General features: G+C 34.9%; 1 protein-coding gene and 1 non-coding gene across 2 annotated transcripts; both read left to right on the forward strand.

Annotated features, from left to right (window-relative positions):
• Positions 1-20,428: 20,428 nt before the first annotated feature.
• Positions 20,429-20,535, forward strand: LOC150011609 (U6 spliceosomal RNA). The gene has a single exon (XR_016510861.1). It is a non-coding gene; the product is annotated as a U6 spliceosomal RNA (small nuclear RNA).
• Positions 20,536-93,146: 72,611 nt separating this feature from the next.
• On the forward strand, positions 93,147-227,106 carry CNTN1 (contactin 1). Its single transcript, XM_090273022.1, has 18 exons — positions 93,147-93,355; positions 97,066-97,165; positions 97,317-97,498; positions 107,285-107,409; positions 108,066-108,183; positions 112,002-112,152; positions 116,700-116,827; positions 117,134-117,309; positions 135,186-135,306; positions 153,146-153,304; positions 159,389-159,538; positions 167,229-167,299; positions 169,981-170,215; positions 172,601-172,704; positions 189,561-189,747; positions 192,613-192,725; positions 193,495-193,651; positions 226,904-227,106. Exons 1-18 carry the CDS (start codon positions 93,199-93,201, stop codon positions 226,978-226,980), a joined length of 2,511 nt encoding a protein of 836 aa, XP_090129148.1. The 5' UTR covers positions 93,147-93,198; the 3' UTR covers positions 226,981-227,106.
• The last annotated feature ends 16,687 nt before the right edge of the window (positions 227,107-243,793 follow it).

The raw sequence follows: 243,793 nt of genomic DNA on the forward strand, positions 1-243,793 counted from the left end.
AGGCAAGCCAATTGATGTTTCTCTTGCACATCATTGTTTTTCTCCCTATCTTCTCCCTCCATTCCCCTCTCTCTAAAAACAACTAAATAAAATTTAATAAAAGAAATGCAAACTAAATACTTTTTTCAGATAAACGAAAGCTAAACAAACTCATTGTCATCAGACCTGCGTCATAAGTAATGGCAAAGGAAGTTCTTCAGGCAGAGGGAAAATGATGCCAGATGGTGGTTCCTGGAGTTGTGCATTATGGAGGGCCAGACCATCAAAGCCCATACTCCATTCACACTACTTTCAAGAAGGAAGCTGAAAACAATATGACATAAACCCAAGTGTCATGCTAACTTATCTTTTAACTGTTTTTATATTTATAAATGAACATTATTAAATGAAATTAATGTCTCTATATATAACTTCTTAGATTATTGGATTGTTACAGAAAGAAAACAAGGCATTAGATGGTTGGTTGTCAAAATTATTATATTTGATAAATTATATAAAATACTTTGGGAAGTGCCTGTCACAAATAAATCTCTATATTTATGAACCTTAATTATTTGATAATGTATATAAAATAAAATCTGTTATTTATAATCAAATCTATTATTTGATGTTTTATACAAACAGATATTTGTAGGCACAATAAATATTATTGAGTAGTTACTTAACAATGTATACATAATTAAATATATTACTTCTTAGAATTTGCACTGAGATTACCTGTTTCACCATGTCAAAATATAAAATAGGTCATGTTTTTTTCAATACCTAATTTACTTTAAGTCCCTGATAAAATTTTTTTTTCCTTTTAGCATTAGGAGTTAATGAAAAAATTAAATAAAAATTAGCAAACACTTTAATATTGTGTTTATGTAATTTTGGTAGAAAGTAATGAATGGTTCTCCTAGTGGGAGATAGTCATTAAGACCTGATGGAACTAAATGACTCTGGAAATCTGGTTGAACTTATCAATCAATCAATCAGTTGGTCAATAAGCATGTATTGTTACCTTATTTTATGCACGTTCTGTGCTAAGTGCCTGTGACCCAACAGCATAAACCATGGTGCTAGCTTGAAGAGTTTACGCAATAACAACTAACAACTTTTTATCCTTGCTTTGCTGAGGCAGTATATACTAGGTAAGTTCTTTTCATGATCTCTTATTTAATTAATCCTCACTGTATTCCTACAATGTAGGCATTATTATTGTTATTAGTATTTTCATTTGATAAATAATTGACGTTTAAGTCACTTAAGTAAGTTGGCTATGGAAAAACAGCCAGTAAGTGTAAAACATGTCCTAAACCTCAGTGTGTAAGAAGAAAAAAATTTACACTTTCAACCATTAGATCCTCTGCCTCTCTCTTTATAACTTATTGGGAAAGTAAGGAAGATATATTGAAAAGAGGACAATACAAGTTAGGAGAAAAATACTCTTTAATTTTTTAAAATAACATTTTCTACTGTTAAACAATATTTGTAAAGTTATTAAATTTAAAAATACTAAGAAGTGTTTTAATATTAATAAGTGTAAGCAACTGAGTTTTTCCCACTTCTTATGAAGAAAAACTGTGTCAGCTTAATCACTAAGAGCACAGAAATAGATGATACCCTGGAAAGACAGAAGTTGAGAAAGTTAAAGCCATCAAGGGTTTCAACATCTCTGGCAGCCATCTATACTCCAGATTTAAAAACATCAACCTTAAAACTATTAGAAATTTAGGAGCCAGCTAAGAAAATTCTCAAAGGGCTGCGGAGAATCTCCCTGGAGAAAGCAAAGTAAAAACAGCAGCTAGAGTTATTAGAATTAATCACAGTTAATGAGTGTTCTGTTTGAGGCTGAACTTGAGTGGGATTTGAAGACAACAGAGAATTTAAGTAGGTCAGGACATAGGTAAAGTTGTGGAGATAATAAAAATTACCCACTTAAGAATAAATGAGTATGGACACAAAATCAGAGGAGACTATCCAGAATGGGCTACAATAGGTCAATCTCCTGACTTGTACACATTTGACAATCTAAGGAGGCAAAATCCTGGGGCAGAGACAAGTAAATTTTTAGAGAAAAGCTTAATACATAAGTATCCTTAGCCAAGATTTAAATTAAAAAATGAACCATTTATTTAAAGTCAGGGAACTTGGTTTTATCTAATCAATTCTATCACTGTAACTGATAATTTAAACTTAAAGAATTAGATCATATAAGATTGTACAGGGACACACTGTGCACATATTCATTCATCCAAATATTTGATACCCTTTATGCGGTATACACCAGACCTGTGATAAATGAGAAGCAAGTAAAACAAATACAATCTTTGCTGTAGTGAAAATTACATTATAGTGAAAGAGTTAGGCAGTAAATAAATAGTTTTATTCAACTATAAAGGAAACTTACCAAGCATTGGAGAATAAATTGGAGAAAAAACTATCCTGGTGTGCAAAGTAAAAGATATAGCCTGAAAGATTAGGTTGTTAGCCAAGCAAATATTTGAAGAAAAAGTCATTCCTGACAGAGGGAGAATAACATCTTAAAATGGGCAAGAAACAAGGAGATGGCCAGAGTGGCTGGAATACAGTGAAGGATGAGGAAAGGAGAACATGATTAACCTGGAGGGTTGGTTGGGAGCCAACTGGACATTAAATTCTGTGTTAAAGATGTAGCATATTTTCTTAATTATAGTGGGAGAATGCTGAACATTTTGATGTTACTAAATAATATGATGACATTTGCACTTATAAAAGAGCACTTTTCTGTGATCTCATATGGCATATAGATTCAATGGCAGCAGAGTAGATAGTAAGAACTCACCTATAAGGTGATAACAACAGTCTAAGAAAGAGATGATGATAGCTTGAACATGGTTATTGACAATGAAAATAGAAAAAAAATAGATTTAGTATATAATTATGAAGTGGATAAAAGGATTGAAACCATAGGCTTTAGGCATGAGCAGATGCTGGGGGGTGGTATCATTTACTGGGATAAGAAAGACTGTAGAAGACCAGATTTAAAGAAAATACTGAGAAGCCAATTATCTCAAAGTGAGATACAAACAAGTGGAAATATAAACTTGATGTGTCTGAACTTCAGAAAATATATCTTGCCTGGAGACAAAGTTTGAGTTCATTAGCATACACATGATCTTTCAAGTATAAAAGATGATATCAGTTTCTGGCATGAGCAGATGAGTGGCTGGTGTTACTATTTCCTAGCATAAAGTAGAAAAGGGAAAGCCAAATTTAGAGAAAGACAGTTGAGTTCATTTGTGAAACACCCGCGTCTGAGGTGCTTGTGAGATATGTGCAAGTATAAACATCAATTCTGTAAGTGGGCTGATGGGCCTGGAGTTTAGAAAAGGCATTTTGGCTGGAAATATAATTCTGAATGTATTGGACTCTACCTTTTAAGTTGTGTGAGTGGATGAGATAAAAATTTTATCACTTAATTATTAATAATGACTATCTTTGACAACTGTCTTGCAGAATTCCTAAAAATTAAAAGTCTCTAGCAAGCTTGTATATGAAAGCTCCAAAAGGCAACTGATTCTCAGCCTTTGAGGGTGAGGGTTATTAAATTCCCAGCACCAAGGTCAATTTTCACCCGTCACCCACATCAATGAATATTTGTGAAAGAAAGGGCTCAAGTCAATGCCAGTTGGATTGTAAGAAAGACAAGTGTCCTTTGTCTTTATACCTGCATATTCTAAGCCAGTTTTTCTTTCCCCTCCATTCCATAAACCTGTTTCTTCTTTGTAGCATTCATTCAGATTATTTTTCAAACATAATTATTACTGGGTTATAGACTAGCCTAGAGTTTTGCGTCTGACATTGTTTTCTTTGTTTATCCTCACCTGAGAACATGCTTATTGATTTCAGAGAGAGGGGAAGGGAGGGAGAAAGAGAGGGAGAGAAACATCGATGTGAGAGAGAAACATCTATTAGTTGCTGATTGTTCACCTCTCATATGATCCCCAGCTGGGACCATACCTGCAACCTAGACATGTGTCCTGACCAGGAATCCAACCTGCAACATTTCAATTTTACAGGACAATACTCCAGCCAACTGACCTCACTGGCCAGGCTGCATCTGATAGTTTTTCACTAAGAAAGCTATCTAGATCATATGTTATCCTTATATAAATTAGGACTTTTAATCCTTACTTTAAAGCTATTGTTGATTTTACATTTAAATCCTCATGTACAAGTATTTCAGTAAAGTATCACCTTGTTCAGAAAGATCCACATACCCATCGCCTACAGCTAAAATATTAGTTCTATTTTTAAGGTACTTTTTTGAGTGACTCTTTAATTTCATAGGACAAATGTCTATGATGCAATCTTTTCCAGGAAATTACAGTTGGTAGTTTAAAGATAAAACTTCTTATGCTGAAGCAAAGTTGATTGTCATATGCAATAACTTCAAAAAAAAAAAAAAAAAAAACGAAACCAAAGTTATTACAAAAGAACTTACTGGTACTTTAATATCCTGCTATGGGGCCTAGATTTTTGGTAAAAAAAAATTAAAATATGTTTCAAAGTATTCATGTAAAGAAGAACTGACACAAAATTCTCTTATTAAATGAAGTATAACAGTTATACTTGACATACTGAAACTGCAGTTAAATAATAACGAGAAGAGTGTGAATACAAATCTTTTGTCCAAGCTTATTTTTGAACTGATTCTGTATCTGGAGAACTCTGGAGTTTAGTTTAAAATGGTTGTATGAAAAATGAGGTGAAACAAATGTAGGATGTTAGCATCGGTACAATGGCTGTCTTTGGGGTGGTGGCGGATGGAAGGGAGAATACAGGGCCTCTGGCTAGCGGTGGTGTATTATTTGTTGCTCTGAGTGTTGGTGGCAAAGCTGTGGCAGGTTGTAAAAATTCAATAAGTTGTGTAGTTATATTTTTATTAGTGTAAAATATAGGATATTTACATACAAGTTTGAAGATGTTATACATATGGCCATCCACATATGTGTACACAAGACTTACTTGTGTACCGTAATCATGATGTAGTTATTTAAGACATATGTCTGTTATAAGTTTTACTTAAGTATCTTTTTAGTAATAACAGCTAAAACCTATATAAAGTTCATAAAATGAATCTGTGTTTTTAATGTGTTAATCAAATATTGTAGTGAAGGTATCATCATCGATTTTGTTGTTGGCACTTATTCATTCATAAATTCATGCAATAAACCTTTATTTCGATAAACTTTTTTAAAGAAGTTACTTATGGGTTAAGTCAATTTTTTCTGAATGTGGAAAAATCCTAAAAGATCTAAGAGTGTACAGACTTTTGCTAATAAAAAATATTGTGACATAAGGATGTAGGTCTAATTGTCTTGAAACTAGAAATATATTTAGAACAAACAACTTTTTGCAAATATTTAAATTTTCTCCTAGAGAAGAGAAGCAGGATATAATTTTTAAAGTTCTTCCCTAATTTGTACAATATTTAGAGGGAACAAATTGGCATGTACCCAGACCTGCTCCAGTGAATCTAGTGTAGTTGAATGGGTTTCTGATATCTCTTGAAGTTAAATACCTTCCTTCAAGAACATTTGGTCACTTAAAAAAAAAAGCACCTTGCTCAAAATAACTAAGAGTAAATATGATTAAATAGGAATTATTACAATTATTCGGAGTTGTTATACTTTCATAGACTTAAAAGACTTTATATATTTTCAATTATATCTGTTACCATAGCAGGATGCTTAGCAGATTCATTTTACATGAAGATTCAATTATAATTGAATCATTTTTATGAAACCTGGGAATCATTTGGTATACTGAAATATGTAAGCTAACTGAAACATTAAGAAAATGTTGGGTGTTTTAATAGAACTAGGAATCCTTTGATGTTACATGGACAATGTCTAAGTTCTCAAAATTTGAGACATGTGAGGATATCTATTCCTTATTTCTGTTTTCTTCTTTTTATTTAACTGAATTTTTAAAAATAACTAAAGAGATGTTTTAAATGGGGCCAAATATTATTAGGGGTATTTTCTCTTCTGGTTTCCATTTTGAAAAGGGAAGTAGAAACTGAAGAAGAGGGGAATCTACTTTTAAAACCTTTTGAGCTTTTTTTCTTATATAGGTTTTTATTTTCCTAACTTTTAAAATTTATTACTAATATTTCAAATATTTAGTTAGTATAAGAAAGCAAAAAAGTATGCCCACTACTAGCTTAGTAAATTAAAATATGAACATACAAAGTTCTCTATGTACCCCTTGCTAAGCATGCAATCCTTCCTGTCCCCAGAAGTAACTACAATACATATTTGTTTATATACTTTGCAGCCATTATTATCATTTTTCTGTGTATATCTGTAGACAACATATATTATCATAGTGTTTTTCTTGTTTTCAAATTTTATATAATTAGCCTATTTTCTTACCTATATCTTTTTAATAAATTAGTTCAGGCAAAATTATATAATATGCATTTGGCAATGTATAATATATAAAATATATATTTGAAACAATAATGTTTTTTTCTTTTCCACATATTAATGTATTTTTCCTCTAATTTTTAGAACTAGTGTTGATTACCAGATATACTTTTAATACATAACTGATGATTTGTTAGTCTTCTGGGTCACAACGAAAGTGAAAAGATAAAGTGAAAGCATCCTATTATGATTGTGGTTCTGTGAGGTGGGTCAGCAGTTTGATATCATGGAAGAGGTGTGAGATGCAAACTCAAATCTGAATGGGAATTTAGGCTTATCTGTTCATTGGTCACAAGACTTGTCCAAATAACTTAACTTTTCTTTGCTTGGACCTCTCATTGATAAATGGAAATCAATGCTACTTAGCTCAGACGGGCTTTGAGATGATGAAATGAAATCAGTTTATTAAAATACTAAGCATCGTTTCTGCATTATAGTATATGTTTAATATATATTAGCAATTTTTCCTTTTGCAATTATTTATTAATGGTGTCAAGATGTTAATGTGACATAATAAGGCTTTTATATACATTTATTATATCTGGGTTTCATCCTCCACTTTATATTAATTGCACACTTTCAACCTTGAGTTATTTCTTTGACTTCCATAGCTTAAACAATTCTGGCCATTACCCAACCTATTTAGCTAATTATAGCCTCATTATCCAGGTGTTGGATGGAAATTCTCTTAGTGTCCAATTCTTTAAAAACTCTTTATCCTTCTTCTTAGGTTACCAACTCTTTGCTATATTTAGTATTATAATCTCTATCTCATTATATTTTCATAATATCAGTATTTTTTATTATTATTTTGCATAGAAGTGGGGGAAGAGGACACTGAGTTACCCAGTCAGAGCCATAAAAAATATTTCATGATTCTTCCCAATCTCATAATCCTACTTAGTCCTACTGACTAATGGCTTAAACATCTCTAGAATATTTTTTATTTCAGTATCCCCATATCTGCCTTGCTTAAGCCCTTACCACTTCTGGTGGACCACAAATGGTGTTCCATTAAATGTATTCTTTGCCTCTGGCTACTGCATCCTGATCTATTATGCCACCACAAAATCGAGTCATTTTACTCTCATGGTGAGTAAAGCAGAATAGCTTCAAACTGTTTTAACAGTGTTGAAAATGTTCTAATAATCAAGATTTTAATAGTCTAATGAAAGTATCTCTGTAGGGAGGGGAGTATAAGGGAGTTTAATGGTAATGGAAAAGATACAATTTAAAGAATTTTTAAAGTTATCTCTGTAGAAATCAGATTTTATATACTTTTGCCTTATCACCTTACAAAATATCTTTTTTTCCCCCAAAATTCTGATAATATAGCTACTTCAGCTTTTTAAGCAAAAATTGTGATATCCTGACTCTCTACAAATGCACATGTTGTTCTTTTTCCTAGAAAAGATTTCTCCTTTCAAGCCTTTTCTTCCAAGACCCAGCTTTGGGAGGAAATGAATTAAGGTTTCTAAAGTCCTTACTGTATCAGAAACTATGTTAAGTGACAAAGATGTTGCAATATTTGAATTTTCTAATAACTCTATGATGTTGATGAAACCCCATTTTAAAGATTAGGAAACTGAGGCAGGTTTTGAACTGCCATCCAGCTAACTACACAAACGACATTTTTAAGTGGTGTACTTTATTTAATTCTCACAGAAACCTAAAGAGATCGATATTTAACTGGATTTCTATACAATGAAACTGATGCTTATGGAATATGAGTGGCATGTCCAAGGTCATGCAAATTCAGCAAATTCTGAAATTAATTTCAAACTTTTCAAACATTAAATCTTGCGTTAGTTCCATTATACCACCTAGCTTCTTTAAATACCACCCCCTCCGTGCATCATTTCCCAATGCCCCATGGGCATTTGGTGCTGCCAATGTTTCTTCTGCTGCTATGCCACGTGTGGTGGAATAAAAATAAGAATTAACACTTACCCAGAAGTTACAGACACAGTTCTATGTTCTTTGGTAATTATCTCATTTACATATATAATGTATATCATAGTGATTATATTTATCACTCTATATTTATATGTTTACCTGTTTCCCTCACTGAAGAACAGACATCTTGGAATCATGCACTGACTTATAACAATTTATCTTCCTAACATCTGGCACAATTCCTTTTAGGTAGAAGGTACATGATGAATGTTTTAAAATTAATGTATTATGATTAGGGGATAATTATGGTATTGACATGACAGGTTGAGAAAAGTAGGAAGAATGTCTTAAATCTCAGAGAACAAATGCGATCTGCTCCCACAGCTCCTGAGCTCAGGAATGGAGACACTTCAGGAGACTGAATTATTTTCCTTGCTCTAGATGACATTATATCTTCTTATAATGGGTAGAAAGTTTGTGTTTTTTTAAATGACAATAGTCAGGCAGACTAATTATACATCTTAGTTGATATTGCAGATTTAATAGACTATGTTTTGATGTATTCACAAATTTCGATTCATTTAATTGACCTTGTTGTACATTATAGAGTTCACTCCATATTTTACATGCATTATGAATTCAGAATCAAAGCCTCTTGACCTGCGGAGAGTTTAGATTTATCTAAAATAGCCATCTCTGTTTTCCATCCATTTGAAAAATCGATTGTGTTTCTCAGGCACAGCCTGACTTCTGGAAAGTGGAAATTGGGCTTTGTTTTATCTGGGAGTACAGTGGACTACTTTCCTTCACTTGTTTCACTTCAGGCTTATTTGCTTCCCTCCTTCTAATTTCTTTGGGATTTACTTTCCCCATAGCTTTTCTTATGCTATACCCTTTTCTTCTCTTCTTATGCTATACCCTCTTCTAGAAGCTTTTGCTGGCTTCTACTCTCATTCTGTTCTAGGATGATGACCTGTTTGTGTGTCTTTTATCTTTCTCCCTACCTTTGAAACAGTTGAATCTGAACATTCACCAAGTAAGTAGATGCAAAGTTGCTATTTCATTTATGACCATGGTCTTGGATATTTGCGAGAAAAAATACTGACTTTCCTGTCACATGCTGCACGAGAGGGGGACTAAGCTAACATTCCTCCTGTCCAGTTGGTTATGCACCATTGAGTCATGTCATCTCAGAGAGCTTTAATTTCTAATACTTAATGTTTGTAGTTATTTTAGGTTATGTCAGCAATTTGGATTTTCTAAATGATGTACTCTATTTCTTCATATCTGATTAATTAAATGCCAAGGTTTTAAGTTTTCTACTATTTTTAAATGAGACATCTTTATACAAAATTGCTTCTCTAGGTGATCAAGTTGGTAGAACTCTTCACAGGACGTTAATCTTTATAATTCTGTAATGTTTGAGGTCTTTTAATCTTCTGTTTAAAGAATAAAGAATATTATGCAGATTAATATAATAAAATAAGATCTACTATATAGTTTACTTGAATTTTATTAGGTTAAAGGCAGTACATATAAATATGCAAATAGAATCTATCTGGGAACAACAAAATATTATATAATACACATAGTTATTCGATGGTAATTTCTCATACTGTTGTGTAGAATATTCTAGCATAAGTTTTACCAGTTAGGTGCCATTATCTTCTTTATGTCTTAGCAGGAATTATGCACTTGGAAAGAAGAGCTATCTCTATGAACGTCCCTAACTCCATCTCTATTGTCATCAACACCACTACTCCTTTGCAGGCTGATAACAGTGGCTATTGGTTTACTGAGTCAAAATCACTGTGGTCATGCCTCCTCCAAGGGTGAATTGCTCCATGCAGTATAGTTGTTAGATGGGAAACCTTGGTTATACTCTTGACAATTATTCTGTGCTCTAGCCCCAAGCCACGAACTTAAAGGATTTATTCTGCTTTTAACAAATGGTCTTATCATAGAAATATGATAATTGCATGCTTGCATGTTCTACCTGTGTGTGTACAAGTATAGAAAGAGACTTTAGAAAGACATGGCAATAGGCTTCTAGGGGATCTTCACAACATATTCAGTCCTCTTTTGGTAGGAAAACTAAAGGTTAATTAGTTTTTACAGTAAAGATACTTAGGAAAATAGAAAAAAATGTGTGTATATATATATATATATATGCATTTTCTATTTTATGTGAATCTCTCACTATGGTATTTTTGCAAATACTATTATGACATTTTAAAATGCTACCTGTGTTTTCCCTTGGTGAACATTAGCATAACTAACTACACATTTTGTTTTAAAGCCTGCTTTCTGGAGGCAGTATAAAAGACTAATACAAGCCATGATGTGTTCCTAGAAGCTTAAATTCTAAGAGAAAGTACTCTCAGAACTACTGACACAGCCTAATTAAAGGTGCTTACTTAAGTAGTTAACAGTGAGGAACAGTGTGCCCACTATAATAGTTTTTTAAAAAGGAAACCACTTCCACATTATTGAAATGGGAAATTCATTATTTTTAAATTAGAGTTTTCTAAGAAGATTTGTTCAGATGAACCCAGGTAAAAATGTGTGATGTAGCCATAGATCACTTTTTCTGTCTTTCTTTTCCCTTAATTTTCAGTTTAGCCATGTTAATTTTCCAGAAATGGCACAAAAGAAAAAACTCTGTAGCTCTTACTCATAAGGTAAACCATGAATCCTCAACCTGCAGAAAGTTTGTCTTCTGAATGAAAGAAAGCAGATACTGTAGCATTCTTGCAGGAGGCAGTTCAGTTTAAACATTCTGTGGTATGCAAATGCCATCTCGTCTCTGTGAGTGTTTTACCCAAACGGATGCTGCGGGGATGGAGGCTTCTGCCTGTGATTTTGGTTGTAATTTTATTTGTGGAAATAAACCAATCATGAAGCTCCAATTGCCTTAGCAATGAGGTGATCAATAGCCCATTACGGGATAGAACAGCGGCTACAGGAAGTGCACTGAAAATTGTAATACATGAATTATGCATGCAGTGCTCATTCTTTAGTCTCCGAACAGAATGACCGGGTTTGTGAAGTCACCTCAGATAGTTTCTTGCATTAAGCGACTGCGGTGAAATGCTTAATATTTTCAGGCATAGAGCAGCATTGACTCGGTCCAGCCAAATGTGGAAGATGTAAATCCCCCAGCTCCAACCACAGAATGCTTTATTTGAAGGTATTGCTGTGTAGAAAGCCAGCTTTGCTGTCATCGAACCTGCTCATCTCAGAAGGTTGGCTGAAAGATGGGAGCGGCTGTGCCTGCCTCTGAGGTCACAGCTTGAAGTCCTTTTCACTCGCTTTCTGCTGCAGGGGAGAGGCATCCTGGGGTGTAACTGTCGCTACACTGCATTTATTCAAATGGACAACTTGCAATAAATACTGTACTCAGCAGTACAGATAGTGCAACGTCTGAGGTAAGCCTGAGGTTTTTCTCTAGGTTAGATCATCATGAACTGGAATGTGCTGAGTTAGGATAATGGTGATGCAGCATTAGTAAGGTTGACTCAGACCTCAATATTGTGATGCATGCCAGGGCTCTCAATTGTTATGTTAACTGAAAGCTGTCTTTATTTTATATTTTTGATCTCGTGGTGCCATGAGGTATTTTATTTTGCATGCAAACGCTTTCCAAGAATATACCGGAGCTCAGGTGTGTGGGTCTCAGATAGACAGAAGCTTGCGGATCAGGGAGGGGCAACACTTAGAGTGAGCTGAATCAATAAAATAATTACCTCCTTGTGGAGAAGTTTTAGCAAGGCTGTGGTATTCTTTTGGCTGAGATTATTTCCTTAATGTCAACATATTCAAATTATGGTGAAAGATGTTGGTACACACCCAAAATGCTCAGTCCTCCCAGCAGTGGAGAAAAGTGCTGAGGGACTCAAACTCAAATGCTGTGCTGCATACAAATTGAACAGGTGGAACTAAAATACTTTGAACTAGCTTGTCCTTGACAGAGGACCTTGTTGTCAGAAACAAAACAGTTTGACTTATACTGTAGTGTTTTGGGTTCTTTTTTCACCTGTCTAGAATGCCTTGCTCTGAAACACATAGGTAGATGGCATATTTTGAAATTTACCAAAAAGAAAGTTTTATCTCTTTCTTAGTGTTTTAAAAATTAGGCTTATACAATTGTAAAGCCCACTATATAAAAGCTAAATAAAATTTACAACTGCAAAATGGAAAAAATATAGTTTTACACTATATTTACCAGTCTTTGTGAATTAAAGCTGCTTGCTTAAATATCATGGCAAATAATTATAAGTATGTAAATAATGGTAGTATGATATAAATTCCTGAACATCTCTTTAGGGTGGTAAAATAATATGAACAAACTTTTTGTAAAAACCTCTAGATATAATAAAATTCATTAAGGATGTTTTCAGCAGTATATTTACACTATTAATATATGTATATATGCACAAAGAAATATATGTACATATGTGTATGTATACAAATATAAAATTTATAAAATAATTTATAAAAACATATGCAACATAACTATATGTATATCTACTTCCTCAAGGGTGTTAATTATGCTGTTTTATTAAAAATATATTTGCTAAATAATTTATTAAGACTCAGTAATAGATAAGGCCAACTATGCTTTGTAAATCAGGCATCATTTATTTTCTTTTAAAAAAAGAGAAAAAATTAGGAGAAAAAGAGAAATATATATGAGAATGATAATAAGAAACAGGGAAACTAGACTTCAAGCATTTCCAAGGGCATTTCAATTCTGCTATGGTGTTATTCCATTACTTGGGTTCCAGTCAACTGCCTGGTGGTGTAGTGGCACAGACTCCCAGCATTGTACAATGTGTTTAAATCTTCCACACTGATATAGTTTAGGAACAGGAGGAAACTCCCACGTGGAGTATTTCCTTAGGAAGGAGGAGTAACTGCCCATACAACTTAAAGGTGTCCTGATGCTGAGTCACATGTTTCAGCTTTGCTTAAATGCTTCCTTGCCAAAAGAGAGTAAAATAGAGTCTAAAGGAAAATGAGAAAGAATAAAACGGGAAGAAATTTAAGAATATTTATTGCCTAATGACTCACTAAAGTCTGAGTAATGAGTATAATGGCAGTGCTACTTATTGGATTTGGCTGAGGTGACAATAGGAGGAAAAAAGCTCCTATGCTAGGTGACAAGATCATAGCGTAATATTAATGGACTGACATGGGAAGATTGTAGAAACAAAGTGTAGGTCTGCACTTGTACTTATTTAAACCTGTCTGACATTGTTCTAGTCTCAAGCAAAGCTGTTTATCAATCTTGTTGAAAATACTTGAGGATCACATAAAGAATGTTTTCTAGAATATGAGAGAAATCTGAAATGAGATATGCTCTATTCCCTATTTCCAGAGTAGTTATAGGTTATCAATTAGGAAAACTAACAAGAAATTCATGAGAATATTTGAACATTGACCACAATATATGAAATGAAGCACCAAAATGAGTTTTGTAATTATTTTGGCAAAGTATAATCATATTAGATATAGTTGAAAAAGAGACTGAAGATATAAAAAAGATGTAATAAAAGGGAAAAGGGGGATATGGAATGAAATCTATAGTAGTAAAACCTCAAATATAAGATATTTGAAGAAAATATACTTAAATTCAGTTAGTAAGTTATTAATACCTCTTAAAATCAATGTATAAGAATTATGAAATATTATGATTCAGCAGTATAAGTTTTTATAATTTAATATTAAATTTTCCAAGTGACATAGAATGAGAAATAAGTTGAGAAGAATATTTTAAAATGGTAAGCTGTCAGTTTTCTTATAGGGAACACATGTTAATAAAGTATTTGCAAATATAATAAACCTATGTAGAAAACTATATATCCGTATTTCTCTTTATATGTTTTATATTCAACATTATCCATAAACTAGGATTGTGGAAAAGTTATGAATCACTCTGGGCCACTTTTCTCCTGCCCTAATCACCCCAGGGACAAGTACCAGAAAACTAGAGACAACCGTTATCCTCTGGAACTCCTTAAAATTATTCAAACTAGCCAATCCTAAATCCACTTGTACCTTGCCTCCTTCCTGTGAAAACCACAATAAAGGCTGTTGCCCACAATTCCCCCTCTCCTTCTGCCTCCTGGCCAACTCATATGACTCCCTGTGTAACCCCACCCTCACTCCATTGGCCATGGCAAGGCATGCTCCCTTTTCATGGAACCTGTGAGTTTGTACAACAAGCTGTCTTTTAAGGGGCAGTCCTCCCCATATCTATTGAGTTTACCGTATCTAAATAATACAAAGCCTATATTAAAACAAAATGCAAAACTTCTCAACATCTTCTTTAGTACCAATTAACATCTATAGAAATATTATATTCCCAGTACTAAAAATAAATTAATTATTTTTAAAAATCATCCTTTTAATAAACTTGTACGTTATTTTGAATTTAAGGGTCAAATTCTTAGTGAACGTCTCATAAACATGTTTTACTCTTTTCTGTGTTATGGTTGATAGATGGAGGGCATATCCTTCAGAAATATGAATGTGCAAGTAGAAGTTTTTAGTTTTATGAAAAGCTACATAGCTAAAATTTAATAATTTTAATTTTAATAATTAAAATTATTTAATAATTTTAATTTAAATTTTAATAATTAAAATTTATTTTCCCAAGAAGCCTTTAATTTGTAATAGTTCATATGTGCTACATGAAAACAAGCATTTATTTTGTCAAACAACTGAATCAATGTTAAAGGAAAATGCTTCTTTATGCTACTTAAATATCAAATTTTAAAACTGTAATTCTCAAATGCTACTGTGGTTTACCTAATGACTGATACTCAGTAGGTAACTAGAACATGTATTCTAATTAAAAAATATTTCTGCTACATCAAGCCTGAAAAATTGAACTGAACTATCTTGAGAATGTGGTTGCTGCTCTGATTGAATGCAAAACTTGGGAACAATTAACCAGTTAACCACAAGGCTAATAAGAATTGGGCCACACAGAAGTAGTTAGGGCTCTGAAGACTATATACTGAAAGACTTTAGCAGTATCTTTTAGTAGTACTCTATTATTTGAAAACATCATCACTGGAAAAAGTTGAGAAGCATTAAATGATTTTAAAGGTATAAGAATTCAAACATTAAATGTATATTTAAACTGTATGACTTTTAACTTCTTTTTATAACTCCAAGATTATATGATTATTTTATTCTATCACAATAGCTCTTTAAGAGATAAACTTTGATAAAGAAATTCAAATGAAAAAGTGGAGATGATTTAGATTGGAAATAGGTTAGAAAGATACTAGTTATGCTAGCAGATGGAAGGGCAGCAAGGTAGGTGGCTGGGCAGGGGGAGGGGGGATCAGGAGGCGGAGCTGTGCCAGAGAGAACGTAGGAATTTAAACAGATGGAAGATGAAATATTAATTGGCAAGAAGAGAAGCAAGGTGAAAAACAGGAGACTCTATTGAGGAACTAGGTGAGCAGGCAGCCAAGAGGTTAATTGGATGAACTAGTAATAAACTAAATAGGTCAATATCAGGGCACCCAAGTTCAAAAACAATTAGGTAAGAATAATAGAAAACAACCACTTTTTTTTTCTTTACTTGAACCTAGCAAAATGACTTTTATTATAATTTTAAGTGCTTTGAAACCATGATGAACAGTGGTTTTTTATGGAGGAAAAATTTTAGTAGAATATTCAAATGATTACCACAGAGGAGATTTATTCTGTAAAATTATTATAAGTATAAAATTTACTTCTTAATTTCTAGTTTTGTGTTTCCTATAACTTGAGCTCTGGCTGTGATTTGGTTAATATATGAGGACTTGATTGGACATAATACTGAAAGTAATAAAAACAAATTACAAGAACTTTAATCTGTACTAAAACCTACTAAAATCTCAGACTATGGAAAATCTGAATATAACTTTATGTTCAGAAAAAAAAAGTTTTATATTGTCTTTGTTTATTAACTGATAACCACAATGTCTCAATGAACACAAGGAAGATGATTACAAGTCATCTGGTTTCTCTTCTATCTTCAGAATTATCTACTCTTAAATCACCATATTCTCTGACAATTATCATACAAACATCTAGTAAATTTATTGAATGTGTTGAGCACTTTTTAAATTACCATTATCACTATAGATTAATATAAAAGTCCCCCCCCACAGTAATATTTGTAGGAGGGGGCTTGACTTAATGTGACTGTTCTAATTGACCTTCAGATAGATACATGGGTTCTAAGTGGAAGAGATACTGCAATTTGCTGTATCCTCCCATCCAACATATAAGCTTATTTTTCTGATTCTGTCAACTATATTTCACAGGTCAAACTATTGCATTCTATTTTGCTAGTCAAGTCCTTATGCCATCACATCTGAAACTTTAATGTTTTTAACCAATATGATCATTTTAAAAATATGTGCCTTCCAATTAATTCCACACACAGAAGTAAGAATCATTTATCAAGGGTTGTCTGGGCTATATGACTCTCCTTTTCAAGTGATGCTTTTTGTTGCTACTGTACTCCCTTGAATTAAACTTTAAGCACAAGGCTAGTAGCACTATCATCCCAAGTTCTAAGTGTCCATTTTATATATACATTTGCTGGAGCAATTTTCTTAAGCTAAGGAACCATATTTAGAAAATCCTACATGTATGCCATCTGCTACATCAGACTTTGAGTATAAGGATGAATAAAACATGAATTTTTCCATCAGAGTTTATATTCTAGTGAAATGAGCAGACTTATATATACCAGATACCATGATTTAATACATGGAATAATGTTATATCCATATGTAATAGATATGTATATCACACCTCCATAATCAGAAATCTTTTGTGGTCAGGGAACACACTAATTTATTGATTTAGCCAATGTTAATTAAAGCCTTTGTATGTGCAATGGCTTTGCAAAGGGAAGTATAATTTTTTCTCTGTTGTAATGGACAAAATAGTCTAGTGAAGAAGAATGAAGCAAACAGAAAGTTAACTGGACATAGATAGCTCTTCTAAGGGTATAAACCAAGTATAATTAGTGAATATAAATTGGATTCTAGCCAAAATTAAGGGAAAATATCAAGGATAACTTCCAAAATGAGTCAATCAGAAGACACTTAGAATAGTTGTAAAATATTATCTCATTTAATTCTCTTTAGAAGACTACAAGGTTGACACTTTAAAGATAGGAAAACTGATCAGGAGGCTGCACTATTACTAAAACTCTAGGGTCTGGATTAAGAGATTAATGTTTTCTCTATATCTCTATATTCTTCTAAGTTTCCTTGGTACTTTGTGGAAACCTTCAGATATCAATGCATATACATATATGACATTTTGGACACTTACATTCATACATTTATCTTTCTTTCATTTTAACAAAACTAGACATAATAAAGCCAGTGAAAAGATGCAAGTAAGTTTTTATAATACATTTTTAATTAAGAGAAAGTCAAATATAATTTTGGGAAAATTCATAACATAATCTAAGGCTTTAAAATAAAAGGTCACTTTGTTCAGGTATGGAAAATTTGACTGATAAATAATAACAAAATGCCATTTGAGAAAAACACATAAATTATACAAGACATCCAATACATATACCCAACTTAAATATTACTGAGTAATTTGATAAATAATAGGTCTGCAATAAATATATAGTAATTAATTATTGGTTCCTCTAAAGTATGAATTAGCAATAAGAATATTTTTGAAATTTCTTTCCCTAGGGAGATGTTATAAGAGCTTTTCTTTTCCCCTTAACTCCTTCAGGAGAAAACGTGATACTAACCAGGGAAGTTGCCTGTATAAAGAATAGAAAGGACATCACACCTCTCTTGTTCATTGTTGTATTCTCAGTGTCTGATAGATCGCCATGAATATAGTAGGTGTTCAATAAATACATGTTGAATGAATAATCACATGAATTAGTGTTATCACATTTTAATAATTCTAAGACACTATTGTTTGTCACACCATCAAATAGAGAGAACATTCATTATGTTAAATGTACATATCAAATGTAACATAGATCCTGTAGTATTAGGATTTTTTTTAATGACAAAAAGTAATCTCAAATGAACTTAAGCAGAGGAAGGGTTTATTAGAAGGATATAGTTTCATGTTACAGAAGGGTGTACAAGCAAATATTGGTAAGGATAAGGATAGTTTTTAGCTAGACCTAAAGTATACCTGCAACTGAAGATTTGAATGTCATGTCAACAAATCAGCTTTTCCCTGAGTGTGGGCTTCAATTTCAGTGGAGACTAACTGTACCCAAGAAACATGCCTGGTCACAAAGATTTAGATATCTTTATATCTCCCATAACCCACTACCCCACCACCACAAATGAATACATTTTTGTGATCATTTTTACAAGGCTTATGTTGTGAATGGCAAGTTCAAGTGGTTGAAATGAGCGAGCATACAGTTTTGGTTGACATGTTGATTAGAATAAATATAAAAACATTTGGTGATTTTAAGATTGAACATAACTCTATCCAGCAAAAGTACTGTGGATATTTTAAATAAAAGAGAAACTATGTCTTATGTAGAAATTATGTAATCATAAGGAATGAAAACAGTTTAAATATTTTAAATTATTTTATATACCATTCAATGTATTTTTAGACTTCATGGGAGCAATTATTGTTCTATTCATGTCCAGATTCCTAGTATTTATCATATTGCCTGATTTATTATAAACAGGTGATAAAAATGTGTCATTAATGCATTGATAATAATGTTTTTATTCATGTAATTAATTCATAGCAGTTATAGTGAAATGGACTACAATGGGACAATAAGAATGTTAAGAAAATATTTTTTAAAACCAGTGAATATATTCCATAATGTTGTCTACTCATAGCTAACAGACAAATTATATAAAAACAAATTGCTAGAAATAAATGACCTGCAAGATAAGCAGAGATCTAGACCAAAAAAAAATATGCAATTTGTTGGATCTGAAATAGAAAATGAAAAATAAAATAAAATAAAATGGCTGAAGTAATACATTGTTTTATTTTTATTTTTTAGAAGATGTTAAACACATAGGAAAGTCTTGAGAGTAGTAGTATTAAGTAGAAATAATAATAAAAACATTGAGAGAAGTGGTTGTTTGTATCACATACTCATTTGAAGAGAGAGACCATGGCCGAATGTTTATACAGATATATGAGACAGTTGCAGGAGAGCACAAATGCTATATATTGTTGGTTTTTAAATAAATGACACATTTTAATCATTTTTGTAGGAGAAAAGAAAATTCTTTGGCACAGTGATTGTTTTAAAGTTATTGAATGTGGGAAAAATCACAAATATGGTTATTTTCTCTCTAAGTGCTTTACTCCAGTAGGATTAACCCTCTCCTGTGGAAATATTAGTGCCTTTTGGTGAAAACCTTTTGTTTACATTGAACTTAAGTAGATGCTTCATGCAGTCTTGAAGAAAATGTTCTGGTAATCGAAGAGGGAGATTATTTAGAATTTGTCTCTCAAGTCCCTCATCAAGAATAAATAAAAATCTTAGAGTCGGAAGGGGCCATGTAAAAATGCCTTAATTTTTACATGTGGAAACTGAATTTCTGATGAGTGAGACTTTCTAAGGACTTAAATACCTACATGCATACAAAAAAGAAAACTTTCAATATACATATTAAAATTTTAAAAATAACAAAAATTCTAGTATTTTTTCTTAACTATAAACTTGTTTATTCAGATTTAATATTCTTCATGCAATTAGCTTCTTAGTTTAATGGAAAAGGTTCTTTAGTGAATTTCTTTTGTTCTCTAAATTATCTATTTTGAAAAATATTTTATAAAAGGAAATTTCAGTGGAAAAAATTATTGATCTGTGATTCAAAATATGTAAAATTCTTAGATCTCAAGGACAGAAATATAATTTTAGAAGCAATAATTCAAGAGCATTGATTAGGAATTAGGCACCAGTAGAAGCCTGTTCAGCATCAATATAAACTTAATTCTTCTTTAAAATAGCTATTCATGTGTCAGTTGATGTGCTGAAAATAAATGCTTTCGTTATATTATTAAAAATAGAAATTTCAGTGCTCACCTCGGCAGCACATATACTAAAATTGGAATGATACAGAGAAGATTAGCATAGCCCCTGTGCAAGGATGACATGCAAATTCATGAAGCATTCCATATTTTTAAAAGAAAACATCAGCAAGACAAAAAGGGAACCAACCATATGGGAAAACATATTTGCCAATGATACTTCAGTCAAGGGTTTGATCTCCAAAATATATAAAGAACTTATACGACTCAACACAAAGAAGACAGACAGCCCAATTAAAAAATGGGCAAAGGACCTCAAGAGACACTTCTCCAAGGGGTGTATACAGAGGGCCCATAGACATATGAAAGAATGTTCAACATCACTAGCCATCAGAGAGATGCAAGTAAAAACCACAATGAGATACCACCTCACACCAATCAGAATGGCCATCATCAAGTCAACAAACAACAAGTGCTTGCGAGCATGTGGAGAAAAGGGAACCCTACTACACCGTTGGTGGGAATGCAGACTGGTGCAGCCACTATGGAAAACAGTATGAAATTTCCTCAAAAAACTAAAAATGGAACTGCCTTTTGATCCAGCAATTCCACTGCTAGGATTATACTGGAAGAATCCTGAAACACCAATTCAAAAGAACATATGCACTCCTATGTTTATAGCAGTGCTATTTGCAATAGCCAAGTGCTGGAAACAGCCTAAGTGCCCATCTGTAGATGAGTGGATTGAAAAACGGTGTACATTTATGCAATGGAATACTATGTAGTAGAAAGAAAGAAGAAACTCCTACCATTTGTGATAACATGGATGGGACTTGAGAGTATTATGCTTGGCAAAATAAGCCAGGCAGCAAAAGACCAATACCATATGATAACACCTAATACAGGAAACTAATGAACAACACAAACAAATGAGCAAAATTGAACCAGGGGCAAGTAAACAAGGAGCAGATTGACAATGACCAGGGTGGAGGGGGGAGGAGAGAAGGAGGGAAAGAAGGGAAAGGGTCTAGTCAAGGAACTAGTATGAATGACTCACGGACATGGAAAATGGGGTGGTGGGTGGAGTTAGGTGGAGCAATGGGGAAAAAATGGGACAACTGTAACAGAAACACAATAAATAAATTTAAATATATACAGATATATTTTTTAAAAACAGAAATTTCAGTGGCTTATACTTTAGTGGGAAACAAGAGTAATGTGTTCAATTTGAAAGGGAGACTGTATGACTCTCCATTTCTATATATATAGAAAACTTATTAGGATTAAATTAGTCCAGCAAAGTATTGTTATATCAAAAATATTAAATGCATCCTCACCAACACTTGTTGTTTATCGATTTATTGATGATAACCATTCTGACAGGCATGAAGCTGCCCATCAGTATATGAGTGGATAGAAAAACTGTACACATTTATGCGATGGAATACTACTCAGCCATTAAAAAAAAGAAAATCTTACCTTTTACAACAGCATGGATAGAACTGGAGAGTATTATGCTAAGTGAAATAAGCCAGTCAGAGAAAAACAAATACCACATGATTTCACTTATATGTGGAATCTAATGAACAAAATAAACTGACAAGCAAGATAGAAACAGAGGCATAGATACATGGAACAGACTGACTGCTGTCAGAGAGGAAGGGTGTTAGAGGCTGGATGAAAGAACACAAAGAGATAAAGCTATATATATATATATTATATATATATATATATTACATATATATATATATAGTCACATAGATTCAGACAATAGTGTGGTGATAGCTGGAGGAAAAAAGAGGTGGGGGATAGGTGAAGGTGATCAAAAAAGGAGACAATAGGGACAGAAAGAGATTTGCTTGGGTTGATGGTACACAATTCTGTGTGCAGATGATGTTTTGTTGAGTTGCACACTTGAAACTCTATGATATTGTGAATTAATGTCACCCCAATAAATTCAATGAAAAAAGAAAAAATGTTAAGTGTAGAAAAACTCTGAAGATCATACTGCCTAGCAATTGGAGAAAATAAAAAGAAAGGACACAACTTAATTTGTCTATAGTTGTTATCACATGTTTCACAGCAATATGTGTTTTATTGACAGAATAAAGCATTCTTTAAAGGAAGAAATGGATGCACCAACATTTACTCACTTTTCACTTTGTACTAGGCAGTACGATGAAGTGTTTTTAATATTTATTTAAACGCCATTATTGGAGTACCAATAAGTATTTTTAAATGTGTTGATAAAACCTAATACTTTAATTTTGTTTGTTAAATGGTTTTTGTCATATATGTGTCATATACATGTGATTAGTCAGTTAAAATCATTTAGTATTTAGTCTTTATAGACGATTACATAATTGCATGAGGCAAATTACAAAGAAATATAATCCCCTATATATATATATATATATACATAATATATATATATTATTTTTTTAAAGAATGGAGTGATTAATTTTGGAGTATAAAGAAACATAAAAATACATAAATAGAATGAAAATTAAATATTTCATATAAACAGGAAAAATGATTAACAGATTAAGTTAACTGGGGAAACTGAATGATGTGATGATTTGATACTGATATAAAATGAATTCAGCAGCAAATCTATGGAAAATATTTAGTTTATAGATGATGGAAGAAATTGGTTTATTAATGGCATTGCAGTGGAAATTAGAAACACAGTAAACTTATGTGGACAATTGATATGAAAAGGACAGGCAAATCTACCAGTATAAAACAGATAAAAGATTAAGGGTGAGGATATTAAGAACTCCAATGTTTCCATGAAGTCTTCTGCAGACTTAAGTATTCATTCCCTTTCTTCCTCTGTATTATCAAACCATAAAGCAATTTTTAAAAAAGATATCTTTAGCAAAATAATTCAAATCAACCAAAGCTTTTTTTGTTTTAACACTTATTTTTTTGAGAGGGGGAAAAGCCTGAATTCACTAATGGTTACTGCTTTCTATTTGTGTCACTTTCAAACACCGTTGTGGCCTATTTATGCCAATTAAAAATGTGAACTGAAAATCATTAGAATTTTATTACTTTCAAAGATCTTTAGGGGAAAGTTTAAAAAGAGTGAATTTATAATGTAGAGAGCAATTACAACTATATCTGACTAGTCATGCCACAGGCACATTCCTAAACAGAGAGCAGTAGACTTAAAGTATTAGTGACTTGTTTCTCTAGAGGTTCTCAACTCTACACATATATTGGCATACAAATAGTAAGCTTTATACCCAGATAGAACATATTTGGGGGCTGAAATTTGATACCAAAATTAATATAAGAATTGTATATAAAGAATGCACCTAATATTCTTCAACAATTGTATTCTATATTATTTTACCCCAGTGATATTTCTGTAAAGTCAAAATTTCTCTTAGTGTCCAAGTAGGAATTTAAAAAAATTTTGTTTATTATTATTACCTTTATTAGATATGAGCTATATAATCGATTTCCTTTTCCTACCACCCCCCTCACCCCACCCCACCTTGCATTGGCAGCTAGGCAGCTTATAGCTAAATTTTCTGTTCAAGTAATTGGTAATGTACACTAGGCTAAGTTACTTGATTCCTCTCGTACTGGGATCTCATTCTTTCATTACTGTCTTAAAAGTCATGTTGACTATGTAAGCTGTCACAAATTCCTTTGGAAGCATTAGTGCATATGTGTGTATAATGAACAAATAAATATATGAAAACTTTATGAGTTAGCATCTAGACCCTCATTTGTTTTTGATTTGGTCAAGAGATTCAAATACTATTTCGGAATTTATGATAAATGCTAATCTAACCACATCCAATTCTCTCTAAAAAATATACGGATGTAACCAACTAAAGAGAGGATTTTCAAAAAGTGTTTCCTATTAAATTATTGTTGTTTTCCCAGCCTTTCAAGCATGTGTGTCGTATGTCTGGCATCTGAAAAGAGTACTTTATCTTTGGTCTTCTCAAAAATGAAACTCTTACTGAAATTGTACTGTATTGAATTATATACATGACTTTGTAGTAAAAATGAAATCTAGAACCTCAGCTCTTCTTACTGCAAAAAAGAAAAAGCAGTAGGGACTGGTCAGAAAGGAGAAAAATAACTTCTTTCTTCATGAATTCCCTTTTCAGACAAAATATTCAAATATATTATTGTAGTGTTGAATTTTTGATATTTATATTACTAAGCAACACGTTACAAAATATCAAAAGAAAGCATTTCTGTGCAGTTAGAAGGAGTATTAAATATTATTGTGGTAGTACAATAAAACTACTGGACTAAGAATCAGAAAACCTGCATTCATTTCCTTGAGATTTTAGAATATTGACTTAATCTCTCTAAGATTCAAGTTATTAATCTTTAAAATGAGGATTAGTAATATCTCATCTCACCAATTCTCCAACTGTTTGTGAAATACAAATGAAAGGTTCATGAGATTGTTAACTTTCACACCTCCAAAAGAAAAATAAAGAATGAAAGAGTAAACTTATCATTAATAGCAATAATAAACCTCTACTTTTAATTTAAAAGGTTTATTTTATATAATTAATATATATGCAAAGTAAGTTATTCAGGGAAAGTAAAACATGAACAGATGCAAAATTTACATTAATGCTTGACCCCAAACCAAACATATTGTAGACCGGAAGTCATAACCTCTGAACCATTTTTACAAAATGACTCACAGGTATGTGGCAAATCAATGTATTCATCTATTCTCTGGTTTCACAAATACCATTAACAATGTTTAGTTGGGATTTACTAGGAGAAAACAGTGTTAACTAGTGCTAGATATTATGCTAGGCTCTCTTATTTTTTTCTCCTATCTTCTGAAGAATGTCTATTAGGGAAACTGAGTCTCCATGAAATACGGAATTCTAACAACAGCTTCTTAGATCCCTTTGTAATAGTAGCTAATATATAATAATGATTTGTATTGAAATAATGATTTTTAAATAACTTCTCAGCCATGTCAGATAAGTCATGAGACATGGAATACTATACTACTGATACTAGTGGGAAATATATATGATTCTAGTAAAGAATCAATGAATCTACCATTCATCTTTTTAGATAATGATATTAAAGTGGTATAATTATTAATGCTTACATCTTTAGCATTTTAAGTGCCGCTGAAGATTTCTATTTAAATTATTGTGTTGTATACAAAGACACCCAACAATTTGCAAACATTTTTATATTGTTCAATTTGAAATCAACTCATGATAAATCTAACTTTATTCATTTTACATTTTTCTAAAAATTGTCAGCTTGCAGCCAGCTAGCTTGAGGTTTCTAAGGACTTGGCCAGAATTCTTTTTTCTTTGTTGTATTAGGTGCATTCCAATCAATGTCCTGCAGGACTACCCAGAAGGGTGCTAAAAGGAGTGAATAGTTACTAAAAGTTCTCTGCTCTTTTATGTAGCATAAAACAAGATGGAATTGTTAAAGCCTCCAGTCTATTCTTCCATCATTCTTTGTATTTAAAAAATAAGCTTTCAGAATATGCAGACACTGTCTAAATCTATTATTGTTCTTATTCCAGTAATGTAATCAAAATCATCCAGAGTGATAGCTCCAATCTATTTCTTGGTCATTCTTTTTGTTTAAAAAAAGCTTTCAGGAGATGCACACACTGTCTAAATCTATTATTGTTCTTACCCAGTAATGTAATTAAAATCATCCAAGGTGATGACATTAAAATATAAGCTGGTCTTGAGTAAATTGCATGTCAAGATGAAAAAGTATAGTTTTTATATTCTTCAGCTGTCAGTGGAATTATAGTTGGTGCAGATATGTGTCAATTGATTGAGACTAATTTTGTGTTAATGTGAGATGTGAATGAGGCTGTTTACTCATTTTTACATTATTACCGCACTAACTCTAAATCAATTATAAATTATCCAGTCTCCAGTTTGTTCTTTATCACTTTGAGGTTTACAATACTAGGGGTTTTTTGCCGTAAGTATGATAAAATGAAAGTGTTAGTAGTTTCATTCATCAGATTGTCTTTAACAAGGACATCTAGATCCTTTACCTGGACATGATTCATCTAGATCACGTTCAGAAATGGATATATTCCTGCTGAGATTATGACTGGGATTGTATGTACCAGGAAGTGAACCCTTGATTTGCCACAGAAAGTATTTTCCAGAGCCTTTGAGTAGATATGAAATAGGGCTGGAAATGGGACTCTTTGGATCAATCTTTCAGACAAAGGTATTGACAAAGTTTCTATGTACCTGAAGCATCAAAATATACTTTAATAGAAACAGCTTAGACATAGGGATGGCTTTCTGTCTTTAGTATGCATACATAATCTTTATATGTCTTTCCTTTTTTATTCACCTTGCTTTTTCTAGTGCCTTGAGAATGAAAGTCCTAGCTCAAAAATTATATATAATTATATATGTACACACACACACACACACACACATATGTATACAGGGCAGGGCAAAAGTAAGTTTACAGTTGTACGTGAAACAGTTTATTCTTGTATTATTATTTATTAATTATTACATTATTTTCCATATGAACAACTGTAAACCTACTTTTGTCCCACCCTTTATGTAATTACATGTAGTTATATATATGTAAATTTATATACAAATGAATGTTATATATACACATATATAGTTACATAATATATATATATATGCATTCATCTGCATGCGTGTGTGTGTGCTGTAAATCATAATTTACAAAGGAGTAAATACTTCGTGTAAAATAGATAATCACAAATGGAGTTAACATAGATATTTTGGGAGGCCCCTGGGATCTAACTTTCAATCATTCACTTCCTAGGGTTTCAGGGATTAGTCCTGCTACAGACCTACATACTCACTTTTATTAAACCAAACTTTAGTTTGCAAAATCATTATACATTGCTTATCCTCCCATAATAATTCCTCAGCTGTTTCTAAGGTTGATGTAAAGGTATTTTTATTACTATTTTATAGATGAGGTAACACATTCAGAGAAGTTGGCTTCACAAGTGTCACTAGTCTAAGCAGAAATATTTATTTTTAATCTAGGCCAGCACTGTCTGGGACCACTGCTCTTTCTTGTACATGGCATAACTGTGGCTTGGTTTTCAAGCTTTTTACCAGGTTTCTTAGATATTATTTTATATATGCAACAATGTTTGTTAATATTTTATAATTCACATGAGACTTTTTTAGAATTATTCTCAATGGCACGTTTCCCCTATTTTAATGTTATTTAAGTTAAAATGCCACAAAAATTACTATCACAGTGATACTTTTATAAAATCTGAAATTAAATTGATAAAACAACTGGTATAATAGAACTGAGAAGGCACAGTTTTTTTCTGATCTATCTCTATGTTTAGGTAACTTATTTTTTCTAAATATATATGTCTTTGAATTCCCTCATCCTGAAAATAAATTTCTCTATTTTTATATGAGAAACTTAGATAAAGATTCAAATACTGTTTTATTGTTTCTATTCTTTTAATTCCCATAAACCACTGGCAAATCTTCCTTTATTAATGTTTATCATCTTCTAAATTTATTTTTTGAAGTTACTCAGTTTCCTCTTAAGAATGTAGTCCACTGTATAGTTTGTTTTTTTTCCTCAGAGAAGTTGATCTAATATTTACCAGATTTTTACTTATCTCACTACGTAGTTACTGACATTTCTTAATAACAGCTCCATTTATTTTAGTGTCTTTTCTCCATTATATTAATATAAACATCACCCTGTCTTCAAACGAACCTGTATTTCATGATATCTCCCCAGTACTTTTATGACTTAATGGGGAAAAATATATGTAAAAATTGAGTTTTAAAATTTCTCGCTGAACTTTTCTATCTTTGCCTTAACCTGTTAAGGTTTTGTTACCCTAGATGGCAGGACTTGAGCACAGTGAAAGCCAAGATTAAAAAAAATTAAACTCTCTGAACAAATGTCCCTAAGACTTAGAGGGAAAGCAGGACAGTCATGCACCTCAACAATGGGGATACCTCTGAGAAATGCATCCTTAAGGGATTTTGCTGTTGTTCAAACATTTAGAGCATACTCACTCAAATCTAGATGGTCCAGCCTACTACTGTAAATTGTATGTGTATACTTTTACATCAGTAGTAGCGCAGTAGGTTTGCTTACACCAGCATCAGCACAAATGCGTGGATAATGTTTGGTGCTGGGACATTACAACAGCTACAACATTCCCAGGTAATAGGAATTTTTCAGTACCATTATAATCTTACAGAACCATTTTGGTGTATGCAATCCATTGTTGACTGAAACATCAGTTTGCAGCAGATGACTGTACATAGCATTCCAAAGGATTATGTTCATTTAAAATTAAAGAATGGCTCCATCTTTAGTTGGCAAATTAAAGTGTAAAACAGGGAGCTGAGACTGGATCCTTGCTGGATGGACCTAGCCTTATGGTGTTAGTGAAAAACTCAATTGACGACTCAACACAAGGCATAAGTAGACTTATGACATCAAAACTATTTCCAACAAATAATGAGATAGAAGTTTTTATTTTCATTGTCTTGGTCTGGTTTCATTCATTCATTCCTCATCTGTTTATTAAATACCTACTATGTGAGGTACTATGCTAGACATTGAAGCTTCAATGGTAAACAATATAATATACAGTCTCTTGCCATGGAGCTTGTCATTTAGGAGTTATCCTCAGCCTATCTTGTCATAACTTTAATTTACAAATTTGGTCTTATTTTTAGAAGATTTGAATTACTGTTAAGTTTGTATGTCAATAAACCTGAATCAGAAATTAGCTGGAGAAATAATGAAACAAAAGATTATCATGATGACATCTAACCATTTAAAATAAGAGAATTTAGGAGCCAAAGCAAGTGAAAGCTTTCAGCTTCCATGATAATTTGTTTAAGTATTTGAAGTTATGTGCTATGACAACACATTAAAGGGATTTCTAACTCATAATTGGAGGTCCAAGAAATATTTACAAAAACAATTGATTTCAAAATTAAAAACTGAGTGATGATTAGGGGCTGGTTAGGAGGAGGACAGATGGTGGAAGGAGAAGTGTAGGGAGAGAGTGAGGATGAGTCAGGAAGGGAGACAGACTTGGAAAAGAGCCCAGAGGCAGGAGGTTGGGAAAGGAAGTCTTGTAGTGCAGTCTCCATAGAGTGGTGGTAAAGGGCTGTAACAGCAGTACACAGAGTAAAGAGAAGCCATTGCATTGTACTAAGTAGAGAGGTGACTTGATTGATTTTTGCAGTTAAGAAAGGTCATTCTGGCTGCAATTTTGAAAACATTTTTGAATGGGGCATGGGTGCTAAGCAGGAAGAATACTAGAAGGTGTTGTGGTAACCTTGGCGAGCAAAAATAAAGATCTAGACCAGTGAAAAACTTTTCCTTAAAAATTTATATATCCTCTCATATACTTATGAATTGATATAGAAATTCATCATAAGTTTAAGTAGCTGGAAAAGATATGATTTTCAGCATATTATAAATTTTGACATTTAAAAATAAACCTGTTGTATTACTCTTAAATATATACATTTGTGTCTGAATAATATTAATATCACATGCTCATCATTATCCATTTAAAAATATTTGAGCCATGGCTGGTGTGGCTCAGTTGATTGAGTGCTGGCTTGTGAAGCAAAAGGTTGTTGGTTTGATTCCCAGTCAGGACACATGCCTGGGTTGCAGGCCAGGTCCCCAGTTGGGGGCATGTGAGAGGCAGCCACACATTGATGTTTCTCTCCCCCTCTTTCTGCTTCCCTTCCCCTGTCTCTAAGAAAATAAATAAAGGAAATCTTTAAAGAATATTTGAAAAAACTCTTGTAGAACTTTAAAATAAATTTATGTGGTTCTCTTTTTTTTTTGAATTCATATTTCTGTTCCCATGGAAATTATTTTGTTATGCATTTTTTATTATTGAAAGTTTTAAATTCATTAACCTATCATAATTTTAAATTATAAAATATATAATTTATTTTTTTATTTTTTTATATTTTAATTTTAAATTTCTTATAACTATAAGCCTTAAGGTTATTTTTTCTTCTAGTATGTGTTGTCAATACAATCTTTATTACATACAATTGTCCAAAACTATATCACTATATTTCAGATTTTGAAGTTGTTAATGACACAAAGTACAACTTCATTGTAAATGCATTGCTGAATGTTACAGACGGCATTTTTCATTTTAATTAATTTTTCTACCTTTGGAACAATGTTACATAAAGGATACATAGTGCCAAAACAAAACTAGGTTTAGCATTTATTCGAATTTTCATGTATATAGATGCGAACTCATAGATGAAGAGTTGAGTTATAATAATGTCATTCAATTACTTGAACTCCTCTGCATCATATGTAAAGAATCACATAGTCATCTGTTATCAAAATTTATTTTTAATATTCTGTTAATTTTGTGGAGTGCAAAGAATTGGAAATTAGATAATTTACAAAATAATTTCTTTGCTGTTTACTCTCTCAACAGTAGCATCAATATTTCTCAATATTTATATCAACTGTTCTTTGGTTTGGTGCCTCCAGAGAATTTACATACTGCTCAATGCACATAAATTTCTGGATGGGTAAGAAGTATGTTTTTGTTTTGTAAAATAAGAGGAAGGTAGGAGGAAAGAGGGTAGTTTGAAAGAAGAAACTGCACTCTGTTGTAGATGTATCTTCAGTTAGTCCCTAAGTCTCTTTTCTGGTCCACCTTGGAGATGATCTTGGCACTTTGAAGAGTATGTATACACCAGTTCAAAGACTACTAACCTAGAGCGTAAGGAAGTAATAAATGATCATGGAGAAAAGTAGAAAGACATTAGAAATAAATAGAAATATAAAATATAAGGTAAAAAATGTCAACAAATTTTGGTAGTCTGTTAGATTTGGAATGTGTGTAAAATTTCTAGAACTTGAGACGGGTGGAGTACATTTTACATTTTTCCTTTAGAAAGTGAAAAAAAATTAACCAGGAAAACATCAAACAATTAATCTAAATGTAAGTTTATAGGGCACTGATCTGCAAAGGTATGCAATTTTTCTCTGCAATCATCAGCCACCAGGATGAAGCTACAGAGAAGGATTTATGTTACTTTCAGATAGTTAGTTTTGAGGGGTATGAGATGAATGGGAGTGATTGAAAATGCAGGTGATAAGCTTTTTTCTTTCTGTGCTGGTGCTTTAGACGATATTTCTGATGCCAGAAACACCTGCAGAAAGGAGAGCTGTATAGAGAATGAAATATGGGAAAGCATGGAAGTATGGAGAGCCATTATGAGGCTATTGGGATAATCCAGGTGATATGTTATTAATAATAATTAAAATAGAGAGATGGCAGTAAGGATGGAGAGAGAAAGGAAACTGAGTCCCTAGATGGGGCTCACCCTATGGGTGCTTAATTGTGCATTATAATAGCAATAATAGTTCTATTTACTGAGCTTAGATTTGAACCTCATGTGATGCTCTTCTCCTTCATTGGCTCCTTTCTTTTTTACCAAGCAGGCATTTGGCACTGTGAGATGTATTCCTATCTGCTAGGAACTTTAGAGTAAGAAAGTGGTGCCCAGAGAACTGAACTCACATACTGACAGCTGAGAAGTGGTCAAGTCTGAATTGGAAGCCAGGTTTGTGCTCCATACACTACACCAATAACCTATCAAAGAACTTTGAAGGAGCTTTGCTCTGATCAACTTTTGATGGTTCATTCACACAATTATTTACTGAGCACCCCTGTGTGCCAGGGATACTAGACTCTGGGAAACAGTGGGTACCTGGTCATGGACCATTCTTTCAGGAAAAAGAAGCATACAGTAAACAGAGAAAAACACAGAGTATGTGGATGGTAAAAATAAACAGGACATTGAGGTAAGAGAATAACTGGATGTGAGGAAGGTCTCCAAGGAGCAGAAAGTGCATATATTAAGGTAAAAATAAGTTAAATATGTTTAAGGAGCAGCAAAAAGATAATTGTAGCTGGAGTAACAGGTAGGGTGATAAAGAAAGAGGTTGGAGAGCTGGGCAGAGGCTGTATCAGACATGGTCTCAGGGCTCATGATAAGGATTTTGGATTTTATTGTTTTTTTTTTTTCCTCAGCCATTGGAAGGTTTTAAACTAAAGGGTGATGCATTTAAATTAGTTTTGAAAGATCACTCTGCTGTATAGAGAATGAAATGTGGGAAAGCATGGAAGTACGGAGAGCTATTATGAGGCTACTGGAATAATCCAGGTGAGATTATTAATGATAACTGAAATAGAGAGATGGCAGTAAGGATGGAGAAAGTGTATAGCTTTCAAATGTGGTTTGGAGGTGGAGTTGACAGGACATCCTGAAGGATCAGATGTGGGATGTGAGGATAAGAACCAAATCCAGGGTAACTTCCAGGTGTCTGGTTTATGCCACTGGATAGATCATGGTGCCATTCCATGAATGAAAGATTTGATGGTTATGAGGTTGGGGAATCCGCAGTTCTATCGAGGTTAATTTGAGGTTCTTGTGACATATACCAAAGGATAAATTATGTAGGTAACTGAATATTTTCATGTAGACTTAGCTGTCAGCCAAAATTGTCCTCGTTTTTGTTGGCCAGACACCCACACTGCACTACATTTCTCAGCCACATTCAAATAAGTGTAACCACATGCCATGCTCTCCCCAGAAGAATGTGAGCAGAACAAATGTGCGCAGATTCCAGGCCTGTCCCATTAAAAATCATCCTAAGGTGCTCCCATAGGTACCTATTTATTCTGACAGCTGGAAGCAGATGATGACCAGGTTCTGGAGGAAGCAAGTTCTGGAAGATTTCCAGCTGGATAAGAACTCTGCCTTATTGGCCTGAACATCTATCCATAACTGTTCTTTGAGAAAAAAAGCCTCTACTTTTGTTTTGTTTTTAAGAATAGAGGTGAGAAAATGGAAAAGTTGCTCACCGAATTTCTCTAGAAAGGATAAAGTAAAAGAGTACTCAGAAAAGAAGAATACACACTTTGTATAGGCAGGCTTGCCAGAGCATGTCAAGAAAGGAAAACAACTTGAGAAAGGACCCAGAGGCAGGAGCCTGGGAAGGCTGGCTGGGGTGACTTGAAGGCAACACACATCCAAAGATCATTTGAGAATACATAGCTTCTGAGCAAAAGTCCCTTGAGATCAAGGCAAAGAAAGTAACCTTAGGAAATAATCAAAATGACACCTTATTTGATTCAGGAGACAAAGACATTGAACAGTTCTAAACTTTAATCTCTCTCCAAGGTTTTCAATATATATATTTAAAGCAACTATATAATACACAATACACTGAAAATTATGTTCTTTCAAAATATTTCTACATATCTTGATAAAATTTAGATGTCATCTTATAATATGAAATGTGCTATCTAGGTTTTTTCAAAATTATATTAAGGAAGGTAATATGAAATGTGCTATGTAGGTTTTTTTCAAAATTATATTAAGGAAGACTTTAGAGCAAAAGGGCTAGAGGTTTAGAGAGGATTATGTTAAATCTAGATGCTAGATAATGTATATATGGTCTATCATTCTGGTGGTAGTTTGAGAGACAAAAATTAATGATTAATGTACATAATTTTTCCAAAAAATTTAAAAACCACTGGTATCCCCAAAATTTTCACCCAATGTCTCATTCTGAGAGATCAGTTGGGCTGTAGAAAATAATGGAGGAAATGTGGGGAAGCAATATCCATTTTAGTAGAAAATAACTTGATATATTCATTTTTATCACACTACTATCCTTGGAGAGATTTGTTCAGAGTAGAAGAACCCTGTGAGTCCTTAGGGAAAGTTGATGGAGAAACAGGCCTGGGGCTAGAATTATTTATATCTTTAAGTCACTCACAGAAAATTCATGACCTGAAAGCAGGTAGTCTTAGAAAGTAGACAGAACTATGGTATCATTCAACAGAAAAATGAAGTTGCTTACTGTAGAAAACATCAAGTAAGAACTCTGAAACCTGAATGCGAAATAAGATAAAGTTGATGAGTAAAGTTATTCCAAATGAGTAAATTCTTATGCATTTAGTCAAACAATCTCAATGTCAGTTTCTGTTGAGCTTCAGGCACAAAAGGCTGGGCTCTGCAGATGCAGTTCTTTTTAGTTCCTGAGATAGCTCAAAACCTTAAGTGATCTAGCTAGGCCTCCAAATCCCGGGATCAAGCTTAACAGTAACCTCAAGGTTTTTTGTTTGTTTGGTTGGTTGGTTTTATTGTTGTTGTTATTCTGTTTTTGATGTCTTTGATGGTGTTGGTGGGACACCACATTTATATTCTGCATACAAATCACCACAATTTTAGCATCTTAAAAGCACATTTTATTTTTTGAATCAGGAGTTATGCGCACAGTTTACCTGGGTCATTGGCTCAGACTCTTGAGGTTACAGGCAAGTCTAGCTACCTCTGTTCCTTTCTAAAGCTTGGGGTTCTCTTCTGGTTGTTGTTAGAATTCAGTTCTTTGTATTTGTAGAAATAAGACCCCAATTTTCCTGCTCGCTGTAAGCATCTAGAAGCCACTGACCCCTATCACAGGGCCCTCACTGGCCTTCACAAGGCAGCTGACTTCCTCCAGGCTAGCAGGAAAATTTTTCTCATGGGAAGGGCCCACAGCCTCTTTTAGGGACTGTCACCTGATTAAGATATTACCATGCAGGACAGTTTTTCTTTTCATTAACTCAAAACCAATTGGTTCAGGACTTTCATTAGATTTGCAGTATCTTTTCACCTTTGCCATATAAGGTAATCTGTTGACAAGAGGTATAGCCCATCGTTGTCTCAGCTGGCACCCACACTTAAGGCTATAATACCCAGGAAATTTATACCAGGTGGCAAAAATCTTCAGGCCACTTTAAAATTCTATGTACTACAGCAGTGAAGGATACAGGTATATGATGTCTACTTAACTTATTCTTATCCTGTCACTTATCATAAAACTACCTGATTCAAGTTTTAATAAGGTTTTACCACTGGTCGTGTTTTCATTTTAGGTAGATCATATAATTCACCATTCACCACTTTCTACTTTCAACATTCAAAACTGATTTTTATAGCCTATGCCACTGAAAAAGTCATTAATATCTTTATCAGTTCAATGACTCTTTTCTGAAACTTTTTATATTTTTCTTGAAATAGATTGTGCATCATCTTACATAGTAGATTTTAGTCCTGGGCCTGTTATTGTCCAGTAACACTTTACATTATTTTTTTCTAACTTACTGCACCTATATAATATTTCCCACAAATTTGACTTTGAAACTCAACTGAAGCAGAGAGGAGGCATAATGGGGTTAAATGGGAATGGAAAAATACAATAAAAATTTTTTAAGAAAGAAAGAATTCATATTTATATAAACTATACTAGCCAGTCACCTTGTCAGGATATAAACCTGAAAAGATATTGTTCTGTTCTTAAGGAGCGTCTAAATTTTCTCGTGACGTATTAGGGTACTTTTTTATATTTTACACAAATGCCTTCCAGAGTAATAACTAAAACCTCAGAAATTATCATTGTATATATTATATTTTAAATTACTTTTGAAAAAGCACAACTATTTAAAGTTCACTGATACTTATCTGCCAATTTTACAAACTTAGGAAGTTATCTTGAAATTTGCCCAAATGAGTTGGCAAGCCCCATGTTAATGATTTCCTCTCTTGCAAACTTGGGTTTTGACTGTATTTTTCTCAGCTCATTTATAAAACACTAAATAAAACTAAAACTACTTCCAGCACTGATGCTTGAAGGATGTCATGGTTAAAATTTTTCTATTCACAAAAAATACTTATTTGTGATTAAGCTTGCCTTTTCTAAAAAATCAGAAGTCTCAAGTACTCAGTGCATTTTAAATGTTTTTCTATGTTAATTAAGAAAATAATATCATTAATTCCTATTATTTCTGTTTCTCTGATATTTTTATCATATTCAGAGATTATTTATGAATACATTTTGTTTTTAAATTACTGGATTGATTGTTCCACATTGCACCATTTTATTATAGAAGTGAGATGCACTAACTTGAGAACAATATTCATGGATATCTACATGCCAGTTTATATCTACCAGTTTTTGAAAAACTTAACATGCTCTAAAAGATTATTTCAACCTCTTAATTTTGTATTGTAATATACATAATTAATCATAAACTTCTTTAAAATTAGTTTGCCCAGAACTTTTCCATTTTCTTTTGTATGGATGGAGAAACATCATTGGATTACATCTTAGTTTTGGACATTACTTATGAGACCTGCTGTAATTGGTGGCTTTGCCTTTATTAAAAACTATTGAAAATTTATTTACTTTGAAAAATTAGAATTTTATTAACCAAAAGTTACACCTTAAATTTTTTAGATAGTATTTTTTTCTTAAGATGATGGCTTCTCCCATTGGTTGTGCATATAGTTCTTCTCAACATCTTCCTATCTATTCCACTCCCTCCTACTATGCTTCTTAATTCCTGTACCATCTCCCTCCCTTTCCTCCCTTCCCCTTCCCCGCTGACCTCCCACCAAAATGTTCCCCATACCTATAATTCTTTTCCCACTCTCATTGCCTACTTACTTTGCCTTTGTTTAGGTTCCCTAGCTTCTGTTGTTGGTTATTGTGATATAGTTTTCATTTTAATGTACAAGTCCCTTTAACATTTCATATAACAGTAGTTTGGATCTGATGAATTCCTTCAGTTTTACTTTGTCCTGGAAGCAGTTTCTCTGCCCTTCTATTCTGAATGACAGCTTCACTGGATAGAGTTATCATGGTTGTAGTTTTTTGCTTTTCATTACTTTGAATATCTCTTGCCAGTCCCTTCTTGCCTGCATAGTTTCTTTTGAGAAATCAGCTGATAGTCTTATTGGGACCCCTTTGTACATAATTCTCTTCTCTCTTGCTGCTTTTAAGATTCTCTCTTTATCCTTAATTTTTGACATTTTGATTATAATGTGTCTTGGTGTGGTTCTCCCTGGATCCAGTTGTTTTGGAACTCTCCGTGCTTCCTGGACCTGTAAGTCTATTTCCTTCCCTAAGTTAGGGAAGTTCTGCTTCATTATTTTTTCACATAATTTTTCAATTTCTAGTTTTTCTTCTTCACCTTCTGGCAACCCTATGATTCACATGTTGGCCCACTTATAGCTGTCTGATAAGATTCTGAGCCTCTCCTCATTTTCCTCCCTTTTCGTTTTCTCTTTCTGCACTGGTTGACTGTTTGTTCCTTCCCTATGTTCCAATTTGTTAATTTGATCCCTGGTTTACTTGCCCTCACCACTAGTATTTGTTTTCGTACATTTCAGCAGGACGAGCCTTCATTCCTTCCCTGCCTTGTTTAAGGTCTGCCATTAGGTCTGTAAACATTCATATAACCAAATCTCTGAACTGAGCCTCAGAAAGATTTTCTATCTGCTGAGCCCTTAGATTAGATATTTGCTGTCTGGTCAGCTGTGTGATTGGGATCTCTATCATGATCTTGCCATCCTGACCATTTTGTTTACCTTTGCTTCTTGGCCAGGGCTGTCACACCTCCTATGCTATAGGGGATGGAGTCCTGTGCACTTGTCATTACTGGGCTACCATTCTCACCACACAGTGGCTCTTTGTGTGGGGGTGGGGGTCCAAGATGTATTTCTGCTGTTCACTCTCCGCTGAGAGACTAGGAGCCTCCTCCTCTGTCCCCACCCGCTCTGGCCCTCACAGTTCAAGGCAATGGGGGTCTGCCTTCCCCAACATTGGAATCGCAAGCTGACGGGTTTGTTCTGCAGCTGGGAACATCCCCAGGTATTTCTCACCTCCCCTTAAATATGGATGTCTGTGCTTACCACTGTCCCACTGCCATCACCACAGCTGCCGCCACCAGCATAGCTTGACCTCTCCACCCCAGTTTCACCCCTCCTACCCGTCTGGATGAGCACCGCTTCTTTATAACTTCATATGTTAGACTTCCATGTAGCTTTATTTTCTGGAATTTCTGGTTATTTCAGGTTTTGTGGTAGTTGTAGTCCTTCTTAGTTGTGGAGGGAGATGGAGTCTGTCAGTCTAGGCCTCCATCTTGGCCAGAAGTCTCACATCAACTTTTTAAGGTACAAGATACCCTCCTTTTATCCCAAAATGATACAAAGTGTATATACAAAGGAAAATAAAGAAAAGTTACCTGAATATACTGTTAATTTAGAGCTATTTTATTCATATAAAGGCTATATATTGTTACTGTAAGTCAAATTGTGTACAAGTAGTAAAGTTCTGCTACCAAACATATATATTAAGGTATTTTATCTTTTCAAACGACAGGCTAGGAAATGCCAAAATGAGATACTTGAAAGAGTTTCCTTCAGGTGGCAAAGCTTTAACAAATTGCTTCATGAGTCCCAGTTTTATATGCAGAGGTGGGAATATAATGTTCTTTCTGTCAACAAGTGGCTCATGTAGAATGCTTGGATCACCAGGTTTGGGGTCAGATCTTGGAGGCCAATTCGACTCCACCCAATGCTTCTCATGAGCTTTGCTGTCCCACATACACAGAAATAAGGGATACTTACTTGGTGTATCCACATTGCTGTCCAAGAAGGAAGCAGACCGTTTTAAAGTCAACACAGATGATCCAGTTGTGCTTGTGATATTGTAACAGATCAATGACTCTCTTTATGTCTTCATATTCTTCACAAAAACAAACTGAATGGCTAATTGGGACTGCACTAAATAAATTGCCATTGTGGAGGAGGACACACTTCAAGCTTCACTTTGAGCTATTGATGGACAGTCGCCATTTAGTTGTGTTCTAGATTGGAATTCCCAATTCCTCCATTAAACCATGTATGTTATGGCAATACACAAAGCCGCTGTCACTTCGAAAGTACTGCAGAAATGCACTTTCTCTTGATCGAAAGTAGGATACCTTTGCTTCTTTTTCAAGCAAGTTTTTCTTATGCAGTCTTGATGCTAGGAGTTGTGAAGCCATTTTGGATAGTCCCAAATTTCGTGCCAAATCATTTAACTCATGCTGATCAATCCCTTACAAACTGAGTCATCTTCAATTTCAAACCTTCATTGCTTCTGTCACTTAGTTTCTCACCATACTCCTGTTTTTTTAAAGAGGATAGTTCAATGAAAAGTGGCACTGGGATTTCAGTTGAATGAGGTGCTTGGTGTATAGCTGATGGTAGAGTAGGATACTCTATTTTACATTTATTTTTCATATTCTATCCTGACATTTTCACTATACAAAAGTAACAGTCACTTGAATGATCTCTGAGCTCTTGCTAAACCATAAGTATAGCAAATTGCAATTTATCACATGTTTCCTTCGCCCATATCTGTAAACTCTCAACACACTGCTTACAAACCTTGTGAGGGGCCCAAGACTTATCTTGATTACCAAGTTTTACTTTAAAATATGCAAAATAGGCTTGCCTGACAAGTGTGCTGATGTTTGTCCTTTGACTGGGAATAGTGAAACTGCCACAGATACAACAAAATGAGTCAGGGCTGTTTAGGCACTTATGAGGAGAAATAGCAGAGGCAGACATGATCTGAAGGAAAGGAAATATGTACGTATGTAAATAAAAAAATAAATTCTGCTAACTCCTTGTATATAGACAAGAACTCAGACTACACTTTGGAATACAATTCACTATATAGAGCGGCACACAACCTCTCACTACACTGTCTCATGTGTAACTGAATAACCTAGACAAGTATAAACCTGCTGCTGGTCTCCAAGGTCATCCCCACCTCTCCCTACTCAAAGGAGGCTTGTTCTCAGCCAATAGGAGAGCACTAGTGCTTCCCTTGATCCAGGCTCGATCCAGCCTAGAGTGGTCGCATTAAGATAAGCTGTATAAAAATATCTTGATGTGAGAGAGGAAAACTAACTGCATTTTTGAAATCAACATGCCTATTTATGTCTAAAACAGCTGAAAGATCGAACTCAACAGGGATTATGTTAAAAACTGTTTCCTGTGTAATCCATATGTCTCTAGCTACTAGTACCATTCCAGAATACTTAGAAAATTAGTTTTCAGATTAATAAAACTCCATACAATTCACAGTTTAACTTGAGCTATAGATCTTGAGGAGAGTTACTCCCTATTTAGAGATTTTTTTTCCTCTTTATTGAATTTTTTGGGTGATACTGTTTAACACAATTATACAGGTTTCCGATGCACAGTTCTATAGCACATCATCTGTATACCGTATTGTGTGTTCACCATCCCAAGTCAAGTTCCCATCTGGCACTATTTATCCCCACATAACCTCCTCCACCTCCCTCTACACCCTGTCCTCATGGCAATCACCACTCTGGTGTCCTTGTCTGTGATTTTTTTTTCTCAGTTGTTTTACTTTTTCACTCAATTTCTCTACCCTCTCACCCACTTCCACCCCCAACAGCTGTCAGACTGCTCTCTATGAGTCTGTCTCTGTTTTACTTGTTAGCTCATTTTGTTCATTAGCTTCCACATATGAGGGAAACCATATGGTACTTATCTTCCAGTGTCAAGCTCTATATATACGCTGTTTGTAATCCTCCCAATCACTCTGCTGTATAGGTAGAGATAGAAAAGCTATGGCTCAGGGAGCTAAAATTGGAACCTGGGTCTATCCGATTTCAACTTCTTCCACTAGGAAATGATGGTTCTCAGTAACTGTGTCTCCCATTTTGTACTGTCTACCATGTTTCAAGCACTCTACTGCTTCATCTGAGTTCAAATCTTAGTTTTAGCACTTCCTCACTATGTGATCATAATCACATCACTTTAACTCTCTTAGCTTCAGTTTCCTCATATATAAAATAGGGTAATAAGAGTATGTACCTCATTGGGTTATAGGGAGAATAATGTGAATAATCTATTTTAAGAAGTTAGTGCAGAGCCTAGTAAGTATAAATAATTAAATGTTGACTGTAATTTTTATTTATATTGTAAAGTACTCCAGATATACAAAAGCTATAAAGAGAATGTAATACATGTCAAAGTACTCACAGCAAAGCTGAAAAGATGGAGTATTATAAAGCACACATGCACCCATCCCTTATTCTGTCCTCTGCAGATGTAGCTTTTAAAAATATTAATATTTATTATTTTTATGCATGCTTTTATTCATTTACTACAGGTGTATATATTATTAAATAATGTATAGAAACCTTTAAGTTTTTAAATGAATGAGCCCAACTTATTTGTTTTGTAACCTGTTTTTTATGGTAAATGTTGTTGGAAATCATCGTAATTGGCATATAAAGCTCTATGTCCTTAATTTCTCTGCTATGCAGTATGCTGTTTTATGAACAAAACTAGTTTCTCCACCCATTCTTTTATTGATGTACATTTGGGTTTGTTTTCAAATTTTTAATGTTTCATAAATTACTACAGCAATAATAAAATTATTAAAAATGTTTTATAAAGTACTTTTCTAGTGCTTATGTTTCAGGCACTATTCTAAATGACTTTCATATATTGAATATTTAGTTCCACAACAATTCATAATATTCTGTACATAGTAAAAAATGGGGAAACTGAGTCAATTTCATACAGCTAGCACACGGTGTTGCTAGAAATCAAATGAGATAGTAAGGCTCAAGAGTCCATTCTCTTAGCCACGTCTCTTTTGGCACGCATCAGAACAACTCACTGGTTCTCAGTCCTGTCTGCACCTTAGACTCATTGAAGCAATTAAAAATAATGACTTATGCCCAATCTTCTCTCCAAACCCAACTCTGAATCTTGGGATAGGGTCTGTACATTCTTAGCATACTTCTCTTAAGATTCATCCAAGTTGTGCATGCATGAATAATTTCTTTCTTTGCTAATGATATTCTGTGGTATGGATGTACCACAGTTTGTTCAACTATTCACCTGTTGAAACGCATCTGTTTCCAGTTTTTTTTACTATGACATATAAAACTGCCATATATATTCACCTATAAGTTTTTGTTTAAACATACATTAGCATTTCCCTTGTATGCTTGGCCAGGAATTCAAGTGCAGGATCTTCTACTAGTTGCATGTTGAGTTTTTTAACTTCCAAATGGTCTTGATTTGAGTATTTTTAAAGCTCCTCATGTTCTGGGTATCACTGTGCTAGGGTTTATACCTGGGAATGGTTTTCTGGGACATAGGGCATATGTATTTTCAACTTTATTAGTTTGGCAAAATTGCTTTCCAGCATGAATGTGGCCATTTATATTCCTGTGAGTTTCTTCACCATCACTTGGTAATTTCAAAATCTAAAAATGTTTTCAAATTGACAAATGTTTAGTGCACTTTATAATGCTTTTATTTTACATCACTCTTCTTATTAGTGAGAGTGGGAACCTTTCTATACATTTATAGGCTTTGCAGCTTTCATCTTTTTTAAGGTGATTGGTCAAAGTATCTTCCCATTTTTCTAATTTCGTTCCCTTTGGTCTTTTTCTTTATTGATTAGTGTAACTTTTTCCAACATATTCTGGACACTGAACTTTTTTTATTTATATGAATTACAAATAATTTCCCCTGGCCTGTGGCTTATTGCTTTACATTGTGCATGGTGCCTTGATGAGCAGAAGAGTACCTTGGTTTGTTTTTTGAAATATAGGCAAATATAAAAATCCTTCCCATTGTGATTTGTACTTGTATCCTTCTTTTTCTTTTTCAATGAATTTATTGGGATGACATGGGTTAATAAAATTATATAAATCTAAGGTATACATTTCTATAATACATCATCTATAGATGGTATTGCGTGTTCACCACCCCACATCAAGTCTCCTTCCATCACCATCTATCCCCCTATACTCTCTTCAACCTCCCCTTCCTCCCCCTTTGCCTCTGGTAATCATGAGTTTTTTTTCCCCTTAATCTCTCCACCTTTATCATCCAGCCCCACTACCTTCTCCTCTCTGACAGCTGTCAGTCTGTTCTCTCTGAGTCTGATTCTGTTTTGTTTGTTAATCTTATTCATTATATTTCACATATGAGTGAAATCATATGGTGGTTGTTTTTCTCTAAATGGCTTATTTCACTTAGCATAATGCTCTCCAGGTCCATCTATGCTGTCGTAAAGGCTAAAGTTTCATTGCGTAAATGTCCCACGGCTTTTTAATCCACTTTTCTACTGTTAAGTGGGGTGCTTTCACATCAAGGCTGTTATAAATATGGACTACAACTAATTTTTAAAACGAATGTTACATAATAAAATTATTATCCTATTAGTTTTAATTTGTAATGTTTTTGTTTTAGATTTTCTATGTAAACAATCATATTGTCTTGTGTATAACAGCTTTCTTTTTTCTTGTATATTTATTTTTCTGACCTTAAGCACAAGATTCAAGTATAATGTTGCATAGAAGGAGTGGAGGTAGACAACTTACTCTTGATTTTTAAGGAAATTATATTAATTCACTAACACCTTTCTCTTTGCTCACCCGTGAAGGTAAAAGTCAGTGTCTATCTCAGTGTAAAATTATTTCTCTTTACTCAACTAATGATTTTTATTACAAATACTTTATTTTTAATTTTGAGTGTGAATGTTCTTATTATAACCTTGGAAAATATGAAATAGACACAGGATAAACATTGCTAACATTATTTAGTAAAAAATCAGAACTTACTATTTAAGGTTTTCCAATATTTCCAATATTTCAAGTACCCACCTGGTACCATGCATAGTTATTCTAATATCATTGACTATATTCCCTGTATTGTAATTTACATAACTACTTTGTAACTACCAATTTGTACTTCTTAATCCCTTTGCATATGTCTTCTTTACTAGAAATTTGACTGAGCCATAAATATGGCCACATTCATTCTCATTTTTTTAGAATAGAATAGTCAACAAAAATAAAGCATAACTTTCTAGTAATAGTGATATAGTTATTACAGAAAATTAAAAAATCCATTACAGTTATTAAAATATTTTAATATGTGTATTTCTATACCAAAACATTTCCCATTATATATATGTATTGGACATAGTTCTGTTATTAGCTTTTCTTTTTCCAACCTCCTGCAACCAGAGATTTCTCTGCTTCCTCAAGACAGAAGCATAATTGTATATACCAGTAAGATACATATGATTGTCCCGTGTAAATAAAATTCTGATAGAAGAGCTTTGTGATAGTATCAGTTTCTAGAGTTCAATACTTTTTATAAAGGACTGGTAAGTCTAATATTTTTGCCTCTGTGCATTATTTTTCTCTGAAATTTGACCTAGATAAATTTGTACTATTTGTTTATATATGTTACAAAACCTAAAAACTCAAGCTGTCTTTTTTTTCTGTTGCATTAATCACTTGCTCTAAAAACTGAATTTCACCAAAATAATTGCAAATGTGAACACTCTTGTTTGGTGACCTGATGGGAACAGCTTGACATATTTTCCCTTCAAAAGCCACACTGTCTTTCAGTATACCATTATAACAGCAGGCCTAACATTTAAGTGTTATTCTCCTACTTTGGGATCAGAGAAGGTCACATTTACTGGGTATTCTTCCTTGCTATTAGTGCTGTACACTTTGTAACTGTTCTAGATTAATACCCAAATTGGAGTGCTCAGTTAAATAGACTCATGAATAATTAACAAATTCATCCACAACATCTTGCAATAATTTTTAAAATTTTTATTAATTTTAATAAAACATTGGTTTCCACTGTAGAATTTTCTCTTTGTGAGAGAATTAAAGTGAGAAACCTGGACATATTTAAAAATGTTTCTTTTTAAAAGAAGAAAGTATCTTAGTCTTTATAGGTTGACATGTTTAATGAACTTTCTATGTTAATGAAATTTTTTCACACTTTTTAGCTTCTTATGAGACACTTTGGATTAACTTTTTGTACTCCATCTAAACTGAATAATGTTATGAAAATTAAATAAACCTGACTGGGGAGTCTGGAGGGCAGTGAGGTCAAATCTCCCAGCCTTAGTTCATTCAGAGATTGATTAATACCTAAACTGTGCCTTGGAGTTGGCTCATGTGCAGGACTAAATTAATGTCTGTAGCGCAGGAGTTCCAAACCAAGGAGCGGCTCAAATGTTCATGATAATCCAAAAACAAAAACAAACAAAAAACACCAGGGGACCTAGCCAATGTGGATATGCCATTTATTACTCAAATTATGGTGGAGCGCACCACTGGCAGCGTGTCAGTGTGAGAGAGACTGCAATTCCTCCTGTCTAAGGCTCATTATAAGGGATCCCACGCAACGGCAGCACAGGTCCAGGTTGTACAAACCTACACGTGGCCTGGAGCTACATTGCTTCAGTGTATTTGTGTGTAAGTGCAGAAGGAAAAGGTCAAGAAGCAGTCATAGGACAAGAAGCCATTCCCAGAAGGAGATAAGGAGGGAGTTACAATCCATTCCCAAAACAATACACATTCCTTCTGGCCAGGGTCCCCTTGTCCAGCTCTCATCACAGGTGGTGGGATAGCCATGTATTGACCCCACAATGTCATGGTATTTCAAGTTCAGATGTAAAACATTATGATGACCTTAATTACATATATTATACCATTTGTCAAGTGTTATACACAGGACATTTTGCTCTTTCCTTATAGAACATTCATTCAGTATCTCTTTCAGAAGAGTAATCATTTAAGCAGTATTTTATTTACTACTTCTCCAAAAGATTTTTCTATATCTCGACTGCAATAAAATAACATCCATTTCTATGATAAATGTTCTCTGGAATCTGTTAGCTTAATTAAACATTCTAAGAAAATAACAAAGATTCTTTCTGCTGTTCAAAGAAATGCCATATATGGGATTTGCAAAAAAAAAAAATAATAAGTTTAAGAATTTTATGCTGCATCCAGAGGGGGTCTCTTCTCCTCTTTTTCTTCTCTTTCTATTATGGAAAATGAGTGAAAATGGCATAGATTAGATATAAGAGGGAAAAGGTAGGAAAGAAGTAAGATGTTTAGAATTGAGGAAGGGAATAGTGTTACCACCACAAAATGACAAGATGTGTCAGAAGGCAAGGAGGGAAATTGAGAAACTAACTGAATGCTGAAATAAGAAATCCTCTCAGTCTTGTTCTTGATTTCCTAAGTATGCCAGGGAAATGCAGTTTCCTGGAATGAGAGAGGATAAGAGGGTCATAGAGATACATAAATTTTTGTTACGATCAATCCTACATACTAGGTCTGTCCAGAAGGTATCCAGCCATGAACTATGAAAACTAGAGACATTTATTAAAGAAGATACAAGATACAAGAAACATTGTACATAGGACAATGACACTTCAGTCACCTTCAAAGTAGGCACCTTGGGACCTCACACAGTTCTCCCAATCACCATCAGCTGCCCCATTGTATTTTCCTGAATCTCACTGATGGTCTGAAATTTCTTCCCTTGCAAAGGTGATTTTAATTTGGGGAAAAGCCAGAAGTCTCAGGGCCCCAAATATGGGCTGTAGAGGGGCTGAGTCACCTAGGTGATTTGATGTTTTGCAAAAATAAACCTACATGAGAAGTGATGCGTAAGTGGGAACATTGCTGTGATGAAGCTGCCAATCACCAGTTGCCCATAGCTGCACCTTCTGAATCATCTGAATAGTTTCCAAGGAGGAATGTTCAAGCTTAACACAAAATTCGATGCAGATTTGTTGCTCTTCTTGCTCAGTCATTTTGAATGTGACAGCCACACAGTACACATGCTCACTCAATAGCATCCACTAACTAGTACAGTACACTTCTCATTGTTCATGCATGAACAGTCCAGTCCACTCTCCTTGGCTGCCAAGTTACATTGATGTTGTGTAAACTGTTCTCATTGTATTAACAATGGCTGGACTTTTTCCAGACAGATCTCATATATTGTGACCTTTACCTTGAGTGCAACTTTATTTTGTAGTTTGTTCATTTGGGGGGCAGTTACTGATATGTAACATGAAAAAGATATCATTAACTCTCACAAGCAAGAAATTCTTAATGATAATTTTATGCTATATGAAAATAAATAAGATTATTATCAAGTAAGCTAAACACAGATTATAAAAATATCTGTAATAATACCTGTAATTTAGGGAGTTGGCAGTTGATTGCTGTAAAAAATAAAAGGTAGTGTAATGCAATATTCTCTTGAGGAAGAAAGTTACTTGGTGTGATATCGTAAGCATTTATAAATAAAGTAAATATTATAAAATAGAGAGGTAAGACAGTATAGCAGTAAAGAAAAAGGAAATTATTTAGCTGGTATATATTAAAAGTGTATTCATTCATTCAACAAGTATTCATTCAGTATCAGGAAACCTAGAATCAGATTTTAGAGATTGAAAGTTCATTTTGAGTTTTATGTTGCAGGAAGTCACTTGTAAGGAGGATTCCCGTTTGCTGAGGGTTGTTTTATTTATTCATGTTTTTGGTTAGGTAGATGCAAAGAGGAAGTGGGAGAGCATTCTTTTCTGAGTAAGTAGGTATGAATACATTAACTGAGTAATGCAAAGCCACTGAGTTTTCAGGATATAATAGTGGTAAATTGCTTTGGCTACAATGCAGGGTACAAATAGATTTGTATTTAGATGTTAGAGATGTGCAAGTTTTGAAAAGACAGTTTTTAATCACTAGCCAGGATACATAAAATTGGGGCTGTGGGCAAAAGACTTTATTCTTAAGCAAGTAAATGACATAGTGAAAGATTGTGAATCCTTTAGGACAGAGAACCCAACTACAGCCAGCTGAAGAAGGAAGGTGTTTGTTCTAGTAGACATCACTAAAAAGTTCAGACTTAAATAGGGCTTCAAAAATATCCTGGGGACATAGATAGTTTAATAAGAAATTGGTTTTTATCCTTTTCAGTTTTTATTCTCAGTCTCCATATGGCAATTATCTTCAATTTTAGGCTTACATTCTCCTCGAACTAAGTTCAATAAAAAAAGAGAGAGAATGTGTTAACTGCTGAATAAAGTTATTGTATTTTGTGCTTGAAACTTCAAAAGTCACACACTTGTTTCTGAGACATTTGTTGTGACTAAAAGGATGGAATTATATAGATTTACCAAGAGTAAATTATAAACCTATCCTTGAGCCATATCTTCTATTAATAAAATAATTCAATAATTCAATATTACAACTCACTGAGCATAGAACTTATGTACCATCCCCCACATCCACTTAAATGAGAGTTAAGGAAGGGTTGTCTCCCAGAGAACATTGTGTGTGTGTGTGTGAGAGAATGAATGAATGCAATACAGATTGTTTTCAGTGCCCAAATCAATGCAAATGTTTACTCTGCAGTATCATATGATAGAATAGATTGTAAGAAAGAAAAGTCTGAAGAGAGGAAGACCAAAAACTATTGCTATAAACTCTATGAATTCAGGTGACAAAAACTGGGACAGAAAGGGTGATAGCAATGAGGAGAATTTTTCAAGTATGACTTGATAGAGCTTGGTGGTTGATTAGCTAACTGTTGGTGGTGGTGATATGGTAATGAGGATGAGACGATGATGATGATGATGATGATGAGCTTGGTGATCTATTAACTATTTCAATAATAGGTATTTTTATAGTTATACATGGTTTAGAGTTATATTATGACCCAGAGATTCCCAAACTTTTTAAAGTTACAGAACCTTTAAATATCAGTCATTTTTTCAGGGAGCCCCTACCAAAATAAATATCTAAGAGATCAACTTGATAAGTATTGGGGTCTGAGAAATAATGTGGTTGAGTTTTACTCCAAAAACTTAAAACACCCTATGGGAACCCTATTTTGTGAATCATGGCTATAACCATTGACTTACAAAAATGTCACTACTTCCTATAGTGATCAGGAAATAAAAAAAGATAACATAAAAGTTTCACAGCTAATAGTTCAGTAACATTGTATATGAAAGATTAACTTACTCATGTGGATTTTGAGTGGGTGATTAGTACATACTATTGTGTCCAGATATTTCCCAGTTTGAGTTCTGCCTAATGGAATCTGATCAGAAAGTAAAATATGATAAAATGAATTTTACTTGTAGGCACTTGTTGTTGGAGAAGAAATTGATATCCTTTCTGTATATTCAGTCTAAACCATTTTGCCTCTTTTGTTTTTAAGTGTGATTTGTTTTTAAATATACAAAGTGATTTTTATGTAATTTATAGTTTACTATAAATGTTCAGAGAACAGTTTTTTTGTAGGGGAGGGAGAAATGAAGGCAAGAAGGATGAAGCCTCAGTACAATGAGCATCAGGTGGTGAGAGAAAAGGGCACAGGGACAGAAAAGATCTAGAAATGGAGCAAGAATAATCTACAATAAACTTGGGTCATTTCTCAATTATAATTGGATCAGGCAACAGAAGAGCCAAGTAAGTATCAAGACAATAGACAGATGGAATGATATATACAGAACAAGTGGAGCTAACAAGCATTTTGAAATACTTCAAACTCTGTTGTTGATTCATTCTGATCATTTAGACATATGAGTTAAATAAACCTCATCAGTATATTTGAGCCTTTTCTTATTTTGATTCAAAGACACATACAAAAAATATATCATCAACAAAAATAAAAGTAGACAAATCTAAATATATGAAGAGTGAAAATAAATGATGATATCTTAGATGCTTTTTGGTTTCTGATTCATTCTCACATAGAGTTCTGTATAGACTGAAATTTGCAATACAGAAAACAGTGATATGAACATTATTCTAAATCTTCATCTCTTCTCTATAGAAACTGGTTGTTTCAATAGGAAATAGTCCTTTCAAAGGTAACAATAAGAACTATCCTTTTCAAAGGAAACAATCTCACCTGAGCCTCTTTTCTAAACTCTTTTCTGAAATATTTTTAAAATTTTTATTCATTTTTAGAGAGAGGACAAGGGAGAAAGAAAGAGGGGGAGAGAAACATTGATGTGTGAGAGAAACATTGATCTGTTGCCTCTTGCATGCCCCCAACCTGGGACCTGGCCCACAACTCAGGCATGTGCCCTGACCTGGAATCAAACTGGCAAACTTTCAGTCTGTGGGACGATTCCCACCCCACTGAGCCACAATAGTCAGGGCTCATCTGAACAGCTTTTTCCTATTGCTCCAAATAGAATTCATCTTTCAATAAGCCCATGTGGTATAGGTAATATAAACATCACCACCAATGTATACATAATCTCCTTTCGAAATGCTTTGCATTTAGCATATTTTATGTTTAGTATAAGTAAAATAGTTTACAGTAAAATACAGACATTTAAAAACTATTACTTTTTAAAAATTATTTAGTTATTTATTTTCTATTACAGTTGTCCCACTTTTTCCCCTATTGCCCCCGACCCGGCCCACCCCTTTCCTCACAGTCAATCCCCACCCTGTTGTTCACGTCCATGGGTCATTTACACTAGTTTCTTAACTAAACCCTTTCCCATTAGTACTTCCCTTCTCCCCCTTGCCACTGTTAGTCTGCTCCTTGTTTACATGCCTCTGGTTCAGTTTTACTCAGCAAATCAACAAACAACAAGAGCTGGCGAGGGTGTGGAGAAAAGGGAACCCTAGTGCACTGTTGGTGGGAATGCAGACTGGTACAGCCACTATGGAAAACAGTATGGAATTTCCTCAAAAAACTAAAAATGAGCTGCCTTTTGATCCAGCAATTCCATTGCTAGGATTATACCCAAAGAATCCTGAAACACCAATTAAAAACTATTTCTTATTTGCTTTTAACATATGAAGTGTTGATTTTTTTTTTCATTTTGGGCGCTTCATGGTTTCATTATTTGAACTTGACATTTGACACATTATAATAAATCTATGTATAAGTTAGTATTTAAGATATGCCTGAGGATCATCTTCCATTCATTTATTCTGGAGAATTACTGATCTAATGAGAAGGCTGATTTTTTAAGGTAAATATATTCTTAGAATCAGTTGCTAACTATCTCTGGTCTTGAGAAGATAACAGTGGTAGAGTTATGGTGTCAGTACTTCTTCAGCTATGCCCTGGCTGGTTCAGCTCAGTGGATTGAGCGTCGGCCTGCGAGCTAAGTGTCGCTGGTTCGATCTTCCATCAGAGTACATCAGGGTACATCAGAGAAGGAAAACTCTGACTCCAAAAAACCTCCGCTGCCTTGCGGCATACCTCTTCAGGGGAAAGGCTAAGGGAGTAAACCCCGACAGAAAATCCGGAGCCGGAGTCCCTAAGGCGGTTTGACGTTGTAGTCAACACCGGCAACTCCTGCGGCGCACCTGAACCCAAGCTGTATTGACTCCGTCTTTCCCTTGGACCCTTCAGCTGCGAAGAGAGGGGGGGTCTGCTGCATGGGCAACAGCAGACCCTCCATATCACCCTGCCCAGGCTCTGTAGCTTCAGCGTCATCACAAGATGTCGATTCAACACGGGAGGAGACAGATACCGTGTCACTCCCAAGTCGGACTGCACAGCCATTCTCGGCGGTGCAGATAGACTCTTAAGAAGCTACACCATCGTCTCTCGAGACGGACGGCTGCCGACGACGACGACGACTTCTTCAGCTTAAATTCTTGACAAATAAAAGTGTTTCTGAAATCATATAAATATGACTGAAAAAAATGCACACATATTCTCCCAAACTTAAAGCATAGGCATCATAGTTTTACAAAGTGATCAAGAGAGTTCTAGTGAATATAGAATTGATAATCCTTTTCTCCTTTTGCAGCTGCCTTGTAGCCTGATTCACATTGTTTATACACAGGATGAAAATGATGTTTTTATGCATTCACCAGATATGAGTGACTAATATTAAAAAAAAAAAAAAACAACACCACCACTCTGGCTTTAAGGGCATCACTAGGAAACATAATTCGAAGATGAACTCCCCTACAGAGCTATTTTCCATCCCATAACAAAAAAGTGTTGTGGTAGCATGTTCTGATTTTAAAAGCAGAAAAGTAATCTGTTAAAGCTCTATCCAGAGGGAATTTTTATAGGTTCTCTTAAATACATTCATTTTGGAAATAGTTTTGGTTTATTTATGTTGCACTAAAACTTCCAAGTATTCTGTTTTTTATTTGAGTAAAGATAAAATTGTAAGCATAAAATAATATATTGTCAAGATAATCAGTTAAAAGAAATACACAAACACAAAAATAAAGTCATCTTAATTTTTGCTTTAATAATAATTTTATGAATGTTATAGTAATGAATCCATCACAGAAAAATTTTTATATAAATAAAATATAATGAAGATAAAGATCATTCATTATTCTACTGCACAGAAATGACCATATTTTTGCTATTTCTTCATATTTTATTTCTTCTAAATAATTAGTACATGTTATCTAAGAAGTTTTAAAGGTTTTTGGAGGGTATTTTTGTACATTCCCTGCTTTTAGCATATAATTAGTTTAATTCCTTTATAGTTATTATAGTTTCTTATTTACCTTGATGTATTTCTGTATTTCTAAAGTCTTATTATATTTTTTCTACCCACATTTGTTTTTTTTCTCTTTTACCATCTTCTTTTTGATTCTTTTTTATACTTTGCATTTTTTAGTTCATGCTCTATAATGTTTAGTACTGTTTTTTCACATAATATTATAGTATAATCTTTTTCTGCTGCTGATTCTGATTACTATAGAGCACTGTCAAGCATGATTTTAAAGCCTTCCTAATACTTCATTATATTGTTCTAATAATAGGAATGGAAATAAGACAAATTAGTTTATTAGAATAGATTTCTCTATGGGCATTCACTATATTGAAATATCTTCTTTTAAAACCCTTAATATATATTAATAAATTATTTTTAAAAAGATTGTCTTAGTTACTACTTCTTATAGCAATATAGGAAAATATCAATCATTGCATCCATACTAGTAGTATTGAGTGTTATTGATTTTAATGTGCAAATTTAATCATATAAAGCAGACTGCTTTTTATAAAATTTTGTATTTTTTGATTCATTTATAAGTCATTCATATTTATTCTTTCATATAAATATCTTACTATGTCCTTCATCTGTTCATCTATTGTGACCTTGACATTTTTTCACATCTGTTGCCATGAGCTCCTTATAGCTGGGTCTGTAATCTTTTTGAATCTTCCTTCCCATTTATATTTTTACTTTTACATTAGTCCATAAGTTTTAGTATATGCAATTTAACAATTAGTTTTCTGTGTTTTCTTCTATTCGGGGATTGGTATATTTATTCATTTTCTATATTAGTTTTTAATTGGATATGAATTTTATATTTCAGCCTTTAATTCATCTGATTTATATTGATGTATGAAGTGAGATTAGAATATTTCTTGACTTTTCCAGCTAGCTATCCAGTTGCTTCAGTGAGTTTTTGAAGTCATATTATATATCTTTATTTGTAGCACTTTTAAAAATAAGGAATGTAAGCAGTATAAGTGTAAGCCAGGGTTAAAAATCTCAGTTCCGCTATTTACTAGCACCACCACCTTAGGCAAATTGCTTAACCTAAATGCCTCAGCTGTATCATCTCTGAAATGAACACACACAAAGAGAGCCAATATCACAGGGTGACACAATATCATCTAAGGACTTGACATATTGTAATGCTAGGAAATATTACCTATTACTGACTCTCTTTATCCTTAGAAGAGCTTCATACTTTATTTGCGGAGCTTTATATTATGATTTTCTATCTCTTGGAATTTTTCTCATTTTATTAGCCTTGGGAAACACTTTGGCCCAGTGTTTAACCACATGGACTCTAGAGCTGGATGGCCTGTGTGTGACTCTCAGCATCCAAATTAATAAACTGTGTGACCTTGGGTAAATTACTTCACATATTTATATTTTAATTTCTTTATCTGTAAAGTTGAGATATTTATAGCATTTACCTCAAGAGATTTACTATGAGGATCAAATGAAAATTAAGTATATTTAAAGTGGTTAGTGGTAAATGTGATAGTAGTATTCATTATTATTTATTTCACATGTTTTTAATGTCCTTTTCATTCTTTTTTATTTTCTAAAATTGAGTCTCATTCTGTCAAGTTCACATAGATCCCATTTGTTTTTTATTGGAAATACATTATTTTAGAAAAATTTAATAATATTGAGTTTTCTTGTCAGGGGCAATTATATATTTCTTCAGATTTTCAATGCTTCTTTTATCTATTAATAAATATTATGTATTTTTCATTTTTTACACTATTAAGAGTATTGCTTGGTAATTATGTATTTGTTAATATTATAAATTGGGGCTTTTGTTTTCTTATTTCTAAGTATTTATTACTAGTGCACAATAAAACCATTGTTTGGTTTATATTTATATTCTACTTAATCACTTTGCTGAACTCTTTTAATTCTTGTATTTCATTTAAATTTATTTTCTCTGCTATTCAGCTATATAATCACACTGTGTGCAAATAATAGTTTTGCTTACTTTTTTCTAATTACTTGAAATTTAATTTTTTGCCTAAGCCTCTAGACTAGTGCTAAATCTATTGAACAAATAAATACTCATGGATGTTTTCCATGTTTCAGATACAGCTGTGGAAAGCACTTAGGATAAAATCAACAGAGAGCATGGCCATGGGCTCTCTCCTCACAGAGCTTTAAATATAATCCCCTGAATATAAGGGTGCTTATGTTGTTTTGAATTAGTGTTTTCCTTTTCTTCAGATTGCAGCACCATTTACAGCGGCCAAGAATTGGAAGCAGCTCATGTGTCCAGTAGTAGATGAGTGGATAAAACAACTATGGGACATTTACAGGGTGAAATACTACTTGTCCGTAAGAAAAAAAAAAAGAAAAAAAAAGATAAGGAAAGTTTTCCTCTTTGAGACAGTATGGATGGACCTGGAGAATGTTATGTTGCATGAAATAAGCCAGTCAGAGAAAGACAAATAACATATGATTTCACTCATATGTGGAATCTAATGAACAAACTAAATTAAAAAGCAAAATAGAGACGGACTCACAGATAGAGAGCAGGCTGAAAACTATGCTGAAGGTTTAGGGCAGTGAAAGGATCAAGGAAAAATGACTAAGGGACATGGACAAGAGTGTGGTGATTTGTGTTAAGGGGGTCATATAAGGGGAATAAGTGGTTATGGAAAAAATACAATTAAAAGATGTCTAATACCTTGCTCTTAATATATAATCAATCTATCAAATGTTATGTATGAGTTTACATTATTTAAATAATCAAAAGAATTTATGGCCATACAAGGTTAAGAACCGTTAATCCTAATTTATAACAATAAGTTGAAGCCTTATATATATCCTGATTAATTTTAATTTTTGATTATTTAAATGTTTTTATTCTCTATTATAACCTTTTAAAACGTTAAAGCAACTGTGACAATGCTCTCAGTTTCCTTATACATATATATATTTTTAAGATATATTCCTGTTCTAAAAACTTAGTTACTAATTTTCCATAGAAATATAGTAAAATAACCTACACATTCAAAAAAGACTCATTACACATATATTTGTTTAAATTAAAAAACAATATTTTGAGTTTTAAATGACAATATTAAAGCCATAATTCAAGTCTGTAATCACAGATTGGTTACCTAAATTTCTAAAAAACAAAGATATAAATTGGGGTATGATTTGCAATCGTAACTTGTAGTTCTGCACTCCAGATTAGAACTTTAAAGAAATGTGATTAACAAATCAAAAGCAAACAAACAGGTTGTGTTTTTTGTTTTTGTGCTTTCCTTCTGACAGCAATTCTTTTTGCATTTCTATTGCTGAAATGAGGAAGACAATAGAGAGAAATGGCCTGATTGGCAGGGAAGAGAGCAGGAATTTCTTAGAGTTTAGTAGAGTGAGGACAGGTGCACTTTATCGGTTCAGGCAAGAGAGTAATTATCTAATAACCTGGGTGGCTCTCAAGATACAGAAAAAGGGTGAGCAATGTGAGAAAAGCAGTCAAGGGAAGAGATCACCTTCCATGACTTAGCATCTAGGGAAGACATTCACCGGAGTGGCACATGCGTGAACAAAGAATCAGTCTCATCTCCGCCAGTGCATCTCAGTTCACCCCACAATATCATGCCACTGGGTGTCCAGGTCTGAGCCAGCAGGTGCTTGCTCGATGAGGCTGGTCATTCCCTTGAAAGTATTTTGACTGGAGCTATAAAAAGTTAAAGCATTGAAAAATTCCTTCCTGAGATATTCTTTGTCTGGGTTCAAACTGTTATCTTAGGAACTCTGTACTTAATGTCTTCATTGTAGAAAAAAGCTTCCTTAAAGGGTGAGAAGTAGCTAGGACTATACTCAGAATCACTGCCTTTCATTAACTGAGTTTTAGAACATTTGAAGAAGGAAAGCTAAAGATAGCAGACAGTATGAGTGCTTTAAAATAAAACACAGTCACTAAGGTAGTTAAGCATGATGGTGCAGTTAAAATGTGACTGAAGAAAAGGAAAAGGCCAGCTGGTGTCTCATTACCTCTGTTTTTTTCGGCCTCCTTAATTTATCCCTTCATGTGTTGTGTAGATATTAGGTAATTATATTTTCTTAAGGCAATGACATAATTTTAACTCTCAAGACAACAGTTAGTTTATACATTCAGGGATTTAAAAATGTTTATTAAGCATGTCCTGTGTAATAGGTGTCAGTAGTTTTGGGGCTTTCCCTTTGGAAGCTTATAGACCGATGGAGAAGCTAGGCATTCAGAATTTGGAATTACGAAGTGCAAAACTTTCCATGAAGGAAAGGCACAGGGCACTGAAGGTGCACCCGACAACCCTGATTTCAACTGGGGATCCAGAGAATGCCTCTCTATAGAAGGCCCATTTGGGTTGCGACCCGAGAAATGCATGAGTTAGACAGATGAAAGTACATGGAAGGCAAGCAGGAACCAGATTAGGAAGAACCGTGTGGCCAATGTTGATGAGTTTATTGTTTGTTTGCTTGTTTAATTTAGTGGGCCATAATTGAAGGAGGAGGATCACAATTATATTTCCAATATTAAAAAAACAGTCTGGTTTCCATTTGAGAATATGAAGAATTTCTGGAGATGGATAGTGGTGAGGTTTACACAACAATGTGAGTGTAGTTTTCATTCCCTAATCTGAAATGTACTATTAAAATGGTCAATGTGATGTTGTGTATATTTTATCACAGTAAAAAAGAAAATTTATTCAAAGTCTCTGAATATGTTTCCTCATATGAAAAATGGGAATAATCATATCATCTATTTCAGTGTCATAGGATTAAAAGAGATAATTCACATAAAATATTTGACAGAAACCCTGGCAGATTTGAGCTATTATATATTCCAGTGATGAAAAGAATGAAGATGAGCACTATGCTATTATTAAAGATAGGATCCAGGTGCCTATTTATTTATTATCAATGACAGATTGTTTAGCTGGTATCAACCTTATCTTTTTGATTTGTTAATTATGTTAATAACAGTTACCTGTAAGTTATTGTGAAGCTGAAAGATACAAGTAAAACACCTGCCTAGTATCAGAAACATAGTAGATGTTCAACAAATAAGTAATTTTTTTACTGCAATTTTACACATGGGATATCAATTCCTAAAGCTATAAAAATTGTTAATAAAATCAAATACAGAGATACCAGTGGTAAATTCTGAGAATAACGAAGAGACTAGACTACCCCTAAGGTCATTTGTAAGCAAAGTAAGAACAATAGCTTCTCCCGTGACCTCCCATTGCATTTTATATCTCCCTATCTTTTTATTATTATAATTTTAATAGCCCTTTTTTTGAGCAATTTTTAGTTCACAGGAAAAGTGAACAGAAGTTCAGTGTGTTACCAGATACGGACAGCCTTCATACATGTACAACCACTTCCTATATGAATATTCTGCACCAGGGTGATATATTTGTTATAATAGATGAGCCTGCAATGGCACATCATTATCACCCAGAGTCCATGGTTTATATCAGGTTTCCTCTTGGTGTTGTACAGTCTATGGATTTGAACAATGACATGCACTGACCACTGTAGTATCCTAGAGAAGTTTCCCTGCCCTAAAAATTGTCTATGCTCTGCTTATTCATCCTTCTCATTCCAACCCTTGGAGACCACTGACCTTTTTAGTGTCTACATAGTTTTGCCTTTTCTAGAATGCCATATACCCCTGGCTGGTTTGGCTCAGTGGATTGAGCGTTGGCCTGCGAGCTAAGTGTCGCTGGTTCGATCTTCCAGTCAGGGCACATCAGAGAAGGAAAACTCTGATTCCAAAAAACCTCCGCTGCCTTGCGGCATACCTCTTCAGGGGAAAGGCTAAGGGAGTAAACCCCGACAGAAAATCCGGAGCCGGAGTCCCTAAGGCGGTTTGACGTTGTAGTCAACACCGGCAACTCCTGCGGCGCACCTGAAGCCAAGCTGTATTGACTCCGTCTTTCCCTTGGACCCTTCAGCTGCAAAGAGAGGGGGAGTCTGCTGCATGGGCAACAGCAGACCCTCCATATCACCCTGCCCAGGCTCTGTAGCTTCAGCTTCACTGGAGAGGACACTCCAGCGTCATCGCAAGATGTTGATTCAACACGGGAGGAGACAGATACCGTGTCACTCCCGAGTTGGACTGCACAGCCATTCTCGGCGGTGCAGATAGACTCTTAAGAAGCTACACCATCGTCTCTCGAGACGGACGGCTGCCGACGAGAATGCCATATGGTTGGGATCATACAGCCTTTTAAATTGGCTTCTTTTCTTATTACTATTCATTTAAGGTTTCTCCACATCTTTTTTTTTTTTAAGACTGCAGTTTTTAGAGCAATTTTAGATTTACAGCAAAAATTGAGTGGAAAGCAGAGATTTCACATATACCACCTGACCCTCAACATAACTTCTCCCACTACCAACATTACTCATCAGAATGCTACATCTTTTTTTTTAAACCAGAGATGAACCTAGATTAACTCATCACAGTAAGCCAAAGTCTGTAATTTACTTTTGGGTTTACTTTTCGTGTTGTATATTCAATGGGTTTGGATAAATGTATAATAGTATATATTCATCAATATAATATCATAGAGTGTATTTCACTGCCCTAAAATTTTTTCATGTTCTGCTTTTTCAACTTCCCCCCAACTTCTCCCTTGGAAAGCATTGATCTTTTTTGTTGTTTATATTTATAGTTTGCATCTTGTTGACTGTCATGTAGTTGGAATCATACAGTAGGTAATCTCTTCAGAATGGCTTCTTTCACTTAGTAATATGTATTTAAGATTCCTCTATATATTTTTATTGTTTTACAGCTCATTTATCAATAATAGTTCATTATCTGAATGTACCATAGTTTATCAATTCACATACTAAAGGACATCATGGTTGTTTCTAAGTTTTGGCAAATAGGAAAAAATCTACAATAAATACCCATGTACATACTTTTAGTGGACATACATTTCCAACTCCATAGAGTGATTACTATATCATATGGTAACAGAGTATTTTATGATTAGTTTTGTGAGAAACTGCCAAACTCTCTTCCATTTTTGTTTTCTAATGAGTAATGAATGAGAGTTCTTGTTGCTCCACATCTTCACCAGCATTTGGTATTGTCAGTGCTCTGGATTTGGGCCATTTTAATCAGTGTGTAGTGATATTTTCTTCTTGTGTTAATTTGCAGTTCTCTAATGATATATGATATTAAGCATCTTCTCATATGCGTATTTCCTATTTTTGTATCTTTTTTGGCCAGATGTCTGTTTGAATAGCTTACCCATTTTTAAACTGAATCATTTTCTTATTTTTATTTGTATTTTTTGGATAACAGTTCTTTATCAGATATATATTTTTAAAATATTTACACCTGGGATTTGCCTTGTCATCTAATTCTCTCAAATTGTCTTGTGGATCAGGAGATTTAAAGTTTAATGAAGTCTAGCTTATCAATTATTCCCTCCACATATTGTGCCTTGGTGGTGTATCCAAAGACTCATCACCTACCCCATGATCACCTAGGTTTTCTCCGATGTTATCTTCTAGGAGATTTATAATTTTGCATTTTATGTTGAGATCTATGATTCATTTTCTGTCTTTTTCTTTTTTTGTAAATAACGTAAAATTTGTGGGTTTTTTTTTCACTTTTTTTCATGTGGATGTCCTTTTGTTGTAACACTATTTGTATAAAAGATTATTTTTGTTCCACTGTAGTGCCTTTTTTCCTTTGTCAAAGTTCAGTTGACCATATTTTAGAGCTTCCTATTCTGTTCCATTGATCTGTCTTTTCTTTCACCAATACCACACTGTCTTGCTTATTATTCTTTATGGTAAGTCTTGAAGTCGGGTAGTGTCAGCCCTCTGTTATTCTCCTTCACTGTTATGTTGACAATTCTGAGTCTTTTGCCTCCCCATCCAAATTTTAGAAACATTACACAAAATAATATACTAAATTTTCTGGGATTTTGATTGGTATTTTGTAGAATTTATAGATTAAGTTGGGAAGAGCTGACATCCTGACAACATTGAGACTTCTTCCCTCTCTTTTCATCTTTGCATGAAAATTTGCTAAAGTATTTATTCAGTGAAAGAACATGTGGTCTGTCCAGAATATATCCAGCCAGGAAGTATGAAAACTAGAGACGCTTATTGAAGAAGGTATAAGGCACAAGAAACATTGTACATAGGACAATGATGTCTTAGTCCCCTTCAGAGTAGGCATGTTGGGACCTCACACAATTCTCTCAATCACCATCAACTACTCCATCATATTTTCCTGAATCTCACTGATGGTCTGAAATCTCTTCCTATTCAAAGGTGATTTTAGTTTTGAGAAAAGCCAGAAGTTACAGTGTGCCAAATCAGGGATATAGTGGGACTAAGTCACCTGGGTGATTTGTTGTTTCACCAAAAATCTCTGCATGAGTGAGGGCATTGTCGTGATGAAGCTGCCAATCACCAGTTGCCCCTAGCTGTGGCCTTCTAAATCATCTGAATAGTTTCTGTGGAGCAATATTCAAGTTTAATACAAAATTTGATGCAAATATGCCACTCTACTCATTCATTTTGAATGCAATGACCACTCTCCTTGACGGCCAGGTTACATTGATGTTCAAACTGTTCTCATTATATTAACAATGGCTAGATGTTTTCAGGACAGACCTCATAAATAGAAACCTTCCAAACCACAACCATATCCCAAGGCTTTATCCTCCTTCTGCAGCTTAATTATTACCAAATAACAAGCTACCTAATAAGGTTAAACAAAGATCTACCACTGACAAACTGATTCTTTGCATCAGGCTTGTCTGAAGGTTATGATGTATAGATTACATACAATAAACAGCAGGCAGGAAGGACATAACTACCATGTAGCTGAGCTTATCTCAGGTTCAAGGTCATTACAAATATGTATACCCCTAAAAATGTTGTAATTAATGGAATTTTTCAGCTTAATAAAATAACATGTATGTTTCAGTGGAGTCAGAGAGTTTTTAATTCTCAGTAAGACATTGCATACCAACCAAGGTAGAATTTTTCTGTGAAAGGTTATATTAGGTATGTACTCTAACAAAAAATAATAATAAAATATCAATAGCATAAAACAAATGAAATACTTCCCAAAGAAAGAAACAAAACAGCGGGATATGACAGAACCATAACTAAATAATCAATACTATTGGAATATTTGAGGAAGACATGAGGATGACTACCTATAGTAATCGACAAACCTTTCATGTGTATATTGGGAATAATCCCATTTAGTTAAGATATTGTTCTTTGACAGAAATGCTAACCATTTTTCAGGACTGAACTTATTCAAATCTATATACTCATAGTTTCTTCAATGGAACTTCACTTGTACAAGGGCAAGAGATAGGCAACCTGAAATATTTCACTTTTGAGAAGACCCAACTGAGAGGCAATTTGCCAACATCTCATTATATAATGTATTTTAAAAGAAAAGTAAAGGAAAACACATGGTCCTTGTTTGTTTATGCTGGAATACTGAGAGTCAAGGAAGTTTAGATCAACAGACTATAAATAACTACAAATTTTCCTTCCCAGAAATTCAAGATACACTAATGAAACAAATTAAACTAAAAAAAAAAAAGACTACAACAGAACGTAAACAAATAACAACATGATGGAGTGAGAGCATAATACATCTACTGATAGAAAAAAATTACTTAAGATACCAAAAATACTAAGCAGGGATATTCTGGTTATTATTATTAAAGACTTTATATATAGGTCAAATATAAATTAATAATTGAATGGTCACTTAGATAATTCAAGTAAAAATATTCCCTTTTGCCTAAAGTTTTCTGGTTAATTGCAAAACTTTCCTTTTACTTTCACTGTGAAGATTATTATATCATTCTGCATAGTCATGTAAGAAATTTAATTTTCAAGCAAACTAAAAATTACCTAAAATATTAATGATAATTTAAGACTTGGGAAGAGAAATGTGGACATATTAAACTCCACACTGATAATTTATTTAATAAGACTAAAAGTTTTTTATAGCCATAGTAAACCCTAGGAGAGAACAAACCTTAAGAGAGTACAAATTTTTACATTCTAAAAACAATGATTTTCTAAGAATTTTATCCTAAGAAATGAAAACTGTAGTCATGATATTTCTAAAATCTTTAAAACACCAAGAAGCAATTTACAAAAAAAACTCTTTTACCTTACCAAGAACTTTTGAACAAAAGCCAGCAGTATTTCTTCTAAACTCATAAAGAAAGTAAATAATTCAGGCAGGAAAGCACCTGCCAATAGATGCAGCTGTTACTGCTTTCTGCCCTCATTTTATTTTTTGGTTACTGAAAAGGGAAAAATTATTTCAAGTTTATATTTATGCTCTTTTATCTTCCATTCATTTCTCCTTTGCAGAAAAAAGAATTGGCTAGAAAGTTCTACTTATTACTGTGCTTCAGATATTATTTCTATGCATATTACTTTCAAATACCTATTCTCATCTCCTATCTATCAACTTGAGACATATTTTAGCAGCAGCATAAGTACGTAGTAGTAAATCAAATATATATATATTCAATGAGGAACTTTCTAAACTATGAGCTCCTCAAAGCAGATTGTCTCATTCATTTTTCCACACCCATATTGCCAAACATCATGCCTTATACATTAAAGATACTCAGTTAACATCTGTAGAATAAATGTATTGAGCGATTGCTTAAGCAAAACAATGATCTATATTTCACAAGAATATCCACACATGCCCACTGATGTAACCCGGGAGCCAAGAAGAGTGGACTAGAATGCACATGCATGAACAATGATGACTTCATTGTACTAGTCAGTGGGGGTAGTAGATGCCATTGAAAGAGCATGTGTACTATGTGGCTGTCACATTTTTTGGTGTTTGAACACTATACAATACAAACTTATGTCTGATTAAATTGCATAAATACTCAATGATATTCTGTTATATGTGTTTCAAAAATAAATAAAATTTTAATTGTTTTAATTGAATTGAAATGCATTAAAAATAATTTTCTTATACTGTTTCTAGGACTAAGGCCTAAATTATTTAAGTATGAATCGTTCATCAGTTGACTATTAATACAATAATATACAGTCACTGTACTGATACTATAGGGTCATTGTATCTGCACAATGACTCAGTCTTCCCTGTTATTTAAAAAATAGAATGTCAAGGGTTACATCATTCTTTTTCAGGAGGAATGTATCCGCTGTGTGCTATCTATTCATCTGAATAGCAGCTAATAGAAATTACAAGATCATCGGCCTTGTTCTCCCTTCCTGGGTGGGTCTCCTGTCAGAAGAGGGTGAGAAATTTTGTGTACCTTTAGATTGGCAAAGTAGAATAAATACCTGCTCTTATACCTACAGAATGTACCAGTGTAGGGGACCATTCCTATGTGGTTTCAAGAACTGTAGTCCAAACAATGAGCCAGGCCCCAACGCTTATAAGTCTCAACCGAAACACTGAGAAGGTTATGAGGTAGACATGACTCGAAGGCCACTCAGGAGATTTCCATGGGAATTGGATTCGAAGAATGCATATTATGCTTTAGAGCTTGCTTTGCTTTTCTTATCTCTTAGTTAACTATAAACAATCTGTAGCTAAAAATGTATGAAACCTGGCACCTGATGTCAGCATGGTGTTGGGATGTTTAATAGACCCTGACACAGATTGGTCACTGTGTTCTCTATAATGATATCTGAAATCAGTTACTGTCAACTGTAACCCAAGTGTCTGAAAGTTAAATGATGATTTATGAATTTTGACCTTGTATCTTCCATGCATACCTTTCTCACTAAAAGGCACAGGAGATGGGAATTTTGTGCTCTTCTCCACTAGAAAGATTTGCCGCCTTTCCTCCCTCCAGACAAAATGCAGTGTCCTGGATAAATTTGTTCTCTCAGCCATGATCCTGAAACCTCTGCTGGACAGGGAGCTTCCTGCCAAGCCAGGGTGTTGGAGGAGGACAGCCTTATACCAGTACTGTGGCGGAAGGAGCAGCAGTTCACACCCTGGGCCATTAGGGGGAACGGCTTAGAAAGCAGATACACAGTAGCAATAATGTCTTTTTACTAGACATGGCCATCTTCACAGAGGGCTTAGAGCCATTGAAAGGGAAAATTATGGCCCAGAAACTCCTTAAAACACCTAGTATACATTTAGTGAGAGTATCAAAACCTGGTACCATTTCTTCCCAGGTCTAGTTCTTTTGTGTATTGGCATGGAGGGGGGTGGGTAGCAAAAGGGAAAGATGTGTGAAAGTTCTGTCTTGCTGGCATGGGAATTTCGTTCTGCTCTGAAGGGCTTATTAAATTCTGCTTTTGATTTTTAGATATGATTCACAGGGAAGGTATCACAGAGCACATTTCTTTGTAGCAGTTCTGCTATCTCAGATCATTCGGAGCTGCACTAGGGTAGCAATTCGGTCGTGTCATTATAATCCAACAAGAAAGTCTCATTTAAAGGTGGGAAACCTTCCAGATATTAGTCAAAACATTATATCAACACACCTTGTTCCTTACAATATGATAAAGTAAATCAGATGTAGACACAGGAAAAATTTAATTCTCACCTAGACTAAATGCCACAACCGAGTACAGTGCAGGCATAATTTTAAGAAGCAGGTTGTTAAATGTTGCATATCTTCTGATTTTTAGAGAGCAGTGGCTAAAGATGTGGCCTATTTAATTCAGAACACATTTGCATGTTCTCTGCGAGTGGTGAAAATATTCCAACCTTTACTTAAAACACTTAAAATAGTAGTTCTTGAAATTTAGTATGACTGCAAATTTCCCGGGAAGGTTGGTTAAAATGCAGATTCTTCAGTTATTCCCCCAGAGACTGATCATTCTTGGGAGTTGCTGTGAAACCTACGCTATCAATATTAACAAGCACAACCAAATACAGTTAATGTAGGTGGTCTCTTCACAATATTTTGGGAAACTGTCTTCACATATTGACATATTGAGTAGTGTATTAATCATTGAATTAAAAATACTTTTTCTTATAATCTAGAGCAAGAACAGATTGTATCTTTTTTAAAAAATTAAATACTAAAATATGTAGTATTTAAATGTCTGAAATAGAAGGACACACCCTGGCCCCGTTAGTAGCTGTGTGCCTTTTAGAGATAACTCAGTTTATCTCTAAAATCTCACTGAATTTTGGCTGCATCAGAGATACATATTTTAGCATACTTCCTGTTATTGCTTCTTTACTATTCCCATGGATCTGAGGTTACCTTTTTACCCTCAGTCCTTCCATTCATCACCTGGTTCCATTCATTTCCCTTCATTCTAATCCTTGATGTAAAGGATTGACCACAGAGGGGTAAACAGTCCTACTCCATATTCCCTTTCCCCAATTCCTACTAAAACTCATCTGCAATGTTTTACTTTTTATTTAATAACTCTCTGATTTTTTGAGCAGCAGGGTTTTTTTTTTCCCAAAGTTAGCACTAGATTCTGGTATTCAAAGTAGTATAAAATATGAATTTACTCTTGATCAATAAACTTATTAATACACTGATGGGAAAGAGTTTGAGTAGAATCTCAGTAGGTTTGATTTTAAATTTTAAGTGACAAAACAGCCCCTCTCTTATTCATTGACTGGAACAGTAATTATTTGGATTGAAAACAATCAAGAAATCAGGTTGCCTGATTTGCATACTATCACTATTTTTATTTACCTTTAACATCTTAATTTCAAGCAAAATAATTGTTTAAGACAGGCAGCTTGTCCTTTCCGTAGGGGAAATAGTTTGGAGTCAGCAAGGTCTTTCTATATTTCTAAAATTTAAAGAGATACCTAACCGCACTATACACATACTACCAAATTGTGGAACAAAATAGAGGTAGGACTCTATTCATTCTGCTACCTCAAAGTGACGGTTTCCTGAAACTGCTCCAATGAATAAGCATGCTGCATTAATTATAGACTTGTATGACATCATGGACTTAAATTAGGCTGTGAAAAACATGTGTTATAAATATTACAAATGAGGTTCCTCTATTTTTAAGTTCCTTTGCATTCATTATGTCATTTTAAAAATAAATGAGTATTAATTTAATCATAAACCGAATCATCCAAAAATGTGAGCTGGCAGTATTTTATAAAATGCAAGCTGTGCTGTCAGCACTCAATTAATATTCATATCTTCAAAATCCTTCAGATTTTTATTTCCCTGAGCAGCCTCCCAGTCATAACATTTCACACTCTGATGATGTTATGTTTATTGAAATGTTTTCAAATCCTTCTTATGTATACTTCACACCCAATCAAGTGGAGGGTCTTTCAAGGACTAAAGCTGTTGAATTAATCATTGCACTCTACCTGTTAGTTGGGCTGGATGTGACTCTATTCTAGAACAGAAAGATACTATTTTTAATCGTTTTCAGAAAAACGGTATTTTCCTTGGTTGAGTGTATGGTTATTCCTTGGCTTAGAACATCACATTCTTCAGAAATTTTTACTGAATAGATTTGACCAGAGCAGAGTTTGCCAAAACATTGTTAATGACTTTGCAGAAAAACTGTTAAACTGAGACAATAATAATTTGGTTAAGAAGTCAGTGTGAAGCTGGAGGGTAAGACCATCCAAAGTGTGCATTTATTCATTGAGGGGGACTTGTGTCACCTATGTTTAAATTATATTTACTAATCTGAAAATACCGGGAAAGATAGTATTAATATGGAAATGCTTAATATACATAGTGTATATAGTACCCACTTTCTAAAGGATTAGCATTTTTAAAATTCAAAACTGCTTTTATGTCTGGAAAATTTTATTTATTCCACCTTATTTTTAAAAAAATTTTTGTGTGCTTTTACACACATACACACATACGTGTCCATAACAGACATGATTTAGTCCTCACAATAATTGTCTGAAGAAGGAACTTAATTTTGCTTTTTTAAGTTATTAATTTATTTTTGTTTATTTTCTTATGGTTGTTCCCACTTTCTCTCCCTTTCCTGACTGCCACCCAGCCCTGCCCTCTCCCCTCCCAAAGTCAGTCCTCATGTTGTTGCCGTGTCCCTGGGTGGTGCATCAATGTGTCTTTGGTTAATCCCTTCACCATCCTTCATCCCATCCCTGCCCCCTCCTTTCCCACAGCTGTCAGTCTGTTTCATGTATCGAAGCTTCTGTTACATTTTGTTTGTTAGTTTATTGTGTTTATTAGATTCCACATATAAGTAAGATCATGTGGTCTTTCACTGACTGGCTTAATTCACTTAGAGAAACACTTTCCAGGTAGACCCATGCTGTTGCAAAACCTAAGTGTTTCTTCTTTCTTACTGCTGCATAGTATTCCATTATGTAAATGTACCACAGCTTTTATATCCACTCATCCACTGATGAGCACGTGGGCTGTTTCCAAATGTTGGCTATTGTAAATAACACTGCAATGAACATAGGGGTGCACATATTCTTACAAATTAGTGTTTCAGGATTGTTTACATAAATTCCCAGAAGTGGGATTACTGGATCAAAAGGCAGATCCCTTTTTAATTTATTGAGGAAACTCCATACTGTTTTCCACAGTGGCTGCACCAGTCTGCGTTCCCACCAACAGTGCACTAGGGTCCCCTTTTCTCCACATCCTCACCAACACATGTTTGTTGATTTATTGAGAATAGCCATTCTGACAGGTGTGAGGTGATATCTCACTGAGGTTTTAATTTGCATTTCTCTGATGATTAGTGATGTTGAGCATTTTTTTCATATGTCTGTGGGTCCTCTGTATGCCTATTCTCTATTGTACAGACTAGGTGATTGACACCTCAAGAAGGTTAAGTGACTGGTACAGCACAGGCAGAAATTCAGGGTGAATCTGAGGATAACATGGCCCGTGGTTTTACAGTGCAGAGCAGGAAACATTAATGCCTTTTCACCTACACTAATCTGTGCTTAATTCCAAAAAGCTTTCTCTATTTTCTAGAAATAGAACTTTATAGCAAATGTTCTTCAGGACCAGAGCAGAGTGATGGACACCATAAGTAAAATTTTAGGTTAAATTTTCTTTTTAACTTGGCTTTTCAGGAGCTATGTTGAGGACAGATCAAGATAGATTTCTGATGTACCCCAAAATCTTTTTTTCTTTCTGAAAAAAGATATGACCATTTCCTGATATATATATATAATATTTTACATTTTCAGTATAAAAATATTATATATTTTCTATACATATTTTTGTCAATATTTCTAGAATCTTGTTCTCTGTCAGTGTAACTGATTATATAATCATCAGTTCAAAGAAATAGTTTTATTGGTCTTGATGGAACCCCCTTTCAATATATAGCAGTATGAAATACTTTGAGAATAATTGTTATGGCTAAATGATTAATAATATATTTCTGAAGCTTTTTTGAATAAGTTATTTGGGTTATACTATGATGGAACAACAACAGCAAAAAAAAGACGAGCAGGATGATGTGTGTCCTGCAGAAAAATGCATATCTAGCTATGCTCTAAATTTCTTAAAGGAGAACCTTGGCATTGTCTAAAGTAAAGCGAGAAAAGTGGGGAATAAGATATGTGTGGAAAGAAAGAAGGGGAATGAAGGAACAGAATGTGTCATACCATGTTGCTTTTCTATATTTTTGTTGTTTTAATATATGAGCAAGAAAATTAATAAAGGATGCTGGAGAGATGAAGTTGACTTCTCTCGGAAATTACTGTAGTACCAATACACATCAGGGCCACACCAGTCACTACACACCTATAGATCTGTGTTGGATCAAGGGAAGAAGTATCTCAGCCTAGGCTGAGAGCATGAGAAACCACCGGGCTCTGAGGCCAGCGAGTTCAGGGAGCTGACCAGCACTGTGCAGCCTCAGGGTCGGGAATGCATCCCCGAGTTCTGTTTCTAGTCATTCTGTCATTTTGGTTATCGAGAAGAAAAGTGTCTGCTCCTATAACTGTCAGCATTGTTTGTTTTCTTCCTCTGCTACTTCGTTTGCCTCAAAAGTTTCAGGCCCATTGGGGTTGTGGTGCTAGAAATGGAAAGAGCACTTCCTTCTGCATGAGCAGGAATGGGTTCCGCCTCTCTTTTCCACTGCCCTGCTCAGAGGATGGGATCAGGGAGTCAGAAATGATGGCACCACTGGTGATACAATGGAGCGAATCACCAGCGGAAAACAAATGTGTGAGCAAGACGTGAAAGATGCTTTTATTCTTGAACAGCAAGAAACCCATTAAGTGAAATAGATTACATGCTGCCAGGGTGATGACTCACTGTCCTATTGAAATAGACAATATTTAGAGTGAAGGAAAAGATAGCATAATAGATACAGAAAGGCTCAACATAATGTTTTTTTTTTTCTTTACTAAAGAGTACACATTCAAATTGAAATACAGAGACTTCAAACAATACCCAATAAAGTACATATTTAAAATGCTTTAAACTATTGCTACATAGAATATCATCTCCTGAAGTATATTTATAAAATCCATAATCTCTTAACAAAGACCAAAACCTCAAGAAGAGACATTTCTTATTACCTATTGTCACCATCTTATTATTTTAAGGAATTAAGGTTAAATTTCAGTTTGTTTATGGCAAGTGATTGGAAACAGAGTTATGGGATGGTACGTTTATTCCTTCAATTATTTAATAATTATACATCTAATGACTTCTTCGTGCCAGGCAGTCGAGATAAAATAGTAAATAAGAGAGATGTCCCTAGCCTGATGCACCTATGGCCTAGTAGAATAATAAGTTAATATTTATTAAATATTTTGATGGTAAACATTTTACATATATAATCTCATGCAACCCTTACAATAGTCTTGTGAAATAGGCATTTATTCTATATTTTGTACATGAGGAAAATTGCAGTCAGAGGTGAGTAACTTGCCCAAAGTTGCAAGCTAAGGAATCATTGAGTCACACTTGGGAAAAGATCTGGCTGACTTCCCCTGCTATCTTTTGACTATACCTTGACACTAATTACCACATTTGAGAAGGAAATGTTAAATAACATCCTTGACCTAGGAGATTCTTTTGTATTTTATCTTTAATTTCTTCAAATCACTTGCTCAGCGGGAACACAGCTAATCTTCCTTTGAACCTGCTCTCCTTTTCCAGACTGCCTGTAAATTAATGAGATTAAATGACCAAAATCTTACTCACATAATCATCAAAATAAAACTCTGAAGGTTACTCTCAAGGTTATTATAGTTATTTTTCTCTCTGGTCAATGCTGCTTCCTCTACCCTCAAAACTGCAACAATATTCCTTGCCATAAAATTCAATATATTTATTACTTAGAGTTATTAATTAGAATTTTTGAGTTCTTAAATTATAACACTTTATTAATTGTTAAATGAAAATTATTTAAAATCTAATACTGCCACATTAAACTTCATATTCTTTCAATCTGAAAAATGTTTCCAAATATATTATCTAAATTAATCTTTACAAAAGTGTTTGATTTAACACAATGATTTTAGAGTAGTTTATGTGTTTTTTCCACCTTCTTCCTCATTAAAAGAACTCATTCTAATTAGTGTGCATAACTCAGTGAGAGGAATTAGGAACCAACAGGCCAAAACTAAAATACTCAGATGTACATTTTTTGAGAGAAATTTTAGAAGATAAAAAAATGTGTATAGGTTTCAATAACTTTCATTAAGGTCTATATTTAAATACTAATGAAACTATACATCATCAAAATAAAAAAGCTAAGAATCCTTTCATAGATTGTTTAATTGATTTCCTTGCCTCCTAAAAGAATTGCTCTTTATTCTTCACTTTTATTTACCATTTTTTCTCTTTCATCAGCCCCACTTAAAAAAAATAAAATTAATATAAAATTTAAAAGTTCCAACTTAATGCAATTTGTGCTTATGTATAATTCATAGTTCTCACCTTCTCACATATGTAAAAGGGAAAGAAAGTGATTATAAATTACCATATTTTTTGCTTCATAAGATGTACTTTTCCCCCCCCAAAAGTGTGGGGAAAATGTCTGTGTGTCTTATGGAGCAAATATTGCATCACAGACTGTGATGTGTATTACCTGACCTGTCAGCCATGGCGACAGGTTTTAGAAGTGATGGGCCCACGCGAAACCCGTGCGGACGCTTAAATGTCCCCCTTTACTGCTGAATCTCAGGGTGTCTGTCAGTATGACGATAACAAAGAAAGTAATATCAGTGATTGTGAACAACTGAGCTTCATAAATTCTGACACTAACGATGATGAGTTCTTGGGGTTCCCAGAAAACTAAAAGAGTACTTGAACCTTAAAGTCTCTCCTCATTTGTTAATGACAGTGATGATGGTTCTTAATACTGCTGTTGACTGCTGTTCACTTTACATGGATGAAATATTATTCTGTTATATTTTATTAAATATTTTAGCACACCATTTGGTTCAGAATTTTTTTTCTTATTTTCTTCCTCTAAACCTAGGTGTGTCTTATGGTCAGGTGTGTCTTATAGTGTGAAAAATATGGTTATCCTGGCATTTAAAAACTATCTGTTGAATTTTTTTCTCTTGCAAAGATATTTTAAATATATCCTGTCGTTTATTTATCTCATTTCCACTGTTTTCTCTAAGAATTTAACTCAAATTTTTCTCAGAATAAGTGACTTTTTACTTCAGAAAAATATATACACCAAAAGAAAAATACATATTTTTCTGGGCCCGTGTGGTCTCTGCAAATGCTGGGATTCTGGCAAATCAGGGTAAAGTGAGTGGGGTAGGGCATGGCGTTGGTTAAATATGGTCTTAAAATCCATCACAACTAAAGAAATAAGTAAGATCTAACATTTTTAAACATGTCATTACAATGCTGGCAATCAGTACCATTTTAATTTTGCATCATAGAAGATATTAAAATGTTATTATATATTAAATATTATAGCATTAGGTATTTTTAGAGTTGCTTTCAGACTCACTCTTAATATGCAATTCTATGTCATCATATTTTCCTTGGCTACTATATATTTTTGAAAACATGAATTAATGTCTTTTCAAATTGACACTTACATTGTGTCTCAATTGAAGAGGTATCTTTCTGAGGCCCTGGGGCAAGTTGCTCTCAGCAAGTTCTAATAAGAAGCACTTGGGAAAAAAAAAAGAAGCACTTGGGCTCTGCAGCCACGAAATGACTTAAATCTAACAGTGCAGTACCCTCACCATAATGTCCTATTTACCACAGTCAGGCCTATGCTACCATGATGTATTCTACACACTTTTGATCAAAATGATTGACATGTTTGCAAGTTTAATAGTATATACATATTGAACTGACTTGTGTATACCTGTCTTCCCATTCACCTGTGAACTTCTTAAAGGTAAACAAACTATGTATTTTTGAGTCCTTTGAGACCTGACCAATGTGATATGGACATAAGTTTTAGGGAAATTTATAAAAACAAAATATTTTTATTTATCGCTACATAGTTTTGTAGCTTAGTTTGTATTAAGTTGACAAAAAAGTTTTAGTTTTTTTTGTAAGATGACTCTAGTAGTACTTAATTGTCTTTAACTTCATTTGAAACAATTTTGTTAGATTGTATTGTGATAGCTGTCATATCAGTTTGCATTAAAAATAGCTTATCAAAATTCATGAATTTTTGTGCAGGCATTTTAATACTGAAAATGGAAAAAAATATGCAACATCTTTGGTGTATTATGCTTTATTATTTCAAGAAAGGTAAAAATGCAACTGAAACGCAAAAAATTTTTTTGTGTGCAGTGTATGGAGAAAGTGCTGTGACTGATAAAATGTGTCAAAAGTGGTTTGTGAAGTTTCTTGGTACTACTGGCATTCTGGTCAAATAATTCTTTGCTGTGGGTCTGTCTTTTACATTGGAATATGTGTAGGAGCTTCCAGTGACCTCCACCCACTAGAAGCCAATAGTGGGAGATAGCTGACATACTCAAATATTCAAATCAATAAAGTTACCAGTGAAAATGAAAAATGTGTCTTTTATTTAATGGAAGAACGAAATGGACTTTTTCACCAATCCAACAGTAATTTTCTCCTTTTGTTCTAAAAGATGACTATTAAACCTTTAATGATTTGGCCCCACAAATCCTAGATTCTCCCTTAATGACATTTAGAAGCAATTATTTACTTTTTGTGGGATGAATAAATGAAAGAAGTGAAGAGCGACAACTATATTATTAATCAATATGTTTTACCATTAAAAATTATCATTTATAGCAAAAATTTTCCACAAACCATCAACAAGTAATGCTAATGTACAATATAACATCTCAGTTTGTATAAAACTTTTATACAAATCTTTAATTGAATCTTTTAACTACCAGCCCTTCAGATACATTTAATTTTTTACTTTGCTTTTTTAAATTATGATATTGAAATGTTTACAACTGTGCAGTTTTGTAGAAAAGATAGTACTATACTTGTTAAACATTTAGAAACTAAAACATACCAATTGATGAACTTGCTCTTGGTCATACAGTGTTAGCATTGGAAGGCAGCTGAAGTCCTGATACTAAATCCACTCTCCATTACAGCATGGGGTTTACAAATGTATTTAAATAAACTAAAACATATTCTACAAACAAGTGACAAGTTCCCTTCTTTTTCCTTCTCTTTTCCTTGATGCAGGTGTTTTATATTACCCAACTGCCATAAAGCGAAAGCTGTTTTGAAAATTGAACCCAACCTCTACTAAACACAAGATGAAAATGTGGCTGCTGGTTAGTCACCTTGTGATAATATCTTTCACAACCTGTCTATCAGGTAAGAAATATCCTTTGCATATTCTCCATAAATTATGTCAAGATAATTGATATATGTGTTCACGTCATTAAATATGAGGTAGAAAGTTAGAATTAATATTGGTATTTTCTGTTGACACCAGGGTCAGACAAGTAAATTAACATATCTTAAGGTTGACTCTATTTTTTAAATTTACTTTCAGTTAAAATATCACAGATTTTGGTCAATCCAATCTAAGGTAGTGGTATGCTGGTACATCTTTAAGCCCTGGATCCCTGGGAAAGAAAAACTCACTGTTGTGTAACACTTGTCAATTCCTGGGGTGTTAATATTTCTACTCTAGCCAATTTCAACTTGCAATCATTTAATGTGACTTGGAAAAGATAGTTAACAACTCACCATTATATGCTATTTTCACTATATGCAATAAACTTAAATATCCTCATTAGTATAAGTAAAAGCAAAATGTGATAAAACAGTCAGCTTTTACCTTTGTTCTTTATTTATTTGTTAAATTAATATAATTTAATTTTTATTACTGGCTGGTCAGTCTTACAGAAAAACAATTTTAAAATAGTCTTCAAAACATGTATAGGCACAATAACAATAAAAAAGCAGTTTTAAGAATGCTGTAGTTTTAGGGATAAACAAAAAGTATTTTTCAGGCCCTGCCTGCTGTGGCTCAGTGGATTGAGCGTCGGCCTGCAAACCAAGTGTTACTGGTTTGATTCCCAGTCAAGGCACATGACTAGGTTGCACATCAGGTCCCCACAGTGATGTTTCTCTCCCTCTCTCTCTCTCCTTTCTCTTCCCTCTAAAAAAGTAAATAAATAAACAAACAAGTAAATAAATTATTTTTTTAAAGTATATTTCTGTCTTTCAAAGACAAGCATAAGGATTAAGAAATGTTTTGTACGAGGAGAAGTACAACATAAGTATCATGTTTTCTAACAATCAGTTTTTCGAATACCTTTATCTCAATTGCTTTACCTGAATACTTGTTGAGTTGCTCTTAATTCAAGACATAGATGCATCTTATCATTTATCAATCCCCATTGATTGCTTAATGATGAACTGATGGACATCCTATTGTATCTTTTTTATTATTAATGAAATAAAATGTTACTGTATTTTGGGGAGCAATTATTATGATGACTTAAGAATCCAAAAATGTAGTAATTTCATCAGTACTTGAGAATTTTAATGATATTGATATAATTATAGAAATTATACACACACATAATAATGTGCATATGTGCATATATTATGCAAATACTATAAAGGAAATGTTTGTGGTAGGGTTATCATGGCTAAGTCTTATTTTTATGAATTAAATAAAACAAAAATACTAAATATTTATACTAATTTTGTTGACCATAAATTTTAGCACAACTATAAAATGCAAGGACAAATATCTGCAAATATATAATGATACTTTAATGGAAAAGGGCCAATAATCTCATTTCATTAACTAGTATCTCAGTATTTGAGTAATGTTTGGAACCACAACTGGAAAAGCTGCTTTGCTATTAATTTTTTTCTTTCTGTTTTTAGAGTTTACATGGCACAGAAGGTATGGTCATGGAGGTAAGCTGATGAAAAGATAACACTTAAAAATTATTTTTCTTAAATAAATCATAGTTTATCTCTATTTTAAGCTACTAACTCTACAAATGTAGAGGCAAATGGTTAATGTTGGATTGATTGGAAATTTTGTAAGATGGTTAATCTGGAGTTGTAAGGCAACATGCCTGATTGCCAAAATGAGTGAATGGATACAACATAAACAAACCTGTTATTAGGACAGCGATTTTCAACCTTTTTCATCTTATGGCACATATAAACTAATTACTAAAATTCTGCTGCACCCCCCCCAATATATTTTTACTGATCTGACAAAAAATAGACATAATTTTGATTTATTCACATTGGATGGCTATTGTTGTGTTGGCTGTCATTATTTTTATTTGACAGTCTAAGGGTAAAGAGGTCAGTGCCCCTGACTAAATAATCGGGTATCGCATGTTTTGAACAGCCTTGTGGCACATCAGTGTCCCAGGGCATACCTGGTTTGCAGCAGGTAGAAAATATTCAATGTGACCTGATTTTTTTTTCTCCTGTATTTTTTGTAACAATCCTATGTTATTTTGAAATAGTATTTTGAAACAATATTTTAAATATCATAAAACCCTAAACTTATTTTTGAAAGTGCCCTGCTTTGCTGCAAGAGAGAGAGAACAAAAGGTAATGAACTTGGGACCTTATATTTAGCTTAATTTGGAGCCTAAAGGTGTTGAAAGATTTATTTGTTATTATTGACTAAAATTAGCAGTTGTGTTTGGACTATACTTCAACTGCTGAACAGTTCTTGCCAGAAACAGAAGCAGTACAATACAGTGGGAAAAATAGAGTGTAGAGTAAAACCAACCTGGATTTGCATTTGCAACCTGGTATTCACTCACTGTGCAATCTTGTGCAAATTATTTAATTTCTATACTTTTCAATATGTAAAAGCACAGGATTCTTGTGAGAACTTAAAAGTTAAAAAAAGAATGTAACAATAGCTTCTAGCATGGTGACTGCATAATAAATGCTCAATGAAAATAGTTGAACTGGTAATTTATAAAAGCCATTGCTTAGTGGTAAGAGAGATTATATTCAGGAAGATTCACTGAGCAATGACTATGAAAACTTGTATGATAAGGATATTCATGCTGGAGTGGGTCTGAGAACTTCCCCTTGTAGGTGGCTATAAAGATTAAGAGAAAGAAAAGTCTGGGCCTGAATTTCACCAAAGTTTTTTCATTTCCTCCTTGTGAGTTGGGAATCACTACATGTATGCTATATAAAGATCAGTAAGATATGTTACCTGGCTTAAAGAACCTTACCATATAATAGGGAATAAGAAAAGTTATTTAACAAATTTATAAGAAAAAATATAATAAGCACTCTGAAAGAACTACTTTGGGGAATTAAGGAATATTTAATGATGGAAGTAGTAGTGAAGCATTTCTAATGTTATAAATGGAGCTAATCTTAGAGGAAGTAGCACAAATGTAAGTACAGAGGTGGGAAAATATGGACTGTTGTTATGACAGTATTTTAAAGAACACTTGTTCTTCAGGATGTTAAAGGAATTAGATTAAAAAGGACATAATTGTTAAATTGATTTGGGAAAGGCTAATTCATCTAAGTTCAACCATTTATTATTAATTTTAAATGGCAGTTATACCACTTCTATGATAAGTATAGCAGATGTATTAGTTTCCTAGACCTGCTATCCATGGATTGAGTGGCTTAGAAAAACAAAACATGGTCTCAGCCGTGGAGGCTGGGAGTTCAAAACCAAAGTATTCTCATGGCCACGCTCGCTCTGAAAGCTGCATAGGAAGGCTCCTTCCTTGCCTATTGTACCTTCTGTATCCTCACACATTCCTTAGCTGGTGACAGCATCCATGGGCAGATGTAAGGCGGGTATGAGAAGATATCCAGACATTGATGCAAAACACAGTGTTGCATTAAAGCCACACAAAAGAAAATTTAGTCGACCTAACTTTTCTTCTAACCTGACCCTAGTCTTTGTTCTAATAATTGATTGCTGCATGTTCTTGAGACCAACCCCTTTTCATTTTAGTTATGGTAAATTACTATAGTTGGCCCATTATCCATGATCCTAAAAGGTTGGGGTACCAGAATACTTAAAGCACAAGCTCTAAATATCCTTCCTTGTCCTCTTATCAGTGGAGAAAAGCTGACAGTGAAGACAAGAGGCCATACTGTATGGGAAAAGTATTCTTTGAGACAGTTTAAATATTTATTGTATTTTGAGAGAACTTGTAACACCACCCAGGCCATAACCACTTCATAACATTGTAAATACTGTAAAAATTCCAATATTAGACTCTGTTCAAATTTTGTCACCATTGCTTTTTTCTAGTAGATTTTTCCTGAGACTCTTCTTAGAATAAAGATATTGTAAAATTATGATTGATAACTAACAGATTGAGATAACATATTATAGAATGAGAAATAAAATTTATTTCAAAATGGATATAAATTGCATAAAAAATAACTCTCAAGCATAATTATACTTTCCAGAAAAAATACAAAATAGCAAGATGACAATGGACCATTTCCCCACAGTGAGAGGTGGAGTGACCCCATTTTTAGATCCTACAACTAACCGATTATAACACTCGTGAAACAGAAAATGGTACGGAAAAAAGCAGCGGCTTTTGCATCTTACTCACATTTATATATTTAACAGCAAATGTTCATATATGATTTCCTTCTTTCTTGTTAATCTTTTTGTTCAAATTTAAGAAATGAACTTCTACATAGATTATAACCATTTTGTAGAAAATAAATGAATTTACATTAAGAGTTCAAAAGAAAGTGTGATTTTAGGTGTCATCTTAATCAGCTTGAGAAAAGTCATTTGTAACTTTGTTCTTCTTTTCAGAAGAATCTATCCACTAAGAAAAAGGGCATGTATTTTAAAAATAACATGTGTTTAAAACATGATACCTATTTGTTTCTTATTTCTTGGGCCCCTTAATTCCATAATACTTCCAAAGTATTATAATTTGTCATCTAATTTTTTCATGACTAGAAAAAAATCATTAAGTGACTTAATTTTAGTTGGTGGAGAATATGTTTGTGTTAATGGACCCTTTGCTGAAACTTGTGTTGTAGTCCCCCTGAACGTTTTTTTCCCTTAATTTCAGCACCCTCGTTGAGTTAACAGAGTGATGGCCTCAGGTACTCTTTGAGGAGGTTATGAAATTCTCATTCAGAGGTTTACTCTGAGCATGCCAATGCAATTCAAAAGCTTGTTTTGAGTAATTTACCTTCCAGGGGCCCAAACATGTTCTCAAAATAAAGTGTTCACAATAATTGCTAAGCCACTTAATAGAATACATTATTTTTACCAAGCATAAAAGTTTTAGAAAAACAAGGGACATATGTTTATAAAATAACATTTACCAGAAACACTAATGTGGTATAAAGTGTGTCCTGTTCTGCTTTTTGATCTAGAAAATGGGCCAGGGGAAAAATCTTAAATGTAATAGTTTCTCAACGTGGAAAATAAATTTAATATTTTGTAGGAAATTAGCTTCATATTTGTATCATCTAAATGTTTAATTGTTCCTATAAAGTGCAGATGGAAGTGAAATATTTGGAAACATATGAATATAATTTGTGAAAAGCACTTGTCATTGAGAAGAAAAATAGCATTAATTGCTGACTATAAGCCAGGTATACTACTCTTACATACATTGTCTTAAAATAATTATCACGATAGTCTAATGAGATAAATTTTTTTATCTTCCTTTTATGAGGAGTAATATTGAGGCTTGAAGAGGCCCTGTTAAACACAACTAAGGCAAAATTTAAATGACATATTAAACTGCTTATTAAGGGAAACTGGAACAAAGCTTTCATCCTCAAGGTTGATGTTAAAGCAGATGAAGTATTTCTGCGACATTTGCCTTAAACTCTCTATTAAAAATAAATCAGAGAAGTGAACCATAGCTTTGATCTAGCAAAGACATTACAGTGATCCTATGTAAGAATAGTCCTGCTTCCAAGCCATGCCCATCAGTCTTAATTCATTTGGGACATACGGCTCTGTAAATGGTGCCACCTGAAAGACACAGAGTGATTCTCTTCTCATCTGACTGTGGGATGTCCCTCTTCCTGTCCAGAGAGGATACACTGTCAGGAACAACTGCTTTCCAACGTGTATATTTTTGTGATAGATTTTAAACCAGTTGGCCAGTTCCCATATTCATGTGAATTTATTGATTTTTCTAGTTGTTGCTAAGTACCAGTGCTGGTCACATGTTTAGAAAAAAATAAAACAAAACAAAACAAGAACTGACCCAGGAAAGAAACTCATTTCCCCAGACCATCTGGAAATCCATTCATTCTACTTTTTTTCATTCTACTTTTTAAAAATTGTTAAGCACCTATCTTGTTGCAGACTGCTAGGCAGCTAGCTAACAGGAGTATTATACCGAGATTATGCACATAACCACCTGTCCCTAATAATCTGCAATCCAGTGGAACAGATAGTTGCATCAGGAATCACACAGTGGGTGTATAAAGTACCATCCGCTGAATGGAGAGCTATGAGAACACAAGTGAGGACCCACGGAAGCTAGGATGGGTGAGATGTGGCTTCCGGAAGAACTAACTCTGAGGTTAAGTCATAAAGGGCTGTGCAAGTGTTGATAGGAGGAGGAAAGTGAGGTGGTGGCTCTGGAAAGAAGAAAACCATGTGCAAAGGCTCCGAGGCATAAAAACATGACTTGTTTGAGGATCTGTATATAGGTAAGCATGGCAAGACTGAGTGCTGTGGGAGAAATGGTGAAGGGTGGGCAGAAAAGAATTTTGAATAAAAACCGAAGTGTTTTCCTTAGGGTTATGGAGGCAAATAATCTTTCATTTGAATAAAAATGGAGGTTGGGTGTTATTGACTTTTTTTCAAAAACCTTTTTAATGTTTCTAATATTTTTTGACTTATAATCCAGCACAATGTAAAATACATTTATTTTTTTCTTACAGTTTCTGAGGAAGACAAAGGATTTGGACCAATTTTTGAAGAACAACCAATTAACACCATTTATCCAGAGGAATCACCAGAAGGCAAAGTTTCACTGAACTGTAGGGCACGAGCCAGTCCTTTCCCAGTTTACAAGTAATGTACTTCACTTCTTTTTTCAGAATGGAGTGGTGAACTAAAGATTACAGATCAGCATCTATGACCCCGTACCAGTAGAGAAAGCTATAATACAATGATTTCTACAAAGTCCAGGGACATAACAAAAATATTGGCATAGAAATTATTTTTTAAAGTCATTTAATGCATTAATATATAGTACTTTTCTTAAATATATGGAAATAATTCAGTTACTATTTCCTGCAAAGATAATGGCAGGGCCATTTGACATTATCAATTTAAATGTGTAATAGAGATCATGCTAAGCATGCAAAAGGTTATGTGGACATCATGCACATTTGAGGAAAAAATGCTCTTGCATGTATTGGCCTAGATCACTTATACCTACAGATGACCGATAATATTTCTATATTAACTGCATTTAAAGTGCTTGCATAAGTAATTCTAGAAAGCAACATGTTTTCAACAGTTTCAAAATATATTTCAGACAACACAACAAATTTCTTAAATGTCTCTACCTATTGAACAATCTAATGTCTTGGACAATCTATATAAACATTTTTTGGGGGGAGAGGGTTAGTACCTATTAATGAAATAAGAAATAACTTTTTAAAATGTAACAGTGGGTTTTCTTGCTTCAGATAGTTCAGAAAGCGATTTTAACAGTTTCTAGTCTGATGCAAAGAATAAGATTAAAAATTTAACCAAATACCGATGGATTTGAATTTCACCTATGGAAAGGTTCCATAAAGACAAAGCAAGTGATTGATGGAGGAATTGCAGTTCTAGTATGTTAATGTCACCTGACTTAATTGAAGGTTGTCATTAAACAAGGTTGATTTTTAATAGTAGATTTTCTTGATATAAAAATTACTTTCTATTCTTATAAAAAGTTGCTATCAAAGAGGATACCATTTCCCCCCCATGTAATTCTAACTGAATTCATTTTATCTTGCCTCTGGCTATAATTACAAAATTATTATTAAAATATGAATTTAGAAACAATATCACTGTCCCTTTGAAATTATTTTTATTGTTTCAATTTCACACATGGGAGTGCAATATAAGTAGATATTTTATAAATTATTAATAACATTTGTTTTGAACATATTTGATAGGGTAGACTTATTTCTACCCTTAAGCCATATATAATGTGAGTTTATGGACATGGCATTGTATAAACAGTAGGACTCAAGAGGAGATCTAATCTAAGCATGTAATTTTACAGGAGAGGAAGCTGAGCCCTGAATAAGTAAACAGATTTTCTTCAGAGTAAATCACAGACCCAGAACTGAAACACAGGTTTTACAGCTTTCAAAGAAACATGTAATTTTTTTAGCATGCAGCTTTCTAGAAAGGTTGATAGCATCCCAAAAGCTATATCTGTGATGCTTATTCTGTGACATTTTGTCCTTGACATTCATATGTGGAACCTTAGCAGATCCGCCTCCATCTGGAAAGGTGGCAACAAAACAGAAGTATTGTCACAGATAGTGTTCTAGAAAAATGTGCCTCTCCTTTTCACCCCCTACTGTCTGCCCCCCTCACAGAGGCAGTAAGAAACAACACTTTACGTAACTACAATCTTATACATATGGTTTAGCAACTCCCTATTTCCCCTTCCCTCCAGTCCCAGTGAGTGTTCTTACCAACACTTAACAAAACAAAAATAAGAAGCAAAACTTCACTTGGCAAATACATCTGCAACTCCCTCTCACAGGTTGCACAGCACAGAAGTTGCCAGGGCTCGTGTGGCATAACTATCCACACAGTAATGCACACAGCTAGAGGGGAGAAGGAGGTGTTGCATTTTGTTATGAAGCCTGTCTGCCATTGACAGCAAAATAGAGAAAAAAATAGTACGAATTTAGTTTGTCTGATGGAAAAGAACACTTGATGTTTTAAAACTTATTTAATATTCAGGGCAAGACATACTCACTTTGGTAATCAGGCAATTTGTCATTCACATAGTAGTTTTATATTTGTGGCATGTTCTGTGGTAATTTGTTATTCATGGCAACATCCTGAAAGACACAATGGGGAACTTTACCTTCCACTTCTCAGCCTTAAGGCTTTCATCATCTTCCCTTGTCCCCCAAATTAACAAGGACCCCAATAAAATTGCATTTAACACTTGTGAAAGGAATTACAACAATGTCATGGAAGTTTCTGAAAATTAAGTAGACAGGCGAATTTACGCAAACACAGCAAAACTTAAACATTATACGACACTAAAGGCATAACGGAGCCACTGTGAAGAAGTTAAGGCAATAAACAAAAATGTAGTGTCAACCTCTTTGGACAGAAAATACATAATAACTGGAACTGCCCAACAGGGAAACCCATCGCCTTGGCAAATGCTGAACAGTTTGACAGTGGATGGTTCAAGCAGGGACAAGAGTGACACCAACTGGGCAGAGGGGAAGGATTTCACTGGGCTGGGATTGGTAGTTTTTCAAAATGCAAAGCAAGGTTTTCTGTATTTGCTTTGAAATCACCTCTTATATTGTAAAAATTAAAACTAAAAATGTTCTAAATATTTGATTTATAAAGAGACATTCTGAAATCATTAGGCCTTTGGGGAAAGATTCTGACCCTAATCAGAAATGTGCCAGGCAGTAAGCACTTAAACTACAGCCCGCTCTCTGACCATAGCTCTTATCTTATAACCTTGTGGAAGGCATGGAACCAGAAGGATTAACCCTGACACAGATGCTTATAAAATTGAGTAGGTGATCAGTTTAATTGAAAACTATTTTACACATGCATTCTTCTTATCATCTCACTGAGAAAGTTGTATTCCTGTTTCTAATCAGTTTATTAATAACACAGTCCCCACAAATGTATCTGCAATATAATATTTGTGGCTTGGAAACTAAAACTCAATTGACTTTTATCATTTTCAAATTGTGTGATCAACCTCTATGGTGAGAACATGCCATTTACTGAGAAAACCTGATTTCAATTAGTTTGTTTTATTAAAATCAAATATTAATATATTATTTTATATTTTATTTCTGTTAGAGTAATGCTTTTAATATGTTAAATACCATGCCTGTGTATGCATGTATCAAACTAGTACATAGATGGGTATCATTTATAAACTATGTATATCAGCTAAGAAACCAATTTATCTAGAAAGTTCATTAAAATATTTGTCCTCTGGGATACTTCATGCAAAAAGAAGAAATATTTCATGCACTTGAACTTTTCTGTGCATGAGCTGAATTGTAAATTATGAGCCCAGAATATGCAATTATAGGGTATGAAGAAATGTCACACTGAGTCATCTGTTTAATTGTCTGAATTCACAATGAGCTGCCTCCATATTATTTTAGAATGATGTTCGCTGAGTACGAAGGTCACAGTGACCTTCGAATGACATATACTTCTTTTTATCATAGATGGAGAATGAATAATGGGGATATTGATCTGACAAGTGATCGGTACAGTATGGTAGGAGGAAATCTTGTTATCAACAACCCTGACAAACAGAAAGATGCTGGAGTATACTACTGTTTAGCATCCAACAACTATGGGATGGTCAGAAGCATTGAAGCAACCCTGAGCTTTGGATGTAAGTAATTGTAACTTTAAATAGCACATGTGTGCTTTTTAAAACTTAGATGTTATCATAAGAGTTGGGCAAGAAGAGAAATAAAGAAGAAAGGAGTGAGAAAAAGTCTCCATAGATGAAGTGGGTCTTACATGATTAGTGGGCCTAATTGTAGGGATAAGAAAAAATTTCAGGAGAGCAAAGCATCATGAGAGGTATTATAAATGCATTTGAAATAGTGAAAGATAACATTGGAAAATGAACTAAGGCCATGTCTTAAAAGAGCTTGAATAAGTTTCTAAAAATCAGCATCAATGGAAATATATTCTCAATGGAGTGATATCACTCTGAAGGGAGTGAAAGCTGGTTCGGGGGGGGGGGGCAGAAACCATCTTGTATGTTACAAAATAATGGCTTGTGACTCTCCAAAACTCAGCTATACCTGAAGAATCTCATCCTTTAGTGTATCATTTCTTTTACTGGGAACACATTAAATTATAATTTAATTAAATTACTGATTTTAAGTTTAAGTTAAACAAAACGTCTCCTTTTGGTGGCAATAATGAAAAGTATTTTGAGTAACACCGAGCTAAACTAGAACTTGGAGATTGCTCTGAAGTAGTATTGAGCATTGGGAGAGGAGTTGGACTAGATGTTCTGCAGCGTGTGACTTTATAAGTCAGCATTTAAATCTTTTTGCAAAACTGATTATAGAATGAAAATGACATTTTAAGAGGACCCATGTGGCAGTGATTACCAGGAGGCAGTGAAACAGGGTCAGGAAGCACAGTCAGATTAAATTGATGTGGTAGCAGGACTGTAAGTAATAAACAGTCCTTGGAGCATTAATTAACAGATTGCATCGCACTGAAAGAAAGAAGACCTTAACTAAAATACACATTTTTTCTTTATTTTTATTGCTAACCCTATTGCAGATGTCCCCACTTTTCCCCCTTTGCCTCCCTCCTCCAAACCTCCTCTCCCCCTTCCCTCTAGCCATAACCACACTGTTATCTGTGTCCATGGTTGTACATATATGTTCTCTGAAAGTCTAGCTAAAGGGGAGAAGTATTCTGTTCTCCTGAAAAATGAGATGGAGGTAAATAAAACCAATTTCAAGGTTGGTTGGAAGCATTTAAATTGTTGCTTCATATTCAGGGGTTAGGGTAACATAAGTTGTCTATGCTGAAATATCAACTAAGTATTTGAGGATAGGAACATTATTGAAGTGAGGCATCAGAACTATAAACGTAGGTGGTAAGGGTTCTCTAGAAAAAGGTAATAATTAGGATGATGACTTTCATAGATATAAATATATTGAGAGAAATAACAGTTAAATTTTATAAGTTGAGTACTGATGACAGATAAGGAATAGGAGATGAGGCAGAATAGAAACAGATGAGCCCCAGTAAAACAAATGAAGAATCAAATAGTAGAGTATTGAGAAACCAAGCAAAATGGAAGTTCCAAATACACAGGAAGGAGCAAAAATGAGGATTGAGGAAAACGCAGAATTTGAAAAGGAACAATTGGTGACCTTCATGTTTCTCAACTGGGATCCTGCCTTTCCCCACAATTCCTCCCTCAGGAAGGGAAATACACCTTTCAAATGAGCCATTTAATTGTTATTTCTCTTTACTTACTTTCTTTGGTAGATCCCTGGTTTTGTTTGTGTATTTCCAGATATCCCTATTGAGATCCTTCCTAAATGTAAAGCCAAAGTTGAGGATGTCTGTACTCTTCAGGGTTGTCAGAGGAGTTATTTAGGCTGCTACAATATCCGAAGGCTTAAGTTCCTCACAGAACTCTTCTGTAATGTACGTAAATCCAGCACTTGAAAATCGGAAATTGACATTGATAGGCTTCACCACACCACTTGAGAAGAATCATATCCAAAGAGAATTAGTAGCTGAAAGATAAACTTTAATAAATATGTCTTTCTATGGACCAGAGAGTGAACATTTCCTTCTTGCTTTCACAATTAGATCTTGATCCTTTCCCACCCGAGGAACGTCCTGAGGTCCGAGTGAAAGAAGGGAAAGGGATGGTTCTTCTCTGTGACCCTCCATACCATTTTCCAGGTAACCTCAGCTCTTCTGTGACTGTCAGCCTTTATGGGATGAAATGGGCACGTTTTTATCTTCTTAACAATATTGGTACATTTATAATTAAATTAGACTGAATATTTGCATAACCTAATAACGTATCACTTACTAGTGGTTATAGATCCTTCATTCTTTGGCTCTTTAATCACTTGGTCCTAATTCCAAAGATCTATGATAATTTAAGTTTATAAACAGTATATATGTTGGATTATGTTCCTATTAATATTTCTGTTACACTGGAGAAAATATGATAGATTTTCTTCACATTATTCCTGAATTAGAATGGTACTGAGGATTGATATGTAATCAATCATTTTATTAACAGTTTAATATCGACAATATACTGTGAACTGTAATTAAACACAATAAAGGGATAAATACATAATAAATATAAATATTAATCGCATTAGGAATGCCAATCTTCAAGAATAACCATTCAACTTAAAAAGACAATAAATTAATTGTCATCTGTTATAAGATTTAATATTTGAATACATGTTTTCAGTGATTTGATATGGCTAAAATAAAAGCTGCTGAAGTGCTAATTAAAAAATGAACACTTGATGTATTTTCAATAATTTTCATTTGTTTTATTTATCAAATATCTCTTGAAATAAAATATAAAATACTACTTTTCACACTGAAACACTCTTTTGTATGTTTTGTATTTTTATAGTTCTATTATTATGCCATAGATTTACCTTTAAATATTTCCATAAAGAATTAATCATAACAGGCTGTTATAAATCACTTTGTGTAGAATAAATTGATCTGGTATAGATACTCTAGTCCAATTATACATAAGTTCTAAATCTTTGTATATCAAATATTGGTCATTGTCTTTCTAATAACTATAAGAAAGAATATTAATTAATAAATATAGGAGGAACATATGGATTCACAATGGTGATAAGTCTTGTTTTCATCCTAAGTACTGTGATGAATAAAGAATTTCATGGACTAAAAGAAGGTTGGTAAAAGGTTCAACTATTTAAATCAAATAAGTTAATTACCTCTTCATCCTGATAAAGGTGTGTACATTTACATGCATGAGTAGGGAGTGAGAGTGAGTGGATGAAGGGGCCAGAAACTAACTTTGTCTTTTAAATAAATCCAAGAAACAGAGTTAATCAGACTAGAATATAAACAGCTCTTTTTCTTCTCTCAGTTTGTGTTATAAATAGATTATGATCTCTTTAACCATAAGGAATGCTCAACTCAAAGTCGTTGTGTCTCTGTGTGTGTACTATTTTACTATCTCCATGCCATAAATCCTTCTTCCTAAATGCAGTTATATTAAGGTTTTGTGCTTTGTCATTTAGAACTTCATGGGGTCAAAGGTGGAAAGGAACCTGAATTTCAGTTCTGAACTTCAAAGAATATTATTATGCTGCTATTTACAGTTGTCAAGCTCTGGTGCTATAGTTGGTTTTCTGGTAACCTGGATTTAATTCTCACTATGTCAAGTCAACTTAGGCATGTCTACATCTCCATTTCCTCATTTGAAATTTGGTGATAATTCCCATGCATTCTACTTCACAGAGCTTGTTATGCATTTCAATATTAAGAAAGTATTTTAAAGTGGTAGAATAGATATATAATTTCTATTAGATTAATATTAAAGTAAATAAGATGTATTCAGTGCATTGAACATTTGAATCTTTTATTATTAAAATAGATAAAGCACCTCTTACTATGCCAAAGATTATTTATTCATAATATATAAATGTTTTCTCTCTCATTTATACACAGGAAAAATATCCAGGAGCAAAGTCTCAACTTACACAACCATTATATTTTTCTATGGATTTGAGTGTTCTACTGTTTCTTGCAGAGGAGGAAACTCTGATTTGGACTAGTTTACTTATTTATCAAAAATAACTATACATAAGCATATCAGTACAAATGTATAATTAATTTTGAAACATTTGATATACAACTGACTTCTAAGTATGTAGCACAGAGTTAGTGCTCAACAAATACTTGAAAAATGAGGGAGTGAAAAGTTAAATAAATGTGTTCATTAATTGATGGATAAGTAGTATTTTACAATTTTATTAAAAGATATTTTTGCCTGTTAACATTTTCTTTTATTAAATAGAAATCAATAATTCATGAATGTGTTAGACTTCTCACACTCCTCAACCCTAAAAAAATGAAAAGATAATGCTTTACTTTGTCTGATTACCTTTCAGTATTACCATCATAAATTGAGTTAACACATATCACAAAATATACATCAGATATGTGTATATTGAGAGAGAATAAAGAAGAATGTTCATCATTAAAAGGGTGAATATTATTGACGAAATGCAAAATACCTAAAAACAGACATAGTTCTGAATTTTTAAATAAATAAGGAACAATACTCTTGGAAAAATAACTCCTGGCATGTTGAACATTATCTTAAAAGAAGCCACTAGAATAAAAACTCAGCAGACAGGCATGGGAGAGTACAGTAGAGACTACATGAGCCACAGTATAACTTGGTATATGTTTCTTTCTAAACAAGTTTAATGTGTAGTTTGCTATGGGTATCAAAGCATTAATTAGAAGCTACAGTGATTTTATTGGGATAGGTAAATTCTGTTCTATTGAGGTTAATTTAAAAAGAAAGCACAAACTTCTTCTTCTAGGAAGTTTTTAAATTATTCTCCCAGGGAACACTGAGTACTTTGGATGCACTTCAAGGTTAGATAAGTGATGTATTGCAAAATAATGCCATGAAACTAGCCAAATGCCCTATGTAGTTGCCCCAAACAAATTTTGTTTGTAACCTGGTCCTCACTCTGTGGAAGCAAAAGAAAGAAATCTCAGACATTGACCAATAAAAGCAACATTTCTAAAACAGGTGCTGGCACTTACTCTTCCTAAACAAATAATTTTTATAGTAGTTTATTATTTAAACCATTCAACAATGCTATGAATAAAACAAGTGTTGGCTTTTTCAGAAATGATAAAATTTACCATCTACGTGGGGCAGGTAGAGGCAGAAAAAAAGACAATCCATTGAGCCCCTTTGAGAACCCAGTCGGAGCCTAGCTCTTGATTTCCAAAAACAAGTCTTTTTCTTAAGTTGGAGAGGCAGAGCAGCTACCACACCAATCTTGGAACACTTTTGGTAGTGGTGGGCTGGAGAGAGAGGTTAGAAAAATCACTTCTGTCTCCCTCCCTATAGCTGTGTGGCCTTGAGCAAGTCAATTAACCTGGCTAAACCTTAGCATCCCTGTTCGAAAATGGCAAGAGCAATTCCCGTCTTAATGAGAGATGATAGCTTCTAATGTATTGCAATTATTATTTTGTCCAGGTGAATGGCTTATAAGTAAGCTAAATTTTATTAGATACATTTACATGTATTGCTGTTACAAATCCCACAAGGACAAAGACCACATCTGTCTTGTTCAGCAGCACATAGAAGGTCCTCAGTATGTATTAAATAAGTAAAATGAAGAATCCACATTGGCCATTAACTCAGTCAGACCAATTGTTCTATAGTCCAAGATTTAGGTTCATACAAACACCATCACAGTAATTTCTCTGACTTACCTTTTGTCTCCTAAAAGTTTAAATATTAAAACATTATTTCATTCCTTTTCACACATCTCTTATGAATGAAACACAAAAAAGTCTTAAATTTTTGAGAAACTGAATAATAGAGTGGTTAAGTAGCCTGACCGAAGTGATAGTTAGTCTAGAATTACAATGTAGGTCTCCATATTCACATAACTGTGGAATACCCAAACTATTCTGAATGCATTTTGTGTGTGTTATATTGAAACTTTAAGATACAGAAAATAATTTTTTTCTATAAATAAATTATACTTTTTCTGACTCTTGATATTGGGGAATTTAATTGAAACAAAAAATATTGAGTTATGTTTTTAAATGAGTATAGAAAAAATGTATTTCAAAAATCAGATATACAAGGGGTGACCCCCCAAATAGAATTTATTTATTAAAAATGTGTATTTATTCTTACATGTTTAAACTTCAGTCAACTTCAAAGCACTCTCCATTTGACACAATACACCTATCAAAACTTTTTTTCACTGCTCAAAACAGTTTTTGAACTCATTGGTTTTGAAGCCTGTTAGTGTTTCTGCCATTTTTGTTGTTGTTGTTTCCCCTCTTCCACATCAGCAAAACATTTCCCTTTGAGGACTTTTTTTCATCTGGGGAAACAAAAGAAAAGGTCACATGGGTGAGACTGGGTGGGTGAATAGGGAGAGTAGGGCATGGAGGTCATAGCATTTTTGTTCAAAAAACTGCTGAATACCGAGCATGGTGTGGGCAAGTATGCTCGTAAGTCACCCATCATGAAATGGGCAAGAAGGTTGATAGTCTTCAAAAAAAATTTGCTGAAGCTGACTGCAGCCTCCCACAACAACACCAGCTGGTACACTGATACAGATGGGTTCCTAGAACACTCACTAAGCAGAGGAAACCTGTGCTACAAGGGGCTTGCCCTCCAGAAGATAATTCTGTGCTTTTGGACTTCCCACTTGTATTTACAGCATGTTTACGATTTACTATATATATTATTTTGAAGCAAAGATTATGTGGTGTTATTTCTTACCCAATTCCAAGAATCCAATTTCAAAAATTTAAGCTGTTCCCTGTTTCCATCTTGATTCTTGTGACCTTAAATCAGCATAAGGATAACTATTAAAATAACAGAATTATTCACAGATGTAAATGTCTAAAAAGATATATGCTAACAGTGACTCTAAATTGGAGAATTACAATGGTTTAATGTTCCTTCTCTTTTAACTTAATCTGTATTTTCTATTTATTTTGATAATATAAGTATACTACTTTTATCATTAAAAAGTTAAGATTAAAACAAGAATGATGTAATCATCTTCATTTACTTCCCTGATATTGTAAGTTACTGGAGAAAATTACAAAGCTAAACTAAATGGATTACCCTGGATTATTATTCCCAAGAAATTTGAGTAGTATTTCATAGTCAGCTCTCTTTCCTTTGACAGTTTTACCAGTCATCTGAACTCCGTAAAGAAAAAGGATAGTGTGCCAAAATTACTTTATTTTTAAAGATCTTGATCTTCCACCATTTCACATCTAAAGACCTATCTAAACTGATATAAGAGATCTCCCCTTACAGTCTTCCTAGTGGCAACTTTCTTCACATGGTCATGGTGTTCTGGGAAAATGGCATTTTGAGACCGAGAAGTGTGCAATTCCCATAGTTCCCTCTTGTGCTTTGCAACTGTGCATGACTCCTGGGGAATAATTTCTCAGATCAGGAAGGGGAGAATGAAATAGAAAACTGTATGAAAAGCAGCAAATTAATGAGGAAATTCAGCTTTTGCCCATACCAGCCAGTATGTTCAGCCAAAGGAATTTTCTGTGGTTGAGCTACCATAAGTTAGGCTTCCTAATATTTAAGAAAACCAGTAGCATGCATTTCTCTTTTTGTGTGGTTTTTGACTTTTAATGTGGCCATAATAGGTTACTCATTTCTAAATCTATAATTTAAAATAGGAGTACAAAAAAATACATATAAAGCTATAATATGTTTAGTAATATTGATTTTATTTTTTAAATCAGTAAGAAAAATGGGTCATAGGCTTTGAATTCAAAAATTCCAGTTCTACTTAACAGTCATGAAATCCTAAGCAAGACATGCAATATCTCTGAGTTTCATTTAGTTCATTTGGCCCTGGCTGGTTTAGCTCAGTGGATTGAGCGTCGGCCTGCGAGCTAAGTGTCGCTGGTTCGATCTTCCAGTCACATCAGAGAAGGAAAACTCTGACTCCAAAAAACCTCCGCTGCCTTGCGGCATACCTCTTCAGGGGAAGGGCTAAGGGAGTAAACCCCAACAGAAAATCCGGAGCCGGAGTCCCTAAGGCGGTTTGACGTTGTAGTCAACACCGGCAACTCCTGCGGCGCACCTGAAGCCAAGCTGTATTGACTCCGTCTTTCCCTTGGACCCTTCAGCTGCGAAGAGAGGGGGGGTCTGCTGCATGGGCAACAGCAGACCCTCCATATCACCCTGCCCAGGCTCTGTAGCTTCAGCGTCATCGCAAGATGTCGATTCAACACGGGAGGAGACAGATACCGTGTCACTCCCGAGTCGGACTGCACAACCATTCTCAGCGGTGCAGATAGACTCTTGAGAAGCTACACCATCGTCTCTCGAGACGGACGGCTGCCGACGACGACATTTAGTTCATTAGTGGAGTAGAATAATATTAGTAGTCCTTAAAATAATTGAGAGAGAGAGAGGTATAATTGCTTAGCACCATGCTTATATTTACTCGAATTATAGTAGCTTTTACAAAATTGGCATTTTGTCTTGGCCTACTTTCAACATATGATCTACAATAGCCTAGATTAGATGATGGGCTAGCTTATTACTAGAAAACAAAGTATTTGCTTTCGGAGAAGTTTAATATTGAGTAGACAATTTTTTTTTCTAGATGATCTTAGCTACCGCTGGCTTCTAAATGAATTCCCTGTATTTATCACAATGGATAAACGGAGATTTGTATCTCAGACGAATGGCAATCTCTACATCGCGAATGTTGAGGCATCAGACAAAGGCAATTATTCCTGCTTTGTATCTAGTCCTTCTATTACAAAGAGTGTATTCAGCAAATTTATCCCTCTCATTCCACTACCTGAACGTAAGTATTTTATTTGTTATATTCTGTTTTTGCAAGGTTTTCTGCTTATGGAATCCTTGCAGTGATAAAAAGAAATGTCCGGTGGGGAGATGAACTGTCTGATCAGTCAGAGAAAACAGAAGATGCACACTTTTGACAGTATGGATCCTTCCTTACTCTTCAATGGAGGTGATTTACATCATAAAAGTACCGTAAGATGGCAGAGCTCTGACTGGTTGCCTCTAGTTCAGGGAATGCAAAAAACCGACTCATTAGCCAAATACCAGTACAGTCATACCTTGGTACTCCTTGGCTTCAGAACTTGTAAAACACGGTACCCATCACATTTTGATGAGAAAATAATGTTTCAGTACTTGCTCAGGACTTGTCGCACGTGCTAGAAATTGTATGAATCACAATGCAGTCCCTCAAGAGAAGATGCTTCATCATTCGGTACTACTCCGTGTTGGCACTAATCTGAGCTCCGGAACGAATTAAAAATGAGTATCAAGGTACTACTGTATATTAATTACGAGGGGAATCATTGGCATCTGCCTATTTTCATGGCCATTTCCACTTCTTATTAAGTTCATGAAAGAGAACAAATAATTAGATTTAAAACTGAATTATTACAGAATTAGGGAGAAAAAGGCAGTTGGATTAATTTGATATTTTAAGGAACTATTTACATGAAACAAATCAATATATGGATTGCCCTTCAGATAAAAATAATTAGCATATGTATTACTACTGTGGAATCATATGCCATAACCACTGACATACCTGACTCTTTTCCCAGGCTCCAATTAAGCTACTACCCCTTTAAAAATAAATCATTTCCTGAGAAAAGCAGATGGCAACATATTTGCTTACTTCACATAGTTTTTATCTCAGGCATGCTGCTGCACTCATATCACTGAGTTCAAGCTTCTGAGGAGTTACTGGTTTCTTTGTTGGCAGATTTAGGTTTGTTTTCTGCCCCTACCCTTCAGTAGGGTATGATAATGGAGAAAATGTCATCCTGTCACTGTGATTCCATTTTTATTACTCTCCTCAAGATAGTGATCATGTGTTTGGTATTCAATAAATACCTTGGACTTTCTGGTTCATTTCTTTTCTCCCCAATCTTAGTAGTGCTGACTTAAGAAATGCCCAAACCTATAGGGAATTTTTATAAGAGTTTATTTGAGCCAAACTGACTACATATGCTGGGGGCAAGATCTCAAATGCTACAGAAAATAACAGTTCTGAAGTTTCTTTTATGCATTTGAGATTAAGGAGAGAACAAAAAAGAAGGTGGGAGGACAAAAGGCTGAGAGACTGGACTGCAGGATAAACAGATTATATGCTTTCATAAGGGTGGTTAAACCTTCCAGGGGTGTCACTTCTGACATCTCAAAGGTGCATTAGCTGCAGGACAACAATGGACAGGGCTGACTTAAACACCTCTCACTAAAGAAGTTTTAGGCCTGGGGCCTAACTATCCACCATGACCTGCTTAGTTAGGAATTTATTATCAAATCACCCTATGAAGTTACTTTCTATAGAGCCCTTTTATTTCCTTCCATAGTAGATACTCTCACACACTTCTTCACAGAGTTAAAAAGAGCCATGAAATACAAACTTCTTTAATTTTCCTCTTGCTCTTCCCCAGATATTTAGCTTCTATCTATTTCTGACTTTTTAACTTGGTGAGAGAAGTGTATCTCCTCATGTTTAAGCTAATTCCAATAGTTGTTTTGATTCATACCCCATTTGACTTTAGGGATTTAACATCACTTACTTTCTTTTCTGAATCTTCAAGCTCTCCTCCATTCTTTTCCCTCCACAGATTCTCTTGTACTCATTGCAAACAATCTTGAGTAATCAAAACAACTTTTTATTTGCTAAGTCCAAAGGAAGCTTTTCAGTCTGATTCTGTATGGTCGCTTCAGCCTCTCTTGAACACTCCCTTCCTTACCTAATTTTCCTGACTCCTTCCTCTCTTTCTTTATCTCCCACTTGCCTCCCTGACAAGTTCTATGCAGTATCCTTCACCAGATCTTTCTCCTTCTTGTATTTCACTCTAGTCTTTTTCTGGACATTCTCACTCATTTATACCCTTCAACAGTAGCCCCATGCAGATGGCTCCCAATTTGCATTTCCCAGACTTTCCTCTGTGTTTAGAGCCTTTAATTCCTGACCTCCTAAACTTTTCACACAGAAGGTTCTCAAAAACATTCATCAAAATATGTTCTCTAAACTTCTTCTGGTGTTCTTATCTTATTTATCAATCTCACTATATTTCTACTGCCTCAGGGTAACATTCTTAATGAACTCCTCTCCTTCCCTCATCTTCAGGACAGTGAATTCAGAGGTTCTCAATTAACATGTAACCACTTGGGAAGTCTGAGGAAAAGATAGAACCCAGAGATGCTGATCCAGCAGGCCTGGGGTGTGATCCAGGAATCTGCAGGATCCACCAGCATCCCAGGTGATTCTGGAGAATGGAAATTTAGTTTATACCTTGAGAAAACATTGATCCAAGGGGCAAGTCCTCTTGATTCTGCCTCTAAAACATAACTTGGATCTGTTTTACCCTTTCTGTTCCCACTGCAACTGCCCTAGGACAGACCCTCATCGTTTTTTTCTAAATTTGTGAAACAACCTCCCTTAGACCTCCGACTCTACTCTGTATTTCTCTTCTCCATGCTGCACCTTTTAAAACTGCCACAAGGTCTTCTACCTAAACCCAAGGTAAGATTCGTATTACTTCTCTTACCAAAACCCATTGGCAGTTACCACTGGGGAAATCAGTTTTAAAATAGTTAATATCACAGTTATAATCCTTTGAGTTTGTAGGTTCAAGCTCATCTTCAACTACATATACTTCAACATCATTTGAATTGCTGGACTTTTTATAAAAAGTTTCCTACACAGTCCTGAAACTTTGTTGTAATATGCTATTTCCTCAACCCCTACTAATCCAGTTCAAATGCCTGTCTTACCTGAAATTCCCGTAGCCACTTACTTCCAGTAATGTTTCTCGGCTGCTACTTCTTTAGACCATTTATTTTTATTTTGGCTCATATTTCAGGTCATTGTGTATATCTTTGTCTCCTTAGCATTATATAGTGTAGAATAGACACTTACGTGTGATCCTAAACAATGTATTTAGCCTTTCTGAGCCTATTTCTTCCTCTGTAAGAGAGTAATACATCTTTTAGGATTGAAATGTTACATAAATTAAATAAAATACCTCTATTGGTGAGTGCCGTTATGTCTAAATAGGCACTTCTTTTTTTCACTTTTTCCTCCCCTCTTTTCAACATATTTCCCCCTTGCCCCATTCTGCATGGGCACTTTTTTCTCCTTTTTCTCTTTTCTGCTTTCCTTTCTTCCTTTTTTCCCTTTTCTTTTCTTCCTAAGTCCTATATAAGAGATGGCACAATGTTTTACACATATATTTGATGCTTCCTAAAGACTAATTTTTTCAGTGACTTGAATCAGATTTATTTATGCAGCTGTCAAAATGAGCCAATATGATTGGAAGTTCTTGATAAAATTTGTACTTTATAAATAATATGCATTAACCAGTGAATCTATACATTGTGACATGATCAGATATTTTTCAAGAACTGTATAGAGAAAAGCCATCTATTAGTGAATCAATTCTAATCCTATAAAAAAATCACAGTATTAAAAAATTCTACTTAGTAATTCATTGATGTTTTTGTTTTTCTTAATATTAGGAACAACAAAACCATATCCTGCTGATATTGTAGTTCAGTTCAAGGACATATATGCATTGATGGGCCAAAATGTGACTTTAGAATGTTTTGCCCTTGGCAAGTAAGTACATGTTTTATTAAGGTATATAGAAATACATTAATTTTTGCACTGTTTTTGGAAATAAATGATGTAAATGTTTAGTTATACACATAAACACAAGATTGCCTCCTGAGCATTGTGAACCCTTACCTCTTGTGTCTCCTATTTACAGTCCTGTTCCTGATATCCGGTGGAGGAAGGTGCTGGAACCGATGCCAAGCACTGCCGAGATCAGCTCCTCTGGGGCTGTGCTCAAGATCTTCAATATTCAGCTAGAAGATGAAGGCACGTATGAATGTGAGGCTGAGAACATTAGAGGAAAGGATAAACACCAGGCAAGAATTTATGTTCAAGGTAGCTATATTGTCTTAAGTTTTTATAAATTTTATTAACATTCTATTTACAGCCATTTCCATACTTGAAATACAAGTCTAGAGTAATTAATAATTTAACAACAGTGATATATATATTACATTATGCAAAACCATGAAATATTTGTCTTATGTCTCATTAAGTCACACATGACTTACATATATCTGACCAATCATCATCATTCCCCTCTAAACCCCCTCAACTCACTCATCTCTCTGCTTTGTCTGACTACCTTTGCAAAAGCTAAGTGTGAAAAAATCTAGCTCTCTGCCTCTCAGTGCCTAAACCCAGGAACTTGAATATGACTCGAGATAAACACTACCCTGCTGATTAATTCATTTCAAGTAATTCATCCTGAACTTTTAGTTAATCTTTCATGTTACCTGACAATTATCCTACCTTTCCCCAGGTCCACTTACTCTCCCAATCTCTTAGTTGAACATTTCATGCTTTCATGATTCGCTTCAAACCTGTAACACCTCCTCTTCCAACCTTGTTCTCAGCTGATAACTTGGCTTGCTGTTGTACAGAGAAAATGGAAGTAATGTAATTAGAACCTTCACATCCTCCCACCCCACATCTACCCAACACCTGCACCTCTACCCATATCTCCTACTACCATAAATTCAGTTGTTGAGGCCAGCACCCCCATTTGTGTGCTAGATTCTACCCTTTTACCTACTTAATGCTATTGTCCCAGAAGTACCCTCTCCTTACAGCATAAGCAATTTCTTTTTCTTCACTAGGTCATTCCCATCAGTGTATGCTGCCTCTGTTTTTTCCTTCTTTAAACTCTTTTTTAACTGTTCCATTTTTTTCTTGTTGTCTCCCCTAAAAAAAGTAATACAAATCTTGATAGATTTGTCTCTACTCTCTAAAAATGGTGCCTCCATCTTTTCTCACTTAAATATACTCTAATTCGATCCTTACCCCCATTTCTCCACTGAAACCTCTGTTTTTCTGATCACTGATGACATCCATTGGCTAATGCTGTGGTCAGTTTCAGCTGTGTCTTTCCTGATCCCACAGTCAATGACTTCCTCTTCCATGATTCCCTTTCTGTGTTTCCTTCCCATCTGGAATCCACATTTTGTTAATGTCCTCGTACACCACTCTCACTCTTCTCTGAACTCCATGACCTTCTAACATTGGAGCTATCAGGGTTTAGTCTTTGAACCTCATTTTTCAGTACAGTCATGAAATTCAGACCCAGACATGTTCTCCGCCCTCCAGACTTGTATATCTAATACTCAAACCACTCTCACTTGATATGTATCAAGTGTACATGCTTGGCCTCCTGAAGGGAGAAAAATTCTGTTCAGGACTCTTACGTCTTTTAAATACAGCTGTCACTCCCTGTCTGGTTTCTAGAGTTCATATATTTAGATTGGTTTTAATTCAACACATTAAGCAATCTACCCTTCAGGTTCTCAGCAGAGTAGAGTTCTTAACTGTCTAATATATAATTCCTTAGAGGAATCAAGGTGACAGAGCAGATATTTATAGGAGGTAATGTGAGGAAACTGCTGTTTCCCCTTTACTAATGATGCATGGTAAGTTTTATCTTTCAGTCTAATCAGACAAGAAGAAAGTTACATAATTAAATCATATATAGGATGTATCAAGCTGACAAAATTATTAATTCTTCTCATTTTATTTTTAATGTTACAAGGCAAGAATGGTGTTGATATGCATATTTTATGTATTGCTGAGATTGTATACAAAAATAAAGTGTTTAATTAATATAACATATTATTCATATTTATTTTTATTTATTTTTATTTTTTCAAGTACAACTTTCCTTTTATTTATTTATTTAAATGTTATTTTCTTGATTTTTCAATTACAGTTGTCCCATTTTTCCCCCATTGCTCCCCCCCACCCAGTACACCCCTTCTCCCACAATGATATTCCTCCCCATTGTCCATGTCCATGAGTCCTCCATACACGTTCCTTGACTACACTCTTCCCTTACTTATCCCCCTTCTCTCCCTCCCCCTCCCCCCTATTGGCTGTTATTCTGCTCCTTGTCCTATTTAGTTCGTTTGTTTGTGTTGTTCTTTAGTTTCCTGTATTAGGTGATATTATATGGTATTTTTCTTTCTTTGCCTGGCTTATTTCACTAAGTATAATTCTCTGTAGTTCCATCCATGTTGTCGCAAATGGCAGGAGTTCCTTCTTTTTTTCTGCTGCATAGTATTCCACTGTGTAAATGTACCACAGTTTTTTGATCCACTCATCTACAGATGGGCACTTAGGCTGTTTCTAGCACTTAGCTATTGTAAACAGTGCTGCTATGAACATAGGGGTGCATAAGTTCTTTTGAATTAGGGTTTTAGGATTTTTCAGGTATAATCCTAGCAGTGGAATCACTGGTTCAAAAGGCAGTTCCATTTTTAGTTTTTAGAGGTAATTCCATACTGTTTTCCATAGTGGCTGCACCAGTCTGCATTCCTACCAACAGTGCAGTAGGGTTCCCGTTTCTCCACATCCTCGCCAGCACTTGCTGTTTGTTGATTTGTTGATGATGGCCATTCTGACTGGTGTGAAGTGGTATCTCATTGTGGTTTTTATTTGCATCTCTCTGATGGCTAGTGATGTTGAACATTTTTTCATGTGTCTATGGACCTTCTGTACATCCTCTTTGGAGAAGTGTTTGTTCAGTTCCTTTGCCCATTTTTTAATTGGGTTGTCTGTTTTCTTGATGTTGAGTCATATAAGCTCTTTATATATTTTGGAGATCAGTCCAATGTCTGAGATATCATTAGCAAATATGTTTTCCCATATGGCTGGTTTCCTTTTCATCTTGCTGATGTTTCTTTGCTGAGAAGAAACTCTTTAGTTTGATGTAGTTCCAATTGTTTATTTTTTCCTTTATTTCTCTTGCCTTAGGAGATGTATCCATGAAAATATTGTTATGTGGGATACCTGAAATTTTCCTGCCTATGTTTTCCTCTAGGACTTTTATGGTGTCACGGCTTACATTTAAGTCTTTCAACCATCCTGAGTTTATTCTCATGTGTGGTGTAAGTTGGTGTTCTAGTTTCATTTTCTTGCATGTCCCTGTCCAGTTCTCCCAGCACTATTTCTTAAAGAGGCTCTTCTCACTCCATTTTGTGTTCCTTCCTCCTTTATCAAATATTAGTTGACTGTATAGTACTGGATTTATTTCTGGGCTCTCTATTCTGTTCCACTGATCTATATGTCTGTTCTTATGCCAGTACCAGACTGTTTTGATCACAGTGGCTTTGTAGTATTGTTTGATGTCTGGTATCGTGATTCCTCCTGCTGTGTTCTTCTGTTTCAAGATTGCTTTTGCTATTTGGGGTCCTTTTTGGTTCCATATGAATTTTTGGAGGATTTGTTCTAGGTCAGTGAAATATGTCATTGGTATTTTAATAGGGATTGCATTGAATCTGTAAATTGCTTTGGGTAGTATGGCCATTTTGATGATGTTGATTCTTCCCATCCAAGAACATGGTATTTGCTTCCATTTATTTTTATCTTCCTTAATTTCTTTCTTCAGTGGTACGTAATTTTCAGAGTACAGGTCTTTTATCTCTTTGGTTAAGTTTACTCCTTGGTACTTTATTTTTCTTGTTGCTATAGTAAATGGTATTTTCTTTTTTGTCTCTGTCTCTGATATTTTATTGTTAGTGTACAGAAATGCCTTAGATTTCTGTATATTTATTTTGTACCCTGCTATTCTACCAAATTCACTTATTATATTGAGTAGTCTTTTAGTGGAGTTTATAGAGTTTTCTATGTATACTATTATGTTATTTGCATATAATGATAGTTTTACTTCTTCTTTTCCAATTTGGATGCCTTTTATTTCTTTTTCTTGTCTGATTGCTGTGGCTAGGACTTCCAACACTATGTTGAATAGGAGTGGAGAGAGTGGGCAGCCTTGTCTTGTTCCTGATTTTAGGGGGAATGCTTTCAGTTTTTGTCCATTTAGTATGATGTTGGCTTCAGGTTTCTCATATATAGCCTTTATTATGTTGAGGTATGCTCCCTCTGTTCCCATTTTGCTGAGTGTCTTCATCATAAAAGGGTATTGTACTTTATCAAATGCTTTTTCTGCATCTATTGATATGATCATGTGATTTTTGTCTTTCATTTTGTTTAAGTGATGTATTATATTTATTGATTTGCATATATTAAACCATCCTTGCATTCCTGGGATGAATCCCACTTGATCATGGTGTATGATCTTTTTGATGTATTGCTGGATCTTGTTTGCCAATATTTTGTTGAGGATTTTAGCATCTATGTTCATCAGTGATATTGGCCTGTAGTTTTCTTTCCTTGTTGTGTCTTGACCTGGTTTTGGGATTAGGGTAATACTGACTTTATCGAAAGAGTTTGGGATTTTTCCCTCTTTTTGGATTTTTTGGAATAGTTTGAGGAGGGTAGGAGTTAGTTCTTCCCTAAATGTTTTGTAAAATTCATCTGTGAAGTCATCCGGTCCAGGGTTTTTGTGCGCAGGGAGATTTTGGATTACTGTTTCAATTTCCTTCTTTGTTATTGGTCTGTTGAGACGTTCTACTTCTTCTTGATTCAGTTTTGGAAGGTTATATGTTTCTAGAAATTTGTTCATTTCTTCTAGGTTGTCAAATTTCTTGCCATACAGTTGTTTGTAGTAATTTCTTATAATCCTTTGTATTTCTGTGGTATCAGTTGTGATTTCTCCTTTTTCGTTTCTGATTTTGTTTATTTGGGTCTTCTCTCTTGTCGATTTTGTTTATTTTTTCAAAGAACCAGCTCCTATTTTTGTTGATCTTTTGAATTGTTTGTTTGGTCTCTATGTTATTTAATTCTGCTCTGATCTTGGTGATTTCCTTCCTTCTTCTTGCCCTAGGCTTTGTTTGTTGTTGTTCTAGTTATTGTAGCTGTAGGGTTAGATTTTTTATTTGAGATTTTTTTATCCTTTTCAGATATGCCTGTATTGCTATGAACTTCCCTCTTAGGACTGCTTTTGCTGTGTCCCATAGGTTTTGGGCTGTTGTGTGTTCATTATCATTAGTTTCCAGAAATTTCTTGATTTCTTCTTTGATGTCATTGTTAACCCATTCATTATTTAATATCATGTTATTCATTCTCCATGAGTTTGGATGTCTTTGATTTTTTTCTCTAAGGTTGATTTTTAGTTTCAAGGCATTGTGGTCTGAAAGATGCTTGATATGATTTCAATATTCCTGAATTTGTTGAGGCTTGTTTTGTGTCCTATCATGTGGTCTATCTTTGAAAATGCCCCATGTGCATTTGAAAAGAATGTATATTTTGCTTCTTTGGGGAGAAAAGTTCTATGTATATCAGTTAAGTCCATGTGGTTTAGTATGTTGTTCAATGCCTGTATATCCTTGGTGTTTCTTTGCTTTGAAGAGCTGTCTGTTGTTGATAATGGTGTGTTAAAGTCCCCTACTATGAGTGTCTTACTGTTAATATCCTTCTTATGGTCTTCTAGTATTTTCTTTATGTATTTGGGTGCTCCTATGGTGGGTGCATATATGTTTATCCGTGTTATATCTTCTTGATGGATTGTTCCCTTCAGTATTATGAAATGTCTTTCTTTGTCTTTTTTTATTGCCCTTGCTTTGAAATCCGTTTTGTCTGATATGAGGACTGCTACTTCAGCTTTTTTTTTTTTCATGTCTGTTTGCTTGGAATGCTTTTTTGTATCCCTTTACTTTCAGTCTGTGTAAATCTTTTGTTTTGATATGTGTTTCTTGTAGGCAGCAAATATGTGGGTCCTGTTTTCTTATCCATTCCATTACCCTATGTCTTTTAATTGGAGCATTTAATCCATTTACATTTAAGGTTATTATTGACATGTATTTATTCATTTCCCTTTGTAACTGTGTTCCTCTCCTCTTTTTTTCTTCTTTTTCTTAAAACATTCCCTTTATCATCTCTTGCAATACTGGCTTAGCATCTCTTGCAATACTGGTTCTTTTAGTCTTCCTTTGTCTGTGAAACTCCTTATTTCACCTTCCACTTTGAATGAGAGCCTTGCTGGGTAGAGTATTCTTGGTTGTAGGTCTTTGTTTTTCATTGCTTGAAATATTTTTGACCATTCCCTTCTGGCTTGTAGTGTTTCTGTTGAGAAATCGTTTGATAGCCTTATCGGAGCTCCCTTGTATGTTATTTGCTGTTTTCTCTTGCTGCTTTTAGGATTCTCTTTTTATCTTTGAATGTTGCCATTTTAATTATGATGTGCCTTGAGGTGGTTTTTTTGGGGTTCCTCTTCATTGGAACTCTCTCTGCTTCCTGAACTTGCATAACTTTTTCTCTCATCAGGTTGGGAAAATTTTCTGTCATTATTTCTCCTATCAGCTTTTCTATTCCTCGTTCTCCTTCTTCTCCCTTTTTAATTCTAATGACTCAGGTGCTGTTCTTCCTCATGCTATCCTGTAATTCCCTTACATCTTCTTCATACTTTTTCAATCTTTTTTCATTTTGTTGTATTGTCTGGGAGTTTTTTTCTACATTGTCCTCTAACTCACTAATCTGATCCTCTGTTTCATTTAGCATGCTTTTGATTGCTTCTACTGTGTTTTTCAGTTCAGAGATTGTATTCTTCATTTCTTTCTGGTTCTTGTTAATAGTTTCTATGTCCTTTTTTATTCTGGTGTAGTTCTCTGTAAGTTCCCTGTAATTTTCTTGGAGCTGTCGGTAACTTCTTTGGAGGTTGTCATAGTTGTTTTTGAGGTTTCCGAGCATATTGAGCTTCTTCACCACCATTGTTTTGAATTCCATATCTGACATTTGGGCTATGTCTATTCCATCTACCTCTCTTTCTGGGGATTCCTCTTTTCTTTTCATTGAGAGGTTGTTTCTGCATCTTACCATGTTGGATACTTCTTGTTTGTTTTTGTTTTTTGGGTTTGTCTGCTTTGACTTCCCACCTTTGTGGTATGAGATTCTTTATAGGAGATCTGGGGGTTTCAATGGTACAGTCTCTTTGATCTCCTGAGCCTGATGTTCTTGGGTTACCCTTTATGTCATTTGTTTATGCTGTCTGGTTATATTTCAGATGCTCTTTGGTGAGATCTCCCCTCTGGCTAGTTGACTGAGAGTCACTCTGTCCACTTTGTCTTGAGTTCTTTTGTGGAGATGCTGTTAAAAACATAAACACACAGCCCAGGCAGGAAACACACACCCTCAAAAATATCCCCCACCCTCTCTCCCGCTATCGTCAGCAAATGAGGCAGTATGAATATAAATGCAGAGAGGTTAGGGCTTTTATACTATAGGAAGAATAGATAAGAGTTGTTTTTAAAGAGGAATAATATAATTTTTTGAGAGAGGGGATGATAGATTAGAAATGGTAGCAAGTAGTGTCAAGACTATGCAAGACAGTAGGTAATATTTATATTGTATGTTAATAATAGTAAAAGAAAAAGAGGGAAGAATGCAGAGTATAGTAAGAAAGTGGAATTGTATAGTATTAGATTTATATAGTAGTTATATTCTATTCATTTAGTGTGAAAGGGAGGCTAAACAAAACAGACAAACAAATAAACCAAAATTAATAAGGAAGGATGAGAAGGAGACATGATATGAAACAAATTAAAGAGATAGTTTAAAATTATTTTAAAATAAAAGTAAAAATTAAAATTAAAAAATAAGAAATTAAAATAAAATAAAATACAAATAAAAAACCTAAAATAGAAATAAAAATTTAAAAATATATATATACAAAAGGAAACTTTTTACTCAGTTCAGCCTTTGAGTGTCATCTTCTTTTTCTGGATCCACATCTGGTCTAATGAGGTTGGCCAGAAATTCCTGATCTTTGCAGGTTTGGCGCCTGTTTGGAGCTGGCCGGGGAGCTTGTGCATGCGCTAGCGTCAGGCCTGCTGAGACGTGCCCTGGGAGTTGGTCTCTCGCCCCTTGGGATGGGCCCCCGGACACTTGTGCACAGTGGAAGTGAGCGTCTGTGAGTCGCTGCCACCCGCTGTTCCTGCGCCCGCCTGGGCGGGCACGAGCAGAGCCCGCGCAAGTGGTCTGTGCTCTGGCTTGGCGCCCACTGGGGCTGGCCAGGGGTGTCTGCACAAGGTCTTCTGCATGCCCAGCGGACCCTCTCTGCGTCCGTTAGGGCACTGATCTTATGTCTGTTGGGGTATGTCCAAGGGGCACCTGGACGCACCGCCCCACGCACCTGGGCCAGTGAATGAGGGCACTTCCCTGTGCGTGCCCGCACAATCCAAGGGGAGGGTTGGGGAGTGGGCGAGCACACTTCTGCACCTGCGCTCCTCCAGAATGTCCTATCACCCCCAACCTTTCCTCTCCTCTCCACAGTTCACAAGAGAAAAATATAAAGGAAAATCACATTCACATTCTCACATGCACAGCAGTACGCTGTTTCTTGTCTTTCAGCGCCAATGCCACCTGGTCCAGTCCTGTCTCTGCCAGCGGGCAGAGATCCACTCTCCTCCCGATTCCTCTCTGGGGAAGCCTGTGGTCGCCAAAAAGCCTTTGTGTACTTCCAGCCGCTGCTCGGGGAGCCACCCCAGTCAGAAATCCCATCTCATCCCTTTTTCCTCAGCTATCCTAACCAAACATGTAGTTCCCAGATGGTTTTCTCTAATCCAGCAGTGCCAGAGCTCGACTCCTGCCAGTGTCCAGTTGCTCACTGAGATGTTCTGTCTGCAATTAGCCCAAACTGCAGACGGGTCTCAGGAGCCAGAAAGCGCAGCCTCCCCTCACTCCTCCACCATCTTCAACCCCTGTCCATATTTATTTTTAAAATTATCTTCATATATTACAGACAAAATGGAATGATAAGTGAAAAATACACTAAATTATATTGTATGTACTATAAAAATTCAGATGTATAAAACTATATATATACATACACACACACACACACATGCACACTCATACAATGTTGATGGAGTTTGGTGAGATCATAAAAATGTTTTTTGTTGTTGTTATTCCTTTGTTATTTATACACATGAAATAATTTATATAAGATATATTTATTAATTGGGTCATAAAGTGAATAGAATTAAAGTTATTTTCAAAGAAAATTAAGTACTATTTTCTACTTATGATCCTCTCCTATCTATTTTACATTAATATACATCTGTTTGGGCTACTTAAATAACAAGTACTCAAACTAGATTATCATACTGTTTGTTTGCTCTCTAGAAATATTATTTTGGGTGGGGAAATTTCTAGAGTTTTTAAAAGCTCTTAATAGATCAAATCTGCTGTTGAGACTGTGATCAATTTCTCTCAGTCATAGATTTCACCACTTATAGCTTCTATATGCAGTTTCTAATATCTCAAGTGTATTTAAGTGTTCAAGTCATGCTACAGAGCATTCTAGCCAAAGTTATATCAAAAGATAAATAGTATATGCTGAAAGAGTGGGAAAAAAATGAAGGTTTATCCCCAAAGGGAGGAGATAGTATCATAATCAATTAAGACATAATTCTTTAAAATTTTGTAACTTTGAAAGATTTATGTTACAAATATGGATTATTTTACTGCTATTCATGCATTAGCTTTCTAATATAACATGGTTCACAAATAGAAAAATAATTATAAATTGAATTATAGTTAACTTATGCTATAATATAGGATAAAATTTACTTGCAGACCTATGAAAATTCACTTTCAATGGCTCACACATTGATTTTATGGCACATACAACAGATGATATAATAAAGGTCAACAAAGGGTAGTATTCGTACTCAAGATTATGATGGATGTTGAGAATTACATTTGGCATTTACAATGTCCTTTACTCTTTAGCATTTCCTGAATGGGTGGAACATATTAATGACACAGAGGTGGATATAGGAAGTGATCTCTACTGGCCTTGTGTGGCCACAGGGAAGCCCATCCCTACTATCCGATGGCTGAAAAATGGATATGCGGTATGTACATTCAAGTGCTTTGCAGTTCTTGAATCCCATGTTCAGGCAACATTTGTGGGTGGTCCTGGGATAAATATAACAGGAGAGCCAATAGAGTAAGGGGACCTGAGTCCTGCTAGACAAAGTTTCTTTAGAAAAGCAAACAAAAAATTGAACATAGATTATCTTCTTTCAGCTTAAACAACTTTCTGCAATCTTATGTCTACCTTCTCTTTCTCTCCTTATTTTTCCTTTGTTTCATTTGTATCCCTCTTCTTGCTCATCCGTCTCTACTACCTGATTTTTGTCCTTTCTTTCTTGCCACTGTTTTCCCGACCCCACAGAAACAAAGGTAAGAGTGAAGGTCACCTATCTTTAGCCCTGGGGACAAGTAGCAGCAGTGGGGCCCTTCTCTACTTCCCACTGTAATCTCCCAGCTGAGCCAAGAGGGAAAAAAGTGGACTCCCAGCTCTGTAGCATGAATAGAACAAGAGCCACTGGGCATGGTAAGTGGGTTTTACTTCCCCATGCCATGAACACCCCACTTCACTCAACTTGGTTAACAGTGGGGGAAGAATAATGTATCTAAATGAGGAGACAACGAAGCCCATACCTAAATGAAAGTGTTTCTGTTAAAGTTTATCGAGAAAGTGCGTTTTCCTTTGTGTTCTTTTCAGTATCATAAAGGAGAATTGCGACTCTATGACGTGACTTTTGAAAATGCTGGCATGTACCAGTGCATAGCTGAAAACACATATGGAGCTGTTTATGCAAACGCAGAGTTGAAAATCTTAGGTCAGTATCATTTCTGGTTTCTGTTAACATTCAACAAGAAAGCAACACATTAAAAAATGATCATAGGGTATATATAGATCATATTTGACTTCATGTTATAATCTGGAATTGTTGAAATTAAAAACTTTTAAAATGTGGTTTGGACTAGAATGTTATTGGTTTTTTTTCTTCCTTTCATTAAGGAACAATTAATAAATTTGAGCTAACACAGATGATAATAGTTTAAAATTTTTAACGGTAAAGAAAACTTTGTGCTAATTTTTATAAATCTTGTTTCCCCCTACATCTGGGTAGTTAAACAGTTGCCTGAATCACATAGTGATGATGAATGTATTCATATGCATGTGACCCTGCCTCAAAGAAGGAGTCTTTGAACTTGGTAGCTATATCGGTCCCTGGGTCTCATGCCCTACAGTTGCTGTGTAAAAACTTCAGGACATTCTTCAAGCTCCTTACCCCATGCTGACTTCTACTTTTCATATTGCTTTTTACTTCTCCATGAAAAATGAAACCCTTTGAAATAGATTATTTCAACTTTCCATCCCTCATTCAAAACTATATAAACTGTTACTTCACTAGCCCTTTTATTTCTTCATCCAGAGGAAAACACTTCTGTCTTCTTCTGTCCAAAAATAATTCCTTTACTTCTGTCCTATACTCATTCTTTTTAATTTACTCTGATACTTTATTCTTGGTACACCAAAGGGAAATGCTTTAAACATTGCTATCACTACAAATTTAGTGACACTAAAAGGATATGAAAGGAAATTAGATAAAGGTAAAAAAGCATTAAAGAAAACATGCTTTAAAAATATTGAGGTCCTCTTAATTTTAAATTTTCCTGCCACTTATTATAGTGTGAGGATCTCATTCAATTTCTTCTTCCCCAAGTCAAAATGTCATGGTAATATATTTAATCTGGTTTATTTGGATATTAAGCAAAAGTTCAGGCTTAGTCTTCATACCATATTACTTTGGTGTGGCATGCAATAAAAGCATTTTGACTCTTGGAGAAGATATGAGATGAATTTTAATATTTTTCAAAATATAAACTTTATTTTTTGTTAAAATTTCTTATTTATCATAATACATTAGAAAAGCATATGAATATTTAATAGCCCAGGCTGAAAATCTATATTCAAGCCTTAAATCTTTAAATCATTTAGTGACTATTAATTTAGAAATTAAGAAATTTGAGCATTTTTAAAGCAATGTTCCTGGGCATCTTTATATTAGTCTCAAACTATACTTGTTTATTATCTTTAGGAACCTCTCTCTCCTTTCCTTAGTTGTCTGGTTTATTTATTTATTCATCTACCAAATATTTGTTGAGTACTTACTCTATATCAGATACTATTTTATCAGTCAGTCAGTCAGCAGCCGTCCGTCTCGAGAGATGATGGTGTAGCTTCTTAAGAGTCTATCTGCACTGCCGAGAATGGCTGTGCAGTCCGACTCGGGAGTGACACGGTATCTGTCTCCTCCCGTGTTGAATCGACATCTTGCGATGACGCTGGAGTGTCCTCTCCAGTGAAGCTGAAGCTACAGAGCCTGGGCAGGGTGATATGGAGGGTCTACTGTTGCCCATGCAGCAGACCCCCCCTCTCTTCGCAGCTGAAGGATCCAAGGGAAAGACGGAGTCAATACAGCTTGGCTTCAGGTGCGCCGCAGGAGTTGCCGGTATTGACTACAACGTCAAACCGCCTTAGGGACTCCGGCTCCGGATTTTCTGTCGGGGTTTACTCCCTTAGCCTTTCCCCTGAAGAGGTATGCCGCAAGGCAGCGGGGGTTTTTTGGAGTCAGAGTTTTCCTTCTCTGATGTGCCCTGACTGGAAGATCGAACCAGCGACACTTAGCTCGCAGGCCGACGCTCAATCCACTGAACCAAACCAGCCAGGGTAATACCTCTAAAACTCCCACCTGGGCCAAGGAACACACTTGCAAGCCCCACAGCCTTCTGGGGGCTTTCCCGTAGAACAGCATCCTCAACTTTCTCCTCTCTGTAGAAACACCTAGAGAGCTTTGTAAACCGGCACCAAACCGAACAAGGCAGACAGTGAAATCACTGTCTTATCACTATTTTATATAGGCCCAGTAAAGAATGAAAAGCACAAAAAAATGCATATCTTCTTCTTAGTTGGGTGAAAAACGTTCCTTTATTCCTCCCCACTGTTAAAATATATGGGCCCTGACCAGGTAGCTCAGTTGAATAGAGAGTCTTATGAATATGCCAAGGTTGTGGGTTTGATCTCCAATCAGGACACGTACAAGAAGCAACCAATGAATGCAAAATGCAACAAATCAATCTCTCTCTCTTAAAATCAATAAATAAACAAATAAATGAATAAATGGGAACATTTAGATTCTGTCCCTTGAAATTCAAATATTAAATGAGTATGAAGTTATTTTGATAACCATACCACATCTACTATTTCATTAAAGCTGAACTTACCAAGAAATATGATCATTTTTAGGCTTTAAATATAATCCTGTTAAATTTTGTCTCATATTTTACATGTATTATACCACCCCATAATATTTATTGAGCCTATACAAAATACCACACATTGAATTAGGTGTACAACCAGTTGGTTAGTTACTTTGTTTACTTGTCAACTATCAAAACTCAGACTAAAGAAACAATAGGATAAACTAAATCTTTGCTGTAAAAAACACTTCCCTAAGCCCTTGCTGTAAAAAGCAGCCAGAGCAATAGCAACTCTGGGAGCTTGTTAGAAGTGCTGAATCTCAGGCCTACGACAGACCTACTGAATCTATATTTTGCCAAGGTCTTCAGATGATCTTGATGCGTAGACAAAATCTGAGAATCACAGGACTAGAGAATGAAGAGGCAAGATTTGGATCTAGATATACTTAGACCTAAAAAAGGCTTCAGAAAGGACACAGTTGTGGATGATTGGAATGTATAGAAATCAGTGGATAGAATCACCCTGGATTCTGCTAATAGACAAGAAGATTAAGAAAGGAGCTAGACATAGGAACCCTAGAGAAAATTAGAGCATACCATCAATGGAGTAACCTTTTATGAGACTCTATATCCTGTTTCCATAATTACTTTTTGTTTATTGAGGTAAGGATTAACCTCAGGTGAGTCATGCACTCCTCAATTAATTGGATTCATTATTCTCCAGATGACAGGGCTCTCTCTGTTTATTTTGGCATCTCATAGTATCTGCACCCAGTTGGTGTTCAGTAAATGTTTGTTTAATGAAGGAGTCATATTGCTTAATGAAAAAGCATATTTACAATCACAAGGAACTAGAATCAAATGTGAACCCTACCTGATACTGCCTGTGACACTTTTGGCAAATTATGTAATTTTAATAGATATCACTTCTCTCATTTGTAAACTAGGAACAGTTCATTTACAGTGTGGTTGAGTGTATTGATTATGACTATACATAATCATTAAAGATGGTGCTTAATTTCCTCCAGTCTTTCAGTTAACTTGTCTTATGCAATTTAGTCAAAACAATTGAACTATATATGTTACCCTCAAGGTAAATATGTATACAGTATTTGATTATAACTAAATCTTATGATAGATAATCCAGTTTCATGAAGAATTATATATTCAAAATTGATGGATTTTATGATAAGTTAAATATGCCTCCATAAAGTTCTTAAATAAAATAAAGAGGTGTTAGTATTAGGTATGAAGTGTCCTTTGGTCATAGCTGATAATATTGGGTGAAATTAATCTTTTCTGTTGATCAGTAATCAAAAAGACATAAAAGATGTATAGATTTTTTTTTCTTTTTAGTAAGAGAGAAAAGTAATAATTTATTTTCTTTTAGCTTTGGCTCCAACTTTTGAAATGAATCCTGTGAAGAAAAAGATCCTGGCTGCTAAAGGTGGAAGGGTTATAATTGAGTGCAAACCTAAAGCTGCACCAAAACCAAAATTTTCCTGGAGTAAAGGGACAGAGTTGCTTGTCAATGGCAGCAGGTCAGTTGAAAAACTATATATCCAATTGGAATTCACTATTTGGGGAAGTTTATTTTACAGAGGACTTGTTTTCATATCAATAATGTAAATGGTATTTGTTCCAACTTTTCTCCACAGAAGATACTTTAGTTCTAAGAAGAAGAGAAATACCCAACATTGTCAGTATCTATTATAATCAGAATTTTATTTTTAGGTGTCTATAATTTATAAGGAATTTAGAAAATTGAAACTCAGATTCTTGGTATTTCCCAAGGCCACAGAAATAATGAACAATAAGAAATAAAATAGGATTTCTTTAATTTATTTTTCCCCTCACAAGGGTATCTATATCCATTGATAGTTGATTAAATTTTATATAATTAATCTATTAAATATTCCAGTAAGAAAATAAAAAGATGATGTTAAAGTACAAATCATCTCTTCCCATATTCTTAAGTGAACAGGAACTTCTTGTCCTCCTAATAAGTAGGTCATCTACCAATGTTTTGGTTGCCTTGGGAAAAAACAAAAAGCATGTGACTTGCATAGATTATATACATATAAAAACCTCAGTAAATGCTTTCTGTAAGTTTCCAGAAGAAACTATGGTTACATTGGGTACTAAAGTTTAGAGAGGAGAAAATCAGGATGGGAAATAGGAGGGATGAAATGGAAGTTGGGGACAGGAAATATTCTAGGCAGTGAGAACTGCATGTGCAAAGGCCGTAGGGTAGAGAGTATAGATGTGTAAGGAATCCAGAAACTAAAATCAATGTGGCTTGTCTTTAGAGGTAAATGGAAGAGAATTTTAAGAGATGAGAAATAGTAAGCCAGATCATCAATAACAATGTTTTATATGCTAAGGGGCTTGGGCTTTCCTAAGAGTTATGGAAATCTGACTAATTCAATAAAGGGGGTAAAATGGTCATTATCATTTCTATTTTGATGTATCTAAAGCCTGGAAAGGTTAAAGTGACCTTCTGAAAATATATGGATTATCTCCAAATCAAAAAAGAGAGGTGGGGTGCGAGGGAGGGGTTGTGCAAGAACAGTAGTTGCTTCCTTGAACACATTAACTTACAGTTAATATGTCTGACTAACAGTTATTATGAATTTAACAAAATGATACTAGAAGAATCAATGAGAAAGGAAGAGCCAGTTAGTTCAATTTGCTGCTGAAACATTAATAGTCTGACAATGAACCATGCAGAGGCTGATGAAAGGGGAGTCCCAGTTTTTGGTACTCAGTCTGAAAGCAACTTACGGTGTAGCATTGATTATTGCCTACCCCTCACCCCCCACCATTAGCTCTCAGCCTTTAATTTTAAAAGTTTGCTTCACTTCTAATGAGGACCAATATTATTTGTCTCTCCAACCAAGGATGTATCTGAACCATGTTTCATGGACTTGTTTTTCTTAAATACCACCGTGTTCAAAAAAAAAAGAAGAGAAAATCTGCTTCCTAAAATGTTACTATTTTAGTCCTGTCACAATACTGTTAAAGTCTTTGAATTAAATTGTATTTCTTTTTTAGGAAAGGATCTTTAAATCCAATTGTGTTCACTACTTTAATCCATTAATATCTTGGTTATTTCAGTATCACTTTATAATTGATATAGTATTTCATGTAACTATAAGTTTGAATATTATAAAATAGTATGTATGAAGAAAAGTTAAACTAATAAGCTATTTTTAGAGAAATAAAATTTCTGTTGAAAAATAATATTCAAAGAGTAACTGAATAACTGTCTTTAAGCATAACTATAATTTTATTCTGATTAATATGGTTATAAAAAAGTGGTTCCACATTACAAAGTTATTTCTGTTCCTGGTTAGTGGTTTGTAAGATGGTTTATGCAATATTTGCAATCAGTAGGGAGGAGACATCTTGATAAATTGTAATTAAGTTCTCAATTATATGATTTTATTTTGGACTAAAATCATATACATTCTCCCACAGAATTTCTTTGTAGTTGTTCATTCATCTGTCATTGACTGCTATCCTCTATAAAGTAAACTTTACCTGAGCTGTTATGGGAGAGGATCTGTGAGATTCTTTTCTGCTCCACAGTTGGTATGCTTTAACAATTACTAAATAAGATGGAAATTATCTTGTAGTAAATTTGACAAAAATAAGTGAGTAATTTATTAAAAACCAGACAGTGCCTGGTTTGTCTGATTTATGTTATCTATATCATGGTATCTGAAAATAAGAATAAGATATGGGAGTTTACTCAACATTGACTTAAGAATAAGGACTACTATTACAAAAAAAAAAAAAAAAAAGACATGGTCCCTACATATTCTGACTAAAAATTAATTTTAATGCCATGGAAGAACTTCTGAAAGTATAAATGAAATCAGTGATACAAGGAAGTATACCTTTTAAAGATGATAAAAATCAATTGAGAGCTAATATATTTGAGAAAACTAAGAAATTAGTGTGGAGTCTAGAAAGAATAATGGTTGCTGTTGTTTGCAACTTTATTACAATTTTTATTGCTTTCTTTGAAAAATAATTATATGGAACTGGGGTAAAATATTGACTAAGGACTTAAACTAGAGCTCGGTGAGAAAAAATGAGGCATGTTAGTGATGGTATTGTGTTAATATGGAACTACAAAAAGCAAATTAACAGTATAGGAAGAAACACGAAACAGATGTATTAATGGCAATGCCTCAGAGAGCAAACAGAGAAGACAGCAGGTGGATGATGGGGCTGGCAGCCATCCGACCAAGATGCAGGTCTTCCTGCAGACGAGGAAGAGAGGGAAGGCAGGAGAGCGGGGTGGAAATGACTGAGACTGCAGTGCAGATCTACGAGAGTATGTTAAGGCCACTGGAGAATCCTCTAGCTAAAAATACCCATCCAAGGAGTCTGGTACCTTCCAGGAAAAGGCCTGCCTTAACGTGCCTCCCAGGTTCAGTCATTGACTGAGAGTTGCCTGTGGAAAGTTGGTCTTGGTTCAAGCAGTGATGGTTTCTGAGGGGTCTGAGGTGGTGGACCAATGACATCCCTGACAGTTGGAGAACTTAGAAGCACATTGTCAAATCTTCCACAGTATCAAATAGTTGTGTTCATGTTTTTATTATTTTGTTGCTACATTTCTTCTTCATGAAGCAGAAAGTACTCTGTCATGAACTTAATTTGGAACTGGATAAAGAAAGGAAAGGAAATACTAGAATATATTATTGGTGGGAAATCTTATATGGAGACTTTTATTAGTAAGGTAGATATGTAGTATTTTTTCCTTTATCTAGCACAGCCCTTATCATGAAATATATGAAGAATTGTTGACATGTGTTGTGCAAAGCTTCAGAGATTAAGTTTTTGAAAATGATACTTTTAATGAAGCATGTATCCAGTGACAGTTAATTCAATATTGAATCTAAGTGCAAGGTGTTATATAATAAATATCTTTTATATATATATTAAAGTTATATATAATGAGTTTTTGGCCTCTAGCCTCTAAGAAAGAGGCAGACAGGGATAAGGAATGGATTTAGGTTCTGTTCAAAGAAGAATTTCCTATATATTTGTTTTGAAGCTGTTTACTATGGCGGGTTTTAGAATATCTTTCTTTAAAGGATCCTAACAATAAAATGTTTGTATTTTTCTGTAACCATGAAAATGTCAGTCTGTCCTAACTTCAAAGTCTGAATTGAAGTCTTGAGGTTTAAAAGTCATTTTATGGTGGCATATGGAAAACCACTTGCTTAAATTAAATTCCATATAGCTTATTCACTCAAAAAAAAAAAAAAAGATTGATTGCAGGACTATTTAGTGATCAGTGTCTTACTACATAATGTGTTCCTGGCACACACAGAAGTTTTTTTTTTTTTTTTCTTTTTGTTTATGGATACCTTACTTTGGAGACATGGCCTCATATAAAGCAGATAAAAATTCTTGACATAAAGATATTATTGTCTGATGGAAAGATAGGTTAATGAGTAAAACTAAAGTATGTCAGATGAAATATATGTTAAGAAAAAGTCTGGAAAGAGGGATAGTATGGGGAATGCCAAGACAGCAGTGCCTGGTGGGTGTGTGCATGTGTGCAATGCTAACTAGAATTATCAGGGCAATCTTTTGAAAGTGCAGAATCCTGAAGGACAGGAGGTGCAAACTGTGAAATTGTCCTGGGCCTAAAAGGGCAATCAGAGGACTGTGGTTTTCACCATGTGTGAGAGGCAAAGTCACTGGATGGTTCTGAGCTATCACGTGACATCACTGAGCAGAAGAGTGACATGATATGACTATGTCATTTATGTCTTCATGTCTGGCTGACATGGGGAAAAGATATAGAGAGACCACAGTAAGAGCAGGAAGCCAATTAGACACGACTGCAATAGTCCAAGAAACAAGACGGAGGTGGCGACTTGTCAAGGCTGAGAAGGAATATTATAAACAAAGGCTACCATGTTTTCACTTTAAAAATCTCACTGTCAACTAATTTGTATAAAATGTACTAATCAAATGATATTAGTGTCTATAATCTTAGACAAAAAATAATAAAGTATTTCATGAAGTTAATTTTATGAATTAAGTACTTTTCCCATTTGTGTAGAACACTCATTTGGGAAGATGGAAGCTTGGAAATCAATAACATAACAAAGAACGATTTTGGTAACTATACGTGCTTTGCAGAAAATAACAGAGGGAAGGCTAATAGCACTGGGACTCTTGTTATCACAGGTAAGAAAACATTTGATTAAAATTGTTTCTTTTTTAGTTTGACATTGATGCATTTCTGATATACTGTAAGATATGGCTCAGTGCTAAGCTTCTAAGGAAGTCACCATATTGTTAACTTTCTATTTAAGGAAAGAAAAAAAACGCTGGGTAATTCTCTTGCTTGATGAAATTGTTCCCAGAATTTGATTTTAAAAACATCATATTTGTTTGTACAGAGAACTAAAAACACATTTATGTTTATTCCTTTAACGTAGCAGATAATATTTTCTTGAATTGTGCCTTACTCTTTTACCTAAAAACGTGCAGATCCCACACGAATCATACTGGCCCCCATTAATGCTGACATCATAGTTGGAGAAAATGCCACTATGCAGTGTGCTGCTTCCTTTGACCGTGCCCTGGATCTCACGTTTGTTTGGTCCTTCAACGGCTATGTGATCGATTTTAACAAAGAGAACATCCATTACCAACGGAATTTTATGGTACGTGTTTTAAGTTTTATCTTATTAGCATCCCAGTGACCCCATGTGTCTGCACTACGAATCTGTTACTATAATCATTACATGATACTGAAAAATAGACAAAAACAGTGTATCATGGGTCTCCTTAGGTTAATCAGAGTACTCCTGAACCTTTCTGAAAAATGGCTAGCCCTGAGGGTTTTGGTAGAAATATTAATCAATAAATATTCTTTATGGTTTAGTTCCATTTTCCCCTTAATTAGAATGTAATTTTTATATTGATATACTACAATCCTCACATTAACATTAAATATTAACTTTAAATGAGGTAAGAGCATAAAACTTATTCTTTGTTAAAATAAGACATTTTCTTTATCGTTTGAGGGTAAGAAATAGACTATATATATATCAAAAAAAGGTCTAGCCATTGTTATATAATGAGAATGGTTTGCACAACATTGATGTAACCTGTCAGCCAAAGAAAGTGGACTAAGCCAGTAGAGCAACAAATATATCAAATTTTGTGTTAAGCTTGAACATTCCTCCACAGCACTATTCAGATGATTCAGAAGGTCACAACAATACAACTATGGGCAACTGGTGATTGGCAGCTTCATCACGACAATGTGCCCGCTCATGCATCACGTCTCATGCACAGTTTTTTGGCAAAACATCAAATCACCCAGGCGTCTTGATCCCCCTACAGTCCAGGTTCAGGGCCCTGGAACTCCTGGCTTGTTCCAAAACTAAAATCATCTTTGAAAGGGAAGAGGTTTCAGACTGTTCATGAGATTCAGGAAAATATGACAGGGCAGCTGGTGGCAACTGGGAGAACTGTGTGAGGTCTCAAGGTGCCCACTTTGAAGGAGACTGAGGTGTCATTGTCCTCTGTACAATGTTTCTTGTATCTTGTATCTTCTTCAATAAATGTCTCTATCTTTCATATTACATGGCTGGATACTTCTGGACAGACCTCATACACACACACACATACACATATACATATATACATTTATATGCACATATATATATATACCCATGCACATATGTTGGAAGGTTTGAAAAACAAATCTATGTGACTTGAAAAGGATTAAGTGGCTATTTCACTTTTTACATGGGAAGCATTTATGATACAAGTCCTATAATTAAGCATAGGGATGTCTTTGTATAGAAATAAAGGAAATAGAGGGAAAAGACTGGGAAAGGATGAAGGAATAACAGCTTGGTTGGAAGCATCATTGGTGCATTGATAGGGCCATCTAGTTTACCGTGTATTTAAAAAGCAAGTTGAGCACCACTCCTATCAATTTGTTCTCTAGGCAGGTAACAATTGAGGAGCCCAAAGCCCTATGTAGAATATATGCTTGTTCAGAAAACTTTAACTTCTGTTTTAGAAGTCAATTATGAATATAAAAATAAAATTTGAGTTTGCTTAATTCTAAATTATAAAATATTTAATATTTTTAAAGTCTCATGAAATCTGAAGATTCTTCTTTTTAAAAAGCCAAAATAAGCTTTCAATCAGGTTAAGATTGATTTTAACTAGATGGAGACATTTCTTCTTGAATTTTATTAAACTGATTCAAAGAATAACTACTGATCCATCATCAATGTTAACTCCATTGACATGTTAAATGTAATTCCTTTTTCTTTTTAATCTAATAGATTTAGCTATAACTGTAAGTCTACAGTAAACCCACCAATTGTTTTTGTTTCTGAACTGAACTTACACTTTAAAAAATAACAACTAGAAATTGGCAGATAACTATTTTACCATTACATCACATGACTTTTTTCCTTGTCTGAAACTATGTTGATATGCTTAATCATAAACATGCCCAACATTAGTAAAATTGACACCAATATCTTCAATAATTTCTCAAATTGTGTTTTGTTTTGAAAGAAAAGCCAATGCCAATCAATTTGTTCTCAGTTTAAAAAATAAATAAAGTGAGCTAAACCAAGATCTTATTTTTTAAAAATAGACTTTTGAATTTGCTCAGTTCCTTGGTTTTATAAATTAAAAAATTCCAAAAATGTAGCAACCATAATTTATGCCAGTAGTTAATAGCTGCGGTGAAGTCTATATAAACAGACTTTGGGGTATAAAGTGCCCTAAATTAAGCTGAAACTTCATGTGTGGAGCCTCTTGATGTTCTTTAACATAATAGTTACATTGAGTTGGTTGATACAAATAAACATTTCAAAAACAATAAATTGAGAAAGAAAGAGAAGGAGATAGAAAAAGAAAAGTTCCTTGATTTACAAAGAGTGGAAAATAAAGAAAGAACTGGAACACTTGTTTAAAAATAAATAATAAAGTAAAGGAATAATAAAGAAAGGTAACAGACTTTGACCATCACTTACCACAGTCCCGCCCTCTGCAGAAGGCAGCCACAGAGGTTTATGTAGTTGCCCCTCAGCTTGTCCAGAGGAGAATCTGCACTGCAGGCCCATGCTTTGGACTCGCAACTCTGGTTCCCACTCAGTCCTCCAAACAGTGATCCATGAGTGGTGGAAAACATGCTCACTGACTAAATATGCAACTTCATTGAGTGAAAATATCACAGGCACATATTAATGCTTTGTAGATAGACAGGATTCAATTCTCTACATACCACAAACAACAACAACAACAACAACAACAAAAACCAATAAGATTATTTATTTTAAAATAAATTATTGAACTTAATTCTGTCTTTTGAATCTAAGAAACCCATAAAGCTTTCTGTTATGTCTTCCTTCTCTTTTAAGGCAAACTTCAAAGGCTGACTTCACTGCTAAGTGCACAACACAAAATTAACGTGAAAAGGCCATATGCGTTTCATCCTTTTGGAAGACAGTCCTTAATGGCTAGTAATTGCTTCTATACTCCTTAATAGACCATTGTCCTAAAGAGAGGCTCTTCCTATCTAAAGTTGCATGAACGAAATGTAATAGAGGAAGCAGGTATTGGGGACAGCAAGTGTAAAGCAAGGAACATTGCTGACTGCAATGTCTATTATTCAAGTTGCATAGGTGACAATATCAGTATATAATTTTTTGGTTTCTTAAATAATATTTTAAAAGTATATTTTATTGACTATGTTGTTACAATAGTCCCAATTTTTTTCCATTTGCTCCCCTCCACCCAGTACACCCCTTCCCTCCAGCAATCCCACCCCTCTTAGTTTATGTCCATGGGTCTTGCATATAAGTTCTTTGGGTTCACTCTTTCCTATATTATTCTTAACTTCCCCCTGTCCATTTTGTACCAACCGATTATGCTTCTTAATCTCTGCACCATTTCCCCATTTCTCCCCCTTTTCCTTCCCAGCTGATAACCCTCCAAATGATTCCTTTACCTATGATTCTGTTCATATTCTGGTTGTTTGCTTAGTTTATTTTTGTTTTTATTTTTTTAGGTTCTGTTGTTGATAGTTGTGAGTTTGTTGTCATTTTAATATTCATAGTTTTGATCTTCTTTTTTCTTAAATAAGTCACTTTAACATTTCATATAATAATAGCTTGGTGATGATGAACTCCTTTAGCTTTACCTTGTCTGGGAAGCACATTATCTGCCCTTCCATTCCAAATGTTAGCTTTGCTGGATAGAGTAATCTTGGTTGTAGGTCCTTGCTTTTCATCACTTTGAATACTTCTTGCCAGTCCCTTCTTGCCTGCAAAGTTTCTTTTGAGAAATCAGCTGAGAATCTTATAAGCACCCCTTTGTAGGTAATCCTGCTTTTCTCTTGCTGCTTTTATGATTCTCTCTTTATCTCTAACCTTTGACATTTTAATTATGATGTACCTGGGTGTGGTTCTCTTTGGGTCTAGCTTGTTTTGGACGCTCTCTGTTTCCTGGGCATGTATATCTATTTCCTTCACCAAATTTGTGAAGTTTTCCTTCATTCTTTTTTCGCATAAGTTTTCAATTTCTTGCTTTTCCTCTTCTCCTTCTGGCACCCCTATGGTCCATATGTTGGCACATTTAAAGTTGTCCCAGAAGTTCCTAAGCCTCTCTTCGTTTTTTCCAATTTTGTTTCTTCGTTCTGTACTGGTTGACTCTTTATTTCTTCCTTTTGCTCCAAATAATTGATATGAACTCTGGTTTCCTTCCATTCACCATTCATTTTGTGTAGATTTTTCCTTTGTTTCACTTAGCATAGACTTCACTTCTTTCCTTATGTGTTTGGTGTACTCAACCATTTCTGTCAAGTCTGTGAGATCTTTATCATCAGTGTTTTGAACTCTGTGTCTGTTAGGTTAACTATCTCCTCATCACTTAGTTCTCCCACTGGGAGCTTGATATGTTCCCTTTTTTGGGCCAAACTTCTCTGTCTCCTCTCTTGACAGGCTCCTGTGTTTACCTCCGTGTCTTACGTAGAGCTGTCACACCTGTTACATTGTAAGGGGGAGGAGTCTTAGGTATTTGTCTGTACAGGGTGAGCCATTTCACCATTTTGTGGTGCTGTATATGGGGGAGGGGTCTAAGAGGGAACAATGCCTCTTGCTCAGCACTTGCCCCTTTTCCAGGCACTTCTACTTCCCACGTGGGACTGGCACTCCTCTAGCTGTTGCCTTGGTATGGTTATGAGACTGGGTGGGTCTGCAGACATTCTAGGACTGTGGGGGCCCTCTAAACAAAAGAGTCTGCTGAGAGATTAGCAGTTTATTCCTCCATACCAACCCCCACTGGTTTTCACAGTCAGAAGCAATGAGGCTTTATTTTTCCTGGTGCTGGAACCGTGAGCTGAGTGCTGTGATATGGGGCTGGGAGCACTCCCCAGGTGTCCCTCCCTATTTTTTTTTTTAATGTGTGACTATGCTTTCTGCCAGCTGGCCACAGCCACTGTAGCTGCTGTTGCCACTGCCTGAATACCATGTCCTTTCTGCCCTGGCTCCACTCACCCTGCATGTCTGAATGAGTATTTCTTCTTTAGATCTTTGTTGGGCTTCCATGCAGCTCGATTTCCTAAAACTTCTGATTGTCTCCAGTTTTGAGGTAGTTGTATTCTTTCTTAGTTGTTGAGGAAGATGCAGCATGTCTATTTACGCCTCCATATTGGCCAGAATTATTGGTTTCTTAAGTAATATTTTAATATTTTATGTAATTCTAGTAACATTTCAATGATTGAGTGGCATTTGTTCATTTAAAAATATTGTACTGAGCACATACCATAAGTAGGGAAAAGTCGTAGGCACCAGAGTGGGTAAAACACTGAAAGATACAAACACAGCCACTGATCCAAAATAAATCAGAGCTAATCTGTGAGTTTAAAATTCAGATGTAAATGTTTTGGTAGCTATCATGATTATCAAACTGATGTCATTATCATCATATTGTTTTGATAATTTTAATTGTGAAAATTAATATAAGAAGCTCTAATTAATAGAATACAGAGTTCAAAATTTAAGCTTATTATTTCAAACACCTGTTTTTATTTTCCAATTTAATTTTAATAAATTTTATCCAGTAATCAAGTATGCTTGAAGTTTAGCTTGCTATTGCTAATTTTGACCACCATGTGGCAGCCTTGCATAAGGTTTCAAATTTCATCTGGCGAAATTGTTTATGAAATTAAACAAATACAGTTTTCCATATACTTCTAAGATTTGTAATTATAGGTGATTTTAAAATTGCTTCTGTATACTTTTTCTAATTATATTTATATAATTATCAGAAATAAAGTAACGATACATTTTGGAAGATATGCATTTCTTTTAAGAATTTATAATGAGCAGCAAACTAGATTTTTGAGGGTGAACACACTATAATGCATACAGACATTGAAATATATTAAATAATTTATAGTTAGCACAAAAAATAAAAAATAACATTACCATTTCATTTTAATAATCCTGCTTTTGTAAAATTCCTTGGAGTTTTTTTTTTATGTAAACAAACAATATTAATTATAGAATAACATTAAGACGTTAAATATCTAATTTATTTGTCATGTCATTTATTCAATAAGTATTTGCTGAATGTTATATTGTTATGTGATCTGGGTCAGTAAATGTTTCTTTTAAACTTGAACTCAGCATAAAAGGCTGTTTAGAATATATATAATCATAAATTTAATTAATTTGAAGCTTTCATACAATAAGCTATTAAAGTAGTTTACCTGATGTTCTTTTATTTTAAGTGATGTGACAAATACTTAAATTTTGCAAGTTCAGCTATGAAATGGCTTCTATTTTGATTTTCCAATTCAATAGCTATTTATTTCCTTACATACAAAAAGGCAGTCATTTTATTTACCCATTTAATTTATAAATCTAGAAAGGACTTTATACACACACACACACACACAAAGAACATTTGTAACATGTCATTTATTCCTCTCCCAGAGTGATGCCTGATCTGCAGAAATTATTTTTTTAATAATCCCCTATCTTTGTCATCAACTTTGTGTTGTTTTCTTTCAACTATTTGACAACATTCTCTCTGTCAGAGCTTTTATCTTTGTTAACCACATGAATTTCTTCAACTTTCCAACTCTGGCTATTGCCAAGATATTTTTTTTCTGATTCTTTTATTACAAATAAGTATTAAAATTGCACTTAAGCAAGAAGTTATCTCCTGCTTGCTTTGAGTTCATAAATACCATATGAATTCCTCAGAGACTGTGCCACAGTGAATGCTGGGCTCAAAGCTCCGGTTCTTCTCTTCTTATTCTGTGACTGAGCCCATGAGTAAGCCTCTCTAAACCTCAGATTTCCTCCTCTGTAAAATTGTATTAATAACTCACTTCATTCAGGTTACTTCATTGGGTTTGCAAAACCAGTTACTTCATAATATTTTTGTGAGGATTCAATGAGAGAATGCCTATAAACTTCTTGGCACAAAATCTGGCTGATTGCAAGTGATTATTATGAGTGCTCTTTATAACAGAGCAATCATTCCCCGTTGAAAATTTCAAAAGCTTTTGCCAAATAGTTGTGTTTTATTACAGATCTCATTTTTCATAATTTAATTCTTGCAATGCTTGCTGTATGGGACATTTAGTCCATGACAAAAATTCTCTGTATTTCTTTGCTGCATATAGTAAAGAGATAATAGTCAACATTTATTGACTGCTCCCTATCGGCCATTATTGGATTAAATGTTTTCCATGTATTTCTCAGTTGATCTTCACAAGAGTTCTTTTATGGAACACATATTATTGTGATTTTCTCAATTTTCAAGATGAGGAAACTGAGGATTAGGAAGGTTAAATAGCTTGCCCAAAGTGATCATACACCTTGCTAAGAGCAGAGGGAGGATTTGAAACCTGCTTGTCTGACTGCAATCCCTCCTGTGCTCTTTGTCACTTCAGTTTTTAACCCACTGCTTAATATTCATACCTATATCAGTTTAGATAATCCTCCTCCCATTGTGTGAAACACTGTAAGACATGTTCAACTCATAACTTATTCTATAATCTTGTCTAGTGAGCCTTTTATATTCACTCAAGGTTATCTGAATTACTTCATTTTTCCTATGCTATTAACTAACTTTTCAATACATTGTAAGTAAGTCAAGTCTATGGAGTCTCAGGTGGCTAACAATAAAGTTCTAGACAAATCTCAATGATCTCCTTTAGGTAGGTGTATGTGTGTGTTTGCAGGTATGTGGACATGCATTTATTTTGACTATAGTCACAACACCATTAGGAACAAAGGAATACAGATTTCTTATCCCGTGGCTATGTTTCTTTTTTAAAGAAAATGTTAATTATATTGAACTTGTCACAAAAATACATTAAATGAGTGAGACATATATATTACATTCCAGAACATGTTAAGAACTAGAACAAAAATTTTGTTTCTGCAAGACATGTAAAAGAGAGAGAAAGATAAAAACAACAATAATAAAGCAGAAGTTATTCTATTTTTTCAGTTTTATAGTTTCTCTGCTCCTCGTTGAACAAGTAAAGATTGTCCAGAGTTATGGAGTAACAGGGTGGAAGAGAAAAAGAGGGTTGGGCAGTAATCCTGAAAAAAGGCAAAGATCAAATTAGAGCTAAAGAAAGCAGAATAGGAGACCAAGCAGGCCCAGTGAGATGATATAAGCCCAAAAGTGGTACTTTTAAATCAGGAGCACTTTTTCTCCCAAGGCAATGTTGGCCATATGTGGAGACATTTATAGTTGTCGCAGCTGGCAGGGTGGTTGGAGGAGAGCTGTGTATTATGTGCATCTGTTTAACACATGTGCTGCTAAACATCCTATAATGCCCAGGACAGTCCCCACAACAGAGAATTATCAGGTCTGAATTGTCAAAAGTGTCAAGATTGAGAAATACTTACAGGAGATTTAAAAACAGAGACTTGGAAATGAATAGATTGACCACTAAAAGGTTTTAAGCTTGATGTGTTAGAAACAAAGAGAAGTTATATTCTACTGAGCAGATGAGAGTACTGAGGACAAAAAAAAAAAAAAAAAAAAAAAACTTAGAAGGAGCTAAATCAAACATTTCCAAAATAGTATAAAGTAGAGATAATGTGTTTTATGAATTTAAGATCATATGTTTTGATGAGCAGTTGGAGAGAAAAGGAAATGTGTTCAGTCCCCTAACACGGTTCCATGACCCACACAAAACTCAAAAAGGCATCCTACCTGTGGCCAAACCTTTTCTCTGCCCTTATCAGTAATTAATTGGAAAAGATGTAGAGAATTCTGGCATACCTCTCTCTTTTTGCATGTATGTTGGAACATATAACTTTTCTTACCTTCCTTTTACTACCATAATGACATTTACTTACACATCTATTGTCTTTTATTTGCTCTTTCTGTCAGTAAATACAGAGGTAGGTATCTATGTTCATGATAGAGATGTGTCTATACTTGGGTTAGCTTCTTTAGATCATCACACTTCTAGTGTAGAGAGCACGTGAGCTTAAGTTACTCTCTAGCATAGTATTGCACAGTCTAGTTTTTAGTAAACACGTGTTGGTGGCAATGCTAAGTGAATAAAATTAAGCATACATAGAAGCTAATCTTTGTTCTTCAGAGATTTATTGGCTTGGAGGAATCTCCAAAAATGCATCGGAAATTAAAGAGGCCAATTTGTTTTACATAGAATTCCTTGCATACATAAGCATTGCTGCAATAATTATTCTGGCTTTTATGCTTGAAAAGTACAGTAAGTATTTAAAATAAAAAGAGAGGAAATAAGCATGTAAACTTCAGTGTTCTAGGAATTATAATATTTTACATCCTGGGCTTTGATTTTATTTTAAGTTTCTGATATCACACTAGAAATATACTATTTCTTAGCTGTTGTATTACAAACAAACAAACAAACATTTTTTTCAGTTTGTTTTTAAGAACAGAACACTATTGAATGATCTGGAATTTTTTTCTGGTTTTGCCATTGAAGAATTACTTGACCTTGGGCAAAACAATTACTCTGAACCTCACGCTTCTTATCTGTCACATGAGGAAGCTGAGCTACTTCAGAAGTTTTGAAAAACAACAATAAAAAGTTTTTAGCAGCAGAATCCTTTCTGCAAAGAAAATTTAAATCAGAACCCCAATAAATAAAATAGATGAGTATAAGTTTGATCTGATTAAAGAAAATTGTGTGCGTGTATGTGTGCATGTGTATGAGACTACATATTCAAAAGCCCTAACTGCAGGGTGTCTCACTCTTTCCTGTAAAAAAAAACCCAAAAAACAACTCCCCATTCTGATCCCTTCCTTTGACCAAGTGGTCCCTGAAGATGTTTAGAATTCTGAGGCTAACAGGAGCCAATTTGAAAACCATATGAATTAAATGATATCCAAGTTTTCTTTCAACTCTAAAACATAGGTTCTAAATCCAAAGCTGATGTTTTTGCCCATCATTCAAAATGCTTCTCAGAGACTTCAGGAAAAATTTCTTCTTCTTTTTTGAGTTTTAACTGAAAATGAGCCAATTTATCAAAATTGGACTCTTCAGCCATCCAAATAGTAAGATTTAGAGATGTTCAACATTTCCACTGGTTCTATAATTGCTGGGTAACTTCCTAGTAATTTTTCTCGACCACTGCCCTTACTTATGTAAGTTTTTATTTTTTCAGTAACATGACTTCATTTTAATGTTTTTAGTCATATATTTTAAAATATTTACATTTAATATTAATGCTGATGAATTCCTTAAAACATCACTAATTTGAATGTTAGATAATATTAGAAAATAATGTTAATTATGTGTAAAAATGATTTTGTGATTCTGGAAGAGAATGGCTTTACTTTTTGGACATTGAATGTAATGTTTTGAGGAATGAAGTATGATGGTATCAGTAATTTGACTTTTAAGGGTTCAACAATAGGTAGTAGATAGAGAAAAACAAAGACAGAACAAGCTAGCTGAATAGATAGATAAAGCAAATATGACAGGAAGTTTACAATTATTGAATGTAATTGATTGGTATACAAGTGGCCATTGTACTGTTCTATTTTCTTATGTTTGATCATATAAATAAAATAATTACATATTGTATTCTTCCTACTATGTGCAAGTATCCACTTTTACCTACCAACCTATGAACTTAAATCCCATTGTTCAATCCATAAAGCACTAGTTTGGCAACAGCTTGACCTGGTGGAAATCAGGAATATATGTTAACTATTGAGCCTTCCACCAGTAGTTTAACTCAAAATCTCAAATTTCTTCTCTCTAAAATGGAAATGATAAGATTATCTCCCTAAGAATTATGAATTAAATAAGACAATGTCTGTAAAGTAGCTAGAAAACTGCCATATATCTAAAAGGCATTTAATAAATTAGTAGTAGTAAAGGCCATCGCAGTACAATAGTAGAAGTAGTAGTAACAATTTTAATAGTGGTATTTGTAGCAGCTGGAACATCTGGCATTTCTTGCTCCCTAAAAAGTAAAAGTCTGTTGTTGCCTCACCTTGAGCATCCTTTTACTTGCATGGGAAATAAGAGCAATGGTCAGATAGTTACTGTGCTCCTTGGCATCTCCTTTCTTAAAGACTGGGATGCATATTCAGTGTTTCCAATCTGGAAGCAATTATGTTGTTTTCCATATTTATTGACATATTCATGTGAGGATTTTGACAGATTAAGTCTCTGTGGCTCTAAATAATTCAATTGGTACCCCACCTACCCCTGGTGAATTATTTCTTCCCAATAATTTCAGGCAAGGTTCTTTGGAAAAGACAAGAGTGCTGGGGAAAATAGAAGGCAGCAGGAGAAGAGGAAAACCAAACTTGGGATCGTTTGGCTTCATAAAAGAAACCATAGTCATAAGGCTACAAGATCTGAGCAGGACAGCACATTGTGGATACCACTCATTCATAGGGTTGCCAGGAATCAGAGCTGATTCAATGGCACATAAAACACATTACAAGCAGTAGTAGTATCCTACTAACAGCAACAGCAGTAGCAGTAGTAATGGTTATAGGTATAATATTGCATCTTCATATCTAAAATACAGTTAAGTATAGCATCTATCACATAAGGCTGTTATGAGCAAATGTGTTTGCACAGGTAAAGTATTTATGATGGTGCTTGGCACCTAGAAACCCTTTACGAAATATTTGCTGTTAGTTGTGTTGGAGATGGTGGTGTTAAAGTTTGCAGTTGCATATGATGTATTTGCTATAGTTATTTTTTTTCTTAACAAGCCGAAAGTAAAATAGAGAATTTAGTTTTCGTGAATATAGCATGTATTATCGTCGTCGGCAGCCGTCCGTCTCGAGAGACGATGGTGTAGCTTCTTAAGAGTCTATCTGCACCGCGGAGAATGGTTGTGCGGTCCGACTCGGGAGTGACATCGTATCTGTCTCCTCCCATGTTGAATCGACATCTTGCGATGACACTGGAGTGTCCTCTCCAGTGAAGCTGAAGCTACAGAGCCTGGGCAGGGTGATATGGAGGGTCTGCTGTTGCCCATGCAGCAGACCCCCCCTCTCTTCGCAGCTGAAGGGTCCAAGGGAAAGACGGAGTCAATACAGCTTGGCTTCAGGTGCGCCGCAGGAGTTGCCGGTGTTGACTACAACGTCAAACCGCCTTAGGGACTCCGGCTCCGGATTTTCTGTCGGGGTTTACTCCCTTAGCCTTTCCCCTGAGGAGGTATGCCGCAAGGCAGCGGAGGTTTTTTGGAGTCAGAGTTTTCCTTCTCTGATGTGCCCTGACTGGAAGATCGAACCAGCGACACTTAGCTCGCAGGCCGACGCTCAATCCACTGAGCCAAACCAGCCAGGGGAGCATGTATTATACATATGTAATAATATTTGCTTGTAAGTTTCTAGAATGTTCTCTTAAAAAGATATGCTTTCTTCCAACCTTCTATATCTATGCCTTCATTCTGAACTTTGATAGAACAAAAGAGATGTTTCTGTTGCTATATAGCCACCATGAGCTCTATGCTTTATCTAGCCCATGTGTGTACTATTATATGTACCATATTTTTTATTGTGATTAATTCAATTGTTAATACAACTTAGTATTTCAGATTCATTCAAACTGCAGGAATGATTTTGCAGAGGTAGTTCATGGCAGAGGGGGGAAGGAAGATATGGGCATTTAGATTTTGAAAATATTTTAATTTAAATTTGGTGCATTTCTAAGTGGTAAACCACATATACACTTTGGAATATCCCTGAGCAGTGCTATCACAATTTCCAGTATGTGATTCAACTCTCCTCATATGAAGGAAAGCGTTTTGTAATTCAGCCAAGCTGTGGTTTTTAGTGAAAAATATAGAGAGCATTCGGATCTAATTTGTGGCTAGAATGTGCTTAGGTCCATGTTCTTTACTTGCTTTGTAAGCTTTCTGTTGACCACTGAGAACTTCAACTTCTCCTGAGGTATGAAAAGTGCTAGTACCATTTATAAAAACTTCAGTAAAGCTTTTATACATACATGACTATATTGGAAGTGATATCGTATCTTTGTCTTTTGCTTGCCTTCTGAGGCATTTCAATGCCACCTTCACCAAATATAGAGCAAATCAGAATAAATGTTAAAGTCGGTTATTATCGCTTTACAGAAGTAGGCCTACCATTAAGGACCTAAGTCCCAATATTTTTTAAAAAGAGCTGACTTTTGAAACAAACTGAGCGTTAAACTTTTAGAACAGCTTAATTAAGAGTTTTAGAAAATTTATTCTGATGATTCAATAAGTATAAATTCAATATAACAATTAGATATAAAATAGTTTGTGTTTTTAATTACATGTGAAAAGTATAAAAAGAAGGACCCCATTATTTATCTCAGAATAAAATAAGACTAATATGTTTCAATCTGAGAGTCTGGGGAGAAAAATGACCAATTTTTCGTGAAAAAAAGAGAATATTAGGTATATAGTGCTCAAAATTTTACAATGGGCAATGACAGTGCTACAATTTAAAAATTTTTTATATATTTTCTCTGCCTTCAATTTCTTTATTTTAAAACTAAATAAAATATTTTTAATTTTTGAAGTGTTTTATTTTCTAAACTCCAATCTAATCACATGGCTCATTGAAATACTAGAAGTTTAATAATAAGATTTTCTTTCTTTTAGATGCATAAAGCAAATAAAGTGGTGAGTTAACATAATGAAAGCATATAATAGAACTAAGTGCTCTTTATTTTTATCCAAACACTCTTTCCCAAATATAACTATTATCATATATCATAATAGTTTTAAAAGATTTTACTTAATATCTTTTCATTAATGAATAGTGTCAAAATACAATGCTATTAAGGATGTCAAAGCACATTAAAACAGTCTGTTTTACAAATACATAGTGTTTAAATTACTTTATTTTACCATAATTATTTTATATTTTTCCACCAGGAAATTACTCAGAAATGTGCCAATTAGTTTTTAGAAAAATTGTCTTCCTCACAATATTTTTCTTTCTCTCAAATATTTTTTAAAAATCAGAGTTATAAATACTAAAATAATGTTTTTCTGTCTATTCTATTAGGATAATTTTATTTTGTATAGTATGAGGATTTAGGCCATGTACAAAATTAGGCATAGACCCCAAGTTTATCTTTATTTCTGAAACCAACTACAGGCTCTGGGTGTTGCCAAAACCAGTCCCAGGTTTGATTTGCTGGAAGGAATTCACAGAACTCCTTGAAAGTTGTTAGGCTTATGGTTAAAGTATTTTCCAGGAACGATATACAAATTAAATAAATGTAGAAAAGAAGTGCATAAGGCCGAGTACAGAAGTATTGAATGCAGAACTTTCATTGTTGTCTCCTCATAGAGTCACGATGCATTACTCTTATCAGTTTTGGTATGTAGCAATATGCATAAAGTGTTGCCAAAGCTTACCTGAGCTTTGGTGTCCAGAGATTCTATTGGGGCTTATCACAGAGGCATAATTGATTGATTGCCCAAACCGTTCATCTCAGTATCTAGATTGACTGGTATCACATGACCCAAAACCCTTTTTCTGAGTCCCAATGTTAGTCATTGTGGCATGGCCAGCCCCTACTGTAAAACAACACAGGTGTGGCTAACTCCTGACCTCAATCACATTGTTAGACCCAAGATACCGAGGCAAAGAAAGATATATAGATTATCTTTCAGTAGCAGAGGACAAAGAGCAGGCTTCTCTTTGAAAAAGGCTAAATTCGTTATAAAACATATAGGTTAGACAAATGAGCTTCCATATTTTAATATGTTAACTCCATTCTTCTCTCTATAAATTTGCACATTACTCCTAAAACATTTATATTTCTTTATGGAATTGGTGTATAAATAATTTGAAATATATTATTAATGGGTAATTTATCTCAAGTGTATGTATGAGTAGCAATAATTATTCTTAATTCAGCTATTTTAATTAATAACATTATTATCTTACCTGAAAAAAATCATATATTACTAAAAGAATTTAATGAAAATATTTTAGGTAATATGTATTTATTAATTAACTTATGCAAAATATTTATTTTTTGAATTTCTCCTGTATATCGTTATATCTTTCAATAAGTTATTTGTATATAATAATAAGATCTAGTCCCTTCAAGGAATTGCAGTCTAATAGAAAAAATGAACAACTAAACAATTATAGTAGAAAGAGATTATTGCAATGAAAATGTTCAGAGGGCAATGCCTAACCCAGCCTTTGAATTCCAGAAAAGAAAGGGGCATCTACACTGTGACTTGAAGTTAGCCAAGTGATAGAAGTCAAAGACACAGGAATCCAGGCAATGCAAGTTAAAGGCCTGCAGGAAAGAGAATAAATGATAAAGTCTAAATTTTCTACAGAGGCTAGGGCATAGGAGTTTGATGGGCAAATAATCAGGGGAGGTAGCAAGAGTATATACTTCATGCTGACAACAAAATAAGTCTCATTATGTGCTTGTAAAATGCTGCAATTGTCACTGGCTATATGAACTTGCTAAGCTAATTCTATTTGTAGCCGAAGTGAACATATGTTATCTTGAGAGTAGATGTCAGCCTTGCCAACACTTGTTATTGGTTGGTTTATTGATGATGGCCATTCTGACAGGTGTGTGGTGATATCTCATTGTGATTTTAATTTGCATTTCTCTGATGATTAGGGATGTTGAGCATCTTTTCATATGTCTGTGGGCCCTCTGTACATCCTTTTTGGAGAAGTGTCTATTCAGGTCCTTTGCCCATTTTTTAATTTGATTGTTTGTTTTTATGGTGTTCATTTTTATAAGTTCCTCATAAGTTTTGGATAGTAAGCCCTTATTAAATGTATCAACAAATAAGGAATTACCACAAAAAAATTAAAAATGAAACTGCCTTATGACCCAGTGATTCCACTTTGGGAATATATTCAAAGAAACTCAAAACACTAATTTGAGGGAATATATGCACCCCTATGTTCATTGCAGCATTATTTACAATAGCCAAGATTTGGAAGCAGCCCAGGTGCCTGTCAGTAGGTGAGTGAATAAAAAGCTATGACACATTTACACAATGAAATACTACTCACCTGTAAAAAGAAGGAAATCTTACCTTTTGTGATTGCATTAATGGATCTGGAGATTATTATGCTAATTGAAATAAACCAGTCAGAGAAAGACAAGTACTACGTGTGTCACTTATATGTGGAATATAATGAACAAAATAAGCTAACAAACAAAATAGAAGCAGACTCATAAATACAGAGAACAGACTGAGAGCTGTCAGAAGAAAAGGGAGTTGGGAGCTGGATGAAAAATGTGAAGGGGTTAGGAAAAACTCATAGACACAGCCACCAGTATGGTGATTACAAGAGGGAAAGTGGATGTTCGGGGACATGGAGAGTGAAGGAGTGATAAATGGTGATAGAAGGAAACTTGACTTAGGGTGGTAAACACGCAATACAACATATGGATGCTATATTATCAAATTGTACACCTGAAACCTATATCATTTTATTAACCAATATAACCCCAATAGTTTTATTAAACAAGCAGATGTCAGAATACTTGATAAGCAAGTTGATTAGTTCATTCAAAGAATGTATATTTAGTGTTATTATGTTCCTGGCACTGTACACACACATAACACAGGATACAGTGCTGAACAAAACAGGCACATTTCCCCCTCCATTAAACTTATAGCCCTCCACAGAGACAGACTTTTATCACATAATTGTACACAGCTTTCATTGCAATTGAGATATATAATATGACATAAGATAAAAGGTGGTATGACAAAATATAACAAGAAAATAAAATGGGAAATGATTTCAACTGGTAGTGGTGAGGAGAGGGCAAGTGTTATTTAGGTGATGGTGGTAAGAAAGTGGGGTGTGAGGGGATTACAGTTCAATGGAGGAAACACCAAGGAGAGCCAGAGATCAGAGAGACCAAGACATATTTAAGTCCTAAAAAGGGAATGTTCTTTTGGAAAACAAAGTGTGAGTGAAATGATGGCATTAGGTGAACTGGAATATTGGAGAGAATGGACAGAATGGAGCCAGCTTAGTCATTATAACACTTTTATTCCAAGAAGGGGATATTTTTATAGAGATTTCAGGGCTTTGTTTTGTTTTTTTTTACAGAGTGGGGTGATTGATCGTATTTACATTTTTAAAAGGTCACTCTGAGTGACAAGTGGAGAAAAGAACAGAGTGGAACAGGGGTAGAAATAGTGACAAAATAGGATGTAGTAGTTCAGTGAGAGCTGTTGGTAGCTTGGTGAGGGGCAGAGGCAGTAGTGATGAAAAGGAATGGATACATTCCACTATTTATGCAGGAATATACGGAAGGTGAAGAAGAGACAGGATTGAGAATGTCCTCAAAGTTTCTGGAAAGTGTGCCATCATAGGTGTCTAGAAAAGTTCAGTGTTTTGGGGAGGAAAGCCACATATTATTAGAAGTCAAGTAAAAGGAGTTGAAGAAATGGGAACCAGATTAAAAACGGATTGAGGAATAGAGGTAAAGAAATAGAAAAAACTAAAAAGGGAAAGTTAGGTTTTGAAATAAGTAATGTCAGAATACAAACAACTATCAAATAATTAAGCAGCTTAACATAAAGAAATAAGAATAATTCTTTGCCCGGGGAGAGAAGGAAAAAACTGAGAGAAGGAAGAGATGGAGTGAGTGTGGTAGTGGGTACCAGCAAGAAGACAGAGCACTGGGAGAGGTGAAGGCCACTGAGAAATTCCTCTAAAAATATAATCAATAGGAATTTTTAAGAATAAAACTATTATATGGATGATCGTTCTTGGTGTTGATTTGCGCTACCTTGTGAGATACAACCAGTTCCATCAAGTCTTCAGTATGGCCCCTTGCTAGTAAAAATAAGTAATTCACTCACTTTATTTTTCACTTGAGAAAACCCAATACTTATTAACTTAAGTAACCTAAGCAAGATATGTGGTTAGCATATCTACAATAGAAGCCTTTTCATCGTGTTCATTTTGTTAGCGGGGATGTGTACTTCTTGTATCCTCAGGGCCATGTAGTTGGTGAAAATGTGTTGATTTGAATGATTGCTTCTCTTGCTCACAGCTGGATGCCAATGGGGAACTGCTCATTCGAAACGCCCAACTAAAACACGCTGGCAGATACACGTGCACAGCACAGACCATCGTGGACAATTCCTCAGCTTCGGCTGACCTTGTTGTGCGAGGTAAGAGTTTCAGCATTCTAAAAGGTTAAAACCAAAGTTATTTCACTTGCATAAATATGTATAGTCTTCTGGTAACTCTGGCTCAAATTCTTTTGTATTTCAAGTCTTGATCCTTGAGAACAGCTTCTCACTCATGCCTAGGAATAATTTATGCCAGACAAGTAGTAAACAACTCTGATTTTGTTTGTTTTTCTAACTATGTATCTTCTAGAAACTTACACCAAAACCTCCTACTAAATGTTTGTGTTTGTAAACTGAGTAGTTACCAGAAGTTCTCAGTTCCTGCTATTACTTTTTGTGTGTTGAGTATAGTGTTGCTTCCTTATTTTTAATGGAAAAACACACTGGTGCCAAATGTTACATATTTATTACTATCATAGAATAAAAAGTGAACTTATACATGTGTCACGTTTCTATTTTGTGACTGTTTTCAGACTTGTGCTTTTGTTCATATAAATAATTGATAATGTGCCAGGATACACACTTATTGACAATATAACCCTTTTGCTACTGTCTATAGATGTAAGGCCACCTCCGAACTTGCTTTATCTTTCCAAAAATCATTCATTGGCTCTTCATTCATGATCTACAGAATGAAGAGTATTTCTTTTAACTAAGCACCCAACAAAGTCCATGTGTTGACCTCAACCATTAGCCTTAATCTCTCCTATTCCTCATAACCAACTCCACTATCTAACTAGTCCGCAAAAATGCCCTAGCATTCCTACCTCATTCCCTTGCTTCACAGCATAATTTCCAGATCCTGTTTTTAGTGTTGTTCAAATCTTGTCTATCCTTCAAAGTTTGATACAAGTGTTTACAAATTCATGAGTTCTTTCCGAATGTCTCAAATATGAGCCCTTCTCTTCTAAACTTTCATAACAATTGCTACTTCTCTAGTGTTTCTTAGCATCCGGTATATATAAGTTATCTTCTCTGCTAAGTCATATAATTCACATATGTACTTTTATTAATATTTAGTGAATTGCAGAATTCATTACATAGTTTCATAGCTGTCTTTTACTCTCTGTGTCTATTTTTTCTATTAGAAAAAAATTCTTTTTTTTCACATTTCATCTAATAGAAATATCTGTTGACCATTATTCAACTGCACATTTCAGTCAATGTTTTGCACAGACAAGTAAAATGATAGCTTTGGTTTGTTTGTCTTATTTCCCTTTCCAGATATAGATCAACATAATTTCACTCAGTCTCATTACCTCCTGCATTTCCCTCCAGAACAATGGTAATATGGAGTCCCCACCATGTCACACTAGGAAAATGTTAAAAACCCTCTTATTCTATTGTTCCCCAATGGAATAATAAGAAGTCAGGCTGAAATCTCTTTATCCAAATGAACTTAGACATTCATTTCACATACCACTTATTTGAATACTAATAAAACTCCAAAATCAAAGAGAGCTTATTTAGGTTTAATATTTCTATTAAGAGTATTTTGTTGTCTGAGGCATCTGTTGTCTTTGAGAGTTATCAAGGAGAGAAACTAGTTTACTGTTCTTTCTAGTCAGACCATTTAGCTGTTAGCTATTTCCAGCAATAGCCTATATGTATATTTAATTGTGATTGCTTGCATATAGGGTGGGGCAAAAGTAGGTTCACAGTTTTGAATATGCAAAGCACATAGTTTATTTTTGTATTGTTATTTACTAATGCGTTATTTTATTTGAAAAACTGAAAACCTCCTTTTGCCTCTCCCTTTATTAAATGAGTTAGCATAGTATTACAACAGTGGTTATGTTACAATACATGTACGTCAGAATCTCCATAGAGAAATTACATTAAACTCCCAGTATTCAGAAGGACGAAATTGTACAGATATAATCTACAGTTAGATAACCATCAGAATGTGTATTTTACACAACATAATGTGTATTACTTATTCAATAAAATGAAGCTATAGCTGGTATTATATGAGATTATAATTTTTTCTCTCTCTCTAAAGCTTCAGTCTCAAGAAAAATACATTAAAGCAGTGGGACCTGGCAAGGGCATTCAGTAGAAATATGATACAGCACTTTAAGTCCCTGCACTATAGCATCATGTTAATAAAACTATATGAGTAGATGAAAAATAATTGCTTAGCATTTTATTTTTATTTTTTGGAGATCTAATGGGCTTTATTAAGCAATTCATGAATTGGGTAACATCCCATCTAGCAACTAGAGGAGTACTCCCTGCTTTGCATTTTAAAAGACAGCAGAGTCATAATTATTCTGAAAACTTTATTTCTAATAATAAAAAAGGCATTCATTTCATATTGAGACATTTGCAATTAAAATAGTAAAATTCATTTCTGCATAATTTGTGTTCAAATGTTCTTAAACTTGACCTTCAAATATCCTTTATACATTTAAATCATGAGATATAATATTAGTTCATTTCTTGAAATAATGCTGAGTAATATATAAAAAAACCTACTGCCTGAAGTAATAGTGTTAATGGTCCATTTAGCCACTTAATTACATCCTTTTAATCTAGTCCAGGATATTGTAACCCACTGTTCCTGGGCAAGCATCAAGGGGCTCATGGACCTCCAGAAATTATATATAAAGTTCCATGTATATGTGCATTTTCTTAGGAAGAGTATTTATAAACTTCACCAGATTGTCATAGCCAGCAATGGTCACAATCATCTTGTGACATCAGTTTAAAATAATATTGTATTAGTAAAAGAGGTAATTCCAGAATCAAGCCTTTATAACATATATATATGTGTGTGTGTGTATATATATATATATATATATATATATATATATATAATAGACCCAAAGGAATTTGCAAGTCAAACAACTATTAATTGCTTAATATTTAAACAGACCTTCAAGATTTAAAACTATTCTTAGTTAAAAAAAAATAAAAAGAAAAGAAAAAAGACCAGCTATAGGACTTCAAATATCTTTAAGCTTCTTATGTGAAAATCCAAATTAAGAGGATTGATATAAATTTTCTCTTTTGGTGTTATAATAAATGCTTTACTTCTTAGGTCCCATAAAAGTGTATTGCAGGTTGCTAAATCAAGGTTGATGCATATGAACAGCCCTGTATGAATGTTCTTTAGCAAAAGTGTTTCTGGAAGACTTAAAGCTCTTTAGCTAAAAAAGTATCTTTTAGTGAGATAGGTTTTTCAAGATTTATTCAGAAGCACCGTGGGAACATTTATGCGATGTGCCAAATCTAAATTCTTTTTCATGAGTGCACTTTTGGACAACATTCAAAAATAGACTATAAAGTTAGTCAGCAAAAGCAAGAATTAGGCTTTGACCTTTATATTTTATATTTTCCCATGGCGTTTTTGCTATATTATAAATATCCTTGGCAATGCTGTCAGTTTTTAGGAAGATCTTCCTATATCAGCTGAGCATAATGTTTGCCACTAAAATTGCCAAAATAGAAAATGCAATCATGATTGTAATTTCCAAATCCCCATTTTACATCTTATATATCCTATTAAACAAACTTTTATAATGCGAGGCTGAAATTTAAAAACAAAAAAAGAAAAGACTTTCACTATCTGAAATATTTGGTCTCATTCTCAGTATATGCACCATAAATATATGCTAATATATGCTAATACATGCTGCATAAAATCTGGAAATGTTTTTAAAATAACTGAAGTTTAAGTGAATAATATAAAAATTGTATAAATCATTGAATCTCCAAATAAAGTTTGTATATTTATATTGTTATATTAGAAATTTATACTATTTTATGTAGATTTTTATTTAAATGGGAACATTGCTTATCTGTGTTTCTATAAAGCTTTTCACTTTAGTTCTAAAGCCAAAATACAGTTACAGAATGAAAATATATATAAATTAGATACTATCCTTATTTGATGTAACCCACTGAACATTTTATTACTTGGCCTAATGACATGGTTCTTTCTCGAGATTATTTTGATTAATGACTAACCCACTTTTAAATCCTGTGTTGGATAAATTAAGGTAACATAGCCAAATAAGTATCCTTATGGAAGCTGTCAATATACATTTTAGTCTGAATAATATTGCTATTTTTTAACCATCACCATAATGGTTGGCTAATGGTTTTTCCTACAGAAAATGCTCTTGAGGACTTATTACTCCCAGCTGTCCTATATTAGCAGAACTCATATCCAAGGATTATCTCTCTTCACTGCCCAGGCAAATATATTAGTTTCAGACTAATTAATACTTTTTCTTTAAAAAATATAGAGTAGATAAACATATTCTTTGTTTAAGATAAGAAGCATTCCAATGGTTCTGTTATTGGCAAATCATGCATTAATCACATCTTTTTCCTTCCAACTTCTTTAGGGTGGCTATATCAAATCTCTGCAGTTATACTCAAAATTGATAAATTGGGCCTAGAAGTCATTTAAACAATTCTCACCCTTTTATTTAAAAAATATTTGACTCTAGGAGAAAATGTCTTGCCTTGTATTACCCATGTACGTTGTGACAATTATCCTCGATCCCCAATCTATAATAGTTTTCTCTCTGTAATAAGCTTCTTGCAGAGAGTATGAATAAATACAATCTATAGTTAATTACTAAAGTTCTATATCTGATACTTTAAAACTTAAAACTTTCTGTAGTTAATTTGGTATGAGAAACATTAGCAAGTCTGTCCTAGAATTGCTACTAAGTAACAAAAGTCACTAATTATAGCTTCTTCTCTTTTCCCTTTTCCTTTCCATTATCTGGCACATGCTGATAAATAGTAGTTTAATTTTTTTAAAACGTGGTAAAAGATAAGGCAAAGACATACATTAAAACAAGTTAAATTACTAAATTTTGGATTATTTAATGTTCTATTTGTACAGCTAATTCAGGGACCCTGGATATTGGTGAAAGGAAAAGGACAGAGAGTCTGCCATCATGTGAAAAGTTTGTGAAACCCTTGGGGCTAAATCAGGATTTAGCTTTCTGTGGTATCTGGCTTAAATATTCACATTGTGTTCAAGAATTCCTGTTTGTATTGAAATTATTATTAAATAATCAAATGAGGGTTTATATTAAAATTATCATTATTAAGGCATGACATGCCTAAATTCATCCAAAATGAATTTAATGAATTTAATCAGTTTAATCATTATAAAATTTGGAAGAACAGACATACAAGTCCACAGACACCTAGCCACCCCCTAGTACACACATACACATTCACACTCACACTCATGTAAAGAGATCCAGAAAAGAGATTCACTACAGGCAGAAAGATGTGTCCAGATCATCATAATCAAATCAGAATAGTTGAGGTAGCTTTTCAAGTATTTAGGTCATAAAAACACACATTTACCTCAGATATTTGGATAATTGCCCCTGCTTTCCACTTGCTTTGGCCAAGAAAGTTTGCCACAGAGACAGACTAAAGATTCCATCCCACCAGCCCTGCGGGGCTGAGACGGGAAGACAGCCCTTGCTGCCCACACTGGCTGGAACAATGACGGACTGGGCGCCATCCCGAGGCATCCGGACACTGTTTGGCATTAAACCACAGCCCTGCATCTATTAACAGGGAAGCCTGCCCGATATTAAGCATTCTCCTTTCCATTGAGAATCAACAAATTCAAGAGCTACTAGAGGCCATTTCTCCATAACTGTTACACACTAAAGCTGAAATAATGAGCTGACATGTGTATGTGTTTATAGTAAATACGGAAGTTAGAAAGTAACTTGATTGTTTAAAAGTTAAAATTTATTAGTAGTTTTATTTTTTAAAAGCTTTAGTAAATATAACAGATTTCTCAGTTTCAGCTGAAGTTAAAAAGTACATCAATGATTTGATATTCTATTTCTCCATCTAAGTTCAATGTAAATGGGAGATTTTCAAATATATCAACAAAGTGTAATTCATTCAGAATGAGTCACACTTGTTTAAGCTTTAAGATGGGTCTTGAAAATGATATAGTTTAACCCTTCATTTTATAAATTCAAAAATTAAAACAACAGTGTGAGGGTTATAAACCTGTAGATGACCCTATGAAACAAACATACAGTGATATAAATTTAGATTACTCTTCTTTTTCCTCACTGGATTACAGTGACAGAACAGAAGTTTCCGCAGACGATTTTCTGCCCTCTTCTTCCATGAATGCTCCTGAGTCTCAGTCTTTTAATCAAACCGGTCAGCTCTTGACAAACTGGAGTCTCTTCGTTGCTACATATTTGGTCTGTATCCATGGCTCCCTTAAAAACCAACCAGCAGACTTGCTGTTCCCACTTGACTCCAGGAGAGAAAGGCGGCAAGCTTCCCAGGACTCAGTAGACGTGCCCTACGTCCGGAAGCCCCGTTCCAGGGCTCTCTCACAGGCTTTCCACACATTAGTGTGCGTTTCCCGACCAGCATACCAAATTAAGCTGACAATTATGCTAATTACATCAAATTACAAGAGCAGTACAGATAATCAGTGCTATACAAAAGCCTTTATGAGCATGAATAAATGGCAATTCTCATTTTGTAAATAATTTCAATTTATGTCAGCCAAATATGTTTGCAACGCCAATCTTTATGCCATGAAAAGACATATATTATGAATATAAAATAAAAATAAATATAATTCAATGTATAACACATGACAATAAAATATAATTATATAGTATATAACAAAACAAAAAGATTATATACCATATATCACATTATTATACTCATATTACAGGGTGTGGCAAAAGTAAGTTTATGGTTTTATAGAAAATTAAACAATACTTAATAAATAATATTACAAGAATAAACTGTTTCACATAAACCTACTTTTACCTCACCCTGTATATAAGGATATACAATATTTATTAGAAGCCTATTATTTATCAGGAACTATTTTAAGAGACAGATACCATTATTATTTTCATTTTACACATGAGAAAATTCAGTCCCAAAGAGGCTAAGTTACCTGCCCAAGGTTCTAGAGTCACCAAGTAGAAAAGCAAGATTTGAATTCAGGCAGTCTGACTTCAGATACATCACCCAGCTTATTACTATAACATAATATGACCAAAAACCAATTCAGATATATTTAATTAGATAAAATGATCAATATTGCAAAATTAAAATGTAGGCCTTTTTTGGGGGGTAAGAAATATTTATTTGATAGAATCACTGATGGAGATTTTACAAGTTTATTTTTGCCTTTGATATATTTATGTCTGGCTTCATAATTAGGGAAAGCTATAGTAATTAAAAACACTTTTTTCTAGTAGTTAACATCATACAATTATAATTACAATAACAAAAACAGTAAATAAGATATAATAGATGATTTTAAAGCTTGATTTTATAATGTACTCTTTGGCCTTATTAGTAATCCATTCGGAATGTTTAAATGTCCCAGATTATAATAGATTTATCAACAGGACTTTCATATATATTTTATCATGTCATCCTAATAAAATTGCTGTGAGGTAGTAGTGGAAGGACTGGTAATCCCGATTCATAGGCAAAGGAATTTTTAAAAAGAAAAAAATTACTTTTAATCTCACATTATAAAGCCAGGTATGATCCAAATTCACTATATAACCTACATTTCCTTGCTCCTACTCTTTAAGTTTAATTACTCCAAATATAAAAATCAGATTATATAGTTTTTATTGTACATCTGTTTCACTGTTGGTATATGATTTATTTCATAAAATTAATTAGTTTCATTTTATTAACAAAAGAAGGCAAAAGCACTTTAGCTTCATTACCAAAAAGATTACCAAGAAAAGACTTAATGATATAAAATCCCTTTTAAGTAAAATTTTTTTCTTATGTATGATTTTTATGGTCATTTCTAGTCTCAGGAATGTGCAATGACCACATCTCCCTGCCACCAGCCAACCCCATTAGCCCAGCCCCAGGCAGTTTGATTAGGTCACAAAATGTACTCCTAAGCAAATGAAAAGAAATGAAAGACACTTAGACTATTACCCTCTAAATCTATGGTCTATATAAGAAGTTGCAGAGAAGAAATTTTATTCCTTTTGAATTCCTATCGCATAGCTCCTCAAACTACCATCTTCACTGGAATTCAGACACACTCAAGGAGAAAAAAAGAAGTATCAGAGGATTCTACAACTGACTTCAGAATCTCTCTTGGTATCCTACTAGACCAGCAATTTCATAGTTGGCACCCTCCCCACTTCTTCCTGGAAGGTGACTAGAGGATCCTATACTTATATGACAGAACAAGCCATATGTTTTCTAAATATGACTTAGCATATCTCATTAGATTAGCCCAACAGGGAGTTCTCAACCTTTTCTCTGCCACAGCATCTTAACATTAATGCTTAACTACAATACGCACATGAGTAAATGATGATTTGGCCATAAATCCTAAAAAAGCTTTTTTGTTTTTAAAAAATAAAACTATCTTTTCTAATTGCCCAGTGCTGGCCATCAGTAATGGTCACTCTGTGGACACCACAGGAGGTGAGGAAGGTGACTGTGGTTCATGTGAATTTCCCAGAGCATTGCTAGAGGCGCCAATCCCTTTATTTGAAAGTACAATGAAACTCCAGTGAGTGCAAGTTAGCACAGTTCAGAGATATCCTCGAATCCACTTCACTTTCACAAAAAATAATGCACAAACTTATGAATTTTCAATATTATTAGTAGCAAGTAACTTTTGACACACCCTCACATGCTTGTCACTAACCATGTGGGCTCTGTCACACTGAAGAACGCAATTCCGAACAATAGTTCTCTACAGTCTCACTGGCTCTCAGCAACCAGCCATTGGGGCCCCTCTACACATTCCTGAGGATTTCTGCAGGAGCAAGGGACTATTACTGACAGGAATATGTTAAGTCTGTCTGTGGTTTAAACAACTTGGAGGACTATTATTTGATAGGTTCCCATGTAGGCTGATAGCTACTCTGAATAATTCAATAAATGGCCCTCCACTGGGGAGCAGTTTAGGGAGGCTCTCTGGGTGATTGTTCGTAGTCTCTTCTTTCCAGACTTAAAGCCTCAGGTTACAGGCAAGCAAACTGTGGTAATATAGCAAAAACTACCAAGATTTTATTTAAAAGGAAGGAAAAAGAATATATCTAAAATTAGCAATTTGGGGACCATTCATCATACAGACTAAATTTGCAGCACGCATTCCTATATACTAGTTCTATTATTTAAATGACTGTCACCAGAGGGCCACTAGTGGTTGTTAGGTGGTCTAATTTTAATAATGAAGCTACCTTTAGTTATGAGTAGGTGAAAGAAGTGGACAATCATCTTGTTAATTACACTATTTTCTTTATAACAATATATTCATATTAATATATACATGCAGTCATTAAAAGATCTGCATGGTGTAATGCAACAGGTATAGCTTTTAGCATTAGACAGACATAGATGAGAAATCCACTTCACCTGTTGAATAACCTGTGGATTTAGACTAGTCAGTTAATCACTGTAAGCTTTAGGTTCCATATTTATGAAAGAGAATAATAATAGTTACAGTTCATATACCGCCCATGGCATGTTTTTATAAATATATTTCTTTACTTCTTTCCCTTTAGCTAGTAATGTGTGTGTATGTGTATATATATGTGTGTATATATATATATACATATATACATATATATGTATATATATATATAAAAGTAAATATAATATTATTCAAAACACAAGTTTCTATGACATCCAGCCCCAACTGCTGATCAACTTTTTAACTTTTTATGTTCATTGATTAAATTCATCCTCAGTATTTTTGGCTTAGTTAGCCCTTCAAGGTATACAGCTGTGTTTTAATAGGTAGACTTATACTATGTGGAGTGAAGTTACAAAGGATCTAGGAGTTTTATCATGTTGGGTTTCAGGAGGGGATGAGGAGGGGCTTCTGTTCTTCAGAAAGTCAATCACTATTTCTGAGGGAGAGAGGTTTGATTAGGCCAAAGCTTGTCACTTCAACCTTCTCTCTTTTGGACTTGCATCTCTAGTGTCTGGGAGATATTTTTCTTTGTTCATTATTTCAACTTACCCATCAAGGACACATGACAAATCCCCAAAGTACATGGCTTCCTGCCTAACTGGGCATCCACACTCTCCCTTCAGCCTTGATCTTTCCTCTTGCAGGTAAAAACAGAAAAGATGGAGAGAAAAACATGGTGGATCCTTTTCTCCCCGTCTGTGCAAGCCTGCCTCCAACCTGGTGACCGCTGACACTCACCACTTGTGTGAAAATCTTTTTTTTTAACATATTATACTAGATTTTACTAATAACTCAATCTTGTAGCTTCTGCAGTTCCCCTGCCCCCTAATCTAGTTCTTAGATGATATTTTTCCTTTTGAAATTTCTAAACATACTTTGTGCAAAAAGATATTTTAAAATATAATTACACAGCTTCACTAATACTGAAACATGCCTGGTGAACTAACCCAGTGCATCATATAGTGGCCAAGTACAATTTTTATGTTTTCATGTCCTGTTTTTCTTTGAAATTACATATCTCAGAAATTCGTGCATTATTTGACAAAAAAATGAAGAAACTGGTGAATTATAATGCAAAAGTATTGCCACTGAATGGAATGTTTGATTTACATAAGCAGATAGTGAGCAATGTTGTCAAAATGACTAATGAGTCATCTTAATTAGGACATCAGCTAAGGGGCATTAACTCCAGTGTCCTTTGGTATCCTGGTACCATACATATTCTTTGGCAAGAAAGGATGAAATCAGCAGTAAACAACTGAAGACTGCTCATGGCCCTGTAGGGTTTTTGGAACCATTCCTGGGATTGGGAAGTGAAAATAGCATGTGGAGAAAATTATCTCAAAAGCAAGATTTAAGTGAAGATGACTAAGCCATTAACAGCATGAATGCATATTTACTTTGATTGACTCCTTCCATCTGCCTTCTTAGATCTTTTCATTTTGAGTAAAGTTGAAACTCTTATCAGAAGGTTTTGAGCAGAAGTGAAGTATTAAAATTGAAGTAAATACATTCTTTCGGGAACTGCTTAAATTTCATTGTTTGAAAATACTTTCGTTTCCCTCTTTTGGTCAAAAAGACATGCTTAAAATTTTTGTTTCTTCACAAGAAATAATTTTGATCTTTTAAAATGGGTTTATGTTTTGGTGTGGGGTATTAAGTGGATTTCTCTTTTATTAACATGTGTGGTTGAAAAAACTCTTAGGGAAGTTTTAAGGGATATGGATGTGATATATATATATATATATATATATATATATATATATATATAATGTGAATAGTTTTTTAAAAATAATTTATTAGTAACTTAAAGTAACAAATATCTTAAGATGTTACTTATTCCATTTCTTAGACTTCTTAAATTTTCTCTTCTCAATTATTGTCACAAAGGATTATCTTAAGATTTAGACTGGCAAGCCAGATCAATTTTCATTTTAATGTTATTTAAAATTAATTTGAGGATCTTGTATGTCAGTAAACATTATCATGAAGACATGATGCATGAATCATCATTGTGGGCATCTTCTTACATAGTCTATAGTTGAAAGTATACAACCAAGAGCAGATAGAGATAGAGTTTTAGAAAGAAATAATAAGTATTAGAAAGGAAACCACATAACAAGTGTGAATGGTTTCAAGAAAGGACAAGTATTCTTGTTCAGGTAAATTTCATCAATATCAACTAGAATTATACAGATTCATTGATCTCCTTGCCTCATTCTTATTTCTACTTGTGATCAAAGTTTACTTTAATTAGTGTCAGATTAAAAAGCTACCATATTCTTATTAAATGTTAGAGATATTTAATATTCAATTCTATCTTCACATAGCATAGCCTTAAACATCAATGAGACCACACAGCACAGAATTGTGTTGTATAACCATATAATTCAACCATTGTCTTAATAGTTTTTAAGGCAGAATGAACTTGTAGTAACAAAGGGACTTTAATTGACATATTTTAGGACGAAGAAGCCACCTTTTATAACATAACTAGTGTTCTTTTACATTGTTATTTTAAGATTATTTTATTTTAAAAGGGAGGATAATTTGTTCTGAAAAGTATCTTTTGTTTCCTTAACATTCGAACTTCTAATTAAAATTTGCAATTTTAGTAAAAATAAAAATTGAGCCACAGTATATCTGTATGTGGTGCTTTGCTTTGAATTATATATTGGAGAATTGCAAGTGAAAAAAAATAATGGCAGCACCAACACATCCTTCCAGAGTACCATCAAAGTTTAATTTAAAAGTGTGTGGTATGTGGAGTGAAGTCCCAATAAGACCAGGACATTTCTGTGTCCAGGCCTAGCTCCAGTTGTTTGGAAATCTAGTCAGTGCTTAAGAGGGAGGAAGTAACTTAGATCTACTGCCCACGTATTGGTACCTACTCAGGTGATGACGGGACAATAATCACAGCTACTATGTATCCTGTTTAATTCTGGAGGGTCTCTTTGTCAAATCTTCTATCCCCTTTGATTTATCAGAAAATGAGCCTCAATTACTGATTGAATTAGTATGGTCAGCTAGTTTATATAATATAATCATTTTGAAAGACTTTTTTTTTTTCTGGTTGCCTTTCCTCAACTGTCTAAAATCTTTTACATTGAGTGTTACTATATTCTTAAAGATGAAGTGACAAATTGATAAATAATTATATTTCTGATCATTTTTACTTCTAATTACATATGAATGAAAACTGGGTGGAACTCACATTTGTACTTTGTTCATACATAGATATTTATTCCTAAAAACACTAAAAAATTTCAGGAAAGATTAATAAATATCTTCTGGTGATCAGAAAAGACTGGGGATGTATTGAGTATAAATTTATAAATGGGTGATATTATCTTTACTTATCTTTTTTTATTTATTTTTTTAACTTCTTTTTTTATTGTTGTTCTATTACAGTTGTCCCATTTTTCCCCCTTTGCTCTTCTCTGCCCCACTCACCTCCTCCCTCTCCCACAGTCAATCCCATTCCGGTTGTCCATGTCCAAGAATCATTTATACCAATTCCTTGACTAGACCCTTGCCCTTCTTTCCCCCCTTGTCCCCCTCTTCCCTCCCCTCTGGTCACTGTCAGTCTGTTCCTTGTTTCCATGCCTCTGGTTCTATTTTGCTCATTTGTTTTATTCACTACGTTCCTCTTATAGGTGAGATCATAATAGTATTTTATTTGTCTTTTGCTGCCTGGCTTATTTCACTAAGCATAATACTCTCTAGTTCCATTTGTTATTTGTTTTTAAATGATTATTTTTGTTATAGTTACTGAAAAGTTGGTCTCATGGCAAATTGTTTGGGTTCAACTCCTAGCCTTTCCATTTATTTGCTGAGTGACTATGGTCTTTTTACTTCATCTATATACTGTCTTTGTTTACTCTTCTGTAAAATAAAGAAAACAATAGAGCTTACATCATAGATTTATTGGTAAGAATTATAAAATACTTAGCAATGCCTTCAATATAATAAAGATAAAATATATTATTTTTTAAAAATATACAATATAAATTTCCTTTTTTGATTTACTAACATTTTACATCATGTAAATTTTATGTTATGAATTCACACTAATTTTAAAAATACAGACAAATCCAAGAGAACAACAGTATAAACATGTCAGTGTTCAGGTGGTTCTATGAACATCTTTGGCAGACCGGCATATATGGCTGCATAATCTGAATTTCAAACAGGCTTTTTCTCATTTTGGGTGAGTTTGCCAGGAAACACAGTCTTTTCTGACTCTGCATGCTGCCACAGACTAGCTGTGTGATTCCAGCAGTAACCCTTCTCAACTTCAGTGTTCTATGTAACATGCACATATATTAGCCTAAGGGAACACAGAAATGTGTGTAATCTACATTGCATATTGAAACACTTCCTTTATTTGCCTGTAATCAATGATTTTATAAAAACGTTGAGAACCTAGAGGAATTTAGGGGAAGAGAATATGGATATGGCAAATGAGAGTTTGCATTGAACCTCAGATGTAGGGAACCACTCTGGCTTTTCCACAATCCTTCACTAGATAAGAAAGTGACCCAAACAAGTTTTGTAATTGTAGACTCCTTTTGCCTGACTTTGAAGATCTGCAAGGTAGAAACATGCCACTAACAATGACCTCAATAGACTGTTAAGTATTTCTCATTGGTGAGGTTTTATGAAGCGTTCTCCATCAGTAATCTCTGAGAGGTGGTGACAAGCAAGTGATGGAGATAAAACTGTATACATAAAAATTAAGAACAACAAACATACTTTAAATGGCTATTCCCTCCCCCATATCTCATTTTCTCATTTTCTTCTCTTTCTAACTTCCTATTTTATGGTAGTGAGAAGAATTGATGAAATGTCCCCCATATCTCATTTTCTCATTTTCTTCTCTTTCTAACTTCCTATTTTATGGTAGTGAGAAGAATTGATGAAATGTCTTCACCAGGGCTCCTCATAGAAATATTCAAGGTTCTTCTCTTTTCCACAAAAATATTTATAGTGACAAAAATAAGAGGAAGAACAAAATGGAAGATGAAAATAATTTGTCACCTATAGTATTCAGGCATTTAAAATGCAGGTCAAATTCTGAAGGTTCTTTCCATCTGACCAATTCCTCTGTTTCAGTATAATTTAAATTTGGCATAAATCATGTTTTTAGGAATCATTAGCTGTCTATGTGAGGACCCCTGGGAAACTGGGAAGAGGTGTTAGTAGAGGAATAATGAAATAAGCTACATGCAACAGTCCATTTGCTTACATGTTTTCTGGCTTCAGATCTCTCTTTAAAGATACCTTGAGAGTGTTTGTACAGTGATGGGACCTAAAAAAGGAAAAGAAAAGAGAGAGATATGTGGGGAGAGAGCAAGTGAATGAGAGTAAGAGGGAGACTCGTGATTAGAATCAGAATTATATATCCTATTTTCCATTGATAAAGGAATTGGATAACAGCCAGTTCCTATACACCTTCTTTTGTGCTGAGGAACAAGTAACTGCATCATCATCATTATTATTGTTGCTGTCATTGTTATTATTATTATTATTTTCTTTTACCACAATACTTTTCGCTCAATTCTGAACAGAAAAAAAGAACAAGTAATATCAGCTACACTAATTTGAAAACCTTCTGGGAGACAGTTCAGGCTTGGCCTTGGGCTGAACTCTCAGGGTAGCCAAGCTTATCTCTGTAGAACCACTCAGTCCTCTGTCTTCACTGCATTGATTCCTTAGTGTGTGCCAAGGGCCTTCCCAGTCCCAACCTTTCATCACCTCCATCAGATTCACCAGAAAATACCTCACTTGTAAGTGAAAACTATTGGTAAATGAACACTCTGCTAGACAGATGTCTGCCAATTATTAACAAATACTAATAATTATCCCTACCAGGTAGCTCAGATGCCCAGAAAGCTTTGTAGGAATAATGATAATATTATAAATAGTTAAAGTTTACTGAGGGCTTTCTATGTACCAGGCCTGGTACTGCATTCTTTAATGATATTATTTCAGTCTTAGCAACAATTCTATATGGTCAATTTTTTATTAGTCTTATTTTACAGATGAGAAAATAGAACCTTAGTCAATTTAAAATTTTTTTCAAGACAATTCAGGGAATAGAATTTAAACTCGAGCCTATTTTAGCTTAAAATACTTGCTCTTTAATAATATATTTTCTCTCAGATGTTTTCTTGGAGAAAGCTGTAGATTACTAGATGGACAAGTCTATTTCATATCAGGTAAACCAAATAATAGTGCCACATCAAGCTTTTATGGATATGAACCAACCCCTTTCAATTACTTCTCTTATTTTCACCTTTTTATGGAGAGTTAGCATTTCAAGGCAGATGGGAGAATGGAGGTTATATTATAGATGACTGTATTGAACTGTCTGAAGATCAACTGTGATAAGTTCACTCATATATCCACCAAATAGTTATTAAGAACCTACTATAGGCCAGGCATATATCAGAGAAAAATATGGGCAAATTTAACTACAGTGTTTTGCTCAACAATGTTGTTCTTTAATGAATGGATGGCTGGATAAAGTTATTATACACATAGTATCCCAACAAATACATTAAATGTGACTTTAAGCTGATCTTTTAAAATATTATTCATTTGCCACTCCAAGAACTTCAGAGAATAACAGCAGGGAAATGATTTACACTTAAATGGTTGTCCACTAACCTATGGCAATTTTGTCTTAATTCCCTTTAACATTTTCTGAATGCCATACCTGTATGCTCTGAAAAAGTATCTGAATGCATGACTTTCTCTTCTTTTTAAGAATTAATTTTTAATCTATAATTTTTAATTTTAATACTCTGATATATTCCACTCAGTAGTAGATTTTGGATAGTGCTTTATGTAAAGTAATAAATTTCTTGGTTCTGATCAAGAATGTTCTGTATTTTAATGTGGCTTCCATACATTAAAAAGGTACAATGTTCTTTCTGATGTCCCAATGTGTTCTATATTATTTATGTATCTATTTTCACTTATTTAGAATGGTATATTATTGTTACTTTTAGTCAATATCAAGAAGTATAAATCCACTACTACAAATTATATATTTATAAAACATTACCTTTGTTATATTTGTTTCCAAATAATAAAATTTACTACCATCAATAGGGTGTGTCTTGTGTTATTTTAACATTGCCAGAAATACATTTGTGTTGATCTGCACACATCTTTCCCCATAAGACCAGCCACACAACGTTGGTGGAGGTTTGGGTATTGTCCATACCTTTGCAAAGACCAAAGCCTATATGGAGAAAAAAAAAAAAAGCTAGCCACCTAGGCTAAGCATCTGATCTGATATTTAAGTGAGAATATATTTACTTTTAGCTAAAAGATAGAAACATCTCTCATTTAGTTCTCTATTCAATATGAACAAATAAAGGTGCAATTTTACCAAATAGTTTATTAATCTGTGCCTAATTCTGCTGGGGATGGCCTCCTTAATAGTACAAAGAACACAAGCGATGCTGTTGTCTGAGATGTCTATCCAGGAGAGGAGCTCTCTGATAACTGAGAACCCCCTTTGGCCTTGTAAGCAATGGATGCCACTGTATCACTTAAGGGACATTTTTCTCATTTTTAAAAACAAATTGAGAGACAAAGTATAAGGATTTGGTATAGCATTATCATGGCATTTACTACTTTCTATTATAGTTACTTGTTTGCTGGTTTATTTCACCTTTTTTAAGACAAAAAGGTACTTGAAGTCCAAAGGTTACATCTCATTTATCTTTTCATTTCTATCACCCAGCACAGTGCTCTCATTTTAGAGAATAAATGAATAATATTTGTTTGCAATTGTTTTCTACATTTTATAACATTAGAAATATTTCTCTTAATATTATTTATTCCTGTTACTAAAACTAACAAGAAATATATTACCCAAAATAATACCCTCATACATAACATCATTCCCAGACATATCTACTCCTGGTAAATAAACGATGTATAATATTTAGGGTTATAAAAAAATATTTGTTCTATTTTGGAGGAGAAAAATGAAATATTTGACTAGCTATTCTCATTCCTGGGCTGAATTGTGCTATTATCTTGATTCATACACGGAGCAAGTATTCACTCTTTCTCACTATGCTACAATCTGTATTAGGTCCCATTGATGCCAACTACATTTTATGAGTGAAGCAGTATCATTTATGTCCTGAATAATAATGCCATTTTTAAATGACAACATTTATCTCTTTTCTTAAAAAAAAAACAACAAATGAAGTTACTTAGTGAAAACCATAAATATTATCACTACTTATGGTTTGTATTTAAAAGGAAAGTGGCATCACGGAATATATCATTTAAATGTTTTTTTTTTTTTTTTTTAGATTAATTGCAAGGACATGTTCATATTAGAACATGTACTTAATTCACTAGTTCCAATTTATTGAGTCATTACCCAAATTTTCATTTCAGGCCCCCCAGGCCCCCCAGGTGGTCTGCGAATAGAAGACATCAGAGCCACTTCTGTGGCTCTTACTTGGAGCCGCGGTTCAGACAATCACAGTCCAATTTCTAAGTATACTATACAGACCAAGACTAGTCTTTCGGATGACTGGAAGGATGCAAAGACTGGTGAGTTTTATTCATCTGATTAACCTGTGCCTATTTTTAAATAAATTATTTTACAAAAAAATGAAACTTGAACATTTTAAGAATTTTATTATCTACCCAGAAATACATTTTTATTTTTAAACTTTTTTCTTAAGTATCCCAGTGCTTTGATAGTGGGAAAAAAAAACAAAAAACACAAGGAACTTAAACATTTTAAAGCTTTTGGGGAAAAAGAAGCTGTATGTCTAAATCTACAGCAGGAAAACAAACAGAGCCCGCCTGCCTGGTTTTCAGTTGGCTCCTTTTAACATTATTCACATAGTGTTCAATGGAAATTTCATATTTCTTTATGCACATTGTACATCTTTTTTACTTTATACTTTTACATATTTATAACAATTGTTCTAAAGTCCCTGCCTGGCCATTCAATATCTGGGCCATCTTTAAGTCTGCCTGTATTGATTTTTTTAAATTTTTTTGATAATGGGTCACATTTCTTTATTTTCTTATATACCTGATCGTTTTTTTTATTGATTTCCAAGCATTGTGTGTAAAACAACAGTAGAGGCCAAAGAATGTATTATTTATGCCCAGGAAAATATGTCATTTTTTCAGGGGTTGAGTCAATCTAATCTTTATTTGAGATAATCTGAGAATTGCTGTTAATTTTAGATTAATGCAGGCTTTAAGGGATTTGAGTGTGGGATCAGAATGTTCCCTCCCGAGTGTCAGGAAGACTCCTTTTAGGCCCCCTGCTCCTGCCCGGACAGCTGTTGTGTGATAATCAGTCTAAAGACCTGAGTGCATGGAGCATGGGGTGGGGAATCTCAGTTCTCCCACGCTCTTCTCAGACCTCAGCACACCCAAAACACTTGACCTTCACAGAAGAGGCAGATCTCTCTCAGCTCTCCCATCACTCACCTAGTCACAGATGGCCACTTACTCATATACAGTGTAAGGCCCAGAGTGCATGTGGGGTCTCAGTTTTCCTGCTCTGGTCTTAGACTTAAACAGATCTGAGGTATCTGAGTCTCAGAGGGAGATCTCTCTTGGCTCAATTGTCTTGCTTCCAAATTATCTTGAGTACACTTAGCAAAGGTCTACAAAAAAACAGTTAGCCAATGGATGCAGACTCTCCTTAACATGGAGCCCCCAGGGATTCCAAACAGCCATGTCAGCGTGGTGGTTTTAAGTTTGTGTGATAAGTTACACTGTTTTCTTCTTGTGAACACCTCTGGCTACTTCGTCATCTCCCTGTTGCTCTACCAATGATGGCTTTAGTTTATTAGATTTCTCTAAAAACTCAGCTCTGAAAAATGGTTATTTTATAGATTATCTTGTATGTTCTTGTCTGAGTTGTCTAGTAAAATTATCTTGTGACTGTATCTGAAGTGGAAGTAAAAAAATTAAAATCACACGGTTTATATTTAGAGTGGTGCCTACTAAAAAGGAAGGTACAGTTTTATGAAAGTAATTATTAAAAGTATTCAATAAATATTTTTCAAAGATAGCTACTATTATCAGTCCAAGGATGAAATTAGAATAATGAGATGAAAAAAAAGACTGTCTCTCTTTAAAACAGTCTACTGTAGGTATTACTTCTTTCAGACCTTTTAAGGGATGGGCAGCCAAAATTTAATGGCAAGATGCTTAAGACACATTTAGAATGCCATGTTTGATTCTATGCTGCTACTTTCAGCATAGAATCTGTGTGTGTGAGTGTGTGTGTGTGTGTGTATGTGTGTGTGTGTAGGGGGGGTGTTGGCTGGAGCATGAAGAAACCTTGAAAGCTATGAGGAGCAATTAAGAGAATTCGGGATATGTTTTCTAAAACAAGAGAAAAAATGATGTCTTTATATTTAAAGTTCCATATGTGGGAGACTAGGGTTGTTACAAATCTTCTGCAATGAATATTTGCACACATTGATCTTTAGACTTTAGATTATTTTCTTATAATAGACATTTATAAATTAAGTTACTGAGTATAGGTATGTTTAAGCCCATAGACTATACTACCACATTACTCTGTACAAAGGTAGACCCGATTTTTATTTCCACCACTGGTATATAAGTATCTGTTCCACTGTATCCGAACTTATTATTTAGAGTTTTCTTTTTAAATTTACATTCAGAAGTAGAACCAAGATTTAAATACCTATCAGGTTAATAAATAACATTTTAGTTTTATACATAGAGAAGTCTCTAATACGCATTATACAGTTAAGATCTGATTTTTTTAAATACTGAGATTATCTATAAAAATGGCCTAACTCAGAGCTGACACAGTAACAAATCTGGAAATCAAGACCCTATTTCTGATACTTAGCACTTTCCTTTGTTGTGCAAAGTACTGTCCTCTCTTTCTGACTCTGGGAATAGCAAACAGGTTAGAAGGAATTTGGCTGAAGGGAGAGAACACAAAGTCTCTCTGCTTCTGACTATTTTTCTCCTGCATTTGGTTTGGGCATGAATCTGCTTCCAAAGTGAACATAACTTCTGCTCCCAACCTGTCTGTGTAGGTAGTGCTGGGAAAAGAAAATGTGTCCAGATGTTCCTACCAAGGCTGAAGGAGTGGGAAAAGAGTATATTAGGTACACATCCATTTATATGGATATTTAGGGCTCAGAATGAAACAAATAAACATGTATACTAGAGGAAAACATGCATATGTCCTCAAATGGTAGCCACAAATGAACAAGGAGGAAGTAGAAGAAATATTTTGTGTGTGAGCCTTTTATGGATATCAACAGGCTTGAGATTCCAGCCTTACTGAATATATGGGCTGCTTACTTCAACATTGGAGCTTGCCATGTGCCGCAAGAATTTTTAAGACACGCAATACCTGACTATTTAGTCAGAGGCACTGACCTCTTTTCCCTTAGACTGTAAAATAAAAAAATGAAAACAGCCAACACAATAGCTATATGATGTGAATGAATCAAAATTATACCTAATTTTTTGTCAGATCGACAAGAAATACATTTTTTGACATGCTGCAGAATCTTAATAATTAATTTGTGTGCTGCGAGATGAAAAAGGTTGAAAATTGCTGAGTTAGAAGGCAAGCTTTTAAATCCTGTTCTCTTAATGTGGTGTGGGTCAAAAGGCTTGCCCCAGTCTGGTTGAAAGAAAGCAGGCCAGTAGAGGAGCAACTTTAAATTCTGGACACATTTTTTAAATGAAACATTAATCATGTTCTTGGCTCCTATCCCTACTTATTACACAGATCATTTTATGGGAGACTGCTATAAATAAATACTAAAACATGTTTGTTTTTAATATTTATATTTTCATAAGTACTGAATTTAATGTATATTCACAAAAATTATTGCAATTGGTTTTGTTCTAAAAAAGAGCAATTTTCACACCTTTTTAGACATCCTGGTAGGCAATATTATTCTTTCTTTTTAAGATTTTATTCATTTATTTTTAGAGAGAGGGGAAGGAAGGGAGAAAGAGAGGGAGAGAAACATCAATGTGTGAGAGAAACATTGATGGGCTGCCTCTCGTGAGCCCCCAACTTGGGACCTGGCCAGCAACCCAGGTATGTGCCCTGACTGGGAATCAAACTGGTGACCTTTTGGTTTGTGGAACAATGTTCAACCCACTGAACCACACCAGTCAGGGCAGGAATATTATTCTTTTTAAATCACTCACAGCGTGCATTCTTCCTAGCATCCACTCCTGTTTCCCCTCTTGAAAGAGTTATTTGCATCACTGGGCTAAGGGTTTCCCATTGGGGTCTATCTTCTCATGGTAGTAACTCCAAGGCTTTTTGCTTATTCTTCTTCTATTCTTCATCTTTAAAGTCACACACCCTACTTCTCATCTGGAATCCAAAGCCTACCGCAAAGTGACTCCAGTTGACTTTTACTACTTTTATCTCTCACCACTCCTCTAAATATTTTCTGTGGTTAAATATGACTTTCAAATCTTTGAACATATCCCTGATCTTTCAATTGTTTGGGTGTATTTTATTATTGAATCCTCACATGTGCTCAACCCAGTCTATCAGCTGCAGTTTTTGCTGCATCCATCTTCCATCTGGTTCTTCCTGTCCTGACCTAGCCTACACCTGCCCATACCTGTTGACTGGCCAGTTGCTTGGAAAAGTCCCAGCCTAGCCTTCACCATAATAAGAATACCATACCCTTGCCAAAAAAGACCCTTTGGAATAGTACCAACATTTCCATTCTTCAGGCATTTAAATAGTGCTGGCATTTTGCAACACAGCCATTGGGAGAGGGGATTGACTGTCTCTTTGAGACTTCTACCACACTTTTTTTACTTGGACTCCCCAAGCTCATGGAATCACAAAATCTCAAATATTTTCATCAGCTTCTGCTTATAAACGTATGTACTGGTTTCCTAGGGCTACCATAACAAATAACCACAAACCTGGTGACTTAAAACAACAGAAATTTACTGTCTCACAGTTCTGGAGGCCAGAAGTCCAAAATCAAAGGGTTTACAGGAATATACCCTCTCTAAATGCCCTAAGGAAGAATCCATTCCTTGTCTCTTCCAGTTCCTGGTGGCTCCAGATGTCCCTTGGCTTGTGGCCACATCACATTGTATCCTCCTCTTCTATGTTTCCTTCCTTTGTATTTCTCTTATAAGGACACTTGTCATTAGGTTAGAGACCACCTAAATAATCCAGGATGATTTTATCCCAAGATCCTTAACTTTATTCCAGTCTTAAAAAAGAGTCCACAAAGACTCTTTTTTCAAATATGGTCCCATTTATAGGTTCTGGTTATTTGAACATAGGCATGTCTTTTTGGTGGCCACCAGTCAACTCACTAGAGCCTCCTTTTACTGGAAGCTCAAAATCATTGAAAGCTACTTGGAGGAAGGGAGGCCACCCTACCCAGTGTCATAATAAGCAGTTCTATATTTCCCTTTTCTCCATGAAGAGCCCTTCACAAATCAAAACTTCACCTTCCCTCTTCCAATTACCTAAAAGAAGTCTCTATAGATATGAACTAAGACAAGCAGATTCTGAGTTGGTATGAGGAAAGGTGGAGGTCATAAAGAGGCAGAATTAAAACAGAGGGAAAGGCAAAGCCAAACTTTAAATTGAAAAGTCAAAAATACATGTCAGACATATAGAACAAGTTCATAACAGGAGAATAGATGGCAAATTTAGCATCCCGGAGGGTTAAAACTGTGGCAGGATGAGACATGGGATGGTCTGAGCCATATAGAAATTTGTTCAAAAGTAGAAACTGGACACTGGGGTGCTTAACATTTATTGTGGAGATGGGTACAACATTTTGAAAAGCTACATATTCATGGTCTGTGTTGCAGGTAAAAATTCTAATAGGATAATAGTCATAAACAAGCCTAAAGAAATAAATTTTCCACCTAAGTGGTGTACAGGTATTTACATGCATATGTATGTATAGGGAAATTTCTAAAAACACATATGGAGATATTTTAAGAGAGCTTAAAATAATGTATAATTCTGCCCTGGTTGTATGTTTTTATCATATCTCAGCTAAATAAGCAAACTTAGATTATACCCTACCCATAATTTACAATCTTCCCATTAATATCTACCATCTAGCAGCACGAATGCTAAGAAGTACTTGGTAAATCTTCATGAATTATTATAGCATTTATTATCACTGCTCCAAATGATTTGGGTATAAATTTAAAAAAAAAAAAAACTCCTATAGGTGTCCTAGTAATAAATCATTCACAATCCATACACTACACCAGTAGTAGCCCATAAAAGTTTTAACTGCCCAATTGTACCCTTGTTTCAGAAACCTTTCTTGATTCTACCTTGATGATTCAGCTCCTTGCTATTCTAGGTGTAGCCTGCATAGAAGCAGGATAGGCATGACCTGGGAGCCTGTCGGACCTCCCACCAAGACTTAGTAAATAGATGATTCATACACATATTACTCTTTATGGTTTATTATTTATTAATGACCACTTATCTTACTCCCTTGAACTTACCAGTTTGTCATCCTAGTTTTTATTTTTGCTTCAAACCAATGGAATATGTGCCATCTTCTCAAAATAGTAAAATAAAAATGGGCTATTATAAAAGTGATGCTATTCAAATAATTTCTATTTAATGTTCATTTTGCTTAGATCCCCCAATTATTGAAGGAAATATGGAGGCGGCAAAAGCAGTGGATTTAATCCCATGGATGGAATATGAGTTTCGTGTGGTAGCAACCAACACATTGGGTATAGGAGAGCCCAGTATACCGTCAAACAAAATTAGAACAGATGGTGCTGGTATGTAGAAGAAACTTTTTTTAAAATTTAGAAGGCTTATACATACAATGCTACTTTAATATGTAGTTGAAGATGTTTGGAACTAAATAATTTGTTGAGGTAAGTGATTCATCTAACCATTTGTGTATATGTATTTGACATAGGTGCGTGTATTTTATGTCAAGGCAGTCAAAACAGAAAAAGGTAATGCAAATCTTAGAAATATTTTTACATAATTAATGTGGAGGAAGAGGTAAATTGAAACTACTGCATATTCCACTAATGACCTCTTAAATGAGGTTGGTATTTAGAATATACACTTTAATGTAAATTGTGAATCTTAACCAGGCAGACTCAATTAAGCAAGATTTGGAAGATTCATGATTTTTTGTGTTACAGTTTTGCGCATCTCTCAGAAATGTTTATAATTAAATGCACACATGGATGGATGGATGGATGGATGGATGGATGGATGGATGGATGGTGTGGACCAGGAGGATAGGGTGAGCAAAGAGTGAAGAGAATGTGATGAGGGCTTTTCAGATCTATACCATTAGGGAGTTAGCATCTCTGAGAAATAGCTCTCATGTACTCTTTTAATATTAGAAGTCACTCTAAATACATTTTATTACAACTAAACTTTGGCCATTGTTTCCATTTAGGTCGCCTTTTTATGCTAAGTATGAGCTCCATTTAAATAGCCCTGTTTGAAGTACTGGAAGTACTTCACTCTATTTTCTTTTCCCATGCATTACTAGGCAAAAATATTGTTCTGGTTCTAATAATAGCCCTTTTTTCTATTATTCCATGTCTATGAAAAATAAAATATTTCTTAAGCTCTCTGAGTTTATTTTTACTATGCCTTGCCAAAGTTTTATTTTCAGTGTTTATTTGGGGAGAAAATGTTAAACGAATGATAGACTACCATCTAAATTCTTTTTTGACATCTTAATATCACTTATTCACACTCCTTACTACCCTGATTCTTTGACCTAACTTCTAAATAGATTTATTCTAATATCTTTAGTTTTTAAAACCAAATTATTCACAGAAGTTCAATCAATAAATATCTCTTAAAGTTTTATGTAATTTCATGTAATTTACCAAACTAAAAGAATAATGATTCTGTAATAAAGGAAGAAAACACTAAAATACTGATCTGCACTGAGTATTTTCACACACATTTCTATTAATCCTCCTAATATTTTGAAGTAGATACTACTAAAAAATGCTCATTAATAAACAATAGCCTCAGATACATTAAATAGTTCACTTACTTAACTATAATACTTGCAAGATCAAAATTCAATCCTGATCTGTCTCGCATCTCTTCTCATTCATCGAGCTTTCCCCTTAAAGGTAGTTCTTCAAGCAGAACTCTTAAAAATGCATCCACTTATATGTGCCTTTATTAGAATTCTAGCTGAAGCTTAGATTGCATCTTTAATGGTGACACTGCATACGGCTTGCACACTATTTGGCTGTTGTGTTGTTTTAGTAAAATCAAGGGAAGAAATGAACACACTTGTTTTTTTCTCTACCTCAGAGAAATCTATTTAGATTATACCCAGCTAATGTGCAGCAGAGCTGGGATTCATACCCAGGGCTTTCTAATTCTAAAAACTTGACTCTTAAACCACTTTCTGGGAAGGCAGTATGCAGTATCAAAGCTCCAGGACACTGCTCCTTCAGTAGAATCCTAGCACCATGATTTAAAAGCTTAACCCCTCTGTGCCTCAGTTTTCTCATCTCTAAATGAAAATTATCTTACGAAATTATTTTTATGATTAAAAAACATGTAAATAAAGCAGTTATTACTGCCTCATACATAATATTTGCTTAATAAAATTTAGTTATTTTGCTGTTAACGTTATTCTAAACTTTAATATGCTTATGAAATATTGTATACTCTGTAATTGATCACATTTGGCAATATATTTACATTTTTTATAACTGTTATAGAAAATTATATAATTTCATGTAATTTCTAATCATCTTATATATTTAATATAATAAAATTCAACTGACTTTTTCTTTAATTAGTTTTTTCATCTTGCTTTCAAAAGATTGGATATGCATTAAATTGGACCCTCATATTTTTCATCCTTGCAAGAAAACAAAAATACTTCCTAAAACAGGGGAATGTTTGTCTTGTCATGCACCATTATGACAACTCTAATAGATGCCAGCATATGTTATGTAGGATAAAGCCTGGTTCTTGTTTGATGGAAAGGTTCTTCCTGCCTCATTATGCTGATTGAAAGACATGACATTATCTAATGCAGCACATGCCCTTATCTGTCCAATTACTTAATGTTAAGACCACACTGCACAGTTGGGTCTATTCTTTGCATTCAGAGAAGTGCATTAGAAAATGGTTGGTCCCAAATGAAGAATTCAAAAATGTGTTTGTAAGTCATTATAACCCATTTAATTTTGACTGTATGAAAGAGATAACAAAAGCTTTCTTCAAAGTAATGTGTCATTGTAAGACGTATCTCCATAGCTAATAGATCTGCAGGTACAGTTGGTAAGTTGATATCCCAAAATGGTGCATTCATGTGTGGCTTGACATCTTTGTCATTTATTGACCAGATCAACCTAAGAAGGAAAAGAGCAAAATAACATAACATCAGAATCAACTCATTCATACTAATTATAGAACTTTAATTTCATGTGTAATGCAGTTATTCTGCTCTTTCACTTAGTTTTATGTTTAATCTTTAAAGATATGTTTGGTAAAGGAGAGGAATGGTGATAAGAACGTATTTTGTAGTTAGTAAGGTATATATAGATATAAGTTAGTTACTGTATCAGTAAGAAAATAGATTAAAAGAAGCTGAGTATAGACTTTTTAAGCCATGAGGAGGCCTGAGTTAAATGTGCCACTTCTCTACATGTAAGCACTGTGACCTAGGCAAGTTAATTTGTTTTGCCTTTCCTGTACCAAGAGAATAATGCTACTTCTCCACATGCAATAAACCCTTGAACAACGCAGGAGGTAAAGGTACTTGCTCTTGTGCAGCCCAAAATCAGCCTGTGAATTTGACTCCTCACGAATTTAACTGCTAATATCCTGTTGTTGACTGGAAGCCTTACCTTACTGATAATATAAAAAGTTGATTAACAGATATTTTGCATGTAATATGTACTATATACTGTACCCTTACAGTAAAGTAAGCTTACTGAAATGTACTGAAAACAAAGTGTTAAGAAAAACACATTTCTTATGAGAAAATACATTTACAGTACGGTACTGGAGTTATCAATACCATATGTTTATGCTGTCTGTTTACAAGATAAAAAGACTGTGAATATAAATGTACCTGTTCAATTCAAACCCATGTATTTCAAGAGCTAACTATACTTATTTCAAAGTGTTGATCTCAGTATCCAGTTAGGTGTGGTATGTAAAAATAATTTCCAACTTCTAACTGAGTCTTTTATTAAGTTTGGCTTCGTTCATTGAGCAAATTTTAAAAAATAGGAATATTTAACATTGAATTTAAATTTGCTGTACTTACTTAATTTCTACTATATTAAAGAGCATCTTCAGGACTGGAATCAGATTTTATTCATATTATTATCTTTAGTGCTTAACACAGCACAATGTTCATAATCAGTGCTGAAAATTATTTATAGGAAAGAAAAAGAAACTGGAAAGTTAAGATAATGATTCTGGCCATTGAAAGTTAATAGAAGATGAAGAGAGAAGCAGTAATCAAGGCAACAGTGGCATTTGCATTATCAAATACAATTTGTTTTGTTAGATAACAAGGTTAACATATGCATTAGATGCTTTTTGTTTTTAATACACTGAGAAAGGTAAAGTAGAAAGTACTCTTTTACTTAATTTAAACAATTCATCATTGGTTTGAGTTATTTGTAGTAATTTAATTATGCATTACCATTACTTCAGATTGTAACATTCTTTTTTGTCCATGTGAACATTTCTCCATATGACCTTTTTTATGGTTATCATTTCATTTAGTATTTAATAAATTTACTCTGCCCCACACATTTAAAGTTCTTTTTTGAAGGAATTAAGAAGTACAGATTGGTAGTTACAGAATGGTCACAGAGATGTAAATTACAGCATAGAATGTGTAGTCAATAATATTGTAATTATGTATAGAACCACGTGGGTACTTAAAATATCAGGGGAATCACTCTGTAAAGTACATGATTGTCTAACCATTATGCTGCACATCTGAAACTAATACAGAATAATATTGAATGTAAACTGTAATTTTAAAATAAAAACAATTAAAATAAAAAGTTTTTAAAAAGAAAGAAAAGACAATATATGTGAAAGAAATTTTTTTTAAATTTCCTGTTTGAGAAAAAAACCCAGATAAATAAACAAATCTACAATTTCAACCTGATAAGTTCCTAAGACAATGTTATTGTGAACTATCTTGGCCTCTCTGTATATGTTTTTACATACTATGGAAATGAACATGGTAGAAACATTTGGAGTGTTAACAGTCTGTTCTACCATCAGACAAGGTGATCGTAAGAGTTAAAAAGAATTATTCCTATCTGAATATACAAATATAATGTAATTTATTTATTAACACCTCTTCAGAAAGAATATATGAGAAAGAGAGAATAAAAACAGGTGTAAGACTTTAGCATTGCTGGTTTCTAGACTCCAGAGCATTACTAATATGACAATTTGACTCTCTTACAAAAATAAAGGGTTACTTGAACACAGGCATTGCCATAAGGCCACAGTCAATCTGATAACCAGGAAGGCTACTGAACGACTACCAGGTGGGTGTTGTGTACTGTGTGGATCTGGTGGACAAAGGGCTGCTTCACTTCCAAGCAGGAGTACTAGAGGTTTCATCACACTTCTCAGAAGAGAGTGAAATTTAAAATTTAGGGGGTGAGATGGGCAGATAGAGGAGAAGTGGGAAAAAATAAGACAACTGTAACAGCATAAACAATAATTTTAAAAACATATAAATTGTTTATTTCTGGAATTTTTTGTGCAATATATTCCTACCTTGAATGACCACAGATAACTGAAAAGAGGAAAGTGAATGGATAATGGGAGACTGTTGTACTTATATTCAAATTATTGAAGCATTCAAATCTAAAAGTAAAATTGGCAGCATTAGTTCCTTTTTATAGACAAAAAGACAGCCAGGGCATTGGATTGGTTTTTTAAATATTTTTTAAAGCTATAACTGAAATATGGAAGCACTCTTATAAACAACATCAGGGAATCATAATAAAGAACAAGTTTAAAAATCATGATCTTAACCTTTTACAGGTAAATTATGAAAATTATGAATATTGTTCACACTTAATTCAGTAATTCTGTATTTTTTTCTAAATATTATTTTAAATTCTTTTTTAATGATTTATTGTTAAGAGAAATTCTAGTTTGTTCACTGCTAAATGCCCTGGAGCCTAAAGTTAAATAAGCTTCTTTGTGCCTAGGGTGATTTACTTCCCTGAAACGAATAACTCTGGCCAAGACCTCCAGTTCCTGCAGGGCTGAAAGCAAATACGGAGCACCCAGCTGCTCTCTCTCAGATTCACGTCAGATCTGCAGGTTATGTGTCACTTCCACCTGTGAAACAATGTCCCTTAGCAGCTAAGACTACAATTGAACACTGAAAATGAAATGGAGGGAATTAATAATTAATCCAAGGAAGATATAAAGACACTCTATTAAGAGATAGAGTTACTTTTATTTCTGTGCTTTTGCTTATCTTACTTTAAGCATCATGAGCTCAATGTGTAATTTTTGAAAAGAAAATCAATCTTGAATTATTTATTTTAAGTCTGTTAAAAAGAGCCTAAAGTAGACATTTTAAGATGGAAAAAATATTCCTTCTAATGTAATTACATGCCATTGTTTAGCTCTGTTGTAAATAAAAAGATTGTTATTAGTTATAACAAAAAGGATTATAGTGAAATTATTTGGAAAATAATATCTTGTCTTAGTAAAGGGAATATTTGATTCAACAAATTGCAGTATAATCAATTATTCTAGAGTTATTTTTGAGATTATTTGCCTGTGACCACTATTGTTGTATGTATAGTTAAACACAAAGTTTGATTTATTGATTGATTATATAACACAGCATGTTCTTTGTTTCTCTATAGCATGGAGAGTTTTAACTTCAGAATATGAGTTATAGGGTTCAAAGAGTTTCCAGGAGTTATTTTAATATCCCAGCCTTCAATATGTATTTTATCTGAAGTGCTACAAGTAAATTATCTTTTAACATCTCTGAGAATTTCATTTCATTTCTAGCACTCATGTGGTGACAGCTAAATATTAAAATAAAATCTAACTTTAGATAAATTTCTTCATCAGAAAAGAAAATCATGATATGGTTTTAGAAATATAGAGAAAAACATTCATTTTGTTTGTTTGTGTGCAATTAATGTATATATGTGCCCAGAGGATGTACATGATGGATATTAGGAGAAGTTTTGAAGTATCTTTGAATCACAATTATTTGTTAAGATCTTCAATTCAGTAATTGGATGGCTTGGTTTGAGCATTCTGAAGAAGGTATGACTATTTCCAATTTGAAAGGGATTTGGACACTCAATAGAGAACTAATGTTTCATTTTTTTCTTAAAACATTAGTGGATCTGGGAATGAGATCTCAGATTGGAGCCATACAACTGGTGGGGGAAAATTTATGTCTTCCCTAAAAACACAGACATCATCCATGTAGCTGAGTAACTGGTCTCTAAGTACCTCAAATTCAAGGACAAACTATGCTTATTATCTGTACAACTTCAATTCGATGCAAATCCAATAAAATGCAGTGTACAATAAGGTATAATGTCCAAATTCAATAAGATATAGCACCTACCCTGAAGAACTTTCAAGGGGAAATTATAACTTGGAGGTAAAATTAAGGAGAAGCCATTGGACTTGGCAGTTAGAAGTAATTTTGTGATTTTAGGGAGAGTGATTTTAGTAATATGAAGTGGAAAACAGGCCATAAGCTGTTGAAAAGTGATTATAGAGTGAAGTAAAAAAAAACCAGTCATATATCTGTTCTTTGCAGTTCAGTGACAGGAAATGGAGTGATGGCTTAGAGACTAAGAGGGAAACAGTTTATCTTCTAAGGATGAAGAGACTGCAAAGAGTTAAGTCTCTGCAGTAGAGAGACTGAAAACTGAGGGTTTGATGGGATTGGGGAGAGCTGGAGTCATTGATGGGGCAAGGTCCCAGTAAACATTTAGGAAATGGAAATGGGGGTACAAGGAACAATATTAGATTTCTAATACTTCCATATATTTGGGGGAACATGTTAATGTACATTCATCATGTCTTAACAGTTACTTGTAGATTGAAGCATAAAGCTAACCAATAGTCAGTTGTTAGACAGTCCCAGGGTTCAAAGGTAAGAGGTCTGAAATATTTCCCAACGAAGTATTATATATCTATTTTTTCAAAATCACATTAAGTGAAAGGACATGATTTCTTTTTAAAGATGGAGGAGGCAAATATTCTTTGCTATCTTTTACTGAAGTAAGATGGCATATTTCCTGTGGCACTGAATCAATTTTTATCTTCACTGTCAAATAGCTATAGTGAGGCATTGTTATTTTAAGTGAGTGGATCTTATGTGTAGTTTGTCTTTCCCAAGGAAAGAAAAAAAATATGGTTTCTGTAGTGAATAAGAAAAAAATTATATAGTCTCTATATTTTGTTGTTTGTTTGTTTCAGCACCTACTGTGGCTCCTTCAGATGTAGGAGGAGGAGGAGGAAGCAACAGAGAGCTGACCATAACATGGGCGGTGAGTCTTAACAAGCTGTATTTCTTCAGGCTGCTTTACCTATACTTAATCTCAAACTGATTTTGTTTCCTGAAAGAACTTGAAATAAAAGACAATGCCCAAAGCACAAGCAAGAATAAATTACTGAAAGATTCTTTTTTCTCAAATGCATGTCAGATTTTACCAGCTTACTATGGCTTAGTGTGCACAAATAGGTCCTTAATGCTGAAGGATTGTTGGCCAAAAAGATTAAACAAACTTTCAAGTACCTGATCCCAGATAATTTTTTTTGAACTCATTGTGACCTGGTTACCCCACTGTAATTCATAACATTTTTACTAGACATTCAAAACTCCAAAGAGTTGGTTAAAAAGCTCTTATATCAGCACCTATTTTTAATTAGAGATCATTTCTCACTTGTGACTTTTTTTGATCACTAAGTGTAATCAATCATGATAGGTCAGTCTTAGAAGTCACCCAAGTGTGTTGTTATTGAGGAATACAAAATATTTTTTAAATTTTTATGAGCCAAATGGGAGTTCCACATCAGACATTATAATGTTGGAAAAAATTGCATCCTAGCTGGAATTTTGAAGTGAAAGAGATACTGGGGGTTGGGAAATCTGTGATAGCACAAACTTGTCTGACTTAACCATCTGATGTTTATCTAGCTACATGTTTTATATAGCTCTATGTATTCATTAAATATTTTCAGTGTTTAAGTACTGCAGATAGTCAAAGAATACAACTTAGGCTCTAAAGAAGTTCCAAGACTGCATGAGAAATAGCAGGTTTCATTCTTTACATAAATCAAATTTGTTTATATAAAACTAGACGTTTAGTAAAAATTGACTTCACTCTTTGCTGTGTAGTCATTTTATACTAAGCATTTAAATCAAATAAGATTTAAGAAAAAATGACTTTGGTTTATCAAAATCTTAAATTATTTATGTGTAAATTTTAGTTTAAATATAACATACAAAATGAAAGTAATATGAAAATTAAAACAATTTACTCTTTTTGATAAGGCTTACTTTTCTTTAACTCAGCTTCAGGATTAGATGGGGAGTTTGTAAAGAAAAAAAATTAGAATTAGTAATCCTATTCTAAAAATTTGAAATGAAGTCTCTGAGAATAGAGCCTGACAATCATTAATTTTTGAAAGCTCCATAGCCAATCTGCTACACTTTTAATTATAAAACTAAGTAGAGCACTAAAAATCAGAAAAAAAAGTTAAACTATTGTGGAAATGTTAGACTATACCATCTAATAATTTAAAATCACATTTTGTACATCCTTGTGATCATACTTCAGTATATCTACAGTTAACATAAACAACATGGCTTTGAATGCCCAAGTGCACTTACATGCTCATTTTTCAATAAATATGGTAAATGAATTTTTCTTCCTATGATAATCTTAATAAAATTTATTTTCTCTAGCTTACTTTATTATAAGAATACAATATAAAACATACAAAGTAGGTATTAATCAAAGTTTGTTATCAGTAAGACTTCGATCAGCAGTAGACTATTAATAGTTAAGATTTTAAAAAGTCAAATGTTGCATGTAGGTTTTTGACTGAACCAGGAGTTCAGCACCTCTAACCTCCATGTTGTTCAAGGGTAAACTGTATACTGTACAATGAAGTACAACTTCTTCCCTTGGATCTTTATACAATTTTATATATTCCTGTTTAATATAAGTATATTCAAGTTACTATATTGTGTTTAGTTTAAGATTTTTCCCTGAGACACTTTAAGTTGGATTTTCTGATGAAAAAGTGTAAATATACAATTTGCACATTTACCTTACTGTTTAAAAACGACTAAGTAATTAGTATTCTCTAGGACTAGCATTATATATAATGTATAAATAATGAATTGTCATGGCTACCGAAGACTTCTTTATAGGGTGATTGAAATATATTATAATAAGAAACTCTGAGAGAATACTGCAAAACAGGGCACTTGCTTCAGTATTGGAGTCAGACAGGGTCACAAAGCCAGCCTCCTTCTTTCACCTCTGTCTTTTATTCTTCTGGCCAGTTTCTATTGTTTGATTACAAGTCAGATATTCTAAACTCTTGTACAGCACTCTTATAATTATCTTTTATTTACTCATTCGTTGAATAAATACTACTTGAGGCTTTGTTCTAGGTACCATGGATAAAGAGGTAATCAAAATTGACAAAAACTTTACCCTCTTGAAACTTATAACCTAGTACGTAAGAGAGAGAATAAAGTAAAAAATAAGTAAAATATATAGTGTATATGATGATAAAGAGAAAAAATAAAGCTGAGAGGTGGGATATGGAGTATTATAGAAAGAGTGTGGAAGTGGCTGGTCCTGTGGCCAGGGAAAGCATCAAGTAGGTGATTTTTAACCTCAAGACAGTTAGGGAGGTGGCCTTCTGACATATGCAAGAGCATCCTAGGTAAAAGCTAGCAGGAACTAGAAGTACAAAGGATCCCCCACCCCAACCAAGTGGTGTTCCCAAAATAGCAAACTTGGTAAGTAAAGTCATCACATGTTTGAGCATGTTTTGCCCTGCAATTTTCAGGCAGCACTAACTTGTCAATTAAGTGTATATTTTTACAAAGAACATGCTTCCATGTTTATCATTATTATAATTGGCACATGATTTTTCCTCCTGTTAAATGTATTGTTTAAACCTATTTAATATGTCAATTTCTATTTAGCCTTTGTCAAGAGAATACCACTACGGCAACAATTTTGGTTATATTGTGGCATTTAAGCCATTTGATGGGGACGAATGGAAAAAAGTGACAGTTACTAATCCAGATATTGGTCGATATGTCCATAAAGATGAAGCCATGCGACCTTCCACTGCATTTCAAGTCAAAGTCAAGGCCTTCAACAACAAAGGAGATGGACCTTACAGCCTCATAGCAGTCATTAATTCAGCCCAAGATGGTAGGTAAAAATAGGACCTTATTGACATGACAGGGAGGAAACACCTAGTTCTCGGGTAGGCATTTCATTTGCTGTCTTTCGGGCCTTACTTATTAAGATCTTTTAATAATACTATGAATGTAGTAAATTAGTGTTGTTTTGAGCCAAATCAAAATATCGATCTCTCCACATCAGTGACAAGAATGTTGCCAAAATTTTTTTTCCTTTTTACAATCATGTCTCTAGTAGTTAAGATTTCTCTAGAAAAATAGTTGGATTGGACACCTGTTCCTGGCCCTTGATTATAATTTTAGTCAGAAATTCTCCATACTGGATTGGAACTTCAGTATGTCTATGCATTAATGAAATTTCCTATTTAGAAATGTCCGAACACTTTTTGGTAAAATTTTCCCTCTTTTACCCTAATTTGTATAATTATAGCATTTATATAACTTTTTGTCATTACAATGCAGTGCTGGAATTTTATTAAAGGGGATCTAGACATAATTCTATGTTAAAAAAGTCAGAGCCAGTTGAAATATTTTTCTTAGGGAGGGAAAAATTTAAAAGGCTATTTAGGGAAAAAAATTCAAATACTGGCTGTAATTGTTTTCGAGAAACTTTACCTGAACTGAGCAGGTCCTCAGAAGACTTTATACATCTGTGCTAAATAATATATAATTTTAGATTAAACATAATTACATTGACTTCTATGATTTTTTTACATAAGCTACAATGTTTTTAAATACTATTTATTTTCCTATTAAAAAAATAAGACCTCCTTATTTTATCTCTGTACTCCTGCACCATGTAAATAATTAATGGCTAGAAAAGCAAATGGAGATTTCATTGCCTCCTGACCTAACACATTTGTCCTTGGCCAAGTTTGTCTTTGCTCATTTGTGAGAAGCACAGATGGAAGAGTTTGGAAACTTAAAACAAGGTGATATATGCTTCTGATTTCTTAGAGGAAACAGACATGTCTATTAGTTTAATTAGTTACCATTATTTTTACTCCACAATAATCATTTCACTATCCCTAGAACTCACATATGCTCATCAGTCACAGAGTTATTAGTTTTCATATTTGTTAAAAATTACATATCTATTCAAATCATCTCATGATCTTAACAGACATGAGAGGCAATCTTATACACGTGTGTATGTATGTGAGTATAAGTTAGTTAACTACTTAGAAAAAATAAAAAATCAAAAGTTATTTAAGTTTATAATCAATTCAGGACTTTTTAGTCCTGAGTAATAACATTCTCTGAGCTTGTTCTGACTCAGCAGAATTATAATGGCTCAGTGTTAATAGTTTCAACAACATGAGTACATCTCACAGAGAAAATAAAAGTAAAAACTATTTTAAACTTATCTTCTCACCCAGCATCAATTTTTTGCTTCTTTATTTGATGTTTATCAGGCAAAAACTCATTTCTTTAATTCCTTTAGTCATAGTCCTCTATATTAAAATATATTTCTTTCCTATATGTTTCATGAGTCTCATAAAACCTGCATGTGCCAAAGCCTGTGTGTTCCTCTTTTATTTTACTACTAAGAAATCAATCATAGTGCTACATGTTTACCCTCATGTGGAAAGGGAACAGTGTTCTTATGCAGGACATTTTTAATATAAAAGAGGATTATGGCTTCTTAATAAAAGACAATAAAAATTGATCACTCCTGCTTAACATTTCCCTTAGTTTCTTTGTGTTTCATAAGTGATGTAAATTACTTTTTTCCCCACTGAACAGAGGTGGTTTTGATACATATTTGACTTGATGCCCAGAGAAAAGATTAAACTTATAAGTTTCCCTGAGCCCAAGAAGCGGTGGCTGTCAAACTTGTTTCAAAGGATCTTAAATATAAAATCAAAAGTCTTGGCTTAAACATAAAAGAAGTAGGCAGTATTGCTGTATGTCTTTAGCTCATCTAAAAGAAAGTAGGAGAAAATTTAATAAATAGTTTTCTATTATAAATACCAGATTTTCTGTTGTTGAAAATGAGAGTTAATTTTAATTTGTATCAACAGGCTTTCTTAGGCAGATTATTTGGAAGAAATAAAAAAATAGTGTTCTTGCTCACAGATGTCAGAGAAGTCCATGAAGCTTTTCATATTTTATAAAAGTGTGTGTGCCATGTGTGTATATATGTGTGTGCATGTCTATGTTAAGATTTATGTATATGAATATGTGTGCATATATATCACCAATAACCATAAAATAAACATTAAAAATTTAGAAAGATATACTGAAATTATTGAACTTATTTCAGTTTTAAAATGTCAAAACTATTTAGAACAGTAAACTATAGTTTTAATTTATCCATACAGAATATGGTGCTATTTGAATTTTATATTAGAGTCATCTTATATGTGAATATAATGTTTTCATCAAATTTCAGCTCCCAATGAAGCCCCAACAGAAGTTGGTGTAAAAGTGTTATCATCTTCTGAGATATCTGTTCATTGGGAACATGTTGTAGAAAAAATAGTGGAAAGCTATCAGGTAAGTTCAAATTAACTATATTTATTGATAAATATATCAGCATGTTACATCTTTCAGTGTTTGTGTCCCACTGATGTATGTGGCAACTAATATTCTATATTCTGTTGGGCATTTATAAGCTAATTGTTAAAAGTAAGGCAGAGATTCATAACTGGCTTTTCTAGGACAGATGTAGAGTCCTCTGTGTTGACAAACAATAGGCTAAAATAAAATATAAGTTAATAGCACCTGTGGTTAAGTGAGAACTTTTGAGACAAACATTCTCATAACAGTGAATTTTAGGTATTTTTGAAAACATTTTAATAATTTATAAAAGCATCCTTAAATTGTTCATCCTACTTGGCTCAGTAGTTCCACTCGTAAAAGAAACAATTACAAAATACCAACTGTGTATTTCATAATGTTACCTATGGAGGCAGAAAATGAGTAACATTCAAAATGTCCCAAAGAAAACCTCCCTTGAGGTGATCTGAAAGGAGCAATAGGAATTAGCCAGATAGAAAGGGATCTTATCTTAGTCAAAGGGAGTAAGACCTGGAAAATTGCCTAGAATGATAGTTGGAGTCCTTAATACAATGTTGAAAATCAGACCTGATTGTGTAGGAAAAGTGAAGTCATCTCATATTATAAGAACGAAGAGTTAAAATTAAGAAAAATTGACAGCATCTTACCTTTGCAGATGAGCAAACGGATGCCAAAGAAATTCAATGACCTGCTTCAGCATAAAAAATGTCAGAGCTATGTAGAAAACTCAGATTATCTGATTCAAAGGTCAAGACTTTAAGCCAAAGCACAGATTTTTTGTTTGTGTTACTCAGTGCTTTTCTGGAGCTGCAGGCAGTAAGCTGCCCACCTAGACAGCTAGTCCTCTCAGTTCTTATTCACTCCTTCTTCATCGGTCCATGGAATATTGTTCCATGAGGGCAGGATTTTGTCTGTTTTGCTCTCAGTGCCAGTACGGTGATGGGCACATGGTAGGCACTAAATAGATATTCTCTGAGTACATACTAATAGAGATCCTGAAGTATGATATAATAAAGTGTTATAACCTGGCTTTCTCAAAACCATGTTTCTGAAAGGTAATCACAAAACCAACCCAAATTTTTAGTTATAAAGACACAAACAGACAAGACGGTTTTTTTGTTTTTCAGTTTTGATACTATAGGTTATGATTTGAGTGGATTTTGAAGTGTCTTTAGTTTACCTTTGCAAGGGTTCAACTGAAGTTAATAGAGCAGAATGATAGGAGTGGACAGAAAAGACCCAGTATTCCTAAGTTATTAAACTGACAATTAGATTTATTTACAGCTATTAGAAAAGAAATGGAAAAGAGAAGAGAAAATATCAGATATTGCAAACCCTTGTAATAAACAGTCCAAGGTATCTTGAGAGAACACATCAATATTTAAAGGTTGAAAGCCATATTTTGGACCATTTAATTTTTCTCTTTTATATTATTATTCTCTTCTAAGTAATAAAAAAGAGAAAAGTATTATTTAATTATAACACATTCATTTAGTCAAAATGCTAAATATATATATTTTTTGTTAAAGACATGCCTGATATGTAATTATATACTGTCTTTGCCTAAGAATTATATATTGACTATTTTATAACTTCCAACAGACAGAATACAAAAGAAACATGTGGTGAGAAGCAATACATTGGAATCAATGAATTTGGACATAATCAGAATATAACCTTTTAAATTGGGGAGTAAACATCAATTAGGATTCTCAATTAAAAAGCAAAAATGATATTTAGCACAAATTATCTTCTCAAATGATAATTTCAAGGGAAATGTGTGTGCCATTGAGGAGTTTAGTCTCACAGATTTATGACGTTTTGCATCTCCCCATTAAGTAGAAAATTATAAGCTTTATTGCCAAGAAGACATAGGTTGATATCTTAATTCTGTTACTGAGAAATTAAATAGAAAATTTATTTGAAATTTCTGAATTTTGGTTTCTCACCTGTAAAGCTGACAGAGTAATCACTGACTAATAGGACTATTGTGTAGAAAATGAAATAGAAGTGGTTAATATTTTTCCCTGTTCTGTCATTAGACATTTAAAGACAAGGATAATGATGATGATAAAGATGATGATGATATTAATGATGATAAGAATGACAATATTCTGAGCCCTTACTATGCTAAACACTTCATTAAGCTCATTGTATTGAATCCACACAATTTAAGGATACCCATGTATTAAAGATGAACTTTAGGTTTAGAACATTTGAGTAATAATTGTCATAACCAGATTTGAACCTAGGTGTTACCACTCTAGAGAATGGTTGATTAAAATCCTGGAAGTAAATCACCCAATTATTGTTTTCATTCATTCTTTCTAAAATAACTTTCCATTTTCAACAGAACCTTGACAAACATGAAAGCTTAAAAGAGAAAATTTGTAATATTTATTCTACAAAATGCCTCTATATGGGGGAAAATCTTAACTGACTATAATGGGGTTGTTTCTCTCTAACATGTGATGGGAGAAACCAGTGGTTTCACAAGATAGATGACTGAGAAAACTAATACCCTCACAGCACGTCTGACAAAAGTGTACTATTGTTTTAAGTTACAAAGAAACAGAAAAAAAAAACAAAACAGTGTATTAAAAAAATTAAATTAAATAAAAACCTGGAGAAACCCCTAGTTCACTGTGATTAACCCCATCTCAAGATTAATTTCCTAGCATTTCAGGTGAGAATAGTGGATAACTGGGCTTAAATAATCTTCTCTTTCCTTTTTGTTTGAAAGTGTATCTCAGTAGAGTTTTTTTTTTATTCGTTTTCCCTTCTCTTGACTAGTTAAAGGGCTCCTCACTTCTAATCTTAATACACAGTTAATTTTCCTGCAATGTAGCTGAACTAGAAGAATACAAGGAGTTCTCCTAATCAAAAACATATTCACACTTTGGGCTCTGGCCATGGAATCTGCAAAAGACTTAAAGTTTGCTCACCCAACAAGTAAACTATCTACTTAATTTAATTAAAACCAACAAAATATGCTGTCAGAAATAATATATACAAAAACTCTTAGGAGCTGAATCAAAAATCAGTACAGGTGATGATTTCATAATTATCTTGAAAGATGCCCAATCCTGAATAGTCTACTCAAATATTTTTAAAGGTAAATTATTATGGTGAGTATAAACTAATATACAGAAAGTGATTTATTTTCTTATTTTGGAGAGGAATATATCTTTGTCTGGAGATCCCCAAAGCAGAGCCTGAAACACTGGTGTGGGCAAAGGTAATTTTGTTGTTTGTTTAGTTTATATATGATCCAAGGAACAGATACAAGGAGAAAGCAGAGAGAACAGGAAAAAGAGAAGCTCCTGTTAGAAAGTTGTTTTATCTTGTTGGCAACCAAACTCTACTCCACGCCTTGGGCTCTTGGGAAATGTGATTTAAAATCTTCCTTCCTGGAATGAAAGAAGACTTCATCCACTCTTGTTCCCCAGTGGTTAAGGATATTCCCATGGACATCACATCCCCTCCCACTTCCACAGGCTATTGGGCCAATGACATCAAGCGTGGCCCAGGAAATGGAGCGAGACATCAGCAGCACCAGCAGGGCTGAAATGCTAACCAGTAGTACTTGTGGGAAGCTGGGTGATGCCTGCCTGCCTGCAAAGGATTATTTGATCCCTGCACCAGTGGCTGGAATAAAATAGAATTTTTACTATGTTCCAAGGGAAATAAGAATACAATTTTTTAATGATTTATATTACTGTTACATATTGCTATTCCTAGCCCACAGAATGTACTAATACTTGAAATAGACTGGGACCCAGATAATATAAAATTATTATATAGTATCTTTTTAGAGACTGAGCTTTCTCATGTTAGTCTCAATTTTTTTTCACTTAACTGTATTTATATTTTCCTAAAAACTGTATTAAATCCTTAACAAAAGATTTTTTTTCAGAAAATTCAGACTAAAAAGGAAGAACTTGGAAATCTGACACAGAATTGTTCTGAAATGACGCAAGCCTAATTTTTCAAAACTGTTAAGCATGTTCGGACACTTCCATAGTTGTAATGTCCTTTTTTTTTAATTCTAAGCTTTTATGGAGAAAATTAGCTAAAAATGCTGTTTTTTAAATAGAATTCTTAAATTTTCCTGGGGATGGATATGGCTATACTGTTTCTATAAATGTGGCATTATTGTGGCCAATAAGCTTGTGAAAACTATAATTATTCTTTATTAAAAGTATGGGTCAGCCCTTTTCCTGAAACTTTTCTTTTTGGCTTCAAAATATTTTTATAAGGAGCAAATTTGTGTTACTTTTAAAATAATATCTATGAAGACAGAGAACATGCTTGCTTAGTTCTCCTCTACATTCTGAGCTTGAGCATAGCAACTGGTATAAATTGTGTACCTGATGATTGTTTGTCTAATGAATGAATCCCATTCATCAACTGCAGTCCAATGTGCACAGTGTTTGAAAATAATGAACACCTGTCCTCAAGGAGTTAATAATCTATAAGTAGTAGAGAGAGACAAGTAATGAGGCAATTCTGTAATTGTTTAATAAGCACTATGGATATATTAATACCAGACAGAGGATGCTGTGAAGAATTTAGGAAAAAGTAGGATAAGAGTTGAAGTTATAAAATGTCAGAGCATTGCATAGAAATAAACACACTATATGTTGCTATAGCATATAAAGTTAACTTATGATCTACTATCCATACAATGGGACCTTTATTTATTCATTCATGCATCCATCCATTCATTCATTCATTCATTCATTTATTTTAGTAGTGGTAATCCATTTCCACTAATTCATCCAGGTCCCCTTTCGGTCTTCCTAGTTATTAATCAAAAGCAATACATTTGTTCTGCTCTATGACTACGGGTTGCACCCTTCATTCCAAGTATTTTTCTCACTAATTAATGTTGCTGCTGTACCACAATAAGAACCTCAATGGAAGCCAATAGCACAAATGTATCATCTGTTTGGAAATTAACTCTAAACGCATGGCCAGTGGCTAGTTCATATAAAAAGGATGATGCCTTGTTTTACCGATATCCCTTTACTATTTATTTTAGGATTCTCTGAAAATAATGTAAGTTATATGTAAAAATTTGTCCTAAGTTAAGGAAAGATTGATTATTCAATTAAGTCAATTTGAGTAAGATGCTTTTATTTGTAAAGGTTACATATACTATGAAAATGTCACACATCTCTCATATTCTAAACTAAGAAAAGCAGGGACTATTCTGCACACTCAATAACTCTTTCCATTCCCTAGTGTCATAGCTGAGCATAGCTAAGTCACTGCTTTCATTTATTGTGAATTTTCATGGAGGCTCTGTGACACATCGCTGTCAATGTCAGATGAATAAAGTCATTGCTCATTTAGGATACAGGAGCAAAAACTAAATTAATGAAAGCTGTGTTCTTTCCTTTTGCACTGCCAAAATACTTTGTGGAATTTTGGGTGAGATGGCAGACAAATTTTATCACTCATTTTAGTGCACAGTAATTTTTAGAAATGGCTCATGTTATATTAACCTAGTTTAAAAGCTTCTCCACTTAAACTGGATATAAAATTTGTTATAATGGAATGAAGATTTCAAAATGTGGTATCCATTTAGTCAACAAAAATGCATGTAAGAATGCATGAATCCCATGGATTCAGTTTTGTTTGGTATAAAACAGTGACTACTACCATTCTAGGTTTGTTGAAAAGATGATGTTTGTGGATGGTCCTATGCAGTCCCTGGCATTTTGTTAGAAATATAAATGTTCTCTCAATCAAGCAGTGGAAGAGGCCTTTTATATCACCTAGTTCAAATGTTCATGGAAATATAGGCCATCTTTCTCCTCCTCAAATGACTATAGTCACTGCCTGAACACTCTAGTACCAGGAAATTCATGCCTTCTTGAGGAGGGTTTTGTCCCTAGAAAGTCTTTTCTCTGCCAAGTTCAGCCTTTGGAGCCACTTGGTGAAATCTCAATTCCTCGTCTCTGATGCCATCCTTCTGGTCAGATGACAGACATTCCAAAAAGATTCTATCAAAATCATGATGAAATATTGTCATCAGAAAAGTGAGCACTAGTAAACAAAATAAAATATTGCAAAGGAAACCAATAAGCAATTAATAAGTAATAAGTAACTAGCCTTGTTCTGAAATGTGCTCACTCAACCTATAAATCTCACTTTGTTACCAAGTGAATTTGAATCATCCAATTCCATTTTATAATGATTTCATATGTGTTTTATGTAAATGAAAATTTTAGGATAATATAAATGTTAGGTTTATTTTTTTTAAATGTATTTTATTGATTATATTGTTACAGTAGTTCCAATTTTCTCCCCTTTACTCCCCTCCACCCAGCATCTCCCTCCCCCAGCAATACCCCCCCAAGTCCATACCCCTGGTTCATAAAAAATAACTATCCCTCCCTCTCAGATATTAAGACCCTTTGTAATCTTGTAAAGGACAATGGGCGAAGGTCTCAAGCTCCTCTAGCTGCTTCAAGCTGGACATGATCATCGTCCTACCTACCCTTGGGTCCAGAAAACCCTAATAATAGTGGGGGTGTGGAGGGGAGGGTGGCCTTCCCACATGGGGAAGGATCGTGCAGACTCCAGGTCAGTTGGCCGTCTCCGGTCAACGGCGTGCTTGGTTTAACAGGCTGGCGTCCTTGTTGTGTTCCAGCCACTTAGTTCAGCCAAACTGTTGAGTCTCCGGAGTCAGCGCTGCAGAGAGGATTAAGTGAGGCTTATGCATACAGACAATCACTCAGGTAATGCGATCATAGGCTTATGTCCTTTGAAAACAGAAAACACATGTTAATTTATGTAACATAACCCACAAACAAGTCTCTAAATCTGTAAGACTGTCTTATTGGGAAGACATCCAGTTGCAAGGCACTTGACATTCTACTTGCCTGCAACTTGAATATCTTTGATGATATCACAGACATGGTTTAATTTTCAAGTGAAACCATACTTTAAATGAGAAGAAACTTTTAAGACGGTTAGTTGCCCTATTTTATAGTCTACTACTGATCATCGTGATTTTCCTTGAATAATGATTTTTCTCCCTAAGATTACCCTCCTTGTCCTTAAAGGGACTACATTAAGTCCATCTTTAATTTATCCTGTTCATTTGCATAAACATAACAAGAGCAGCAAATGATCACTTATGATCTTTAGTTCTGCTTTGCTGGAACTTACCCAAGGAATATTTGGGGTGACCCTCACTCTGTTCTTCAGGGCACAGAAGGTGAGCCACATATCTGGCATTCATCCTTGCCTGTACACACCTGTCCTTTCCAAGTCTTTCTGGCTTTTCATTGTGCCTTAAGGTCCCTTCTAGCCATCTTTCAGGAAAACAACCTTCATTCCTTCCCTGGAAAGATTGCTGTGGACCGCACAACCAACCATGGTAACAGGCCTTTTATCTCGTGGGCTTTTATTACCTTTGAAAGTCATTCCCCGTTCCTCAGGGCTTTTTGGTAACAACTTGAGCCCAAGTATGTCTCCTTTAGGCTTGACATTCCAGTCAAAGACTTGGTCAAAAAAAAAAAAAAGAAAAAAAAAGGAACCTCTATTAACAACTGGTCTTATTAGTTCTATGCAAAGAAACTTATGTCATTACTTACTTGTTTAGAATGCCAAACTCTGGAGGGATCAAATAGGGAGAAAAATATACAACATGAAGGAAAATCTTTGCCCTAATATTCACTGAACTGGCATTTCCATTCTTCATATTTTCATTTTTCCCACACTAAAAAAAAAAATTTTGTTTGTTTTTCCATTACAGTTGTCTCACTTTTTTCCCCCTCTTGCTTCCCTGCACCCTGTCCCTCCCTTCCCCCACATTCAGTCCCCACTCAGTTGCCCATGACTGTGGGTCGTTTATACATGTTTTTTGACTTGACCCTTCCCCGTCTTACCCCCTTCTCTCCCTCCCACCTCCCCCCTTGTTACTGTTAGTCTACTTCTTGTTTACATAGCTCTGGTTCAATTTTGCTCATTTGTTTGTGTTGTTCATTAGTTTCCTGTAATAGGTGACAGCATAAGGTATTTTTCTTTCATTGCCTGGCTTATTTCGCTAAGCATAATTTTCTCTAGTTCAATCCATGTTGTTGCAAATGGTAGAAGTTCCTTCTTTCTTTCTGCTACATAGAACTCCATTGTGTAAATGTACAACAGTTTTTGATCCACTCATCTACAGATGGGCATTTAGGTTGTTTCCAGCACTTGGCTATTGTAAATAATGCTGCTATGAACATTGGAGTGCACAGGTTCTTTTGAATTGGTGTTTCAGGACTTTTTGGTTATAATCCTAGCAATGGAATTGCTGGTTCAAAAGGCAGTTCCATTTTTAGTTTTTTGAGGAAATTCCAAACTGTTTTCCATAGTGGCTGCACCAGTCTGCATTCCCACCAGCAATGCACCAGGGTTCCTGTTTCTCTGCATCCTCTCCAGCACAAGTTGTTTGTTGATTTGTTGATGATGGCCATTCTGACTGATGTGAAGTGGTATCTCATTGTGGTTTTTATTTGCATCTCTCTGATGGCTAATGATGTTGAGCATACTTTCATATGTCTATGGGCCCTCTGTATGTCTTCTTTGGAGAAGTGTTTGTTCAGGTCCTTTGCCCATTTTTTAATTGGGTTGTCTGTCTTCTTGGTGTTTAGTTGTATGAGTTCTTTATATATTTTGGAGATCAATCCCTTGTCTGAGATGTCATTGGCGAATATATTTTCCCATATGGTTGGTTTCCTTTTCATCTTGCTGATGTTTTCTTTAGCTGAGCAGAAACTTTTTAGTTTGATGTAATCCCACTTGTTTATTCTTTCCTTTATTTCCCTTGCCTTAGGAGATATATCAGTGAAAATGTTGCGATGTGGGATATCTGAAATTTTCCTGCCTATTTTTTCCTCTAGGACTTTTATGGTATCATGGCTTACATTTCAGTCTTTGATCCATTTTGAGTTTATTCTGGTATATGGTGTAAGTTGGTGGTCTAATTTCATTTTTTTGCATGTCCCTGTCCAGTTCTCCCAACACCATTTGTTGAAGAGGCTCTTTTCACTCCATTTGATGTTCTTTCCCCCTTTGTCAAATATTAGTTGACCATATGAACCTGGGTTTATTTCTGGGATCTCTATTCTGTTCCATTGATCTATATGTCTGTTTTTATGCCAGTACCAGACTGTTTTGATTACCGTGGCCTTGTAGTATAGTTTGATATCAGGTATTGTGATTCCTCCTACTGTGTTCTTCCTCAAAATTGCTGTGGCTATTCGGGCTCTTTTTTGGTTCCATATAAATTTTTGAAGTATTTGTTCTAGGTCTGTGAAATATGTTGCTGGTATTATAATAGGGATTGCATTGAATCTATAAATTGCTTTGGGTAGTATGGACATTTTAATGATGTTGATTCTTCCCACCCATGAGCATGGTATATGCTTCCATTTATTTGTATCTTTAATTTCTTTCTTCAGTGTTATGTAGTTTTCTGAGTACAGGTCTTTTACCTCCTTGGTTAAGTTTATTCCTAGGTATTTTATTTTTCTTGTTGCTATGGTAAATGGGATTTTTCTTTCAGTTTCTATCTCTGAGTTTTTATTGTTGGTGTATAAAAATGCTTTCGATTTCTTAATATTGACTTTGTATCCTGCTATTTTGCCGAATTCACTTATTAGGTGGAGCAGATTTTTTGTGGCGTCTATAGGGTTTTCTATGTACACTATCATGTCATCTGCAAATAATGAGAGTTTTACTTCCTCTTTTCCAATTTGGATGCCTTTTATTTCTCTTTCTTGTCTGATTGCTGTGGCTAGAACTTCCAAGACTATGTTGAATAGGAGTGGAGAGAGCGGACATCCTTGTCTTGTTCCTGATCTCAGGGGGAATGCTCTCAGTTTTTGCCCATTGAGTATGATGTTGGCTTCAGGTTTCACATATATGGCCTTTATTATGTTGAGGTATGCTCCCTCTATTCCCATTTTGCTGAGAGTTTTTATCATAAATGGGTGTTGTACTTTATCAAATGCTTTTTCTGCATCTATTGATATGATCATGTGGTTTTTTGTCTTTCATTTTGTTTATGTGTTGTATTACGTTTATTGATTTGCGAATATTAAACCATCCTTGCATCCCTGGGATGAATCCTACTTGATTGTGGTGTATGATCTTTCTAATGTGTTGCCGGATCCGGTTTGCCAATATTTTGTTCAGGATTTTAGCATCTATGTTCATCAGTGATATTGGCCTGTAGTTTTCTTTCTTTGTTGTGTCTTGACCTCGTTTTGGAATTAGGGTTATACTGGTTTCATAGAACGAGTTTGGGAGTCTTCCCTCTTCTTGTATCTTTTGGAATAGTCTGAGGAGGATAAGAGTTAGTTCTTTCCTAAATGTTTTGTAGAATTCACTTGTGAAGCCATCCGGTCCAGGGCTTTTGTGTGCTGGGAGTTTTTTGATTACTGCTTCAATTTCACTAGCTGTTATTGGTCTATTCAGACTTTCTGCTTCTTCTTGATTCAGTTTGGGAAGACTATAGGTTTCCAGGAATTTGTCCATTTCCTCTAGGTTGTCAAATTTCTTGCCATACAGTTGTTAATAATGTCTTATAATCCTATATATTTCTCTTGTATCAGTTGTGATTTCTCCTTTTTCGTTTCTGATTTTATTTATTTGGGTCCTCTATCTTTTTTTCTTGATGAGCCTGGTTAAAGGCTTGTCAATTTTGTTTATCTTTTCAAAGAACCAGCTCCTACTTTTGTTGATCTTTTGAATTGTTAGTTTAGACTCTATGTCATTTAATCGTGCTCTGATCTTGATGATTTCCTTCCTTCTACTTGATCTGGGCTTTGCTTGTTGTTCTTCCTCTAGTTCTTGTAGCTGTAGGGTTAAAATTTTTATTAGAGATTCTTCTAGCTTTTTTAGGTAGGCTTGTATTGCTATGAACTTTCCTCTTAGGACTGCTTTCACTGTATTCCGTAGGTTTTGGGTTGTTGTGTGTTCATTATCATTAGTTTCCAGAAACTTTTTGATTTCTTCCTTGATGTCATTGTTAACCCATTCATTATTTAATAGCATGTTATTCATTCTCCATGAGTTTGAATGTTTTTGAGTTTTTTCCTTGAGGTTGATTTCCAATTTTAAGCCATTGTGATCTGAGAAGATGCTTGATATAATTTCAATTTTCTTGAATTTGTTAAGGCTTGTTTTGTGTCCTACCATGTGGTCTATCTTTGAAAATGTTCCATGTGCACTTGAGAAGTATGTATATTTTGCTTCTTTGGGGTGAAAACTTCTATATATATCGACTAAGTCCATTTGATCTAGAGTGTTGTTCAGTGCCTCAATATCTTTGGTGTTTCTTTGCTTAGAAGATCTGTCCATTGTTGACAATGGGGTGTTAAAGTCCCCTACGATGAGTGTGTTGGTGTCTATATCTTTCTTGGAGTCTTTCAAAATTTTCCTTATATATTTGGGTGCTCCTAAGTTGGGTGCATATATATTTATAAGGGTTATATCTTCTTGATTTTTCCCTTAAGTATTATGAAATGCCCTTCTTTGTCTCTTTTTATGGACTTTTCTGTGAAATCTGTTTTGTCTGATATAAGTATTGCTACCCCAGCTTTTTTTTCATGTCCATTTGCTTGAAACACTTTTTTCCATCCCTTTACTTTCAGTCTGTGTAGATCTTTTGTCTCTTGTAGACAGCATATATGTGGGTCATTCTTTCTAATCCATTCAGCTACCCTATGTCTTTTAATTGGAGTGTTTAATCCATTTACATGTAAGGTTATTACCGATAAGTACTTATTCATTTTCATTTTTCCCCTTTGTACTTGTGTTCTTCTCTGTCTCTCTCTGTTTCTTTATCTTCTTAGAGCAGACCCTTTAGCATCTCTTGCAATGCTGGTTTGGTGGAGATGTATTCTTTTAGCCTTCTTTTGTCTTGGAAGCTCCTTATTTCACCCTCCATTTTGAATGAGAGCTTTGCTGGGTATAGTATTCTAGGTTGTAGGCCTTTGTTTTTCATTGCTTGGAATATTTTTTGCCATTCCCTTCTGGCTTGTAGTGTTTCTGCTGAGAAATCTGATGATAGCCTTATTGGAGCTCCCTTGTATGTTATTAGTTGTTTCTCTGTTGCTGCTTTTAGGATTCTCTCTTTGTCTTTGAATGTTGCCATTTTAATTATGATGTGTCTTGAGGTGGGCCTGTTGGGGTTCATCTTCATTGGGACCCTCTGTGCTTCCTGGACTTGCGTGACTCTTTCTCTCCTCATGTGAGGGAAGTTTTCTGTCATTAGTTTTTCAAAGAGGTTTTCTATCCCTTGCTCTTCTTCTTCTCCTTCTGGAATTCCTATGATACAGATATTATTACGTTTCATATTGTCCTGCAGCTGTCTTAGAACCTCTTCAGTCTTGTTCAGTCTTTTTTCATTTTGTTGCATTGTCTGGGAGTTTTTGTGTACGTTGTCCTCCAGCTCACTGATCAGATCTTCTGCTTCCTGTAGCCTGTTTTTAATTCCTTCTACTGTGTTCTTCAATTCAGAGATCATATTCTTCATTTCATCCTGGCTCTTATTGGTAGCTTCTATGTCCTTTTTCATGCTCACGTAATTCTCTGTGAGTTCCTTGTAGTTTCCCTGGAGTTCTTTGTAGTTTCCTCTGAGCTCATTCAGCTTCTCCATAATCCATGTTTTGAATTCCGTGTCTGATATTTTGCTCCCCTCTATTTCATTTAGCACTCTCTCTGTGGATTCTACCTTTCCCTTTGATGGGGGGGGTTGTTTCTCTGTCTCCCCATTTTTTTGATTCCTATTGTTTGTCGGTGCTTCTTAGAATGATCTGCTCTTCCTGGATCTGCCTCTGGTATCGTCAGATCATGTACCAGACTGGCCCTAAGCAGCCTATTGGAGACTTCCAGTGATCTACCACCTTTGTCTGTCTTCTTTAGTTGTTAATCTACTCAATCTGTGATTAGCCATCAGGCTTAAGGACCGTGGATGTGGCAGCTTAATTCCTGTAGGCAGGGCTTTTATTTCCCCTTAGGCTGACACCACTTGGAGGGGAATGGTCTGACTGCTGTACTGGGGCTGAGTCAGCACTGGCTGGTCCTGGGAGGAGGTTAGTGTAGCTTCCACTTACTCCTCTGCCCTCCTGGATCTCCGTCTGTGTTGTCCTTGATGTTATTTCTTTAATCTGTCTGGTTGTATTTCAGCTAATCTTTGGTGGATCTTTTTCTCTGGTTAGTTGATTGAGAGTCACTCTGCCCACCTTGTCTTGAGATCTTTTGTGGAGGTGCTGCTAAAACGTAATCACACAACCCAGGCAAGAAACCCACACCCTCCAATATCTCCCCCAACTACAATCTCACTATAAGCTGCAAATGAGCCCGTATTAATATACTTGTGGAGATATTGGGACTCTTATTTCATAGGAGAAACAGATAGGAGTTGTTTTAAATGAAGGAAGGGTAATTTTTGAACTAGAAGTTGATAGAGTAATAATATTAGCAATTGGGATCAAGGTTATGTAAGACAGCAATTAACACTTACACTGTATGTTTGAAAAGGAGGAGAGGGTTAAAGTGGAAGTGTATAGTATTAGGATTATATAATCGGTATATGCTATATGATTAGCGTGGGAGGGAGGATAGACACAACAGACTTCCAGGCAGACAGGCAGTCAGAAATTGAAAGAGAGGGCTGAGGAGGTTAGAAGGTAGGAAACAGGTTGAGAAAGAATTTTTCAATAATAAAAATACATAGTAGAAAATAGCAAGACAGGAAGGGAGAGAAGAAAGAGAGAGAGAAAGTAGAGAAGAGAAGGGTAGGAGAGAGAACGAAAGAAGAAGGGGAGGTAGAAGAGGGGGGACTGGATTAAAATTCTTTTTAAATTATATATTATAAAAAAAGATTAGGAGATTAAAACATGATATAAAATTGCAAGATAGAGAGAAAGAGAATATATAGAGAGAGGAATAGGAGATGGGAAAGCAAGAGGATGGGGGAGGGAAAGAACACACAGGAGGGAAGGAAATCAGGAGGAAGAGGAGATATTAGGGAGGGAAAGATTGAAATTGAAGAGTTGACAAAAGATAGGATGGAGAGAAATACAAAAGGGAGAGAAAGAAGTGAGGGGATGGGGTGGAAAGAGAGAAGGGGTAAGAATGGGAGGGTGAAGGGAGAGGGGGATAGATTAGAATTATATTTTGAATATTAAAAGATTAGAATATAAAGTGGAATAGGGAGAGAGAAAGAAAGAGAGAGAGAATATCTAAAGGGAGAAAAGGAAAATAAGGGCAAGGGATGAAAGAAAAACGAATGTAGACTGAAGGGGGACAAAATAAAGAAAGAAATTTAATAAAATTGAAGGTGCTTAGCGCAGAGAAAGGAGAGAGAGAGAAAGGGAGAGAACTTAAAATTAAAAAATTAACTGAGAATAGGATGCAGGGGAGTCATGCTAAGGGGAGAGAAGGGAGGGAAGAGGAGGGCAGAAAAGGAGAGAGAATAAGAAAGGACAGTAGGGGCAGTTAGAAAGAGGGTGAGAGATAAAAGAATGAGAGGATTTTAACTCAATTCAACTTTTAGGCACAGTCTCTAGGTATTTTTGGTTTGTTTTTTTTGTTTTTCCTTCCTTCCTTCCTGAGTCCGCTCCTATTCAAAATTCCATGAGTTTCAAATCTTTTCTGGTTGGTTGGCTGGCTGTGGGAGGGTTCTGCTTGATTCTGGGGTTGCTAGTCTTTTTTTCGTGGGCCTACCACCGCTCTGCTGTGAGCTGCGTTTAGTTGACCCCTCCTGTGGCACCCTCAGCCCTCCTCAGGCTTGTCCAGCTACTCCTTCCCTCTGTTGGTCCAGCCTGTGCCTGCCAGCAATCCCCGCCCTGCCTCCAGTCCTGTCTCTATTCCCAGGCTACAGCTTCCGCTCTTTTCCCTGTCTATATGCTTGCGCGCCCTACCTCTCTCCCTGTCTCAAGATCGTCCCTTTGTTCTGCAGGACTCTGGCACAGTCGGTCAAAGCACCGGGCCCAGTGGCCCTTTCCTGCCCAGGGCCTCTCCCCTAGTCTGGAGCTCTGCAGCGGCTTTCCCGCGTGGGCTCTTCTCCTTGCCCCAAAACTGTCTCTCTTCCGAGCTACAGCTTCCGCTGCCTTCCCTGTCTATAGGCCTGCGCGTTCTATCTCCCTTCCTGCCCCAGCACCGTCCCTTTGTTCTGTAGGATTCTAGTGTGGTCGGTCAGCGCAGCGCTCTCCTACCCCGGAGCTCTCTGCCAGTCTGGAGCTCCGCAGCGGCCTTTCCCTTCAGGCCCCTCTCCCCGCCCTAAAACCGTCTCCACTCCAGAACCACCGCCTCCGCTCTCTTCCCTACTTACACACCCTGCGCGTCCTATTTCTCTCCTAGCCCCAAACCCGCCTTTTGTTCTGTGGGATTCTAGTGATATTGCTCAGTTCTCCCCCAGTCCGGAGTTCCGCAGCATCCTCTCTGTGCGGCCTGTCTCCTTGCCCCAAACCTGTCCCTTTGTTCTGTAGGACCCTAGCCCAAGTGCTGTGCGTGCCCGGAGTGCTGAGCTTTCAGTCGGAGGTTGCAGCTGAGGAGGTTTCCCTCTAGACTCAGATCACACAGTTTCTCCCAGTCCTGGTTGTTCACTGTTCTCTCCCTCCTCTGACTTTTTCGGCCAAATCCTCTCCCTAACTTCCTACAAGAATTCACCTATCGGTGTGCCCCTAGCAGGGGGAGCCTTCAAGCTAGTGAGCTCTCCAGCTTGGTACTACAGATGCACCGAATCCTGGAATGACTCAGCCTGCAGTGTGTGGTAAACCCCTCCACCCCCCCTCCACGCTGCTCCCACGCTGTCCTCCCTGTTCACGCTATCGGAGATCCACACTCACTCAGTCACTCCTCTGCGCATTCATTCCTGGAGTCTCTCCTTAACAGGAGCGAGCTGAGAACACTGTCCCTACTTCGCGGCCATCTTCCCCTCTCAGATCCGTTAGGTTTATTTTTAAATCACTTTGGTTAATTGTGAAGTTAAAATTCCATTATTTTAGTGACAGAGCACTTAAAATCTGTAAAATACCAGTATACTTATAAATAATTATTTCCTTTTACTTGTAACTTAATTATAGATTTCTGACCAGGGAAACAATATTAGTTGAAGAATTAAAATTATAATTTACAGTTTTTACTTAAATCTTCAGAGTCAAGAAAGGTTGTCATTGATATTTTGTTGATAAAACTAATCATTTTAAATCACAACATGGGTAGAATTTTTTAAAAGTTAAAGGTCGGCAATTTCTACAACTAATCAAAGTTATTAAATGTAATATTTCTTTCAGATCTGGCCTCGGTATAGGTTTAAGATAAATAATATATACATCCTTCTGAAATGATATAGCAGAAAGTTATTTCACTGGCATCTTCTAGGATACTTGATGACTGTTTTTTGTCAAGCAAAGTTGTATTCCTGTCAAACTGCTTTATCAATGGTTTATAACAAATTTGAAATGATGTAAACAGAAATAAAGCAAGAAATAGGTGATAAAAATTATTGTGTCAAACAACTCCATAGAACAGTTTCATATTTTCAAAGTAAATCTTGTGTAGTTTTTTTTTTTGTTTTCATTTCTTTTTTTATTTGTCAGTGTAAGAGTCTTTCAAGCAAGAGTCTTTGTCAGCTTTAATCACATGTGCATTGTATGCCTTGCTGTAGCCTAAGACTGAGAGAAATGTAGGTAGCATTAAGAAATGTTAGAAAATATAATACTCAGTCCACATCAATGGTGACAGTTAGCTGAAAGGAATTTTTCACAACTTATGTACTTGAATCATGACAAAATATTACCCCACTTGAATGTTTGCAGATTCGGTACTGGTCCACCCATGACAAGGAAGCAGCTGCACACAGAGTTCAGGTCAACAGCCAAGAGTACTCAGCCAGGCTGGAGAACCTTCTGCCCGACACCCAGTACTTTGTGGAAGTCAGAGCCTGCAACAGTGCAGGGTGTGGACCTCCCAGCGACATGATTGAGACCTTCACCAGGAAAGCACGTGAGTGTCAGCATTTGCGTTTTAGGCTTGTCAAAAACTAATACTTGATTCAATCAGGATGAAGGTGCATTTGAGAGAAATCTACTACCTAGCAGTCTTTGCACACTTGGTTCTTAATGTTTTCCATTACAACCACACAGAAACTTTAAAAAAAGATTGTTAGTGAATGTAGCTGATGAAAAATGTGGAGAATGCCTTTATACATTAATGTTCAAAAGAAATGCAACCTCAGAAACTTCCTTTGTGAAGACTGCCCTCAAAATTTTACACCATTAGATAATTAATTTGTCGTCGTCGTCGGCAGCCGTCCGTCTCGAGAGATGATGGTGTAGCTTCTTAAGAGTCTATCTGCACCGCCGAGAATGGCTGTGCAGTCCGACTCGGGAGTGACACGGTATCTGTCTCCTCCCGTGTTGAATCGACATCTTGCGATGACACTGGGGTGTCCTCTCCAGTGAAGCTGAAGCTACAGAGCCTGGGCAGAGTGATATGGAGGGTCTGCTGTTGCCCATGCAGCAGACCCCCCCTCTCTTCGCAGCTGAAGGATCCAAGGGAAAGACGGAGTCAATACAGCTTGGCTTCAGGTGCGCCGCAGGAGTTGCCGGTGTTGACTACAACGTCAAACCGCCTTAGGGACTCCGGCTCCGGATTTTCTGTCGGGGTTTACTCCCTTAGCCTTTCCCCTGAAGAGGTATGCCGCAAGGCAGCGGAGGTTTTTTGGAGTCAGAGTTTTCCTTCTCTGATAATTAATTTGTATTCATTCTGTTATTATTTAAACTTTGTGTTTATAGGAATACATCGACAGCACAAGAAAATTCAACTTCTGCTTATTTTTCTATGCTTTGATTTACACACTTTCATCATTGCACAGTGCAAATGCTGTAGTGTTACATTACTCCCTGACCACCACACGCTTTCATTGTTCATATAACAAGACCACACACCTGCTCAGATTTTCTGGTCCTTTTCTTCTCTCTGGCTTTACTTTGATGTCTCTTTCTTACCAAGTTGAATATATTGTGTTAAAGAGGAGAATTTATATTCAGGACTCTAGGGAATCTTGCAATAATTTAAAGATGTGATTACAATTGGAGTTAAAAATTGGTTCAATTTACTTGTAAAAAGAAAGAAACTTATACCAGAACATGAAGGTAAGAACCTGACTCTGATATTACACATGGGTTTCAGATCTGTTTCTGCCACTTAAAAAATTGTGTAACAACAGACAAATTACTTCACATTGTTAAACGTCAGTTTTCTAATTTGTGAAAGGAGCATTTATTTCTTTTCCTTTTCTCATTTATTTATTCATCAAAAGTATGCTAGGTGCCCAGCTCTATTCTAGGTGTTGAGGATACAGAAGACATCAAACTAGTCTTATATTCTTTTCTCATGGATTACAACTAATGGAGAGAAAAACAAAATAAAACAATGCAAAAATAAAACTAAATCTCTGACAAATAAATATGAATATATCAGATAACAGGACAATAAAATGAATAAACAGATAATAAAATTGAAAGTGACTTGGGCAAGAGCTAAATTCTGGTAGGGTGGTCAGGAATGATCTCCTTGAGAAGATGCTATTTGTGCTAGGATCTGAGTAACTGGCAACTGGGGGGTCAGGGAAGGGAGGGATTGTTTCAGGAAGAGAAAATAACTAGTGCAGAGCCTTTAGGTGGGAAGAAATTGATATGTTTTCAGTGTAGAAAGGCCAAGGGGCCAGGATATAGGTGAGGAGGCGAAGAGGGGAAGTGTACTGGCATCAAAATATGAATGGCCTTGTAGGTCATAGGAAGGAGTTTGAGTTTTTCCTAAGTATAAGAAGCCATTGGGATACTTTATGGCAGAGAGTGATACCTAATTTATCTTTAAGAAAACATTCTGGATTCTAGATGGACAGTGGGTAGCAGTGAATAAGAGTAGCAAAGTAGCCAATTAGGAGGCTGTTGCAGTAGCTGAGGACAGAAATGGTGATGAGAGCAGGGAGAAGTGGAAAACTTTCTGCAGGCAGCCTTGACAACTTGCTGCTAATTTGGATGTTGGCGCTGAACAAAATGAAAACCCCAATAATAGATTTTTGTTTGAGAAACTGGAGGTTGGATTGTGAAGGACACGTGAGGGAGTACATTACAAATGTCCCATCTTGATTTTATTACATTTGAGAAGGCTTTTAGACATTCAGGTAGAGATTGGCAGTTAACACACATATGTTTAGAGGTTACGAGAAAGACTGGATTCTGAGAGAGAACTATCAGTACTTAAAGCTATGGGCCCTGAGGTAGGATTTAGGGAAGATTCGTAGAGGAGAGAATGGTGCTCAGAATCAGGTTCTATGTCATTCGAATGCATAAAAATTGAGCAGAGAACATGGAGCAAGCAAAGCATCAGAATGAGAACAAGCAGCCAGAGGGGTAGGAGGCAGAAACAGATGTTAAAACATCATGGATTTAAGGAAAGACTGAGATTTGAGAAGGAATTAAGAGGTCCATTGTGTGAAATGCTTCAAAAATGTCAAGTAAAAAAAAAAAATAATAAAGTGTCTTAGATTGGCCAAGTGGGGATAATTGAGAACTTTGAAAATAGCAGTTTCAAAAGACTGGTTCAAAAAGAAACCCAAGTGAAGGATGATGAGAAGATAATAAAAGCTACGTTACCTGCCTCACAGGACCATGGGGTGCATAAAATGCACCCATGAATACGAAGTGCTTAGCATAGTGCCTGGCATATAGTAAGCACTCATCAAAATGAGCTGCTGTTATTGTCACTTCATTACCATCAGCACTAAAATCCCTGCTGCAGTGCAGCTTGCACAACTGACATTGGATATGGTGAGGGTCAGTAACACGTTACTACTTTTCACAGCTCCGAGCCAGCCGCCAAGAATCATCAGCTCTGTAAGGTCTGGTTCACGCTACATCATTACCTGGGATCATGTGGTCGCACTATCAAATGAATCTACAGTGACAGGATATAAGGTAACTAAAAGATTACTGGAGTATTCCTTACACAAGCTTCACTCTTACAAAGAGTAATTAATGCTTGGATTTTTTGCTGTTTTGGCAAAATCCATTCAGTTTTCTTTTTCTAACCATATAACTGAATCAGGTGACACAGTGCCATGATAAATTTTGAAATGAGAAAAGATATTCAGTGAAGTCCAAGAAAATACTATGTCGATTGAGAAAGACAGAATAACTGCTTTAAAGTATAGAGTTGATAGAATAATCAGTTCCTGAAGAACAAAGAAAGAATCCATTTTTGTTTGACAATGATTAAGATAGTTGCCTAGCACACAGCAAACTCTTTGATATATTGAGTTACCTTTTATAAATGAAAAAAATATTATTTCCATATATTCTCTATATCACACACTATCACATTTTTCATTGTGTACTAAATTTTAGGAAAAATGTAAAAAAACTTTGTAAGGTTATTTTTTAGACTATTTCAATATATTGAAAGAGCCCTCATCTTATACTACCTATTTTTAAAAAATACATTTTTCCCTCTATTTTAGGTCATCTCAAAAAAAATAAAATTCAGATGCTTAAGGCACATCCTCTTAAAATAGAAGTAAAATGTATTTTTGTGAATGAGAAATAACATTAATTTTCCAACAATTATTACACACAGCTACCCTAGGACTTAGTTTACTAATAACAGTGTGAGAATGTTTTGGTTTTAGTGTCAGGGCATTGGCTCATTATTACTTTATTAAGGATGCGTATTTCGGGACTTTTTCAGGTACTCTATAGGCCTGATGGCCAGCATGAGGGCAAACTGTATTCAACTCCTAAACATTTCATAGAAGTTCCAATCCCCAGGGATGGAGAGTATGTTGTAGAAGTTCGTGCACACAGTGATGGAGGAGATGGAGTGGTATCCCAAGTCAAAATTTCAGGTAAGCCAGTCATTGAAGACACATTTCAGTTGGGTACTTGTAAGATTCTAGGTCATATAGATTCCCAAGAGTAAAGGTAGGACTGATATTCACATTAATATCAGTAATTTGAAATGTCAAGGATGCCCTGAACCTTGACATTTATTTCTTTATGAGTCAAAAATCAAGTTTTGCAATATACCATATAATTGCTGATTATTTTCTGGATGTCAAAATATACTTAAAATACCATAATGCATTAAAATGAGACATAATACCAGACCATTAGATAATAATATCCAAACTTTTCTTATGTCAAAGGGACTACTATTAATATTCGTCTAACCCCCTTTCCTTGTCTTACACATATTACTATAGTAATAAAATGGAAAGACAGTAAATAATAGTTCCTCTACCATCTCCCACTCTATCTCAGCATATCTGTTCTTTCTCTGCAAAATCTAATTATTTCTCACAGCATTGGTTAATTCAAAATGAATATTTGAGATAGAGATTTCTTCCTTTTTTGGATTTATAGAATTCTATTATTTGCTTAAATTTTTCTCATCCTCAATGGATAATATAGTTAATTTAATTACACAGAATTAAAATTGATGTTAATTTGAAAATTTTATGAGAGACTGAACTACTAGAAGATGCTAAATCAAAGATGGGAATAACTGACTTAGAAAGAAGTGATTTATATCTAAATAATGAATATTTGTATATTAAACTAATAAGATATCTTTTAATGAAATGCCATAGCTTTTAGTATGACCATAAGTGCATTAAAAAAAACTATAGAATTAACATTAAGAAATGTCAGCTATTTGGTGATTAGTACCATTCTAGAATTTTAAATTTAAATTTGAATTTGCAAATTGTTTAAATAATTTATAGTGAGAGAAGCATGTAAATATAAATGAAAATTTTACACTTTCTGGGAAATTTAATAGACTTCTAATTTTTCTTTGTTTCTGTTTTTATGCCTAAAATATGTAGCCAGGAATATAATACATTGCTTGGTTAATGTTCATTTGGGTTATGCTGTCCCTTCTTTTGTTTAATAAATATTCATTCATTGCCTACAAAACATAGGCACATTTTAAGTATATGAACTACCATTTTCATATTTCCACATCCCTTCATGACCAGATTACAGTCATCCCTCCTGTCCTTACTGCAATTCTAAAATTTTTCTGGGCTTTTAATTTTGGTTATCTTTAATCCATTCTCTATGCAGCAGACAGAGGGAGTCAAATCATATAATTCTCCTTTTAGAAAGACATCCTAGCCCTGGCTGGTGTGGCTCAGTGGATTGAGCACCAGCCTGTGAACTGAAAAAGGTCACTGGTTCGATTCCCAGTCAGAGCACATGCCTGGGTTGTGGGCCAGATCCCTACTTGGGGGGTGTGTGAGAGGCAACCACAGATGGATGTTTCCCTCTTTTTCTCCCTCCCTTTCCATCTCTCTAAAAATAAGCAAAAATTAAATCGTTTTTTTTTTAATGGACATTCTATAGAATAAAATACAAAGTTCTTATTGTGGCCTGTAGTGAGTGCCCTATATACTGGCCCTGTCATACCCTCTCACCTCAAGTACATGATTTCTCCCTTGCCCCATTAACCTTCTTTCTCTTCTTGAATATACCAACATTATTCCTACACTGAAGCATCTGTGCTTGTTCTGGCTGCCATCTGGAATCTCTGGATCTTGGCATGGCACATGCATTCTTGTCATTTTTATTTGTGCTTAGATGTCACTTCCTCAGGGAAAAATTATGTGGTCTTCAATGTAAGATTGCCCCTACTCTAATTTTTGTCATATCACATCACTGTTCATTTTCTTTATAATAGTTATAACTACTTAAAATGACCTTATTCATTAATTTATATTGTTGGTTGTCTTAAATATAAGACATTATCACCTGAACATAAGCTCCATGAGAGCAAGCTTTTTTGTTTTTTGTTTTTGCTTTTTGTTTTGTTCAACCATTGAATCCTGAGCACTTAGAGTACCGATCTGGCACAGAACAGGATTTTAACAAATAATTATTGAATAAATTCATGATTTTTATAGAGCAAAATTTAATTAAAAATAATTTAGGCAACTTAAACTATAGTTTAGGTGTCTAGAATGTGGATATACCTCTCATTAGGCCCATGATGCCATGCGCTAATCTCCAAGACTATTCTTACAAAGATTAAGACTTAATGTTAGAGATACTGTAAAAAAATTGTTAGACATGGAAATCTGTAACTGCACCTCTCTCTGACCTGTGCACTGTTATATGCTCTCTTAATAAATTATTCCCTATCAGATGTTTATAGTTCACATCGAGGCAAATGTAATACTGCAAATGTTTCATCACAGGTATACTATCTCTAATAACTTCTGTATTTTCTGTTAAGAATGCTTCATCTTTATATATCATTGTGAGCTAATTTAAGAATAATGTGAAGATAGGCACAATATTTTAAAGTAAATTTTAATAAGCTAATTTGATTTATTACATGTTCACTATAAATTTTAGAATAAAGATAGATAAGTATCCTTGGTTATAAATAAATATCCACAAAGAAGCATGTATTTTATTCTTTATGTGTGAATATGCACTTCTTGAGCTTTTATATTTCTTTGTAGTTTTAAACAGAGTACAGATATTTTAGTCAAATTAAGTTAGACTTTTAAGGACATGTTAGAGTCTGGATTTCTTCCTAAGAACAAGAAGTAGTCATTAGAAACATTCAAAATAGAAATAACATGATCAGATATTTGCACTTAAAAATCACTTTAGTGATGGTGGAAATATATCTCTAGGGGAGTAAGATGCAAAGAGATGAATTACAGGGTTATTATCATAAAATGATTAAACTAATGATGGTCTGGCTTGAAAAGAGGGCAGCGGTAAAGTCTAGGGTAAGTTCTACAAGAACAAGGCATCTTTTCCATTTGATTTAAAGTTCTTATATATTCATTTTGTTGACTTTTTGTCTTATCATAAATCTGTAATTTATCCTGATGTTACCACAGATTATGCAATTTGAACATTTAACCTACTATTTTTGGTAACTCCAAGCTATTAACTTAAACTATATAATCAAAGCCACTGACTTAAACACTGATGAAAAGCACATTTTATTTTTTAACTTTGTCTTCGTCAGCCCACTAGCCAAAGAGGAAGGGCTAGGAAACAATTTTTTAGGTGGAATCTTTAGATGTTTAACTTCATTACTCATATGTTCCCCTGTCCAGTGCCTTAGTACAATATAAAAGGAACAAGAGGATAGTTGGGATGTTTAGAATTAATTCATGTGTTATTAGTTTAAAATGCAATATTAACGTCATTAATTTTGCAAATATGTCCTCAGTTTTTAAAACTAAAATTGCTTGGAGCTTCAATTAGTTTTGAGAGAGAGAGAGAGAGAGAGAGAGAGAGAGAGAGAGAGAGAGAGAGACATGGTAGTCTCAGGTTTACTTTATCCTGCCTTCTTTAATGACAGGATGATATATAAGTCAGTGATGCCGATACCCATAACTTTGTAAATGCTCTTTATCATTTGTGAAGAGATTGATTACCATGGATAAATTAACTAACAACCTAAATATTTAAAATGGCATATTATATGATAGGTGAATGCAATTCTTATAAGTCCATCATCATAATTTAAAAATGGTATCTTTGTGATTATGGCAGTCAAATATCACTAAGGAAATTCTCTCTCTCCAACCATTTTGAAATAACCAAATACTTTCTTTTCTTTTACTACATTTTGTGTGGGATCAATTCTAGGGTTTAAGTAGATTAATCCAGTCTGTGTATTTCTAGGCTAACAAATAGCTTACCTTTAAAGTTACCTCTAACACACAAGGTTGGACAAAAGTAGGTTTACAGTTGTGAGTACACAAAACACAGGAATTTATTTTGTATTATTCGTCGTCGTCGGCAGCCATCCGTCTCGAGAGACAATGGCGTAGCTTCCTGAGAGTCTATCTGCACCGCCGAGAATGGCTGTGCAGTCCGACTCGGGAGTGACAATCCCTGCCGCACTTGTTACAGGTGAAGGCAGATGGCTGTTGTTGCTGCTGCTGACGCTGCTTCCGCCTCGATCTTTTCTGGACCGCCTCCTCGTTGCGCGCAGCCTCCGCGCGTGACGTACCCTGCCTGACCGCGAGCCTCCAGGCTAGGCGGTCGTCTGCTTGAACTTCCCATGTGTTGAGATTGATGGAGCATTGTGTCATGTCCTTTTTGCAGATGTCTTTGAACCACAGTTTTGGGCGCCCTGTCATCCTCTTGCCTTCTGCTAGCTCGCCGTAGAGGAGGTCTTTGGGGATACGGCCTGCACCCATTCTTTTGACATGGCCGAGCCACCTGAGGCGTCTCTCGCTAAGAACTGCATGCAAACTGCTCATATTGGCTCGCTTCAGCACCTCGGTGTTGGGGACCTTATCCTGCCAGGCGACATGCAGTATGCGTTGCAGGCACCTCATGTGGAAGCTGTTGAGTTTCCTTTCGTGCCTTGCGTAGGTGGTCCATGTCTCGCTGCCATAGAGGAGAGTGCTGAGTATGCAGGCTTGGTAGATGCGCAGTCTGGTTTTCTCAGTGAGGCTGGAATTGTTCCACGCTCGCCGGTTCAGTCTGGCCATAACTGTGGCTGCCCTGGCGATTCTCCGGTTGACCTCCAAGTCGACTGACAGAGAGCTCGAGATGGTGGACCCGAGGTAAGTGAAGTCGTTGACAACCTCCAGGGTGTACCCGTCGATGGTGATGCATGGGGGAGTCCCCGTGCCTTGAGCCATAACATTCGTCTTCGTCAGGCTGATGGCTAGTCAGAACTCCTTGCATGCGTGGGAAAGGCAAGTGACTAGCTGCTGGAGACCCTCTTCGGAGTGTGATGTCAAAGCTGCGTCGTCGGCGAAGAGCATCTCACGGATGAGCACCTCTTTGACTTTGGTCTTGGCTCGTAGACGGGCCAGGTTGTAGAGCTTGCCATCGGATCTGGTGTGAATGAAGACACCCTCGCTGCAGTCCTTAAAGGCGTATTGGAGGAGCATGGAGAAGAAGATTCCGAACAGCGTAGGCGCGAGGACGCAGCCCTGCTTTACTCCGCTGCTGACTGGGAAGGCCTCAGAGGTTGCGCCGTTGTAGGACACCGTGCTGTGCATGTTGTCGTGAAAGGACATGACCACAGCAAGCAGATGTGGTGGACAGCCAATCTTCCATAGCAAGCTGAAGAGACCGCTTCGACTGACCAGATCAAACGCCTTCGTAAGGTCGATAAAGGCGAGGTAGAGTGGTTTATGCTGCTCGTGACACTTCTCCTGCAGCTGGCGTAGGGAGAAGATCATGTCCACTGTTGATCGGCCAGCTCTGAAGCCACACTGGGACTCTGGGTAGACGCGGGAAGCAAGGGTCTGCAGGCGGGCAAGAGCGACCCGGGCGAATACTTTGCCGACGACGCTGAGGAGAGAGATGCCCCGGTAGTTGTTGCAGTCGCTGCGGTCTCCTTTGTTCTTGTACATGGTGATAATGTTGGCGTCTCTCATATCCTGGGGGATGTAACCCTCCTTCCAGCAGAGACAGAGTAGATGGTGGAGCGGCTGTAGCAGGACTGGTTTCCCGCTCTTTAGGATTTCTGGAGGGATTCCGTCGCTTCCTGGTGCTTTCCCGCAAGCGAGGCGGTCGATGGCTTTGCTGAGCTCTGCCGCAGTAGGTGGGGTGTCTAGCTCCTCCATGACTGGTAGGTCTGGGATGGCGTTAAGAGCAGTGTCTGTTACGGTGTTCTTTGTTGCGTACAGCTCGAGGTAGTGCTCGGTCCACCGCCGCATTTGCTGTTCCTGGTCAGTGATGACCTCACCTGTCTTGGACTTAAGGGGGGCGATCTTGGAGGGGATTGGGCCTGTTGCCTTCTTGATACCCTCATACATTCCTCGTGCGTTGCCTATATCGGCGGCTTCCTGAATGCTTCTGCACAGGTTTAGCCAATAGGTGTTGGCACAGTGGCGGGCGGTCTTCTGGACTTTGTTCCTGGCAGCCCGTAGAGCTTGAAGTGTACTGGGAGTGGGTGTGACCTTGTAAGCCAGTAGGGCCTTCCTCTTAGCCTCGATCACGGGTTCCATTTCTTCCCAGTGAGCCTCGTACCAGTCAGCGTTCTTCCGCTCTTTCTTCCCGTAAGCAATAATGGTGGAGTTGTATATGGCGTCGCGGAGACGTGGCCAATTGGATTCGATAATGTCATCTGCCGCCACTCCCTCGCCGAGTGCATCTTCCATCTTGTTGATGAATTGCTGGGTCTTAACTGGGTTGCTGGCACAACTGGTGTTGATGTGTGGGTGACCCTTCATCTTGGAGTGGTGCAACCTCTTCGGCATTATGCGCACCTTGCTTACCATGAGGGCATGGTCCGTGTCGCAGTCTGCACTGTGGTAGCTGCGGGTGAGGAGGGTGCTGCCAATATCCGTTCTTCTGGTGATGACGAGGTCAAGCTGGTGCCAATGGCGGGAGCGGGGGTGCCTCCATGACACCTGGTGGATCTCTTTGCACTTGAAGAATGTGTTTGTCACGCACAGGCCATGGTGACACGAAAGCTCAAGCAGTCGCTGACCATTCTCATTGATCTTTCCTCTCCCAAAGTTTCCAAGGCAGGTGGGCCAGGCCATGTGGTCGGCTCCTACTCTTGCATTGAAGTCTCCAAGGAGATAGAGAGCGTTACTTCTGGGGATCTTGGATAACGCTTCGTCCAGTGCATGGTAGAACTGTTCTTTCTCTTCGATGGTGGCGCAGAGGGTTGGGGCGTACGCGCTAAGAATGCTGACTGGGCCGAAAGTTGTTGACAATCGGAGGGTAAGTAATCTCTCTGTGCCTCCTGTGGGTGGCTCTATGGAGTTAACAAGCGTGTTCTTCACAGCGAACCCAACACCGTGCTGTCTTGGTTGGTCCAGAGACTTCCCTTGCCAGTAGAAGGTGTAGTTGGTTTCTCTGATAGTTCCGTTGTCGGCCAACCGGGTCTCCTGTAGAGCCGCAATGTCGATGTTTAGTCGTGCCAGTTCCCTATCGATGACAGCGGTTTTCCTGGCACCCTTGATCCACGGAAGGTCTGCAGTAAGTCCGGGGCACATGGTCCTGATGTTCCAGCTAGCGAGGCGAAGAGCCAGAGGCTTCTTTCTTGTAGCTTCAGTTTTGTATTATTACTTATTAATTATTACATCGTATTCTATATGAACAACTACAAACCTACTTTTGCCCAACCCTGTATATATAGTCCTTTTATTAGCATTGAATTGTGACTTTTCACTCAAAGCCATTTTCAGTTGTACGGCTGTACTTAATACTCTTTAGTTTTGTAATAAGCATGAAAGCGAAGGGAAATATATGAGGTCTGCCCAGAAGGTATCCAGCCGTGTAACATGAAAAGTAGAGACATTTATTGAAGAAGATATAAGATGTAAGAAACATTGTACACAGGACAATGACACTTCAGTTCCCTTCAAAGTAAGTACCTTGGGACCTCACACAGTTCTCCCAGTCGCCATCAGCTGCCCTGTTGTAAAATCATCATTGTTCACGCATGCCTGTTCCCGTCCACTCTCCTTGGCTGCCAGGTTACATCAATGTCACTCAAAGCAGTCTTGTTATATTAACAATGGCTGGACTTTTTCCAGACCTAATATTTTGGTCATTTCTGAATCTTACTGTGAATGGTGACTCACTGCCCTGATTATTGTTAGTGTAACTCTATGAATGAGTCAGATTTGCTCCTGGAGTTGAGCATACAGAGAATTCCCAGAATCTTACTTATCTTTTCATAGCTTCTTGCACTAGTTCTAGAAGCAGATTTTACCCCCTTTATGAAGTCATAGATAGCACCTCTGCATCTAAACTAACCTGGGTTTCACTGAATCTTTCTCAGAGTTTCTTTTAGCTACTAGTAAGTTTACACAAGTCTCAGTACATTATTTTGTGTTCATTTACTTAGACAAAGAAATAATTTGGTTGGAAAATTTCTCAGTGAATGAATTATAAGAATAGAAAGGAATATTAAAGATAATCTTCTTAGATTTACTTGATTTTGGTTTGTGAGATATAGTCTTAGTCTCTGGAACTATAATATTATAATGTGAAAATAGTTTCTTTCCTCTGATAAATAAAACTTACTCTTAAAAACATTACATATTTTCATAATACTTTTGCTCTCCAAAAAGTTGATTCATTTAATGAACATTTACTAACCACCAACAAGTTGATAGGCATTCTGCTAGGTTATTGGTTACAATAGTTGGCCAACCCTCCCTGAACCTTGTATTCTCTTGGATGTCAGGAAAATAAAGAACTAGCACCTAATAATAAAATGTATTTATATATGTTTATCAAAGCTTGTAAGAAAAAATAAGTGGCTAACATAGATAATAAAAGTGGTAGAACTGATTTGAATAGGGTGATCAGGTCCAGCTTCTCTACTGAGGTGATGTTTAGCCTGAAATTCAAAGGAAAGGAGCCAGCCATGCCATAGAAGTGCGGATAAGAGTCCGACGTACAGAGAATGTCAAGAAAGGGCTTGCCATGTTCATGCCGCTGAAAGGAGGCCAGTGCTACCAGTAACGGTGTGGGATGAGTTGCAGAGATGAAAAGAGCGAAAAGCCTGGGCTCAATTACATCTCTGACTCATCACTCTGCTCTCGTTCTAACTCTCTGCCTCCCTCCTTCTTTCCTGGCTTTTATCAGAGTTTGTACTTTCTCCTGTGTTCAATGGACAAACACTGATGTGCTTCCAGGAGATGATGAGTGACTCCATCTGATTCAAGATCATTTTTGCTCTAGTGGAGAAAATATATTGGGTAGAACAAAGGGGAGTCAGTGGAGCTGGTGAGAAGTGAGCAAATCTGAGACCCAATCAGAATAAGTTGATTCTCTTTCAGAAAGTGTCAACATACAGGTTTCTGCTGCTCAGAGATGCAAAGCAAATTACTAGACCTTTTGCAGGGTAAGGTATTACAGGATGTATATGGAGATATTATGTACATTTCAGAGGGGAAAAAATGAACATTTTAGAATGTTTCATATAAAAATTTTCAGGTGTAAAGGATGAGTGTGAGTGATAAACATATTGGAAAACAAAAGATTCATAAAGTTGCTGGCGAGAAATGTCTCTATCATTATGTGCAACTCCTTCTCAAGGCTTGGAAGCCCTCGCAGGACATTCATGGCTAATGTGCCCTGAGCCACAGTTTACACACTGTCTGTAATGAGAGAAATGCACCATTTGCAATCAGCTTGTTAATAGTTGTAGTCAATAGATCACAGATCTTTAATCAATTCCATAGTGAATGAACTAATTTTCAATGAAATAGAGCTCACAGGATCAACCCATAGATTGCTTAAAGTCCCTTCCTTTCTATCTTTTATCAGTGAAAGATGATACATCTTTTTAGGAAAGATGAAACATCTCTGGATATTTTAATCAAGTATTGAATTAGTGTCTTAAAAACAAAACGTTTTATAACAGCTAGGTGAGTGAATGTCTGCTAGTATTGAGAAAAACAACACAATTGTAGTTGAAAGGAATTGTACTGGTGGTCCTTCTCCCTGCAGTATTGAAGTGGGGGACCCACAGCAGAAGCCCCAAGGGCAGCAGCACCACCTTACCTTTGACACCTGTTGAGGCCCACAGTCCTACCCACCACTGCCAGAGCAGCAGTGGCTTCTGCTTTTCTATGACCTTCCATTCTCCCCCTTGCACCTCTCAGTGGCAGGAGAGCCTATGAAATGTAGTATTCACATTTTCACCCCAGAGATACACAGGAGAGCACAGAGAGTAGGAGGAATGATGCTGAAATTCCAAAGGAAAACATAGCACATCTCCAAAAATAAGAGGTTTACATGACAACCATTGAAACTAACAAGAAGAACCCAGCCACACATGGATTCTTTAGGAGATGTTAAATGAAATAAAAAAAACAAAATAAATCGGCTCTTAATTTCTAAGTTGCTTTCATGACATAGAAGTTCATATTATTAAAGACAGCATTTAATTATAGGACAAGAAATCTATATATATTGAAGTTATGTCATGAAAATATCTAAAAGGGAAATTTACCTAAAATATAAAAAATAATTATTAATATCAGTTCATCACCAAAACTCTCATATAACAACATGGCTGCTATTTTTACTTACTCCATACTTTTTCAGTAACTATGATAACATCGAGTAGATGTCATTGTATATAAGAGGGAGGAACCCAAGAAAAACAGAATTATCTTCTGGAGGGCAGACCCCTTGTAGTACAGGTTTCTCCCACTAGTGTTCTAGGAACCCATATGTATTGGTGCACCAACTGGCCTTGTTGTGAGAGGCTGCATTAGGCTTCAGTGAATTTTTTTCAAGACTCTTTCAATGTATTTTACCATTTCGTGATGGGTGATTTGTGAGCGCACCTGCCCATACCACACTGAGTGTTCAACTGCTTTTGACCAAAAATGACATGACCCCCATATCCCATCCTCCCTATTTACCCAATCTTGCCCCCGGATGAAAAAAAAAGTCCTCAAAAGGGAACATTTTGCTGATGTGGAAGAGGTCAAACAAAAAAATGGCAGAAGCACTAAAAATCATCAAAGTTCATGAGTTCAAAAACTGTTTGAGCAGTGAAAAAACCACCTCAATAGGTGTATTGCATCAACTGGAGAGTACTTTGAAGATGACTGAAGTTTAAACATGTACGAATAAATACACACTTTTTAATAAATAAATTCCAGGATTTTTTGGGTCCCCCCTCATAGACCTTGTATTCTGAATCTCCAATTTTTTTTTCTGAGTAAAGATTCCTAGAAGTGGAATTACTGGATTAAAGGGAAAGACCTATCAAAGACTCAACAAATTCTTGACAATTGCCAAATTGCCATCCAAACAGCAATGCCCTTGTTTTATCATTAAATAGATTTTTAAATCACATTTTTATATTCATAAAATCTTTTTATTTATTTTTTTGCCTTTTTTATTGTTATTCTTTCACAGTTGTCCCAATTTTTCCCCTGTTGCTCTCTCCTGCCTCACCCACCTCTGCTCCTAGATCAATCCCCACCCACCTGTTGTCCAGGTCCATGGGTCCTTTATACTTGTTCCTTGCCTAGACCCTGCCCCTTCTTTCCTTCCTTATCACCCTTTCCCCCGCCCCCAGTCACTCTCAGTCCATTCCTTGTTTCCATAAAATCTTTTTTAATTAAGCAAAGATACAATCTGATATTTTTTATTTTTTATTTTTGTTCAGATGAAAGTATTAATATGTTTAAAGCTACTTAAAGTTTCATTTCTATGAAGTTCTGTTTACATTTTTTTCTATTTAATATTAATAACTTTAAAAATTTAGGACTTTATAACTTTAAAATAAGATTTTAAAATTTTCATGCCACATGTATAGCAGATATTTTTTAAGTTTGTATTTAAATGTTACCGATGCTAGGTCAATATGGTTTGTGCTATACATCATAGTGAATTCTTATAATAAATAATTTCAAGTAGTACACATAAGCAAGAAGCCATAGAATAATAGATACAATATGTCTATTTATATGAAGTTCAAATGCAGAAAATAATGAAGTAATGTTTAAAGAGGTACATATATAGCATAAGTAGAACTTTTACTCAAAAAATAATTAAAACAAAATTCAGTACAGTGTTTCCTAGTGACAGGGAGGGAAAAGAGGGCAACCAGGAAGAAGCTTATAGGGTGGTAACAGCTGGTAAGTATACAAGTGGGTGGTTGTTGTTGAATTCTATTTTTAAATATGATAATTTTCATTCTTTATTTCACAAGTGTAAAAGATAGAAAAGGATTGTAAAAGTTAAGGACTAAAGAAAGGTATTGAATTTGGCATTTTAGAGGTCTATATTAGTTTGCTTGGGCTGCCATAACAAAGTACCACAGACTGGATTGTTTGAACAACTGAAATTTATTTTCTCACCACTCTGGATATTTGAATTCTAAGACCAAGCTGTCATGGGTTTGGCTTTTTCTGAGGCCTCTCTCTTTGGCCTGTGGCTGGTCTCGTTCCCTGGGTGTCTTCACGTGGCCTTTCCTCTGTGTATGTCTGTGTTTTAATATCCCCTTCCTATTAGAACACCAATCATGCTGGATTAGAGCCCACCCCAATGACCTCATTTTTACTAAAGGCTCCATCTCTAGATACGCTCATTCTAACGTATGGTGATTAGGGCTTCAGCACCTGAATTTTTGAGGGGACAAAATTCAGCCCATGACAAGGTTCTTGCTAACTTAAAGACAAAAACCTCCATATAACAGTGTGGGTAAAAGTCTCTATTTCTTTAAGCAAACCCCATAGAGCTTAAATTCTAAAAAGAAGAGGCAAAATTTGTTAATCAGAATGTACTATTTTGTCTGATAGTGGCAATATCTGCAGCTAGCTGTAGGAAAGAAAGCACTAAAGCTGAGGAAGGTGAGTGAGGAGCAATGGACAAAGCAGGCTAGGGCCTGAGTTTTCAATGAAAGCAGCAGGAGAAGCCCGCTCTGATGAGGTAACAGTGGCAAAGAGAATTCATTGAACTGAGGGAATGCTCCATGCTATTTATCTGAAAGGAAGAGCATTCTTACTAGAACAGAGGCCCTGCACTAGGATTATGTTTAAAGGTTCACCAAACAGCAGGAAACCAGCACGACTGGGGCTGAACAAGCCATGGGAAGAGTGGACACCGGAAGCTGGAAAGGCGGATGGGACCTGAATCACCACAAGGTTTATAGGTCCTGGTTAAGGACTTTGGAGCTCTCTTTAAATGTGATGAGAAGCCATTCATCGAAGCATTTTAAGGTAGAAAGGGACAGGACCAAGGTTATATTTTACAAGTCGTATCGTAGTTATTCTTTCAAAAGAATCAGCAGTATTATAAATGGTGGGAAAAGCCCCTGTGAATCTCTCGAAACAGGGAGGGTAGTCAAAAGCCAAAAGGTGTGGTCATGGTAAGAAAAAGGAAGAAGTAGCTATAGTTAAGATTTATTTGGAAAATGACCCAACAATATTTTTGAGGCTTTGATAAAGGGTGTAGAAAAGTATTTGAGATAACTCTTAGAATTTAAATTGACTGACAGAATCATCTTTTAAAATGTTTAATTCCATTAGATAGCAGAAGTATCTACTTTAACAGAATCATCTACTGAAAATAGATGATTGGAAAAGAAAAGTTAGAAGTTTAAATTTTAACATACTGTTTTATACTATATTTATCGAAATAACAGCCAAGTGGAGATAGATTTTTTTTAAGTCATCTAGCAAAACTTAGAAACCAGCTGAGATCAGATAAATTTGTCAGAGAACCATTTACCATAATTATATAACTATCTGCAGCACATACAGCCTGAGTACAGAAAGGGAGATAGCAGATGGTGCTTGGTGTTGCCCAAAGTTGGCAAATTACATGGCTAATATAGTAGGAGATCAAGGGAAACAAGAATTCATTGCTTCTAGTTAAAGGATAATTTAAATGTATGAACAGAAAATTTGTATGTATTAGAGTATTTTCAGCTGTCAGTAACAAACCCTCAATTCAGCATTGCTTGAGAGATAGGTAGCCTTTAGACTTTAATGAAATCAATGCCTCAGAAATATAATCAAGGACCAGTTTGTCCCCATGTCTTCACTTGAGAGGGCTCATAATCAGCTTCATTCTTAAGCTTGTGATTTTCTATGCTTGTAAGACAGCTGCAGCAGCACTGGGAATTATTACATGCAGACCCAATACTGTCCAAGGAAGAAGGGGTCTGTGTTTTGGAGTTCTATTTTTAAATGAAGGGTCTTTCCCAGAAGCCTCTGAGAACATCTTTCCCATATTGCCCAGAATTTTGTCACAAGTCTATCCTTGATCTATTAAAATGGCATTTCCATAGTTGCTCATAGTGATCAAGATTTACTGCTGAACTGGGGATATGAAAGCCTTAGTTCAGAAGTGAACATCTGAACAAAAAATGAAGAGTATATTGGCAAGGAAACAGAAATAAAAAAGTTCTTCTTAATATTCAAAATTAAATAATGAGGTAAATAAACATGGATATAGGAAGGGAAATAAGAAGAAACTAGGTTGAAGAGAAGCTTCATTAAAATGCCTAAGGAGAGGAATGAAAATTTATAGGAAAGATATAAAGTCAACTTCAAAGCATAAAATTACAACAGGGTTATTTTTTTATTGAAGTAACAAGAGATGGTTATCAACGTGGATCCTGATATTAAAACAAGGATTTATGACACTGAACAAGTTACCAAGGGTTATGTCAGTAAATTAAATTGAGAGAACTCTGATTCAAAGTCAGTAAAAATAGGTTCACTATTAAAAATATATATTTGGCACTACTACTATTAAAGAATATTTAAACAGGAAATAGAAATGTTTAAGGAACAGTTTAAGTCACTACTGCCATAAGAAAATTGTAAATGTTTTGCTTTGTTTTGTATTTTAGATTAGATGCTCCATAATACTCAAATGTTATGAGACAATTTTGTCCCCTCCAGAGCTACATTTGGTGGTCTTTTTTAAATTTAGAAAGTTATACTAACAGAGTAAAAAATAGAAAGAATATCGTTGATGGAACTGAAATTAGAACCTAGCATGAGAAGGAATTCCCTTATATAGTGCTTTAGAAGAGGGTGTTGTAAATAAAGGAATTTATCATTTTTGAAGAACATAATTGCATTGAAGAAGTTTCAGAAAATGAACCAATGGTCCTAAGAGAAATACCTTGATTCAAAGAAGGGTTTTATTTTTCTGAATTTTGGGTATCAGCAAAATTCCAGTTTTATTACATAGTAATCTGTTTATTTCATCTTGTTTGCATAATATCAAACTTAGTAGAATGTCATTATACTGTTTGAACAAATTTTGTGATGGCTCATAATATTTTGCATTAACAAATTGGTCATGAAAAGATGAATAACTTTGTGCAATAGTATACCTTATATGTATAATTTTAATTATTAGTAAATTAAATTTTGCATTTTTATAAATGTTGGTATAGTAATGGCATAAATTACATAAAGATATCTATTCTGCATACTCAAAGGGATTTTAAATATTCTATGATCCTAAGAAGGAAATATTAAGGTAGATGTACCTCCCCTCAAATCATAAGATATTACTTTATATTCTCTCTTGAAATGAGAGCAACAAATAAATGAATTAAAATAATTATATTATCTTGATTTGTTATATGAATCAACCAGAAAAACATCATTTCAAAATTAATTTTCCTTTGAAACATTATAGGCTATATTAAAATTTGTAACCTCTCAGACAATTGTGCTGAGAGAGTTGGGTTTTAAATTTTCTCTCCTGAGGTTTCACACTTACCCACTATAACATAAATTTGAAACCATTTAGAAAAGAAAATGATTTTGTTATTGTTAAAAATAAAACCCTGGACATTACTCACAAATAGATCTGGAAACCTTTAATGCTATCATAAGAAGGAATATAAAACACTTAAACTGGAAAGTGATATATCAACATATTAAAATGGTCCATTTGATACTACATTAGGGACCAACATTAGTGATTTATGAAGGAATGTTTAGGTCTCAAAATATTTCCCACAGTTGGGTAAGGCTAGAAGCCAGGCCCCTTGGTAGATTATTCACAGTATGAAAGCAATGCAGTGACCAGAGGACATTCCAGAGGCACTTTTTACAGACACCTTCTACAAAATGAGCCAGACCAAGAGAAAATAATCATTTAGAACATATTCCAAAAGTATGACTTTCTCCAACCAGTAGTCATTCTTCTATAACCAAGTCCTCTGTAACTGACTTGCATCTCTAAAGCAAATCACCAGCACTGGTCACATGGCCATAAAGCAGGAAGAAAGAAGGGCATTATAAATTACAGAAGACCAGCTCAACAGGACCCTTAACCCATAGGAGATGCCTCAAAGTACAGATGCACCTGGAAGTTGTGAATTCTTTGGAGAGCAGTACCTGTGTAGATGATCCTAGCAATGCCCTGACTCTTAATTCCTCTCTCCTAATGATCTTGTCCTCTGCCCTGCCTCAGCCACCCACCTGTGATCACAATTAGACAAGGGTTCACAGACTTTAGTGTAAACTAGAACTTGAGAGATAGCTGAAACTTGAATGAGACAAAAATACATTGTAATTGTCTCTAATTTCTAACTGAAATGGATTACATTCTTTAAATGTAAATTTAAGCAACAAATCACCAACACCAATTATAATCACAGATAATTCTCATATAATGTCAGCTGTTTCAATATCACTTCTTCAAAAATATATTTATTAGATCTGAACTTAGTTTTTATTATTTAATGTGCTGATAAACACAGTTTTAATGGATTAATAAACACATTTTTGCTTCGTTGATATTTTTACAAATACATTTCAGTATAATTGCTTTCCTTTTAATTCCATATATTGTATTTTATGCATGTGAAAGCTCTGTTTCCAGTATTCTCAGAGATTCACAGACTGCTAAGGCATCATGATACACAAAGAGAGTAAGAATCCTTGCCAATTTTAATGTCACTAACAAATGAAAAAAAACAAAAATTTTCATTTTAAACGTTCTATTTTCAGATGACTAACTCTTCTTTCCAGTTTATTCCTTCAAATTTACTCCTAACTCCAACAGTTTTTCCACCCTCGCCCACCCTCTAACTAATATGCCTATAATATTCCTATATATTTGTATATATTTTTATTATTTATATGCCTTGATTATTTAGCATAAGTATATTCTATTCTTTACATGTAGCATGAGAATAATAGTGTTTGCCTTTTATGTGAGTAATGTATGATGAATAAATGATGACCTGTTATTGTGAGTAGTAAATAATGAATAAGTTCTTACTCATATTGTAATATACAAATTTATTAAAACCTGTTTTTATGTACCTTAAATGTTGCCACCCAATCCCAAACAAGAGTGTGATAGTGAGAGCTAATACTCTATATCAGTGTTTCTTAATGTTTTTCATTATTGTATCTTAAAAAGCCTTTTTATGTATTTTTTTACCTAGCACCAGCTGCCACCCAGCTATACTGCATGTCGGTTTATGTTCTGTAACCCTTTGGAGATGCAAAAACATAATATCAGCCCATAAAAACCAATTTCTCCTCCATGGGGTTGTATTGCCCCTGTGGGAATGCATGCTCTGTGGATATACCCCCTTCCATCCATCCCCAGGAGTTACAATCAATTTTATGAATTGTTCAATCCAAAACTTGTGAGCTGTATTTTTAAAAGACATTGTTTCACACCTCATAGAATTAATGCTTATTAAGTTGTAGTTTGGTATTGTTACTGGCTTATACTGAGGAGCATTATTTTATTTAAAGTACCAAAAAAAAAAAGAAAAGAAAAAGAAAAACAACCACTAAACAATTAAACAAAATCTACCGTCATATTATTCCGTGACTGTGTAGGATAGATTTTGCTGTACTACACAGCACTCTCTTTTTAAAGAATCATGACTGAAAACCCTCTCAGGGAGGGCTGACCCTGGGCCACACTAATAAATCCATATTTAAATAAAATAATTTAATATTTTATATTAAATTAATATTCTTGAAATTCCTGTACACTATTTAATGGAGAGAATGAGATCTTGTTAAAGGAAGGACAAGAAGGAGGACCACTCTGTCTAAATTCTAGAAATATTCAACTCCTCAACACCACCCCACCCCAACACACACACACTCAAGAAAGCAAAACACATATAGTTAAATAAATCCATTCTTCTCTGTAGGCAGCTTAGATATGACATATTGGACTATATTTAATAGGAATCTTATTCATCACACATACACACTCTAACTAGGTTATCAATATTTCCCTTTACTACAGTGCTCTCCTTTAAAAGAGCTTGGGTTGGAGTGGGGGAGAAGAAAACACCTCTGGTAAATACACTTTTCTAATTTGTTGAATTTCCAGTAAATGTGTTAGCACCCATTATGGACTGCTTTTCTGGGTAACTGCCCAGCTGGAATGTCCCGTATTCCACATCCATTCTCTGGTCTCAGGACCAGACAGGAGTAGATGGGCTTTTCTTAAGCACATTACTTGGTCTTATCCTTTGTATAGTGAACTTAATGACTGATCTGTTTGCATTGCCTGGCCAAGGTTCAGAGCCATATTCCAACATACCTCTAACAAAGTATATAGCACGTTACATATTTTAATTAAAAATAATGTCATATAGGTAAAGTCCTTTTTAAATGTGCCTGGAACATCATAGACACTTGATAAATATTAGTAATATTAGTAAGAGCATTAGTTGATGTTGATGTTGCTATTTGAGCATAATTATCTTTTAGTTTTGTCTCCCTTTTCCTAAACTTATATTTTTTTCTGCTTTATTTTCTTCCTTTTTCCATTCTCATAATTTATGTATCTTTGTAAACTACCTCAAAGCTTTTTATAATGAGGTAGGATATAACTTTTTACTTATATAAGTAAGTATTTATAGTTTATTCTCCAAGGAACCCGGCAAAACATTTTGATTCGATATTTATTTTCTTCAATTAAACTAGCAAAAAAGTTATTTTAAAAAATACTGATGTATTAAAATGTCTCAAGGACTTAGATCATAAATATCTCAAGAACATGTATTGACCCTCAAGAACTATAATGCACATGTATCAGATTTCCAATATGTACTTTATTATTAAAATAGAAACTAAAAAATTTTTAAATATATAGTCATAAATAATGTATTCTAAAATGTGAGAGCCAACAAAATCTAAAGAGAAAAATGTTAAAAATTAGTAAAAATTGACACAATTAAAAAGTGATTATACATTTAGTATAATAATTTTCATGACAAATGGAGAGCTGACATGAGATTATAATATTACAAAGAGATTGCAATCCAAGAAGAAAACTAAGCATTAACCAAATTATTTTAAAAGAGAAAGATTGAAAATAGTAAATAATGGATACTCTTTATTATTATGTGATTATTTGAAATTATGTTATAGTTTTAAATCTCTACTATTTTTCTTGGAAAAAGATTTTACTATACTTATATATTAATCTCAAATTTTACTATACTAAAATTTGAGATTAATAAATGAATAATAAATTATGCTAGGAATTATAGCAATTATTTTAGGAGATGAATAAGACATGTCACAGATAATATAGTAAATTCAGTTTTATAAATATTTCATAGGGCATATTTGATTATATTTTATTATAAAGTAAGTAAGAAGGTTTGGCAATGCCTACTATTCTAGAATAATATATATTTCCTGTAACATGAGATGTATAAGGGAAAGTTAGCCAGACAAAAGATGGAAAATCACAGTGAGAATATGATCAGAGACTATTTACAAGAGGAAAATTCATCTAAGTCTAAGATAAAATATTTAGAGCACATTTATATAGTCAAATTAAACTATTAACTAAGTATGTTCCTTTAAAGGAATAACCTCATTTTCCTGATCCAAGACTATATTTTAAACACATTCTCAACTTAAAATAGGCCACAATCACTGTAGAAAGCAAGAAAGGTGGTAAATCTCACGCCTTCATTTGCAGAACTCACACAAGAGAAAAAGAGTAGTAAGTGTTTAGTGTGCAGCTAATTTCTTTTGGTGCATTCTATTTCGTTTTTGATCTGCATTATAAAGCCCACCTAACAAACACAGTCATTCTCAGAATATTGAATAACAATTAAAGTGCTTGTTTGCTCACATTTATCAATTGAGTACATTAGTGGATGTAGTTTAGATGGGATGACTGTTTAATTTTGAGTTTACAAACACCTGGGGGGTTTTATAAGCAACTAATTTCTTATAATTTCTTACTCCTTTTTCTCAGGAATGGTATTTCTGGGACATGCATAGAGAAAGTGAGATCATGGGTAGATCTATGGCAGGAGGGAAAAATCCAAATCAGTTAATGAAGTGAAAAATAAATTTTGACCCTTAGCTCAACTCATTCAATAAAAATGTACTGAGCACCCAGCATGCTACGTAAGTCTCAATCCCTGGAACTTTTGAAGCTAAATAAAAACATGGTATCTTGTCAAGAAGTCCTAAACTCATTGGAGGTTAAGGCAGGTGAAAACATATTTGCAGCATATGTGTGAAATATTGTAGAAGCAAGCACTGAGGAGGAAGTAATTGTTTCAAAGGATGACACTTTTGATAAATTTTGTAAGATCAATAGGAATTTTTCAGGCATAAAAGGGGATTAAAGGGAATTCCAGTCTGAGGAATTTTGAGAATACATGCAACTGGCATCTCATTCAGTGAATCTGGAATACAGGATTCCAAAAGGAGAGTAGGGAAGATATATTTAGAGTATAGGTTATAGTCAGACTGTGAAAAGGGGGCAAATTGAATCTGTGGTTTTCACTTTTTTTCATATTATACTTTGTGTGTGTGTTTGAGTAAGAGGTGATGAGGTCCTGAATTTCTAAAGCAGAAGCAGTAGTGAGAGTGGAGCAGAGTGATTCTAGATTCATATTGCTATTCAAGTGGGTATATTGCATGTGAGAGTAAATGAATTTTAAAAATGACTTTGCATGTGTTAAGTAATGCAGAAGCACGGGCAAATTTTATTAAAATACCAATAGAAACCAAGAGGACACAGGGAGAGAGAAGTGAGCCTATGACAAACTCTGAAGAACTCCAACGTAAAAAAACCAGGTCAGGTAAACAACAGGTAGGGCAGTCCAGGAAAAACATAGTATGTCAGAAATGAAACACTGCTCTTAACCTTCTTTCTAAATTTTATAATATTTCTTTCAATGTCTATGTTATTTCAAACACATTAACATATCATCATCAATTAACATCTAAAAGTCCCTCTGTACAAAATGTGTTGTTAAAGACACAAAGGCACAAGGCACAAGTTCTGAAGAGAGAAGAGTGAACGACTCCCAAGATTTTATAATGGAATGACTAGAAGACTAGAGATACTGGCAGAAATACAGATGTTGAAAGAAGAATTTCAGTTTTCATTCACTGTTTGGAAATTTGACTCATTCAATGTAAACAAATGGTTTCTTAAAGAATTTCTCAGAATTCCTGGTAGTTAGCAAGGAGTAACTACTCTCTTGTGAGGTGGACCTGCCTCCAATGCCCCGGCTCGGTTCGAAACTACTCTGTCGAGCAGAAGTTTCATGACCACGGCAGAACAAACCTATCCAGGACACTGTATTTTGTCTGGGGGGTCAGGGAGGCCGCTGTTCCCTCTAGTGGAGAAAGCGCAAGACCTCTGTCCCTCGTGCCTTTTATTGAGAAGGGTACGCATGGGAGATACAAGGTCAAAATTCATAAATTATCACTAACTTTCAGGCGCCTGGATTACAGTTGAAAATAACAGATTACAAGTATCAATGTAGAGGGCATGGTGACCAGTCTGTGTCAGGGTCTATCAAATATCTTGACGCCACACTGGCATTAGGTGCAAGGTTTCATACATTCCTTGCTAGAGATTGTTTATACTTGACTAAGAGATAAGAAAAGCAGAGCAAGTTTTAAAGCATAATAAGCATTCTTTAAATTCAATTCCCATGGAAACCCTCTGAATGGTTTTTGGTTATTTCTCCTGCGCAGCCTTCCAGAGTGCTATTGAGACTTAAAGATGAGCCATGGGGGGTTGGGGGGGCGCGAGGCGGGGGCAAGTCAGGTTCACAGTTGGAGTTACAATTCCCTAAACCACAAGGAACAGTTCCCCACACTCTTGATTTTTGAAAAATAAACTTCTTGCAGAAGTGATGAAAGCCAATCTTATTCCACTTTTTTGAACTCAGGAAGAATTTGAAAAGAACTTAAAATTTCAAGGTTTAAAACTTCTGTCAATTGGTGCAATGAGCCCCAAATTGGAGGTTGTATCCAGTTCATGTGGCTCCTTGTGGGACTCTAGTTCGCAGCAGCCATTCATGAAAATAAGACTAGGAATGAGCTTTTTGGTAAGAAAAGCAATTCTGAAAAATATGTAAACAGAACCAAGGAAATTCCATGCAAATACCTTTCAAAGTGAACAGGCACAAACTCTTAGAAGTTCTTTAGAAAGATCAGTGTTGTGTTCCAGCCAGTAGCTCCTTGCACACCACAGACTACTGGTAAAGAGCGGAGGAATAGTTTCTCCTGTGGAAGTAAAACAGAAGAGAGTCATCAGGTTATGATCTTAATAGTTGTAGAGATTCCATGAACTCCGTTTCTTTTAAGAACTTGGTGTGCGTGTGGAAACACAGTCAGGCATCCATTAATCCTTGTTGACAGATGGATGACACTGAGCCCTGAAGGAAGCCCCCCAGCCTGACAAACAAATGAGTTCAGGAACATAGTAGGAAGAAAAATCTCAGACGAATGAGTCATTTGTTATAGCCCCGAAGCAAAGATGAATCAAGAAAGATCAAACAAGACATTTCCCCCAGTTTTACCCCAAGAAAGCTTCCAAGTTAGTTGTTTCTCTGAATCACCACATGAAACCATTGAGGGGATGGGGTCCTTAGCTTTTGTAGTTAAGGAGGTGTTTTCAATACTGATGGTAACTTCCAACTCTTACCTCATCATATTAAAAAAAATTGGATTACTGCGGTCTCTAACCATATTAATAAGTATTTATGAAGCACCCGTGGAGAGAAAATAGCAGTGGGTTTATAATCATGTTTGAATTTAATACTCAATCTGCCTTGTACTAGGTGGGAAAATTTGAGCTTTAGGGTCCTCATCTGTAAATGAAGATAACAATACATGTTTCAACTGTATGTTGCAAGAATTAAGTAAAATAATATATCACAAACTTTCCTGGACAGAGTAAGCACCTAATAAATGCTAAAAACAAACAATTCATTAAAGAGATATTTGTAGATGACATGGTATTGGTCAGGCTGTCCAGAAAACTTCCAAGTCAATTAAGTACTTTTGTAAAGAATCTTTTTATAATTCTCATAACATCACTATCTATATATTTAAATTTTAAGATTTTCCTCATTGCCAGGTAAAGATTTTATTTAAAAAGAGAAGCAGAGATAAATTTTAAGTTGAAGTCAGTCTGCATGTGTACTTTGATAAAACCAGAATCTGAAATGCAAATCACCCCCAGGTAGGCCAGCTCCTTGAATGGCTGCCGATAACTAGAGTCCCACAAGGAACCACATGAACTGGATACAACCTCCAACTGACAGAGGTTTTTCTGTGTCATCCCACAGCTCTCATCCTCTTCAAGGGCTTGCTGTTCTAAGGAAAATTAAAATGCAATATACCTATCCTTTCCTAGAACTAGGGGATGATTTCTCTCACAAATATTAGTACTTACAATAGGCATGCAAATGGATGTCTTCTAAAAATATGTTATCTTTCCTATAATTTAAGGATGCATATACAAAAAGACCCTTTATGATGAATAGTTATGACATTCAGCCACAATAGGGTAGGCCTTTTAGAGTTCATTGTTTCACCTAGAAATAAACATTGTGCCCCACCATGACTTTGAACATGGTATTAAAATTAGAAAAAGATTATTTTCTCAAATTTATGTAAAAGAATGGAGAAGAACCCAGTGGGCTTTGTGGGAAGATATGTCTGCTTGCTTCCCTTAATTTGGATTTCTTTCACTTAGATATAATAAGTTTAAGGAAAATTTACTGTCACAACCAATTAGTTTTACTCTTCCCTTTTATTTTCAGTATTCCAAAATACCAGCTGGTCTCCCCAAAGCATAAAGAGGCAAAGCTATAAAATAAGCAAGTGTCTCTGTGTGGTAGGTGAGGAAGATGAAGGTCATGGTCCTTTCTCATATCTAAGTAAACCCAGTGGGCCATGTATCTGCAGCTCCTAAAAATGTCCAGAAACTCTTAGTCACAGATGTACTCAATTAGTCCCTCAAGCCCAGCACTAAAGAGGACCATTTGCCTTAGCATGAGACACACACGAACGCTAAAACTTCCTCTCTGTCTCTACTTGCCATCTTCTTGCCTCAAAAACTGAGTGCGGGAAGGCAAAGTTAAGGCAATGAAAGAAATAGTTAATTACTGTTTTTGTTTTTTTTTTTTTCCAACATAGAATGGGCATCTGAAGTTCTCTTTCTCTGTAACTTTACACAAGGTTGATCCTGGTGGTAGTCTGTTGTCTTCCACAAAGCTGGGGCTATCCATCTAAGAATGCTCTGTCAAACAGCTACATCCAAAGCCAAATGCAAAAATGATCTAGTTCGCTCTGGTTGTTTGTGAATTAATCACAAGTAAGGAGGTGGCATGTTATTCGTTAAAGATTTTGTAAAAATAGAGAAAAAAATAAATCCATGAAACCCATTAAATGTATGTTGCACATTTTATAGAATAGGATCCAAATACTGAGGTCTGGGTTTCTTCTGTTTGTTTCTTTTGTTTTGTTTCATTTCCCTCAGACCCAGTATATTCTCACTAAATATTCACTAAAAAGGTATTTTTAAATGAACAAACTAAATTTTGTATTCAGAGTCACAATTATTATATATCTTTACTATGCATTTTAAACATTTTAAATTCAATACTCACCAATACCCTGCTATTTAAGTATTATGCTCTTCGTTTTACAGATAATGCAATGAAGGCCCCAAGAGAATAAGTAGAGAATAAGTATCTTGTGAGAGGTCACACACTCAAGTGAGGGCAATAGAAATTAAATAAAATTCTTCCTAACCTCAAATCTCATGCTCTTGTGAAGCATCACTTTGCATTTCCAAAGAAGTAGGTGAGCCAGTTTCAAAAGTCCTTATAATTATAGTCTCATCTTGCCTCCAAATAATGTTACTTGAGCATGTGTGAGCATGTGCTTGTTGGCCAATAGGCAGTTGGAAGTTACTTTTACATTTTCCAGCACTCTACTGGAAATGCTTGCTCCTTTTTCAAAGAAGAATGCATCCTGGCAATCTAGCATTTTCTGAGAGGGAAAAGGCCAGAGTCAACAGTCGGGAATGAATACAACTGCTGCTATAAGCTGCCAGCAAACCAAATAAAAACCTATTTTATTTGGCATATGGGTCCATAATTGCCAAACAACTAGGAGCAACAAGATTAGTGGGTTTCACCAGATCGAAAACCCATCAAAGCCACTATCACTTATATGATAAAACTTTTAATATATATGTATAAAATAATATCAACTTTGATTATCATAAATAAGGGGAAGTGTAACAAATATGTTTGCAAATTTCATGGCTCAACGCTTGTTATTCTTAAATACATATGGTTTGCTTAGAAGCATAGACTCATGGCCATAGTAGGAACCTAAGGATTTAGAACATTGAACCCTATCATTTTACAGAAGGAAAATCCACATCCGTGACAAGTAAAATAGCCAAAGATCACACCAACTTCAGAGCCACATCTTGAGTCCAAATATTCTCTTTTGCCCAAAGTTATACAACTAGCTATTGGAATTGGAAGTAGGTCTTAAGCCTTTTTTTTCTTCTTAATTCTTAATATAACTTAACATTTTGCTATCTCAAAGAGGCATAAGGAGAAAAAAATCAAAAGCAAAATAAACAAACTGGTACATACACAAACAATATGATAAAACAGGTATCCAAAGACAAAAACAAAAATGTTTTTAAAAATTGCTATATAACAGCTTTCAACATTGAATGTGTATCTTCAAATCCCCCCATGCTGTTTTCCCATAAGATTTAGGTTCTTCAATCACAAATTCTTCTATCACAATGATTTCAAAAACCCTCATGGTTTGGAAAGTCTCATTTGTATTTCAGGGTCTGTGCAACAGACCATAGTCTTAAAAATCTCTATTTCCCAATTTCTATTATAAACATCAGTGGCAAGAAATAATCCTCATGAAGGTTTGGCTAAAAGTTAGGAAAGCTACTTATTCCAATTGCTCTTACTTTAGCAAGATTGACTCCTAAGCATCTGATCAGAGTTTCGGACCTCCTCCTCAGGAAAGAAAAATTAACATATACTCATACATACAATACTTTATACATAATCTCAGGAGCATTATTAAGCCACTAAAATCTCTCTCTGGGTGAGTTGAGCCCATATGTTGAGAACTTCTGTTTTTGGCTTGTTTAAGATTTTATTATAGAGAATTTCAAACACACCCAAGAGTAAACAAGAATAGACAGAGTAATATAATGAACCTCCTTGTATACATTACCCAACACCAACAACCGTTTGTCCCAGGCCAGTTCTGCACTGCTTCTATCTTAATTTGTCCTTAAATCAAGATAGACCATCAGATACATCTAAGATATATCACTGGCCCCTGAACTGTTTTCACCAAATTACCCTTAGGCACAATTATAACTTTGAAATGTCTTGATGAATACTTGAAGTGAGCGCTAGAAAACTTTTGCTTTTGTGTCCCTTATAAATTCTTGTTGAGGAAGTTATCCGCTCCATAGCACCCAACCCCTCCCAGGGCGCATTACAGGGACATCTGCACTTCTCTAAACAATTTCTTTGGGATTATTTTATGAATACTATGAATCCTGTAAGTGATCATTTCCATTAAAGTTTTTTGTTGGTAGTTAAAAAAAAAAAAAAAAGAACACTGTACCTCAAAAGTCAAATCCATATCACCCTCTGATTTCTCTTTTGTTTTCCAGAAATTCTTAAACCCAGTTGAGGTAAATAACCATGACTTCATTTTGTCAAAGGCAGGTAGTTAAAGCTTGTAATAATTGGTATAAAGTTGAAAACTGTCTCAGAGTTCTTCCCAAGAGACCTAGTTGAAGCAAACCCCACTAATTTTCTGAAAAGACACCTCTTTTAATTTTTAATAAGCATTAAAGAACTCATTAAAATATTTTTATATATAGCTGAAAGGAAAATTTAACATTAACCTTACTTAATTACAAGATTTTTATTATGAATTCCATGCCAGCTTCCAAGAAAGTAAATAAAGCTTTTTTACTTTGTAAGTTTGTACACTTCACACCTTGACTCTATTCTATAATTTCAGTGGATAACATGTAGACAGGTTAGAAAATTAGGTGGGAATAATCTTGGGAGGAAATCATACAAGAGATAAAACACAGATAAGAAGAAACACTACAAGATGAAAATTCCAGAGATTAATTAACCAATAAAAATTCTAAGATTGTTTTGTGTTAGACATTTGGTAAAATCCCCATAGCCAAGATAAATATTTTAGCATTAGTTTTTGCCTCAGTGGCTTCCATTTTTAAGTGTTAAGTTCTGCATGAAAATTGGAGTGCATGGTTTTTTAAAAATATCTTTGTCTGAAAATTCATCTAAGCATCACGTTTCAATATCTCAAAGGAAAAAAGAACACTCTCTCCTTTAACCTTTGTTTCATCATTTCTGCCACAAATTGATGAAAATAAGTACCATTTTCTCTCCTCATCCTCAACAATTGAGTGGGGAAACAGATTCAGTTAAATAATTTGCTGAAGGTGCACCTTTAAATGATTGGCTCAGAATTCCCAACTGGTTATGCTAAATCCAAAAACAAAGCTCTTAACCTCTATTTTACTATTTTTTCAGTCTAAATTCTTATAACTGAATCAATTTATAAAAAGACAACCTCAAAATAGGCCTTCCTCTACCAACAAATATGGTCAGAAATACCAACCTTATATAGACCAAGCCACAGTAGTATATTAAATTACTTAGCTTGTTTTTCTTTATGTAATAATCATATATGCTTAAAGTCCAGAACTTAGACTAAATACAACCATAAATATCTGTATACTCCATCAAAAATAGTTTCTAGTTTTATACATTCTAATGCTGCAGCTATCGTGAGTAGTTCTCAGTGATCACTTATAAAAACTAATCCTGTACTCTGAATAATTTACAGAAATATTCTTCCAGTCTTCAGTAATTAAATAAATAAATTGCTTTTCTTATCTTGATTATCCTCAAGCAATTGAGAAAAGCAAGTTAGAGAGGTTGTGAATAATGCAGGTGAGTAATTGCATGAAACACTTTCCTAATTACCACGAAACACATTTTCTGAAGTTGTAGACAGAAGTGTTCTTGTGACACCCTTCTTGGCAAAAAGCTTACTATGGTCAAGAAATGGGAGAGATTCGAATTATTCTCTTGCTTTTGGTGACTCTCAGTGTACATTTGCACTTTTTAGTTAAAATATGTGCTTTCTTTTCCCAGAATCCCTCTTTTGCTCCCAAATCTACATAGCCCTTTTATTGTGGAAAGTACTGTAGAAAATACCTAAGATCAGAATAAACATTGACATCTTAAGTGACCCTACCTCCTTGGCCACAGGAATTGGTTGAGAAATAGGAACCTGTTCCAAGCCAGTTTCATCACAGAAGTCCATTAATTCAGCCATAGTAGTTGGTTGGGGTAGAGGGGGTGACCCAGACTTTATAAATCAGAATCTTTCCTTGATAGTTTTCCCACTGAAGTTGGGGTAAAAGATATCATCTCTTTGATCTTGAGAATATAGGATTGTGAGCTTGGTGTTCATATGAAGCAATATGCAAAGGAAGAAGTAATGAAAATCAGAAACATGGAAGACACAGTTGTTCAGTTAACTTTCTCTGGTTTATCCCAAAGCAATGCATCATCTTTTTCTTCAACTGGGTTCCTGTCACTAAAAGCAAAGATTTCCACTACCATGCCATAGAGGAGATAACACTTGAGCTAGAATACCAAAGAAAAATTCCCTGTGCCCAGTGTTGATAGGTGAAAAGAAATTCAGGAATGTTTGTAATCTAAGAGGACATAATGAGGAAACAGTAAGCAGACATGTATGTCTCAAATGTAATTTATGTACAGGGACACCTGCTCTAGCTATTGTTTCACTTTGGTTTTTATCCAACTACTTTTCAAAGAGGAGTTGGATAAAAACAATGTTGATAACAGGAGAAAAACTTCAAATATAGTATGAATTTCTACATTTACGGGAGTTTACTATTAGCCATGCATTTACTGAAGTAACCTACATGAAGCATCTATTTTTAAACTCTGACAAGCAGAGCCCCACATTTGCATGGATGGTGCGCTTTGGTGAAGTACTGGTGCCTGCATGGACAGAGAGGAGGCAAAAATCTGGTTGCTTCCTGCCCCAGACCGACCTTTGAATAAAGCATTCCTTCTCCCTCCTAGCTTAGTAACGGGGTTCCATATACAATTGCTTCTGAAGAGGGTTATGCTGCCATAATATATATAAGAACCATTGATGTTCAGCTTCTCAATTCTCACAAAGCTAAGGGGTATATTTATATCATTATCTCCATTTTATTGTTGAAGGAACTAAGGCATAAAAATCTGCTCAATATTACCTAGACAGTAGAAGGCAGAGACAGGATTTGAACTTTACTTTCTTTGGCCCCAGAGCCCCATGATACTATTCCCAGTTAACTCTTACACTCTTACTATGGCAGCCTGCCTACTGATCCTCATGTTTTTCCATTTGTTTTGTTGAAAGCTAAACAGCCAAAAATCCAAGTGCACACCTGTAGTCTGACAGGTAGTCAAAATACCTGCAATTAACCTGATGCAGCAAGGAAATAAACTCCAGAGCAGTCATGAGACACTACTCAAGTGGAAAGGAAAAGCATCTTCCGTAGGGCTTGAGTTCCTGCTGAAGAATTCAAAGGAGTGTCTACGGGAAGAAGTGGCCAGTTCTGTTTCCGAGGTGGGGATAGGAGAAACAGGGATTAACTAAGGCTGGTGGCCATCAGGAAGGGAGGGCAGTTTAGCAATTGAGTATTCCCAGCAATAGACGGGAAGAGAAGAACACGTCCAGGGCATCACAAATAATAACAGCACTAGCCACTCAAGGAAAGGGTCAGTAGGGCATTTTACACCTGCCATGTGACCTTGGAAGTGTCTTGAGTGAAGGTGGCTTTATCCATCTCTGCCATACTAACCTGAGTAAAAAAAGGCAGCTTTGTTCTTTTTCCATCAAGGTGACTTTTACTTTCAGCTACAGACAACTTTTATTCTTTCACGTCCTTGAACTTGCTGCTCTCCCAGCAGAAGTTTTATTGGACTCAAGAATTGTCAATAGCAAACATCCACTGATATGTACTTAATATACCTAATATATAGCAAGCATACCCCTAGGCAGCTGGTAATCAGTCATGTCCTAAAAACACTTTCTTCCTTCCGCCTAGGGCCAATTATATACTTTGAAAGAATCCAAAGTAACATCTTGCCAAGATAAGGTGGAGGCCTCCTGGGCTGAACAGTAAAATAAATGCCTTTCTAAAGTTATGGATTTTTAATATTATCTCTGCTGGGGTGGGGGCAACCACTATTTCCTGAGGAAAAGCATTAATAGGCATGGGTAACTCATTCATTGCCCCAGGCCCATGGAGTTAGATTAGGCAATAGACAGAATATAAAATGTTAAAAAGTAAATCAGGTTTTCCATTGCAGGTCTCACACTGGGTTCCCTTGCCTTCTTCCTTAATCCTCTTCTTCCATCCTTTAGCTTTCTCTCTCACCTTGTGCTCCATAATTAGAAAAGGTTCAGGGCATACAGCCGGAAGAATTGTTCATATTATAACAGAGTACTCACTGCATACTGAACTTAGTCTACGCAACTGAAAGTCTGATTTGGATGTATTCCCTGCCCTGAAGTTGTTCACAATCTAGAGATTTTAACAGATGCAAACACAAACAGTGACATGACAAGGATAAAATTCAAGTATCGTGGCATCCATCAGCAAGAGCGAAAAAGTAGGAATTTGGATTGGACCAAATTTAAGCATCAGAAACGATATTTGTATTAAAAAAATACTAGCAGTTTTAATTTATCACAAAACATGCAGAGATTGTTAAACACTGCCAAACTTTTAATTAGATTTTATGTCGCTCCCTGTATCAGGAATCTTTCCTGAGGGAAATAAATCTGGGCAGTTTCGTTTTTAAAAAATCAAGAAACCCAGTGGAAGAAATATAATACCCTAAACTGGCTTTACAGTTGTTCCAAGAGGGAAAAACGATTCACCAGATGTATGATTTTTTTCATGTTTAACATTCAGTAGATATGTAAAAAGTAAAATATATACTTACTACCTACCATGTAAGTACAGATATTGTGTTTGATAACAGTGTTATGATATACATTTTGTTAGACATAAAACTAATATATATTGAAAATACCTCAAGAATATAAGGTTCTCACATATAAAGTGACTTTAAATAGTAATTCAGTTAGGTCTCTAATTTGTATTTGGAATGTGGAAGAGAATTGAAGATGAAGACCACAATTACATAAGCTTGAGCCATTAGAGAAATTAAATATAACACACATAAACATGAAGAGTTTATTTAAAATAAATAAAATATCCTGATGTTGAAGCCACAAATTATAAAATTGTGTTTGGTTTTTGTACTAACACCAAAACTTCAAAATGGCATTCACAATTGACTAAACAACTTTCTGTAGCCGCAGTTTGTACTGCGCCAACCCATATATTCAGGCAAGTACGAGAGCGTGTATGCATTGCGGATATAATCTGTGGTCAAAGGACAGAGCATTGCCAGGACCCTGCAGTCATTCTCAGACAGGAGTTTTCAGGTCACATCATTTAAATTAGATCAAATATTGAAAAACTAACGTTTTTTTTCTTTTATTTTTATGTGTGATTGAGGTTTATTATTTATCACCTTATCAGAATAAAATCATGTGGGCTGTGACATATTTTTAAATATCTATGTAGAAAAGTAAGAGGATAAAGTATTACAATGAAACAAACATTCTTTGAAGCAGCTTAGGTGCTGTGCCTTCCCTCATGTCATTTACTTTCATTCTGTGCCTTTGCCTTGACACATTAAGTGCAGGGTGTATTGTCTTTATACGTGTCTAGAGCTGGTCCCTTTCTACAACTAGCTACATAAAGTGGCAGAGAGGTAGGAAGAGTATGGCTTTCGGAGCCAAGCCAAGCTGGCTCTGCCCTCTCTTACTGGCCTTGACCTTGAACACGTCATTTTGCCTAAATACTGAGTTACATAGTCTCTAAAATCAGGATAATAAAACCCACCATCCTGGGCTGTAGTATTGTCAAAATGTATATAAAGGCCAGTGTGGTGTCTCACGGCTATAGAACAGTAACATAGTCATTATTGTTGTCATTGGTCATGCTAGGAGAGCATCTGCATTAATGAGACTATAAGCAGCTACTTGAGGACTGTTTATATCGCCCTTCCAGTTCTTCTCTCACATTTTGATCTTTACTGTTTTTAGCCCATCACCCATTCCAGCAGTGTGTTCTTTGAAGTTGGTGCCTAGTAGGTGTGGAGAGTGGAAAGGAATAGTATTCATTCTTGGTCCCACTTTTCATACTTTAGGGATCTCAAGAATTCCAGTGTAGGTAGGTTCTACACCCGTTGCTTAACTACATGAAGAATGCTTCTCAATGTAATTATTAGCCTAAGATGTAATATAAGTTCATAGCCTATTACATCATTTTTATGTTTATTTTGATTTTTAAAAATTTTTTTATATTTACCCAAGGAAATGATCATTGATTTTAGAAAGGAAGGGAAGGAGAAAGACAAAGATAAACACTGAGGTTTCAGATGTGAGAGGGAAACATCCATTAGTTGGTTACCTCCCATACAAACCCCAACTGGGGACTGAACCCACAACCTAGGTATGTGCCCTGACTTGGAATCAAACCCACAACATTTTGGTTTATGGGATGATGCTCCAGCCAACTAAGGCACACCAGCCAGGGCACATCATTTTTGTTTTTAATTCACAGCATAATTTCTCAAATTTTTCCTTAAATTTGAATAGATGATTTACAATAATCCAAAATATTTTCTTGAAATCATCGCATATATGTGTCTAAATGTCTTAAAACCATTGAGATATTGGGATATGAAGTTATAAACAATATATTTTAATAGTTATAACTATGATGTCATTATCCCAGATAACATTATTGGTATTTTTACTGTCATCTCTTTATCTTATTTTTTAACATACCACATAGATTTTTTTTTTTACTTATTTATGTATGTTTCTTGATCTGTCACCTTCTCGTAGGAATTTGGGACTGCTAGATCATAGGGAAATATAAACATTTGTGATCTTTATATGAGCATGTTGTATAAACAGATCACACATATGCTCCCACTCAAAGTCCTTCATCAAGTATTTCCTTTTTTCTTAAATGACCTAAGAATAGACAAGCTTTTTTGTTTGTTTGTTTGTCTGTCTGTGTGTCTGTTTGTTTTGTTTTTAAGGAACCACTTGGTTTTCAGGCCTACCTACTCTAGACTTCCCCAAAGCAGGGTAAATGAACAATAGTGATTGTTATCAATGAAATATTATACACGTTTTTGGTTTACTTTGTAGGTACATCTGCCCTATTACCAAGTCTTCTCGGCTTACTGCTGCCTGCCTTTGGCATCCTTGTCCACTTGGAATTCTGAATGTGGTGTGACAGCTGCTGTTCCCGACCCAGCTCACAGGACACCCTTCCTCCCTGCAGTGACTCCAGTTCCTTCCAAATCCTGCGGCTCCATCCTAAGCCAAATAAATTATTCTTTAACAAATGATCCAAGTGATTTACAACACATGTTATGACTGAGGCATTCAGGAACCCCTTCATCCAAAAGAATAAACTTTTAAGTGGATATAAAATAATTTTTAACTCGTTCCAATATGCCTTATACACCACTTAACCTGATTCTGTGACAGTTGCATGAATAAATCCAATGGGACAAGTTAAGTGTTCAGTTCAATTCCATAGGCTGTAGAGTGAAAGTAAAATCACCATACACAGGTGCTTTAAATTTAATAACAAGTTGTGAAATATAATAGAGGTTGAAATGTTGATTGTATGTGGTTAACGTAAGAGTAATACAGTCTCTTGTACTATCCTCTCTGTTTTAGGTCCTGTATATTTTTGAATGGCCCCTATCATTCATGACATTTTTAGTTTTCTTTAAAAAGAATAGTGTGTAACTGAAACAATTTACCATGAATCCCATTACCAAATTATTTTACTGAATGAGATGAAAGATTTTGAATATTAAAAACCAAATTTTAGAACTTATTATCAGGATTCTTATTTTGAAACTATTTTCTAAATATTTGATTTTCAGAATCAGTAATACTTTTAAGTTAGTTTTTTAATAGCAAAGGTAACATACCATATGAAGTTTTTTTTTTTACTTTTGTATTCTACTCTGAAATTATTTTATGCTTTTCTTATCATCAACTTGAAACTTCAGAAATCACAGCTCTTATCTAGAACAGTATCATATTGCTGTATTTATTCATATATGGAATGATGAATGCTTCCATTTTTAATCAGTATGTGACAGTCTTTATACAGCTAGGGATAAATGACCATTAAGTAAATATCAGAATTATGTAATAATATTCTAATATCTTGGGTTTTGTGCTTCATTTTTAAGTATAAACCTATCTTCATTGAAGGTGTGGGATCAAGAAATCACCTGTCGGTTGGAAAAACTACAATATTTCTTTTTTTTTTTTTCTTAATTTAGTTTTAAACTCATTTCCCACTTCAATGCAATACTGAAAACTGGCTAAAAATACCAAATCAATATGTTGCTAATGGTTTTTGGACGAGTATGCAAAAGTGAAAGTCCAGGAGGAGAAAAATCATGTGTTCATCATATGATGTCTCCCAAGCGGCGGTGCTTTAGGCTTTGTAAGTTGTGAAAAGGAAGACGCACGTTTCTTCATCCTTCATGGTGTGCGCGGAAGTGTGTTTGAGTGTGGCCGTGAAAGCAGTCGGGTAACAAGGATGAGCTGGCTGATGAAATAGTGCAATGTCAGATGCTTCAAGAAGTCTAATCCTATTTTATTAGCACAACCTTACGAGCTAATTAGAAATAGAGTATATCTTTTTAGAAAGAATACCTTATAGGTTCATAAAAAAAATATTTACAGGAAGCAAAACAGATCTATTACTACTTTATCCCCCTTTCTTTAATTTGTATAATTTTTGTACTATATATCTATGTGTAAATGTTTAGAGATTTTGTTATGAAAATATCAATATTTCATTAGTTTACACTTAACTCTTTATTATAAAATGAAACTTTAAAATACGTCAAATGGATGATTTCTCATTGAAAGTATGTCAACAGTCTTAAGAGCATTACCAGATTTCATAACATAATTACTTGAAAAAGAAACAAAAATCTCTTCATACTTTAGGGAAATGAATATTCTCTAAGCCCCTGTACAAAAATTTATGTTTTTGTTGTTCTACTTTGGTTTTCCTTTTGCAGTATGACCCATGTTGGGCATTTTTATATAATCAACAACTAAACTTTTTGCCAAATGCATGTTTGCCTTTTATTTTCTAATGGATGGTAAGATGGAGCAAAACTGATTAGATTTTGCATAAAATGATTCTGAAAGGTAAGAAGAAAACAGACTTTGAAAGTTATTTGTTTAATTTCAAATTTATGACAGAGATTAGGTAGATTAAAATATCTCATATACTGACAGTTCATGCTTTTCATCTCCTCATACAGTTGTACAAATTTGACTGGGACCATCAGTTTTAAACTGTTATCAAACTAATATATCATCTGCTTTAAGACGCAAGATTCTTAATTAAACTTTATATAGATATAGTCACATCTGTTGTTTCTTTGTATTTCAGAAAAGGTGATAGTAGTTTTATTTGATACTGATAAATATTGCATTGATTTTTTTAGTTATTTTTTATCATTTTTTTCAATGGAGTAGTATAGGACTGTGCTTTGTCCTTTTTATGAATGAAAAATTATAAAGAAATAAATGTCTTACTGTTATCCAAGAAATAACAATTGTGCTTTTAATTTACCTGAAGTTGAAAATTTATTTTTAGAAGGTTTCATTTCAAGTCTAATAGCATGAGATAAATATTACTTGTTAAGTTTAATGTTTGAAGGGTTCTACAAAAAAATAATAATAATGCACATGAAGATATCCATGAGCTTACACTGATACTTTAGTAAAGGAATTTGCATAAGAGTATGCTAGTCAGGAGTCTGATACAAGTAAAGCCTTCTCTAAGTCCTGAGCAGACTGAACCCTAATTTCTGAATCACAGGGCTGCCTGTGTTTTGCCTTACAATCTTCTATGTTCTCATTGTGATTCCACTTTGGCATTCTGACCTCCCTTCCTGCTTCATGAAGCTTGCTTCCATCCTGGTTTCTGGTTTTCCCTCTTGGACTCTGCCTCCATTTCTTGACCCTAAGTATTAGATTACTTCTACTCTAATATTTTGCTTTTGGTATTTGACCTTGGATTGACCCCAGCTCTAATTCCCCAGGCTTTGGGAGATCAAAGCTTTTTCTGTGAGAGCTTTTTCCATGTTAGTGGTTCTCAAACTTGGTTGCCCATCACAATAACCTGGATAATTTGAAAAAATAAAATAGATTCACTGGGCCTAGTCAGACTTTCAAATAAGAATCTGGGAAGTGAGGGATAAGAATCTGTATCCTTTTAGCTTGTTCAGGAGTGTCTGATGAGGAACCAGGTTTAAGAATCACACAGATTTTCATGATCACTGCAAGTTAATTTATATTTTTAATTGAATCAACAATGTCAACATCAGTGACACATAATTTTAATATCTTTTAAGAAAAACAAATCCATTCTCTTGGCTTGTCTAAAATGTTAATTTTTTCATAACTAATTTCCTTAGTTGTTCTTATCTTTTGGTTCTACATCTTAAGTTTCAAAATGCTATGTACTTTCTATTAAAAATATCCCTTGATTTGTTTGTATCTAAAATCCAAGCAGCAGGCTGAAATGTCCTTCAGAAGAATTCTTTTCTGAAGGAATGCGGATTTCCTTTACTTTCTTTTCTTTGCTCTTCATGTGACTTGGAAAGTTAATTAAATTTTAATACTTAATTTCCTGAGTCTATAATCTTCTGGAGGTTGTTAATAAAATGATTGATGAAAGGTGCCCCCTCCCCAACTTCATCATGTTTTTTTTTTTCCCCAGAATGAAAACATAGTGGTTTTAAATGAGCTGACTTTAAATTAGCTGATGGAAAGCAAGGACTGGCTTCTACATTGTTTATCATATTTTAAAAATTGATTTCACTTTTTAGTTATTGGTCATAAATTTGATACTTGGGATAAATCACATGTATCAATTCCTATGATGCTATCACTATTAGGCTCTAGAATTTAATCAATCTCATCCTAAGGCAAATCTGTGAAGTGAGTGAACTTGATCTTCATCAGCCATGTCTCTTCTCCCTTTGCTCTGGGGGAAGCTGCCTTGAAAGCCATGCAGAGTAACTTCAGACCTTGTATCAGTTTCTAGGGCTGCCACAACCAATGACCACAAACTAAGTGGCTTCAAAACAGAAATCTAGCCCTCACAGTTCTGGAAGCTTGGAAATCAAGGTGTTGGCCAGGTAAGTAAGTTCCTGGTGGAGCCTCCGAGGGAGAACCTGTTCCATCCTCTCTCTTGGCTCCCGCGGTTGCAACAAACCTTGGTATACCTTGGCTTGCAGCTGCCTCTCTTCAACCTCTGCTTTTGTTGTCACGTGGCATTCTCCCTTTCTGTCTTTGTGTTCAAATTTTCTCTGTTTATAAGAGCACCAGTCATTGAATTAGGGCTCATCCTAATCCAAGGTGACCTCATTTTAACTTGATTCCATTCTGTGAAGATGCAAGGACCCTACCTCCAAATAAGGTCATGTTTACAGATTTCAAGTGGATATAAGTCTTGACAGAATATTATTCAACCCTATATACTTCTCCTTTACTCTGTTTAAACCTGTATATGTTTCACTCATACTAATCAGTATGTGATTGAAAAGCTCCTCTAAGCATGCTTTCAGAAAACATTTATGTTGATAACATGAAACAATATAGATGAATTTCAAATGCATTCTGCTAAGTGAAAAGAAGCCCAATTCAAAAGGTGGTGTGATTCTATTTATATGACATGCTAGAAAAAACAAAGCTCTAGGGGACAGAGAACAAGTCAATAGTTACCAGGCAGTAAGAATAAGGGAAGATTTTGACAACAAAGGAACAGCACAAGTGACCTCGGAGGAGTGATGAAACTGGTGTCAATGATGCAAATTTACACACTTGTCAAAACTCATAAAGTGGTGCAGCAGAAAGGTGAGTTTTGCTATGTGTACATTTTTTAACTTATTAACAGTGCAGTTATGCAAAGACCATGAACATTGGACAAACCTGTGATCATATTCTAACTCTGTTATTACCTGTGAGACATTGGGCAAGTAATGTGACATTTGGAGGATTAATTTTCTCTTACATAAATTGAGAAAAATATTCCTCAATCATTTGGAATTCTTTTGCAAGTGACAGATATTCAACTCAATCAAAGAAGCTAAAAAAGGAATTTATTGGCTGAAATCATGGAATCCACAAGATAGACTGACCTTAAGGGCTTAAGTCATATTCTCAGGGAACTGTCTCACCATCTGTTGATTCTGCTTCTCTTTGTGCACGTTTCATTCTCAAACAGGCTGTCTCTTTCTGGCAGGAATCATGTGTGCTGACAGTTCAAAGCCTACATCCTACTGGTAAGTGGTCACGAAGTATAATAAAAGAGATTCCCTTTCTGACCTGGTGTATATACCAAATCTCACTGAAGAATCAGCTTATCCCCAGGAATTTTGTGTACTTAGCTATCTTGGGCCTCCTGGCTAACCTGGATATTTGGAAGGTGGCAAACATACTGCGATAGAAATTCCCACCAGGACTACATGGAGTGGAGAAGGGATGATTCCCCTAAAGAAATATCAGGTGCTATTAACAGAAGGAGGGTGTTGGACAGGCAAAAACATTCCCCACTCCACATATATATATTTTTAATTCTATGAGATGATAGAGTTAAAATGCCTGACACTTAGTAAATTCCTAACAAATCTTAAATTCCCCCTTCTACCATTGCATTTCAATGGATGTATGCATTATACACAGAATTTACTTCTAAAACTCTTAGTTCAGGTATTACATAGCTATCTGTTCACACCTAGCACAGAGCTTAGCATTCACTGTCAACTCAAAATCAGTTCTCAATCAGGTAGAGTCAATCAGTTGAATTGAATATAATATCAGAATGTAAAAAAATAGGAAAAGGTGCCTGTTGGCAGTGAAAGCTTCCTTTTGCTACATTTTAAATGTATACCATTTCCAATAATCAAGGTTGAGGCAAAACCATTGTCAAGAAGTCCCTTCATCATTTCGGAGAAAGAATAATGTGCATATCTATATATAATACAAGTATCCAAGGGACTTTAAAACTTCAGAACTTGGATAAATTAATCCACATAGATAATAATTCTAATTAATCCATGGAAAAGGCATGGCATATTGAAGTGTTGAAATCACACACCATTTTAAGTGAACTCTATTAGTTATTTATTGACACAATAATGTTGCAGAAATACCACCACAAAACCTCAGTGGCATATGACAATAAACATTCATTGCTCATACTGCTGGGTGAGCAGTAGATCAGAAGTGTAGCTTTGCTAATATGAGCTGGGCTTTCTCACATGCTTCAGAGCGGCTGATAATCAGTTGTTAAGAGCTTGCCTTTAGTTGGGGCCTTTAGAGCAACCTGGCTCTGCTCCACTTTTCTCTCATCTTTCCGCAGGTGAGTTCTGGCATGCTCTTATGAGAAGGATAGAGGTGCAAGGAAACAAGTGGAAACATGCATGTACTCTTTCAAGCCTTTGCTTGTCCCAGATCTGCTAATACCTATTGACCAAGTCAAGTCACATTATAAACCCAGAGCCAAGGGCAGCAAAAGTCACCTGCATTTAAGTGGGCACTTTAAAGTTACAAGCAAAGGTGGACATAAGGAGTGTTAAAGAATTGCAGCCAAATGATGCAATCGACCATGGATTCTACCACTAAATTTCACCATTAAGAAAGAAAAAATACTGCTAATTATACTATAACACATATTTGCTTATCATTTATATTTTTATTTTGTATTTATGAAATAGCCATTTGCACAGAGGTTTTTATGACTTGGTATTCTCATGCAAGTACAAAAAGTAAACTACCAGAAAACATATGTGTAATATAGTCTTAAAAATTCTCCACATTTAGAATATCACTTTTCTGAATCATGTTTAAACTATGAATAGTTGATCCTTGTGTTCTGCACAAAATATCATCCTTGGATGATATTGCTATATATACCACTTCTTAAAACAACACTCCACTGTTTATTCTAAGCCATTGATGCTCATTCTGCCAGAAATATCTCATTCTTACCATACATTAACAGAAAGTTATGTTCACTTAAAAAATATGCTTACAAATTCTTTGATAGTCTTTAAAGAGTTGGAAAGTAATTCTCTTCCCCTTGAGATTGTACTGGATCTAGCAACTCACTTCCAGTGAACATAATAAAGCAGAAGTGACAGTGCAGGACTTTGGAAACTAAATAATCAAAAACCAAAGTGGCCTCTCTCTCTCTCCCTCCCTCTCTCTCTCTCTTAAATTGCTCTGGGAGAAGCGAACTGGTGGCCTTGTAGAGATGCCCACATGGTGAGGAACTGAGGATCCCAGCCAACAGCCAAGTGAGTGAACCATCTTGCCAGCATATCCCCTAGCCCCAGTCAAGCCTTCAGATGACTACAGCTCTGGCTGAAAGCTTAACCGCAGTCTCGTGAAAGACCTTGTGCCAGAAACACCCAACCAAATTTCTTCCACACTCATGATCCTCTGAAATGTGTGAGATAACACTTTTTGTTTTGAGCCCCTAAGTTTTGTGGGTAATTTGTTATACAATAATAGATTGCAGTCATCCCCTCTTATCTGTGGTTTTCCTTTCTGCAATTTTAATTACCCATGGTCAACTGCAGTCAGAAAATATTAAATGGAAAATTCCAGAAATAATTCGTTTTAAATGGTGTGCCATTCTGAGTACCATGTTGAAATTCTGTGCTGTCTCACTCCATCCCACCTGGGATGTGAATCTTCCCTTTGTCCAGAGAGTCCACGCTATATATGCCATCTGCCCTTTAGATATTTAGTAGCTGTTTTGGTTATCAGATAAACTATTGTGGTATCACAGTGTTTGTGTTTAAAAACCCCCTTTTTAACTAAAGATAACCCCAAAGCACAAGAGTAGTGATGCTGACAATTCAGATATTCCAAAGAGAAGTTGCAAGATGCTTCCTTTAAGTAAAAAGTTGAGAACAGTACAAGAAGTTATTTAGAGAGAGAGATACCACATTCACATAATTTTTATTACAGGACAGTATATTTTTATAATTGTTCTATTTTGTTATTAGTTGTTAATCTCTTACTATGTCTTATTTATAAATTAAACTTTATCATGGATATGTATGTACAGAAAAAAATAGTATGTATAGGGTTCAGTATTATTCACAGTTTCACTGGGGCTCTTGAAATGTATCACCCATTATTTCAGTGGGAGTCTTGGAATGTATCACCCATGGATAAGGGGGAACTATTGTATACAGTTAGTGTAAAACAGAGACTCTTAAATGACTTCCTGACAAGGATTTAAAGCAAACAAAGTTGTCCCATCTGGCAAACAGGAATAACAAATGTATCTCTATATGTCCAGATGCTCTGTTTCCATGAATTTTCGTACACAATACATATTTGTTTTCAATGATGGATCATAAGACATTTAAAAACAATTAAACTTAACATGTGTTATCCTCAAAATACTTGTAACCTAATTGAAGTACTGACTATATAAACAGCTGTTTCCAAGGACTCATATATACAGGCAAGGACAACTAAGTCATAGTCATCTCCTGGCTGAGAGCAACTGAAAGATACCATTGATTGTAAGGTGCATCCCTTTTTCAGAGTTAACATGTAAAGAACAGTGGGTGTACTACAAATGATAAAATATGGCATTTACTACTTCTTATGGACACTTGCAGCTTCTAGACCAAATTTGGGTTAAAGAACATGAGATTATGTTTAGGTTAGGACATTGAATGATATTTGTTTAGTTTGCTGAGGAAGCAAGACTCCAGCCTAGCTGGCTAGAGTCCCAACCGTGAGCTCAGATGAGATTGGATGCCAAGGGAAATAGTTTCTACCTTTACGTCTGCCATAAAGATAACAGTTCAAAGTAGTTCATCAGACTGAACTCTGTTTCTTTTCATTTTCAGAAAGCGGCACAAGACCTTGTATGTCATGAGGATTTGGTACATACATATTGAATGGATTATTGAGTAAAAAACAAATTCTTAAGTTTTTGGTGTTTTAGCACATTTTTCTGTAAATACTTTTCATATTACTTGATTAAAAATGTGCTTATTCCATATATTTTAGTATGAGAGATTTTTAGTAAAGAGAACAATAAGGTTTTGACAATGTTGTGTTTACCAGTCTGAGTTTGTGAAAACATCTGGGTGAGGAATAAGTTAAATTAAGGGTCATCACTGAAGATGTAGAGATTTATCCACACTTGTACTCTCAGGAAATAGCCACTACCTCCTTCTCTGAGCATCGTTTCCATTACATGTTATTTCTAAATGTTTGTAACCTCAGGAGCACAGGATCAGGTTGATATCATTAATAATACACTATAATTTGTGGCAGACACTAACACACTATCTAGACACAATGTCTCCTATTGTTATTTATCTCTGTATTTTATTGTGTTTTTCTCCACTGAAATCCAATTCCATATTCTACCATAACTTCACTGTCATTATTTAATGTTTGTCCCTTCAATTCACCTTCTTTGTCTTATTTATACATATGTTATTCTATGAACGATAAATAGTATCATTATATTTGGTTTTTATTTACCTAAATTATACTTTGCTGCATAATTTATCTAGTTTTATGGCTTTTTCAATTAAGGTTTTTTTTCCCCGTAATCTATCTATAGTGCTCTATATAGGTCTAGTTTATATCCTGGTTACTTTTATTACATTTCATTTCTTCATCCCCATTCTGGTTTGAAATCTCCTTACTGGAAACAATTTTATAGCAAACATTCTTTATGTGCCTCTTTATAAACTTCTGTGAGAATTTTCCTGAGGTATATATTCAGTAATGAAAGTTTACTAGTTTATAGTTTATAGGCATATTGTATATTGTTTTATTCATATATACTCAACAAGTCACACAAGTTTAAAAAAGTGGCTCCAATTTTCACTTCATCTAGCACCTGAGGGTTTCCATTTTCCTTTCTGAAATGGATCTTATGTAGATACAAAGTTTAGCCCATCTAATCATGTATGGAGTATTTAATTTATATTTCTCTGCTTATTAAATATCCTAAGCATCTCTTTGTATGATTACTGTTTGCATTTTCATCTTCTATGAATTTCCTATTTTTATAAAAATATTTTAATATTCTATAGAAACCTTGAAGGTATGCATTCCCTGTGAATGAGGAATTTCATTCTCAGATGTATATAATAGAGCATGTGGGTACCTAGTATAAAAGTGTTCATGTTAGCATTGTTCATATAGATCAAGTCTGGAATCAACTCAAGTGTCCATCAATAGAATCTTAAATAAATTCTCTATGGTATTTTTATATAATGCAATATTTATACAGCAATCCATATGAACATCCTACTACTACACAACAAGAATGAATCTCATATGCATTTGTTGAATGAAGAAGCTAGGTACAAAAGAGAAGTTCAAGATTAAAAAGTTTGAAACTAATCTATTCATTAGAAGTCAGGATATGGATTACCTTTGAGAAGGTGAGTGAAGGTAGTAACTGGCAGGAAGTATGAAGAGACTTCTGGGGAAATAGTTTTCCCTGACGTGGGTGATAATTCATTAAGCTGTGCACTTATGACTTGTGTACTTTTCAATATGCATATTATTCTTCAATAAATAAATTAGGTTAAAATGTCAATAAGCCTATTGGTGCATAAGGCTACATTTTTAATTATATCCTGAAGTAGCATTGTTAGTCAAGGAACCATGACTATCACACCTATCTCCCACATCAGAATTATAAAGCCCATTATTCTTAATCAACAAGAAAGACTGGTGATTGAAAAAGAAATTATAATCAAGTACTGTAAGTCTTATGATCGGGAGAATTCAACTATGGGCTTGGCAATTGCAGTCCACATATCAAGGGCAGCTTCTCAGAAGCAATGATGTTTAAGGTGCTACCTGGAAAAAGAAAAAAGAAGAAGAAGAAGGACTGAGTATTATGCTGGGAACAATGAAGAGAAGAATTTGCCTGTCAAAGGGAAAGCCCCTTTGAAGGAGTCAAGTTGAGGGAGTCTAGGTGAGATTTAGAAGTTGAAAGGACAGTGGCTAGAGTAAGAGGATCAAGTCTGGATAGATCGAAGTGGATCACAAGGACATTTGTGAGTCATGTTAACAATCTTGGGTTTTATCTTACCATTGTGGAGGGCAAATAAGTGGTGAAATAATAAGGTTTGCCTTTAGATCCATTTCAAACTACAATGTAGAGAGTGGCTTGAAAATGAGTAGTATTGGCATGAGTGAAACTGGTCAAAGAGGGGACAATAGCAATAATCCAGGTGGCAAAGGATGGTGGCCTGAAATCCTCTTGTGGTGGAGGAAAATGAAGTGGTCAGACTTTAAAGATCTCTAATAGGCCATATGAAAACAGCTCATAATTTAAATGGATTTAACTAGAAGAAATAAAAAAAGTTGGTTATCATTTATTGATTTTGGGTTTAGCTATTGTTCTTAGAAATTAACCAATACTTTCAAATGACTTCAGGAAGGATTTTGAGTACATTTAAATATTCACACTTAAAATTATAAAATTTGTATATTATTTATACTGTTTGCAGCCATGACTGCAGAAAATAATAAAAAATCTGGAAGAGGACCAGTTTAATGTCTGTTGAAGTAAAAACCTATAATATGACATGTATCTTCATGGAACAAAAAAGACTTGCTTAAGTAAACAGAAATAATTTAGATTGTTCAAAAGTTTCTGTAATTTATGGTGGTTTATAAATGATGAGATTTCTGATCCCTTTAGAGAACACGATAATATAGATATTTTAAAATAGGGTAAATTAGCATTCTCTTCCTCACTTAATCTGCAATGTTTAAACACATTGACTGATTGCTAACCTATTTGTCATTTCCAAAGCCAAATATTGGGAAGACAAGTCCTGGTACTGTATGATTTGAGAATTGCCAAAAAGACCATCTGTCTGATGGATTTTAGATTTTTATATTATTATCACTTTTGGCTTTATGTCTCTTAAACTGGAGGAAAGCATAGCTGAAATCAAACAAATGAACCAGACAATCACAAGCTATCCATGTTGTCTAAAATTATTTATTAAAATGTTACCTAAATGTATACAACAGAAAATTAGTTATAGATTTCTTATACTTATAACTCTTGCCAAAGCAAATTTCAAAATGAGGAAAAGCTACAAGACTAGTAATGTTGAAATTAAAAATTGATTTAATATGATCATTGATGTTATTTTGCCAAAATTAATTTGTTGCTCACAGCCCTGTACCAGATGACTGAATTATCCCACCACTTCTCAATCCTAATTACTATAAAACACTTTGGCAAGCAAGTCTGACATGTGGGCATCAATTAGTGCAACCTCATCATTTACCATTAAGTGCCTGCCTGCTTATTTCTTGTGAGCCTGAGGCAATAAAATAGTACTACTTTCCATTGATAGAAATGTAAACACCAACTCCAAGGCTAAAATTTTGGAAAATATTAAACTATCCAATGGTCATTCAGAATATCCAGAACATACTTACATTACTTTTTAAGATATCAGCCAAAGATAATCATCAAATGACGAAAAGTTTTAAACTCTCAAGAACACTCAGGATTGAGCGTCGGCCTGCGAGCCAAGTGTCGTTGGTTCAATTCCCAGTCAGGGCACATGACTAGATTGCACATCAGGTCCCCAGTTGGGGGCGCGAGCAAGAGGCAACCACACAGTGATGTTTCTCTCCCTCTCTTTCTCCTTTCCCATCTCTCTAAAAATAAATAAACAAATAAATAAATAAATTATAAAAATTAAAAAAAAAAAAAAGAACACTCAGAATCTGTGGGAAGTGGGTTCTTTGACTCGACCCAGCTTGAGGAACAGTGAATTGAGACTTGATAAGTGAGAGTTAAAATGCAAATATTGTCTGTAAAGAACAGCATATCATATCCTTTCATACTCTAACTCAACATAATTCTAGTAGAAAAGGGAACAGACTTGAAGAAAAGGAAAATAATGATCCTCTGTGGTTGGAGTTAAGGGGTTAAGAAGTGAAGCATTTGTACATAACACATTTCTAGTGATGATAGGAAGCTTTTGAAATGTACTAGATGATACTAGGTAACAGAGTTCACTTTGTCATGTAGGAGAAAGAGGATTGAAAAGGGTCTGAAGAAGAACCTAAAGCATAATTTGAACACTTAAAATATTGTTCATGACATTGGTAAATATTATAGATGCAGTTTTATTTTTCTATTCAATTCAGCTATTCTTGTGTAGAATTGCAGTACTCAGAAAAGCAAAGAGGCAGATTTCTAAAATAAACCATTTTGGTCCCCAGAGGGATTGTTTATACTGCTAACTAAGGAAAACAGCTTTCAGAAAAGATGTACTGATTGGCATTTTTGGCATAGGAGATACTATTCATTTTGTATATTCATGATGCTCTCTGATTTGAATAGAAATGCCTGTTCTAAAAATATTTCTGTTATGGGCAGTCAGATTGTATACTTTAGAAATGTTTGATCTAGTATGAAATGGAATACTCGAAGCAATCCATTTGGGGCAGGATTTTAACATTTGAAAAATCTTAGAAAATGCAGCAGCTCTTTGGAAAAAAAGCTAGTTTACCAGGAGTATTTATACATAGATTTGAGACTCAGACTAGCAATATTGAGTTAACTACATGATTCCTATGGGTTTAAGTTTTGTTCACTGTAATAGGAGGGTGTTGGCACAAGTAATCACTGCTTCAAATGATCTGTATCATTAAATCCTGCAGCTGAAGAAACTTTGTTCAAGCTGCATCTTAAACCTCTGCACTATTAATATTGAAAAGAAATCAATTATTTTCCTTTAAGTATTTAATTGGATCTCTCAAATGTCATATCAAGTGTATTTTCATGTCACCCTAGATATGAGCTTGGACCTAAAAGCTTGTGTGCTAAACCTTAACTGACAAACGATTTCTGTGCTTTAATTACAGAAAGGAAGAAAATTACACCATATTTTTATAATACTGTTCTCATTATCACAAATGTTGAAAAAAAAATCATTCCAGTCTTTCTTGCAGCCATCCCCAGGAAAAGAATCTATCCTTAGGTCTTTACAGTGAGTTTATTTCTTTTTGTTTATTTAGTACAATCAAGTGCTTTTTAGCCAGAGAAATGGTGCCTCAAGGCTACTGCAGAACTATACAAAATCTTGGTTTATTAATGATCAAATAAAGAATGTGACCTTTTTGAGTTCCTTAAATGTTTTTAATAAGAATCTATTTTTGTTGTTGTTGTTTTGCTTTTTTTCTTCTTACTCCCTCTTTAACCCCCCCTTTTTTTTTTACTTCTAATTAATGTAACAATGTTTTCCTTAGTGATGACTCTTCAAGCCAAGCAAAACCAAGTTGGTTAGATCTTTTCTTTCCATGACATATTCTGCTCTCTGGCACTTAGAAATGCTCAGTTTGGGTGGCCATTCTACAGAGGCAAAATATGCCATGTGGGTGGCCAAACCCAAAATCAAAGAGTTGCCTCAGACCTCTGTCCCCAGAATAGCCACAGGAAGCTCTTTGATCTCCAGCTTGTCCCATCTGCCTCTACCTCCTGCAACAGACTCTCGTTAGGATTGGACTCTTGAGCAGTTGATACTTTTCTATTCATTCTTGAGACTCTGTTATGGAAAATGTAATCTTATCAGTCATTCTTTTAGGTTGCTTTCATTTACCTGAGTCTTCTGATAATGCTTCCAAAGAACCTAGAAAAGTTCTAGAAAGTTCCTATGAGACTTCTATAATTTTGAATATGTATTTAATATGCAGCCACTTAAAGAACTAAACCACAGAAAATCTGGCAACTGTTTTTTAGAAAAAAAATTTTGGAAGATGGGAGGTTGGACTATTCTGGCTTTGAAAAAGTAGACCCATAAAATCAGGGAGGGTGGGGAAGTGAGTAATGGAAAATTTCTGCTTCTCCTGAGCTGCAGGCATCCTGGTGACACACTTGAATATTATGATGCAGACCCTTTTAAAATCACTAAAATATTTTCCCATTAATCATTTAAAGAATCTACCAGATTTGGTAGGATTTTTAGTTATTATCTCTGGGAAGCTGATTGAAAAGGTTTATAACAGAGATGAAGATAAATACACACTTATTTGAACTTTCAGTGAATTTATAAAGGAATTTCAAATTCGATGAAAACACTGACTTAAACAATACATAATGTATTCACTCTCCTATAAAAGTCTGCAGGATGGCAAAGGCGGGCTGATTTGGTCGTTTTTGTTCTACAAAGTCTTCAAGAATTTAGGCTCCCTTCAGTTCATTAATCTGCTGTCCTAAGGTGTGGCCCTTTGCTTACAGGTTCACGAGCATTTCAGACAGGACAACAGACAAAGGGTCAAAGAAGAAGAGACCAAGGACGTGTTCCAGCTATTTTTAATGAAGCTTTCTGAAATATACCCGATGATGAAATTTCATCTTCTTCCTAGCAAAGCTGGTAAATGTCTTCTCCTTGGTACCCTAAAATTAAAGCCAAGGAAAAAAAGCATCCTCTTACTTTCTTATCTTACCTTTTAATACCTTACCTCAGCCCACACTTGACCAGCATGTGCTCTTCATTTGGCCTTAATTGTTTAACTTTCTAATAAATTGTCAATTGAATTCATGTATAATATTGGATTTATGGCTTTCTTGAAAGAGTGACAGATCTGTCAACAATGGGACATGTGCTTGCACAGAAACTATTAGCTGGAGTTGAAAACAGCTTCCTTTTTTAAAGATCAGCACTCTGCAAGAAATGAGGTTGCTACCACTCCATAGTCTCAACTCCTATTAGCTTTTTGGGCATCTCTGAAATGGAGTCTCACAATCATAGCTGGACAGAGGCATATTTAATGCAAATGGTCTTGTCTGAGCATGTGAGAACTTGGTTAGGACATCAATATTGACTTCACTACAGTTAATTAATAAGTGTGCTTGGTATCACACATGTTTAGTTTAACTACATATAAAATATTTTGATTATACTATAAATAGGCATTTATTTATAAGTTATTGTGTATGCCAAAAGACTTGAAAGCAATGTACATTTTATACTAATGAAGTTAATATTCATCATGAAGAAATGACAGCAAACACCAAAATTTTCTGACTATCAGGTGCTTAGGAGAAAATATAGGAGACTAAAAGCTACTCCATCAGTCACCCTCTTTACAGCCCAGAGAATCAAGAACAGTGAAAAGGAACTCTGAATCAAAAAGTGGTTTACAAGAGCATTTTGAATTGAAAAGTGATTCACATAACGAAGAGGATTTAGGTATACCTTAGTCAATTTATTTCACTTATATATATTTTTATGTGCAAGAATGAAATATGCCAGAAACATATTTATAAGTACATCTAAGGAGCTAGTTTACTAAATATATATCTTTAAAAGTCTAAGTGAAAAGGAAGCATTATTTATGTAATTAAATAAGTGTCAATAGAGTAAGTCATTAATACAAATGGTATTCCCCAGTTGTGGCAAGATGTTTTTACTGTTAGGCAGAAGAAATTAAATTAAGTAAACTCTAATATCAAAGGTCTTGACATTTTACCTCATAAGCAAGAGATATTTTAAACTAATCTATGAGATTAGTTGGCTGAATGCCATTATTAACCCAGATCACAGTTGCCGACATTAAAAGTTAGTCCTAAGAAGAAGTCATCCCCCATGGTACTCTCTATGGTTGATGTAGGTACCATTTAAATTCCCAGACACAAGAGAATTAAGCCATTATAGCTGAGAATGAATTTCTAACATGCCCAGTTTTTTTTTTTTTTTTGGAAGCTTTGTTAAATGTCTCATGAAGAAATCTAAATTAATAAAAAAAATCTGCATTTGCTCTGAATTGTAACTTGCATATTTCTTTTTGATTAGAACCTATGAATTAAATAAATGGCTGATATTTATTTATTCAGGAACTAAAATTTGAAGATTATTCCAGATTTGTGTTAGCCCAGAGACCAGGGCTCTGTCTACAATGACATCATCATTTAAAAATAAACTTTAACTTCTACTA

The sequence above is a fragment of the Furipterus horrens genome, unplaced genomic scaffold, assembly GCF_987537825.1.
Source record: "Furipterus horrens unplaced genomic scaffold, mFurHor1.1.pri manual_scaffold_4, whole genome shotgun sequence".
Lineage (NCBI taxonomy): Eukaryota > Metazoa > Chordata > Mammalia > Chiroptera > Furipteridae > Furipterus > Furipterus horrens.

Coding starts and splice junctions, on each gene's coding strand:
- CNTN1 (XM_090273022.1), top strand. CDS start 93,199: ATGGATAAACGGAGATTTGTATCTCAGACGAATGGCAATCTCTACATC. Junction 108,184..112,001: donor CGCAGAGTTGAAAATCTTAG/GTCAGTATCATT, acceptor ATTTTCTTTTAG/CTTTGGCTCCAACTTTTGAA. Junction 167,300..169,980: donor AGCTGACCATAACATGGGCG/GTGAGTCTTAAC, acceptor ATTTCTATTTAG/CCTTTGTCAAGAGAATACCA.